Genomic DNA, 288,358 nt, shown 5'->3' with positions numbered 1-288,358 from the left:
CTCTCTCTCTCTCTCTCTCTCTCTCTCTCTCTCTCTCTCTCTCTCTCTGCCAGTGTGTGTGTGAACGTGCATTCGTGCATGTGAGAGAGAGAGTGAGACAGAGAGATGTGTGTCACAAAGGGGGCTCACAGAGGCAGAGTATGCCTGTAAAAACTGGGCCTGCAGAATTTTTATATACTATAAAACTTTACGAGACCAATTTTTTCTCAAATATTCTTGAAATTTCCTCCCACAAATTTGATTGCGCCAAGATTCAAAAACCAGTGTGGCAATGAAAAACACTTTCACCACTTAAAGAATGTTTGTGCTCCCTCATCCACCATCTGGAATAAAAATGGGCCTTGTTAACAACACTAAAGAGAGCCTATCTTGTACTCCTGACTCCTCAAATGGCAGTCTGGTTCATTTATTTAACAAACAAAATCCCAGCCACATTGACACTCCGTCACTCCATCGTCTTTGAAGGACACTAGACTTTGTTTTCTCTGCAGCTCTCTGTCCAAAACCCTTTTTGTGTCTCCTTACAACAACAAAAAGAGGAAGACAACTCCATCAGCAGCAACTGCCAGGTCCCAAGTCCGAGTCTTGTACCAGGAGCTGTACCAGTTTCCAAACGATGTCTTGAAACGGTGTGGTGGCTCGGCACAAAGAGCAGACTAAGAGGGTAGTTAAACGCCCAGTGATTGTCCCCCCGGAACCCCCAAACAGAAGACAAAGGCTGGGGAGAGCTTGGGCTCAGTCAACCGTCCCCTGGTCACTGATGGAGACATTGAGCCTTGCATGAACACGTGAGCTCTAATCAATGATGTTGGTGGAGTAGAGGAGAAGAAGGGGTAAGAGGGAGTAGGGGTTGATTGCTATGGGGAGTGGATCAGGGGATTTCAGTAGGTGTTGGTTGGAACAGATGCTTAGGAGTAGTGGTTCATAAGGAGTATGAGGGATAGGTTATTGATTCCAGTATGAGTAGAATTCAGGGGCAGTCGGTGCCGTTTAAGATGAGGGAGGATGCAAAAAAATGTGATGAGCATGGCCTTATTTATATTACAGTCTATTGGATAACTGTCATTCATATTCATTCATATTCCGTTCATATTCCATTCACCCAGTTCAATGTCATTTTCTTATAACCAGTTCAATGTCATTTTCCTTATACCCATCATGAGCTTGCTACAACCCAGCCTGTGAATGAAAGTTTACAATGTAGGTGCACACAGGTTGAGAGAAAGATTTGAGGTGACATGGACAGTGACCACCCATACGTAGAATGTATGCACACATGACTGTAAGTCGCTTTGGATAAAAGCGTCTGCTAAATGGCATATATTATATTTAATACCGCCTTGCACACTTTTGCCTGCATCTAGCTGATCTAAGGTGTAATCATTAGTTCAACAGCTGCAAACATGGGTTTCTATTGGATAAATACATGTATGTTGATCCCCGAATCATTCCGTTTTCTTCCGTTTAAGAAAGGTTTTCAACAGAATTGGCGGAATGCATACGCCGCTGATCACACACAAACAGTTCACTTTCATAGCCACATACAAATAGCTCATTGTATTCCTTCTCGGATCTATGAGCTCTCCTGCTCTCACCTTTTCCCTTCGTGTGTGGACTTCAATGCACAACATCAGCTGTCTGTGACCAGGTGAAAAAACCTTCATATCATAACCGCTACACACAGCCTACATCATTGTCACCATATTATCTAAAGTAACGTCATAGTCAACATAGCTAATAAAACTAATGATATAATAATAATAGTAAACCCGCTACAATCATGCAGTACAGTGTATAATCAGTAAGCGGTTTAGCAGTTACACCGGCTAGCCAAGGTGGCAATACATATCTAAAACCAAAAGCTTACCTTATATTGAATGAGTTTCAGTGTTGGATAGTCTTAGCCAGCTAGCTAACATAGCATCCCTCAGTTTGAGCCAGGTGTTTGAGTAGGCTAAACTAGTTAGCTGCATTTACTACCTAAGTAAGTGAAAGTGAAATTGAAAAATAAATCCTGAATATAGCAATCTCTTTCTCTCTCTTAATATTAATTTGTTAAAAACTATTCTCTTTCTCTCTCTTTGAGTTAACTACTCACCACATTTTATGCATTGCAGTTCTAGCTAGCTGTATCTTTTGCTTTCAGTACTAAATCCATTCTATAATCTTTTGATTGGGTGGACAACATGTCAGTTCATGCTGCAAGAGCTCTGATAGGTTGGAGTATGTCCTCGGGAAGTTGTCATAATTACTGTGTACGTCTATGGAAGGGGTGAGAACCATGAGTCTCCTAGGTTTTGTATTGAAGTCATTGTATCCAGAGGAAGACGGAAGCTAGCTGTCCTCCAGCTACCCCGAGGTGCTACCCTACAGAGTGGTGCTGAGGCTACTGTTGGCCTTCTTTGCAAAACAGTGTTTTAATCAGTTATTTGGTGATGTGAATATACAATATGTTGTATTGGTTTATCTCAAAAGGATGACTTTTTAAATGTTTCACTATTTTTATTTTTCCCTTCCATTCCCTCCTCTGTGTATCCTCCACTGATATCATTTGATTGATTGATTGATTTATGGGTTATGACTGGAGGATGGGATTAGATCTCAACCACACTGCACACTGCCCAAACCCATCTGGACAAGAGGAATACCTATGTGAGAATGCTTTTCATCGACTACAGCTTGACATTCAACACCATAGTACCCTCCAAGCTCATCATCAAGGTCGAGACCCAGGGTCTCGACCCCGCCCTGTGCTACTGGGTACTGGACTTCCTGACGGGCCGCCCCCAGGTGGTGAGGGTAGGCAACAACATCTCCTCCCCGCTGATCCTCAACACTGGGGCCCCACAAGGGTGCGTTCTGAGCCCTCTCCTGTACTCCCTGTTCACCCACGACTGCGTGGCCACGCACGCCTCCAACTCAATCATCAAGTTTGCGGACGACACAACAGTGGTAGGCTTGATTACCAACAACGACCAGACGGCCTACAGGGAGGAGGTGAGGGCCCTGTCAGGAAAATAACCTCACACTCAACGTCAACAAAACTAAGGAGATGATTGTGGACTTCAGGAAACAGCAGAGGGAACACCCCCCTATCCACATTGATGGAACAGTCGTGGAGAGGGTAGTAAGTTTTAAGTTCCTCGGCGTACACATCACAGACAAACTGAATTGGTCCACCCACACAGACAGCATCGTGAAGAAGGCGCAGCAGCGCCTCTTCAACCTCAGGAGGCTGAAGAAATTTGGCTTGTCACCAAAAGCACTCACAAACTTCTACAGATGCACAATCGAGAGCATCCTGTCGGGCTGTATCACCGCCTGGTACGGCAACTGCTCCGCCCACAACCGTAAGGCTCTCTAGAGGGTAGTGAGGTCTGCACAACGCATCACCGGGGGCAAACTACCTGCCCACCAGGACACCTACCCCACCCGATGTCACAGGAAGGCCATAAAGATCATCAAGGACAACAACCACCCGAGCCACTGCCTGTTCACCCCGCTATCATCCAGAAGGCGAGGTCAGTACAGGTGCATCAAAGCTGGGACCGAGAGACTGAAAAACAGCTTCTATCTCAAGGCCATCAGACTGTTAAACAGCGACCACTAACATTGAGTGGCTGCTGCCAACACACTGACTCAACTCCAGCCACTTTAATAATGGGAATTGATGGGAAATTATGTAAAATATATCACTAGCCACTTTAAACAATGCTACCTAATATAATGTTTACATACCCTACATTATTCATCTCATATGTATATGTATATACTGTACTCTATATCATCTACTGCATCTTTATGTAATACATGTATCACTAGCCACTTTAACTATGCCACTTTGTTTACATACTCATCTCATATGTATATACTGCACTCAATACCATCTACTGTATCTTGCCTATGCCGCTCTGTACCATCACTCACTCATATATCTTTATGTACATATTCTTTATCCCCTTACATTTATGTCTATAAGGTAGTAGTTTTGGAATTGTTAGCTAGATTACTTGTTGGTTATTACTGCATTGTCGGAACTAGAAGCACAAGCATTAACATCTGCTAACCATGTGTATGTGACAAATAAAATTGAATTTGATTTGATTTGAGATAGGCTAGTGTGTATGTGTGCACGTGTTTATAGGAGGTAATAGTGAACCTGTAGGGAGAAAAGGACGGTGTTCCAGTAGATCAGGACAGTCAGTGGGATATAGGGACAGGAAGAGAGAGTCTTCCCACCGGCTGTGGCCAAGGTCAGAGTTTAGGGGTCAGCTCAGCCCTGCTCATCTTAGCCTCATCTCAGGTGTCAATGGGTGTGTGTGTGTGTGTGTGTGTGTGTGTGTGTGTGTGTGTGTGTGTGTGTGTGTGTGTGTGTGTGTGTGTGTGTGCGTGCGTGCGTGCGTGCGTGCGTGCGTGCGTGTGTGTGTGTGTGTGTGTAACCTTAACCCTATACTGACCAGGGACGTGAGCTGTCCACTGTCATTTAACCTTGTCAGTCCACTATTTCTGCTATTTTCTATCTTTTCTCTCTCTGAGATTTATTGACATAAGGCCCTTGCAAAAGCTGTCAGCACAGCATTCCACATTCATTGATCCAATATTGGATACAGTTGTTCTCCTTTCACATTCCTCCTGTTACTCTCTAACTCAGAGGCCCCATGCAAATACATGCTGCCATGTCAATCTCGTACTCTGACTCTTTCCTTCCTGCACTAGCTAACTTCAAAGCTATTCAAAATCTCACGTTTGCATGCATAGGCTGCACTTTACATTAAACAAATACAGATATTTCCATGAAACCAATGCAATACATCCTCTTTCTCTTTGTCTCTCTCTATACACTGAGTGTAGAAAACATTAAGAACACCTGTGCTTTCCATCACATAGACTGACCAAGTGAATCCAGGTAAAAGCTATAATTGCTTATTCATGTCCCTTGTTAAAACCACTTCAATCAGTGTACAAGAAGAGGAGGAGACAGGTTAAAAAATATTTTTAAGCTTAAAGACAATTGAGATATGGATTGTGTATGTGTGCCATTCAGAGGTTTTGTGTCAAGAACTGCAACACTGCTAGGTTTTTCCGACTGATAAAGACAGCTTGTCTGTCGGGAACGTTGGTTATTCAATAATTGCATCTGACCTCCCAGAGTGTGCGGCTCTCCTTTACTTTTTCAAGGGTTTTTCACACTGAACAGTTTCCCGTGTGTATCAAGAATGGTCCACCACCCAAAGAACATCCAGACAACTTGACACAATTGTGGGAAGCATTGGAGTCAACATGGGCCAGTATCCCTGTGAAACTCTTTCTACACTTTGTAGAGTCCAAACCCCGACGAATTGAGCTTGTTCGGACGGGAAAAGGGGAGGGGAGGTGCAACTCAATATTTGGAAGATGTTCTTAATGTTCTGTAAACTCAATGCATATGTCTATCTCTACCTCTGATACTTTCTCTGTCACTAGGATTTTCATCCAATCCTGTGTCCCTGCTTTTCTTTAATTATCTCTCTCTTTCTCTCTTTGTCTGTCTCCATCTCTGTCTCTCTCACATTCGATTTCCAGCCAGCCTTATTGTCCTGATAGATGTGTGATTTTGACATGTATCTTTCTCTCTCATGCCCTCTCTCTTGGTCACACACACACACACACACACACACACACACACACACACACACACACACACACACACACACACACACACACACACACACACACACACACACACACACACACACACACACACACACACACACACACACACACACACACACACACACACACACACACTGCTGCCCTCCCGTCACAGTCCAGCAAGTTCAATTGTCTGGGATCTGACAGACGTTCTTTCAAACGTTACATGTCAATCAGTTTTGACAGCCATGATGAAGATTTAACCCTGCAGCGCCCAACCTGGACTCAGGGTTAGACATAGCATGATGAACGAAAATCCAGGATACTCAAATTAGTATGATATGTTACGTTTGGTATGGTATGTATTAGTTTGTGGATAATCCATCATCCATTTCGAATTATATGTTACGAATTCAAATTTGTATGATATGTTACAAATTGCAATTTCTTGTGGCTAACGTTAGCTAGGTGGCTACTGCTAACATTAGCCTAGTGGCTAATAGTGAGGCTAGGGGTTAGGGTTAAGGGTTCAAGTTAAAGTTAAGGTTAGGGTGAGGAGTTAGGTTAAATAGGGTTAGGGGAAGGGTTAGCTAACATGCTAAGTAGGTGCAAAGTAGTTAAAAAGTTGTAAGTAGTTGCAAAGTAGCTAATTAGCTCAAATGCTAAAGTTGTCCATGACAAGATTTGAACTCGCAACCTTCGGGTTGCTAGACGTCCGCATTATAAGTCCATCCTTTCGTTTTTACCATAAGATCTTCTGTCTTATGTAACCATACCAAATGTAACATGTCATAATACATTTAGTTTCCTGGATGTTGTTTCCTGGATGTTTTGTTTATTATGTTACGTTTAATTTATGAGACCAGGCTGCACAGCCAGACTTTGGTCCTGGATTAACCGTAAACCCTGAATTTTTGCACTCTAATCCATCTTCTGAAACCTTAAATATGGTTTGAATATTTCAGAATTCTCTCAGACCAGTCCTTATTACTCCTGAGCCAAAGAATATACATCCTGATGACTTAACGATACTTTTGTCTTGGCATTTCTGTATGTTCAGGATATAGACTAGACCTCTAAAATAAGAGTATCATTAGATAAGATCTTGCAATATTGTTTTGCTTCTCTCCCAAGTATGTTCCCATGTGCTGAGTCTGTGTACAGTATGTTATTGGAAACACACATGAATAAACAGAAAGGCTCTGTATGGCAGCTAGCCTATAAGATCTGCCTCTTCTTCTCCTCCTCTCCCCACACTTGGACCTGGTGTCTCTGTAACCATGGCACTGCAGGGATCGCATTTAGAGGTGGTGGGAGTGTCAGTCAGGCCTCTTTAGCAGAGCCAGAGGGAAGAATAGAGAGGGGTTTGGTTAGCATTAGGTCATCACCCCCCCCCCTCCCTTATATACCAGCACCCAATCAAGACTGCCTACTATAAGTGCATCTCTGGCTATGACAGAGCTCATCTCAGGGTGCTACGATGCAGAATGACATCTCAATGAAAGGCCAGCGCCAGTCTTTTACTAGGACCTTTTCACGGCTGCAGGCTTTGTCCCCCCGCGCCCCTCTGTGCAGAGACTCTGGTTTTTTGGGGTGGTCAGGGGGTGGGGGATGACCACAACGGGCTGAAGGAGGATGCGGGTGGGGTTGGGGGGGGGGGGACACTGTCATGCCCCAGTGCCCCTCAATCAGAGTCTGAGTCATTGGCCGCAAAATTGGCTCGCTCCATATACCTTCCCTTTGCATATGAATGGGCCGGCCATTGTCCAGGACTAAATGCACATTAAACCTGTCTGGAAACATGCGAAAGGAGGCAAAAAACTTTTTTCTCTCTCCTTAATAAACTAATTAATTGGACTACGTGTTTCTAGAAGAACGACCTCTTAGTGCAAAGCTTTTTATTTGTACCCAATGGTAAAACGTACCCTGTAAAGAAATAGGATGTTTATCGTTTTAACAGAGAGAGAGAGAATAGTGCTCGGTCTGTATCTGTGACTTTGTCTGGCTCCAGTCCAGATTGAAATTTGGTTCTTTTGTTTTGGTGAGAGTGGTAATAGACTCATTGAAGGCTGACACCTTGGTCTCAGAGACACGCTGGTTAAACGGCCCACCATAAGCTTTTCTTCTGGTCACTGTGGAGACAGAAGGGTAAAAGACTGTCTGCTAAAGATGTCCACCTTCACCCATGCCAGACAGACAGTTTACTTCAGAGAGATTACGATGCTTATCAGAGTTGGGGTAAATTCCAATTCAATTCCAGACCATTCAGAAAAATCCCTAAACTGTACATTCCATGGCTAAAGGTTAAAAAAACCGTATATTATTAGTCTTTTTTTTATGTTAAAAATTTATAAAGGATGATATGAATAAAGTATCAGGTGACTGAGTTTTATGTGTGAGGCCATATAAAGGACATTTAGGGGTCACTGTGAGAGAAGATGTGACCTATCTTATTCTAGACTAAGTACAAATGTTAACATACATGTCATTGGGACAACTATATAAGCAGAAAATATTGTATTCTAACATTTTTAACATAGAGGTTTGATTTTCAACATCTTTTTGTGTCTGATCGATGTGAAAACACCCAAAGCTAAACTCTCTACTGTTCATTCAGAGGCATCACTGTCCACAGTGCAGAACTGGAGCGAATGTTTCTGGCGTAGCTCCTCGTCGTGCTTTGTGCTCTGGTTCTGGTTGTTTTGACTGGACTAGCACCATGCGGGCCAGCACCGCCACTCTCTCTGGGATCCTGGGGGAACAACGTCTCCAGATCCAGGCCCGACCATGCAGCCGTCAGCTGCCCAGTGGGGTTTGTTTGTGATGGGTACGAGTCGGCCCACAGCAAAGCTCCGGCACAATGTCCAGCCTGCTGGTTCAGGGGGCCAGCTGTAGGGGCCTCTCAGTTAGGGGCCCCCAGGGCCAGCACTGGGCACTCACCATCACAACGCAGGCAGCTGCAGTATCAAGCACTCTCATCTCAGCCTGCTTATTCTTTTAATTAGACACTCAGAGAATTAGCTCCCCCCCCCCACCAGCCCCCCCATCCCCCCACACCCCTGCCCTATGTAGGCTCCTTCAGCGAGGTGGCAGGCTGTGGCCCTATGAGACACAGCTCATATGCATAATCCAGCAGGACCCCAGCTCTCTGAATGAGCTGTTCAAAAGGAGCCCGCACCTCCCGGTATTGGGGGGCCGTGGGCACAGTGAGAAAATGAAGACCTCTGCTCCCCTCTAAATCCCCAGGAATTTCTCATTAAGCGCAGGTCTCGGGCTCCTGAAGACCCCGGCCCCCCCCTTGAGGAGACTCAACCCGGGCAGAGAGAATGGCTACTCCAGTCCACTTTGTGTTAGCTGCTGTTTCCCAATGCTTGTTATTCACATCTTCCCTTTCTCCCAGCACAAGAGGCTTCTCCCAATCGTGCTTTTCAAAGCCCCTCAAGACTTCCTCTTCTTTTCACTTTATTTTCATGTGTGAGTGTATGTGTATGGGTGTGTGGAAGGGCCCAAGCTTTGGGTTAGAGAGAAAAGACTAATTGAAGTGACATTTTTTAATGGTCTCCTGAGATATTTGGTGTGGAAGCAGCGAGGGCGGATTCATCCGGACACTCACATCAAACAATGTGTTTTTTGGCGCCTTGACTCAAGTTAGCGATAGGCTCAATGCATGTGTATGGAAGAGAGTGAAGAGCTCTGAGAAGGGTAGAGAGGATGGCAGACTTTAAAAACATCTCTGGCTAGTTATTCAGCCATGGGTGTTGTTACTGCTTCTAACTTTTTGCAGATATTTAAACATAAGATGCCAAAATCCCAAAGACGCTGATTCATATATTTTATTTAACGATTCTGAGAAAATAACAATGGAATATCAACACCCTTCTTGTTCTAACGCTTCATTACATAAGTGGGCTGATGTGCCCTGCCCATCCCAGTCTGTTGCCAACGTTTAAAATGCACATACAAAAAAAAACCTATGCTTTATGCCATCTGCATTTTGAATATACAGTACTAATGGAATTTGATGGAGTGCTCAGATTCCCCTCTGTCATCCCCATAAATAGTGCTTGTCATTTTGTAAACACAGCTACTGTATAAGAGATGCCTTTACCTCCCCTTCATTGTGAAATCACGTACCTACAGGAGAAAGCTAAAAGCAATCTTGATCACATGAATTGATTGATCAGCGTAACTCTTGAAGAATTTCAACATGGCCTATCCGCATGTCTATTACAAATACAGACAGAGCTTACCCTAATTGGCTCACAAAGTTGGCCTATTGTAGAGAAGAGATTGGCACAACAAGCTGTAGTTCCACACATTACAGTATATTTATCAGCTGTGCGTGCGTACTACTGTGCCTATTGGGATATGTTGGAATGAATGGAGCGGAGGTTTATTACTTGAGTCCTGTCAACAGATTTGATGGGTGTAACGGGATTCTTCCTGGGAAGGAGAGGCGGACCAGAATGCAATGTGGTTGAAGTTCATGTTTTTTAATAAGAAAACTAAACATGAACATAATACAAAACAATAAACGTGGAAAAAAACGAAACAGCCCTATCTGGTGCAACAAACACAAAGACCGTTTTATACAGAGCCATGAGTACATGGAACTCCCTTCAATCTTACATAGCACAAATCAACACCTCACAGCACAACACCTCTCCCCCATGTGACCTACTTGTTGTGTGTATGTACTGACACGTCTATGTAACTAATAGGTGCACACACACACTACATGTTAATGTTTTTAAATGCATGTAAATTGTAAAGTATTTTGTCTGTAATATATTTTTTGTTGTGTCGAACCCCAGGAAGACTAGCTGTTGCCATTGGCGTCGGATAATGGGGATCCTAATTACAGTTTCTCTCAATTGCTGAAATACTAAAACCCAATGGCTGAACAAAATTCTCAGTTGCCTGGACTCATTTAGCTAATTATGCAGTCTGTTGTCAATACCTTAAACCATTTCACATGGTAAAACACAATTTGCAGATCTCACTTAGACTGTTTAGCAAATCTCTAAACACATTCTCATTCGCAAAACACATTCTGCACTCTAACGCACATGTCATCCATACTGGTAAACACAAGTGGCAACAATCACATACAAATAGAGAACCCATGTCATTGATTGAAGACAACCACTCAAAATTGATTTAACCTGTTTCAAATGATGCGACACAACCAATATAAGCCAGTTCAGAGAGCAAACAGGTTGTTGAAGATGGGAAGGAGAAAGTCTGAGAATGGATAGAAGAAACAATGTGAGAGGACGAGGACGAGTGCATATGCGAGGTGGGCGACGAGAAGGAAGAGGAGGAGGAGGGCAAGAAAGAGGAAGAGGAGGACGAAGAGGAAGAGGAAGACAAAGAGTGGAAATATCTGATGAAATCTGTGCAACAGTTATAGACCATGTTCTTGTCCATGGACTGACAATGAGGGAAGCAGGACTTAGAGTGCAACCCAATTTGAGCCGATTTTCTGTGTCCACCATAGTAAGGACATTCAGAGAAGAGAACAGGTACAGGATACTACTGTATTTTTGTAATTGCAAATTTACTGTACTACACGTTATGCAGCTGTTTCAATAGACATTTGTAAAGTTAATGACTATATGTATTGTACTGCATGAATATGTTTTGTAACTGCACAACTACTTTTTGCAGAATTGCAAGGCTGCCACATGCAGGTGGAAGGACAGCTATATTCACTCGGGAGCAAGAGGCCGTTATAGTTGGCACGGTCCTTCAAGATAATGCAATACGACTCCGAGTGATACAAGACAACACACACTTCCAGGGAATCGACAGTGTGAGCATTTCCACAATTGACCGTGTCCTCCATCGTAACAGGATGCGAATGAAACAAGTATACAGAGTACCTTATGAGAGCAACTCACCAAGGGTGAAAGAACTGAGAGCTCAGTATGTGCAAGTAAGTTTGCATTCAGAAACATTTACTGTATTCCAGATTGTCTACAGTACTAACACATACTATGTGAATGACATTACTCTTCAGTACATACAATGTATGGGAATCAGAAGCCTAATTGTACTCTACAGTATAGCATTGTCTCTGTACGACTTACAAAATCCTACATACAGTATATTGTATTTCTACACAGACAATATTTGACTTGGAATCGTTGGACAGACACCATGAGGTCATCTCTGTCGATGAAGCAGGCTTCAATCTAACAAAGAGGAGAAGGAGAGGCTGAAACATGATTGGACAGCGGGCCATTGTTGAAGTCCCTGGTCAACGAGGTGGCAATGTCACAATCTGTGCTGCTATCAGCAACCATGGTGTTCTACATTACCATGTTACACTTGGGCCATATAACACCCAGCACCTTCTAAGATTTATTGCCAATCTAAGAGATATTTTATTTGAGCAGCAGGTTCAAGAGCAGCAAGGTCAAGAGCTAAATGAGAATCCCATTCCCACCTATGTGATAGTGTGGGACAATGTCAGTTTCCACCGAGCTGCTCAGGTAAGGAATGGTTTAACATCAATGGGCAGTTTATGAACTTGTACCTCCCTCCATACTCGCCTTTCCTGAATCCGATTGAGGAATTCTTCTCCTCTTGGAGATGGAAGGTGTATGATAGACAACCCTACACCAGACAGAGTAAATCTGCTACAAGCCATGGATTTAGCCTGTGGTGATATAGGTGAGGAATCATGTCTGGGCTGGATACGGCACACAAGAGGCTTCTTCCCCCGTTGACTCAGGAGGGACAATATTGCTTGTGATGTCGATGAAGTGCTCTGACCTGACCCAGCCCAAAGACAAGGAGAAGCACATTGAAAACATGTTTACTCCTTTGATTGTTGTCCCTTTTAGTATTGTATACTGTAGTACAGTGCATTGTAGGCTTTATACTGTACAATGGACAAATTGTATGGCCCTGAACATTGTGCTTTCCATTTATTAACAGTACTGACTGCTCAATAGATTTTGACTGGTTGCAGGTTCATATCAACAAAGAACAAGAATTACAGTATCACAGAGACAAAGGACAAGTTTGTGAGATGCAGGGTACAGTACTGTAAACATAGGGGTACAAGGAGGAGGAAGAACAAAAAACAAAATTGCAAAGAGCAAAGAGCAAAGCAGAGTAGTAATTTCTGATCAATTTTGAGCTACTATGAAGAACATGTTTTCGTTCATCAAAAGACAATGACGGAAAAATATGAATATTTTTTTAGATTAAAAATGTACTTCTCCCTGAGAATTGTATGTTTTGAACAATGTGTTTTCTATTTTTCGGTGTATTGTTTACTGACTGCTTGAGAGTGTATATCATTTTGATCACTTGATTTATGATTTGAGAGCAGTGTTTGATTTTGAACACAGGTAAAACTGTTTTGAGGCGAATGTTTCATTTTGCGAGAGGAGTCAGAGGTTATGTAAATAGTGCTTGATGATGAGGTTTTGTGTTTAATGTTTTCAGGAAATGGAGCAAGGTTTCAGAAATTGTGTTTTAGTGATTGAGAAAAACTGTTATCAAATCAAGTCCCAGTTTACATGAAACTACCTTTGTAAATCAAGGTTCTCTATGTGGAGAGATGTGAAGGGTGAGAGAGAGAGAGAGAGAGAGAGAGAGAGAGAGAGAGAGAGAGAGAGAGAGAGAGAGAGAGAGAGAGAGAGAGAGAGAGAGAGAGAGAGAGAGAGAGAGAGAGAGAGAGAGAGAGAGAGAGAGAGAGAGAGAGAGTTGGGTAGAAAGAGGAGAAGAGAGCTGTCAAAAGCACGGACAGCTGACAGCTGGGATTGGGGATGTGAATCATCGGGGTTGGAAGCAGTGGGGGAGTGGAGCGGAATTTAAAACAACAGGAAGAGTCTTCCACACAGTGGGTTCCTGGAGGGAGAGGAGGACAGCGTTGGCCTCCAGAAACTTTCCTTTGTGATATAGTGACAGAGAGACGCCTAAAACTTCATTCACGAGCGACCTCACCCCCCACACACACTCACTCACATGCACACATGCATGGATGCTTGCATACATACACACACATATGCACGCCTACACACCCAATCATCGTCCCATTAGTTATTCAGTGCAAAGCTTAATGCTATAGTTGCTATTCAGTGCTTAATGAAAGTTTAAACTCAGATGTGGTCGTGTTGGAAATAACGTTTCTGTTGTTTGTGAACTGAAGTATTCATTGTGGCCCTATTCAAATCATTCCTGGTGTGAGATCAATAATGTATTTGTCTAATCAATCTACATGGCAAATACACAAGCATTATTATTATTATCCATTTTTGTTACAATGGTATATATTGCATTAGTACACATAATACACAACACAGGTATTACACATATCTGATTTCAATTTGGTGCCTTCAATGAAAGGAATTTAAAATATGTATTTATTTAACCAGGTAAGTCATTGAGAAGACATTCTGTTTTACAATATTGACCTGACATATATTTGTTAAACCAACGTCTGTGTTGTTACATGAGTAAATGTATGTGGATTTATTGTTTTTCAGAATCAGAATCACTTTACTTGCCAAGTACATTTACACATACCTGGAATTTGACTCAGTGAATTGGTGATGCCAGAAATAGCCCATGTACAGACAGAATACAGGCATAAAGTCAACATACAGAATACAATATGAATACAGTAAACATAAAACTCTGGAGTATAATATGATTTACAGTAAGGAATTTACAGAGGGGATATCTAACCTTGCGGGTAGGAGCGTTGGGCCAGTAACTGAAAGGTTTCTGGAGTGAATCCTCGAGCTGACAAGGTAAATATTTGTCATTCTGCTCCTGAGTAAGGCAGTTAATCCACTGTTCCCCGGGCACCGATGACGTGGATGTCGATTAAGGCAGCCCCCCGCACCTCTCTGATTCAGAGGGTTAAGTGTGGAAGACACATTTCAGTTGAACGCTTTCAGTTTTACAACTGACTAGGTATCCCCCTTTCCATTTCCCCATATATGCAGAGGAAGGGAGGCTGCCATGATGGATATATACATGCATATACTGCACGGCAGGGTAGCCTAGTGGTTAGAGTGTTGGACTAGTAACCCGGAAGGTTGCAAGTTCAAAACCCCGAGCTGACAAGGTACAAATCTGTCGTTCTGCCCCTGAACAGTTAACCCACTGTTCCTAGGCCGTCATTGAAAATAAGAATTTGTTCTTTAACTGACTTGCCTTGTTAAATAAAGATACAATTTAAAAATACAGCTTTTTTTATAGCAAAAGGGTCTAAAGGTTCAGTATATATTATGTATATTTGCCAATGAGATCAATTCCAAGTGTAGATAGATGAGGTTTGAAATAATTTGTGTTTATTTCATTCATGTTTCATCATGATGTCTTGTCCTTCATATCACTGGACTGGTATGAGCAACACAGCAGATGGGTCATTGTCCTCCACCTTTACCATGTGTTGTGCTGCCCCTTGGTGGTAGACTTATGCCACTACAGGTTAAATTAAAAGTTGTATCTGTATAGTAGGCGTATGTATTGTATTCCTTTTTTATTAACATTGTTCAGCGAGGACCCAATATCCAAATACTTCTGTTGTAGATCGACGATGTTGGAAATAAAAATGTTAAATGTGGAAACATTTAAAATTACCTCTAATTATCTTCAAATTCCTTATACTTATGTATATTACATTCCTTATACTTAATATCATATTGAATGTTTTTGTTTTTAGAGAACAAAGCCATATCTATTCATCCCTTATAGGGCATAATAGGGCCTACTGAAACAATAACGGTCGCTTTAGAGCTTTGGGTGGCAGAGGTCAAGCTTATATTTGACCACTAGGTGGAGTAAGGAGTGAGTAGTGCAGTGGAGCCTGTTGGCCGCAGACCCAGTAGGCCTCATTAGATCAGATCTGAATGTCTGGGACATTTGGCCTCCAAACTTAAATTAAATATTTTTTTTGTGACCTGATAGGCCATACAGACGCCATACAAGTACAGTATGTCCGCTCTTCTACTTCTTCTACTTCTAGTGTCTACTTCCTTTTTTGAGGAGCATGAGAGAGGTTGTATTTTGTCAATATAGTAGAAATCTCACTATAATAGTGCAAATTGAATAGATATATGTTATACAGAAAAGGTATGGTGCTTTCTATGTAACCAAACAACTTGTGATTAAAGTGCAAAAACTTTTTTCAAGGATCTTATCTCAAATGTATTCTATTGCACTGGATGTTTAAATAATTAAGAGTAGGAGTTGTAAGGTCTTCGTGATTCTAATGTTCATAAGTACAGCTGCATGTCCTCTGAGCCAACGGGCTCATGTCTCATACACAATGCTGCAGGTGGAAGGGGGAAGAAATGGCGCGCGACTAACTAAGCGACGGCCTAGTTCCTGTTCCCAAGGCCGCAGGAAACAACCTCCATATGTCCTCCCTCCTTCCCTTTCTCTCTGGCCTCCACAGGAGCGACAGAGCAAGGCAGGAGCCTGGGAGTAAACCAACCAGGGCTTTAACAAGCTGCTGCATCCACCGCACAAATAGACAACAATAATAACGCACTGGATGCACCGTTTTTTACACACAACATGTTACATATGGTGGTTCTACCCACTTCCTTCCCCACCTGAATAAATGTCTGCTTTAAAGAACACTTTATGGTGTTACGCTCCAATGGCTCAGATGAAGCACTGATTCTTATGGAGGAGAAGGAGAGATTGTCTTGTTCAAGGACACTGGTAGCAACGTGACAGATGACAGAAATAGAAACCGTTACTCCTCTGAGGCATGTCATTTACTTGTAATAACAACCGTTTCTGTTTCTTTGCCAGACGAGTCATGACTCATAAGCAGGTTGGGAAGGTGATGGAGAGCAGGGAGGAGAATGGCATCATCATTAAGGTGACAGCGTCACAGTAGATTTGAAGAGGCGACTGTCACCATCCTCAGAGCACAAAACCTCAATTAAGCAGTAACTGCTGTTAAAAGCTCTAATTTGCAGTTACACAATTACACTCATGCAATCAGGAGGTGGTATTAAGTATAATCAATGCATCATGACTTAGTTGTTTACTTTTCAGGGTTTTGCATTCACCACCACCAATAGCTGTTAGATCTGATTGACCCACTGACCTCGAATTATCAATGGGCCAATTACAGTTTTCAATGCGTTTAGTAGTGTATTGAAAAAAAGAGTTACACTTTATACTACAAATAACACTGTTATAAAAATGACATTACTTATGTCATTAACAGTCATGACTGTTGGTGTGCGCTTGTGACAGCAGACGTTGCACTGTCATCATGACAATGTTAATTCAATCAAATGTATTTATAAAGCCCTTCTTACATCAGCTGATCTCACAAAGTGCTGTACAGAAACACAGCCTAAAACCCCAAACAGAAAGCAATGCAGGTGTAGAAGCACAGTGGCTAGGAAAAACTCCCTAGAAAGGACAGAACCTAGGAAGAAACCTAGAGAGGAACCAGGCTATGAAGGTGGCCAGTCCTCTTCTGGCTGTGTCAGAATTGCCTAAGCCAGTTGGGCTATTTTAAACCTAGCTAATTACTTCATTGTGGCATATATCATCATAAGTCATACAAGCTAAACTAATGTAGTAGGCGTAGAAATATGCCAGATCGGAGTCCCCACTTCCCTTTTTCAGGGGAAACAGCAGTTAGGTTTGAAATACTGTATCCCTGAAAACCGGCAACTTCCGCTTTCTTACAACACTGCGGTGGTTATAAACTGACTTCAAAAGCTTACTGTTAATAACATATGGCAGTGTTAAAAGTGTTATCGGCCTAACAGTGTTATGTAGCCCTTATGACAGAGAGTTTTAGTAAAGGGTTACCAAATAAAGCAGGAGTATGGATACTGACATATGACTGAATTACATCATAGTCGTGTCATGGACTCAGAGGACAGTTCATTAACATAAGTGACTAAATCAAGCTGTCAGTAAGTAGGCTAATAGGCAGTGACAGACTTTAGAATGGGCCTGTCAATCACTCTCCCCACAAAGAGGCACGATGAACTCGTTTACAGATAAGATACTTGTAAGAGTCCACATTGTACAGGTGAAGAGTGAAAACAGCTCGGGTAGAGGTGGAGGAGCACAGATGTATAAATCAGGCATGGCAGCATGTGGTGTAAAATAAGATAAGAATAGTGTGGTCCATAAAAAGGCTTACTTAAACCTGACTAACTTCATCAGAAACTCATGTGCTCCTGTCTCAAACCACCATTGTCTTCTGCTATGACTGACTTTGCCGACATTACGAACTGCACAGACACAGAGACAGCACAGCACAGAGGAACACACGGCTCACAACAAGATGATGATGTAAGAGTTTACTTTAAGTCGATTTCTTGACGGATATGTAAATAGATAGGCTTTACATCGTGTTGTATATATATTTCTCGTTACAGTGCAGTCGAAAAGGAAAGAAAGACGCGTTTAGTAGGGCTTGTAGACGCATGAACGTGTTTGATCTGTCGGGGCGCTATTTTGACTGTGTGTGTGCCCATCGCCGTACACTGCAGGCCCTCTCTCCCACCAGGCTCATGCGAGCGAGGCAGAGCAGGCAGCGCAGCTCTTCCGTGATGCTTCAGATTTCCCCCTCGATCAAAAATATCGCAATTAATTTTATGGAGAGTGTGAAGACATAGCTTTCCTTCTCGAAATATAGAACTGCTATTTGATTAACATCTTTGCATATTTAATGGTTGTGCATGTATCTAGGACGACTCCACTCCACCCCCTATCCACGGTCTCTACCAATATAATTTCCTTTGCAACAATCCACACAAATAAGACAATACGTGATTCAAACTCTCTTTTTACGTTCAGTGCATGATGGAGTCTATGGAAATGCCTGCGAATTATGGAACACTGTCCCCCTACTACACACACCAGTTACATTTCCCCGTCGTGAACCTTTCTTCTGTAACCTGACTTATGATATACACTAAATATTATTGTGGAAAGTGGTTTATTCAATGGTGTTTAATGAATGAATGCAGCTTTGCATTGAGGCTTTGGAATGTTTTGGATGGATTGGAAATGTGTGCGTTGCGGTTCAACCCTTTGCGCTTTGATGTGAACTTCATATCGAGCATATTAACACTTTGTGGCCTGTTTTTTCTGAACCGACTCCATTTTGAAGGACCCGGTGAGCAGAGAACAAGGTTTTGCAACTCGTCTAAAGACAAGGAAGCCATCTGTTTTCTGGGTAGCCTATATTAGAATGCATTTACATGAAAACATTCTAATCCCATCATTTAAAAGTGCATGAGATGTCCATATGGGGTATGATATGATGCCATTGTTGGCACAGATTGAGCAAATGACAGGCATGTCATAGTGATTCATGTGAATGACAGCAATTGAAAATCTATGTGATAATTAAAAACCAGTAGAGCGGAATATGCCCGTAATTTTTCCATCCCAAATATTTTTGGTGGAACTCAAAGCCTCAGCATTACTCCAAGCTGGGGGTTGGGAGGCAGTGCCGATTGGTCCGCTCTCACACAGACACGGGCAGGCAGGGGCTGCAAGGGGCAGGTCGACAGCTAGGAAATAGTCATAATTTAATAATGCATTGAATATGAGGTAACAAGGAATTAGAAACTTATAGCACTGTATGATATGTCGCTGTAAATGGGTGGTTCTCTCAGTAAGTGAAATGCATGCATATATTTATCGTTTGAAGGGGCCGCCGGTGGTGTAAGAGCTATCGCAAGTAGAGTATATGTCCACAGGATCCTGGCCTAGTATTGCTGCTGCTGGGATTCTCCTCATCCGCTTTCACAAAATTCGAAAATAGCATATTTAATGATAGAAATGAAAGGTTTGACAGTTGTTTTTGCGGTGACCGACATTTAAATGGTAAGATTCTTGCGGCATATCATTGTCATACGCGTTTTTATTTGTTTAAACATTCCGTCATTGTGCACAGTATACATCTGTCGGTGGAAGTCTGTACGTATGTGTGGCAGTGTGAACTTGTGTGTCGATACTGTATGTTCGCGTGCCAGCTATGCACTGAACCGATATCTCTGTGGTGCCTCGTGAGCCATGGCACACAGAGTTGATGCACAGGCGCTGTCAGGAGCTGTCCATTTTATTCTTGGTTTCGCGATTTCTTCATCAGTCTTTTGAAATCAACTTAACCCTTCGTTGTTGCTGGGCAGGACAGCGTGTCATTACAGGTACTCTGGTCTAATTTTAACATGACCAGCGGCCTACCAAACGCGCAATAGGTTGCCACAATTCCACGTTCTTGGCGGTGTAGCGAGGAGTGGAATGACACTGTTGCCTAATACTTTATTTTTATTTTTTTTAGGTGGGGAAAGATAACCATATCACACTTTTATATATAACGAAACTCAGTCATTTAAAACTTTCCTAATTTTACAACACTATTGTTTTTTAGAACATTTTTAATAACTTTTCAATAATATACCATTACCATCCCCATTTTTGCCACTTTCTATAATAGCTAACCACGAACAGTAAAACAAATTGTATGTGATCAATAATTGCAAATCCATGCAATTAAAGTTGCTATCACTTATTTTTTTAAATATTGTTTTGGCCTATTTTCTGTTTTTTTTTCTGTTTAGGATGGAGCCTTACCAGGATGAGTCAGCCCTATGAACTGCCCATCACACTGACCCAACAGTGACCTCTGCCCCCAATGACCCCTTCTCTCCCTCCTCAAAGCACAATAACCCCAATTCTAGACTAGACCCTCCACGTGCCATGCAGCTGTCCACCACCCCTGCCCTCAAACCTCCATCCACCTATAGGTTCATGCCCAAGAACCTATCCTCTTCCTACAGTCCTCTGAGAAGGCTACAGCACCTGACCACCATCGTCAGCCACCCGGACCTGATACAGGTTGGAGAGGGGGAGAGGGAGGTCTCGCACACCCGGAATGCTGTTGGGAAAACTGACTTTGGGAATTCCTTGGCCCTCACAGCTCCCCAGCCAGGCAGGAGAGACACAGACACCAGTAAGACTAATCCTAGTGTGGAGAAGAAGAGTGACTGTTGCTTCTCTGACCCACCTAGTCCAGACTTTTCACTGGATAGCAATAGCCCTTTTGCGAATGGCTGCCTGCACTTTGAGTCCACTTTGTTTGATGATGATGATGATGAAGATGATGATGAGGATACAGCTTTACCTCTGACAGACAGACATAGCAAAGTTGGAAAGTCACCTGAACCTCTTCCTGAATTTTTTAACTTGAAGGTAAAGAAATTACTGAATCCAGGGCTATCTGTGGGTAAAGGCTTGCAGTCCCCTAGTGTCCCCCCATTAACAGCACATGAAGGTTCAGACGAGAACTGGGGGAGTAACTGTGAGCCGCTCTCTCTTGGGAATAGCCCCTCTGGGCCTCCAATGGCAAGTCCTACTACTGTTATGAACCTTTTACATAACATGGCTATTGACAGCAACATCATGCAGTACCCAACAGCCCTCAAATTTAATCCTGTAACATGTCACTGTTCTGGCCTGGGTACTTCCTTTTCAGTCCAGATCACCTGTTTTACTGTGCAACATAAATTGTCAAGCTTATTGGTTTTGATTATATGTGAAATGTCAATCAAGATAGTGAGAGGCCTAAATCCTAACTAATTAGCAAGAAAGGTCAAGCGAGGTCACTTCCTCTACAATAGATAAGATCCTCAGAGCTGGAGATGATCCATGTAATTCCAGCATATCATATGGTGAATTACAATCAATAGTTGAAATGATACCTTTTGAAATTAATAAAACACCTGCACAGAGAAAAGTCATTAGTCAGGCCATATCCTGAGCTTTGTTTAGTGGCTGGAATGTTATGCATGATCAGTTGATACAAGTTTAGTAAGGTTGACTGACATCTAGGCTAGAGAGTGTGCACAGAACTGATATATGCATTTTAGTGTTTAAAAGATAGTTGGTAATATAATGTGGATTTGCACATCTTGCATCTGGTGAAAATTAGGATAGAGTTGCAGGGATTTAACTTTGGTCCTGGCAACTCAGCAACCGTATAGTCTTGGAAAATATTGGAATGCTTGCATATGTTCACATTTGCGTATATAAATTGGCATGTCAATTCTGATGTAATACTTTTTTACTTACAGTACCAGTCAAAAGTTTAGACACACCGACTCATTCAAAGGTTTTTCTGTATTTTGTACTATTTTCTACATTGTAGAATAATAGTGAAGACATCAAAAATATGAAATAACACATATGGAATAATGTAGTAACCAAAAAAGTGTTAAACAAATCAAAATATACTTTATATTTTAGATTCCTCAAAGTAGCCACCTTTTGCCTTGATTGCAGCTTTGCATGCTCTTGGCATTTTCTCAACCATCTTCATGAGGTAGTCACCTGGAATGCTTTTCCAACCGTCTTGAAGGAGTTCCCACATATGCTGAGCACTTGTTGGCTGCTTTTCCTTCACTCTGTAGTCCAACTCATCCCAAACCATCTCAATTGGGTTGAAGTCGGGTGATTGTGGAGGCCAGGTCATCTGATGCAGCACTCCATCAATCTCCTTCTTGGTCAAATAGCCCTTACACAGCCTGGAGGTGTGTTGGGTCATTGTCCTGTTGAAAAACAAATGATAGTCCCACTAAGCTCAAACAAGATGGGATGGCGTATCACTGCAGAATGCTGTGGTAGCCATGCTGGTTAAGTGTGCCTTGAATTCGAAATAAATCACTGACAGTGTCACCAGAAATGCACCCCCACACCATGCTTCACGATTGGAACCACACATGCGGAGATCATCCGTTCACCTACTCTGCGTCTCATAATGACAGTGGTTGGAACCACACATGCAGAGATCATCCGTTCACCTACTCTGCGTCTCATAATGACAGTGGTTGGAACCACACATGCAGAGATCATCCGTTCACCTACTCTGCGTCTCATAATGACAGTGGTTGGAACCACACATGCAGAGATCATCCGTTCACCTACTCTGCGTCTCACAAAGACACAGCAGTTGGAAACAAAAATCTGAAATTTAGACTCATCAGACCAAAGGACAGATATCCAACATTCTGATGTCCATTGCTCGTGTTTTTTGGCCCAAGCAAGTCTCTTCTTCTAATTGGTGTCCTTTAATATTGGTTTCTTTGCAGCTATTCAACCACGAAGGCCTGATTCACGTAGTTTCCTCTGAACAGCTGATGTTGAGATGTGTCTGTTACTTGAACTCTGTGAAGCATTTATTTGGGCTGCTATTTCTGAGGCTGGTAACTGTAATTAACTTATCCTCTGTAGCAGATGTAACTCTGGGTCTTCCTTTCCTGTGGCGGTGTTCATGAGAGCCAGTTTCATCATAGCGCTTGATGGTTTTTGCGACTGCACTTGAAGGAACTTTCAAAGTTCTTGAAATGTTCTGTATTGACTGACCTTCGTGTCTTTGCTTATTTGTCTTTGCTTATTTGAGCTGTTCTTGCCATAATATGGACTTGGTCTTTTACCAAATATGGCTATCTTCTGTATACCCCCTACCTTGTCACATCACAACTGATTGGCTCAAAAGCATTAAGATGGAAAGAAATTGCACAAATTAACGTTTAACAAGGCACAACTGTTAATTGAAATGCATTCCAGGTGACTGTCTCATGAAGCTGGTTGAGAGAATGCCAAGAGTGTACAAAGCTGTCATCAAGTCAAAGGGTGGATACTTTGAAGAATCTTAAATCTAAAATACATTTTGATTTGTTTAACACTTTTTTGGTTGCTACACGATTCCATATCTGATATTTCATAGTTTTGATGTCTTCACTATTCTAGAAAATAGTAAAATAAAATAAAAACTTGAATGAGTAGGTATGTCCAAACATTTGACTGGTACTGCATATAACATGAATTTAAACATTTCTTGAAGTAATTGAAATATTGATTATTTGGTGTCTATCAACAGATGGACAGCCCAAAGAAGAAGTCCCTTCCACCTGTAAAGTTTTTAGAGGGTGAAGTTATATGGGCAAAGTTCAACCGAAGACCCTGGTGGCCTTGTGAGATGACAGTTGACCCAGTACAGGGAACCTACCACAAAATGAAAGGTAGGACCTGGTCCTGGGTATTATTTTAACAACTCATAGTTTTTTTAACTGATCTTGTAGAACAGATTTGTACTAGCTTGGAAGTGTTATATTTCACAATCCACTTTACATTGAAATGGACACATCCCTCTTGCAAAATGTATTTTATACCTGTGATAAAGGTTGAATGAATATGAAATCTACCGGATCCTTTGCTCCTGTGTGGTGATGTTTCAGAGCCCAGTGATAGGCCTTGTCGGCAGTACCACATTAGGACCTTTGGAGAGCCGTTGGAACTGGCCTGGGTCGCAGGAAAAGCTACACACACTTTTCATGGAGGCTTTGAGTTTGAACAGCTCCCCTTGATACGCAGGAGAGGAAGGCAAAGAGACAAAGACTACAAATACACTGTAATTACTAATGTGAATCAAACATGTGGCTCAGCTTTTTTGTATGTTGGACAATAACCAATCATGTTTTACCTGAATATATCCAAAATACAAATATTTGTGATTACAAAAACACTTTATTTTCCTCCATAGATACCCAAGCGTTTTAAAGCATCTTGGGGAAAAAGTGTGGCTGAGGCAGAAGCTGTCCTCCCAGAGCGGCCCAAAATGGGGCCCTCTAGACCTGACTCCATAGATACAACCCTCCATGATGGGTCCATATTAGAGAACAAGGACCTTCCAATTCCCCCTTCCTCCATTCCATCTGCCTCTATATCCCCTGCACCAAGTCACATAAGAAACAGAACTGTGTCACCACAAAGTAAATCTTCTCCAAAAGGAAGCATTTTCAAGAAGCCTCAGAGGAAGAAGAATCTAACTAAAGCATCAAAAGCTAAAAATGAGTTCTTCAACACCAAAACATTTGGAAGCACTGACAAGCCAGAGGGGGACATCGAAGAATGTCCGTATTTGGACATTGACTCTATCCCCAATATTTTGTGTCCTAAAGCACTTGAGCGTCAATCCAAGCCCTCTCAGACTCAGCCCTCAGTTCCAGTAGTAGAAAAAGTGAAGAAGCAGCCTGAAGTCCAAACTGGCCTGTGGTTCAGCAAACCAGGAAAAGACAGGCGACTCATCACTACCACCTCCATATCTAAACACAATTCCTTTAGCAAGGGCCCCTGCAAGAAAAATACTCAAACTGCAGCTGCTGTCAACAGACAGACACAAGTGACCAGTGTGGCAAACAAGGAATGCTCTAGTCATCAGTTGAAGACTTCAGTGTCCAGTGTAATAGTCAAAGAACGCCCTGCTGATCAGTCGAAGACTCCAGTGTCCAATGCAACAGTCAAAGAAATGACTGGTAATCAGTTTAAGACTCCAGTCTTAAGTGTGCCCAAGCTCACGGATCAGTCGAAGGACCTAGGCAAGCAGCCTGTGCATCTGCCCGCTAGCAACCGCCTCATGACCAGAGCTCTTAAAGCTATGGAGGAAGCTGAGCGGAAGGTCTCATCTTCCACAAACACGCCCTCTGATAAACCAGAGACCAAAACAAACTGTTATACAGAGGACAAACCTTCAAAGGTTGACAACGATAATCAGATCATGGCTTTTCCAAATGGCTCTTCATCAAAGTTCACCAGGTCGAAAGACTTTGAGGCAGAGGTTAAGACAGAAAATGAGAGCTTCTTTGTATCCCAGATGCCTGCGGATTTCATACCTCTAACTTCTGGGAAGGAAAAGAAAGAGGACCGTGTGTCTCACATCTCCTCCTGTTCCTCTCCCTCGCCATGCTTCTCTCCCATCAATGTCTTCAAAGACATCAAAGAGTTATCCTTCAAGTCCCTGGAATCAAGTGATGGTGATGGAAAACATGTGTCTTTTAAACCAGACACTAACTACAAGTTCAGTACTTTCCTCATGCTGCTGAAGGACGAACACGATACCAGGGAGAAACATGGTACACCCTTGGAGCTGGAAATCGGACCACCAACTGCCCATGTAAAAGACGAGCCTTTAGTAATTCCACCCTTACTAGGAGAGGAGTCACTCAGTCAAGGCCCTAGTCTCAGTAAAAGTCAACAGTGCAAGGGCAAGACAAAGGCCAAACCCAAGCTCAAGTCTTCTCTGAAAGTAGAAATCCCACAACTTGAAGGCAGCATAAACCAGGACTTGAAAAGGTCAGCCAAAAAGAGAGGCTTGTCTGGGACTAAAAATAACCCTAATGGAAAAGAGCCTTGTGGTAAGAGGTCTCCTGGACCTGGCTACCTTGGGATTGAGGCCTCACACCATCTTTCTAGCAATGCCTGTCTGAAGTTTAACCATGATTCAGGGACATTAGGGGGGTTGGGGGAGGGCTGCAGTGGGCTAATGAATGAGAGACTACAGAACATGGTGCCTTTGGAGCAGGGTGGTGCAGACCCATCGGTGTCCTTTCAGACAAAGACAAGGTTGGACAAGCAGATTATCCCTGCCATCAATTCTGCAAACACTACACAAAGTACTGGGGAAGGCCAGGAGGCTCCCACAGGTAAGGAATAGTTTTTTCTTCTTCTTGGTTTGACAGAAGGGTATCCCAAATGAGATTATGACTGATCAATGCATTGACTTTGCTTTGGGAATTATACCATAATGAAAATATCAAAAGCTATAATGTGATAGCGTCCGATTTAGGGCCATGATGCCAAATTCTGTAGATCATGAAATGTCATGGTTTTTACATGTGTGGCATATTCATACTTTTTGCACACTTGTCCTTCATCAGCACATAAACGAATTAGAAAACCAAGCAAAAGACTCATAGAATGGACAGAAGAGTATGATCAGATATTCTCCACAAGGAAGAAACCGAAAAAGGCCCTGCAGTCTTTGGGAAAGGTAGCTCACTCAAACATACAGTATTACATCTCTTGGATTTTCAGGGTTTTGTATCATGATACCAGTTCTATACCCTCTTCATGTTTTTCCAGGTGGCACAGTCCAACAGCAACAAACCAGATCCCCTACCATCAGAGAAACCCATACATGACCATGCCCCTCTGAACCCACTTCCTGAAATACAATCCCTGCCCCCAGAGGAACCATCCAAGACCCCAAATGGACAAGCCCCTCCCCGAATAGAGAACACTCTCCCTCAGGATGCACCTATCCTCTCCATAGATACTCTAACCCTACCTCCTGAAGCAGACCCTTCGCTGTTGTGTGACAGTCTTACAAAGAATGTTGGTGAGAAACCATTTACATATCAAATGTATACTTTGGTTGAATTGCAAAAAATTACAAAATGTTTTTGGAAGCAATGTGCCCTGAAACCAAGGAATTACAGGTTTTATTACATTATTCCTCTGTAGTAGTGGTCTTAGATCCTAAACACCTCATTATCCCAGATGTGTGTAAAGGTCCATAATAACGCTGTCCTGTGGCAGGTGACGTTCCTTACTTGGAAACCATCCGTAAGAGACAGAGAAAACCCACTCTGAAGATTCTGGAATACTCAGAGGCTGCCACAATCCCAAAGAAAAAGGTATGGAGGGGTTAGGGAATGGTTGTGCTTTGTTCATTAACCTTTTTGGTATAGGGGGCAGCATTTTCACTTTTGGATGAATAGCGTGCCCAGAGTGAACCGCCTCCTACTCTGTCCCAGATGCTAATATATCATATTAGTATTAGTATCGGATAGAAAACACTCTGAAGTTTCTAAACAGGTTTGAATGATGTCTGTGAGTATAACAGGGCTCATATGGCAGGCGAAACCCTGAGAAAAATCCAACCAGGAAGTGGAACATCTGAGGTTTGTAGTTTTTTAAAGCTTGGCCTCCGAATATACAGTGGGATATGGATAAAGTTGCACTTCCTACGGCTTCCACTAGATGTTAATCGTCTTTTAGAAACTTGAATGAGGATTCTACTATAAAGGAGGGGCTCATGAGACCTCTTTGAGTCAGTGGTCTGGCAGAGTGCCTTGGTCTCATGGCCTGCGCTCCCGACAGAGTTACCTCTCGTTCCAGTGCTTTCCTGAAGACAAAGGAATTCTCCGGTTGGAACATTATTGATGGTTTATGTTAAAAAAACATCCTAAAGATTGATTCCATACATCGTTTGACATGTTTCTAAAGGATTGTAACGGAACTTTTCGAGTTTTTGTCTGGACGAAGTGTCTGCGCCTCATGAAGATGGATTATTGGGCTGAACACGCTAACAACAAGTGGCTATTTGGACATAAATGATGGATCTTATGGAACTTTATGGAACAAATCAGTCATTTATTGTTGAACTGGGATTCTTGGGAGTGCCGTCTGATGAAGATCATCAAAGGTAAGTGAATATTTATGGTGTTGTTTCTAACTTTGTTCACTCCAAAATGGAGGATATTCCTCTGGTTGTTTTGGGTTCTGAGTGCCTTTCTTAGATTATGCTTTTTTCGTAAAGCTTTTTTGAAATCTGACACAGTGGTTGCATTAAGGAGAAGTCTATCTTTAATTCTGTGAATAACACTTGTATCTTTTATCAATGTTTATTATGAGTATTTCTGCAAAATCACCGGATGATTTGGAATCAAAACATTACTGCAAGTAAGGCGCCAATGTAAACAAAGATTTTGGGTATAAATATGCACATTATGGAACGAAACATACATGTATTGTGTAACATGATGTCCTATGAGTGTCATCTGATGAAGATCATCAAAGTTTAGTGATTCATTTTATCTATATTTCTGCTTTTTGTGACTCCTATCTTTGGCTGGAAAAATGGCTGTGTTTTTTCGACTTAGCTATGACCTAACATAATCATATGTTGTGCTTTCGCTGTAAAGCATTTTTGATATCGGACACAATGGGTAGATTAACAAGATGTTTATCTTTCATTTGCTGTATTGGACTTGTTAATGTTGGAAAGTTACATGTTTCTAAAAAATATTTTTGAATTTCGCGGTTAAAACTTCTTATGGCTTGTGGGCAGTATTTCGACATCTGGATGAGAAGCGTGCCCAAAGTAAACTGCCTGTTACTCAGGCCCAGAAGCTTGGATTTGCATATAATTGGTAGATTTGGATAGAAAACACTCTAAAGTTTCCAATTAAAAACAAAATGTCTATGAGTATAACATAACTGATATGGCAGGCGAAAACCTGAGGAAAATCCATCCGGGTAGTGGGATTTTTTAGATGTGGGTAGTTTTCAATTGAAAAGAGTATAGAGTATCTAATGTGTTAGGACCCAGATTGCCATTCCTATGGCTTCCACTAGATGTCAACAGTCTTTAGACAGTGTCTCAGGCTTGTTTTCTAAAAAATTAAGAAGAATGAGACCTTTCTGTCAGTGGACTGTAGAATCATGCAGTGCTTGTTTGCGCGTGTGACCAAGTGCGCACCCTTTGTTGTTTTTCCTTTCTATAGAATACGCTTTTGTCCGGTTGAAATATTATCGAAATATTATCGATTATTTAGACAATTGACAACATGAGGATGAATTATAAACATTGTTTGACATGTTACGACGAACTTTAACGGTACTATTAGGATGTATTTGTCTGTATTTTTTTGAGCCAGTTGATTACTGAACAAAACGCGCCAACAAAACTGAGTTTTTGGGATATAAAGAGGGACTTTATCGAACAAAACAAACATTTATTGTGTAGCTGGGACTGTTGTGACTGCAACCATATGAAAATCTTCAAAGGTAAGTGATTCATTTTATCGCTATTTCTGACTTTTTTAATTCCTTTACTTGGTTGTAAAATGTTTGTATGCTTTTGTAAGTGGGGCGCTGTCCTCAGATAATCGCATAGTATGCTTTCGCCGTAAAGCCTTTTTGAAATCTGACAAAATGGCTGGCTTAACAAGAAGTTAATCTTCAAGCCGATGTATAACATTTGTATTTTTTATAAATATTTATTATGACTATTTCTGTATTTTGAATTTGGCGCTCTGCAATTTCACCAGATGTTGTCGAGGTGGGTCGGTAGCGGAACGCCTGTGCCAGAAAGGTTAAGGGGACAATGTGCAGTTCAATCAATAACAAAGCGTACACCCCACCACCTTTTGGGGTAAAGAGCTTAGGAATGGAGCTGCAGAAATGTAACCACCAAATTTATAGATGGGTCAATGGATGCAAGGACCGACCATCTATGAGATCAAAATTATAGTTTTAATCTTGTTTTTAAGCTATACAGTGTTTGTTTACAATGACATTGTTTACAAACAGTGGAGGGAAAAAATATATATATTTTGGGTCTGATGGGGTTAGACAGTTGAAATAAGCTCATGAGGCATTTATACGTTACATTCTTCAAGAAACAATTGCTATATATAATTAATTTTAAAGTAAAGAAAAAAATGTACCAATTACAGATTGCCCCTTTAAGGATTTTTGTATCTTATGGGTCCATTGATTTTCACAGTAGTGAAGGCCTTACAGCAGGGGTTGACTGGTTAATTGTGTATTACAGGTCAAGTCCCTGAAGTCCAGCTCATCAAGCCAGGCTGTTCATTCAGGTCAGTCTACACAGGAAGGACCTCCCTCAAACTGTCCGCATTACACAGTTCTTAAGCGTTTTTCCCACTGTTGTGTAGGATGTGTACAGGAAAAGCATTAAGAAATGTAAGGCTATACACTGTTTATCACAATGCTTTGTGATACTGCTTTCATTTACCTCATGATTGTCAATTCAAAGGTTTGATTGGTCTTGGGGTCAAAGTTGACTTGACTGTTTTTTTCCCCAGGCTCTGGACAACACTCCTTTAAATCAAAGATCAAGCAACCAATGACATCCACCACTACATCCTCCACAATGTTGCCCTGCACCCCTGCACCCTACCCCCAGACACAGAGTTGCATGGAGAGGGGGTCAGACATCGACCTCACCACGCCCCCCACTAAGGACACTAATCTCCATGACGATGGGAGGGACACCATAGACCCAGAGGTCAGACAAGAGGTTAAATCTGCAGCTTAATTTGATGGTCCATATGTTTTACCTGATAATAACATAGAACTTACATGGTAAAATTGTAATTACAAAATAACGACCCAAAAAAGAAAACAATAACACTAAAACATGCATCAATATGTACCTGAAAAAAAAACATTCTGCATCGAATAGTGTTACGGCATGATTGCTTGCAATGTGGCTTTCGGTGCTTGAACTGTCCTGCTGATTGTCTTCTTATTTGCACCTCAGGGTTTTGCATCCAGTTTCGATGACAGCTTTTCATCCATGAGGGAGGAGTCTTCACAGTGCGATGACACACTCTTCCCCAATAAGAAGATCATAGTGGACAGAGGGGGCGTGGCCTCATTGAAGGAGAATGTGTGTCAGGTGAGTACGTCTAACATCACCAATATAAGAGTGGTAAGGGGCCTCCAGAGTGGCGCAGTGGTCTAAGGCACTGCATCGCTAGCTGTGCCACTAGAGATCCTGGTTTGAGTCCAAGCTCTGTCCCAGCAGGCCGCGCCCGGGAGACCCATGGGGTGGCGCACAATTGGCCCAGCTTTGTCCGGGTTAGGGGAGGGCTTGGCCGGCAGGGATATTCCTGTCCCATCGTGCACTAGCGACTCCTGTGGCGTGCCGGGCACAATGCACGCTGACACGTTAGTCAGGTGTATAGTGTTCCCTCTGACACATTGGTGCTGCTGGCTTCTGGGTTAAGCGGACGTTGTGTCAAGAAGCAGTGCGGCTTGGCTGGGTTGTGTTTTGGAGGACGTACGGCTCGTGACCTTCGTCTCTCCCGAGTCCGTAGAGGAGATGCAGCGATGGGACAGGACTACGTCTACCAATTGAATTCCACGAAATTGGGGGAAAAAATCTATAAAAAGAGTGGTTACCTTGTGTTTATTTAACCCTTTGACATGTGCCAACAAACGGGTGTGATCATTCTACAGTGGTCCCTGCAGGATATGCTCAAACCGGTGTGATTAGAACTCTTATTTAGAACGTCCAGTTTCGATTGACGCAACATTCTGCGATTGAGCTGGCCACACTGTTTTTTCACAGAAACATTTTGCACAAACACAGTCCTCACAAAGTTATGTCCTGAATGTGAGAAGTTTATTTTTGGATGCAATATTCAGACATTCACAGAAGTAGCAACGTCATAACACAATCATTCAGCCGGAAAATGTAGGCTACATTAGTCCTAGCACTAACTCTCGGCTGACAGAAACCACAATATGAATTATCTAATAGCAATTACTATTTAAAATTCATCACATCATGGGTGAGCTCACCATTGATCGAAATAATTGAGTAAAACACTTTCTAAAAATCTTAAGTAATCCGGCGCTATTTAGTTTGTGCACGCCACCATGTTTGTTTTTTCACTCCAACCAAAGATATGAAGAGGAAGCAAGATGAGTTTGGTCTGTTTGCAGTATGCATGTTGAAGTGGTGTGTCGTCTACGATCAATCACTTCCATTCAATTGCGGAAGTTTACTCGAAAGATAAGTGAACCATTCCTTCATCTCATTATAACATCTTTGGTCTGACAGATGTTTACGTGACACCCAGAATGCATTGTATAATGTCAACAAACATGGTGCCACACATAGCTGGCAAATAGCTTAGCATTAGCTCATCATAATTAGTACAACCTTAAAAGAGTATTTTACACATATCGCAGGTATCTATTACAATCTATGCAATAATAGGAATGCATTATTTGTCACCAGTACATGTCAATGTGAATAAAACTGTAAATACATTATGCACTACATATACTGTACATACAGTACCAGTCAAAAATGTAGACACACCTACTCATTCAAGGGTTTTTCTTTATTTTGTACTATTTTCTACATTGTAGAAACTATGAAATAACACATATGGAATCATGTAGTAACCAACAAAGTGTTAAACAAATCTAAATATATTTTATGTTATAGATTCTTCGACATTGCCACCCTTTGCCTTGATGACAGCTTTGCACACTCTTGGCATTCTCTCAACCAGCTTCATGAGGTAGTCACCTGGAATGCATTTGAATTAACATGTGTGCCTTGTTAAAAGTTAATTTGTGGAATTTATTTCCTTCTTAATGCGTTTGAGCCAATCAGTTGTGTTGTGACAAGGTAGGGTTGGTATACAGAAGATAGCCCTATTTTGTAAAAGACCAAGTCCATATTATGGCAAGAGCATCTTAAATAAGCAAAGAGAAACGCCAATCTATCATTACTTTAAGACATGCAGCTCAGTCAATACAGATAATTTGAAGAACTTTGAAAGTTGCAGTCACAGAAACCATCAAGCACTATGATGAAACTGCCTCTCATGAGGACCACCACAGGAAAGGAAGACCCAGAGTTACGTCTGCTGCAGAGGATAAATTCAGTTACCAACCTTAGAAATTGCAACCCAAATAAATGCTTCACAGACACATCTCAACATCAACTGGTCAGAAAGCACTGTGTGAATCAGGCCTCCCTGGTCGAATTGCTACAAAGAAACCACCACTAATAAGAAGAATAGACTTGCTTGGGCCAAGAAACACAAGCAATGGACATTAGATGGGTGGAAATCTGTCCTTTGGTCTGATGACCTGCATCAGATGACCTGGCCTCCACAATCACCCTATCTTAACCAAACTGAGATGGTTTGGAATGAGTTGGAGCGCAGAGTGAAGGAAAAGCAGCCAACAAGTGTTCAGCATATGTGGGAACTCATTCAAGACTGTTGGAAAAGCATTCCAGGTGAAGCTGGTTCTGAGAATGCCAAGAGTGTGCAAAGTTGTCATCAAGGCAAAGGGTGGCAACTTTGAAAAATCTCAAATATAAAATAGATTTTGATTTGTTTAACACTTATTTGGTAACTACATGATTCCATATGTGCTATTTCATAGTTTTGATGTCTTCACGATTATTCTACAATGTAGAAAATAAAGAAAAAATAAAGAAAAACCCTTGAATGAGTAGGTGTGTCCAAACTCTTGACTGGTACTGTACTGTGAAACGACAACATGCTATACAGAAAATAAGGCACTTACTTTGATAGCAACACACATGTCCAAAGTTATAATTTTTGGGGAAAACAACAATAGTGGCATTGTGAGCGCCAGCCAAAAAATGTGCCAGAGGGAAAATGTTTGTGCAAGACTGGGTAAATGTCTGCATACTTGATCTGCGTAACACTGAGGAAGTGCTTGGGCTCTCCTTGAAGAAATTTGTCCAGCTCAGTAAAGCCTCAAACATAAATTGTCTGCAACAGTGAAATGGGATACTTCTATGTGAATTAATGAGGAATGTGTGAATTAATGAGGAACACACCTCAATTCAAACTGTTGTTAGAGAATAAAACTTGATAGAAAATCATTTGAAATTGACAAGTTGAAACATAACCTACAGATAATTATCAGGCACATGTGATAACTATCACGTTGCGAAACAATCCCATTTTGGAATGTGCATAAAACAACTCACGCTGGGGTGACCGTTAGGGATATTTGGAACTCACATGTGAAAAGGTTAAAGTGCTATAAGTGATTGTGGAGTCTATTTGCTCTTTGCCCATCAGAAAGTTTCAGACAGCTGTGTACATTGTTCTAATGTTGTGTAAACCTTTCTGGACTGTACGGGTAGGTATGTGAGAAGACTGGGGAGCTGCTGCTGTGTGAGGGCCAGTGTTGTGAGGCCTTCCACCTCCAGTGTAGCGGCCTCACAGAGCCTCCTAAAGGGAAGTTCGTCTGCCAGGAGTGCAAGTCTGGTGGGTCAAGCATATATTCTGTAAAAACACAACCACTGAATCCTCATTAACATATTTTTTATGCCTCATTCCTACTTGGACAAAATTGTGGAAAGACTATTATTAGTTGCATCTAGAGTTATCAGTGTGCTATCTGATTGTTTCACACATAATTTTGCTGATTCTCTCCCCTCAGTTACCCTCTCATCCTAACATCCACCATTCTCTCTGGCTTGTAAAAGCAAACCAGTTTATTAAACTTGATGTGTTTGTTGCTAGGTGTCCATACCTGTTTTGTGTGTAAGAAGCCCGGGGAGAACGTGAGGCGCTGTATGATCCCAGTGTGTGGGAAGTTCTACCATGGAGAGTGTATCGCCAAACACGCTCCCGTTGCCCCCCTGCACGGGGGCTTCCGCTGCTCCCTCCACGTCTGTCTGTCCTGCTTCATCACTAACCCTGTCCACCCCTCCGTCCCCAAAGGTGTGTGCTGCTCCGCTCCTCCCAGCACAGTTCAGTTTAATTAGATTTTATGCGAATCTTCTCAATTGCAATCACCTTACCCTGGTAACTCTACAAAAGAATGGGATGAGGTTAGAGTTGGAAAACTGAAAAATGTTTGCAAACATATGTTTTCTCAAATAATTTTCATTTTGCACAAGAAATTCAGCTAGTTCATATCAACACCATGATAGAAAGACCCACTACTTGAAATTAGCTGTGGGAAGTAAATATACAGTACCAGTCAAAAGTTTGGACACAACTACTCATTCATGGGTTTTTATTTATTTTTACAGTTTTCTACATTGTAGAATAAAGTGAAGATATCAAAACTAAGAAATAACACATATGGAGTCATGTAGTAACCAAAAAAGTGTTAAACAAATCCAAATATATTTTATATCTGAGATTCTTCAAAGTAGCTACCCACTGCCTTGATGACAGCTTTGCAGACTCCTGGCATTCTCTCAACCAGCTTCACGAGGAATGCTTTTCCAACAGTTCCCACATGCTTTCCCAACAGTTCCCACATATGCTAAGCACTTGTTTGCTGCTTTTCCTTCACTCTACGGTCCAACTCATCCCAAACCATCTCAATTGATGCATCTGATGCAGTACTCCATCACTCTCTTTGGTCAAGTACAGCCTGGAGCTGTGTTTTGGGTCATTGTACTGTTGAAAAACAAATGATAGTCCCACTAAGAGCAAACCAGATGGGATGGAGTATCACTGCAGAATGCTGTGGTAGCCATGCTGGTTAAGTGTACCTTGAATTCTAAATAAATCACTGACAGTGTCACCAGCAAAGCACCATCACACCTCCTCCGACATGCTACACTGTGGGAACCACACATGCAGACAACATCCGTTCACCTACTCTGTGTCTCACAAAGACACGGCGGATGGAACAGAAATCTCAAATTTGGACACATCAGACCAAAGGACGGATTTCCACCGGTCTAATGTCCATTGCTCGTGTTTCTTGGCCCAAACAAGTCTCTTCTTATTATCGGTGTCCTTTAGTCGTGGTTTCTTTGCAGCAATTTGACCATGAAGGCCTGATTCATGCATTCTCCTCTGAACAGTTGATGTTGAGATGTGTCTGTTAGTTGAACTCTGTGAAGCATTTATTTAGGCTGCAATCTGAGGTGCAGTTAACTAACAATTTATCCTCAGTAGCAGAGGTGACTCTAGGTCTTCCTTTCCTGTGACAGTCCTCATGAGAGCCAGTTTCATCATAGCGCTTGATGGGTTTTGCGACTGCACTTGAAGAAACTTTCAGTTCTTCAAATTTTCCATATTGACTGACCTGCCTGTCTTAACCTCTCTTGGGTAGAGGGCAGTATTGTAAGTGTTACTCCAGGTGGACTCTACTGTTTTGGTGTGCATGAACTGGAGCACGCTTCACATTGTTTTTATCCGGTATTAGAAACAGTTTATTCCGTCTTAAATTGTATTGATTATTTACGTTTTAGGGTACTTGAGGTTGGATTAGGAACGTTGTTTGAAATGTTTAGACCAAGTTTACAGGTAACTTATTAGATACCTTGTAGGCATGTTGGACGAGTTGAAACCAGTGTATTTCTGAATCAAACACGCTAAATAAATTGACCATTTTGAGACATAAAGAAGGACATTATCGAACAAAATGATGTTTTGTGATGTTTCTGGGAAGAATATCTTCAAAGGTAAAACATTAATTATATCGCTATTTCTGACTTTTGTGGCGCACCTTCCTGGTTGAGATATGATGTTCATGTGTGTTTGTATGTGGGGCGCTGTCCTCAGATAATCGCATGGTTTGCTTTCGCCGTAAAGCCTTTTTGAAATCTGACACAGCGGCTGGATTAACAAGAAGTTAAGCTTTATGTTGATGCATAACACATATATTTTCAAGAATGTTAAATATTTGAATTTGGTATTTCTGAATTTCGCGCTCTACAATTTCACCGGATGTTGGCCAGGTGGTACGCTACCGTCCCACCTGCCCATAAGAAGTTAAAGTAATAATGGACTGTCATTTCTGTTTGCTTATTTGAGCTGTTCTTGCCATAATATGGACTTGGTCTTTTACCAAATAGGGCTATCTCCTGTATACCAATCATACCGTGTCCCAACACAACTGATCCGCTCAAATGCATAAAGAAGGAAACAAATTCCACAAATGAACTTTAAACAAGGCACACCTGTTAATTGAAATGCATTCCAGGTAATTACCTCATAAAGCTGGTTCTGAGAATGCCAAGAGTGTGCAAAGCTGTTGGCAAGGCAAAGGGTGGCTACTTTGAAGAATCTGAAATATAAAATCTATTTTAATTTGTTTAACAATTTTTTGGTTACTACATGATTCCATATTTGTTATTTCATAGTTTTGATTTCTTCACTATTATTCTACAATGTAGAAAATACTAACAAATAAATAAAAACTCTTGAATGAGTAGGTGTGTCCAAACTTTCGATGGGTACTGTATGTGTACTAGATATTCTAACTAACAGCTCATTCTGCCTCTGTCTCCCCTGTGTTGTGTGTCCTGTAGGTCGTTTGACACGCTGTGTGCGATGCCCTGTGGCGTACCATGCCAACGATTACTGCATGGCAGCGGGCAGTGTGGTCCTGGCCAACAACAGCTTCCTGTGTCCCAACCACTTCACCCCCCGCAGGGGATTCCGAAACCATGAACACGTCAACGTCAGCTGGTGCTTTGTCTGCTCTGAAGGTATGCCGGCCTCCACATATGTTGGGTTGTTAGAGTCCGATATGCATAGATACACTCAGTAAATACTTACCTACATATGTAATGTGTATTACATGATCAGGGTACAATTTTCGCAGAACACATGATCAGAGTTCATATGTACTACAGCCCAGTTACATCTCTGTTTGCTCATCTGAGTTTTTAATCTCATAGACCAGTCCAGTAGACAAACTGTTATTCCTCTCCCATGCTCCAGGGGGCAGTCTGTTGTGCTGTGAGTCGTGTCCTGCTGCCTTCCACCGGGAGTGTCTGAACATCGACATGCCCGAGGGCAGCTGGTTCTGTAACGACTGCCAGGCCGGGAAGAAGCCCCACTATAAGGACATCCTGTGGGTCAAAGTGGGCCGGTACAGGTCAGTATAGCCGCCTGGGGACCAACCTCACTGGCTAACCATTGGTTTGGCAAAACAACAACAAGTTGCCTAAAGACGAAACAGATGGCATCCAGGATATTAAGTCCTCCCCTGCCTGAACCACATTCCTCATGATAAAGTGTCCTTTAGGTGTTCTGACATTACAAAACCACCAAGATACTGAGAACTGAAATGCACCTGTATTTCTCTTCACAATATGGCAGTGGTTGCAAATGGTAGTGGTTTTTCTGCCATGGCCCATTTCCTTTTCTCGTTCATATCGTCTTTTCCCTTCCTATCTTCTGTCTAGGTGGTGGCCTGCGGAGGTCAACCATCCCAAGAACATTCCGGAGAACATCCTACGTATGAGGCACGACGTAGGCGAGTTCCCTGTGCACTTTTTTGGCTCCAACGACTACCTGTGGACCTACCAAGCCAGAGTCTTCCCCTACATGGACGTAGACACCAACAACAAGGAGAAGATGGGGAAAGGTGTAGACGTCATCTACAAGAAAGGTATTCACACCTATTTTTATTGGCAGTAGAGGAAATTTGAAGGGGAGGCTTGAGCTGTGCAAGTGTGTGTAGCGTGGGTGTGTGCAGAGAGTAAGAGTGTTTTGTCAAAGGGAATTGTGACATGGTTGTCGTTGACTTTATGTTAATCTTTCCCCAGCTTTGGAGGAAGCTGCTCGCAGGTTTCTGAAACTGCAGGCAGAGAAAGAACTGAGACAGCTTCAGGAGGACAGGAGGAATGACAAGAAACCCCCTCCATACAGACACATCAAGGTACCATAACTGCCACATCTCTTGCCGCACAAAATGTATACATTAAAGGCCCATTGAAGCCAAAAACATGACTTTCCTGTGTTTTATATACACGGAGTGTACAAATTATTAGGAACATCTTCCTAATATTGAGTTGTACCCGATTTTTCCCTCAGAACAGCCTCAATTCATTGGGGCATGGACTCTAAAAGGTGTCGAAAGTGTTCCACATGGATGCTCGCCCATATTGACTCCAATGCTTCCCACAGTTGTGTCAAGTTGGCTGGATGTCCTTTGGGTGGTGGACCATTCTTGATGCACACAGGAAACTGTTGAGTGTGAAAAACCCAGCAGTGTTGCAGTTCTTTGCACACCCCATTCAAAGGCACGTCAATATTTTGTCTTGCCCATTCAACCTCTGAATTGCACACATACACAATCCATATCTCAAGACTTAAAATAATTCTTTAACCTGTCTCCTCCCCTTCATCTACACTGATTGAAGTGGATTTAACAGGTGACATCAATAAAGTATCATTGCTTTCAACTAGATTCACTTGGTCTGTCTATGTCATGGAAACAGCAGGTGTTCCTAATGTTTTGTACACTCAGTGTGTATTTCTACTATGAAGTTGCAATAATACTGTAAAATTGTGAAAATTATAATAATGGCCTTTTAGTGCAAGAGCTGTCTGATAAGACTGCCTGAAATTTCAGCCTGTTTTGGAGGGATGAAGTTTTGGCCTGCCTGGTAACGTCACCAGATGGTAAATTGGTTAATAGACCAATAAGAAGGAGAGTTACAAACCTTTCTGCCAATAACAGCTAGTTTTCAGTTTTCCCTTCCCCACTTAGACCACTCCCAGACTCCCAACTAACAGAAGTCGTGCTTGAGAAATTGCTCTTTGCTAACAAGCTATTTTTGTACATTTTTGTACATTTTTATTGAAAACAGTAAGGTACTTAATTGTTACCCAGAAATTATTTGATATTGAGATTTTAAAAAGTCTACGTTGGACCTTTACGTTTTAGTTTTGAGCTGTAGAAGTATTACCACACCCCCTTTGCAACTTCATTCCTCTGAAGTCACTCGCCTAACCCCTCAGGTGAATCGGCCAATCGGGAAGGTGCAGTTCATCACGGCCGACCTATCAGAGATCCCACGCTGTAACTGCAAGGCTTCAGACGAGAACCCGTGTGGCATCGACTCTGAGTGTATTAACCGCATGCTGATGTACGAGTGCCACCCCCAGGTGTGCCCAGCGGGCAATGGCTGCCTGAACCAGGCCTTCACCAAACGCCAGTACAGCCAGGTGGAGATCTTCAGGACTCTGGCACGAGGCTGGGGCCTTCGCTGTGCCCATGACATCAAGAAGGTAATGGTGGAGGTTTTACCATTAATCATGTAAAGTAGAGATCAATGTGCCACCATGAAACTGTATCCCCTGGGGCTTAAACTATATTTTCAAAAGGCTATGGATTTGAAACAGGCTTTGTTTGATTCTTCTTCAATCCAGACAGATTTCAATTCCAGCAGACTTTTTTTCTAGAAAGTGTAATCAATATTTTGGATGTTAAAGGAATCATGAAGTATGACTTTTGAAATGGTATGTTAATCTAATCATCAAACCATAAAGTTGACGAAGCCCTGTCATCAATGGCCATCATGGCTTTGAAACATTGATCTGCACAAGTCTATCTGCTAGGATCTTTACATGTAAATGACCCTTTCAACAGTCAGTTAACCCCAAGGGAGCTCTCAGATGAATCCAAGAGTAATTATTGGAGTAGTAGAATGAGTTTCCCACTGTGTCTCTCATGCTGACGGTCATGGTGGTGTTCTCAGGGGGAGTTTGTGAATGAGTACGTAGGAGAAGTGATCGATGAGGATGAGTGCCGGGTCAGGATCAAACACACCCAGGATAACGACATCTGTAACTTCTACATGCTGACTCTGGACAAGGTACGGCTCGGGAGTCAGGGTTTCAGAGCTCTCGTGAGACTGTCTCTTGGCCTGAAGTTACCTCTGTAATTGTATGACCTTTAACCAGGATTTCTGTAACTAGCTACAGGAAGTTGTCATGGGTTACTAATGCTATTGGCTATGTTATTGGTTATTATCACTACTATTGACAATTGTTCGTTTCTTGCTCTCTTAGATGTTAAGTCCCCGATTCCGAACGATATTTCGGTGAACAAGCCGCTCTGTGAACGGAGTTACATACACTATGAACGCGCTGGTTGTCCTGATTCATATGCGCTATTGCAAGCGCAGCTGTGAGTTTCACGGACACAGGAAATCTGGTATTTGCATAGGGAGCGACGCGTCACATTTTCTTTGCCTGTGAATCTCACAGCACATGTAAAAAATCAAGCGGATGCAACAACAGTGGTTTCAGCTCGCTGTGATGTTCTCAGGCGGATTTATTGCTCTGAAGTTGTAACGAGTCTGCACAAATTTGAATGGTATCTCAACGCCGCTCAGAGGACGTTTGGCAGAAAAGTCTCTGTCGTCAGCCATATGAAACAGTGCCAATATTGTACTGTCACTAAGTATGCTCATATTTATTTTACAGTTATAAGAAAGGTGAAATCTTATAATAAGTCATTTATAATTTGATGTTTTACTGTATTTAGAAAGCATTTCAGTCCTTTCAAGCCCTATTGCCCCATTTATTTGAATAGGGGAACAAATCATAATACACAGCTGCCAACTCTAACGTAGTGGCCGTGAGACACGCATTTGACCCTCTTCTCACAGCACACCTCTTATATTTCACGCATTGAAAAGTACTGCTTTTATCTAGTCCATTGAAAAGTACTGCTTTTATGTAGCCCATTGCATAGTCAGCGCGTTAACCTTTCATCTGTGCTCCGAATCGTTTTGAAATCGGAGCATCTGCACATTCAATTTAACATCATCACGAGCGTAACCTCTTTCATTGTCCTGTCTTGCCACAGCACTGTGAACCGCGGCACATTGAAGCGTATGATTGGCCTAGTTATGTAAGGGATCAGAGGGGTTGGTTGCATGTTTTAAAGATACACCCCTCAAGATTAGAGTAAAAAGAGCTGCGCTGTTTTATGTACAATATTGTCAACTAAATTAGGTGGCTGTTACTCCCGTCCGCATTGCAGAATGCAGCCTTTTGACAGCATGTACTAAAGTCGATTTAATCCACACTTGCATTAGTCCCCTCTTTTAGTGATTGGCATTTAGGATAAAAGCTAATTTATGCTTAATCCAAAATGTGTTCGGAGGCTCCGTATGGATAGTGTGACGCAATCATGGATCCTCCAGAGACATGCAGAGGCCACATTTAGCTCCATACCGCATCGCCGTACAACTCCCAAATTTGGTAATAGTGCGGAGGGTTTCTTATATCGCTGTATAGCTCCGCATTGACATGATTGGTTGACGGTAGGTGGGGGCGGAAGGTCCTGTTGAAACACAAACTAATTTCCTTGACAACTTCCTTCACAACAGCTCTGTGCTGTTTCTTGAAGCGCAATAAGTATGAATGCACTGACTTCTGCAGAGGCCGTATCGCCGTAAATGCTGCACTGCCAATGCAGACGTCAGATGGACAATGCATTGCCTTTTAGGCTTACAACGAATTACAACGAAAAGGCAGCAGACAGACCTACAGTATGTTTTATCAGGGAAGTTTGGTAGGGTGACCTGATTTGTAACTATGATAATAATTTTGTCAAACAGACTGTGAACCGAAAAGTGTACGTTTGATTCTAGACTATACAAATTCTAGACTATAACTATACCAATAATTTGGTTAGTGTGTAGGGGCAGATTTATGTAATCTTGTTTTCGGGAGATTTTATTATCTACAGTATTTACTTGATCTAGTCTGATCAGTGGAACAATTCTCATTCTTAACAGTGGGCTAAAATATAAGGTAATTAGTGTGGCTTGTCAGCAAGAAGACTACTGTTATTCCCCACACATATTTTATTATTACACTTCTTCCCAATTTTGACAGTGTAATCACATATTTGAAATCTGATATGACTACTTGTGTCTTTTGCAAATAAATTGTATGATGCTATGTATTAATGCAGCCATTCATGGACAGTTTTGAATAAGTCATATTATTCCATATTAAATGCTCCAGAAATCAAATGTAATTTATCAGATGAGAACAGGGATCAATCTCTTTTTCCAACCTTGGCCTTGTTTGTAGAATTTTCCGGTCTCCTTATCTCATTTCATTACTGTCTGAATAAAGCCTCAAACAACCTACAAATATGTTAACAAAAAAATGTCAGCATACTTTAAATTTCATCCCACCCCAAAAATAATCATCTCAAAGAAACAAAGTCATCCAATTTTGAGTGTTTATTTAATGTTGAAAGCATCCTGAATATACCTGACCTGTGGTTTTTATTTTAAACTTTTCCACCCTGGTCATAGGCCTAGCTTAAAATGAGGAACATTTTTCTGGGGGAGGACACCCAGTCCTCCATCTAGAGATTGTGCCAGGACTAATGAAATTCACATAGCAAATCTCACTACAAGCTTTCTTCAAAAGTTGGCAATCCTGTCATATTTATATTTTTTTATATTTCATAATATTTGAACTATGTACTTGAGCTTAGGTCCTCAAAAGTGAGTACACCTCAGATATTTATTGTTTAAAAAAGTACGTTAGAGGTGAGTTCTACACCTTTCTAAAATTATGCAGCATTACCATTTATGTTTATGGCCATCTTATGAAAAATTCTTACTTTTGGGTATGTCTATTTAGGCAGAAAGCTGCATTTTGCCCTATCATTCAAGAGAGGGGATTCTTTTGGTTTTCTGTATTTCATCTCAGAAAATTACATCTGCTTTGCATGGTATCATAAAGACACCCAAAAGTAATGATGATTGAACAGTGTTGTCCATGTCGGCGTGTTGATTAGGATCGGATCATTGATGCTGGGCCAAAGGGGAACCAGGCCCGCTTCATGAACCACAGCTGCCGGCCCAACTGTGAGACACAGAAGTGGACGGTGAATGGAGACACGCGTGTGGGACTCTTCACTCTCGTAGATGTCCCTGCAGGTGAGCGGAGCTTTGGCTTAAGGAGTTTGTGTTATATTATAGCTTTGGTTTTTGGCAACACTTTTCATTATGTAGGCATTGGCAGGAGAACTACACTACATGACAAAAGTTATGTAGACACTTGCTTGTCGAATATTTTCGTTACAAATTCACTGGCTTTAATATGGAGTTGGTTCCCCCCTTTGATGCTATAACAGCCTCCACTCTTCTGTGAAGTCTTTCCACAAGATGTTGAAATATTGCTGCAGGGACTTCCTTCCATTCAGCCACAAGAGCATTAGTGAGGGCACTGATGTTGGGTGTTTAGGCCTGGCTTGCAGTCAGCGTTCCAATTCATCCCAAAGGTGTTCGATGGAGTTAAGGTCAGGGCTCTGCGCAGGCCAGTTCTTCCACACCAATCTCTACAAAACATTTCTGTATGGACCTCGCTTTGTGCATGGGGGCATTCAGGACAGGTCCTTCCCCAAACTGTTGCCACCAAGTTGGAACCACAGAATCATCTAGAATGTCATTGTATGCTATAGCATTAAGATTTCCCTTCAAGAGATATAAGGGGCTTAGCCTGAACCATGGAAAAACAGCCCCAGACCTTTATTCTTCCTCCATCAATCTTTACAGTTGGCACTATGCATTCCGGCAGGTAGCGTTCCCCTGGCATCCGCCAAACCCAGATTCACCAGTCGAGCTTTACACCACTTCAGTTGATGCTTGGCAATGCACATGGTGATCTTAGGCTTGTGTGTGGCTGCTCGGTCCTGGAAACCCATTTCATGAAGCTCCTGACGAACAGTTATTTTGCAGATGTCGCTTACAGAGGTAGTTTGAAACACGGTAGTGAGTGTTACAGACGAGTTTTAAGTGCTTCGCGCTTCAGCGCTCGGCAGTCCCGTTCTGTGAGCTTGTGTGGCCTACCACTTCGCGGCTGAGCAGTTGTTGCTCCTAGACATTTCCACTTCACAATAACAGCACTTACAGTTGACAGGGGAAGCTCTAGCAAGTCAGAAATTTGACGAACTGACTTGTTGGAAAGGTGGCATCCTATGACGGTGCCATGTTGAAAGTCACTGGGCTCTTCAGTAAAGCAATTCTACTGCCAATATTTGTCTATGGAGATTGCATGGCGGTGTGCTCAATTTTATACACCTGTCAGCAACGGGTGTGGTTGAAATAGCCGAATTCCCTAATTTGAAGGAGTGTCCACATACTTTTGTATATATAGTGTATAAGGGTAGCATTGTATCAGGTATATAAGAAAAGGAAGTTACATAATATTTACCACTGTGAGGGCAAAGTAGGCCATAATTAGTGCATTTACAAAACAATTTTCTTACACGGTAATTACACAGGTTATTCCATCAGCAGTTCATGTCCATCTCTCCATCACTTGTTGTGGATACTGGTTTACATCTGTCCTCTATGGGTCGTTTTGTCTGTCTCCAGACACAGAGCTGACTTTCAACTACAACTTGGAGTGCCTTGGGAATGGGAAGACTGTGTGTAAATGTGAAGCTCCAAACTGCAGCGGCTTCCTAGGAGTTCGGCCAAAGGTGAGAGGAGACACTGGAACCAGATGTTGTTATTTATGACATTCATCCACAGAATGAATAAGATGCATCAATAGTAGAAACAATCATGATAACGATTTTAAATGATCTTTTCACAAATCCTAGAGCCTTTGATACAGTATTCAAAAGAGTAGTCATGTCAACGGGAATGAGATAATTGAATGAAAGGGCCATCTTCAGTTTGGGTTTCTGTCTCTATCAACATCCTGACACTTCGTCCTTCCCCAGAACAACCCTCCAGCAGATGACAAGGGCCGCAAACTGAAGAAAAAGGTCTTGGCTAAACGGAAGAACAAGATGGAGGTGACCAAGGAGAGGGAGGACGAGTGCTTCAGTTGTGGGGACGGGGGACAGATTGTGTCCTGTAAGAGACCAGGCTGTCCCAAGGTCTACCATGCAGACTGTCTCAACCTCGCCAAGAGGCCTGCAGGTCAGTGGCACAGTTCGATTCCTGTTAGAGGAGATGATATCGTAGTATTATAACTCGTAATGGTTTGTTATATTTCCCCTCTGTTACTGTAGGTTTATGTGATTGAGAATGATATGCATCATTCTCAATCACATAAACCTACAGCGTATTTCATGCATTTTCACTGTTTGAAGTCTGCCAGATCCCTGGTTAGCAGTCTCAGTGAGCTGATTACTTCTCTGTGTTACTGCTGATGTAGTTGTGTCTGACTGCCCTTGTCTGATATACTGTATCTATCTCCCTGCTCTGTGCTGCAGGTCGGTGGGAGTGCCCGTGGCACCAGTGTGACCTGTGTGGTAAGGAGGCAGCCTCCTTTTGTGAGATGTGTCCCAGCTCTTACTGCACACTGCACCGCGACGGCATGCTCTTCATCTCCAAGCTGGACGGACGGCTGTCCTGCAGCGAACACGACCCCTGTGGACCAGACCCCCTGGAGCCAGGGGAGATCAGGGAGCACCTACCCGACATCTGTGCTCTCTCACCGGGCCCGGGGGCTGGCGTAGTAATCCCTGGTGCTGCTGCTACAGTTACTACTACAGGGGACCCCGAGCCTTGCCCTGGTCCTGAGTCTGAGTCTTTCCCCCCTCTCCCCAGCTCTAGCCCCGTCTCTAGCCGCATCTCTGGCCCCATCTCTGGTCACTTTTCTGTCCCAATATCTGGCCCCATCAGCACCCCTCTAGCCAGCTCTGAGGCCCCCGATAGCTCTCACCTTTTCCTTCCCCAGTACTCACCCATCTCTTCCTATGAAGATGAGAAAGAAGAAATTGAGTATCCTTTGGGTGATGAAGAGGGGGATGGAGAGGGGATGGATGGAGAGTTGGAGGATGGTGAGATGGAGGGTCTTGAGTTGAAAGATGAAGTAGAAGAACAAGTGGAGGAAGAGGAAGAAGAGTAAAGACATAATTCTTCAACAACTGCATGGTGGCTTATCATTCCACACAGTTCATACAGGGTGGAGGGGACATGGACACTGATCAGCCAAACCACAGAATAGCCCCGTCAATCACTGCTCTTATTGTCCAGTGAGCATGTGATTGTCCTGAAGGTCTACCATGTGGGGAAAAGGGCTACCTGCTTGTTCTTGAGGGTGGGCCAGAGCTCAGCATCATGTAGATTCACTCATCTTTGTATATAAGGATCTGTTCTTGTCCAGAGGATTTATAGATCTGTGAATTCACACACCACCTTGTTCAGTCAGACCCCCGAGAAATAGCAGGATGTTACAATGGAGTCTGGGGCTGGTGTGTCGAAACGAAGTAGGATGGAGTTGCCGCTGGACACTGATTTGTGGTCACGTCTAGCGTTTTCCCCCTAATAGTCAAGGTTACGGTTTGGGGTGGGTACACTGATCCTGGATCTGTGCTTAAGGGCACAATGGAGTATGATGGGAACTGTATTCATATAGCTAGGCCCATTTGGATCTCTTCACGGTTCGTTGTCAAAGCTGCTGGTTTTTGTTTTAGAACATGTTTACACTTCTGCACCTCCTCTTTGAGGACACAGTAACTAACTTATCTGAAGGGTATTCTTTTTCAAAGGGGAGACTGAAGAGAAGCGGGACAGTGCTGTCAAAGGCACGGATATCCCCTCATGAGCAAGTAGCCTATAGTTGAGTCTGTCAAACTGTTTCTCTCTGAAGCAACACTCCTGCATGGCACAAATGAGTAATGTTGTGAAATGAGTACATCAGCCATGGAAATGATTAGTCACGCTATCAACCAGTCCTTTCATCCTTGTCATTGTTGTGGAGTGCACAGTCTATATCCATATCTGTTTGGTGATCATTCATCTACTGTCTCTGCTGCCCCCTGCCTTACCACACCAAATGATACAGACACCTAGACAATACACATGCAATCAAATGGCTTAGTTTAGTACATGTGGGTAGTACATCAAGGAGATGGCTTGATATTGAACATGCCCACATCCTAATCCATGACAGCACTTTGTGTTCCCCCCTAACCCTGGTATTGCATCACCATTAGCTCTTCTGTACTGATATCTGTTTGAGTGCAGTTGGCTGTACTGTAGGTCTTGGAACACAAGCTTCCTCACATGGTGGAGCTTTGTCTAGAAACTGAACTGAACCTTCAATGTGAAAGTGCCATTGTACTCAGCTGTTGAGTACGCTGCTTGACGTAACCTTACATCTAAGATAGCTAGCTCTTGTGTGTGAATTATACTCTCTATGACATATTTATGTAGACCTTTATAACGCACAAATTAAGACGGGACTGATTTATAGTAGTGGCATTACTGTGTCTCATTCTATCATCCATACTTTCCATTTGAAAGGCTATACTCCTGCCTTTGGTTTAGCACTAAAAATGACAGATCTGTTCTGTTTCCCGGCTAAAAGGCTTTCACTACAGTATGTTTGTCTCTGCTATGTGTTTTGTCCCTCTTGAAGCTTGTCTCTGTCTCGCTGTCTTTGTTGTGTCCGTTTCTCATCTCTACTTATGCCTTTTCAATTGAGTCTATCAGTTTTGGGGTTTCTATGAAAGAAGGGAGGTGAAGTTGGTTCTGGAGGACCATAGAACAGAATGAAGTGGATTTGCCATTTCCCTGTTATGGGGATGTTGTGTTTCCATTTCTGAAGCTTGTATCATGCCTTTACAATAAGCAATATTTGTAGTGATTAATATCGCCCAATCTTGTAACTTTAGTCATGTCGAAGTATCTCTAGCAGCCTTTATGTATTAAAACTTAACTGGCTTAGTTTTAATTCATCATGCAAATATGTGCAATTTCTTGCATTTGAATAGAAATCCAACCAGTTTTTTTTTTTATGATTTGAAAAATGTATGAAACAGTTCAGTCCCTTATCCATATACTGTACTGTGAAGGTCACCATGGTGCCCACTGCTGTTGCTCCAATATACAGGCACCATCGTCATGGCCTGACGTGAACATCTTCACCCAGGAGTTATACAGTAACTCATAATTGTATTTTAATAGCACTAAAACAAATACGAATTTTAACAACGCAGATATAAGATCCTAACTGATTAATCTTCTGTTGGAAGAATATTTGTGCCTGTATATAAAAGCTAAATATGATGAATGAACAAAACATGACCTTCAAATAAGTCTAGAGCCAGAAGATATGCGTTCTCTGGTCTCAGCTCTGTCATCAACCTGTCCAACGAACAAGATCACTTCAACTTTAATACGTATTGGTTGTTGGTTGAGTTGCTGTCAACAGATGTGCTAAGTAACACTTTATATTGCTGTAACAATATCACAGTCATCAAGCAGATAATAGTAGGCTACGATAGCACAGTAAGAGGAGGTCGAGGGTCATTTCTGGTCACAACACATGAGACGAAACTCCCAACTATCACCACAGTACTTTGGAACTTGTGATACGATAATGAGCTGTATATCTTTTTCTACGTGGTCAGTTACCCCTCCGTCCTCTTTGAAGGGTTGTCTGATAATGCACAAAGAGTCGGGAGGCTGTATCACTGTTTATATACATTCATACACATGTAACAAAGATTATTTTTTTGCTGTTATGCTTCTTAGCTTCTGACTTCCTTCCCTCTGCCTTATTCAGACGTGTAATTAATCTGTTCAAAACCGTTGAGAGTTCAATAATATCCTTCTGCCTTGTGAGGAGATTGAAAGGTGTTGTATTTGTTTGTACATAATAAAGAAAAAGCTAAATTGCAATCACATGATCTGAACGTTTTTCTTCAACTGTTTTTGGCATTTTGATTTTGGACCGAGTTTGTATTGTTATTTTTCAGAAGGTACATTTTAAGTTAAAAGCAATCTTACTGTAATAACAATTAACAAATTATTGTATTGGGCTGGGGTAGATAATAATCCACATTAGAGGTGCTTATGTTATAGCAACTGGCTTTCGCAGTTGTTTTTAGTTTTAGCTCAGTGTACTGTTATCCTTGTTAATAAAACTGACCGCTGTGCTCACCCCTGTTTCACCTCACATGTTGCTTGGATGTTTTCACAGACCTTAGCCAAATACATTTAAACTCAGTTTTTCATCATTCCTGACATTCCTGGTAAAAATTCCCTGTTTTAGGTCAGTTAGGATCACAACTTTATTTTAAGATTGTGACATGTCTGAATAATAGTAAAGAATGATTTATTTAATACTTTATTTATTTCATCACATTCCCAGTGGGTCCGAAGTTTACATACACTCAATTAGTATTTGGTAGCAGTGCCTTTAAATTGTTTAACTTGGGTCAAATGTTTTGGGTAGCCTTCCACAAGCTTCCCACAATAAGTTGGGTCAATTTTGGTCCATTCTTCCTGACAGAGCTGGTGTAACTGAGTCAGGTTTGTAGGCCTCCTTGCTCGCACACGCTTTTTCAGTTCTGCCCACAATTTTTCTATAGGATTGAGGTCAGAGCTTTGTAAAAGGCCACTCTAATACCTTGACTTTGTTGTCCTTAAGCCATTTTGCCACAACTTTGGAAGTATGCTTGGGGTCAACGTCCTTTTGGAAGACCCATTTGCGACCAAGCTTTAACTTCCTGACTGATGTCTTGAGATGTTGCTTCAATATATCCACATAATTTTCCTACCTCATGATGCCATCTATTTTGTGAAGTGCACCAGTCCCTCCTGCAGCAAAGCACCCCCGTGCTTCATGGTTGGGATGGTTTTCTTCGGCTTGCAAGCATCGCCCTTTTTTCTCCAAACATAATGATGGTCATTATGGCCAAACAGTTCTATTTTTGTTTCATCAGACCAGAGGACATTTCTCCAAAAAGTACGATCTTTGTCCCCATGTGCAGTTGCAAACCGTAGTCTGGCTTTTTTATGGCGGTTTTGTAGCAGTGGCTTCTTCCTTGCTGAGCGGCCTTTCAGGTTATGTCGATATAAGACTCGTTTTACTGTGGATATAGATACTTTTATACCTGTTTCCTCCAGCATCTTCACAAGGTCATTTGCTGTTGTTCATCTCCTAGGAGACAGAACCCGTCTCCTTCCTGAGTGGTATGATGGCTGCGTGGTCCCATGGTGTTTATACTTGCGTACTATTGTTTGTACAGATGATCGTGGTACCTTCAGGTGTTTGGAAATTGCTCCCAAGGATGGACCAGACTTGCAGAGGTCTACAATTCTTTTTTTGAGATCTTGGCTGATTTCTCTTGATTTTTCCATGATGTCAAACAAAGAGGCACTGAATTTTAAGGTAGGCCTTGAAATACATCCACAGGTACACCTCCAATTGACTCAAATTATGTCAAGTAGCCTATCAGAATCTTATAAAGCCCATAACATAATTTTCTGGAATTCTCCCAACTGTTTAAAGGCACAGTCAACTTAGTGTATGTAAACTTCTGACCCACTGGAATTGTGATACAGTGAATTATAAGTGAAATAATCTGTCTGTAAACAATTATTGGAAAAATTACTTGTCATGCACAAAGTAGATGTCCTAACCAACTTGCCAAAACTATAGTTTGTTAACAATACATTTCTGGAGTGGTTGAAAAATGAGTTTTAATGACTCCAACCTAAGTGTATGTACACTTCCGACTTCAACTGTATATGATATAGTGGAGTTAAACAATATTGCGTGCAGCGGTCAGTCTGGTTGACCAGGCTAATGTACTGTAAGTGTCACACAGACACACTAACAAAGAGACTTGCAGAAATGGAATCTTTATTTTTCCAATTTACAACATGCTAGAAAACACAGTCACTGGAGTCCACACAATGAATGATCATATCAGCAGACTCTGTGGACCTGTAGTGTTGGAAATATATGCATGTTATCTACAAGGCCTCAAACACACGTCGGACTGCAAACAACCTCTGGCTTCATGCTTGTACACATTGCACCTTCTAATAAGAGTCCTGTAAACCATTCGGAAAATGAAATATGTGAACTATCCCTCTTTCTCAGGCACCAGGTCTGCGCCCTTGGGGAGTGACAACATAGAAGATGCTGCGTATGTAAACAATAATGGAGCCTGCTATACACCGCTAATGATGGATATGTGATTCATTACTCAAGGGAAAACCAGCCTGTGGGCCCATTGCTGCTGCTTACTACTAGTCTCCTACATACACAACTTCAGTGGGACTGAGAAAAAACCTCAGTGAGGTTTCAGTATTTCCTCTCATTTATCTTTGCACTCAAATTCAATAGTAGTTCTACCTAAGCTAATTTGAACACACATTGGTAAAATCTAGTAAAAATCAGCCATTAGCTAGACTGTCTCAAAAGGTCAAAGGTGTCTCAAAGTGTAAACATTAACAATACATTCACAGAAAGTTTAAACTTCCCATTGCGTGTGAAGTAACAATGGTCAGCCACGGTTTGATGAGGTGTCTGTAAAACATTAAGTTAGTGACTTGCTGGATATTAAATACATTAGCTACACATAGCTGTCTGTATATAGGGTTTCATTTTGCAATGGCATTATCTAGTACTTTTAGCCATGGCGACGTAACTCTCTTATTACAACATTTACCCATAAACTTTTTCCTGTGTTGGTGCATTCCATATACGTTCAACTGTATGAGAGCTTATGACAACAGAAACATATATGTTACATGACAATAAATGTGCAGGTACATAGTGTGGCAAGTCCATTGCAACCTAGAGTAGACAATGAAAATAGTCTATAGTTTAAAGCCCCAAAACCCACAGAATGGTCATTGAAATCAAGTACTTAAAAAGCACACTCACTCAAGGCATTTGATTATGGGATAAAAGCTATACATGTCATTGGCATAATTCATTATGGAAAGTTTTAGATTTACTGGGGTGGGGTGGTCCAAAATAGGGGTGTCATCTAACATTTTTCTTTCTTTATTTTTGCTTTTGGGAGGGTTGTTTTTATTGGCCACAGGGGAGGGTAGTGTGTTGTTTCCCTGGTTTACATTCGTCCCTTTGCAGGTTTTACTATATAATTTCTTCCATCCTAGACAAATGTCCTCATCCGCTTGCATGCGCCTCCTTTATATCAAGTTGCTTTGGTACTTCTCTTATGCACTATGCTTTTCCGTGAGCTACCTTTTACTATACCACAGGTCAGTATAGTATACCAGTCTATCCTGCCTTCTATCCACCATTCATAGTGACAATAGCGCTAGGTGGATCATTTGTCCAGATCTACAATAGGCTAACTAGCATCATACCACAGATAAAATCATTCAAAGTTGCACCAAAGAGGTGTCATCAGCAAAGAGGCCAGGTGGGTCATTGCGCATGAAAGAACTGTGAAGAAATGAGCCATCAACTCAAAAAGCTCCCCTAGTCATCTGGTTCTGGGACAATTATGTTTCAATTATCCTACATAGACTAGCCTATAACACCACAATGCAATGAGATATTACATTATTGTTTTCAAGTAAAAATTCAACTCTAGGCTATAAACTGCAGTGAAAATGTTATTTAAATAATGGTGCAAAAGCCCTGTGATTTGAATGTTTCATTCCATTTGGATCACTTGTGGGTCTACTCGCCTGTTAATAAGGTATAGAATGGCAGAGTAGCAGGCCAGTTTGGCTGTATTTTATGTTCTGATACTGATATGCATTGTCTGTTGCGGATCATCATTCTCCCAAGTCATTCTATAATAAAAATGTGGCCACATATGCTTCCAGCAGGCCATTATTCAGGAAAGCTTAACGTGTGCTCTGCCTCAAGAGAACCATCCCAGCAGCTATTTCTCACGCACCTAGAACCTAACGATTCAATGTAGCCTAAATATTTGTCATTTAACTTCTTAAAATGTATTGAATTTTATGTGTGGCATAAACACAACCAGTCACAATGTTTTAATCAAAAGTAGGCTACCTGCGCACATTCGTCCTAAATGTAATTCCAGCATCCAAACTGTGCAGCAGCCATTTGATGAATGGATCTAGGCCTATTTTCTGTTTGTCGAGGTTGACAGTATATTTCATTGTAGTGTTGAAAACACAAACCATGAACTTGAAGCGCCTGAAATGGGTATGCTTTGCTTATGGGTTGTGTGGTGCATTGAAATTAGATTTCTAGCTAGCTGAGCATTGTCTGCAGCCGGCTCTGATCGTAGTGCATCGACTGTGCCACAAAACCATGCTGAAGTGGCAAAGTCGATATCCACATTTATAAACACAGTTATTGTTATTTGTGGTCGTACATTTTTTTTCCTAACACATTGGGTTGGACCCCCCCGCCCCAGTAAACTTTGAACTGTCCCTAAATGGCCCTATACACCTCTATCCAACTTCATAAACGCAGCGACAGAGTAGTTGTCACACATAGTTCTACGTATATATTTGTTTGGCAAAAATTTGGGAATGGATCATATGCGATGCTCCGTTGCTCTGTTTGCATGAAGTGTGTAGCGGCATTAAGGTGAGTTGATAGACACTAAGGAAAACAAGGCTTTTTTAAAGTGGGGTTGAAGTGCTATTTCCTTGTCTGCTTCATTCCGATATCCCCCTTGGCAGGTATTTTGTCCTGAGAGAGGGGAAGTCCAATCATTATGAGCACTCCTTTAAATGCAGTGTGCATTTAGCCTTCTATGGCAAAACTGAAAAAAGCAATCAAAAAAACACAGTACTGCTTGGACTCCTCTCTTTCTTTCTCTGATTTTAAATTAACAGGCTCCAGGTGGGATGTCTAGCATCCATCCAACATTTCCAGGTTGGTTTTAGGGCAAGTGACTGCTGTCTACCAGTAAAGGTTTAATTGTGGCAGCAGGAATAGAAATAAGAGTCCTTCTTCTGACCCAAGTCAATACCTGTCTCTTCTGTAAAGAGAGAGCAGAGAAGTATCAACCAGACCTATTCAGGAGAGCAATACTTCACCACAGTAGAGATTGAGAATGATAATTTGTGACAGTAATACTACCATTGCAGACTAAATGTGCACAGACAGCTAAACTATAGAAGCAATATCTAAGTAGAGAGCCAAAGTCTCACCGGTCATGAATTGGAAGGAGATGCTATTAAAGTCCTCTGCAACTTTTTGGAACAGCTCATCTGGAATGTGGTTAAAAGAGAATATGAGTCTACTGCTGCAATTAATATTTTTGGGAAATGTAGTTTTATGAGACTATACACTAAATTTGAAATGAACTGACCATATGAGGTGTCACTTACCCACGTTGTTGCCTGTTTTACTGGATGTTTCAAAATGCTGAGCCCCAATCTCTGTAGATGAGAATGTTGAAGGAATAAACATAAACTACTCTAAAACAGCCAGTCCTTATACTAATCTGCCGGTGTAAAAAGGGCTTTATAAATAGATTTGATTGATTGATGTCTGGTAAGACACTCAGACTCCATGATTAAGTGGGAGTTAGTGATGATGATTATCATAGCAATTTACCATCAGCAAAGTCCTGAACGTCATGGTAGTCTACTTGCCGCAGGCCCCGGTCACTCTCAATCAGGTCAACCTTTGTGCCACACAGGTATATCTTGCAGTGCTTCAATTGAGGTCATAGAGGAAATTTTGAGCAGTTACATAGGATAATTTACAGGGAAATACCCATCATGGAAAGTGAGTTGTGTTTTTATAAAAGGGTCTCTAACCTCTTCACAGTTTTGCACCTCCTTCACCCAGAATTTAGCTCGCTGGAAACTGCTGGTGTCTGTCAAATCTACAAGAGGGAAAGTCACACAAAGAAAGATCAATGAAAACACAAAACTTGACTAAAACATGATATGTTTTCATAGTTATAAAAGTATATTCAACCTAGAATATTCTGTATTACTATTACTAGATAGTACTGTTGCAATGTAAATCAGCCCATAAAAACCACACTAAAAACAGAACCAGCTACAACCAAAAAAGAAACAGAACAAATTGAGTCATCAACTGTGGTAAATGCCTCATCAGATATTTTCCAAACCATGAAAATTCCCCCAATGAGGGTTATATGAGTGCAGGACACGTGAGCACAATTCACAACATGCAGAGACGTTAATTGCTCTCAACAAGAATTTCCTCAATGAAACATTTTGGATATAAGAACTCCATAGTAGCAAAATAAAAATAAAACGTAGACAATGACAAAAAAGTAAACAATAATAAACCTAGACAGAGTGCTACTGACTGTGTCATTCCATGGGGATTAGGATTTACCATAGCAGACAATGGCAGCCCTGGCTCCTCTGTAGTAGATTCTACTCATAGCCTCGTAGCGCTCTGATCCAGCAGTGTCCTGGGTTGCAGAGAAGGAATCACTTATAGTGATCCACACATAGCCAGTAGCTACCCCATATCAAGCTACGATGGATTCATTCATTTATTTTCGAGGGATTATAATTCACCAGACAGTGCCATAAGGCGTATAAACTCATGCAAATGTATATGCCATTATATTTTACGTAGGATGACATCAGTCATTGTCACTCACCCATATTCCCAGGGTAACCACCTTGTCTCCCACCTGGATTGGTTTGGCAACGAATGCAGCCCCAATAGTCTACCGAAGAAAGACAGATTGCAAGAAAAAAAATGTAGCAAGTCAAATATTGAGAAAGAATCTTCACACATAAGCAGAGAGAGCATCCCACACATCCAGTTGGAATCACACACTGTCCTAGGAAATTAACTGATACTCACGTTCTGGTAGGGGCCGACGAGAAAACGATGGTGGACATATCTCTCTACAAGGCTGGTCTTACCTACACTCTCCTTCCCAAGCATAACTACTTTGGCATCCACACGCATTGTCATACTGCACAGGACCAAGATGAGATAGGAGAGGAGGAGCAGGAGCAGGAGCAGGAGAGGGGTAGACCAGGATGCTGAAAAGCTGTGCAACAGAAAGAGAGACAATACAATTCGTATTTTATTCAGCAGCAAGTAGCTACTAAGATTAAGTTGGCCCTGTAAACCCATGCTGCGTGAGGAAACAAAACTACTGTAAAATGTGGTATCAAACTGTCTGTTCAAGCTTGGTCCCTAATGTAATCTCAAATTGAAAATAACTGAATGACGGGTTAATCTGCTAGTCGGAACTAGGAAACTGACATTTCCGATTTACTAACAGGTTGTAGTTATACACGTGCCGCATTGAACCAGTTAGCCTGTCGGACATCTCCGAGTTTCTTAGTTCAGACTAGTATGTGAACGCGCCAACTGTATCATAAATTGCGAAAGCAGAATGTTTCCCAAGAGAGCAGCATACATTTCATGTCATTATATTTGTGGCTCCTGTCAACAATTTCCAAGAAGTTCAAATGGGCATGGGTGTGTAGCTAGATAGTTAAAATATACGTAATGTTACCAATACGATAACGTTAGAGGTCAACAATCAACAAAATGGTACACACAATTAGCAGACCTGAAAGATGACACAAAATGCGAATTAACTGTTCGCTAGCTAGCTTGACAGTTGCAATAGTACTATTAGCTAGCTAGCCAACGTTTGCCATCCAACGTTACATTAGCTAATGATGACTTGCTAGGTAACGTTTTCTAAAACCAAAACACTTACCTGCTTGGCAAACTCAGCTAAATGTGTTCAAATTGAAGAATGAGAACCGAGTCGGATTATACTAAACTAAATGTAATAGCTAGCTCTTATGTGAACATTTCGTTACAGTTAAAGTTAGCTATCTAACTAGCTGGCTAGCCAGTGTTTGAGCCACTCGAGGTTGCTCTTGTTGTTGTCAGCTTACGCAACGTCAATTGTACTACAAACTAAAATTACAAGCAACAGAAAGATCCCTAACACGTACTGTTTATTGTCTATGACATTGCTATGCCGTATGGCAAATCTTACTCGACATGCATTTCTGGCAGGCTCAGCCTCATTCGTTAGCTTGCAAGAGGCTTTGTTATGGGGAACTACTTAGAGGAGAGACATTCTACATAATAAATAAATGTTAAATAAATAAATAAATATGCAGGATGTGATGTCATTAATTACCATTACGATGACGTCGTATTCAAAGTCCCCCTTTTTTAACACAAAATGGTTCAAATCATTTTAATTACAGTTCAATGTTGTTTGATATAAAGAACAAATATTTAAAAACATGCCCAACTCACCAGGCAAGATGATCATTCTTCAATCAATTACGGTCATATGAGTTTCTCACAAAATTCTGATTTGAATGTATTTATGCTTTGAACATTTTATATAAAATAGATGAATATGTGAAATATGCATCAAATTGATGTAGTACATTTCTCAAAACTACAGTTCCAACACAAAGCCCATTGATCATTATTTATTGTAGTTCCTGTCTCTCATCGTCATTGAACCTCTGCTAGCTAGCTACATGTCAATTATTAGTTTAGAATAGCAACATCGATTGAATATAATGATTAGAATTAAGGACTGGCTCAAAACATGAGAAAATAACTAACGACCAGCACTCTTTTAAAATAGTGCAGGCTGAGTTTTCTACCACCCTTACGAAAAAAGACTGCAGTCAGAGAGCAGTATAACTGTAGTACAATGCAGTTAAAGCGCAGTCTAACTGCATTATGTTGTAAATACTGCGTCCAAAATAACAGTTATTTACTACAGTAATTTTTCAGTATAACGGCAGTTACAGTGAAGTATTTTGGACGCAGTAATTGCAGAATAACTAGGACGCAGTAATTGCAGAATAACAACACTGTAGTTATTCTGCAATTACTGCGTCCAAAATATCACAGTCGAAAGCAGATACTGCACTTTTACTGCAGTTTCAAAACGGCAATCTTTTTTTGTAATGGCAAAAAAGGTGTATAAATGCAAGAATGACCTCGAACACAGGTATTATCTATCGTGTGACAACTCCTCCCAAGGGCTGTGTCCTGCCGGGAATCAGAACATCCATTGTCGCGACGTTCGATGTGCAATGAGTTTCTGCTATTTAGTAGGCCTACATAAAAACATTCTGCTTATTTGTCCATATGGTACATAGTTAATGAGAGCATGGTTTGTGTTGGGACTCGTGAGTTGTCACACGATGTTTCCCGGGTTCGCAGGTATTATTTCTTAAGTAATACATTTCTCAAAACTACAGTTCCAACACGAAGCCCATTGGTTAAAACTGCATAACAGTGTATTTTTGGTCTCTGTGATTGGTGCATTGATCCCACCCTCGAAAAGTCTCATGTCCCAGTACACAGTCCCAACCAAGCATAGAGAAACAAACATGGCTGATACAGAGGGAGCCGAGGAAATTTATCCAGGAATTTTGCAAGAAATTTTTACTTCCCCGTTGAATTTGAGTCTGCTTGGCCTCTGTATATTTCTTTTGTACAAAATCTTCCGCGGAGACAAACCTGCAGATATGGGCGAGGTCGAGGAACCTCTGCCTAAACTCAAGAAAAGGGATTTCACGTTAACGGAGCTGCAACCGTACGATGGGCTGCAAAATCCAAGAATTCTCATGGCTGTCAATTTTAAGGTGTTCGATGTAACCAGAGGAAAGAAATTCTACGGGCCAGGTAAAATACGTTTGTTTTCATGTGCTGTCCGTCGAGCAAGGACTTGGCTATTTCCGCCTAGAATAATGGTTGGCGCAACTGTAGCCAAGTGGCTTGCTGGTCTTTCGATTGTATTACTAAATTTGTTAATTATATGTATGTGTGTGTATATTACTAAGTTGTTACATTGTAACTGCGACCATTCTAAAACGCCACTCCCCCTCTCTCTTATTCATGAATCATTTGCCCAGGTTTGAATTTCACAACACGCGAGCTGCTAGTGACGTGGTCAGTCTAGTTGGCATGTAACCTCTCACCGAGTTGATTGATCCTGCACTGTCACGCAACCCCTCCTGAGGAACGCCCTCTCTGAAAATATGTATAAATTGCAGTATTTTCAGTCTATTATAGTCTATGTCCCTTATTGCTGCTCCTCGTTTATGATGTTGTGTTTCAGTTGCCTTCATTCAATTTTAAAATAAATAGTTTAACACAGGTGAATGCCTTCCACAAAGGTTTCAAATGAAATTCAGCCAGACCAGATGGTTGCACAAAGTTAGGCTTGTTGAGGCCTATTAGAGAGCAATGCTAGTTCTCATGTCACAGATTCAGTCCCTTCTGTCAACCTCAACATCTATAAAAAAATGGGTTACTGTTGGGGCTATCTCTGAAGCTGTCATAGAATACAGTCAACTATGTCTGTTGGAGAGCTTGTGGAATTTAATTTACACTATAAAACTGCATACATTCAGAAAATGGTAGTCATCGGCCAATGTATACACACTGATAGTTTATTAGAACCCGTCTATTCGCAATCACATTTTAGTTCATAAAATACTTGGCTGAATTTCAAATCAAACTTTATGTCTGTGTGATGGTTTCCAGAGGGTCCCTATGGAGTTTTTGCTGGTAAAGATGCCTCCAGGGGCCTGGCCACATTTTGTCTGGAGAAGGAGGCCCTGAAAGACACCCACGACGACCTCTCGGACCTCAACGCCATGCAGCAAGAGAGCCTCAACGAATGGGAGACCCAGTTCACTCGTGAGTTTATGCAGGAGTTGATAGAAGTTGCTACAAAACACTGGTTTAAATTCTGATACTGTATTTCCTACTTCTACCTCAAGCGGAATGAACCTCTTGCAGTGAATATCACACACACACCACTCAACAGTCTTTAAAAACAAAATGTTTAGGCAAGTCAGTTAAGAACAAATTCTTATTTACAATGATGGCCCAGTGCAAGTTCTTCATGTCCCCGAACAGTTTTGATGGCTTAGAATGATTGGTGTTTAAAATCCATTTCTGTATTGTGCCTCAGGGCATAGCTAGTGTTTGTGTGATCCAGTCTTTTTGTGCTTTTGTCAACTCCTCTGTGTTCCTCAGTTGAATGGCTTGGCAACGACAGAAGAGTTCGCACAAGCAATAGTATAGTGCCATGCCTGGGCATAATGTAATAGTACTTTGCATCAAAATGAATCTTTTTGATACACTTTCATCTACATACCATTGAGTAGTGCTGTGAATTTAAAACCACACATGGGAGTCTTTCTGGGCCAAGGCTGATCTTCACCCAGTGATTACCATGTCCTTGATAATGGCTCTGATGTTGTGTCTGGCGAAGGTCTCTGAGGGACTCGATGTAATTTTCTTCTTCTTCCTGTCTTTCACAGAAAAGTATGACTACGTCGGCAAACTTCTGAAAGCTGGAGAAGAACCTACCGAGTACACAGATGACGAGGAGGTCAAGGACAAAAAGAAGGACTAGAACTCAAGTACACAAGGGAAATTCAGATGCCTTAATTTTTTCAGGATAATGTGATGGATATTGCCTTGTGTTGCTGCATTTCAACGCAATGCTTTCTCCTGTATGGTTTTTGTATTATCACATTTTCATGGACCATCGCCTCTTATGCTAATTTCAAATGCTACAGACCTTAATTTACCAAAATCTAGTGGATTTTTGGTTAAGGTTTGAATAATTCTTGAATTCTGTGGTGTCTTTGTAAAGTTATATAGGTACTATTAGTACTATTAGTTGTCATGTAGATGCTGATGGAAGATCTATTACTGTAGCTTGAGATGAACGTATTTCATTTTTGTAATCATGAGATGACCACAGATTTTCAACACAAGCAGATAACATTCCATCAGAAATATTTTGTTTGTTTTTTGTCTCTGGTGTTAGAGTATCTATAAAAAAATCTGAGTTATCCATCACTAAGCATAGCTAAATATCACATACTCGGTCTGACTATAATAATATAATATAATAATAATATATAATATAATAATAATATATGCCATTTAGCAGACGCTTTTAAACTTACAGTCATGTGTGCATACATTCTACGTATGGGTGGTCCCGGGGATTGAACCCACTACCCTGGCGTTACAAGCGCCATGCTCTACCAACTGAGCTACAGTTAGTTTCTCATATGTGTTAGAGAAGATCATGCTTGATATACTCACTCTAGCATTCACTTTCAGCATAACTTTGTAATAATAACACAATTGGTCTGATAATTCCACACACTGCTAGTGTAGGGCTTGCACTGGATGAAGTATGTTTTAGGATGTTCATACTGTAGCACAAAATATAAAAAATGTTGAGTGAACTAAGGTGCTTCCTGTACCAATTATGTATGCCATGGCAAATACTCCCTGGAATTGGCCAGAATCTGGACTCAAATACTGGTAAACACAGGAAACACTCTACAAAATGCATTACAAAGGAATGTCCTAGTTTGTGTGATCATGACACTGATATTTTGATATGATAAATAAATCTACCCAAATGTTTAATCAACCTGTGTATGGTGTTTATCAGTGTATTTTGTTGATGTGTGTTTATGAATGTTGGGTCTGAGCATGATATATTCAGGACACACTAGTGACAAAGCTCTGGATTGCTGATGGGCATGATTGTGTGCATGGAGCCCACCTGAAATAATAGGTGTTTTTTTAGTCTATAATTCTGAACAGTATTTACTCAGTGGTGAAGAAAGTAATTTCCAATTGTCATACTTGAGTAAAAGTGAAGATACCTTTCATAGGAAATTACTAAAGTAAAAGTGAATATCATCCAGAAAAATACTTGTAACGGCGTTCGTCTGTTGAAAGAAGAGAGTCGGACCGAAATGCAGCGTGTTGGTTACTCATGACTTTAATGAATGAAAATGCGGTACATGAAATAACTGAAAGACGAAAACAACAAACGGAATGTGAAACTATTACAGCCTATCTGGTGAGCACTACACAGAGACAGGAACAATCACCCACGAAATACAAAGCGAAACTATGGCTCCCTAAATACGGTTCCCAATCAGAGACAACGAGAATCACCTGACTCTGATTGAGAATCGCCTCAGGCAGCCAAGCCTATACAACACCCCTAATCAGCCGCGATCCCAAATAATACAAACCCCAATACGAAAACAACATATAAACCCATGTCACACCCTGGCCTACCCAAACATATAACAAAAACTCAAAATACAATGACCAAGGCGTGACAATACTACTTGAGTAAAAGTCGAAAAGTGTTTGGTTTTAAATATATTTACAGTGCATTCGGAAAGTATTCAGACCCCTTGACTTTTTCCACATTTTGTTACGTTACAACCTTGTTCTGAAATTGATTTTCCCTCTCAATCTGCACACAATATCCCATAATGACAAAGCAAAAACACATTTTGACATTTAAGCATATGTATAAAAAAATATCACATTTACATAAGTATTTAGAATCTTGACTCAGTACTTTGTTGAAGCACCTTTTGCAGCGATTACAGCCTCAAGTCTTCTTGGGTATGACGCTACAAGCTTGGCACACCTGTATTTGGGGAGCTTCTCCCATTATTCTCTGCAAATCCTCTCAAGCTGTGTCAGGTTGGACGGGGAGCGTAGCTGCACAACTATTTTCAGGTCTCTCCAGAGATGTTCGATCATGTTTGATCTCCAGTCTGATGTCCTGAGTGCTCTGGAGCAGGTTTTCATCAAGGATCTCTCTGTACTTTGCTGCACTCATCTTTCCTTCAATCCTAACTAATCTCCCAGTCCCTGCGGCTGAAAAACATCCACACAGCATGATGCTGTCACCACCATGCTTCACCGTAAGGAGTTCCATCTTGGTTTCATCAGACCAGACAATCTTGTTTCTCATGTTCTGACTCCCAAGGGGGCTGTCATGTGCCTTTTAATTAGGAGAGGCTTCCATCTGGCCACTACCATAAAGGCCTGATTGAGATTGATGGAGTTTTGCAGAGATAGTTGTCCTGGAAGTTTATCCCATTTCCACAGAGGAACTCTGGAGCTCTGTCAGAGTGACCATTGGGTTCTTGGTCACCTCCCCGACTAAGGCCCTTCTCCCCCAATTGCTCAGTTTGGCCGAGTGGCCAGCTATAGGACGAGTCTTGGTGGTTCCAAACTTCGTCCATTTAAGAACGATAGAGGCCACTGTGTTCTTGGGGACCTTCAAAGCTGCAGACATTTTTTGGTACCCTTCCCCAGATCTGTGCCTCGACACAATTCCTTCAACCTAATGGCTTGGTTTTTACTCTAACATAAACTTCTTGTGGATTTTATATATTGGTTGGCAACCAACGTTAAGGTGCATTACCGCCACCAACTGGACTGGAGTGTGGACCAGAGACAGTGAAGGTCTCCATAATTAAATACTACATCCCCTGAAGATTTCCCCAGCAGTTCACTTAATCCTGGCTCTTCAACCCCATTACTCCTCAAATCTAATAACAATCGCTCCCTTTCTCTCACATATTTCTGGGACTGAAGTAGAATATTCTAAACTGTCTCCATCTCCTACTGACAATGATCACAGATCACACCTCCCAGTCAGATGTTTCCCCACCACTTTCAATGTAGAATTAAGCTTTGTGTGTCCCAGTCTCAGCCTTGTGAATACCCTTTCCTCCCTTCTCTCTCAGCCTGAGGACCTCCCTGCCCCCACATTTTCCTGGCTCTTATACAGGTATTTCCCTTACTCTCCCTGTTCCACAACTCTTGCCACTTATTTTTAACCACTGTTATTATTAATCCCTTGGCCTCTGCTTTACTGATTGACAATTCCATCTCAACATTAGGATGTTTAATAGCCTGCTTGGCGATCACATCCACCTCCTCATTCCCCTTTACTCTCACATGAGCTGGTACTCAGAGGAACATGACAAAAAACCCTATCTGTTTCACCCTATGAAAGCACTGGAAAACCTCATACAATACATCCTGTCTGCTCTGAGACACATGCATTTAAGCTCATTAGTGCTGCACAGGAGTCAGAACAGATGCTACCATGTCTGGCCTCACCTCTATCACTGGCTGAGGGAGAAACCAAGGTGGAATAGCAGGAAGAACCATAGAGGGACTAAACTCCCTCCCAAACAACCCCATCTCTCTCGCCACACAATTGCCTACTGAAAGCTTGTATTCAGATTTTGTTCATGTTCCCAACACTCTAGGAGTACCTGTTTTGTAGGATGTGTAACCTTATGTCTACCTGCATCACTGCCACCGGGGAGGCCATGAGTGCTCCAAAACATATTCTTAGGGCTTGGACTGGATAACATCAAGCTTTTTCAAAGATGTCTGAGCAGCTGATCCATCTGCTATACTTCCAGAATCCATTGATGACCTTAACAGCGCTAATATATATATATATATATATAATATAATTTTCAATCCCCACTCCATTCTTGACAAGCAACGCATCACATTCAATATTTTATTTCTATTGAGAACTACTCTGTTAATATGCTCCTCCCATGTCATTCGAGTGTCAAACCTGACCCCCAGGAACCTAAACAATCCCACCCTCTCCTGATTCCTTCCATACAACTTCAAGTATATTTCCTCCCCAACCTTCCTTCTAGAAAAAAAACACAATCTGTGTTTTCTCAACTGAAAACATTTAAGCCCCACCTGAGGGACCACTGCTCAACTTCACGAATCACTTCTTGAACTCTTATGGCTGTATGGGTAATATTTCTCCCGCTCTTCCACAGCGCTCCATCATCCACAAACAATGACCTCCCAATATCAGGTCTCACCTGAGAGAATACATTGTCACTCATAATGGAGAACAACAAAGGACTAATGACACCTCCTTCGGGGGTACCATTATATACCTCATAGCCTTCTGACATAGAGCCCCCCCACCCTCTCTTGTATTGATCGACCAAAAAGAAAATCCTTTATCCAGTTAAAACCCTTCCTCCAACCCCCATGTTATCCAGCTTGATAGGGAGGCCTTCCTTCCACATCATATCATAAGCCTTCTCTACATGAAAGAAAACGGCTACCACCACCACCTTATTTGCGTGTGCCTTACGTATGACTGACTCAAGTTACAGTACAGGATCCATCATTCCCCTGCCTTTCCTGAACCCACTTTGATCAGGTGACATTAGTCCTCTCCTCTCCAGAAAGTAAGTCAGCCTTTCCATTATCATCCTTTCCATAAGTTTACATACGTGAGATGTCAACACTATCGGCCTACAGCTTGAAGGAGTATTGGTTTTTTCCCAGGTTTATGTATTGGTACCTCTACCGCCTGCTTCCAACTTCCAGGCAGTTTCCCTTCCTGCCAACCCTTATTGAAAAGGCCCAATACTTTCCCCATTGCAATGTCACTGAGATGAGCCATCATGATGTAACACATCTCATCCTTCCCGAGGAGATGTTACCCCAGCTTTAGCTAATGCTCTCTTCATCTCAGCCAACGTAAAAGGGCCGTTCAATGTATCCCCCACCATCTCTTTCTGATCCACAACCCACGGATGTTCTCCTCTGACCCATCTCTCCCACGTTGCCCCTCTTCTGTCAGATTATTTGAGCTGTGCACCTTCACAAATGCCTGGGCTAACATCGCTGCCTTCTCAGTATCTCTCACTGCAACAATCTTCCAATTTTTCAGCACAGGGAGATCCCAATCTCTTCTGACCCCACACATCCTCTTAATAATCCCCCATACTTCTCCCGCAGGAGTGGTCCTGCCGATGTTTCCACAGAATCGGCGCCCACACTCCCTCTTAGCTGTCCTAATGATCCTCCTTAATACTGCTTGTGCTTGTTTATATTGAATCAGGTGCTGGTAATTATGGGACCTTTTCAACATTCTGAAAGCCCTGTTCCTACACTCTTCACCATGGGACTGCGTTACTCTTTCTCCCCTGTACCCATAGGAATCACCTTATTCCATCATTGACCTGAGACAGCTCCTGTTCACTCAACTCCTGAAACTGACGCCACTCCGCTTTCCCAAAGATCCATCTCCTCAATCCATTTCCTACTGAAACCTCCACCCTCATTCCTACAGTACAAATGATAGGATAGTGATCACTACCCTCTGTAGTTGGGAGGTATTGCAGGAATCTACATCCGCCTGCCATTGAACTTGAGATCAGAGTAAGATCCAGAGCAGATTCATTTCCAGTTATCGGGTCAATCCTGGTTCCCCGGCCGTCATTAAGACTCACAAGCCCTTTCTCATCCAGTAGTTCCTCAAACACTTGTCCATTTACATCAGTCCGTGACCCTGTACTATGAGCATTAAAATCCCCACACTGCATTACCCGTCTCCTATCTTGACCTTCTACATTCCCAAGGTCCAGAAAATCTAGTCTCTTACACAAGTTGTAAAGGTTCACTATTACCATATTCCCCCCTGGCAACCACACCTCTACCACAACATACTCCTGCTCCACACCCTCTCCCACACACCTATATGGGATCTCCCGCTTTATAAAGGTAGCACACCCTCCTCCTCACGTTGCCACCCTATCTCTACGTACTGCAACATAACTTAGTAATACAAAATCTAGAGTAGGTTTTAGCCATGTCTCCTGGAGACACATCACATCAGGTTTGGCTGGTAACTCCTCAAGAAACTGCTTGAACTCTTGCCCATTAGCCATCAAACGTCTGGCATGCCATTAAAGGATTAACACCATAATGCAAATTAATCAATACATGTTTCCTGACTGTGTCATGGTTCCACCTGTCACCAGAGGGTGTCAGAGACCGTCCTAGAGACATTAACGGCACTTAGGTGTGTCCTATATACTCATTATGATTTCCCTGTTAAAAGTGGTGTGTTTTCTGTTGCTCTTTGAAGAAGTTTGAATTATTTACCATGTGCGGTCATTTCCTGAGTATGTTTGTCAATACTTAGTGTTTGTTGTTTTTCAAGTGCACTGTGATCCTGCGGCTACTGTTTCTCAGTAAAGTATTATGTTAATCCTTAACCACTGATTACTCATCTGGTCTCTTCTCTCATCTGGTTTCTTCTCTGCGCCCAACCTCACCACGTCACAGGCTGGACTGATTCTCAATCTTATTGGGGTCATCCTGTACATTTTCCCATGTCAGTCCTGTAATCTCAAGATATCTTTATCTTCTTAGTCCTCGATTGTAATTTCTGTGCAATTGATTGCTGATGTCACAAATGTAACACACTTCCTCATGTCTAGTCTTGTGTTCTCCCCCATTCTGCTCCCTCCATCACACCCAACCTGCATCTCAATCTGCCCTGGAATACCTGCTCTTCTAGGTGCCTCGATTGTTTCTGTGTGAACTACCTTCATTGCTTCTGCATACGAGATGTTACGCTCACTCCTCACCTGCTGCACTTCAATCTGTCTTTTCATCACTGAACAACCCCCATACACTACACTATGGGTGCCACCACAGTTACAGTACTTTAACTGAACCCCATCTCCACATACATGTTCTCCCCCACACTTCGTTCATCTCCTTTTGTCTTTACACACCACATGCCCAAACCTTTGGGCAAACATTTATAGTAATTCAATGGTTTCGGAACATATGCTTGCACAAACTCAGCAAAAAAAGAAACATCCCTTTTCAGGACCCTGTCTTTCAAACATAATTTGTAAAAATCCAAATGACAAGACAGATCTTCATTGTAAAGGGTTTAAACACCATTTCCCATGCTTGTTCAATGACCCATAAGCAATTAATGAACATGAGTCTGTGGACAGTCATTAAGACACTAACAGCTTACAGACAGTAGGCAATTAAGGTCACAGTTATTAAAACTTAGGATACTAAAGAGGCCTTTCTACTGACTCTGAAAACCTCCAAAAGAAAGATGCCCAGGATCGCTGCTCATCTGCGTGAAGGAACGCTCAACGCACCAGGAACGCACAATCCCTCCATCAGTGCTCAGACTGTCCACAATAGGCTGAGAGAGGCTGGGCTGAGTGCTTGTAGGCCTGTTGTAAGGCAGGTCCTCACCAGACGTCACCGGAAACAACGTCGCCTATGGGCACAAAACCCCCGTTGCTGGACCAGACAGGACTGGCAAAAAGTGCTCTTCACTGACGAGTCGCCGTTTTGTCTCACCAGGGGTGATGGTCAGATTCGTGTTTATCGTCGAAGGAATGAGCATTACACTGAGGCCTGTATTCTGGAGATGGATCGATTTGGAGGGTCCGTCATGGTCTGGGGCAGTGTGTCACAGCGTCATCGGACTGAGCTTGTTGTTATTGCAGGATATCTCAACGTTGTGCGTTACAGGGAAGACATCCTCCTCCCTCATGTGGTACCCTTCCTGCAGGCTCATCCTGACAAGACCCTCCAGCATGACAATACCACCAGCCATACTGCTCATTCTGTGTGTGATTTCCTGCAAGACAGGAATGTCAGTGTTCTGCTATGGCCAGCGAAGAGCCCGGGTCTCAATCCCATTGAGCACGTCTGGGAACTGTTGAATCGGAGGGTGAGGGCTAGGGCCATTCCCTCCAGAAATGTCCGGGAACTTCGTGGAAGACTGGGGTAACATCTCACAGCAAGAACGGGCAAATCTGGTGCAGTCCATGATGAAGAGGTGCAGTACTTAATGCAGCTGGTGGCCACACCAGATACGGACTGTTCCTTTGATTTTGACTACCCCTTTGTTCAGGGACACATTATTCCATTTCTGTTAGTCACATGTCTGTGGAACTTGTTCATTTTATGTCTCAATTGTTTAATCTTATGTTCATACAAATATTTACACATGTTAAGTTTGCTGAAAATAAATGCAGTTGACAGTGAGAGGATATTTATTTTTTGCTGAGTTAAGTAACTCATATACCCAATCCTAAATGTTCTTGGCAATAACAGATCCTCAAAGTTTAGTGCTTGAGTTTGAGTGCCTTATACTATTTAGCATTGATACACACCACCACCACCAAACTTCCATCATGCAGAACTTTAGCAGTCAACCTCTCCAACTTTACTCTCCAAATCCCTAGCCAACGTGGTCAGAATCACCGCCGTGACTCCACCATGATTCTTAAATTTCACCAACACCTTGAACTCCACTTCTCTTAGTAAAACACTGCGACCCCACCCTCCCTCATCACTGCTCTCCTCTGACAAGACCTGCAAAGGCTCCTCAGGCTTTCTTTTCTTAACCTTTACACTTACTGTACCTCCACCTTTTTCCACTCCACCACTACATCCCATCCTCCTCAACTCCTAACCTCCCTACCTTTCCTTCCATCTCTGCTCCAGTCACAGCCCAGTGTTGCTCAACCACCTCCACCAGATTTCCTCTCCGTTTCGTTTATCTTTGTTCAAATCTGTTAACTTTGCTATATTGAATAATTGTTGTTTATCTATCCTAATTTACCAAACGTGGACAGCTCAAATCAAGTTGTCATCTCAAGGATGATCAATGGAAACAGGATGCACCTGAGCTCAATTTCAAGTCTCATAGTAAAATGTCTGAATACTTATGTAAATAAGGTATTTCTGCTTTTTATTTTTAATACATTTGCAACAAAAAAAACTGTTTTCACTTTGTCATTATGGGTTATTGTGTGTAGATTGATGATTTTGTATTTATTTAATTCATTATAGAATACGGCTGAAAAGTAACAAAATGTGGGAAAAGTCATGGGATCTGAATACTTTCCGAATGGACTATAAGTATCATTGGGTGTCAAGAAAAATGTTTTGAGTAAAAGGTACATTACATTCTTAAGGAATGTAGTGAAGGTAAAGGTTGTCAAAAATATAGATAGTAAAGTACAGATTCCCCAAAAAGCTGCTTAAGTAGTACTTTAAAGTATTTTACTTAAGTATTTTAAAACACTGTATTTACTCATCACAATGTCCGAGTTCTCTACAGTGTGTAAAACATTTTATCACGTAATTACAGAACAAAACATATGTCAGAAGTGGGATTTGAACCCACGCCTCCATTCGGAGACCAGAATTCCCGTTCATACGGAAGGAGCTGATCCTTGAGTCTGGCGCCTTAGACCACTCGGCCATCCTGACACTGATGTGAAAAATGGGAATATAATGGTATTTAAAAATTAGAGCTTGCAATAATTTCAGGGAATTATTATTTTTTGCATTATTATTATAGATGGTTTAATGTTTATTTACAACATAGTGCATTACGCACCAACAGTAAAACATACAGTAAGACATAAAAAATAAAATAAAAAACGCTCGTGTCAGTTAGCGTTAGTTATGCGCATGAGCGTAGAGTGCTTTTTAAATAGTTTCCGGTATTTGTCGCCAACGTTCTTCCATTTTGTTCTTCAAGGGTATCTACAAACCTCAAGTCGAGCCAACATGTTTCGGTTTGTTAAAGCAGCGCTGAACGTCTCCGGTAAGACATCGTTTAAAGTTATAGAAATCTGATCCCTTCATCTTGTGTTCGTTAGAACATTTCTGTAAACGAGCAATTATTGTGTTACTGTGCTAACAGTAGCTGCCTGAAGCTAGCTCGCTAGCCTACCTAACGTTACCAAGTCTTTAGCGCTTGTAATTTTGACTGCGTGAATGTAGCAGCCAAGCTAGCGCTACTAGTTGGCATGCTGTTTACTTAAATGTTTTTACAAAAACTTTACCTTGATTTGACATGTCTGTTTTTATTCTTTAACTTTGTCATTGTTAGCTTAACTTGCATGCAAGTGAGGGGAACAATCAGACTCATTTCCAATGTCAACTTCCTTCCTAGCTAGTTAGCTAGACTCTCGTTACCTTATCCCCAAAGCCAGGCGTTAGGTTGGGTATTGCACCAGTTTAGTGTACAAATACATACGTGAAAGTCAGATACTACAGATCCAACATGACAATGTGATAGTCAGTGGAAAAGTCACATTGACATTCCATCTCACGCCTCTTTGGATACGATAAGTCCTGTGTGCTAGCACATTTGCGTTCCATGACCCTGTTAATTGTTTTAGGCCTGTGTTAAACAGTATAACCAAGGGCTCATAACCTCCTCAACAATGATAATCACTCACTGTGTGGATGTTTTTCCCTGCGCAAACAATGCAGCTATATTTTGTTTTATATATTCAAAGCAGGACAAGGTGCCCGTCAAGTGAGGCTCAGTTCGACGCACTCCCCCGAATTCCATGCGAAGTATGGCACCGGACTGATGATCGGAGGATTCGCGTTTTGTGTGTCTGTCTGGGGATTTGTACGTTTTAATCTCTTAGTGCACATTTCTTGTAAAACACCCCGTGGTATAGAACAATGTATACATTTGTATAGTCTTGTGTGTATTATTCCTTCCCCAAAAGCTATGCATCAACATCAAATGTATTTATAAAGCCCTTTTTACATCAGCAGTTGTCACAAAGTGCTTATACAGAAATCCTCACTTGAGTATTCATTCACTTGCTATGTACGCACATCAGTTGTGTTTTGTAATTCTCAGTCTCCTCGTTTTCAGGTACTGACACAAACCGGCATCACATGGAATCTGTCTCCAGTTGGCAAGGTCCAACCCAAACCATGGAGGGAGGTAGAAGAATAATGGACTGAGGCTGCTCCCTTTTCCTCTGTGGAGATAGACCACAGTCAACCACACAACCCTTAACCCAGATATCCCTATAAACATTCTGGTTGTACAGATGGATACCCACATTTTCAGCTTGTTACCGCGCTGGCATTACCTATATATACATTAAATTTAAACTAAAAACGTTGACTGATTATTTTACTTAAGCACACTGTGTCCCCTTTCATGTACCTTTTCACATGGAAGGGTCTACACTTGTCAAATGGAATCAGGAAAGTAAGAGTCAAGAACTTTATGGACAATACCTGCGCAATGTTTAGACTTTATCTGAAAATACTTTCACATGTTATTTGTCAATGTTCAGTGTATTTATGGATGTCATTCTACATAATTCTGAGGTTCAGGCTTGGGTGCATGTCCTGTCACTACTGACTTTTTCCCCACCCCCTTTCTCCCCAATTTTGTGGTATCCAATTGGTAGTTAGTCTTGACCTTCGCATCTCCCGAGTCCTTATGGGAGTTGAAGCGATGTGATGAGAGCCCTGCGTCCTCCGAAGCCCAGCCACACTGCTTCTTGACACATCTTAACCCGGAAGCCAGGCGCACCATGTGTCGGAGGAGACATTTCTGACATGCCATAATTGCCTGACCAATATGTAACTGAGGGTGCTGTTGCTCGGTGACTGTTTTCACCCCATGTCTGATACAGATACAGCCATGAGATGTATAGCCAGGCAATCCTCACTCATCAGAATCACCTTTATTCAAAGTACATTTACACACACTCAGAATTATTAGGTAATATGGTGCTGCTAGAGATTAGAGACTATGCAGACTGCATTAACTTAAGTGATAATGCCGAGAAGCCGGTGTTTGGAGGATATTGGCACAAACACCAGTTTTGAGGGCATAATCACTTTTCTACAACGAGTTAGCAACATATTTAAATAATGATTGATATTTTCTTTACTGCTTTGAATTTAATCCTTCCACAAGATTATCCCGAAACAAATCTAGGATTGCTGCCCAATGTGGCTGGTCGCTCATTTTATTGGTTCGGTGGCCAGAGTTGTTCCGTCTTTGTTCTGTATCTATGGATGCGACCCTGTTCGTTTTAAATGTTTGTACAGTTAATTATCGTATAGCAAAACTGGTGAAAATTGTGTGTAGGCATGCATTGGTGGCCAGAGTGCATCGGCTGCCTCCATCGCGGTACTGCACGACTCCAGGACATGGAAGCATGCAGGAAAGATTTTTGCTGAACCTCTGGCAGGCGGTTCAGGTCAGTTATGACCTAAACCTACCACCTGAACAGTCTCCGTGCTGTGGCCCTCAAACAGCAATGTGGCACAGACTATAGGACTATGCATTCTTTTGCAAATCAAGCCATCTCTTAACTGTACACAAAATAACTGCACTTGCACTCTGCTCATCTTTCTGCATTTAGATCTATTTATTCTGATACTGTACATTTCTACATCCACTGTAGGCTATATCAATTGTATAGCCACTGCTCAGTCTAGTATAGCTCTATGCTCACTACATAACTGTATAAAATGTGCAGTATGTGAACTTTGTTTATACAGTGGGTGGGTCTAATCCTTAAAGCTAATTGGTTAAAAAAACGCATTCCAGCCGATGTCTATTCCACAAATTACCACCTGCTAAATCTGACGGTAAAATGCCTATTTACTCTGTTCTATCCGATTGCGCAATCCACTGTCAACCCAGGCAGGGAAGTTATCTTGATCTCCACTAAAAAGCATCTAGACATTCTCACATTTCTTGAAGACTAACATTTAGATTTCAACAGCGTTTTCAACAACTGTCTCTCTGATATCTGCAACATTGTTTAAATATTCAAATTCAATCTCCAACTGTCCCACAGGTCATGTGGTTTGGTAAGAAGAATGCCGCTCTCCCCACAGTTGTGATTACTACCTCTGAAGGTTTAGAGCTTGAGGTAGTCACCTCACACAAGTACTTGGTGGTATGGCTAGACGGTACACACTCATTCTCTCAGCACATATCAAAGCTGCAGGCTAGGGTTAAATCTAGACTTGGTTTCCTTTATCATCACTCTTTTTTTTTCACCCTAGCTGCCAAACTAACCCTGATTCAGATGACCAGCATACCCATGCTAGATTATGACAACGTAATTTATAGGTCGGCAGGTAAGGGTGCTCTCAAGCAGCTTGATGTTCTTTTCCATTCGGCCATCAAATTTGCCACCAATGCTCCTTGAGGAATACCATTGTCAGGCCAACTGCACTCTATACTACTCTGTAGACCTGTCGCAAGACCCACTGCTTGATGCTTATTTATAAAACCCTCTTAGGCCTCACTCCCCCCTGGGATATCTATTGCAGCCCTCATCCTCCACATACAACACCTGTTCTGCCAGTCACATTCTGTTAAATGTGCTGAAAGCACAAAGATCCCTGGGTCGCTCGTCTTTTCAGTTCGCTGCAGCTAGCGACTGGAACGAGCTGCAACAAACACTCAAACTGGACAGTTTTATCTCAATCCCTTCATTCAAAGACTCAATCATGGACAGTTGTGGCTGATTTGTTTGTCTCTACCTTTGTGCTGTTGTCTCCACAGTAATGTTTGTACCGGGTTTTGGGCTGCTACCATGTGCTGTTGCCATGTGTTGCTGCAATGTTGTATTGGTGGGAGATAACTGGGTTTTGGCCTCATTTAAAATGCTCTTCAAGTTAAAGTAGGATTTATTTTATGTGATGCCTATGGAGTTGACAATGGTATTCCCCCAAGGCAGTGCTATTAGTTGTATTTTGGCTATTGGGGCTTCCCTATACAGTGGCTTGCAAAATAATTCACACCCCTTGGCATTCATCCCATCTAGTTGCCTTACAACCAGGAATTAAAATAGATTTTTTTTTGGGGGGGGGGGCTTGTAATCATTTGATTTACACATTATGCCTACTGCTTTGTTGATGAAAAATGTTTTTTATTGTGAAACGAACAAGAAATGAGAACATTAAAAACAGAACTTGGGAGTGCATAAATACTACCCCCCCCACCCCCATACACACACACAATTAGATTCTGGGCTCTGACTAGGCCATTCCAAGACATTTTAATGTTTCCCCTTAATCCACTCGAGTGTTGCTTTAGCAGTATGCTTAGGGAGGTGCTGGAAGGGGAATGTCTGTCCCAGTCTCAAATCTCTGGAAGACTGAAACAGGTTTCCCTCAATAATTTCCCTGTATTTAGCGCCATCCTTAAATTCTGACCAGTTTCCCAGTCCCGGCCGATGGAAAAACATCCCCACAGCATGGTGGTGGTGTTCTCAGGGTGATGAGAGGTGTTGGGTTTATGCCAGACATGGCGTTTTCCTTGATGGCCAAAAAGCTCAATTTTAGTCAGATTTGACCAGAGTACCTTCTTACATATGTTTGGGGAGTCTCCCACATGCCTTTTGGCGAACACCAAATGTTTGCAGATTTTTTTCTTTAAGGATTTTTTTTTTTTTTTTTTAACACTCTTCCGTAAAGCCCAACTCTGTGAAGTGTATAGCTTAAAGTGGTCCTATGGACAGATACTCCAATCTCCACTGTGGAGCTTTGCCTTCTCTGTACCTTCTCTGCTATGCAATCTGGTTTCCAAGCTGGTCATGGGTGCACCTCAGTCATGCTCAAGGTCCTAAACGATATCATATCCGCCATCGATAAAAGACAATACTTTGCAGCCGTATTCATCAACCTGGCCAAGGCTTTCTACTCTTGTCAATCACCACATTCTTATCGGCAGACTCGACAGCCTTGGTTTCTCAGATGACTGCCACGCCTGGTTCACCAACTACTTCTGAGACAGAGTTCAGTGTGTCAAATCGGCGGGCCTGTTGTCTGGACCTCTGGAAGTCTCTATGGGGGTGCCACAGGGTTCAATTCTGTATACATCAATGATGTCGCTCTTGCTGCTGGTGATTCTCTGATCCACATCTACGCAGACAACACCATTCTGTATACTTCTGGCCCTTCTTTGGACACTGTTCACTAACCTCTAGACGAGCTTCAATGCCATACAACTCTCCTTCCGTGGCCAACTGCTCTTAAATGCAAGTAAAACTAAATGCATGCTCTTCAACCGATCGCATCACTACTCTGAACGGTTCTGACTTAGAATATGTGGACAACTACAAATACACAGGTGTCTGGGTTAGACTGTAAACTCTCCTTCCAGACTCACATTATGCATCTCCAATCCAAAATTAAATCTAGAATCGGCTTCCTGTTTCGCAACAAAGCATCAGTCACTCATGCTGCCAAACATACCCTTGTAAAACTGACTATCCTTTACTTGGGCGATGTCATTTACAAAATAGCCTCCAACACTCTACTCAGCAAATTGGATGCAGTCTATCACAGTGCCATTCGTTTTTGTCACCAACGCTCCATATACAACCCACCACTGCGACCTGTACGCTCTCGTTGGCTGGCCCTCGCTTCATATTCATCGCCAAACCCACTGGCTCCAGGTCATCTTTTCGTCTTTGCTAGGTAAAGCCCCGCCCTATCTCACCTCACTGGTCACCATAGCAGCACCCACCCCTATCACAGGCTCCAGCAGGTATATTTCAGGTATATTTCCCTGGGCATTCCAAAGCCAATTCCTCCTTTGGCTGCCACTCCTTCCAGTTCTCTGCTGCCAATGACTGTAGTAAGTACTGCAGTGCATCTCCTCATGGACTGCACCAGATTTGCCAGTTCTTGTTGTGAGATGTTACCCCACTCTTCCACCAAGGCACCTGCGAGTTCCCAGACATTTCTGGGTTGAATGGTCCTAGCCCTCACCCTCCGATTCAACAGGTCCCAGACGTGCTCAATGGGATTGGGATCCGGGCTCTTCGCTGGCCATGGCAGAACACTGACATTCCTGTCTTGCGGGAAATCACGAGCCATATGGCTGGTGGCATTGTCATGCTGGAGGGTCATGTTAGGATGAGCCTGCAGGAAAGGTACCACATGAGGGAGGAGGATGTCTTCCCTGTAACGTGCAGCGTTGAGATTGCCTGTAATGACAACAAGCTCAGTCCGATGATGCTCTGACCCTCCACCTCCAAATCGATCCCGCTCCAGAGTACAGGCCTCGGTGAGACGCTTATTCCTTCGACGATAGAAGCGAATCCGACCCTCACCCCTGGTGAGACAAAACCGCGACTCGTCAGTGAAGAGTATTTTTGCCAGTCCTGTCTTGGTCCAGCGACGGTGGGTTTGTGCCCATAGGTGACGTTGTTGCCGGTGTTGTCTGGTGAGGACCTGCCTTACAATAGGCCTACAAGCCCTCAGTCCAGCCTCTCTCAGCCTATTGCGGACAGTCTGAGCACTGATGGAGGGATTGTGCATTCCTTGTGTAACTCGGGCAGTTGTTGCCATCCTGTACCTGTCCAGCAGGTGTGATGTTCGGATGTTGTACCTGTACTGTGCAGGTGTTGTTACACATGGTCTGCCACTGCGAGGACAATCAGCTATCCGTCCTGTCTCGCTGTAGCGCTACCTTAGGCGTCTCACAGTACAGACATTGCAATTTATTGCCCTGGCTACATCTGCAGTTCTCATGCCTCCTTGCAGTATTCCAAAGGCACGTTCACACAGATGAGCAGGGACCCTGGGCATCTTTCTTTTGGTGTTTTTCAGAGTCAGTAGAAAGGCCTCTTTAGTGTCCTAAGTCTTCATAACTGTGACCTTAATTGCCTACCGTCTGTAAGCTATTGGTGTCTTAACGGCCGTTCCATAGGTGCATGTTCATAAATTGTTTATGGTTCATTGAACAAGCATGGAGAATGGTGTTTAAACCCTGTACAATGAAGATCCATGAAGTTATTTGGATTTTTATGAATTATCTTTGAAAGACGGGGTCCTGAAAAAGGGATGGTTTTTTTTTTGTTGCTGAGTTTATATGCCCTCCAAAGAAAGGTCGGTGGACCAAGATTCAAAGGTCAGATTAGGAAGGAATAGGTGATGTTTGTCCGATTGCGGACATTGAACTCATCATTATATCTGGTTACCAAGCATGTGACTGGTTTGTGTATGGTCGATGAAACGTTGGAGCATGTGCTGTTTTATTTTTGAAGAGAGGGAAAGATTGAAGTGTAGGGTCATTGAGATTGGAGGGAATTTGGGGGACGGTGTATTAGAAGTTAGTAGGGCTGTTTTTTATTTTCTCAGAAGTACTGAGTTAGGTAGGAGGGTTTAGAAATGTTGTAAATAGTGATTGACCACACACTCCTGCACAGTAGGTGGCGGCATGCACCTTTAACGTTGGTTTGCGGACAGCCATTATATCATAAAAGTAGTGTCTGACTTTATTAGCTATTATAAGTCAAAAAGCCATGGGGCTACTTTAAGCTAAGAGTAAGTACTAACAAAGTAACAAGAAGCAGACCCCTTAACAGTAAGATGAAACTAACGTCAGCTTGTGATGACTTGTGACGTAAGTTAGCACTTACCTAGTAGATAGTTTCCTTCAGGGATGTTCCCATGTTCTGTTTGAGATGCATATTTGTTCAAGACGGCTGTCAATCGAAAAACTAGAGCCAAGTCTTTGCAATCGCAAAACATCTTACATCAACCCACTGATGCGCGTGTCCGTATTGGCAGATGTAGCAAATGCACGCGCCCACAGAACTGTTTTTAAGGGTGAGAGAGACATCTGCACGAGCTTAGCCATTGAAGAGACGCGCGTGCAATTATTGAACTGGTAAAATCTTCACGCTGTGAGGAATTTCACAACATGACGTCACAACCAGGACGATTGGGAAAGATTTTACATGACACCCTGTGCTGCGTTAGTACATTTTGGAACGGAACCGGTGCTGTATAGAACGACCAGATAGGGAACGCTGTTAGCATTGGCGCTACCATTTAAACACGTCACTGGTTGCTTCAAACCACACCAACCAAACCGGAGGAAACGTATCTCAAAGTCTGTTCCAGAACCTCAGTTGTCTGGAAAGCGCCACTTCGAGCAGAATGCCTTATTTCAATGGGATGTTGTTTTAAGTCCCATATGTCATATCTTTTTGGAATGGCATTTTAATAAATATGAATTGGAAAAATGTCTGGTCTCTTTCTCAGAAGTTTCTTTGAACTAATACGATTAAATAACTTTCATATACATTAATCCACAAGTGCTAACCCACTAAACATTATCTTAAAACGTTTGAAAAATATATTATTTATTGTATATTCTGTAAAGAACATCCGCAGGCTGTTTTACATTTATTTTGGTATTTCTCGTATAGAAGTAGTGTCTGACTTTATTAGCTATTATACGTTTAAAAAAGTCATAAGCTACTTTGTGCGGCGAGTAAGTACTAACAAAGTAACAAGAAGCTGTGACAAAATATCTGTTGATTATATACATGCTAATTTTGTCCTTCTACTTGAAAATGTGATATTCGGTTTTACAAAATATAGCAAAGACTATGCAAAGCCTTTCTTCTTCTTAAACTTCATTGTTATTTTTGCTAAATTCCATATTCATAAATTACATTTTAGCAATAAACCTCTATTATTTTTGAGAATTAAATTCAGCAATATGTAAACAATTTCTTCTCATAACAAAAAACAACACAAAATGTAAATGTTTGTACTTTTTACAAGGTATTCATATAATGTATTGTTTTATTCCCCTGGCTGTTAGCAATGTTTGCATACTCTTTGTTTTTCTATATTGTATATTTTTTAATTGCATTACAATGATTTGTATTGTATTTTATTTTTAAATAATAAAAATAGTCTTCAAGCAAAACGTTACGTGACTTTCGTCACACGCCGTTTCCCGTTACATTGAGTTTCAAATGGAGGACAGCTCATATGACTGGCACTGGCATAACCCAATGGCAGTACTGATGCAGCAGTTCCGTACTAGCTTTGGACCAATACACCGTGGATGGGCGTGTAGCGTCCCGCCCACCCGAAGTGCTTCCTTGCTGCGCAAATGTGATTTCATTCGGGAACTACCCAACAGCAGAGTGAGGTAAAGGCAGAAAAGCAGGTGCAACTAAAATATCCAAAATGTCGCTGTCAAATAAACTCACCCTGGACAAGGTGGACGTGAAGGGGAAGCGCGTGATCATGAGGTGAGTTCGAATTGAGCCTTCGGAAAGGGGGTTATTGGTGCTTTCACGACAACTGGGTAAACGAGGTCAAATCAGTGATCTTCAGGTCGGAAAGTCGAAGATCAAAAATATGCCCGAGTTTCGACTTGTATTTCTGAGTTGGATGACCGTTAAACGATATCCTTAGTCGAACTCGTTTTTTCCGAGTTCGCAGTTGTCATGAACGCAGCATTAGACATCGCACTGTGAATCGTTACAAGACAGTAACATAGAGACGCTTGATACTTTAGATTGGAAACATTCACGATACGTTGTTATCGAAGAACCACATTAATTGCAGTTAAAATATACATTTGGTTGGCTTTTAAAAATATCCCCTAGTCAGACCTTTTATTAGTGTTTCTTCGTGGTGATAGGGGTCCTCACTATTTACCATAGCCACAAAGTCAGAAATTCCGCTTATTTCAAATCTTATTTCAAACTTAATCTTAACCACACTGCTAACCTTCTGTCCAACCCTAACCTTAAATGAAGAACAAAGGACATTTTTGTTTTAATGAATTTTTATCATATAGCCAATTTTGACCTTGTGGCTGTTGTAACTACTGAACCGGCGATGCATGTGCAGTCAGCATGGAGGCCACAATGTGACAGATCACCTTGTTTGCCACTTTAGCTAGCTATACTGAACAAAACATATAAACTCAACAATTTCAAATATTTTACCGAGTTACCGTTTATATAAGGAAATCAGTCAATTTAAATGCATTCATTAGGCCCTAATATGGATCTCACTTTACTGGGAATACAGATTTGCATCTGTTGGTCAGGGACATGGATCAGAACCAGTTAGTATCTGGTGTGACCACCATTTGCCTCATGCAGTGCGACACCACCTTTTGCATAGAGTTGATCAGGCTGTTGAATATGCCCTGTGGAATGTTGTCCCACTCCTTTTCAATGGCCGTGCAAAGTTGTGGGATATTGGTGGGAACTGGAACACGCTGTCTTACATGTTGTTCCAGAGCATCCTTAACATGCCATGAAAAAAACTGGACATTTTCAGCTTCCAGGAATTGTGTACAGAGCCTTGCAACATGGGACCGTGCATTATCATGCCGAAACATGAGGTGATGGCAGCAGATGAATGGCACGACAATGGACCTCAGGATCTTGTCATGGTACCTCTGAGCATTAAAATTTCCATCAATAAAATCAATTGTGCTTGTTGTCCATAGCTTATGTCTGCCCATACCATAACCATACCGCCACCATTGGGCACTCTGTTCACAGAGTGGGCAAACTGCTTGCCCACATGACTGCTTATGGTAGAGAAATTAGCATTACATTATCTGACAACAGCTCTGGCGGTGTGGACATTCCTGTAGTCAGCGTGCCAATTGCACACATCCTCAACAGGAGACCTCTGTGGCATTGTGTTGTGACAACTGCACATTTTAGTGGCCTTTTATTGTCCCCAGCACAAGATGCACCTGTGTAATGATCATGCTGTTTAATCAGCTTCTTGATATGCCACACCTTTCAGGTGGTTGGATTATCTGGGAAAAGTAGAAATGCTCACTAACAGGGATGTAAACATTTGTGCACAAAATTGGTGTGAAATAAGCTTTTTTTGAGTATGGAACATTTCTGGGATCTTTTATTTTAGCTCATGAAAGATGGGACCAACACTTTCCATGTTGCATTTTATATTTTTGTTCAGTGTAGTTAGCTGTCTAACATTATAGGTTTACAGAGTAACGTCTAACAATACAAATCATTGTTTTCTATTTCCGGTGTAATATTTGTGTAAACTTTTGAATTGTGTTCTGTGGGTGTCACTGAGTAGGCTGTTAGCTTATTTCATGGGGTGCATTGTCCATAGGTTAGGCTGTACAGTGCAATTTGAATATTCAATATGCACAATAGGCTGACTGGAATGTGATTTCACACAGTCAAAGTCCTGCAATAAGAGCTAAGACAATATGTGTGTAATCTCTTGATTTTCCCCCGTGTCACTGAATATGCTGATACCCCATGGGTATCATGGGTGCACAATCCATATAAGGCTATACCGTGCATAGAATTATTCCCCCAATGCAATTATGCAGTCTAATACATCCAGTGGGATTTTGTTTCTTTTGTTTATTATCAAACTATTGTTTCATTTTAAATTATGTAACATTCCAATCAGCGTTATCCAAATATGGCATGATTCCATTATTTGTATCACTTTCAATAAGGTCATTTTTTGAAGGGGAACTGCAAATTCCACTATTGTGGCTAATTTGTTATTATGGCTAGCTTCACATCGGTAGGGACAAAATCAAATCACATTTTATTTGTCATATGCGATGAACACACTATTTTCCCTGAAATGCTTAGTTACGAGCCCTTTCCCAACAATGCAAAGTGAAAATTAGCACAAAAAAGTAAAGGGTAACACAATAAAATAACAATAACAAGGATATATAAAAGGACTACCGGTGCAGGGGGTACGAGGTGATTGAGAACATGTAGTTAGGGGTAAAAGTGACTAGGCAATCAGGAAAGATAATAAACCGTGTGTGTGTGTGTGTGTGTGTGTGTGTGGGGGGGGGTCAATATGTATGTCTTTGGAGTGTCTGTATTGTCTGGAGTATTTGTGGGTTGAGTCCAGTGAGTGTGCAAGAGAGTCAGTACAAAAAGGAGAAGGAAGGGCTACAACGACAAAGATCCAACATTTAGGCAGGCTGCTACTAAACATTTTAATGAAGTTATTTGTAACTATAGGCTACACTGCAGCCTCAGTTAGCCTAGCTAGCTAACCTTAGCTAGTGTAACTTGCTTCTCCTGGTTCATAGCAGTCCAAGACAGGTATTATGCAATGATAAATAATGATAAATAACCTAGCTATGGCAGCTATGACACTAGGCTACCTTAAATAAAGGTAAGAAAATAAAAGTCAACTATAGTGTGAGTCGGCTTGGTTGGTTGCTCTCTCTCTCCCTCCCTCTTCCCTGCTCCCATGTAACCCGCTCACAGTACAGCCCCTTCCCTGCTCCCATGTAACCCGCTCACAGTACAGCCCCTTCCCTGCTCCCATGTAACCCGCTCACAGTACAGCCCCCCCTTCCCTGCTCCCATGTAACCCGCTCACAGTACAGCCCCCCCTTCCCTGCTCCCATGTAACCCGCTCACAGTACAGCCCCTCCCCTGCTCCCATGTAACCCGCTCACAGTACAGCCCCTCCCCTGCTTGCTAGAGCGGCACCCCTCTCCCTCCCTTTTCCCTGCTCCCATGTAACCCGCTCACAGTACAGCCCCCCCCTTCCCTGCTCCCATGTAACCCGCTCACAGTACAGCCCCTCCCCTGCTTGCTAGAGCGGCACCCCTCTCCCTCCCTCTTCCCTGCTCCCATGTAACCCGCTCACAGTACAGCCCCTCCCCTGCTTGCTAGAGCGGCACCCCTCTCCCTCCTCTTGTGCTTTATCAGCTCCAGTTAATAAAGTGACTCGGACTGGTTCTGGATCTGACCAGGTTCATATGGAACTGGTCTAGTTGTCCTCTGGTCTGTTTGGAACATGTCTCAATATTTACATTTTTTTTATGCATGTCCGGGTGGGGAAGCCCCAGGTCCATTTTGGAACGGGTCCAACTTTTTGGATAGGTAAAGACCTATAGTGTGGATCTTACAGGTCTCCAGTGATGTGGACGCTGAGGAACTTGAAGCTCTCTGCCTGGTCCACTACAGCCCTGTCGACGTGAATGGGGGTATGCTCGGACCCCCATTTCCTGTGGTCCACGATCAGCTCCTTCCTCTTGCTGACGTTGAGGGAGAGATTTTTGTACTGGCACCATACTGCTAACTCTCTGACCTCCCCTGTAGTCTCGTCGTTGGTGATCAGGCCTGTCACCATTGTGTCATTGGCAAACTTAATGATTGTGTTGGAGTCGTGCACATCCACCCAATCGTGGGTGAACAGGGAGTACAGGAGGGGACTAAGCATGCGCCCCTGCTTTGAGGGTTAGTGTGGCGGATGTGTCGTTGCCTACCCTCACCACCTGGTGGCGACCCATCAGGAAGTCCAGTTGCAGAGGCAGATGTTTAAATCATGGGCCTTTAGTTTAGTGATGAGCTTGGAGGCCACTATGGTGTTGAATGCTGAGTTGTAGTCAATGAACAGCTTTCTCACAGGTTTTCCTTTTGTCTAGGTGGGAAAGGGAAGTGTGGCGTACAATAGATATTGCGGTATGCGAATTGGAGTGGATCTGGGATGGTGTTGATGTGAGCCATGACCAGCCTTTCAAGCATGTCATGGCTACGGATGTGAGTGCTATGGGGCGATAGTCATTTGGACAGGTTACCTTGGCGTATTTGGGCACGAGTGATGTCAGTTCTATTCATGGCATTTCTATCTGCAACATTCCAAAATGTTTTTGTACTCCGTGTGGCCAAGCAAACACACTGAGTTATGTATGAACTCTGCTCTGCCCATCGCTTGTCTGTCTGGAAAGCCTCCACAAATGAAAACGTGTGATGTGCGCCCCGTTCCGTGTGCCACGTTGACGGACACATGGAACGGGGCGTTCCGTGTCTCCAGCTGGCTGATTGGCGTTATAAGGTAAGTAATGTGAAGCGCAGCACAGAGAATTTTCAACCAACCTTAGCCCTACTTCAGCTTTGGGACAGAACATCTGGAGTCTGTGTATTGGTTGTGTGTTATCAGGGAGTCCAACCAATGCAAACCTCCGATGTGTCCCAAAGCTAAGGGCCCACGACTGAGTTTGGAAAACCCTGCACTATTTGACTGAAGGGGTGCTGTGTTTAAGACACCTCTATCTTGCCCCCAACCCACTGTGGGGAAAAATATTTTGGAAGCTATAGAAATGCATTATGTCTACATAAAATATATATATATATAATAATGTGAACAAAAATACAAATAAAAAAATATAAGTAATTTCTTTTGAGATTACTGTCCGCACAACAACAAAAACACACTTAAAAAAATTGTCTTTATATATTGTTTTTATAATGTTGTCCTTGAAACATTTAATTGAAATACTGTGGAAATTCCATTCATTCCTATGGAGGACTGCTCCTACTGAGGAGTGCAAATATGTCCGACCGTGTCTTCAAAGCCTCTCAATGGCCAATATATAGCATCAGCAATCCAGTGTTTTATATTCATTATTGGTTTCCACCACAAAGTCGAAAGTGCGTACACATCGTTTGATTACTTCTTGGAGCAAATGTATTTAATGTAACAATTCAAACGAACCCCATGCAACTATAGTCGTGGCCAAAAGTTTTGAATGACACAAGTGTTCATTTTCACAAAGTCTGCTGCCTCAGTTTGTATGATGGCAATTTGCATATGCTCCAGAATGTTATGAAGAGTGATCAGATGAATTGCAATTAATTGCAAATTATCTCTTTGTCATACAAATAAACTGAATCCCCCCCAAAAAATTCCACTGCATTTCAGCCCTGCCACAGAAGGACCAGCTGACATCATGTCAGTGAGTCTCTCGTTAACACAGGTGTGAGTGTTGACGAGGACAAGGCTGGAGATCACTATGTCATGCTGAGTTCGAATAACAGACTGGAAGCTTCAAAAGGAGGGTGGTGCTTGGAATCATTGTTCTTCCTCTGTCAACCATGGTTACCTGGAAGGAAACGTGTGCCATCATCATTGCTTTGCACAAAAAGGGCTTCACAGGCAAGGATATTGCTGCCAGTAAGATTGCACCTAATCAACCATTTATCGGATCATCAAGAACTTCAAGGAGAGCGGTTCAATTGTTGTGAAGAAGGCTTCAGGGCGCCCAAGAAAGTCCAGCAAGCGCCAGGACCGTCTCAAGTTGATTCAGCTGCGGGATCGGGGCACCACCGGTAGAGTTTGCTCAGGAATGGCAGCAGGCAGGTGTGAGTCATCTGCACGCACAGTGAGGCAAAGACTTTTGGAGGATGGCCTGGTGTCAAGAAGGGCAGCAAAGAAGCTACTTCTCTCCAGGAAAAACATCAGGGACAGACTGATATTCTGCAAAATGTACAGGGATTGGACTGCTGAGGACTGGGGTCAAGTCATTTTCTCTGATGAATCCCCTTTCCGATTGTTTGGGGCATCCGGAATAAAGCTTGTCTGGAGAAGACAAGGTGAGCGCTACCATCATCCCTGTGTCATGCCAACAGTAAAGCATCCTGAGACCATTCATGTTTGGGGTTGCTTCTCAGCCAAGGGATTGGCTCACTCACAATTTTGCCTAAGAACACAGCCATGAATAAAGAATGGTACCAGCACATCCTCCGAGAGCAACTTCTCCCAACCATCCAGGAACAGTTTGGTGACGAACAATGCCTTTTCCAGCATGATGGAGCACCTTTCCATAATGCAAAAGTGTTAACTAAGTGGCTCGGGGAACAAAACATCGATATTTTGGGTCCATGGCCATGAAACTCCCCCGACCTTAATCCCATTGAGAACTTGTTGTCAATCCTCAAGAGGCGGGTGGACAAACAAAACCCCACCAATTCTGACAGACTCCAAGCATTGATTATGCAAGAATGGGCTGCCATCAGTCAGGATGTGGCCCAGAAGTTAATTGACAGCATGCCAGGGCAGATTGCGGAGGTCTTGAAAAAGTGGTCAACACTGCAAATATTGACTCTTTGCATCAACTAGATGTAACTGTCAATAAAAGCCTTTGACACTAATGGAAAACTTGTAATTATACTTCAGTATTCCATATTAACATCTGACAAAAATATCTAAAGACACTGAAGCAGCAAACTTTGGGAAAATTAATATTTGTGTCGATCTCAAAACTTTTTGCCACGACTGTAATACATGGAAGTTTAGAAGATGTGTTATCTTCCAAGTTGGAAATTGAAGATATATCGCCAAGTAAAGCTTGGACTAACATTTCTGTGTTACACTTACCATTACCTACCTAATAACGCATATCAGCCAGCTGGAACAGTAATAATGGTCTGTCTTGGTGACATTTTTAATAGGTATATTTTGGGTACTTCAGCAGGTGATGCATGCCACCACTCGTGACAGAACACCGGTAGTTGTTGTTGTCTCACGTTTTCCCTATTCAAACCAATTACATGCCATAGGAGTGATGCAGAATGGATGCAAGCATCCCTAAAATGTTAATTGCAACAATTTTAAAGTTATTTTGCATTAAGATGATATCCGAGTTAAAGTACAAAGCTCTAAGCTGCGGATACTCTACTGTATTTATATTCAATTAGCTAGTTAATCTTATAATCTCTATTTTAGCTGATGGCGTTTGCTTAGATATTGTTGTCATGTGTGGCTCCCAGGGGTGCTTCAGTACACTGAAAAACGACACCCACTTTTAAATGTCATGGGGCATCCTGGAGTCCCCAGCTCCATGTACCCATGATGACTGCAGGAGATGCATTAGGCCTTTTCCTTCCTAAAGGTCAAATCCACACTCTTATCAACACAGATGACTTAAAGCGAGTGTTGGACAGAGTTTGGGAAACTCTAAGACCCCCCTTTAGTGCACTACACAGCTGATGCAAATAAGCAACTCCAAATCAAGCTGTGTAGTGCTAGGGTAAAAACCAAAATGTGGACCCAGCAGGGGTCCCAGGACTGAGTTTGGGAAACCCTGGCGTAGACAAATTACTATGACAATATCTCATCAAATTCCATCCTGGGCTTGCCGTAACATGCATATCTGTCTGTACATCCTACTTCTATGAAGTGGCATTTCTTACTTGTGCAGAATAGGACAAACTGTGACTGACTGTCAGGACCTTGGGCTGTTATGGAGACTCTGCTGTGGCAGAGCGAACAGTCTGGCAGGCCTGTGCCAAGCCTGTCAAGCAGCCCATGTGCTGGCCTTATTCTGCGTATATGCATATCCTTGCTCCACCTTCTGTCTTTTATCCCTCGTATAAAACAACTGCCTTTACGGCACTGTAGTGTAAGGTTAAACAAATGGTAGCCTATTACAAGGGCATCACTAGTGCGGCTGTGAATTGTTCCCATTTACCCATTTTGAAGGGGTCATTGCTAACAAAGACATTCCATAGCAGTGTCATTCTTCCCCTATGCTGACCGTAGGGTTCCAGTACAATCGAGTACGGTAGTGGCACACATGGCCTGATCCTGCACTTTACTGCATCAAGTGGGCCGGAGGAGAAACCGAGAGGGGGATGGAGTTAGGTAATGGGCAGGAGAATGAGGGATGCAGCATGTTCTCTTGTCACTGTGTGCGTTATACAGGAAAGTGTTTGGCTGTTGAATAATTTCCATTCAATACTAAGCCCAGTGTCATGGACACATCTTATAAGGGTTGCAAAGCCACTGGTAATTTACCAAAGTTACCAGAATCTTCAGTAATTTTGGTTCTTATGAGAAAATCTATCGTAAGTTTGGTAATTTATAATGGAATAACTTTATTTTTTTTAATAGTATTCTATTATACAGTATATGTCTGTTCATGAGTTTCTAGTAGATAGACAATATGGTTTGAGGGAACATCTAATCAACAATGGAATTATTTTCTATTATCTCTGCAACTGTATAAGTTTGACTTTTTTTGACAACTGCCACCAGTTTGACACAAACATTGACAACAAATACATATTGACACAGTTAAATAAATCTTAGTAAAAATATATAAAGGATATTTCATTCTGAAACCCTCATATTAAACACCCATTGTATTTACTAACCTTATTTATATTTAGGATAATGTTTTACAGTTTTGTCATTCTATTTTTATGTATTCAATTATTTCATATTTGACATGTGATAAGGCCACACAGAGGGCCAGAGCTGATTGGACACCCAAAAGGGCCACTAGATGTCTTGTGATAGGTTACATAAAATCCTTAAAAGATACCAAAATTCTAGTAGTTTACTGGTAAACGTAGTTTCCAGTAAAATACCCTTTATTTTCAACCATACATGTTATAATGCTCTAAACACTTAGTATTACTTTGCCCAAAGCTGAATTTTGTAAATGTCTTTTGCAGGGTTGACTTCAATGTGCCAATGAAGGACCATAACATAACGAACAACCAGAGGTAATAATGAGCTTGTTTTCATTTTATCATCTTCAGTAACTAATACACATGATTAGACCAAGTGCTACTAGTTTATTCTATAGGAGCCCGATTCCAGCCTTTGCTCATACTGTGTGCCTGTGTATTCCAGGATCAAGGCTGCTGTCCCCACCATCAAGCACTGTCTTGACCATGGGGCCAAGGCTGTGGTGCTGATGAGCCACTTGGGTCGTCCTGATGGGAACCCCATGCCTGACAAATTCTCCCTGAAGCCTGTGGCTGCCGAGCTCAAGAGCCTGCTGGGCAAGTGAGTGAGACCTCATGGCATAGCTGGCTATTACCGTGCTGCGAGTGAAATATAACTCTTGTATGTGTGTTACTGTGCCATTGACGGAGTTGTACCAATGAATGAATTGGTATGATCTCTATTGACACACTTTGGTTCTCTAAACTGACAATGTTTCAGTGAGGTGTCTGAATAAAGTACTCAATCGTGCATGTGTTGCACCCATTTTCAGGGACGTGCACTTCCTGAAGGACTGCGTAGGTCCCGACGTAGAGAAGGCCTGTGCTGACCCTGCCGCCGGTTCAGTTATTCTCCTGGAGAACCTGAGGTTCCACGTTGCAGAGGAGGGCAAGGGCAAGGACGCCTCCGGAAACAAGGTTGGTCAACGACTGCAGTAGCCATTCCCAGAGGCCCTTTCTATTTACATAAAATGAGGGCTCCTACCCTGCAGAGGCCCAAGCTGCAACTGTCACTCCTGTGGTGTTGGCGTCAGCAAAGCTGCTAAAGGCATCACAGATGAAAATAGAGCCAAGCTGCAAAATAATGACTCATCAGTCAGCCATCTGACCTGAAAAGCAGGAATTTTGTAATTTGGAGACCAATGTATAGAAAATGGCTTCTCATCTGTTTGAGGAGTACAGCCACAAATTACTGTGTCACTGAGTACATCCATACTAAAACTGTTAGCAGCTCTTAAGAAGGTTGCACCACTGAGAGTATTATGTAAATGCATAGGTTTATAGGATGAGTTTCCTGTAGTATCTGTGCCTGCCTGTATTAATGGCCAGGATTCTACCTCTACTTCTCCATCTCCTCTCATTTACCTGAGATGCAGCCCTGACCTGCTGACATTTGGGTGAAGGGCAGTGGGTTGTCTCGGGTCTAGCGTTTTGCTTTTCTTGTCTTTTGAGCCCTGGCTGATATGCAACCCTTTAAAGAGGGAGGAGATTGGGAAGGGGGTAGCTGTCGACCTTTCACAAAATCCCTCGATGGCTGGGGGGTGGCAGGCGACAGAGTAGGTAAGTCTAGATGTTACCCCTAACTGCTGATTCGGGGTCAGATCTTTTTCATTTATCTAATGCTTGACGATAGGATTGGGGGATAGTGTAATCCGATCCCAGCTCTGTGGTTAAGGGCAAGGTCTATGATGACCTGGACTACTGTACTTGTTCCAACTCCTGGCATTTGGATGGGACACCATAGATCAGCCATGACCTTTCTGTGACCTTTCTGTGAAAGAGTCAAGAACTTTGCTGTTAAAGGTCAGTAGGAACATTATTATAAAGTACTTACAGTACCCTCGTCATGCAGTCCACTCCCCTGGCATCACTGCAGTATATTCACCACGTGCTCCTATAGATACACTCTCTAGAATTGGCTGTTCAAAGAAAAATGAACCGTGGGTTTACAGTCTTCTGGCCCGTAGACTACTTTCAGAGTGAGGGACCCTCTAACATTAATATTAGGTTGTAAAATACAGAACTTCCCCTTTGAGTTTATGTTCAGTAGTGCTGAGCGATTAGAGCTTTTTTTAACGGTTTTCGGTTTCAATTATTATTTTTGACATTAAATGCACTATGTATTATTTGGGCTGAATGCTGTCACACAGAATAAAACAATTAATAGAAGTTTTTAAATTTAAGGAATGGTAATGACATCCCATAACCGCTTACCACTTATTAACCATAATTTACTTTAATAAAATATTTGTTTTATTTTACTTTTATTTCATTCCAAGTCATCTCATATCTATAGAGCTGCTACCTATATATAACAAAATCACCATTTTAGTAGGTATTCCGCAGTACTTTGAATTACAACTATCAATCACTTAAGATATAATATATTTTCAGGTAGAGATACCTCGCGAAGCAACTGCTTTCTATCCCTCTCGATCACCCATTCTCTCTCCTCTCAAACTCTTCCTGCTCCACACCGTTGGTATTATAGCTCAGTGCTCCACACAGACTGGATAAGTAGGCGTGTGTGTAATGGATTATGGTCATTGTAAATAATGACCACTTTTATTTTGCGCTAAACTGTAGAATATTGGCCCGTTGGAAACTACAACCTCCTACTACATGCACAGTTCAGGCTTGATCTGATTTATCTCTACAGAAACTGTGCATTGAGCTCACAGACAAAACAAACTAAATGGAATATAAATAATTGACCCGACGTTGGTCACTTAGTAGTTTAAAAACCGAAAAAGAACACATTCGGTTAATCGCTCAGCGCTAATGTTCACTAATGCTCTAAGTGGAGCCCAGCGTTTGCCCATTTGTGTAAACCACCCTTTATTTGGTACCTTCATTCTGTGGTGTGTGTGAGCCTCTGAATTGTCTTGCATCACTACATTTCTATGTCACACTAGGGTTGCACATTTTGGGGAATATTCAGAGGTGGAAACTTTCCGTGGGAATTAACGGGAATATTGTGGAATTAACGGAAATATATGCAAATTAATATTAATACGATTTAAATGTAGATTTTTTTTTGCATTGGATATGTTTACCATATGGAGGCAAACATAAACCTTATCATAAGTAGACATAATTGCAAATGATTAAATCCTTCCAATAGAAATGAAAACTATTTAGTTACGAATTGAACTTTAATTAAATGAGTTGACTCGTAACATGGCATGATTTCACTGAACAACAAAAGTGAATATTGAATGATCCCTAGTGATCCATCACATCTCCCAAAAATATTTTCAACATAGATCTGTAAATTGAGTCTAGAAACTAAAGCTTTGGTTGTCTTCCTCTCAGGCGTCCATGTCTTTTCCCTGGACCTCCTCAATGTCCACCTCTTGAACATCAGACTGAGGCCTCATCTTCACTGTCACTTTCCAACCTTGTTGAGGATGGCTCGTTGTCAGGCTCAAAAAGCATCAAATTTGCCCGGATGGCCACCAATTTTTTAACCGTTGTATTGGTCAGCCTGTTGCGTGCGTGTTCCTAAACAAGGACCAGTTATGCTCTGAGGTGGCTGATGGTGGGATTTGGAGGATGATGGAGACAACGGGGGAAAAAGCCTCAGATTCACAAAGTCCCTTCCACCAGGTGGCTGATGAGATCTGTTGGCACGACTGCCATATTGCATCTCCATTCCAAAGCCCTTGCTTGGAAGTGTACTTCGCCAGACTGCCAAGAACCTTTCCCTCATCCAAGCCGAGGTGGCGAGACAATGTAGTGATGACACCATACGCCTTGTTGATCTCTGCACCAGACAGGATGCTCTTGCCAGCATACTTGCTGTCCAACATGTACGCTGCAGCGTGTATGGGCTTCAGGCAGAAGTCTTCATACTTTTTGATGAAACTGCAGTTCTGAAATACCTCTGCTTGCAGTAACAGTGAAGTGGGCAGGGCAGTATGGATTTCTTCTCTTACATCTGCAAGCAGACAGGATGGCATTGTCTCCCTCAATCCATGCAATGGCTACTGCTGTAGGTTTCAGGCTGCTTACCACTCTCTCCCAAAAGACATCATCCAGGAGGATCCTCTTGATTGGGCTGGCCATTGTCGGCAGACTGGTATGGCCATTTCTTGGAGAGACTCCTTCCCCCTCCAGGAGACTGTCAAACATGATGACAACACCACCCCAACGGGTGTTGCTGGGCAGATTCAATGTGGTGCTCTTATTCTTCTCACTTTTCTTGGTGAGGTAGATTGCTGCTATATCTTGATGACCCTTCACATACCGAACCATTTCCTTGGCTCTCTTGTAGAGTGTATCCATTGTTTTCAGTGCCCTGAAGTTCTTGAGGCGCAGATTCGATGCATGAGCAGCACAGCCAATGGGTGTGATGTGAGGGTATGACTCCTCCACTTTAGACCAAGCAGCATTCATGTTCGCAGCATTATCTGTCATCAATGCAATACCTTCTGTGGTCCAAGGTCATTGATGACTGCCTTCAGGCCATCTGCAATGTAGAGACCGGTGTGTGTGTCTGTCCCTTGTGTCTGTGCTCTTGTAGTATTCTGGTTGAGGGGTGGAGATGATGTAGTTAATTATTCCTTGCCCATGAACATTTGACCACCCATGAGATGATTGCAATGTACCGTAGTCTGCTTTCTCTATGATTTGCTTGACCTGCACTTGGACTCTGTTGAACTCTGCATCCAGCAAATGAGTAGATAAAGCATGTCTGGTTGGAGGGGTGTCTGCTGGGCAAAGAACATTCAGAAATCTCTTCCAATACACATTGCCCGTGAGCATCAGAGGTGAACTAGTTGAATACACAGCTCGAGCAAGACGTTCATCAGCATTTCTCTGACTACGTTCCTCCATCGGGTCAAAAACTTATTCCAGGAGGACCGTGGGGGTAGTTTAACCGTAGTCTGTTTTCTCTATGATTTGCTTGACCTGCACTTGAAATATGCCACAATACCTAGAATTACCTTATGTGCATCCTACAAAAAAAGGTTCACTGTTTTAAGCTAACTTTTATGATGAATTTAAGCATAACTTCCCATGGAAAATTTTTGGGCATTTTACCGGAAGGTTTCCGACCCTTTGCAACCCTATGTCACACCCAGTGTTCTGCCACACCGGTGGAGGTAATACAGGCACAGCTTTATCTGGTGGCCTAGAGGTGTAGTGCATGAGAGAATTCGGAGCGCTCACACATTTGCACCAAAATAATTGCAGACATTCATGGATGGATGACAGGTCCCCCTCACTGTTCCATGGCTGCAGGGAGAAGGCATAGAAGTACTGCCAGAAGCTCAAAGGGAGCTCCTCCTAAACATCCTGAAGAAACCACCAGGTGTCCAGAGATGTGAAATGGATAAAGGTTCAAAGGAGCTATGGAAAGCTCTAAATAACATGATGGATGTGGCGCTAGATGTGCACCAAAAAGCCTGGCAAGCAGAACCAGATGCTTTGGCCAATAGTGGTACTCTACAGTGTATTGTCAGCATGGAGAATGGACACTTAATCGTCCAGTCCCCCGAGGAAGAAGGGTTTGGGCAAGAAGGCAAAGTTTCTGTCAGCAAGCCAGATAATGGGGGAAATGAGCTAAAGGCTCAGCTAACTGCCGAAGCTGAGAAAAGGAAGAAGGCTGAAGAAAGCCTGCTGAAACAAGGAGTCGTTCTACAGAAAGAGCAACAGCGAGCCGCCAAGCTGGAGAAGTATTGGAGCGAGACTTTGCAGGAGCTGCAATCTTTGAAATGGGTAACTAGAAGAAAATGTGCTCCACATGATGAAGCTGAAGAGTTGAAGAGGAGGCTAAAGATTTTTCAAGATCTCCTCTGCAAAACTGAAGAGGAGAAAAAGTGTCTTCGAGAAGAGATTGAAGACCTCAATGAAGAATGCACAGTCCAGAGAGAGCGCATTGAGAACCTGAAGCGGGAGAAGGGTGAGCTACAAGCCAAAGTGGTAGAACTAGTGCAGGTAACTGAGGGTCAAGATGAACAAACCCAGACTGGGGAGTCTTCAATTGTTTCTCAAGATGTAAGCTGCCAGACCAGCACATTAATAGATGGTCACAGCCAGACGGACACCCAATCACATTTCATCTCTGTGATTAATCAGACGGACTGTCTTGGTAAATCTCACAAGAATGAAGTATGTCAGACCTGTCCATCATATGTTGGTGTTAACCATGATGCCTGTGAGTATGACCCCAGTGCGCTGCAGAAGGCCCAGTGCACTCAAGAAGAAGAGTGGTGGTGGGATTCTGAGCAGGAGATGGATGATGAGTGCTATGCGCTCAACTACCAGGAACCCACAAACTCGGTGAGTGAATCCATTTTCATATGGGGACGATTATGGGAAACATTCAGAACCAGAGAGGAAGAAGGATGTATGACTAACAACCGTGGAAACTAGTCTCGCCTCCCAAAAGGTTGCAGCTGCCAGCACCCAATTCGCCACAACAAAGACCGCTCAAATGATTGGACCACGTTTGGACCATTTCTATAACTCACCTTTTTGATTTAAGAAATACACCAGCTTCTGCCTGGTTTTGAATTGTGCCTTGTGTGTCGAGCCTCTGAATTGTCTCATATCACTACGCTCCTAGGTGCCACACCAAGTGTTCTGACTCGTATTATAAACCCTTAATACAGTTGCGGAACATGGATAGATGATATGGGCTATATTGATGAATGTGGAAAATGGCTTATTTTATATCATCCCATGTAGTATGTATTAATTGATGTCATCAATATGAATAAATTAGGCCTCTGTTTGTTGCACAACAGGCCGTACAGTTCTGTCTGATAGGTGTGTAAACCTCTCCTGCTGGTAGTAACCTGTCTATTCTCTCCTTTATCTTCTAGACCAAAGCCACCCAGGAGCAAATTGATTCCTTCAGAGCCTCTCTGTCCAAACTGGGAGACGTCTACGTCAACGATGCTTTCGGCACAGCACACAGAGCCCACAGGTAGGGGTCACCACACATTCTGTGGATGAGTCAAGCATAAACTCTGATCTTTTGGTATCTGCTGTTTTAATGAAACCTAGAAGCCATCACTTATTGCCAATCCCTTTCTCCTATACTTTCATTTAAAAAATAATTTGTCCCTTCCTGTCATCTCCTAGAAATATATATATATTTTTTAAATTACAAAAATAAGTGATTTCTTTCTCTTCCCCCAGCTCCATGGTTGGAGTGAACCTGTCCCAGAAGGCTGCAGGCTTCCTGATGAAGAAGGAGCTTGACTACTTTGCCATGGCTCTGGAGAAACCAGCCAGGCCTTTCCTGGCCATCCTCGGAGGGTAAGTAACTGGTCAAAGGACCGTTTGATGCTTTAGTTTACCATGTCACTGATTGTCAACGGGGCAGGGATAGCTCTGTGATGAGTTAAGAATAAAGTACCCAGAGACCTGCACCTGCTTCTATGGTATCACTACTGGGGACTGGCTCTTCAACTGGTTGATCCAGCTAAAATAGACTGGTCTGGTCATATTATATGCACAATGAAAGCCATGCAACCTCACTTAAATATTTCTCACTGTTGCTCTCTTTCTATTCTCTCGACCACTCATTCACTCTCTCTCTCTTTCTCTGTTGATACTACAACAGCCCAAGGCTGATGTATCATTCTCAAGTGCAGGATTTTTAAATATATTTTTTTTAATACACAGAAGGCAGTCCAGGAATGAGACCTTAAGCGTGTTGTGTAATACCTCAATCGGTGTGACTGTACTGTCTTTTCCTTCTACTGAGCACAGCGGTGGCTGCTGAGGGGAGAACAGCTCTTAATAATGGCTGGAACGAAGCGAATGGTATCAAACTGTGTTTGATGGACTTGATACTATCCTACTCATTCTGCTCCAGCCATGACCATGAGCCCGTCCTCCCCAATTAAGGTGCCACCAACCTCCTGTGACTGAGCACTTTACAGGCTAGCAAAGTGGGAAAACTAAACACGGCTAACTACCATTGCTCACATGTTGAAATTGGCTCAGTGTTGGAGCCCATTTCAGCTGGGCATTGTGCAACCGCCATGTCCAATCAGTGTCTCTGAGTGCAGCCAATCAGGTTCTTTCACTGCCACAGTTCTGTATTTTCAAAGATTTTTACCCAGTTCAGCTTTGTGGACCTCTGGCCGTGACAAAGGACATTAATATGAATTGGCTAATGATAAGCCCCTCAACAATGGATGACAAATGGTAGGATTTAGCACTAAATTCATGAGACAAAAGAAACAAGTGTCAACTACAACAAACTTTTCTGTCCCAATATGACTATCTTCCTCAACTAGAATGTTTTACCATGTATGCATTATAACTCCTCTTAAGTGTTTTTATAATGGATTCTAGATAAATGGGCTTCATATTATTGGGCTATCAATGTTTTACTATCTTTAACAGTTTTTATAGAGTTTGTCTGTTGTTGTGTGCAGAGCCAAGGTCAAGGACAAGATTCAGCTGATCAACAACATGTTGGACCAGGTCAATGAGATGATCATTGGTGGTGGCATGGCCTTCACCTTCCTCAAGGTCCTGAACAACATGGAGGTGAGAACAGAGAGAGGGAGGAATATGGGGAGAAGGCGGTAGGGAGGGTGGGAGAAATGGAGAGATGTTAGCCCTTTTTTGGAAAAATATATTTAAATCAGGATTTTAACCTCATTTATTTAAATGAATATAGCTCAGAACTCTTGTGCCTCTTCACAATGTAGTTACATTTGTTTAATGTTCGACTATGGTGTATATCACGGTTATAGTTTACATCTTACAATGAGTGATCCTCTCCCCCCCTGCCAGATCGGTGCCTCCCTATACGATGATGAGGGTGCCAAGATTGTCAAGGAGCTGATGGCCAAGGCCGAGAAGAACAAGGTCAAGATCAACCTCCCCGTCGACTTCATCACCGCAGAGAAGTTTGACGAGCATGCCCAGACTGGCACCGCAACCGTGGCTGCTGGCATCCCTGCAGGCTGGATGGTGAGGAGAGCAACCTAGGTCATGTTCATTGGGGAATAGAAAAATAAGTGCTTCCTATTGGAAAAATCCAGTGTAATCCCAACCTGATTTGTTTTTTTCCCCTCCGTTTGATGCCTAATAAACATAACACTGATCGGGTTTTATAGTCTTCTTGAAGGGTTTTTATGGGAATTTTTCGGATAGTTCTTGTGCTAGCTAGAAATTTGATATACTGTATCACTTCGAGAGCCAAATTATAGGATTTTTTTAAAATGTAAATACTGTAGATGAATACCCTCAACAACACACACAACTGTGGTTGAGCTCTGTGTCCCTGTGTCACCCTCTCTTCTCTCCAGGGTCTGGACTGTGGACCAGAGAGCAACAAGCACTTCGCTGAGGCTGTAGGCAGAGCCAAGCAGATCGTGTGGAACGGCCCCGTGGGTGTGTTTGAGTTTGAGAACTTCGCCAAAGGAACCAAGGGCCTGATGGACAAAGTGGTGGAGGTCACCAAGTCAGGCTGCGTCACAATCATCGGTAAGACCCTCGACCATTGTGTTTATATACAATGACCAAAAAACATATTTGTCCCTGCACCTAATCCTAACTTTTGCAAATAAATACACATATGATAGAGATAATTTGTTAAACAAAGCCTGCTCTTGCGCATCATGGTAAAAATAATTTATTCAAGTTTATACTTGCACTGCCATTTTGATTGGAAGCTTTGGTCCATCCACTCTTGATATCATTCTCACCGCCAGATGGTGCCAAGCACCTTTTCTTCCTCACATTTATAGTAGTGAGGGATCACTATGACAATGAAGGATCTCTATGATTTGAATGCTACCTACCTGTTGTCTTGGTGATGCCCAGGTGGAGGCGACACCGCTACATGCTGCGCCAAATGGGGCACAGAGGACAAGGTCAGCCACGTCAGCACAGGAGGCGGAGCCAGCCTGGAGCTTCTGGAGGGTGAGTGATCGCGGTCTAATCCTTACTGGCGTCACGCTGACCTTTGACCTATACCCAGTTCAAAATCAGTGTCTAAGGGGATGCAGGCTAGAAAGAACAAAATTACATTTTGGTACTGTTACCAATAGTTACATCATACATGGATATGATGACTTAAGTAATGCTGAAGAGTTTTTCCAAAGCAGTGTCGTTCCTTTCTGCCCACAGGTAAAGTGTTGCCCGGTGTGAATGCCCTCAGCAGTGCCTAAGCCCCATCACTGAGGAGAGGGGGGAGTGAAGACTAATTCACCCGCCAGAGTTTGGACCCCCAGCTCCCAAGTGAAAAAGCTCTGTCTCCCGCCCTGCATTAGAACCTCTACCACCATCCAGTGACCCAGACGTCAAATAACCTGCTTTCTAGTCTACTACTGTACAGACGGCTGGCACAAATGGGAATGAGCTCTCTCACTTTTGCACCTGCCCCATATCTACATCACTGAGGAAGTGGAGGCGTTTGTAGCTGAAGCCACCCTCACATGCACTTATGTTCCTTCCTGCTGTGTTTCTCTCGGAGACGAGGGCCAGAGACCAGTCGGCTGCAGCTACAGTCGTTTTCACCATACAGGAATTTGGGAATGTGCCATATGTTAAAGAGCGCCTGCGGGTGCATCACTCTTGTTTAGCCAGCCAGCCCTGGGAGTATAAATTGTGTGTTGTAACTCTATCTAGACCTTTTATATTTGTCCTCAGCCTCCACAAAAATGTTGGCTCTCAGTTGCCCCCCTTGTCTCAACCATGTCCTCCCACCTGTTATGTCATCCTTATGACCCTGTGGCTTGTGAAATAGTCGTTCCCCAGTGGGGGTTTCAGAGGGGTCGAGCTACTGTAAGTCATGTGACCTGAGCAGATGCTCACGGAATAAAACACTTGGCGTAAAATATAATATATTTGACTCTATTTATTTGTATGTGTCATTTTCACTGCTAATTATAAGTGTGTATGCTGAACACTGCTACATGTTTATTTTTTAAAACATTTAACCTTTATTTGACTTGCCTAGTTACATAAAGAACATTCTTATTTCTTATGGCCTACCGGGGAACAGTGGGTTAACAGCCTTGTTCAGGGGCAGAACGACAGATTGTTTACCTTGTCAGCCGGTTGATTTGATCCAGCAACCTTTCGGTTACTGGCCCAACGCTCTAACCAATAGGGTACCTCCCGCCCCAAAACATGTACTATACTTATGCTGAATAGTGACTATTATGCTGAATACCATGGCATTACCACACAGGGTTGGGGAGTAAATGATTACATGTTGTCAAATCACATGTTATTTGTCACATACGCTGAATACAAGCCCTTAACCAAAGCTGTTTAGAAGCCTCTTGACCCTAGACCTGGCGCTCCGGGTACCGCTTGCGTTGCGGTAGCAGAGAAAACAGTCTATGACTAGGGTGGCTTAGAGTCTTTGACAATTTTTAGGGCCTTCCTCTGACACCCCCTGGTATAGAGGTCCTGGATGAAAGGAAGCTTGAACCCAGTGATGTACAGGGGCATACGCACTACCCTCTAGTGCCTTGCAGTCAGAGCCCGAGCAGTTGCCATACCAGGCAGTAATCCAACCAGTCAGGATGGTGCAGCTGTAGAACCTTCTGAGGACCCATGCCAAATCTCCTGAAGAGGAATAGGTTTTGTTGTGCCCTCTTCACGACTGTCTTGGTGTGTTTGGACCAGGTAAGTTTGTTGGTGACGTGAACACCAAGGAACATAACTCTCAACCTGCTCCGCTACATCCCCGTCGATGAGAATGGGGGGGGGTGTGCTCAGTCCTCCTTTTCCTGTCCACTATCATCTCCTTAGTCTTGGTCACGTTGAGGGAGAAGTTATTGTCCTGGCATCACACGGCCAGGTCCCTGACCTCCCCTAAATGCTGTCTCGTCATTGTGACCAGACCTACCACTGTTGTGTCATCGGCAAACTTAATGATGACGTTGGAGTCGTGCCTGGCTGTGCAGTCATGAGTGAACAGGGAGTACAGAAGTGGACTGAGCATGCACGCCTGAGGGGGCCCCCGTGTTGAGGATGTGTTGTTACCTACCCTTACCACCTGGGGTGGCCTGTCAGGAAGTCCATGATCCAGTTGCAGAGAAGGTTTAGTCCCAGGGTCCTTAGCTTAGTGTTGAGCTTTGAGGGCACTATGGTGTTGAATGCTGAGCTGTAGTCAATGAACAGCATTCTCACATAGGTGTTATTTTTGTCCATGTGTGAAAGGGAAGTGTGGAGTGCAACAGAGATTGCATTATCTGTAGATCTGTTGGGGTGGTATGGAAATTGGAGTGGGTTTCTGGGATAATGGTGTTGATGTGAGCCAGACTACGGGTGTGTAGTCATTTAGGCAGGTTACCTTAGTGTTCTTGGGCATAGGGACTATGGTGGTCTGCTTGAAACGTGACACTTGCCAGTTGATCAGTGCATGCACGGAGTACACGCCCTGGTAATCCGTCGGGCATTGCAGCCTTGTGAATGATGACCTGTTTAAAGGTCTTACTCACATCGGCTGCGGAGAGTGTGATCACAGTTGTCCGAACTGACCTTGGTTAATTAGTTGTTTAAAAACCAAAAAATAACCAACAATTCCGTTAATCGCTTAGCACTACTGTTTTCTCAATTACATTTGATTCAGCATTGAAAAAAGGTGCAAGTTTAAGTTTGTTCAACATGAGTAAGCCTGACGACCATGATGACACACCAAATGCTTTTGATGGATCTTTTTTTAATGTAATTTAAATCAAATTGAACCTTTATTTAACTAGGCAAGTCAGTTCAGAGCAAATTCTTATTGCCTCTTAAAGGAAAAGTAATCCAAAAGTAACAAGGTTAAGGTACCGATTACAATTTGACAGGTAAATAGTAACTGATTACATTTAGAAAGTAACCTACCTGACCCTTCTACGGCAGCGTAGCCTAGTGGTTAGTGTTGGACTAGTAACTGAAAGGTCGTAAGGTTGAATCCCCGAGCTGACAAGGTTCAAAATCTGTCGTTCTGCCCCTGAACAAGGCAGTTAACCCGTTGTTCCTATGCCGTCATTGAAAATAAGAATTTGTTCTTAATTGATTTGCCTAGTTAAATAAAGGTCAAATAAAATACTACATATACTATATCTACATGTCTTTAAAGTGAGAATGAACAGAAATGAACATGTCATACTCATACAACAGTTTGATTTCCATGATGTTAACATTGAGGACAGGGGCTCTCCAGATGAAGTCAGGAACTTCAAGAAAGGCAACATACTGGTAGCCATTTATTTTTGTATGAATTGTGTATATATGAATGGTTCCATATATCATACATTTCAAGGGACTGAGATGATGCATGGTATGAGTACATGTTCATCATGTCAGGGGCTATGAAGGAGTTGGCAAATACAGTGGGGCTGTAAAACGACACTATCTACAATACACCGAACTGTTAGCGTTCTCTCAGGCTCCAACCCTCTACCTGGCGAGGTGTGCATTTTGCAGCAATCCCAGCTCTTGACAATGCTAGGAAAAATGTGGATTTGTTAGCTTTTACTGTTGAGAAACGATGGTACATTTTACAAAGGTGTGCACGCACTAGGCGTATTTATGTGGTCACGAAATACAATTGTTGCAAATAGTTTTACACCGGGGCGTTCTTTTGGAAGACTAAAAGTAGCATAGGGAGGGCTTCTATTGTTGACTAACATGCCCATTCCCCATTGTAATTTGCGTGACCTTTGAATAATGGGAGTTACACGGTAATTGACGGCACTATTGACAACATGTGACAGTTTACGCCGTTTCAATAGCGATTTAAAACGTTGCATCTGAGCTGGCAACATTTTTGTCAATATTATCTGTAGCCTAGTTTATCGGTATTGCACAACAAGGGAACCGGACGGTGGGCCTAGTAACGTTATGTAACACTTTGTTCCTTTGAAGGGAGGAATGGCGGTGAGATCTGAAGAAAACAATTTACAATGATCTCAGTCGAACACGAGTCCCGAGGAGGTGGCGGAATGGATCCATCTCATCGGGCTTACAGAATGCGCACAGAGCTTTCTCTGTGAGTTCAATAATGCGCAGCTTGCATCCAAATTCATAACCACGATGAATAGATGGTTGAACATGGTAAATCCAGGGTTTACATAGCTCTCCAAACTTTTAAGGAGGGCACAACATTCTTTTCAGGCCCCATTACAGTTCATATTTCCACCACACAGTGGTGCATGTTTTACGCCAAACAGCATCCCAGGACCAGTCCGCGCATTGACGAGGGCGGCATTTTCCAACACCTCCAACCTCACACAATTCTTCCCAAAAACAATGATAATTTCAATCAACCAGTGGCATATAGGCTTTTTTTAGCGCCAATGTCGCCTTGTGATAAGCAGTGCCCACTTTGTCAATGGCAGGGGCGCTTGTCCATTCCCAAACACGACTTTCCTACCAACGTTCCGTCCAAAAAATAATCGAATTAATTATTCACTGTAATCAGGACTAATAAAACCAATGCAACTACCTGTTTTCCAAACGGTAGACCTACCACATGGATGGGCATTCATAAAATGCCATTGTGGCTGATATTGTAGGTTTACGCCCCAGTAAGCACAGACCAATGCAGAAGTATTTTGTTACTACTTGTTGTCTTTTTTTGTGTTTTACCAACTATTGGCGAACCACAGATGGGCATTCAAAAAATAAAATGTCATTCCACACTGTAGGCTACACCTCAGTAAGCACAGACCGACTTATTTCCAGGATGTTGGATTTTGGTCAGGACCAAATCTGAACAAATCAAATTTAGTCCGGTCTGGACCAGTCTTGGCTTGGCCCAAACATAGACGTCTTTTTGGTTCAGATTTGGTGCGGTCCGGACCAAAAACCAACATCTGTGGATGTAGAAATAAGACGTCGCAGTCAGTCTGTGCCAAATACTACTTCTACTATATAGTGCATTCGGAAAGTATTCAGACCCCATTACTTTTTCCACATTTTGTTACATTACAGCCTTATTCTAAAATGGATTAAATAAATAATTTTCCTCGTCAAGCCACACAATAACTCAGACATTTTTGCAAATGTATTAAAAGTTTTTAAAAACATACCTTATTCACAACCTTTTCTATGAGACCTGAAATTGAGCTCAGGTGCATCCTGTTTCCATTGATCATCATTGAGATGTTTGTACAACTTGGAGTCCACCTGTGGTAAATTCAATTGATCGGAAATGATTTGGAAAGGCACACACCTGTCTATATAAGGTCCCGCAGTTGACAGTGCATGTCAGAGCAAAAACCAAGCCATAAGGTCAAAATAATAGATTTTTATTTATTTATTGTAAATACATTTGCAAAAATGTCAAACCTGGTTTTGCTTTGTAATTATGGGGTATTGTGTGTAGATTGCTGAGGGGGGGGGGACTATTTAATACATTTTAGAATAAGGCTGCAATATAACAATCTTGGAAAAGTCAAGTGGTCTGAATACTTTCCGAATTCACTGTGAGCTATATCTGCTCCAGGATTTATGTTGGAATTTTTTACGGAACGTTGGATGAGAGCCACAGCGATGCGCTTCTTCAACAGCACCATGGAGAGGAATGGACACGCAAAATATGTTGCGCCTTTGACGAAGTGGGCGCTGCTCGCCTCCTGAGAGGTGCAGTGGACTAAGGCACTGCATCGCTGTGCCTCTAGAGATTCTGGGTTTGAGTCCAGCCCGGGCCGAGACTGAGACCCATGGGGCGGCGCACAATTGGTCCAGCGTCGACCGGGTTAGGGGAGGGTTTGGCCGGCAGGGATGTCCTTGTCCCATCGCGCACTAGCGACTCCTGTGGTGGGCTGGGGTGCACACTGGCGTGCACACTGACACAGTTGCCAGAGGTGTACTGTGCTTCCTCTGACACATTGGTGCGGCTGGCTTCTGGGTTAAGTGGGCATTGTGTCAAGAGGCATTCCGGCTTGTTTGGGTTGTGTATCGGAGGATGCACGGCTCTCGACCTTCACCACTCCCGAGTCCGTACAGGAGTTGCAGTGATGGGACAAGACTGTAACTACCACTTGGATACCACGAAATTGGGGAGAAAAAGGGGTTAAAAAAACAACAACTGGGCACTGCTTAGCACAGGGCGGCATCAGCGCTAAAAAGCCCAAATGCCACTGGTTTTGCGAAATTGCCATTGTTTTTGGAAATAATTATGTGATTAGCGACATTATCTATGTTTGATCCGGTCTGGACCGGCCTTGATTTAGTCCAAACGGATGTCTATAAATTAGACATTTTCAACTTTCATTCAGAACCGAAAAGGAAACAGATTTCAATGTTCGGAAAATAAACTCAGCAAAAAAAGAAACGTCCTCTCACTATCAACTGCGTGTATTTTCAGCAAACTTAACATGTGTAAATATTTGTATGAACATAAGATTCAACAACTGACCTCCCGGGTAGCGCAGTGGTTAAGGGCGCTGTACTGCACCCAACCCTGGGTTCGCGCCCAGCCTCTGTCGTAATCGGCCACGACCGGTCCGTGGGGTGACGCACAATTGGCCTAGTGTCGTCCGGGTTAGGGAGGGCTTGGCCGGTAGGGATATCCTTGTCTCATCGTGCACCAGCGACTCCTGTGGCAGGCCGGGCGCAGTGCACGCTAACCAAGGTTGCCAGGTGCACGGTGTTTCCTCCGACACATTGGTGCGGCTGGCTTCCGGGTTGGATGCGCGCTGTGTTAAGAAGCAGTGTAGCTTGGTTGGGTTGTGTATCGGAGGACGCATGACTTTCAATCTCTCCCGAGCCCGTATGGGAGTTGTAGCGATGAGACAAGATAGTAGCTACTAAAAACATTTGGATACCACGAATATGGGGTAAAATATAAAAATAAAAAGATTCAACAACTGAGACAATAACTGAACAAGTTCCACAGACACGTGATTAACAGTAATGGAATAATGTGTCCCTGAACAAAGGGGGATCAAAAATAACAGTCAGTATCTGGTGTGGCCACCAGCTGCATTAAGTGCTGCAGTGCATCTCCTCCTCATGGACTGCACCAGATTTGCCCATTCTTGCTGTGAGATGTTACCCCAGTCTTCCACCAAGGCACCTGCAAGTTCCCGGACATTTCTTGGGGGAATGGCCCTAGCCCATGTTCACCATCCGAACCAACAGGTCCCAGACGTGCTCAATGGGATTGAGATCCGGGCTCTTTGGTGGTCATGACAGAACACTGACATTCCTGTCTTGCAGGAAATCATGCACAGAATGAGCAGTATGGCTGGTGGCATTGTCATGCTGGAGGGTCATGTCAGGATGAGCCTGCAGGAAGGGTACCACATGAGGGAGGAGGATGTCTTCCCTGTAACGCAAAGCGTTGAGATTGCCTGCAATGACAACAAGCTCAGTCGATGATCGCCCCCAGAACATGACGGACCCTCCACCTGCAAATCGATCCTGAACTAGACTACAGGCCTCGGTGTAACGCTCATTCCTTCGACGATAAATGCGAATCCGACCATCACCCCTGGCGAGACAAAACCGCGACTCGTTTGGGAAGAGCACTTTTTGCCAGTCCTGTCTGTTCCAGCGACGGTGGGTTTATGCCCATAGGCGACGTTGTTGCCAGTGATGTCTGGTGAGGACCTGCCTTACAACAGGCCTACAAGCCCTCTCAGGCTTTTGTGTACAGTCTGAGCACTGATGGAGGGATTGAGTGTTCCTGGTGTAACTCGGGCAGTTGTTGTTGCCATCCTGTACCTTTCCTGTAGGTGTGATGTTCAGATGTACCGATCCTGTGCAGGTGTTGTTACCTGTGGTCTTCCACTGCGAGGACGATCAGCTGTCCATCCTGTCTCCCTGTAGCACTGTCTTAGGCGTCTCACAGTACGGACATTGCAATTTATTGCCCTGGCCACATCTGCAGTCCTCTTGCCTCCTTGCAGCATGCCTAAGATGCGTTCACGTGGTTGATCAGGGAGTCTGGGCATCTTTCTTTTGGTGTTTTCAGAGTCAGTAGAAAGGCCTCTTTAGTGTCCTAAGTTTTCATAACTGTGACCTTAATTGCATACCAACTGTAAGCTGTTAGTGTCTTAATGACTGTTCCACAGACTCATGTTCATTAATTGTTTATGGTTCATTGAACAAGCATGGGAAACAGTGTTTAAACCCTTTACAATTAAGATCTGTGAAGTTAATTGGATTTTTACGAATTATCTTTGAAAGACAGGGTCCTGAAAAGGGGAAGTTTCTTTTTTTGCTGAGTTTATGTATTTTCAGCTTTCTTTTGAGAACAGAAAATGAACCTGATTTCGATGTCTGTTTAAATCCTTATTTTCAACGTCCGGAAATGCCTATTTTAACCTTCTGGAAAATACAGATTTTCACCTTTCATTAAGAACCTAAATTTAACATGTCTAAAACATTTCAGGCGTTGAAGTTGTCTTTTCAACGTAATTTTGCTTACAGGACAATTCAATTTTTGCAGGGGGCAGCAAATTGTTTTGTTTGACTGAGGGTGGCAGAATGGCCAGGACTGGGCCTATCATCCCTGCTCTCTAGTTTACATTTGGGTAATAATGTAGTCTACAGGAGATCACACAGTGCTGTGTTCAGCATTGTCCTCCAACAATTTGTGACACATTGATACACGTCTTTTTTCTCTCACAGAAAATGCAATAACTGGCGTGGATCTCTTGGAAATCAGCGATTCAGTGTTAGGTGAGTCAAGTTATAGCCTACATTCTATATTTTCAGACATATCACCCCCCCCAAAAAAACACTGAGGTTTTAATTATATATTATTCTTATTGAAAGCACACAAGGAATAGTAAAGGTCTGCCATCCTTTGGTGAGCTTGAAACCCATTTAAATTCAGGGAGTGGGATTTTTGTCAAAACATTCATACAATTGTGGGTAGGAGAATATTGTTAAATGGGGGAAAAACACTACCTTGGCCTACTTATCACATGATGAGTGAGGTGTGTTTTGTCCTTTGTTGAATGATGTAATGAGTCTTGTCAGTGATGTTTTGCAGTTAATTTGTCTGGGATGTGCACATTCCTCCATGTTTCTGTCTAATCATGTGTTCTTCCTCGGTTCACCTGTAGTGTACACAAAGGTGATGATGATAGATGATGATAGACTACTTCCCAGATAATACACACTTGACTGAATATTTTATTAACATTATTAAAACGCTTGAGATTTTAAGTAATTTAGGCTATGCGTATTAATAGCCTAGGCTACAGTTGAGTGTTGGTAACTGCAATTAATTTGGTCTGATGTGACAGCAACATACAGTCAGTCATCAGGGGCAATAATTGAATTGTGACTGAAAAGCTGTATTGCATTTTTCCCCAAAGTGCACTTATCAGGAACCAAGAGTCAACTCTGTATTAAAACAGTTTGAATCAAATTGGGATTCCATGGTACAAATCACTCCTCTCCCAGTAGACTATTTGCATGAACTGTAGCCATACGAATATATAGGCCTACCCGGGAGTTCATAAAAGACCGAGAACAATAATACCAGGACAGGTCTATGTGCGTTTGTAAAGTCGGTAAACTGCTCATATAGCCGAGATACTTTTACAGATACGTCTTTTTCTGTTGTAACCATTTTCATATCGATAAGGTTTAACCAAATTCGGTTGTGTAGGTGCTTTAGACAGGTCCAAGGAATTAATCTCCTAACATACAAAAAGGCTTTTGTATTTTCTTTATTTTTTTCTTGCCTGAGTGACGGTTCCAAAAGCCAACCGAAACGTCAGCAAAATTGGCTTACTTCCGATAGCAGACTAGAGAAGGAGGGCTTTTCTCCATGAAAAGTTTTGACTTCTTTGGTCGGAAGGGGTTGGGGGTTGCGCTTGTCGGCTCTCAGATGCATACACTGCTACTGCGACTTTGCGGTTCGGGGCTGTTCCTTTATGCATTCCCTTCATAGCGCAGTCAAGTGGAAAAAAAGATTCTTAAACTTTTTCATCAGATTAAATATGAAATGGGAACAGAAGCATACGCTTTATTATGTGGAAAAGAGCAAACAGCCTGTTATTCGAAGGAAACTCGTGAAGTAACATGGATTAGTCATATCAGAATTTTTAGAATTGTTTGAGGAATTTTGCACGGTATCCGATCTGTATCAAATCTATGGAAATAGCCGAGCAGGGACGTCGAGAACGGAGCAGCAGTCGTTTCTACGTGAAGTTGAATTGAAAGGTAAACACGACTACATAACGGAATATTGTTTGCCATAACTTGTAAAAGTGTATGATATATGCTATTGGTTGGTTACTCTACCAGAAATAGATTTGTGTAGTTTATGAAATAGAACAAAACAGTAGTCCAATATACGTTTGTAGACACTTCGGTGGCATAACAGTGGTATTACAGTGGAACAGTGTTCAATGATGCTCATGTTTGGACTCACCTATGTACTGGCACTGAAAGGGTTGGCCATGTTTCCTCTTTCTTTCTCTGGCTCCATTACTTGTGTATGAGTGACATTTGTTTTTCTTAATTCTATAACTCAAAAATAAACCATGACCTGTGAATGTATTAAAATATTTCATAAAAACCATAATCCGTAAAAATATTACAGATTAAACCATACATCTATGATCTGTAAATATATTCAACATGTCTAACAGATAAAGCTACAATTTGAACAAATGTAGAACAATTTGTGAGCCAATGTTCAGAAATCCCTAACATTTACAGCTGTGGAATGCTCATTTGCGTATTCAAAAGGTGCTTGTGGATCTGTGTTCTGTTTACATAATTTAGTTTTTTTTCCTGCATGTCTATGTATTACAATCCACATGTTACTTCATATGAGTCGGCTATCTCCAATAATTGGGATAATCTTTGTTACTTGATGCCGGAGTGCCGACAGATCACGTCTGTGTCCTTAGAACGCTTTCTAGCTAGAAGAGAAAATTACTTCATGAAATGTGAGTATAACGTTTATTTACTAAACAAATTATGTTAATGTTTAGAAACTGACTTTCATATGAATGTTAAATTCGACCATTGGGGCATGCAACGCCAAGTGTGTGCTTTGGACACTAACGTTACTGATAGCTAACAGGTAACTCATGAGAAGGGTGCAATTGCGGCCCACAAATCGGGGCATTCCTGCATCTGCAGGAACCCCTCTTTACACTTGGTAAATGTTTTTAGGACAAGCGGGGGTGCTCCAGTACAGTAGGTGGCGGTAATGCAGAATAATGTTGGATGCCAGCCGCCGCTAAACCTCACAGAAGAAGGGGTGGGGGAATAGCTGTACACTGGTAGACCATGTCCTTTTCCCACAGTTCTATTAACGACGGTGAGGGCAGGTGTTCGGCAGGCGGGAGTGAATGACACTGTTCTAGCTTAGCCAGCTAGTCCTAAGGAGGACTCCGCTACACGGGAGGTGGAGGCAGGGATGAACGGTCGACGGTGTCCTTCACCCTAGCAAGCAAGCACATAGTGTCACTAACTCGCAAGCTAGCACCCCAGAAGGCGGTGGCGACTGGTAGACAGTGTCCTTTGCCCGCAGCTTTCGGACACGCCCTGAATTGCGGACTGCAGTTGCACACTTCGATCTTATTAGCTGTTTAGCCGAACAACCAAAGTTAAACTTAGTTGTTAATTCAGGAATGTGTCAATTGTAAAGAACCGCCCAGTTTTGAAATCCTGAATTGGTGATGTTGCAAATGATATTTTTCAAGCCATTTTCTTGTCAGGGACTAAACAGGGCAATTGATGCTTTGGCAGGACTAATCACTCTTTCCCAACTGGTGTGGAGTTAAGAAATTATAACACTCTGATTAAAAACGTTAGAAAATCAGCTAGCTATTTTTTGCTCCATGTAAGCTTGCTTGCTAGCTAGCCAAGTCATTTGTTGTTCATCCTTACCTACTATTTATTAATATGCATTCCGTGTCTGACTACGGTCAGTTCAATCCCTCTCTGTGTTGTGTTGCACCGTTGAGGGGCTGGGCAATGTTACCAGTTGAATAAAAGGCAAAGTTATTATACTCGTACTGTAAAGACTATTATCAGTAAAAATGATTAACCTGACAATAATAACGTGGGGGTTTAATTGTGTAACAACGCACAGGCCATTATGATTCAATGTAATCTGATCATTTTTGTGAACATTTAAATGTAAACCCATTTAAATGTAAACCTATTACAACTTAATCACACTTATGAATATGTAAAACTGCATAATGATGGCACATGGAAGTGCAGAAACAATATATGCACAGATTGACACACCCTGTCATCCATTCAGACACAGGGTAGGAGTTAACAAGTCATCAGGAACAAAAACCGTGTGCTTTTGGCTTGGGTTCCAGCATGTGGTCCTCTTGCCTCCATTCATTGACTCCTGTTTATAAGCTTGACCAAATAGCTTAATAACATGCTATGTCAAATGTTTTGTGTAACAAGTGGTGTGTGCTGCTCAACTCAGTATTGTTATTCATTTTTTACAGAGCTGTCCATTCTGAGTCAACCTAGAACCATGACCCCTCTTTGCCTGTTCTACCACTGACCAGCTGCTTTTGGATTCTACTGCAACTCTCCACTAGTCAAGTTCTCGTTTTTTCCAGGCCCTTTGTGAGTTGTTTGATCTGACTGCTGACTCGTCCAAGGACCTATAGCAGTGTTTCCCAAACTCGGTCCTGGGGACCCCAAGGGGTGGACTTGGGGGGGGCACCACTACACAGCTGATTCAAATTATAAAGCTTGGATTATTTGAATCAGCTGTGTAATGAAGTTTTTTAAAACTATGCACATCCCTTGTGGTCCCCAGATTGAAATGATGACCTAAGGAATGTAGTAAAATGTCATTTTGTTTCAGCATATACTCTACCGTTCAAAAGTTTGGGGTCACTTAGAAATGTCCTTGTTTTTAAAAGAAAAACACTTTTTTTGTCCATTAAAATAACATCAACTTTGATCACAAATAGATTGTAGACATTGTTAATGTTGTAAATGACTATTGTAAATGACTACTACATAGGCGTGCAGAGGCCCATTATCAGCAACCATCACTCCTGTGTTCCAATGGCACTTTATGTTAGCTAATCCAAGTTTAATTGATCATTAGAAAACCCTTTTGCAATTATGTTAGCGCAGCTGAAAAATGTTGTGCTGATTGAAAAAAGCAATAAAACTGTCCTTTAGTCTAGTTGAGTATCTGGAGCATCAGCATTTGTGGGTTCGATTACAGGCTCAAAATGGCCAGAAACAAAGACCTTTCTTCTGAAACTTGTCAAGCTATTTCATGCGAGAAATTGCCCAAAAATGGAAGATCTCGTACAACGCTGTGTACTACTCCCTTCACAGAACAGGGCAAACTGGCTCTAACCAGAATAGAAAGAGTGGAGGCCCCGGTGCACACCTGCACAAGAGGACAAGTACATTAGAGTGTCTAGTTTGAGAAAGATGCCTCGGAAGTCCTCAACTGGCAGCTTCATTAAATAGTACCCACAAAACACCAGTCTCAACGTCAACAGTGAAGAGGCGACTCTGGGATGCTGGCCTTCAAGGTATGAGTTCCTCTATCCAGTGTCTGTTCTTTTGCCTAATCTTTTATTTTTATTGGCCAGTCTGAGATGTTTTTTTCTTTGCAACTCTGCCTAGGAAGCCAGCATCCTGGAGTCGCCACTTCACTGTTTTTATTATTTTTTATTTCACCTTGATTTAACCAGGTAGGCTCGTTGAGAACAAGTTCTCATTCACATCTGCAACCTGGCCAAGATGAAGCAATGCAGTGTGACACAAAAAAACAGAGTTACACATGGAATAAACAAACATACAGTCAATAGAAAAAGTATATATACAAGTGTGTGCAAATGAGGTAGGGTAAGGGCAATAAATAGGCCATAGAGGTGAAATAATTACAAAATAACAATTACAATTACACTCTAACACTGGAGTGATAGATGTGCAGAAGATGAGTGTGCAAGTAGATATACTGGGGTGCAAAGGAGAAAAATAAATAACAGTATGGGGATGAGGTAGTTGGATGACCTATGTACAGGTGCAGTGATCTGTGAGCTGCTCTGACAGCTGGTGCTTAAAGTTAGTGAGGGAGATCTGAGTCTCCAGCTTCAGTGAATTTTGCAGTTCGTTTCAGTCATTGGCAGTGGAGAACTGGAAGGAAAGGCGGCCAAAGAGAAATTGGCTTTGGGGGTGACAAGTGAAATATACCTGCTGGAGGGCATGTTACGGTGTGGATGCTGCTATGGTGACCAGTGAGCTGAGATAAGGCGGGGCTTTACCTAGCAAAGACTTATAGATGACCAGTTGGTTTGGCGACGAATATGAGGCAAGGGCCAGGCAACGACAGCATACAGGTCGCAAGGGTGGGTTGTATATGGGGCTTTTATGACAAAACAGATGGCACTGTAATAGGCTACATCCAGTTTGCTGAGTGTTGGAGGCTATTTTGTAAATGACATCGCCGAAGTCAAGGATTGGTAGGATAGTCAGTTTTATGAGGGTATGTTTGGCAGTACGAGTGAAGGATGCTTTGTTGCGAAATAGGAAGCCGACTCTAGATTTAATTTTGGTTTGGAGATGCCTGTTAGAGACACCCGTTCCCATTTGGGAACGCGCCCCCACCCCCCCAGCTGGAATGTGGCGCAGGGAACGCAAGAAATATTCATAAAAATATTTAACCTCCACACATTAACAAGTAAAATAGCTCAAATGAAAGATAAACAAGTTGTTTATCTAGCCAGCAAGTCAGATTTCTAAAATGTTTTACGGCGAAAACATAGCACATATTTATGTCAAACCACCACCGCAGACATAGCTCATTACCATAGCCAAGTAGGAAAAAATATGCAATCAACAAACGCAGGATTAAAAAAAAAAAATTCCACTAACCTTTTGAAATCTTCATCAGATGACAGTAATATAACATGTTACACAGTACATTCATTTTTTTTTCAATAATATGCTATATATATCCATAAATCTCTGTTTACAATTACGCATCGTTCAAAAAATGCTACTAAAATGTCCTGAGAAATGAAATAGCTCCGGCAGATAACGTCAGCTAACAAGGAATACACATCATAAACTTTGACTAAATATGCATGTTTTACATATGTATAGCAAGATACACTTCTTCTAAATGCAATTGCTGTGTTACATTTAATTTTAACGTTACATTTTGCGTTCACTAGGCTATAATAGGGAGTCAGCGCTCCCACATTAGCATAATGACTCCTCTATCTTGGAGTCGACAGAAACCCAAAATTAATACATAAATATTCCCTTACCTTTGTTGTTCTTCCATCAAACGACCTGGAAGGGATTATACTTACCAAACCAGCATTTAGTTTTCAAGTCTGCGTCTTTCGGTTCTCAAAATACCCACATTTCAGTCTAAATGTATGCAAAATTGAAGTGGGTGCGCACCAAAACGTTGAAATTATATATTATATGTCGAGTTAACTTGTCACACTAACTTCATAATCAAGCTTTAACATGTTATAAAGGTGTACAGCAATTTTGAGAACAAACAGAAACACAGGCACCGTTCAATCGATCTTGGAAAAAAGAGAGGACTTGACCACTGCGCAGAGAAAAGTGACAGGTGTTTTTGAGTGACTGGGAGCTTACCGCGTGCTCAAACTCTCGCGAGCGGGAGCCATTCTCACAATGAGAAGCCCCATTGAAAGCTGAGATCACGCTGAACACGTGGAGACTGTTCTGGGAGCGGTAACTGTTTGTGGAGGGTGTTTGCGATGACTTCAAAGGTGGCCCAACTTTTCAGATGAGAAGAGATAGTTTGGGAGAATGCATATTTTTAGAGTTCTGCTTTACATAGAGACAAAATTTAAACGGTTTTAAAAGCTTTAGAGTGTTTTCTATTCAATAATATTTTTTATTTGCATATATTAGCAACTTTTGACAAAAAATAATTATGTTTACAATGGGCACGCAATTACTCCAGCGGGGGCAGTAGACAGCCCTATCCCTAAAAGGTTTTTAATGTGGGTCTGGAAGGAGAGTTTATAGTCTAACCAGACACCTAGGTATTTGTAGATGTCCACATATTCTAAGTCAGAACCGTCCAGAGTAGTGATGCTGGACAGGCGGGCAGGTGTGGGCAGCGATCGGTTGAAGAGCATGCATTTAGTTTTACTTGCATTTAAGAGAAGTTGGAGGCACGGAAGGAGAGATGTTTTGCATTGAAGCTCATCTGGAGGTTAGTTATCACAGTGTCCAAAGAAGGGCCAGAAGTTTACAGAATGATGTCGTCTGCGTAGAGGTGGATCAGAGAATCAACAGCAGCAAGAGCGACATCATTGATGTATGAAGAGAAACGAGTTGGCCCGAGAATTGAACCCTGTGGCACCCCCATAGAGTCTGCCAGAGGACCAGACAACAGGTCCTCCGATTTGACACACTGAACTCTCTCTGAGAAGTACTTGTTGAACCAGGCGAGGTAGTCATTTGAGAAACCAAGGCTGTCGAGTCTACCGATAAGAATGTGGTGATTGACAGAGTAGAAAGCCTTGGCCAGGTCGATGAATACAGCTGCACAGTATTGTCTCTTATTGATGGCGGTTATGATATCATTTAGGACAATGAGCGTGGCTGAGGTGCACCCATGACCAGCTCGGAAACCAGACTGCATAGCGGAGAAGGTATGGTGGGATTCGAAATGGTCAGTGTTCTCTTTGTTAACTTGGCTTTCGAAGATCTTAGAAAGGCAGGGTAGGATAGATATAGGTCTGTGGCAGTTTGGGTTTAGAGTGAAGAGGGGGATGACCACGGCAGCTTTCCAATCTTTGAGTATCTCAGACGATACGAAAGAGAGGTTGAACAGGCTAGTAATAGGGGTTGCAACAATTTCAGTTTATCATTTTAGAAAGAGCGGGTCCAGATTGTCTAGCCCGGTTGATTTGTAGGGGTCCAGATTTAGCAGCTCTTTCAGAACATCCAGCTATCTGGATTTGGGTGAAGGAGAGATGGGGAGACTTGGGCAAGTTGCTGTGGGGGGGGTGCTGGGCTTGTGACTGGGGTAGCCAGGTGGAAAGCATGGCCAGCCTTAGAAAAATGCTTATTGACATTTTCAATTATCGTGGCTTTATCGGTGGTGATAGTGTTTCCTAGCCTCAGTGCAGTGGGCAGCTAGGAGGAGGTGCTCTTATTCTCCGTGGATTTTAGTGTCCCAGGTATTTTTGGAGTTTGTGCTTCAGGATGCAAATTTCTGTTTGAAAAAGCTAGCCTTTGCTTTTCTAACTGCCTGTGTATATTGGACTAGGAACTGAAAGGTTGCAAGATCAAATCCCTGAGCTGACTAGGTAAAAATCTCTTGCTCTGCTTCTGAACAAGGCAGTTAACCCGCTGTTTCTAGGCCGTCATTGAAAATAACAATTTGTTCTTAACTGACTTGCCTAGTTAAATAAAGGTCCAAATAAATAAAGTAAAATCTTGGTTCCTGACTTCCCTGAAATATTGCATATCTCGGGGGCTATTCGATGCTAATGCAGTACACTAATATATGCCATTTAGCGGACGCTTTTATCCAAAGCGACTTACAGTGATGTGTGCATACATTCTACGTATGGGTGGTCCCGGGAATCGAACCCACTACCCTGGCGTTACACCACATGATGTTTATGTTCTGGTCAAGGGCAGTCAGGTCTGGAGCGAACCAAGGGCTATATCTGTTCCTGGTTTTACATTTTTTTGAATGGAGCATGCTTATTTAAGATGGTGTGGAAAGCACTTTTAAAGAATAACCAGGCATCCTCTACTGATGGAAGGAAGTCAATATCCTTCCAGGATACCCTGGCCAGGTCAATGAGAAAGGCCTGCTCGCTGAAGTACTTTAGGGAGAGTTTGACAGTGATGAGGAGTGGTCGTTTGACTGCAGACCCATTACGGACACAGGCAATGTGGCAGTGCTCGCTGAGATCCTGGTTGAAGAAAGCAGAGGTGTATTTGGAGGGCAGATTGGTTAGGATGATATCTATGAGGGTGCCTGGGTTTACAGATTTGGGTTTGTACCTGGTCATTGATAATGTGTGAGATTGAGGGCATCTAGCTTAGATTGTAGGATGGCCGGATGTTAAGAATGTCCCAGTTTATGTCACCTAACAGCACGAGCTCTGAAGATAGATGGGGGGCAATCAATTCACATATGGTGCCCAGGGCACAGCTGGGGGCAGAAGGTGGTCTATAGCAAGCGGTAACGGTGAGGGACTTGTTTCTGGAAAGGTGGATTTTTAAAAGTAGAAGCTCAAATTGTTTGTGCACAGACCTGGATAGTAAGACAGAACTTTGCAGGCTTTTTCTGCAGTAGACTGCAACTCCGCCTCCTTTGGCAGTTCTATCTTGTCGGAAAATGTTATAGTTGGGGATGGAAATGGAAAAATGGGAGTGGAACTAGGCACTGCAGGGCCTGGATTAACCTCTACATCTCCAGAGGAACAGAGGAGGAGTAGGATAAGGGTGCGCCTAAAGACTATAAGAACTGGTCGTCTAGTACGTTCGGAACTGAGTGTAAAAGGAGCAGGTTTCTGGGCACGGTAGAATAGATTCAAGGCATAATGTACGGACAAAGGTATGGTAGGATGTGAATACAGTGGAGGTTAACTTATGTATTAAGTGACGATGAGTGAGAGAGCTATTGTCTCTAGAAACATAATTTACACCAGGTGAGGTCGCCGCATGTGTGGGAGGTGGAACTAACTAAGGCGTATTGAGCAGGGCAAGAGGCTCTACAGTAAAATAAGGCAATAATCACTTTTGAAAATTTTACCAGGCAAGTCAGTTAAGAACAAATTCTTATTTTCAATGACGGCCTAGGAACAGTGGGTTAACTGCCTGTTCAGGGGCAGAACGACAGATTTGTACCTTGTCAGCTCGGGGATTTGAACTTGCAACCTTTCGGTTACTAGTCCAATGCTCTAACCACTAGGCTACTCTGCTGCCACTAACCAAAACAGCAATGGACAAGGCATATTGACATTAGGGAGAGGCATGCGTAGCCGAGTGATCATAAGGGTCCAGTGAGTAGCTCGGCGGGCTGGAGACGCGACGATTCAGACAGCTAGCGAGCTGAGGCTAGCAAGCTAGCAGAAGGGCCTTAAAGGGACGTCGCGACTGAAGAAGTCAGTTGTAGCCCCCTCGTGCTGTTTCATCAGTAGTCCAGTCGTGATGGATCAGCAGGGCTCCGTGTGGTAAAGGGTCCAGGCCAATTGGCAAAATAGGTATAGTGGCCAAAGAATTTGTCCGATGGGTCTCTTCAGTTAACAGTCCGGTATGCTCTAGACAGCTAGCGGGCTGCGGCTAACAGGTTAGCAGACATTCAGGGGACATCGTGATGGAGGAGCCACTTGGAAAAAAAACCTCGGGAAGATTACGTCGGTAGTCCAGTCGTGATGGATCGGCGGGGGTCTGTGTCGCCAGTAGAAGGGGTCCAGGCCAATTGGCAAAATGGGTACTGTAGCCCAAGGAGTGGCTGACGGACCTCTTTGGCCAGCTGGGAGATGGGCCTAGCAAAGGCTAGCTCCAGGCTAATTGGTTCTTGTTCAGGACAGATACGTTGGCCAGGACTGGCCACTGATAGCAGCTAGCTAGCTGCGATGATCCAGGTGAAATGGTTCAGAGCTTGCGATAGGAATTCGGAGATATGGAGAAAAATAAGTCCAATGTGCTCTGGTTTGAGTCGCGCTGTGCAGCCTGGAAAGAGTTTTCTGGGCTAAAGGTTAGCTGATGACCGCTAGTATTGGCTATTTTATTTTTTATTTTTTTATTTCACCTTTATTTAACCAGGTAGGCTAGTTGAGAACAAGTTCTCATTTGCAACTGCGACCTGGCCAAAATAAAGCATAGCAGTGTGAACAGACAACACAGAGTTACACATGGAGTAAACAATTAACAAGTCAATAACACAGTAGGAAAAAAATGGGCAGTCTATATACAATGTGTGCAAAAGGCATGAGGAGGTAGGCGAATAATACAATTTTGCAGATTAACACTGGAGTGATAAATGATCAGATGGTCATGTACAGGTAGAGATATTGGTGTGCAAAAGAGCAGAAAAGTAAATAAATTAAAAAACAGTATAAAAACAGTATGGGGATGAGGTAGGTGAAAATGGGTGGGCTATTTACCATAGACTATGTACAGCTGCAGCGATCGGTTAGCTGCTCGGATAGCTGATGTTTGAAGTTGGTGAGGGAGATAAAAGTCTCCAACTTCAGCGATTTTTGCAGTTCGTTCCAGTCACAGGCAGCAGAGTACTGGAACGAAAGGCGGCCAAATGAGGTGTTGGCTTTAGGGATGATCAGTGAGATACATCTGCTGGAGCGCGTGCTACAGATGGGTGTTGCCATCGTGACCAATGAGCTGAGATAAGGCGGGGCTTTACCTAGCATGGACTTGTAGATGACCTGGAGCCAGTGGGTCTGGCGACGAATATGTAGTGAGGGCCAGCCGACTAGAGCATACAAGTCGCAGTGGTGGGTGGTATAAGGTGCTTTAGTGACAAAACGGATGGCACTGTGATAGACTGCATCCAGTTTGCTGAGTAGAGTGTTGGAAGCCATTTTGTAGATGACATCGCCGAAGTCGAGGATCGGTAGGATAGTCAGTTTTACTAGGGTAAGCTTTGGCGGCATGAGTGAAGGAGGCTTTGTTGCAGAATAGAAAGCCGACTCTTGATTTGATTTTCGATTGGAGATGTTTGATGTGAGTCTGGAAGGAGAGTTTGCAGTCTAGCCAGACACCTAGGTACTTATGTGTCCACATATTCAAGGTCGGAACCATCCAGGGTGGTGATGCTAGTCGGGCATGCGGGTGCAGGCAGCGATCGGTTGAAAAGCATGCATTTGGTTTTACTCGCGTTTAAGAGCAGTTGGAGGCCACGGAAGGAGTGCTGTATGGCATTGAAGCTCGTTTGGAGGTTAGATAGCACAGTGTCCAATGACGGGCAAAAGTATATAGAATGGTGTCGTCTGCATAGAGGTGGATCAGGGAATCGCCCGCAGTAAGAGCAACATCATTGATATATACAGGGAAAAGAGTCGGCCCGAGAATTGAACCCTGTGGCACCCCCACAGAGACTGCCAGAGGACCGGACAGCATGCCCTCCGATTTGACACACTGAACTCTGTCTGCAAAGTAATTGGTGAACCCGGCAAGGCAGTCATCCGAAAAACCGAGGCTATTGAGTCTGCCGATAAGAATATGGTGATTGACAGAGTCAAAAGCCTTGGCTAGGTCGATGAAGACGGCTGCACAGTACTGTCTTTTATCGATGGCGGTTATGATATCGTTTAGTACCTTGAGTGTAGCTGAGGTGCACCCGTGACCGGCTCAGAAACCAGATTGCACAGCGGAGAAGGTACGGTGGGATTCGAGATGGTCAGTGACCTGTTTGTTGACTTGGCTTTCGAAGACCTTAGATAGACAGGGCAGGATGGATATAGGTCTATAACAGCTAGTAGTAGTCAACAGCTAGTAGTAGTCAATGATAAACTTGGATTAGCTAACACAGCGTGCCATTGGAACACACGAGTAATGGTTGCTGATAATAGGCCTCTGTATGCCTATGTAGATATTCCATATCTGCTGAGGAGAGCTGGCGGATTAGGGTTGGACTGGCAGCTGTTCCTCATGAACCTGGAGAGACTGAGAACAGCATATATCTCAGACTTTTACTGTTGATGTTGAGACTGGTGTTTTGCGGGTACTATTTAATGAAGCTGCCAGTTGAGGACGTGTGAGGCATCTTTCTCAAACTAGACACTAATGTACTTGTCCTCTTGCACAATTGTGGACCGGGGCCTCCCACTCCTCTATCTATTCTGGTTTGCGCTGTTCTGTGAAGGGAGTAGTCCACAGCGTTGTACGAGATCTTCAATTTCTGGCATGGAATAGCCTTCATTTCTCAGTACAAGAATAGACTAACGAGTTTCAGAAGAAAGGTCTTTGTTTCTGGCCATTTTGAGCCTGTAATCGAACCCACAAATGCTGATGCTCCAGATACTCAACTCGACTAAAGAAGGATGGTTTTATTGCTTCTTTCAATTAGCACAACATGTTCAGCTGTGCTAACATAATTGCAAAAGGGTTTTCTAACGATCAATTAGCCTTTTTAAAATTATAAACTTGGATTAGCTAACACAACGTGCCATTGGAACACAGGAGTGATGGTTGCTGTTAATGGGCCTATGTACATATTCCATAAAAAAATCAGTTGTTTCCAGCTACAATAGTATTTACAACATTTAACAATGTCTACACTGTATTTCTGATACATTTTATGTTATTTTAAGGAACAAAAAACGTAGCTTTTCTTTCAAAAACAAGGACATTTGTAAGTGACGTTAAAAAAAATAATGGTAGTGTAAATATTAGAGATGTTTTGCTCATTTTGTAAAGGGTGGGCACAGTCAGACAGGATGGATTCTCGACCGTCAAGAAAAGACCAACCGATACAAACACTTCTTTACCCCTAACGGCCATTGCCATTTGAACACGGGGAATAGGAGAAGGTAAGCTAGTCTGTCTGATGAAGACGTGGGGTTGGGGGAGGCTTGCTTTTTTTGTTATTTTCCTGTTTATACTGAATTTATCACTTAAACTATGCATTTCTTTAGTTTATTTTATTTTGAGTGGCAACCTACAGGTAATTTAAAAAAAAGTATAATTTGAAGTGGATGATGTACCTGTTGCATGCTCCAATAGACAAATTTAACATTCATATGAAAGTAATTTGTTAAATGTTAATATAATTTATTGAATGAATAAATGAATGTTATACTCATATTTCATGAAGTTGTTCTTTCTTCTTCTAGCGAGAAAGCATTCTCCTGAGAAGGACACAGCCGTGACACACGAGATTATCCCAATGATTGTTCTTTCTTCTTCTAGCGAGAAAGCATTCTCCTGAGAAGGACACAGCCGTGACACACGAGATTATCCCAATGATTGTTCTTTCTTCTTCTAGCGAGAAAGCATTCTCCTGAGAAGGACACAGCCGTGACACACGAGATTATCCCAATGATTGTTCTTTCTTCTTCTAGCGAGAAAGCATTCTCCTGAGAAGGACACAGCCGTGACACACGAGATTATCCCAATGATTGTTCTTTCTTCTTCTAGCGAGAAAGCATTCTCCTGAGAAGGACACAGCCGTGACACACGAGATTATCCCAATGATTGTTCTTTCTTCTTCTAGCGAGAAAGCATTCTCCTGAGAAGGACACAGCCGTGACACACGAGATTATCCCAATGATTGTTCTTTCTTCTTCTAGCGAGAAAGCATTCTCCTGAGAAGGACACAGCCGTGACACACGAGATTATCCCAATGATTGTTCTTTCTTCTTCTAGCGAGAAAGCATTCTCCTGAGAAGGACACAGCCGTGACACACGAGATTATCCCAATGATTAGAGATAGTCGACTCATCTGAAGCCACATTTGTGGATTGCAATACATATTCCAAAGAAATAGCACAGAATACAGATCAACAAGCACTTTTTGAATGTGCAAATGCACATTCTACAGATGTATATGTTAGGGAATTCAGAACATTTGCTCACTTTGTAGTTTTATTTGTGAGCTATGATGAATATATTTACAGATCATCCATTTATTTGTGACATGGTGAATGTTTGTGCTATGATGAATATATTTACAGATCATCCATTTATTTGTGACATGGTGAATGTTTGTGCTATGATGAATATATTTACAGATCATCCATTTATTTGTGACATGGTGAATGTTTGTGCTATGATGAATATATTTACAGATCATCCATTTATTTGTGACATGGTGAATGTTTGTGCTATGATGAATATATTTACAGATCATCCATTTATTTGTGACATGGTGAATGTTTGTGCTATGATGAATATATTTACAGATCATCCATTTATTTGTGACATGGTGAATGTTTGTGCTATGATGAATATATTTACAGATCATCCATTTATTTGTGACATGGTGAATGTTTGTGCTATGATGAATATATTTACAGATCATCCAATTATTTGTGACAGTGAATATTTGTGAAATATTTTTCACGGATTGTTGTATTTACTAAATATTTACAGATCTGAATTGTTTGAGTTATGTGGACTATATGCACGGATGGTGGTAGACACATTTACAGAATAAAGAAGCAAATCTCACTCCATAAATGTGATGTAGCGGATTGAGTTTATAATATTATTTTTCATGAAGGACATTGCCACTAAGTTTCAGCATACAATGTTTCACGGTGCCCTATCCCAAGTTTCACAGTTACTGTAGTTACCCAATACGTTACCCCACCCCACCCCCTTTGTCCCTTTTCATATGTGTCATAAATCCTGTAATTGACTAATGCATGTATCATGCATTGTTGTGTCCTGTGCTCAATCTTGAACCTTTTATTCCTTTAATTATGCATTTATTATACAGTAGTTGAGACCTAGACATGGGACCATTTCACTTTGCTTGTGAAGGTCCTCAAAAGGCTTTCCAACTTCATACCAACAGTCAGTCCTTCCATTCATGGCAGATAAATGAGCCTTATCCCAGTCTATTTTCACTCACATTCATCCTCTAGCCTTTGTGTGACAGTACCATTGGCAGCTCTGTGTGCCTGTGAGGAGACTTCTGTTCCATTATTAAACTGAATGCCTCTGTATGTTATCCCCCTGTAGGTTCAATTAGTGTGGACAGATGTCCCCCTGCTCCTCAGGAATGTGGTAGGCTAGTAGTAGTCCTGGGGTTAGCTGGTGTGGCACACATGCTGTCCGACAAGGAACAGGCCTTGTTGGTGTAGTTTGAAAGAAAGGGTATGTAGACTAAACACGTTCAATAACTTGTATCACTATAGACTAAGAATGATTTACATGTAATGATCACGCATTGAAGTGTATATGAGAATGTTATTTCTGTGTAACCACTGATACAAGGTAAATATGAGCTGGAGTTGGTGAGTTTCCCCATTCTCAAGGAGGTGTGGATTGTTCTGTTCAGTCTGCTCTGATTACACACTAGTTAGTCTAACTCTAATTGACCCTTATGTTCTTAATTTACACACTTGACACAGTGATGCCTCATGGAATGATCTTATTCTCATCGGATTTTTGAGGAAGGTGGATTTCATTCATTCATTTTATCTTATCAAATTCTGTGATACTAGGCCTACATCTGCCCAATTCATACCTAATCCATTTAAATATTTGTATATTACATGAAAGTGTTTGTGTGTTAGGATACATTCCAGAGGGAAAGCTAGGGTTATTCTCTTTGACCACAGTGATTTGGTTCCTTCTGTTTGACAGGATTCCAAGAAATGCTCAAATTACAAAGAACAATGACCTTCTCTGGTCTCTGACTGTTTGGATCTGAGCCAGTGTTGATTATCCCTCCCTTGTCCTGTCCCCTTCCTTCCTCTGTATGGTGGCCCTGCCTGGGCCAATGGGGAGCCAAGGAGCCGGAGGCCTTTGAGTCTTAGAGGTGGTGGTGAGTGTCTGCCAGAGCAGTGCCTAGCACCATTGACTCACAGCACTGGAATGTCTCTGACTGTTCCACTCACTCTGCCTCGCTCTCTCTCGTTATCTCTCCTATCTCGTTTTCTCTCGCTCATTTTCTCTGTAGTGCTCTTTCTCTGTATAGTTTGCTCCCTCAGCCTCCCCTTCTATCTCCCTCCTTAGCCGCTTGCTCTCAACCTCAGTACCACATTTTTCTCTCATTCTCTCTCCTGCCTTCCCTCCTTTCCCCTCTTTCTGTAGAGGAGGCCCGAAGTCATGTCTGCTGACTCAGCCTTGGAATAATCCAAATGCCTCTTGATTTCCTCTGCGCTCACGCAACATCCACAATGGGTGTAGATGATCCACAATCTGCTTAATAATAATCGTTTTAGTAATATCAGCACACTCATTAATTAATTAATGAAAAAAGCAACTTCAGTGAATTACTAACAGCCTCCGTGCCACATTGCTCCCCTTCACACACACAACCTGTTAAAATCAACTCAATGGCCCACCAGTCCCCTTTGTCCCAATGGGTAGTGGGAGGCTGAGCAACGCAATGACTGGGACCAGAGGCCACAATGTACCTGCTAACTCCAGGGAGGGAAGAGACATCTAGTACCACTCTGGAATGTGTCAGTGTGGGAGGCGGAGTCCTGGAACTCATGGAAGGTGGTGGTGTGGGGGGGTGCAGAAGGCGTGGCCAGATACTGACTCATTTACAGACACACAACACCCCGGACCCATCATTCACTAGGTGCCCAGGTGGATGTGTTACTCAGTACAGTATCAGTGTTTTGGGCACAACCATTCCAGCACTTCCCAGCTGTGATCCCCTGGTCCGGCTCCACTTACAGATGGAGTTTGTTTTGGACACCGGAGCATTTCTGTCAAGGGCTCACTCACAAATCCCGATGAAGTTCTAATCGGTGGTAGTGTAATTCTACTGGGACAGAGTAGGACGGAAGTCTGAGTCTGCCACTGCTGTCAGTCTCGTGATCGACTGTTGAGTTGTAGACCTGGCATTATAAACCCAGATAGTTGATTTTCTTCACACTGTTGATCCAGAAACATGGAAAGGGTTGAGCTGAAAGGGGAGGGGGTTGAGGGGGAAAGAAAGGTAGAGCCAGGGAGTAGGAGGCGAGGAGAGGGTAAAGAAGATGGGAGAGGGTGATTTTCCTTAACTGTTGAGGAAGACCAAATCATTCCACAGCCAGTGTGACAGAGAGAAAAAGCGATTTCATCTCTGCAGCACATGCTTCCCATCAAGTAAATGTGTGTGTGTGTGTGCGTGTGCGTGTGCGTGTGTGCGTGTGGTAAGAGGTTTAGGGAGTTGTATATGAGCGGTTAGGGGGGGGTTGGTGTCTGAAAGGTTGGCTCTGTATCAGGAACATTTGTATGTGTTGCGGAGAGAATTAAACCACATTACAGAGATTTTGATTGAGTTGGAAAAAGAGAGTGATGGAGAGAATGAAGGAGAGAGGCTCCAGAGAGGAAGCATGTCAGCGTTGTCAAAATGGCTGCTGCTGGGTTTGGTCCGTTTATGATGATTCTCATTTAGGAAGAGGGCCAAAGATCTTCAACTCATCAAATAAAATCACTTTGCCCATGTCAGCACCTCTCCCCAAACCCTTCCCGACCAACCAGAACTAGAGTTTTTATCCATTCAAATGTAGGTTTATTGAATTCCTTCTCCCCAACAAAGGACTTTAAAAAAAACAGTGAACCGAAATTAGCAATTCCACGGTAACAGAATGACGTTGAGACATCCGATTTTCCACTTTAAACCATTTCAAATCAACCTTTGTCACATGCGCCAAATACAAGTGTAGACCTTACTGTGAAATGCTTACTTACAAGCCCTTAACCAACAGTGCAGTTCAAGAAGAGTTAAGAAAATATTTAACAAATAAACTAAAGTAAAAAATAATAAAGTAACACAATAACAACATTAATGAGGCCATATACAGGGGGTACCGAGTCAGTGTGCGGGGGTATAGATTAGTACATGTAGGTAGGGGTGAAGTTACTATGCATAGATAATAAACAGCAAGTAGCAGCAGTGTACAAAACAAATGGGGGGGGGTCAATGTAATAGTCCGGTGGCCATTTGGCTTGGGGGTGGTAGCTGTTAAAGAGCCTTTTGGTCCTAGACATGGAGCTCCGGTACCGCTTGCCGTGTGGTAGCAGAGAACCAGTCTATGATTTGGGTGACTGGAGTCTGACAATTTTATTTCCTCTGACACCACCTATTATATAACGCCTATTATATAGGTCCTGAATTGCAGGGAGTTTGGCCCTAATGATGTACTGGGCTATACAAACTACCCTCTGTAGCGCCTTACGGTCAGATGCCAAGCAGTTTCAATACATGCTCTCGATGGTGCAGCTGTAGATCTTTTTGAGGATCTGGAGACCCATGCCAAATATTTTCAGTCTCCTGAGGGGGAAAAGGTTTTGTCGTGCCCTCTTCATGACTGTCTTGGTGTTTGGACCAGGATAGTTCATTGGTAATGTGGACACCAAGGAACTTGAAACTCTCGACCCGCTCCACTACAGCCCCATATATGTTAATGGGGGCCTGTTCAGCCCGCCTTTTCCTGTAGTCCAAGATCAGCTCCATTGTCTTGCTCACCTTGAGGGAGAGGTTGTTGTCCCCCACACGGCCGTGTCTCTGACCCACACGGCCGTGTCTCATCGTTGTCGGTCATTAGGCCTACCACTGTTGTGTCATCAGCAAACTTAATGATGGTGTTGGAGTCGTGTTTGGCCATGCAGTTATGGATGAACAGGGAGTACAGGAGGGGACTAAGTACACACCCCTGAGGGGCCCCAGTGTTGAGGATCAGCGTGGCAGACGTGTTGTTGCCTACCTTTACCACCTGGGGACGGCTCGTCAGGAAGTCCAGGATCCAGTTGCAGAGGGAGGTGTTTAGTCCCAGGGTCCTTAGCTGTGATGAGCTTCGTGGGAACTATGGTGTTGAACGCTGAGCTGTGGTCAATGAATAGCATTCTCACATAGATGTTATTTTTGTTCAGGTGGGGAACTATACAACTATACTCAGAAGGAATACTTTCAACAATGCCACTGAACATTTTCCAAAAACACATTTACTCAGATATATAATTTGGTAGTAGAATGATGGTAAAAAACATTTTTTATGGCACCACATTTTCCAAAAACTCTTAAATATCTGTCCCAGATTAAGATTCAAAGATGTCTGCAGAAAGAGTGAGGTGACAGCATAATTATGAACGTCATTCTCTTCATGGTTATCTATCCTGAATAGGTACACAAAAGTAGACAAATGTAATCTCGTCTTTTGCATGTTTGGTTATTATTCTACACAGGCTATTATTCTAATGAATAATAAGACCAAACCAAAACTGTAACCATCATAGACATCAAGTTTGGACATTACAGTAGAGTTCAGTATAGTACAACACCGTAAATTATACTTGTGTGCTCTACTGTGTTAAACTCTACTTTTCTTTACTGTACTGTGTCGTCCAAACTTGTGAAAGAGGTTTCCGATTGGTTCAGATTTGGACTTACCAAATTTCAACAACTTTTCAACGTCAATAGACGTTCGGTGTCAGTCGGTGCTCAGTGGGTGAGAGGGCTGGTTACAGTAAATGGAACGAGAGGGGGCCTCATGGGAGGGAGGGATTGTTTTCACACTCTTGCTTTGACCACCACGCGACAGAAAGAACAGTTATGAGCTGAACATAAGTGTGCTAATGGAAGGGAGGACAGTAGCAGGTGATCCAACTGGTTTGTGACTAATATGAATTCTCATTGTAGCCAATTCAGTTGCAGTATTTCTGTAACAGGGTTTTTTGGTATTTATGTTACCGATTTGGTAACAGAATGACAAAGTCCTATGTAATGTGCAAACATTTCTAAAAACCTGTTTTTGCATTGTTATTGTGGGGTATAGTGTGTAGATTGATGGGGGGGGGGATAATTGAATACATTTTAGAATAAGGCTGTAACATAACAAAATGTGGAAAAAGCTAAGGGATCCAGATACTTTCCAAATGCATTGTATATGCTTTCATTTCTCAAATATAGACTTAGCTTTCATTTGACACCACATTTGATGTGTTCCTATGAACTTTACATGCTAGTGCTCATGGAAATTCCCATATGACTCTGATATCTAGGTCAAATTGAATTAGTTGAATACTCTGGTGTGGGGCTGCTGTTTTTGAAAGGCAAAGTGAAGGGGCGTTGATTGACAGATTGCAGTATTGTGACAGAGGTCACAACAATGGCCGCCAGTGTCCTCACTGAAGCTGAAGTAGTATGGGCCCTGTGGAGGATTCTGCTTTCTCTCTGTCCACCCCCTTCCCATGTTTCATGGAACATGATCCAGCTCCTCATAATAAGGCCAGCCTTGGAGCGACTGATGGGGGAGGGAGGTGGAGAGAACGGAGGGGAGAAGGGGTTATGGAAAGAGGTAAAGGGAGAGAGCGAAAGAGAGCGTACAGATATGTCTGTGTGTGTCAGATTTTCTTGGCCTGTTTCTGTCTTCCCCAGTTGTGCTGCGGTGGGAGAATCTCCCAGGCCAGAGCCCAGTGTAAAGGATGCCAAGGGAGAGTAGGCTTCATACTCTACCGCCAGGGGAGGAAGAGGGGTGGCCGTTCCAGATTGGAATGTTGCATTTCCTGCTTGGTTCCTGCCATGTTTCTCAGTTTTCCCTTGTTCCCCCAATATCTCTCTCTTTCTCACTCTCTCTCTCTGTCTGTCTCTCTCTCTCTCTCTGTCTCTCCTCTCTCTCTCTCTCTCTCTCTCTCTCTCTCTCTCTCTCTCTCTCTCTCTCTCTCTCTGTCTCTCTGTCTCGCTCTCTCTCTCTCTCTCTCTCTCTCTCTCGCTCTCTCTCTCTCTCTCTCTCTCTCTCTCTCTCTCTCTCTCTCTCTCTCTCTCTCTCTCCCAAATATCCTCTTTCACTCCCCTCATGCCTTTTCTTGTGACCTTCCCTATATTTCTCTGCTCCAGCCCACTTTTCTCCATCACCCTTTTATCTCCCTCCCTCCCTCCCTCTCCTCTCCTGTCTCTCCCATAACAATATTGTCAGTGTTATCTTGTCCTACATTAAGTTGAGAGAAAAGCTGAATGTGGACGAGCTCTCTGGAGTTCATTAAACCACTGGAAGCCTTCCACTAATGTTCCGCTCTTACATAAACACTGCCGAGAAAGATGACCGTTTGTGTGTGTGTGAGTGAAGGGGGGCAGTATGCTTTAGCTACAGGGTTCTTTGGGGTTAGTTGCCTCTCTCTCTCTCCCCCAGTCCGTTTGTATGTTAGAAGGGGGTTGCCATATTGGGATCAAAAACCCACACATTCCCTGGGGCTAAGTGTGCGACTATACAGTGTTTGTTACTGTGCAGTGGACAGAAGGCAGATGCAGGATAAAGACAGTCATCTCCTTCAGTCCCTTCTCTCTACGTAGGCAGAGCAAATTGTGGATCTGAAGCAGATGGGGACTAGGACACTGTTCTCTGCCCTCTACAGCTGCATGTGTATATGGGCCGTGTGGGAGTACCTTCTGAGAAAACATGACTGGGACTCTTGTGAGACACAGGGAAGTATGGTTGAGTGTTTGCGTAGTATCCTAGTTTCCCAGCTCCTAGCCCTGGGCAGACCAGGGTTCAAATACTATTATAATTATTTGTAAATACTTTGGCTTGTTGATTGCACTTGCCTGTTGCATTGAAACTAATGGAAAAGTCCTAAAGGTGCAAATCCTGCTTGCATGGCAGTCCAGGCAGGCTAACGCAAATGGCAAAAGTTTTTGAAAGATGTCAAGTAGTATTTGAACCCAGGTCTGCCCCTAGCTCTATTCCTGGTCTGAAAAGAGTGTAAATCATCTTCATCTTACCTACTGCTCCTGTTCATGATTCCCCTGGGGAAAGCTAAGTCTGTGTTCATGATTCCCCTGGGGAAAACTAAGTCTGAATTCATGATTCCCCATGGGGAAAACTAAGTGTGTGTGTTTGTACTTAGTGATGGGTGTGTCCTTGGTGGGGGCGTGTGTCCGTGGTGGGGGCCTGTGTCCGTGGTGGGGGCCTGTGTCCGTGGTGGGGGCCTGTGTCCGTGGTGGGGGCGTGTGTCCGTGGTGGGGGCGTGTGTCCGTGGTGGGGCATGTGAGGTGTTCCCAGGACCCCTGTATGTGTAACCTGCACTATCTCTCCTGAGGGAAAAACGACTTGTGTGTACAATGTGTTCTCTGGAGACGGCAGGATACGCACAGTGTGTGCGTGTGGTGCACTTTCAGGACCCAGTGTGTGTATCCTGCAGTATGTCTACTGAGGGGAAACCTGCAGTTCTCACACTGATGAGGTCAAGCATCAACCTTACTGTCAGGGGCCATTTCTCTCTTTGTCTCCCTCCATCTATCCCACTCTAGTTCTCTCTCCTTTTCCTTCCTGTCTTCCTTGTTTCAGGTTTTATTAGTCATATGTACAGGATACACATGGTATACACCGTCCAATGAAATGCTTACTTTCCCGTGGCAACACCCCTCTTTCCTTTTCCATTCTCTCTCCCTTCCCCCTTCTCTCTCCCACTGCTGCTCATCCCGCTCTGCATTCCTGGTGTATTAGCAGAATAAACAGGCTGTGTGTGTGGGGGCGCTGGGAAACTTGCGCATTGAAGGCAAATATTTACATAAGACAGTGCAACCTCAGGCTCCATTTAAAATATGAAAGGGCATTTCATAATAGGCATTACGAGCTACTAGTGTATATCAGTGCATCTCAAAGCTCCCGGTTAATCGCTGGCTGACGCTAGGAGCAGAGGTTGAAACAGTGTCTTCCCTCTACACAGGTCTTGGATCAGGCTAAAGGCTGAATACCTCTCACTCAGATGAGATATGTTTCTGGTTATAAGCCTGTAGGTTTTAGAACGTGGCTGGCTATCAATGACTGATGCCATCTTAATTCAGTGGAGCTCTGAGAGAGGGAAATCTGTTGTACTTCTGTCTCCCTTTAACTCTCTTTCCCACTCATACTCTTTTCTGTGTCTCTCCTCCTCCTCTTCCCTCTCTCCTTCTCTCTCTCTTTTCTCTGCTCTTCTCTCTTCTCCTCCCCCTCTCTTTCTCTCTCTCTTCCTCTCTCTCTCTCTTTCTCTTTCTTTTTCTCTCTCTCTCTCTCTCTCTCTCTCTCTCTCTCTCTCTCTCTCTCTCTCTCTCTCTGTCTCTCTGTCTCTCTCTCTCTCTCTCTCTCTCTCTCTCTCTCTCTCTCTCTCTCTCTCTCTCTCTCTCTCTCTCTCTCTCTCTCTCTCTCTCTCTCTCTCTCTCTCTCTCTCTCTCTCTCTCTCTCTCTCTCTCTCTCTCTCTCTCTCTCTCTCCTCCACTTCCCTCTCTCTCTCTCCCTTTAGGTTTTTTGTAGAGAGACTGACTAACTCTTGCACAGCTTTCCCAGCCATTCTATCTGTGTAGGCCTGTCTGTCCCTGTCTGACTCACTGATCTGGGGCCAGCGGGAGTTTACAACTGTGCCCATCCACTCACACTCCCATCAGTCTCCACCTGATTCCAGACCTGCCTGCCAGGGTTGACTTTGGCTCCCCCAGCCTGGCTACTGATGAAAGACAAGGAGAGAAGTTAACGAGAGTTTAGACAGACACACACCTTACACAGCACACAGGTGGTCAGGACCCTCATCAGGGATCAAAGGACCTGAATCAACTTAATTTGGACAAATCTTCTCCCTTTCTCCTGTGATGTTGAGTTCAATGAGTCCATGTTATTTAGCCGACCTGAGTCACCCTTAGTTTGTTTTGGTCCAAAACCTATTATCATCTGTTAGTGATTGTCCCTCAATGGGTTTCATAATGTTTTGGTGTCACATCTGAATCACCTGCCTATTACTCAACTCTCTTACCTCTCTGGCCTGACTCATTTTTATCTTCCTTAACCCTTATATTGTACCTGTCTGTTAGTCTGCCCCCCCCCATCTCTCTCATATCTCTTATCTCTATCTCTCTCTCCTGACTCGCCTGTTTGTCTGTCCCTCCATTGGTACGACAGGTGAGGGCTGGCCCTCCTAAAGAGGAAGTGTGTGTGTGTGGTGAAGCAGCAGGTGGCTGGCGGGTTAATGGTATAGTGGCAAACGGTGTAAAGGAACGGTTACACCAGAGCGCAGGTATGAGGGTGTGACGAGATCCTGGAGGTCCTCCAGATTCACCTGTCCTCCTAGTCCAAGCCCCACCTGCTGGAAAGTGGGAGGGAGGGAAGAAGAGAGGTGTGCCGTGCCGTGGTAACTCTTTGCAGAACGAAGGTATGAGCTGAGAGCAGTGTGTGATACTGAGTGCGTTAGCTGCTTCGTGGGAAAGATTGACTTGGATTGAATACAGTAGGCTGGATCTCTTGGCGTTATTTTGGTTCTGTGGAATATCTCACACAATTCCATTGTAGCCTACTGCTCCCTTGGTATGTGATCCTTTATAATACTTTGTGTGAATTTGCAGTTAAGATCCATCATGACAGTGGTATTTCAAACAAGGTGGATGGATGTGAGACATGAACTTGAATGTTATTTCTCAAATGGTGACAGTGGAATTTCAAACAGTGTGCGTGTTGAGGTGAATGTCATGCTGTGCTCTGTCTGTGCTGCTGAGACCCAGGCCAGACCCAGGCTAGCTCAGGGATGTGTAAAGGTACGCCAGGCTCCTGACTCTCTGTAGGTGTTGTTTTCAGTCACGACTGACTCACACACCATGGCCAACACTTAAACTGTCAGCAAGGTGTGTGTGTGTGGCTGACATGACACAAAGAGGTCAAAGCCAATGGGAACACTGACAGGGAGACCTATCTGAGGAACGACCGGAATGCCAGATTCCCTGAATCCACTGCGGCCAGCTCTGGCTACGGAATAAACTGTTTATCTGAAACCGTCAAGGAACTTACAGTTTGAGCGCCAGCAAACGATGGGAGAGGGGGTTGAAGGGACCATCTGGAAGTCATTATTCAGAGGGGAGGGTGATTAGTCCCTGTTGTGATACTGATTGTCTTTCTCATCATACTGTCCTATCGTGTGTGTGTGTGTGTGTGTACTCTTACATTTGTTTTTACATGTATGTACGTGTGTCTGCAAGTGGATGTACGTGTCTTGGGTGTGTGTGTTTTGAGAAACCAAATCTGGCTTTATCAGCACTGATTGCTCTCGCTGTGTTAGAGGAAGGGAAGTGCATGTACGTGTGCATGTGTGGGTTATGGCTGCCAGGTCTGTAGGACCCATTTCTGTTGAGAGTTTGACTGTCTCTCCGGGATTTCAACCACTTCCGAACGCCTGTTGACAAAGAGCCTAGGGAAGAACATTTCAGCGGACTTTCTCTTTCAAAATTGTTTTTACGAATACTTGAACTTGTTTTAGCTGTAACTGTCTCTCACAATGTTAGTAACTTCCCCGCAAAAGATTGCGTCCAGAGAATCACCTCTGGTTCACACAGAGATGGGAGTTGTCTTGTTTTGTCAGGAGAAAGCTCAGATCCCCTTTCTCTCTCTATGTTCTGACCGAATCCTGAACATCCTCATATCCTGTGTTTGATTCCAGCCAAAGGCCAACACACACACACACACACACACACACACACACACACACACACACACACACACACACACACACACACACACACACACACACACACACACACACACACACACACACACACACACACACACACACACACACACACACACACACACACACACACACGCACACACGCACAGTTACTTCCCAAACCCCTGCACAGCCAGTCACACAGCTGTAGGGGGCAAGGCTCACTCTGGCTTGCGCTATCTGCTCACGGCCAAACCTGAGAGGGAGGAAACGACTTGACTGAAAGTGCCCCCCCCCCCCCCCCCATTTCACATTCCCAAAACCCTCGCCCCTCCTCCTCCCCTGAGTGGCCCCTGCGGCCATGCGTGTGGGACCCCACCCCCATTATTGAGGCTGGTTGGTTGAGAGTGGCTCTTCCCGTTGCAGAGTGGCTGGGGCTAAGCGACGTGGACCAGCGCCTCTACGTGTTGGAGCGCCTGGAGGAACTGGTGACGCTACAGGGCCAGCAGGAGACCCCCACCGGACCCCCCAGAGACCCCCATCTCGGTACCTGTCCTCCCCAGCATCCGCAGCATCATGAGCAGCAGAGCCCAGTGAGAGCGGTGCCGGAGGAGCCCAGTGAGAGCAGCCACACAGGTAGGTGACCAGAGGGAGCGAGTAGAATAAGTCTAGCGGGGGGTACAGAAGATGGCAGGCGTTACAATATCACAGAGGGGGGGGGGTGTAGAAGAAGAATTAACGAGCAGATTTTAAACGAGCCAGTACAGTAAGACTGAGTTTTGATTTCAAGCAACCCAACACAATTCATCTGGCACAGTAGTAGTTTTACCCTTTTCATGAATTTGATTAAGCAGAAGTAGACGATTCTGAATGCCAATGTTAGTTCATGAATTAGCATCAGTATAGTAGAGACTACTATGTGAAAGTAAAAGGAGTTAAGAAATGCCCCCGTCTGCTCGGTGTCCAGTCTGGTGTGCTGCCTGCCTGCCTGTCAGATTCCCTACATCCTCTGTATACAGGACGCAGGCAGCAGCCTTTTAAATAAATCACTGTGTCTCGCTGTGTCAAAAACCAATGCCTTCTCTCATGCCACTGCATCCTTCATTTCTCTCCCCGTTTATGTTCAGTTGTTTGTGTTTTCTTTCTGTTCCATCCTCCATTTGTCCATTGTCCTGGTTGGTACTAGTTGGTTCTGAAGAGGGCGAGTCAGAAAAAGGAGAAGAGCTGCAGGAAATAGCAGTGGAAGTATGTCGGGGAGAGTATACTACCATTGTGACATTAATTTTTCTCTCTTTTCCTTCTTCGACTTGGAAGAGAGCCCCGCGGGCGGATGGCCCAAAGCTGACTTTCTTATATTTATTTATTTACCACAGATGTTTCGGAAAAAAGCTTCGTCCTCCTTGAGAATGAGAAGAATATCAGAAAGCAATAGATGTAATAATTTCACCTTCATTACTTTGTAGATGGTGCCTCTTTAACCACTAGAACTCTTAAATGGCATTCAAGGTCGTCAGTGGAAACCACTCCATAGAACCCAGTTTGGGAGAAAAAACCCACAAAAAAAACATGAAAGAAGTCTGAGTTTCTAAATAGCTCCTTAATCTAGTGAAGCCCTTAAAGCATAACACTTTGCTTGTGGCTTTTTATTGGATGAAGTTAAAGAGTACATTTTAATTCTCCGGAAATGAGTGTGTTTGATTTAGACCTGCGTGTTAGCTAATTAACAGCTAACATGCCCTGGGTGGTTTCTACTTTATGACTTTTGAATGTTTTTTTACTAAAACATGTTTGCCTTCCCCTACTGTATGATTGTCTAATGTCTACCAATCACAATGCCTAGCTTGGGATCAAAGAGTTTTTCGATTTTCGAATCAACGGTTTTGCCTTTTGCAAATGATCTACTGGGTAATGATAAAATGAGTTGGGAGTAATTAAAATGGGCACGATTCATTTGACGATAGTAGTGCTCACTGCATGTTGACAGTAAAAGTCTGATGTCCTGTCCTACACAAGGGGAGTGGGGTTCAGTATACGCTCCTGGGTGGTCCTTAACGCTCTGACTCTGGGATTTAGGACCATGTAATCGGTTGGCTTGGGTGACCTTCAATTTGGCCTGACTATAAGTCAGTATTTCTGCTGACGATGGTGTTGTGTAGTCATATGTTTAATTTGGCTCTAAATAGCCTTGGAAACCAACATTTGTAAGCACCCGATTTGACCTTTTAAAACCCATAAAATACCTTCCAATGCGACTCATTTGTCAAAGTGAGTTTTGGTTTGATATGCTTTTTTTCTGGTTTGGGCTGAACTACCTCTTGAGTGGTTGTGGGGCGGTTCACATCTTCTCCAGTTTTCTCAGAGGATCGTGGTGGTTCAGTCCATTTGTCGTTGTTTTCATCTCCATTCTGTTTCACCTTAACATCACTTATGTCTGGTGTTCAGTGTGCTCAGCTATGGCCCTCATGAGTGTTGGGGGTGGTTGGTAAATGGCTTGTGTGTTCTCTGACTGCCTCTCCTCCTCTCGCTCACTCTCTCCACCTTTTACCCTTCTCTCCCCCATCTCCTCTCTCCCTGCTGTCACCAACTCCATCTCAACCCCTCTATTCAATCCCTTCTCGACTCATCGCCCTCCTCCCCTTACCCACCCTTCTCCGTCCCAATCTCCCGTCTCTCAGGGAACATCGACCGCGGGCGCAGTTCGTCCTTCCATGAGGTGCGTGGTCTTCGGGAGGCTGAGATGAGGGCGGCGGCCGACGAGACGTCCAGCAGCAGCAGTGGCAGCAGCAACACCGTCCTGCAACGACTCCTCCAGGAGCAGATGCGCTATGACGAGGGACGCAACTACCAGCTGGCCATGCAGGAGCAGCAACGGCAGCGGCAGCAGCAGGAAGGAGGGGTGAGCGGGGGCTACCCGGGCCAGGGAGGCCCCAACGACGACCGGCACGACTCCATGGTGCCCCACATCGCACGGCAGGAGCCCCAGGGACAGGAGCTGCAGGCAGACAGTGGCATGGAGAAACTGGGCTCCCGTGGTGGGGGAAGTAGTGGAGTAGGAGGGATGAGTGGTGCTGGGGGAGGGAGCGGCCAGGGCCCCAACCCAGAGGACTTACCCACCTACGAGGAGGCCAAGGTGCAGTCGCAGTACTTTCGCGGCCACCCGCACCACCAGCTACATCAACAACAACAACAACAACAACAACAGTTGCCTCCGTCGGTGGGCGCAGCATTTTACGTGACGGCTGTAACCAACAATGGCAAGGTGCGTACGGAGGGGCGTCCCACGGTTCAGCGTCTGAGCAGTGGGGGAAAGGTGCACCAGGACGACGGGCTCAAGGACCTGAAGCAGGGCCACGTGCGCTCCCTCTCCGAGCGCCTCATGCAGCTCTCGCTGGCCACCAGCGGGGTCAAGGCCCACGCCCCTGTCACTAGTGCCCCTCTTTCCCCCCAGCTGCCCCCTCCGGGTCCGCCGGGGGACTACTACAAGCCCTCGGGCCAACACCGGGGCCCCCCACCTGACTACCCCTTCAAGAACATGGGCTCCTCTTCCAAACAGCTGCCACAGCATCAGGAACAAGGTGGGCACTATTACCAGGACCATCGGCCAAGGGAGCAGGGCAGGAACGAGGTGCCACACGTCCGCTACCAGCCTCCGCCAGAGTACGGCTCCTTCAGGTGAGTAAGATTAACAGACCTCCCCCCGTTCTGACTCACTGGCTGTCTGACTGTCTGAAGGAACATCCTGCCTGTCTGAGCTATATCACTTTTACGATAGTATCAAGCTTTTAATAGTGCCATGTTGTTGATGTGGCTACCAGTACTTAAGTAACAAAAACTGATAGTCTTGGTTAATTGAATGACACACACCTGGCCCAGCTGAGAAACACACTCCTAACATGACCCTAGAGAGACAGACTGCCCTGTGTCTGCTGGCTATTTACATTTACATTTAAGTAATTTAGCAGACGCTCTTATCCAGAGCGACTTACAAATTGGTGCATTCACCTTATGACATCCAGTGGAACAACCACTTTACAATAGTGCATCTAAATATTTTAAGGGGGGGTGAGAAGGATTACTTTATCCTATCCTAGGTATTCCTTAAAGAGGTGGGGTTTCAGGTGTCTCCGGAAGGTGGTGATTGACTCCGCTGTCCTGGCGTCGTGAGGGAGTTTGTTCCACCATTGGGGAGCCAGAGCATTTATATTTATTTAAAGTCTCTTCTGGGGTGGCATCCAGAACTTCAACAAATGACATACCCACTGTGTCTTGAGATTTTTTGGACAAGGCAACATGATTGAGAGCTTCTCCTCTAACATTCGAAGGGGTGATTTAGGCTTTTAGGGGTGATTGTGACTTAGGGTCATTGCCTACACACACACACTGCTAGAGGGTGACTTACTTGTCCTATCCATATATCATCCTGCCTCCCTGACTACCAGCCTGTCTGGCTGCCTCCCTATTTGTCTGCCTGTCTGCCTCCCTGACTACCTGCCTGTCTGGCTGCCTCCCTATCTGGCTGCCTGTCTGCCTCCCTGACTATCTGCCTCTCTACCTGCCTGCCTGCCTACCTACATCCCTCCCTACCTGCCAGACAGTCTGTTTAGGTGAACAGGTTTCTTGATTAGCTGGAAAGCTGATGAGGAAGGCCTGTTGTTTCTCTCACACACACTGAGCCAGTTGTCGGAATAGAGGGGATAGACACATCCGGTTCTGCCTGTTTTCCCTCCTGCTTGATCATTTGTTTACCTGAAAGTAAATAATTGGCAAACTGCTATGAATACCGCAGCATTTTAATCATCAGCTGAAACCTGTGGCGACACGATCGTTCGCTCTCTGATGACGTCTCATGTAGACAGGAATGTTTGCTTATTTCCAAAGTGGTTCACAATAGTTTTTAGGTCAGTTGATAAAAAACTTGTTGGCTTCTGGCAGGTGAATCACCATAGTTTACATTAAACAGATAGTATCATTGTCTATGTTTTGCCTGGTTATATATTTATATAAACAAGCACTAAGATATAAGTTATGTTAATATCTGTGGACTGTTAGTCAGCTGTGCTTGAGTGACCCAAAGACCTACATACAATCAACAAACGAACATTCCATTAGTGATAACCTCTCTGATTGGCTGTCATGTCCACAGGTCCAATAAGGAGAGCTCCGTCCACTCCCAGAGGTCTGTCCATCACCACAGCCCCACCTCCTCGGTCACCTCAGTGGGCTCTCTGTCCCGAGCCCAGTCCTCCACCCTCGGTAGTCTCCTCAGCGCCTCCCACCCCTCCCACACACACCCCCACCCCCAGGGGGACCCCTACGCCGCCATGGCTCCCCGAAGCCCCCAGGGCCCTGGATCACACCAGGGAGACCCATATTGTCCCGGGCCCATGCACCCTCCAATTCAGAGGGGCCACAGCTTCCCACACGACCCCTACGGCTCCACCTCCAGGATGCACCACCAGCAGCACCACCAGTATCAACAACAGCAGCAACAACAACAACTCCAACACCAGCACCAACAGTACCACTCCCAGTCATCCCAGGGCCACCCTCCCCAGCACTACCCCCACCCCCAGGGGGACCCCTTCGCCATGATGTCCCGCGCCCAGCAGATGGTGGACATGGTGTCAGAGGAGAACCGGCTGCTGAAGCAGGAGATGGAGGTGTGCTGCGAGAAGGTCACCAAGCTGCAGAAGGTAAAAGGGGGACAAATGTAGATCTGACATTTTTGAATGGGTATAAACAGTATGGTTATAGTTCCACCTTCTTCTGCCATATTGTATACACCAATCCTTTTGGATCAACACGTGCCCCCCCCCTTTTCTCCCCGGTCAGTTGGAGACAGAGATCACGCTGGTGTCGGAGGCCTATGAGAACCTGGCCAAGTCATCCACTAAGAGGGAGGCTCTGGAGAAAACCATGAGGAACAAGCTGGAGCTGGAGGTGCGCAGGCTGCACGACTTCAACAGGGACCTCAGAGGTGAGAGGCCATAAACAGCTGGAATATCCAAGGCATGCATAGTTTAATGTTACCTGTCCATGGATTTATGGCAGTAGATTAAACCTATTCCATGCATTACTTTTTTGTGAGCAAAAAGTCTGTGTCCTTTCTGCATTGGATTTAGATGACTTCAGTTTAGCATATTTGTTCAGTAATGTACAGTGCCTTGGGAAGTATTTGGCCCCCTTGAACTTTGCGACCTTTTGCCACATTTCAGGCTTCAAACATAAAGATATAAAACTGTATTTTTTTGTGAAGAATCAACAACAAGTGGGACACAATCATGAAGTGGAACGACATTTATTGGATATTTCAAACTTTTTTAACAAATCAAAAACTGAAAAATTGGGCGTGCAAAATTATTCAGCCCCCTTAAGTTAATACTTTGTAGCGCCACCTTTTGCTGCGATTACAGCTGTAAGTCGCTTGGGGTATGTCTCTATCAGTTTTGCACATCGAGAGACTGCAATTGTTTCCCATTCCTCTTTGCAAAACAGCTCGAGCTCAGTGAGGTTGGATGGAGAGCATTTGTGAACAGCAGTTTTCAGTTCTTTCCACAGATTCTCGATTGGATTCAGGTCTGGACTTTGACTTGGCCATTCTTACACCTGGATGTTTATTTTTGAACCATTCCATTGTAGATTTTGCTTTATGTTTTGGATCATTGTCTTGTTGGAAGACAAATCTCCGTCCCAGTCTCAGGTCTTTTGCAGAATCCATCAAGTTTTCTTCCAGAATTATCCTGTATTTGGCTCCATCCATCTTCCCATCAATTTTAACCAACTTCCCTGTCCCTGCTGAAGAAAAGCAGGCCCAAACCATGATGCTGCCACCATGTTTGACAGTGGTGATGGTGTGTTCAGGGTGATGAGCTGTGTTGCTTTTACGCCAAACATAACGTTTTGCATTGTTGCCAAAAAGTTCCATTTTGGTTTCATCTGACCAGAGCACCTTCTTCCACATGTTTGGTGTGTCTCCCAGGTGGCTTGTGGCAAACTTTAAACGACACTTTTTATGGATATCTTTAAGAAATGGCTTTCTTCTTGCCACTCTTCCATAAAGGCCAGATTTGTGCAATATACAACTGATTGTTGTCCTATGGACAGAGTGTCCCACCTCAGCTGTAGATCTCTGCAGTTCATCCAGAGTGATCATGGGCCTCTTGGCTGCATCTCTGATCAGTCTTCTCCTTGTATGAGCTGAAAGTTTAGAGGGACGGCCAGGTCTTGGTAGATTTGTAGTGGTCTGATACTCCTTCCATTTCAATATTATCGCTTGCACAGTGCTCCTTGGGATGTTTAAAGCTTGGGAAATCTTTTTGTATCCAAATCCGGCTTTAAACTTCTTCACAACAGTATCTCGGACCTGCCTGGTGTGTTCCTTGTTCTTCATGATGTTCTCTGCGCTTTTAACGGACCTCTGAGACTATCACAGTGCAGGTGCATTTATACGGAGACTTGATTACACACAGGTGGATTGTATTTATCATCATTAGTCATTTAGGTCAACATTGGATCATTCAGAGATCCTCACTGAACTTCTGGAGAGAGTTTGCTGCACTGAAAGTAAAGGGGCTGAATAATTTTGCACGCCCAATTTTTCAGTTTTTGATTTGTTAAAAAAGTTTGAAATATCCAATAAATGTCGTTCCACTTCATGATCGCAAAAGTTCAAGGGGGCCGAATACTTTCGCAAGGCACTGTATTTATTCATATTCAGAAGCCAGGCTTGGTTTGCATTGATTCCATTGTTACGTTTGATTTAACTGGATTTTCTGAGGACTTGGAGATATCCAGCTTCCACCAATTCCATCTGGTCCTATTTATAAGCATTTGACTAGAGTGCTGTGATGTTGTTGAAACTGGTGTTGTTCATAATGTCACTATTGTGCATTGACTAGGGTTGTCGCGGTGACCGTATTATCGCCATACCTGGAGTCATAAGTCATGACCACAGTAAAATTCCACATGACTGTTGAGGCACAGGAATCTCATTTTATGCACTCTGGACATGCTTTGGTAGTACCCAACTGTCTAACTACCATAAATGTCCTAATGGCCTGGTACTCAGAGATCTATTGTCCCTCTAACATGAATGCGAATCACAGCAGACACCTATCATCAAAACAGTACATGCTTTTAAAACTCTCCTCACTGTGATTGATCTATTTGAAGAAAGAAGTTCAACAACAGGTTGAAACTGAGTGGAAAACATGGTCGCTGTGGATGTTGTTTCAAAGCTTAACACAAATCAAATGGACAGCACTTTATAAGGTGATGATTCATTCAAAACACCCATACGCATAGGCCTATATATGAGTCCAAGCCTGAAAAAGAGTTAAATTAGACTGTGCCGTTATACAATATATAACCTACCACATTTTACGCACGGCAGAAAATCACAAAAAAAACTGATTTAAGATGTCTTTGGTACATAATTGTTCTAGCCTATACTCAAATTCAACTAATTCTAGTCATGGCCTTCGAGTTTGGTTATTATGCATACTGGGTGGACTGGTTACTTTATGCTACACTCCAACCTTTTTATCCATGAGTCTGGAAGAGAACATATAGATCTAGACGATGCTGTTGGTTCATTGACTATTTTTTAATTGAACCTTTATTTAACTAGGCAAGTCAGTTAAGAACAAATTATTATTTACAATGACGGCCTATGAACAGAGAGTTAACTGCCTTGTTCAGGGGCAGAATGACAGAATTTTACCTTGTCAGCTCGGGGATTCAATCTAGCAACCTTTCAGTAACTGGCCCAACGCTCTAACCACTAGGCTACCTGCCGCCCCTGTACAGGGCGGCTTACAGACTTAGCCTACAATTATAGTGAATTTGTATTTGATTTTGAATAGCCTAGTAGTGGGGCATTTTTTATATGTTTATAATAAATAGGCTGACACATTACCTTTAGCTACAGAATATCTCACCACCATGCATTTCCATCTCCTCCTCTCTCTCCTTCAGTCCTTTCTCCAGCGCGCAGAGAGAGGGGCTGTCAACAGTTTAATGAAATATGTTTTTCCCAAATTAGACAGTGTGTAGTTACAGGCATACTGTTGGAGAGCCAATGGTATACAAATGATCACTTTTACGCTCAACATAGTCACTTCACATGCGCATTCGCTCTGTAATGGGAAAAATATCCTTTCTTTTATATTCTTTTTACTATGAAATCATGTAATATAAAATAATGCCACAGTATTTAGTGTCTTTGGGAGGTATTCAGACCCCTTGACTTTTTCCACATTTTGTTACGTTACAGCCTTAATCTAAAATGTATTAAATCATGTTTCTCATGGTCTGAGAGTCTTAAGGTGCCTTTCGGCAAACTCCAAGCGTGCTGTCATGTGCCTTTTATTGAGGAGTGGCTTCCTTTTGGCCACTACCATAAAGGCCTGATTGGTGGAGTGCTGCAGAGAAGGTTGTCTTTCTGGAAGATTCTCCCATCTCCACAGAGGAACTCTAGAGCTCTGTCAGAGTGACCATCAGGTTTTTGGTCACCTCCCTGACTAAGGCCGTTCTCCCCTGACTGCTCAATTTGGCGGGGCGGCCAGCTTATTAAATGTATTTATTTGACTTTTTTTATGTTCAAAAGGCACATCAGCGGCTTGTATGCGTGGAGGCCTGGAGATGCAAACGTGTTTATCTTCATTAACAGTCCGGCAGACTTTTGCATGACAATAACCGGCTGACACATTCATGACCGGCACAGTCCTAGTATTGACTTTGGCACAGTGGAAAAGTACTGGGCAAACGTAAAAGAGCAATCAATTGGTCGATCTGTCAATGAATCAATATGATCAATAAATTGGATATGTTAGTGTTTACAGGCAGTCCAAAGTCTCAACTTCATATCTTTACTATAAAGCAGACCATAGACCCTTAGCACTCCAATCCTCACACTCTGTTTCTGTAGGAATTTCTGAGCTGAAGCCGAGTGGGTGGGGCAGTTTCATGTCTCTAGTCTCTACTTCACTGGGCTCTTCAGTACTGCAGAGGAAAGAAAAACCTCCATTCATGGCTCCCTGCCCAGACCGGGTCCATGGGGAGATTCCAAGCTTTTACAACAAATCACATATAACTTTTTTTTGGGGGTCTTTCCTTCCTCTATTGTATTGGCAGCCGTACACATGTGAAATGGATCTTGCTCCACGTTTGGGGGTTTAGGCTAAACGTATACCTCAGTCGTTGTTGTGTTTCGAGAAACACGGAATAGAAATGGAACAACTGAATATTTGTTTCTGGAATGTTCTCTGTATGTTTCATGACCCAGCCTAGTTGACTTAACACTCAACAAAATATTATTTTAAAGATGCAAAATGCAGATATCGCTCCGCCATTTCCTGGTTGCTAAAATTCTAATAGTTCGCCTTATTTCAGTTTGTGACAAAACAAGCAATGTATAGTGTAGAGAATCATTGTACCATCTAAACCGCTGTGAAATATCGGTTCAATAATTCAAAATATTGTATTTTCAGCTGTTTGAAGATGGTGTAAACCGAAAGAAAATAAGCAAAACCGAAACTTAACAACAGAAAGCATAGAAATAGCACACATACAACAGATCTTCCGCTTCTTAGATCTGCTTTCAATGAGTATGACAGATCTATAACTCACATTTCTGTGTGCATTTGGTCGTGTCACCCGAAACATTTGGCCCAGAAATAATGGTGTGTTTTGTTTCAGGACAATGTTCTCCTGACTCAATTCTTACCATACTTTTCAGTTCTTTCTTACATTTTGGTTGTAGTTTACCTACAATAAGTAATTGTATTTACATGGGATGGTGGGGTAGGGAGGGTTAGGAGGTTGAAGAGTTGTGGGACCGGAGTGGGTATCAAGAGGACACTAAATAATACTTGGTGCCTGTTGTACTGATTCTGATATATATTTAATATGTGATGAATGTTTTTAAAATACAAATAAATAATCCTCCAAAGAGAATGATGATTTCCACCTCCTCCTCTGTGGAGAAATGTGCGCATATAAAGTGATTTTATTTTTGCTTGCTCCATTTTGCCGAGCAACCGTGTCCCAAGGCGTTTAATGTGAGTGGAACGAAGGCTGGGATCTTAAGAACTTAGAGCCGTTCCACGTTGATTCCGGGCCTATTAAATTCTCTTCAGGGGATTATGAATTCCCTCCACCTCCATATTCCCTTAATTCCATGGGCTGTACGGCTACATTTACACAATCACAGAGCCGTGTGTTGAAAGTCTGTTTGAGCTGTTTAATAGCACTAAAAATCCCCCTACCCACCACGCATATCCTGCATATTAACTAGAGGCTGGTTACATGGAATGTGCAACTCTGCAAAGAGTTTAAGAGTGTTTTCTTTAAAGAGCTTTATTCCCTTTGACCAGGTTGTTGCCATATTATGGTCTAATTCCTGCAAATATTTGATTTACAAAAATGAGAGCATATTTATGTATGCGTGTGCGCACGCACAAGTGTGTGTGTTCACATGTGTCTCTTTGGCCACTAGGCCCTCAGGCTGGCTCGGACCTGACTTTGTTAATGCCATTCTCTGTTGCAGAGCGTATGGATACTGCCAACAAGCAGCTAGCTGCTAAGGAGTGGGAGGGAACGGAAGACAACCGAAAGACCATCTCTCAGCTACTCACCCAGAGTGAGCAAATCACTCACACTATCAGGGAACGCCAGGCTAGACCAAGCCTCTCTGACATTCTACATCCACTCTGAACATACCTCTGTGTGGCCTCATCAGTTAGAAAAAGAACCAGGCAAAGGGTCTGGGGTTCATGTACTGCAAAAACACTACTTATTCACTACAAGTTGCATACTTTTAACAAAATGACACACACACAAAACACTGTTTAAGATGTTTAGTTAATATGGAGAATGCCATTTAAAAAAAAAGTCACCTCATGACAGAACTATTTTTAGTAAATGGAAGGAAAATCAATTTTTTTAAAGGGCTAGACCTCAGTGTGTCGTTTGTCTCCCAGACAAAGAGACGGTGCGTGAGAAGGAGAAGCTGGAGATAGAGCTGAACTCACTGCACTCCTCCACGGACGACCAGAGACGACACATTGAGATCAGGGACCAGGCTCTCAACAACGCCCAGGCCAAAGTAGTCAAACTGGAGGAGGAGGTGAGGATCTGACTGTCATATGCTGTGTTTACACAGGCAATCCAATTCTGATATGTTGCCCAATTATTGTGCAAAAGAGCTGATCTGATTGGTCAAAAGACCAATTACATTTTAAAAAGATCCAAATTAGGCTGCGCAGCCATGATGTTCTGACTGTTGTTTCATGAATAGGTGATATCAGAAATGTCTTGGATACTTGAATACATCCTGGCATTAGTTCAGTTGATTGAAATGAGGGTATATTTTTGCCCCCTGGTGGACAAGGCATGAGTTTCTGTTGAGTGTAAAATAATCAAGCTACAATATGTTCTAGAAGTCGACCGATTATGATTTTTCAATGCCGATACCGATTATTGGACGACCCCAAAAAAGCCGATACCGATTAATCGGACGAATTATATATATTTTTTATATATATAATGACAATTACAACAATACTGGATGAACAACGAACGCTTTTATTTTAACTTAATATAATACAGAAATAAATAATGAAACATATTCAATTTGGTTTAAATAATGCAAAAACACAGTGTTGGAGAAGAAAGTAAAAGTGCAATATGTGCCATGTAAAAAAGCTCAAGTTTAAGTTCTTTACTCAGAACATATGAAAGCTGGTGCTTCAATATTCCCAGTTCTTCAATGTTCCCAGTTAAGAATTTTTAGGTTGTAGTTATTATAGGAATTATGACACGTCGGCTATTTCTCTCCATACCTTTGACTATTGGATGTTCTAATAGGCACTTTAGTACTGCCAGCCTAATCTCAGAAGTTGATAGGCTTGAAGTCATAAATAGCGCTGTGATTCAAGCATTGCTAAGAGCTGTTGGCAAACGTAGGGAAGTTTGAATGAATTCTTATGAGCCTGCTGCTGCCTACCACCGCTCACTGCTCTATCAAATCATTGACTTAATTATAATATAATAAACACAGAAATACAAGCCTTTGGTCATTAATATGGTCATATCCGGAAACTAGAATTTTGTAAACAAAATGTTTATTCTTTAATTAAGGAAAATACAGAACCGTTCCGTATTTTATCGAACAGGTGGCAACCTTAAGTCTAAATATTGCTGTTACATTGCACAATCTTCAATGTTATGTCATAATTATGTAAAATTCTGGCAAATTAGTTCGCAACGAGCCAGGCGGCCCAAACTGTTGCATAGTTAATATTGCCTGCTAACATTAATTTATTTTAACTAAATATGCAGGTTTAAAAATATATACTTCTGTGTATTGGTTTTAAAGTATTGATGTTTATGGTTAGGTACATTCGTGCAATGATTGTGCTTTTTTTCGTGAATGTTATTTTGTTAAATTATCACCCATTTGGCGAAGGAGGCTGTGATTCGATGACAAATTAACAGAAGAAGATTGATTGTTTTTTATAAGATAAGTTTAATGCTAGCTAGCAACTTACCTTGGCTCCTTGCTGCAATCGCGTAACAGGTGGTCAGCCTGCCACGCAGTTACCTTGTGGAATGCAATGTAATCAGCCATAATCGGCATACAAAAATGCAGATTACCGATTGTTATGAAAACTTGAATTTGGTCCTAATTAATCGTCCATGCCGATTAATCGGTCAACCTCTAGTATGTTCCCTGTCGTTGTGTCACCATTAAGTTGGATAGCCTGAGAATATCAGTATTGAACCACAGTGTCATCCATCCTATCACCTGGTATTGATGACGTCATTGGCTAAAGATGGGGTCTGGTATGTGTTGAGTTGTGATTCATGGGGTTGGTTTGGACTGTTTAAAAGATAAGACAAACGACTGCAAAATGGGTTGTTTATATTTACTCAAAACATCATTCATGGCCCAGCCTCCGAGAGGAATGGTCCAAAAGACTGGCCTCTGTGTGGACCTGGACAAAACTCTCATGTGGAGCTGCTCCGAGCTTTGATACCCCTGGCTGGTTGGCTGGTAATATGTCTGAAATAGCCCAGAAGGCTAGTTAGCCAGTTGGGACCGAGCGAAGCAGGAAACAGACCTGGAGTGTCCTAAAAAGCACAGGGTTGATCCACTTCTGCCAGGCACCGCCACAAACTCACGCTTGTTTCCTTGAACAAAGGCTGTTGAGTTGGAGTTTTATATCTGCCATGAAAAAGCTCTGAACAGTGCCAGATTATTGGCCTGCTTTCTCTGTTTCTCTGTCAGTGTGGGAACTCTGTATATGCTCCTCTATTTGTCCCTCTCTTTCTCTCTTTTCCTCTTATTTCTTTAAAAAGAGTGTCCCTGAGCTAAATCATTCCATTGAGTAGAGCCAAATACAGCTCCTGCTGCAGTTCAAAGGGACATTGAAACATGGGTATTGTGGATACTGCATTATCTTGGATTGGGGGGTTGGAGTTGGGGCTCTGTGTGGGGGATGTTTGGAGGAAGGAGGGCATAGGTGAAACAAAGTCTCACCTGTTTCCCTGTTTCCTTCCTAGCCGTTTTTCAACTCCTGTCTTTTCATTCCTTAGACGAGAGCAATTATATTGTGGTGCAAACAAAGGAAACCATTGCTTTCACCAACCCAGTCAGAAGGGGAGTGAACAAGTCGGGTTAAAGGGAGGAGCAGGTTTCTGGAATGGAATGCAACCCCCCCCCCCCCCACTTCCTGTCTATCTCAAATCAAATCAAATTTTATTTGTCACATACACATGGTTAGCAGATGTTAATGCGAGTGTGGCGAAATGCTTGTGCTTCTAGTTCCGACAATGCAGTAATAACCAACAAGTAAACTAACTAACAATTCCAAAACTACTGTCTTATACACACATGTGTAAGGGGATAAAGAATATGTACATAAAGATATATGAATGAGTGATGGTACAGAGCGGCATAGGCAAGATACAGTAGATGGTATCGAGTACAGTATATACATATGAGATGAGTATGTAAACAAAGTGGCATAGTTAAAGTGGCTAGTGATACATGTATTACATAAAGATGCAGTAGATGATATAGAGTACAGTATATACGTATACATATGAGATGAATAATGTAGGGTATGTAAACATTATATTAGGTAGCATTGTTTAAAGTGGCTAGTGATATATTTTACATAATTTCCCATCAATTCCCATTATTAAAGTGGCTGGAGTTGAGTCAGTGTGTTGGCAGCAGCCACTTAATGTTAGTGGTGGCTGTTTAACAGTCTGATGTCCTTGAGATAGAAGCTGTTTTTCAGTCTCTCGGTCCCAGCTTTGATGCACCTGTACTGACCTCGCCTTCTGGATGATAGCGGGGTGAACAGGCAGTGGCGTCGGGTGGTTGTTGTCCTTGATGATCTTTATGGCCTTCCTGTAACATCGGGTGGTGTAGGTGTCCTGGAGGGCAGGTATTGTTCTCAGGCTATCCAGTTAATGGTGACACAACGACAGTTTCAGTGTTCCAAACTTCCGGTCTGTGCCGTGACCACATCCTGTCTGTATGTTTTGTCGCCCTGCCTGCAGCTGAAGAAGAAGCAGGTGTATGTGGAGAAGGTGGAGCGCATGCAGCAGGCCCTGGCCCAGCTCCAGGCTGCCTGTGAGAAGAGAGAGCAGCTGGAGCACCGCTTACGCACGCGGCTGGAGCGGGAGCTGGAGTCACTACGCATGCAGCAGGTGAGAGAAACACACACACTCAGACACACATGGTGTGTTAACCTACTTGACTGAATTCCCGGGGCCCCGTGAAAATCTCATTTGCATTCCAAAAAATCCCCAGCAAAATCCGTGTAAGATAGAAATATATATTTTTTTGCATGGTCTGTGTCTCAATCCACAACATCTCACGAAAACGTCTGTAGCGTCCGAACAGTTTGGGCTACGTACTAATATGACCCCTCTAAGGTGAGCCTCTCACGAACACGTTCATGTCAGTTGTTTTGCTCTAGAACGCCCACAAGCCTCACAACACTCACCTGAAGGCAGCCTGGGACCAGTTTACAAAATGAATGGAAGTACAGTACCAGTGAAATGTTTGGACACAACTACTCATTCAAGGGTTTTTCTTTGTTTTTTAACATTTAATATATTTAAATATAATAAGCTACATTGTAGAATAATAGTGAAGACATCAAATAACACGTGTACCAAATAGAGCTATCTTCCGTATACCATCCATACCTTGTCACAACACAACTGATTGGCTCAAATGCATTAAGAAGGAAAGAAATTCCACAAATGTACTTTTAACAAGGCACACCTGTTAATTGAAATGCCTTCCAGGTGACTGACAAACTCATGGAGCTGGTTGAGAGAATGCCAAGAGTGTGCAAAGCTGTCTTCAAGGCAAAGGGTGGCTGCTTTGAAGAATCTCAAATATAAAATATATTTTGATTTGTTTAACACGTTTTCTTTGGTTACTACGAGATTCCAATATGTGTTATTTCAGTGTTGATTTCTTCACTATTATTATACAGTGTAGAAAATAGTAAAAAATGAAGAGAACCCCTTGAATGAGTAGGGTGTGTCCAAAGTTTAGACTGATATTATATATATGGAAGTAGTTTAGTAGCTTAAAAAAAGGGGTTAAATATGTGTCAAAAAGAAGTTTCCTGATCATTCTCATATCTCTCAGATAGGACACACACTTCAAAACGAACGTCCTTTTGAACCCCTCTAGAGCAGGGTTTCCCAAAGTCGGTCCTGGGAAACCTGGGGCCACGTTTTAGCTTTTTTCCGTAGCACTACACACTGTGCTCTTTTGCACACCAATATCTCTACCTGTACATCTGATCTGACCATCTGATCATTTATCACTCCAGTGTTAATCTGCAAAATTGTAATTATTCGCCTACCTCCTCATGCCTTTTGCACACAATGTATATAGACTCTTTTTGTCCACTACTATGTTATTGACTTGTTAATTGTTTACTCCATGTGTAACTCTGTGTTGTCTGTTCACACTGCTATGCTTTATCTTGGCCAGGTCGCAGTTGCAAATGAGAACTTGTTCTCAACTAGCCTACCTGGTTAAATAAAAAAGGTGTTCTCAACTAGCCTACCTGGTTAAATAAAGGTGTTCTCAACTAGCCTACCTGGTTAAATAAAGATGTTCTCAACTAGCCTACCTGGTTAAATAAAGGTGTTCTCAACTTGCCTACCTGGTTAAATAAAGGTGTTCTCAACTTGCCTACCTGGTTAAATAAAGGTGTTCTCAACTAGCCTACCTGGTTAAATAAAGGTGTTCTCAACTAGCCTACCTGGTTAAATAAAGGTGTTCTCAACTTGCCTACCTGGTTAAATAAAGGTGTTCTCAACTTGCCTACCTGGTTAAATAAAGGTGTTCTCAACTAGCCTACCTGGTTAAATAAAGGTGTTCTCAACTAGGCAACCTGGTTAAATAACGGTGTTCTCAACTAGCCTACCTGGTTAAATAAAGGTGTTCTCAACTAGCCTACCTGGTTAAATAAAGGTGTTCTCAACTAGCCTACCTGGTTCTCTCACGTCACCCCGCTCCTCCGCTCTCTCCACTGGCTTCCAGTTGAAGCTCGCATCCGCTACAAGACCATGGTGCTTGCCTACGGAGCTGTGAGGGGAACGGCACCTCAGTACCTCCAGGCTCTGATCAGGCCCTACACCCAAATAAGGGCACTGCGTTCATCCACCTCTGGCCTGCTCGTCTCCCTACCACTGAGGAAGTACAGTTCCCGCTCAGCCCAGTCAAAACTGTTCGCTGCTCTGGCTCCCCAATGGTGGAACAAACTCCCTCACGACGCCAGGACAGCGGAGTCAATCACCACCTTCCGGAGACACCTGAAACCCCACCTCTTTAAGGAATACTTAGGATAGGATAAAGTAATCCTTCTCACCCCCTCCCCCCTTAAAATATTTAGATGCACTATTGTAAAGTGGCTGTTCCACTGGATGTCATAAGGTGAATGCACCAATTTGTAAGTCGCTCTGGATAAGAGCGTCTGCTAAATGACTTAAATGTAAATGTAAATGTAAATGTTAAATAAAGGTGTTCTCAACTAGCCTACCTGGTTAAATAAAGGTGTTCTCAACTAGCCTACCTGGTTAAATAAAGGTGTTCTCAACTAGCCTACCTGGTTAAATAAAGGTGAAATAAAACATAAATAAAACAATGATCAAAGCTTGATGATGAGTTGGTTATTTGAATCAGCTGTGTAGTGTTAGGTCAAAAAAACTAAACGTACACTCGGGGAGGGGGTGGGGGCATAGAAATGCATTGAATAACAGATTCATACATGGATAAACAGTGTTACAGACACATGCTGATGTTTATTGTCATGAGTCTGATCCTGAAGGTAGAACTGAGCGATTTCCCCTTAAGCCAGCTGCAAAGTCAAAATTGGCTATATTGTAAAGAAAACTTAGCTTTTTGGTCTTGATTTAAGGTTAGTGTTAAGCATTAGGGTTAGCAGTGTGGTTCGAGTTATCTTTAAATCAGATGTTATGACTTTGTGGCTGTGCCAGCTAGTGACCACTCCACAGAACGGCCTCCAGAAATAGATTCATGATGAAAAACACTAACCTGCCTATGAGACGGTGCAGCATCTCAGCTGCATTCAGTGTCAGCAGGGTGACCTGACCCAGAATTCCAGGCTCTCTCTCTCCCAGTCCCAACAAAGATGATCTATTCCTTAAATCCCATTCTCTCTTTCTGTGTGTCCGAGCAGAGCCAAGCAGGGCATCACATAATGTTTTCTCATTAATAGAGCGCAGCCAGGTCCTCAAGGATGCTGAGAATGTGGGGGAAAGGTTGTAGATGACAGAACACTGGAGGGGAAGGGAGAGAAGTAGGAGAGAGGAAGAGAGCGATGTACAGAACCAGTCAAAAACCCTTGAATGACTAGGTGTGCCCAAACTTTTGACTGGTACTGTATATTCCATTAAAGCCTTTGGGAGCAGACAGATTGTCTGGTCCACAGAGACTACAGACATACTTGGAGCCTTGCAGAAATTGTATGTATTGGTAATGTGAATGTGACTTGATTGCTCACTTGGATGGCGGTCGAGCTCTTGGAACAATTATGTTCACTGACGGCCACACCTCCCACCCCCATTGTCTTCCTTCCTCCCCTCCACCCATCCAGAGACAAGGCGGCTCCCAGAGCAGCAGCAGTGGTCAGGAGTACAATGCCACGGCTCTGATGGAGCACCTGAGGGAGAAGGAGGAGAGGATCCTGGCCCTGGAGGCAGACATGACCAAGTGGGAGCAGAAGTACCTGGAGGAGAGCGTCATGAGGCAGTTTGCCTTAGACGCTGCCGCCTCCGTCGCCACCCAGAGGGACACGTCGTCGTCAATGATAAGCCACTCCGCCAGCAGCAGCTATGAGCAGCAGCTGTCAGTGGAGGCTCGTATCCAGAAGGAGGAGGAGGAGATCCTGCTGGCCAACCGCCGCTGTCTTGACATGGAAAGCAGGTAGATAGTTGTGTTTGAGACACATCCACAGGTCTATTCAGATCAACTGATCTTCAAAATGCCTGGAGAGGCATTAAACCTATCCATTTCATATAATAATCATGTTCTTTACAGTGCACTATACAGATACAATCCTTAACAGCTTAACACAACCACTTACCCTAGATCCTAGAACTTCAGTGCAATTGTTCTCACTGATCATACAGAACACAATCACATTCAAATATTAATGCAGTCTGCACTTTGCAGGATGTTGTACTTCCTTTTATTTGAAGAACTATACTCATGTCCCGTCCCATAGGATCAAGAACCTGCACGCCCAGATCATTGAGAAGGATGCCATGATCAAAGTGCTCCACCAGCGTTCCAGGAAGGATCCCAACAAGGACCGGGATGCCGCGGCCACCATGCGACCCTCCAAGTCTCTGATGTCCATCGCCAACACGGGCGGCTCGGGCCTGCTCTCACACAGCTTGGGCCTCAGCAGCTCCCCCATCACAGAAGAGCGCAAGGACAGCAGCTGGAAGGGCAGCCTGGGTAAGAATTCTATTGGTTTTAATGGGGTTTGGTTGTGTTATGTGCCACATGATAAAGGCTATTTGAGTTTCCCCTTGTTATATTTGATGGATTAATTTGAATTGAGTGGGTTAGATACTGGTTCTGCAGACATAGGGAGGGCACTACTTTTGACTAGACTCAACCTCTTGTGAAAAGTAGTGAACTATAAGGGTGTCATTTCAGATGCAGGGTAGAGGCACAAAAGCCGGAAGTCTGGTTAGGAGGAAGAGGGCAGGGAGGGTACAGGAAGTTGATTCCCTGGCCCCTGAGATGTGTGCGTCAGAGCGTGATGACGGAGAGACAAAGGGGTGTGGAGGGTATCATTGACATGAATGGTCTTCAGCTGTGGGTTTTTATGTAACTTAGATTTCAATAGTAACATTGAATGAGTAATAGCCTGCTGGTGATGGAGGAGGGTGGTATAATATTATCAATGGTGCTGTGCTTGCTGGTACAGGCTGATTTGAATCTTGCTTAATTGTTGTGTGAATGCTGAATGTACTGTCTGTTACTATCGACTATTTTATCTTACTTCAACGTACATCAATAAACAAGTTGTCATGGGTAACCCAGCACCACCACATGCCTAACAGGTCTTCTCTGTTCCCTCCCCTCAGGAGTTCTGTTGGGTCCAGAGTACCGTACCGATTCTCTGAGGACAGAGTCCATCTCGTCATCTCCCTCCCCGGTCCTGCCCCTGACAGCAGGCCACTCTAAGACGGGCAGCAGGGACAGCTGCACCCAGACAGACAAGGGCCAGAACCAGGAGGCTAGCAGCAAGCCTAGCACCCCAGCCCTGCAGAGCACGACCCTGCCTAGCCGCCTCTCCAGCCCCAGCCCAGTCTACATACCTGACCGCATCGCAGGTACAGTAGGACAGTGCAATCGACATTAGTGTTGTCCACCGTGGACACAAGGCCAGCAGTTTGTCCTGACCACAGGTCCTAATTATATGCTTTAACTAGGGTCCAAAGGTTTTTCAGACCCAGTTAATATGAAGTATTTTAGTGTTCGCTGCCTGCAATTTGAGAAATAGAAACTTTCAATTCGTCTAGACGTGACCAACGAGGATGCTTCTGCAATGTGCAGTGCCAACATAGCAGAATGGCAAACAACGCTTGTGATTGTCAGTGTAGCCCATCACTTGAACTGAACTGAATCGTTTCTAGGAAAATGATCTAACCAAACGCAAATGGGCTTTTGTTTAAAATCTGTTTTGACATGGTACGAGACTAATTCAAGAAATAATCCAGGAACTAGAGGTCGACCGATTATGATTTTTCAACGCCGATACCGATTATTGGAGGACCAAAAAAGCCTATACCAATTAATCTGTCGATTTGTATTTATTTATTCGTAATAATGACAATTACAACAATACCGAATGAACACTTATTTTAACTTAATATAATACATAAATACAATCAACTTAGCCTCAAGTAAATAATGAAACATGTTCAATTTGGTTTAAATAATGCAAAAACAAAGTGTTGGAGAAGAAAGTAAAAGAGCAATATATGCTATGTAAGAAGCGCGCGTTAACTAGCTAGCCATTTCACTTCGGTTACACCAGCCTCATATCGGGAGTTGATAGGCTTGAAATCATAAACAGCGTAATGCTTGACGCACAACGAAGAGCTGCTGGCAAAACGCACGAAAGTGCTGTTTGAATGGATGTTTACGCGCCTGCTTCTGCCTACCACCGTTCAGTCAGATACTTAGATACTTGTATGCTCAGTCAGATTATATGCAACGAAGGACACGCTAGATAATATCATCAACCATGTGTAGTTAACTAGTGGTTATGATTGATTGTTTTTTATAAGATACGTTTAATGCTAGCAAGCAACTTACTTTGGCGTACTGCATTCGCGTAACAGGTAACTTGTGGAGTGCAATGAGAGAGAGGCAGGTCGTTATTGCGTTGGACAAGTTAACTGTAAGGTTGCAAGATTGGATCCCCCGAGCTGACAAGGTGAAAATCTTCTGCCCCTGAACGAGGCAGTTAACCCACCGTTCAAAGGCCGTCATTGAAAATAAGAATGTGTTCTTAACTGACTTGCCTAGGTAAATAAAGGTATAAAATAATAATCATTAAAGTAAATTTTTCAAAATGGCAAATTGGCACCCCAAAATACCGATTTCCGATTGTTATGAAAACTTGAAATCGATCAACCTCTACCAGAAACCACACATTTGTTTCAACCAAGCAGTAGCTGGGGGGAGAGGTTAAGGGTCAGATGCTCTGGATGGGCAATATGGGGTCAAATCACCTATTCAAATATAGTGTGCAGGATATTGTTTTCTTTAAGGCAAATAGCCTATTCCCTTTATAGTGCACTACTTATGTGGCTCTGGTAAAAAGTTGTGCATTATATGGGGATTGGGGAACAGGCTGAATCTTTGTTTTGGGGGTAGATGTTCCCTTTGATCAGTTGACCAAACTTCTCCCTGTGTTTCTGTAGATGTGCCAGTGTTCCACAGCAGTACCCTGGAGAGGCGTGTCATGGTGCAGTCCCACCCCCAGGCCACATCAGCCCCACAACAGGAGGACAATGACATGGTGGAGATTCTCATCTGAACTGAACCATGTCCTCTATAGGTCACAGGACAGGAGGACAATATGTGTTTGTGCATAATCAATACACACACACAAACATTCACAGACACACTTTCAAAATAGGTGGAGGATTACTTTTGTTGTTTTTTAACTAGTTGTAGAGTGACCGAGGGTGTGTTCAAATGCACAACTTTTTTAGATGTGCTTTAATGAACAATACTTTGTACGGATTGTGATTCGGGAGGTTTTAGTGTCATCAGAGTGATCAGTGTTGCTGGAGGCTATTGGTTAACTAGCCTCCTTGGACCAAATGTATTGGCTACCATACGTTGCATCTATTGCACTACTTACTTTTTCACGTTAAGTCTGACTTAGGTAATCTATTTATGTGTAGTAAACAGTACATTATTCACCAATGTTAGACGTGGCACTTGGGTAATCAGTGATATTGTAAACTACAAAACATTATTTTAACCTGTAGATACTGTATGTATGACATGTGTACCATTTAACCGAACTGAATGGAATAGGTTTTTAGAAGCCATTCGGTTACATGGCACTGCCAGCCAAGGACCACAATGCACTGTTTAAAGTATTGGGGGACCGGCCCCCCATGTCACAGTGGAAAACTTGGGGGAGCGAGACTCACATTTCTACTGTGGTCCAATGTGCTGCCTGTGTGACCCCACTGGATGGGGTCTGTCTCTTTCGAAGTGCAGCAGTAGAAGAGGTTTGGTGTTCACCGATGTGCCTATGCATCAGTTAAGGTTCTCCACTATACCTGTTAAGTGTCCTTCATTCCAGTCATGCTGGGTTTGAAAGGGTCTTTTGCCCAGACTTGCTTCAAATGATATTAGGCCTGAAATAGTCCGTTAGGATTTTAACTACTAGTTTATGCAATGATCAGACAATCTGGTAATCAACTGTCTTTCTACACCGATTGACATTGTATTTATGAAACTATATGGCTCTGTTTACAAAGGAAGCCCAATTCTGGTCTTTTGCCAATAATTGGGCAAAAGATAGGAATTGGGCTGCCTGGTTAAACGCAGCCTATGTGGTGATGTTAGCAGTTGAAATCTAAGCCAGTTTCACAACCGCACATGTCCCTTTCTTTTGACCAAAGGTAACAGAATGAGTTTGTCTGTGGCTTGATGTGATATCTATGATATCACATCAAACTTTCAAACAGTGACTGAAATATCCACCCATATAACAATCTAGGTAGCAGTTGTGAGCATTTTTAATCCAAAGACAAAAATGTGGGACCAAAGAAACACTCCACCAGCCGGACTCCACTATTGTCTTTAATGTCAATAGGTTAAGTGGACATAAAAAAACAAACAACAACACTGAGGCCAATAATATCTGTAAACAAAATTGTACTTCACCTGCTCGAACAAACTGTCTCCTCGTATCTACATTTCTCCAACCTGGCTGATGCAGTTAGGCCAGTGTTTGAAAGAAGTACACTACATCACCAAAAGTATGTGGACACCTGCTTGTTGAACATCTCATTCCAAAATCATGGGCATTAATATGGAGTTGGTCCCTCCTTTGCTGCTATAACAGCCTCCACTCTTCTGGGATGGCTTTCCACTAGATGTTGGAACATTTCTGAGAGGATTTTCTTCCATTCATCCACAAGAGCATTAGTGAGGTCGGACACTGATGTTGGGCGATTAGGTCTGGCTCGCAGTTGGTGTTCCATGGGGTTGAGGTCAGGGCTCTGTGCAGGCCAGTCAAGTTCTTCCACATCAATTTTGACAAAACATTTCTGTATGTACCTCGCTTTGTGCACAGGGGCATTGTCTTGCTGAAACAGGAAAGAGCCTTCCCTAAACTTTTGCCACAAAGTTGGAATCACAGAATCGTATAGAATGTCATTGTATGCTGTAGCGTTAAGATTTCCCCTTCACTGGAACTAAGGGGGCTAGCCCGAACCATGAAAAACAACCCCAGACCATTATTCCTCCTCCAAACTTTACAATTGGCACTATACATTGGTGCAGGTAGCGTTCTCCTGGCATCTGCCAAAACCCAGATTCATCCGTCCGACTGCCAGATGGTGAAGCGTGATTCATCACTTCAGAAAACACGTTTCCATTGCTCCAGAGTCCAATGGCGGCGAGCTATTCACCACTCTAGCCATTGCTTGGCATTGAGCATAGTCATCTTAGGCTTGTGTGCGGCTGCTTGGCCATGAAAACCCATTTCATGAAGCTCCCAATGAACAGTTCTTGTGCTGACATTGCATCCAGAGGCAGTTTGGAACTTGGTAGTAAGTGTTACAACCAAGGACAGACTTTTTACACGCTTCAGCACTTGGCAGTTCTGTGAGCTTGTGTGGCCTACCACTTCGCGGCTGAGCCATTGTTGTTCCTAGACATTTCCACTTCACAATAACAGCACTTACAGTTGACTGGGGCAGAAATTTGACAAACTGACTCGTTGGAAAGGTGGCATCCTATGACGGTGCCATGTTGAAAGTCACTGAGCTCTTCAGTCAGGCAATTCTACTGCCAATGTTTGTCTATGGAGATTGCATGGCTGTGTGCTCAATTTCATACACCTGTCAGCAAACGGTGTGGCTAAAATAGCCGAATCCACTGATTTGAAGGGGTGTCCACATAATTTTGTATATAGTGTACAGTATGTCAGTTTCATAACTGAATAAAAAGCACAAATAGTGTTAAGAAATAAAAAATGTCCAGCACGGGGGGGGGGGCAATTTCTCCCCTTGTAGTGTCAAGTTGTTTGTCCAGGATAGACAATGGACCCTGGGATTGGAGACTGAACCTTGGGTGGGGACTATGGGATTGAACACCTAATATATATATATTTTTTTGGTGTTCATTTTACGCTTCTTGCTAAGGCTCATTTGGATGGCTATCAGTTGCACTTGCTGTTTTACTGTTTGTAAAATTACACTTTTCAATGGTTACATTTTCAAAAGGCCAATGGATTTAATGTTCAATTTATTGGGAGAGCATCAAATGTTTTTTCATGGTGTTACTAACAGTCATGTCAAAGTCCCCGTTATCAAGTACTGTACCAGCCTGCACCGGAAGCTTCAGAAATGTCATTTATACATTAATTCAACTCTTAAAGCAAAGGTGTTCCCCTTAAAATCTGTACTGATAGCAGAAAACACAATATGCAACTCTTTGCGGTCCCACCCAAATGCCAGTCCATGGGTCTTGCTTCAAATTTCATAAGGTGTTCTGTACCCATTACTGTCAAAACAGATGATTAGCATTTACATGTTTAAGTCAATGAGCCTGTAGACCTGCCTTGTCAGTGTGGTGATGGGAATAATTATCGAACTATGTATTAACGTTTTTGGTCAATCAAGAGCAGAGTTGGTGAATTTACCGGAATCTCTGGTAGTGTAATGAATGTTACTTTTTTAAAGATGCAAGATCTTCTAGTATTTGTGCCTTTCAACGTCTGTAAAATAGATGCTGCTTGACAATGTCATTACTGTACAATCGCCATTCATGTTTAATTAAATTGTATTTCTAGTCAACCATCTGGTTTTACAAAAAACAAACATTTCATTGCCTTTTTATTTGTGGTTGAACGTTGAGGTGTAATTTATGTACTCCTGACGACGTTTCAGATAGTGAGTTTACTTGGTTTAGTATTACATTTATTTTGTTAAATAAATATACAATGTGACTTTTCTATGCATTTTCCTCTAATGTACACTACATGTATTTATTTGGTATAGAGTACCACAATAAGAGTTATAAAACCTAGCAGTCAAACGGTTCCATTCATTTTACCCCATAGGGTATTTTAGAAACACTCAAGGGCTGTGTTCCCTGTAGGCTTACCCTGGTGTAATGTTTCGATAACCCTGGAAATCTTTCTAGGACCAGGTGACTTTTCAATGTATTTGCGTACATCACACCCTCCACGAAGAGCCTCCCACCGCCCTGCTAGTTCTGTCCTACCTGATAATTGTACCCACCTGTTGTCCCAGGTCTAAATCAGTCCCTGATTAGAGGGGAACATGCAGTGGAACGAGAATAGATGACTTCTTTGATATCTAAGAATCTAAGGGCTAGATTCAATCGGATTGAAATGCAGCGTCTTGGTGGAACGGCATTTGAGCTGTCAATCCACAAGCAGCTTGTTGCCATTGAATGCAACGAAACCACACCTGACAAATCCCATGCATCAGAATCTGCATAATGAATACCACCCAGATGTTTCAGCCGTGTGAGCAGTTGCTCGTGTGTCAAACCACTCCCTTATTATCCCTACTGTGTTAGAAGTTCAAAACGGCGCAAGAAAGTGTAGGCACTATCGATGTTAGAAATAACGACGCAAATGTCAAACCATTGGAGTAAACATGCGTACCCTAACAGCAAACGGACGTTTTCCGATGGAAAAAAAACACTTCCTTTCCGTTTGCAACAGAATCGACGTAATGAATACGGCCCCAGACGAGGTTCAAGCAGGTGAAAGACCCAACGGACAAAACAAACCTCACTCAACATTATATTTAATTTATTGTAAACCCAGTAAAACTTCAAAAATGGAAAAAGAACAAGAAACCCCATGTAATAAATTAGTGTTCAATTTACATTCATGGTTAATGTCATTTGACTTCTGAGAAACATATCATTTCATATTATAAACTGGTCTGGAAAAGATCAAAGCCACTGAGGCAGTCAACTTCAAAGCACTTCATGTCGCAGGCATTCAAACGCAGACATGTCTCACTTTAGTCTTGATTAAATAGAGGCCTTACAGAAGGACCTTATTACACATGTACTGTCTGAAACGGATTACAATTTAGGCTTCTCTAAGTCTGAAAAGTTCCAAGTAAATCATACCATAATAGTATACTAGATACTTTGGACCAGTTACCAACTGACTCATGGCATTCCACCACCAGTGGTTAACAACTAGATTGAAATGTATAGTTTACACACGCTGTGTTTTGACAGACCTATGACGTAAATCTGATTATCCATCTCAACGACAACAGTATAGAAGCCTCCGCAGTAACACTATCATTTCCTATCACCACCTCCAACCGTGGTAAGCACTAGCTGTTCAAGTCAGAGATGGCCAATCCTTTAGACAAACATGTAATGGATCAATCCCTGATTATGTTGAAATATGCCAGCATCCATCTTGACAATCAACTTAGTCCATATTTGTGGCCCATGCACACCACTAATGCTCAACATCATTTTATCATCATAGTCCTAAGTCCCTACCTTAACAGTTGCTGAAATAGCTTCCTCTCCTGGGGCCCAGATTCACAAAACCTTAACTAGACCTTAACTATAGACTTGAAGAAAGTTGTTATTCCTCAAAAGGTTGTTGGACATTTGTGCCCTTTCTCCTTAAGAAGAAATTTGGTTCTTAATTCCAAGTTAGCTAAACTCTTGGCAGTGCGACGAAAAGCTCATGAAAGCAGTTTAATTCACAAACTTCATCTGAAAGTTTCAGTATTGATAATCTTAAACCCAATAACATGTTTTAGAGCATTAATCATGCTAACATGATTGCCATTGCTAGCTAGATAAGTTGCCAAGAAGTGAAGATTTGTAAGAAGATATTGTTGAGGAATTGCACTTAAACTATCTTATGAACATATTTTTCTTCTTAAGAACCTTAAGTTTTTGCGTAAGAAGTGTTTAGTGAATCTGGGCCCTGGCCTTGAAAGAAAGGAGATGGGCCATTGCGATCTATACATGCTCAACATCTAACACCAACATGTGTGTAAGAATAAGTGCACTGACAAACTACCCAGCTGAATGGATGTGTAATGCAGAGTTGAGCAAAGTAGCGTTGCAGAGCAGATGAGTGGGCTATTTGAGTGACTTGTGTCTGTTATCTGCGTATCCAGAGCCATCCGTTGAGCAGGCAGGCAGAAAGGAGCAGGGAGAAGAGCACCAGCTCAGTCTGTCTGCGTTCAGTGTTCTGCTTCTCCAGACCCGCCAGACGACGACTCATCTTCACCACCTGGACACGAGAAAGGCGCTGATGTGTTATACTGTAAGTGACAGATTTATTTTTTGTTTATACACAACATTTGTCGTAGTGTAAAGATGGCCTCAGTATCTGAGACTCAAGAAAGGACATCTTACAGAAATGCAACATACAAGTTTCCATAATATTTGACTCAATGACCAGAAGAAAATATTGAAGTTATGGCTCCATCTACTGGTTGAACACAGGCTACACTATCATAATGGCATTGATGGAACAAAAGCATAAACATTCTGACCAGACCGGACACGTTGCGTGTGCGAGCGCCGCAAAATACATTTAGAAATCCATGTTATTCAATTATTGCGAGCGACTGCGATGCCAAGGGCTAAAATAGAAGTCCCTATTTCTGACGCAGATCACGCTGAAAGTCCTGCCTCTCCCATTTCCTCATCAGTTTATAGAAGCAGGAATCCACGTGCCATCTCCTCATTGGCTATAACAACGTGGGTGATTGAAAGACAAACTGTCTTGCTGGTAGTCGTGGTAATACTAATAAAGTTTAGATGCCAATCCCCATATAAGTTCAAAGATGAAAAAGCCTGGAAGGAAGAGATGACTAGAAACGATTCGGTTGGCCGTTTTATGCGTGGATTAATTGGCGAAGTAGAGGAGCTTGTGCATTTCAGGTAAAATGACAGCTCAATGTTTATATCCCAGGACAAATTAGCTAACAAGTGCAAGCTAACTAGCGAAATTGCCATACATGTTTAATGCTTTTCGACCTGTCCCCAAATGAATGTCATTGGTTCAGAGTTTGTTTTGATATTTTAACCTGCGTGTCGTGATCACATTTTGTGTAGGGGGACAAAATAAATGTATGCACGATAGCGCATGCGTGCAACCGGTTTGGGTTCGGTGTAAGGCCGCACTAACAGTAAACAGGTTTATCGTGAGAGATTCAGGCCTAAATTAAGCCTAAATATGCTACTGATGTCACTCACCAAGTCCCCTAATGTCTTACCAGACACATAAGATACTATCATTAATTAATATAGGCCTATTTAAACATTATGTAATTTCTAGCCTACTACATTTTATGACTGGATACATTGGCAGAATATTTTTTATACGACAAAATACAGGGTAGCCTGCCACTGACAGGTCTGAGTTTGTTGTGTGAATGAATAAATACATTTCTGCCTGTTTTTATTTTTTACAATACATCAGTGCAGCAATGTACACTGCTCAAAAAAATAAAGGGAACACTTAAACAACACAATGTAACTCCAAATCAATCACACTTCTGTGAAATCAAACTGTCCACTTAGGAAGCAACACTGACAATAAATGTCACATGCTGTTGTGCAAATGGAATAGACAACAGGTGGAAATGATAGGCAAGACACTCCCAATAAAGGAGTGGTTCTGCAGGTGGGGACCACAGACCACTTCTCAGTTCCTATGCTTCCTGGCTGATGTTTTGGTCACTTTTGAATGCTGGCGGTGCTTTCACTCTAGTGGTGGCATGAGACGGAGTCTACAACCCACACAAGTGGCACAGGTAGTGCAGCTCATCCAGGATGGCACATCAATGCGAGCTGTGGCAAGAAGGTTTGCTGTGTGTCAGCGTAGTGTCCAGATCATGGAGGCGCTACCATGAGACAGGCCAGTACATCAGGAGACGTGGAGGAGGCCGTAGGAGGGCAACAACCCAGCAGCAGGACCGCTACCTCCGCCTTTGTGCAAGGAGGAGCAGGAGGAGCACTGCCAGAGCCCTGCAAAATTACCTCCAGCAGGCCACAAATGTGCATGTGTCTGCTCAAACGGTCAGAAACAGACTCCATGAGGGTGGTATGAGGGACCGACGTCCACAGGTGGGGGTTGTGCTTACAGCCCAACACCGTGCAGGAAGTTTTTCATTTGCCAGAGAACACCAAGATTGGCAAATTCGCCACTGGCGCCCTGTGCTCTTCACAGATGAAAGCAGGTTCACACTGAGCACATGTGACAGACATGACAGTCTGGAGACGCCGTGGAGAACGTTCTGCTGCCTGCAACATGCTCCAGCATGACCGGTTTAGCGGTGGGTCAGTCATGGTGTGGGGTGGCATTTCTTTGGGGGGCCGCACAGCCCTCCATGTGCTCGCCAGAGGTAGCCTGACTGCCATTAGGTACCGAGATGAGATCCTCAGACCCCTTGTGAGACCATATGCTGGTGCGGTTGGCCTCCTAATGCAAGACAATGCTAGACCTCATGTGGCTGGAGTGTGTCAACAGTTCCTGCAAGAGGAAGGGATTGATGCTATGGACTGGCCCGCCCGTTCCCCAGACCTGAATCCAATTGAGCACATCTGGGACATCATGTCTCGTTCCATCCACCAACGCCACGTTGCACCACAGACTGTCCAGGAGTTGGCAGATGCTTTAGTCCAGGTCTGGGAGGAGATCCCTCAGGAGACCAGCCACCACCTCATCATGAGCATGCCCAGGCGTTGTAGGGAGAGTCATACAGGCACGTGGAGGCCACACACACTACTGAGCCTCATTTTGACTTGTTTTAAGGACATTACATCAAAGTTGGATCAGCCTCTAGTGTGGTTTTTCCACTTTAATTTTGAGTGCGACTCCAAATCCAGACCTCCATGGGTTGATACATTTGATTTCCATTGATCATTTGTGTGATTTTGTAGTCAGCACATTCAACTATGTAAAGAAAAAAAGTATTTAAAAATAATATTTCATTCATTCAAATCTAGGATGTGTTATTTTAGTGTTCCCTTTATTTTTTTGAGCAGTGTATTAATTTAGCCTTTGTGATTACATTACACCAGAGCTACATGTCACCTTCGCCATTCAAACTTCCCTGCCAGTTCATTGCCAACACTGACCTATTTTATTGCAATTCAGCAAGCAAGAGGATTCATCGATGCTTTTTAAATTACTCAAAAGTTTCTAACTACATGGAACAAAAATGTCAACACAATATGTAAAGTGTTGGTCCTGTTTCATGAGCTGAAAGAGATCCCAGAAATGTTCCATACTCATAAAAAGCTTAATCTCAGATTTTGTTCAAATTTGTGTACATCCCTATTAGTGAGTATTTCTCCTTTGCCAAGATAATCCATCCACCTGACAGGTGTGGCATATCAATAAACTGATTACACAGCATGATCATTACACAGGTGCACCTTGTTCTGGGGACAAAATGCCACAAAAAATTCAGTTTTGTCAAAGAACTCAATGCCACAGATGGCTCAAGTTGAGGGAGGGTGCAATTGGCATGCTGACTGCAGGAATGTCCACCAGAACTTTTGCCAGATAATTAAAATGGCCATTTCTCTACCATGAGCCGCCTCCCGTCATTTTAGAGAATTTGGCAGTACGTCCAACCAGCCTCACAACCGCAGGCCACTTGTATGGCGTCTTGCGGACAAGCGGTTTGCTGACGTCTACATTGTGACCAGATGGACCCATGTTGGCAGTGGGGTTATGGTATGGGCAGACACAAGTTATGGTCAACTTACAATTGCATTTTATTGATGGCACCATTCAGGTGGTGAAGGTAGGCAACAACATCTCCACCCCGCTGATCCTCAACACTGGGGCCCCACAAGGGTGCGTTCTGAGCCCTCTCCTGTACTCCCTGTTCACCCACGACTGCATGGCCACGCACGCCTCCAACTCAATCATCAAGTTTGCAGACGACACAACAGTGGTAGGCTTGATTACCAAAAATGACGAGACTGGCTACAAGGAGGAGGTGAGGACCCTCAGAGTGTGGTGTCAGGAAAATAACCTCACACTCAACGTCAACAAAACTGAGGAGATGATTGTGGACTTCAGGAAACAGCAGAGGGAACACCCCCCTATCCACATCGATGGAACAGTAGTGGAGAGGGTAGTAAGTTAAGTTCCTCAGCGTACACATCACAGACAAACAATTGGTCCACCCACACAGACAGCATCGTGACGAAGGCGCAGCAGCACCTCTTCAACCTCAGGAGGCTGAAGAAATTCGGCTTGTCACCAAAAGCACTCACAAACTTCTACAGATGCACAATCGAGAGCATCCTGTTGGGCTGTATCACCGCTTGGTTCGGCAACTGCTCCGCCCACAACCGTAAGGCTCTGCAGAGGGTAGTGAGGTCTGCACAACACATCACCGGGGGCAAACTACCTGCCCTCCAGGACACCTACACCACCCGATGTCACAGGAAGGCCATAAAGATCATCAAGGACAACAACCACCCGAGCCACTGCCTGTTCACCCCGCTATCATCCAGAAGGCGAGGTCAGTACAGGTGCAAAGCTGGGACGGAGAGACTGAAAAACAGCCACCACTAACATTGAGTGGCTGCTGCCAACACACTGACTCAAATCCAGCCACTTTAATAATGGGAATTGATGGGAAATTATGTAAAATATATCACTAGCCACTTTAAACAATGCTACCTAATATAATGTTTACATACCCTACATTATTCATCTCATATGTATACGTATATACTGTACTCTATATCATCTACTGCATCCTTATGTAATACATGTATCACTAGCCACTAACTATGTTTACATACTCATCTCAGATGTATATACTGCACTCAATACCATCTACTGTATCTTGCCTATGCCGCTCTGTACCATCACTCATTCATATATCTTTATGTACATATTCTTTATCCCCTTACACTTGTGTCTATAAGGTAGTAGTTTTGGAATTGTTCGCTAGATTACTTGTTGGTTATTACTGCATTGTCGGAACTAGAAGCACAAGCATTTCGCTACACTCGCACTAACATCTGCTAACCATGTGTATGTGACAAATAAAATTTGATTTGATTTGATTATTTGCACATAGATACTGTGACGAGATCCTGAGGGCCATTGTGATGCCGTTAAATATCCCGCTATCACCTCATGTTTCAGCATAAAGCATGGCCCCATGTCGCAAGTATCTGCACACACTTCTTGGAAGCTTAAAATGTCCCAATTCTTCCATGGCCTGTATACGCAGGCATGTCACCCATTGAGCAAGTTTGGGATGCTCTGGATCGACGTGTACAACCACATGTTCCAGTTCCTGCTAAAATCCAGCAACTTCACACAGCCATTGAAGAGGACTGGGACAACATTCCACAGGCCACAACCAACAGCATGATCAACTCTATGCAAAGGAGATGTGTCATGCTGCATGAAGCAAATGGTGGTCACACCAGATACAGAGTGATTATCTGATCCAAGCTCCTACTTTTTTTAAAGGCATCATTGACCAACAGATGCAAAACTGTATTCCCAGTCATGTGAAAGCCACAGATCAGGGCCTAATGAATTTATTTCAATTGACTAATTTCCTTATATCCATCACTCTCATTCTTGGTCAAATAGCTGTTGAAAAACAAATGATGGTCCCACTAAGTGCAAACCAGATGGGATGGCGTATCACTGCAGAATACTGCGGTAGCCATGCTGGTTAAGTGTGCCTTGAATTCAAAATAAATCAGTGTCACCAGCAAAGCACCATCACACCACCACCTCCATGCTTCACGGTGGGAACCACACGAGATCATCCATTTACCTACTCTGCATCTCACAAAGACACGGCGGTTAGAACCCAAAATCTCACATTTGGACTCAGACCAAAAGGACAGATTTCCACCGGTCTAACGTGCATTGCTCGTGTTCTTGGCCCAAGCGAGTCCTTTAGTTGTGTTTTCTTTGCAGCAATCTGACCATGAAGGCCTGATTCACGGTGGTTTGAAGAAATCAACTGTGGGAGAAATGATTAGGAAATGGAAGACATACAAGACCACTGATAATCTCCCTCGATCTGGGGCTCCACGCAAGATCTCACCCGTGGGGTCAAAATGATCACAAGAACGGTGAGCAAAAATCCCAGAACCACACGGGGGGACCTAGTGAATGACCTGCAGAGAGCTGGGACCAAAGTAACAAAGCCTACCATCAGTAACACACTACGCCGCCAGGGACTCAAATCCTGCAGTGCCAGACGTGTCCCCCTGCTTAAGCCAGTACATGTCCAGGCCCATCTGAAGTTTACTAGTGAGCATTTGGATAATCCAGAAGAAGATTGGGAGAATGTCATATGGTCAGATGAAACCAAAATATAACTTTTTGGTAAAAACTCAACTCGTCGTGTTTGGAGGACAAAGAATGCTGAGTTGCATCCAAAGAACACCATACCTACTGTGAAGCATGGGGGTGGAAACATCATGCTTTTGGGCTGTTTTTCTGCAAAGGGACCAGGACGACTGATCCGTGTAAAGGAAAGAATGAATGGGGCCATGTATCGTGAGATTTTGAGTGAAAACCTCCTTCCATCAGCAAGGGCATTGAAGATGAAATGTGGCTGGGTCTTTCAGCATGACAATGATCCCAAACACACCGCCCGGGCAACGAAGGAGTGGCTTCGTAAGAAGCATTTCAAGGTCCTGGAGTGGCCTAGCCAGTCTCCAGATCTCAACCCCATAGAAAATCTTTGGAGGGAGTTCAAAGTCCTTGTTGCCCAGCAACAGCCCCAAAACATCACTGCTCTAGAGGAGATCTGAATGGAGGAATGGGCCAAAATACCAGCAACAGTGTGTGAAAACCTTGAAGACTTACAGAAAACATTTGACCTCTGTCATTGCCAACAAAGGGTATATAACAAAGTATTGAGATAAACTTTTGTTATTGACCAAATACTTATTTTCCACCATAATGTGATTTTTTTTTTCTCATTTTGTCTGTCATAGTTGAAGTGTACCTATGATGAAAATTAAGTGGGAGAACTTGCAATTGGTGGCTGACTAAATAATTTTTTGCCCCACTGTATATAAAAAAGGAAAAAAACAAGCCCTCTCACTGTTAACTGCATTTATTTTCAGCAAACATGTGTAAATACTTGCATGAACATAAGATTAAACAGCTGAGACAAACTGAACAAATTCCACAGACTGTGACTAACAGAAATGGAATAATGTGTCCCTGAACAAAGGGGGAGTCAAAATCAAAAGTAACAGTCAGTATGTGGTGTGGCCATCAGCTCCATTGAGTACTGTAGTGGACTGCACCAGATTTGCCAGTTCTTGCTGTAAGATGTTACCCCACTCTTCCACCAAGTTCCCAGACATTTTGGGGGGGGGGGGTGGTCCTAGCCCTCACCCTCCGAGCCAACAGGTCCCAGACGTGTTCAATGGGATTGAGATCCGGGCTCTTCGCTAGCCATGGCAGAACACTGAAATTCCTGTCTTGCAGGAAATCACGCACAGAACGAGCAGTATGGCTGGTGGCATTGTCATGCTGGAAGGTCATGTCAGGATGAGCCTGCAGGAAGTGTAGCTCATGAGGGAGGAGGATGTCTTCCCTGTAACGCACAGCGTTGAGATTGCCTGCAATGACAACAAGCTCAGTCCGATGATGCTGTGACACAAAGCCCCTAGACCATGACGGACCCACCACCTCCAAATCGGTCCTGCTCCAGAGTACAGGTCTCAGTGTAACGCTCATTCCTTCAACAATAAGTATGAATCCGACCATCACCCCCGGTGAGACAAAACTGCGCTAGTCAATGAAGAGCACTTTTTGCCAGTCCTGTCTGGTCCAGCGACGGTGGGTTTATGCCCATAGGCGACGTTGTTGCCGGTGATGTCTGGTGAGGACCTGCCTTACAACAGGCCTCCAACCCTCAGTCCAGCCTCTCTCAGCCTATTGCGTCTCACAGTACGGACGTTGCAGTTTATTGCCCTGGCCACATCTACAGTCCTCATGCAGCATGCCTAAGGCACGTTCACGCAGATGAGCAGGGACCCTGGGCATCTTTCTTTTGGTGTTTTTCAGAGTCTGTAGAAAGGCCTCTGTGTCCTAAGTTTTCATAACTGTGACCTTCATTGCCTACTGTCTGTAAGCTGTTAGTGTCTTAACGACTGTTCCACAGGTGCATGTTCATTAATTGTTTATAGTTCATTATTGAACAAACATGGGAAACGGTGTTTACAATGAAGATCTGAAGTTATTTGGATATTTACTAATTATCTTTTAAAAGACAGGGTCCTGAAAAAGGAACGTTTCTTTTTTTGCTGAGTTTATATGCTACTCGTTTAAGAGAGAGGGGGAAGAGATAGGCAAGTTGTCTGTCGAGATGCGCGAAAGACAAAAAAACAGTGAAATATCCGCCAGAGTATAGCCTACTCTTAGATAAAATAATTAATCAAATAAAAATGAAGGCCCAGTGTCAACATAACCACCGATTGCTTCACTAAAATGTATCAATGGCTGATAGAAGACATGCACTCAATCTGTCCATAGCCTATTTTCAAATGGTTGTCAATTTCATCTTCATATAGCCTAGGCCTATATCACAGCTGTCTCTAAAGCTTCCCCTTAACTTTCCACATCAATTTATATTATATTGATTTTGCATTATCCTATAAAGTAGACTATTTCACATGCAGGTGTCAATCAGACAGTGTCATTCAGGCGTTCAATGGAAGGCAAAAGTAGCTCATTATTGTCTCTTTTCACCCACGAGAGGGGTTATTAGCCTGCTTACCTGTCTCCTAAGTACGATGAATTCCACAGCTGCACATCCCTCATCTGGGCTCATCCAGGAGTCCCGCATAGCACTGCCAACCGCACAAACAGGGATAAAGGTAAATGGTGCATGTGCACACACACCCACACTTCAATGCTTTAGGCTTCAGAAAAGTGTTGTTGGTACCACAAAACAAGCCCAATAATAGGAAATGCCAATGGTTTGCCAGAACTTGTCACCTTTTCCTGTCTGTTTCGACATACACAGGGGGCTCCTCAACCACAGCAGTAGTTGGGTGTTCAGGAGAGCTGAACCTTTAAACCAGGGAGAGAGACCACAGTCTGCAAAGGTGCTTTCAACACAAGGCAGATAGAAGAACAACAGGGAAGGATCCAGCATGAGGAAAAACAACCAGAAGTGGGCAACAAAAGACAGCACAAAGCAGTAGTAAGATGAAGTTGTCCCATGGATGCTGATCTAAGATCAGTTTTCCATTGTTGCCTGTAAAGGCTAAGGTTAGGATTAGGGTACAATGGGCTGATCCAAGATGTGTGCCAACTGGCAACTTCTACCCGAAGCAAGAGCAAAGCAGGGAGAAGCAGCATGCAGAGTTTAGAGTGCAGAGGGACGGGACAGTTCATCACTAAGGACTTAACATGGTCCACACAGACCCGCATATTAATGAAGTGGGCACGACAGCGCCTCTTCCCCCTCAGGTGGCTGAAAAGATTTGGCATGGGCCCTTGGATTCTCATTAAGTGCTACAGCTGGACCCTCAAGAGCACCTTGACTGGCTGCATCACCGCTTGCTATGGCAAATGCACCTCCCTCGACCGCAAAGCGCTACAGAGGGTGGTGCGGACGGCCCTGTACATCACTGGGGCAGAGCTCCCTTGCCTTCCAGGACCTCTAATATCAGGCGGGGTAAGAAGAAGGTCTGAAAAATTTTCAAAGACTCCATCCACCCTAGTCATAGACTGTACTCTTTCCATTACACAGATTGACCAGGTGAAAGGAATTGTTAAGCCTTGAGACGGATTGTGTATGTGTGTCATTCAGAGGGTGAATGGGCAAGACAAAATATTGGCGTGCCTTTGAACGAGGTATGGTAGTAAGAGCCAGGCGCACCGGTTTGTGTCAAGAACTGCAACGCTGCTGGGTTTTTCACAGTCAACAGTTTCCCGTGTGTATCAAGAATGGTCCACCACCCAATGGACATTCAGCCAACTTGACAGCTGTGGGAAGCATTGGAGTCAACATGGGCCAGTATCTCTGTGGAACGCTTGACACCTTGTAGAGTGCATGTCCTGACAAATTGAGGCTGTTCTGAGGGCAAAACTGCGGGGGCAACTTAATATTAGGATGTTCTTAATATTTTGTACATTATATACAGTACCAGTCAAAAGTTGACACCAACTCATTCCAGTTTTTATTTCTACATTGTAGAATAGTGAAGACATCAAAACTATGAAATAGCACATATGGAATGATGTAGTAACCAAATAAGTGTTCAATCAAAAATATATAGTATAGTTTTTGTTACTACATGATTCCATATGTATTATTTCATAGTTTTGATGTCTTCACTATTATTCTACAATGTTGAAAATAAAAAATTAAAGAAAAACCCTTGAATGAGTAGGTGTCAACTTTTGACTGGTACTGTAAATACAGATACCATTTTACTCATTATTATTATTATATACAGTGCCTTGCGAAAGTATTCGGCCCCCTTGAACTTTGCGACCTTTTGCCACATTTCAGGCTTCAAACATAAAGATATAAAACTGTATTTTTTTGTGAAGAATCAACAACAAGTGGGACACAATCATGAAGTGGAACGACATTTATTGGATATTTCAAACTTTTTTAACAAATCAAAAACTGAAAAATAGGGCGTGCAAAATTATTCAGCCCCTTTACTTTCAGTGCAGCAAACTCTCTCCAGAAGTTCAGTGAGGATCTCTGAATGATCCAATGTTGACCTAAATGACTAATGATGATAAATACAATCCACCTGTGTGTAATCAAGTCTCCGTATAAATGCACCTGCACTGTGATAGTCTCAGAGGTCCGTTAAAAGCGCAGAGAGCATCATGAAGAACAAGGAACACACACCTGGTCGTCCCTCTAAACTTTCAGCTCATACATGGAGAAGACTGATCAGAGATGCAGCCAAGAGGCCCATGATCACTCTGGATGAACTGCAGAGATCTACAGCTGAGGTGGGAGACTCTGTCCATAGGACAACAATCAGTTGTATATTGCACAAATCTGGCCATTATGGAAGAGTGGCAAGAAGAAAGCCATTTCTTAAAGATATCCATAAAGAAGTGTTGTTTAAAGTTTGCCACAAGCCACCTGGGAGACACACCAAACATGTGGTAGAAGGTGCTCTGGTCAGATGAAACCAAAATGGAACTTTTTGGCAACAATGCAAAACGTTGTGTTTGGCGTAAAAGCAACACAGCTAATCACCCTGAACACACCATCACCACTGTCAAACATGGTGGTGGCAGAATCATGGTTTGGGCCTGCTTTTCTTCAGTAGGGACAGGGAAGATGGTTAAAATTGATAGGAAGATGGATGGAGCCAAATACTGGACCATTATGGAAGAAAACCTGATGGAGTCTGCAAAAGACCTGAGACTGGGACAGAGATTTGTCTTCCAACAAGACAATGATCCAAAACATAAAGCAAAATCTACAATGGAATGGTTCAAAAATAAACATATCCAGGTGTTAGAATGGCCAAGTCAAAGTCCAGACCTGAATCCATTCGAGAATCTGTGGAAAGAACTGAAAACTGCTGTTCACAAATGCTCTCCATCCAACCTCACTGAGCTCGAGCTGTTTTGCAAGGAGGAATGGGAAAAAATGTCAGTCTCTTGATGTGCAAAACTGATAGACATACCCCAAGCAACTTACAGCTGTAATCGCAGCAAAAGGTGGCGCTACAAAGTATTAACTTAATGGGGCTGAATAATTTTGCACGCCCAATTTTTCAGTTTTTGATTTGTTAAAAAAAGTTTGAAATATCCAATAAATGTCGTTCCACTTCATGATTGTGTCCCACTTGTTGGGGATTCTTTTAAAAAAATACAGTTTTATATCTTTATGTTTGAAGCCTGAAATGTGGCAAAAGGTCGCAAAGTTCAAGGGGGCCGAATACTTTCGCAAGGCACTGTATCATGATTCCTAGTCACTTTACGTCCATATGTACCTCAAATACCTTATCTTCTTGTTTTTTACTCCGCATCGTTGGAAAGGGCTAATAAGCAAGCGTGGTTAGAGCAGTTAACCCACTGTTCCTAGGCCGTCATTGTAAATAATAATTTGTTCTTAACTGACTTGCCTAGTAAAATAAAAGGTCAAATAAAAATAGTATGATTTCAACCTAAGTTGTGAGTAAAGGAAGTGATCCTGTATACAAGAATGAATCCTTTGAGGCAAACGCTTTACCAAGAAAGTTAGAACTAGTAGTGTAAGGACATAAATGCAAGCCCAAGCAAGGAAGAAATGGAAGGAGGTTTGGTGCCATTTGTTAAGATTTCGGTTTGGGTAGGCAGGGGTCACTCAGGTCGGAGAAGGTAGGACCCCTAACCTGTATTTCTGAGTGACAGTCTGCAGAAGGCACTGTGAGGCCTGCTGGCCCAGTTCCTTGGCAGCCTGCAGCATGGTCTGTGGGGACAGGAGGCTGGGTAGGGTGGCAGGGAGCCACAGGGGCATGGGCAGGGTGTCTGCAGCAGCAGTAGAGGAGCGCTGAGGGGGGCATCCTGCACCGCCGCAACTACAACAGGCACAAGTGAGGGGTGGGGGTGGGTTACCAAGACAGACAGAGGGGCACAACACTTACCAAGCATAGTGACAACGCCACAACTTCACGTTGCCTCCAATATAACCTACATGTAAGGAGAGGCTAGAGATCAGAGAAACCAATGTGTCTCCCTCTGCTGGAAACACAGGAAACACAGGTGACGAATAGGAGGACAACGCTGCATGGGGCCTGAGGCAGCGCAAAGTCAATAGAATGTAGTGTCCCAAGCCAACAATGCAACTTCCCCTTTGTGTCTTTCTGAAATGTTCCAGGTGTTGAAAGAATTTTTAAGTAATTTATGCTACTCTGGTTACATATGGCCGAGTTGTCTCGTCCACAAGGTGATGAAAACCAACAAAAATCATGCTTCAAAGTGAAGTGTTCTGAAAACATTCAGCACCATGTGTTTTGGGAGCTTTTTGTAATGTGTTTTTTTAAAGCTTTTTTTCTCCACTTTTGAGGAAGCGTTGTACATGTAACCACCTCACTGGGCAGAGGAGCATGCAGAGAGGCAGGTAGCCTAGCGGCTAAGAGCGTTGGGCCAGTAACCAGAAGACCGCTGGTTTGAATCCCCGAGCCAACGAGGTGAAAAATCTGTCGATGTGCCCTTGAGCAAGGCACTTAACCCTAAATTCTCCTGTAAGTCGCTCTGGATAAGATCTTCTACTAAATGACAAATGTAAATGTAATAAGCCACTCAGTCTGGTTCAAGGAAAGAGATGGATCTCTATGGTGACATTTAAAAGGAGTTAAAGAAGTGTTTAATCCAATGTGCCTTGTACTTACGAGATAGGGGTGTGCGGTGTCTGTTTGCAGGTGGGGGTAGCAGGGTTGCTCCTGCCAAAAGCCTGGTCACTGTAGGACCTACGCAGTGGACTCTGTCACAGAAGAGAGAAAGAGTAACATGAGTTCAATAAGGAAGAGATGGGTAACTGGTGGTCCCCTTTGGTAGGCCTGCGGATCAATTTCCAAATCCAGGGATGCAAACTGGTGAGGGCCCAAAAAGGTGACACTTTTTTTTTGCACTGAAACATGCAAAGTACACCTGGCATACCCCTTTTTATCCACTGTATTGAAAAAGAGGGAGGGTGAATGGTGTTCCTTTCAACTCTATAGTGGCATCCAGCTTAAGCCAGGCCCAGCTACACTTAATCCCTGAATCCACTTGTTTAACAAGCAACGCCTAAGTTTCACCTAATTCTCTCATTCTGGAAATTAACCACATACTGTAGAGGGAATTCGTAGGTGATCGAATAAACCCCCACTTCCTTCCTTCTGCTAGCAAACGTGCAATCTTTGGACAATAAAATAGATGGCCCACATAGAAGATTAAACTACCAACGGGACATTCAAAACTGTAATATCTTATGCTTCATTGACGTGTCTGAACAACGCCACTATCAACATACAGCTGGCTGTAAATAACAGCTGGTGCACGATATCTAAGGAAGTCTCGAGCTATTGCTCGCCTGAGGTAGAGTATCTCATGATAAACTATAGACCACACTACCTGCCTAGAGAATTTATCTGTATTTTCACGTCTGTAGCCATGAAGTGCTTTGAAAGGCTGCTCATGGCTCACATCAACACCATTAACCCTAGACCCACTCCAATTTGCATACCGCCCCAACAGGGCCAAGCTTCCTGCCATCCAGGACCTCTATACCAGGGGGTGTCAGAGGAAGGCCCTAAAATTGTCAAAGCTCCAGCCACCCTAGTCATAGTCGGTTTTCACTGCTACCGCACGGCAAGCGGTACCGGAGCTCCAAGTCTAGGTCCAAGAGGCTTCTAAACAGCTTCTACCCGAAGCCATAAGACTCTTGAACATCTAATCAAATGTCTACCTAGACTATTTGTATTGTAACCCCCACCCCCCTTTTTTGTTTTTACACGGCTGCCACTCTGTTGTTATCCATGCACAGTCACTTTAATAACTCTACCTACATGTACATATTACCTTAACTAACCGGTGCCCCCACACATTGACTCTGTACCGGTACCCCCCGTATATAGTCTCGCTATTGTTATTTTACTGCTGCTCCTTAATTACTTGTTACTTTTATGTCTTATTCTTATCCTTTTTTTAAACTGTTTTGTCAGTTAGGGGCTCGTAAGTAAGCATTTCACTGGTTGCTGTTGTATTCGGCGCATGTGACTAATATAATTTGATTTGAAAACAGTTCGTTAACATTTCACACAGATTGCCAGGGTCCAGTAAGCAACTAACACATTATAACTTGAGGAACGACAAGGAGTTGTATACCAGTTAATACTATAGCGAATGGTTAGGTTACTAACGTTAGCTCATCTGATGTTGTAACGTTAGCTGTCTGACGTTATTAGCCAGCTAATTTTCACTCCATAAACTCAATTATTTGATCAGTTATGTTGGCTAATGTGGCTCAACATATCTCTGGCTAGCTAACGGAGAATTCTATCCAGCTACTGTAGCAAGATGCTTAACAATGCTAAAAATACTTGTTCCGCCACATTTTCTCCCTCACCTCAAACTTTCCAAATTCCAGTTGCACGATTCTACACGAATCACGTAGGTCACCTATTTTCGATTCAAAACGGCGGTATTTCACCAAAAAGGTGACTAGTTTGCATCCCTGCAAATCTCTTTTGGGGGAGGTGGGACTCAGTCAGGTAAAAGAGCAGAATACACAAGTTGCAATTTAGAAATGTGGTTGTGCATCAGAAGTTTCTCTTGTTATGTCAGTCACTCAATTAGCCCATGTCAGCAAACATTTTTAGATTGTAAATTGATCTCGAGGCCAGCTAAACTTGTAGTAATCATGGTTGAAATACCAAACGGGGGCTCCCTTGATTTTGTTAGTCATTCTCAGGCAAACATTTCTCTCCACCCGATGGCAAAATGTGTACAATTGCATGAAATTAACTAAAACTTTTAATTTTGCTTAGGCCCACCAAAAGGCTAGTGCCGGCTGACAATGTTTAGGTATAGATATAGGTATGCAGAACCGAAAGCCACTGCGGCCCCCCGTGTTGAATCCAGATATTTTTGGTGGCCCCCACCCCCATCAAAGTTGGCCATCCCTGAGTTCGATGGTGAGGATAGGTCCAGATGGAAGCTGCTGGGAATGTTTCAATCCAGGTGATACCTGCATATTGAATCTCCTCAAATGCTATCCCCAAGCATGACTCTGAACACTTTAAAGAATGACACAGAGCAATGGCTTGACACTAAATGTATCAGTGACACTACACTTATCCAATTATTGTCAGACAACTCATTCCCAAAGAAAAGGTCCAGTCTCCACTCTCACATACCTGCACTGGTTCCCTCATGTAGGGGTCTCCTTCTCTGTTCCAGGCACTGTGCTGCTGTGCCTCCCATGCAGGCCCCAGAGGGAGGGCTGAGCCTGGCTTGGATGACGTGAACAGTGGATGGGGGCTCATGTCCGGGGCATCTATTAGTAAGTCACAAAGATATAAGAACACTGAAATATGATAGGGACTCGCACACAGATCCCATTATTGCTCTGACTCAAATCCTGAAAGAAAAATATAAAAAAACAGCATTTTAGACCAGCATTGTTAAATGCCTAAAGGAGTTTTTCTTCTGACCCGTCTTCGTTCTATTGCAACTCTACTTCAAGTTCCTTGGTGTGCACATCACCAATAAACTATCACGGTCCAAACACACCAAAACAGTCGTGAAGAGGGCACAACAAATCCTATTCGCCCTCAGGAGACAAAAGATTTGGCATGGGTCCTCAAAGTTATAGAGCTGCACCATGGTTGCATCAATGCCTGGTATGGCAACTGCTCAGCCTCCAACCACATGACAGAGGGTAGTGCGTACAGCCCAGAACATCACTGGGGCCAAGCTTCCTGCCATCCAGGACCTCTATACCAGGCGGTGTCAGAGGAAGACCCTAAAAGTTGTAAAAGACGGTTCTCTCTGCTACCGCACGGCAAGTGGTACCGGAGCTCCATGTCTAGGTCCAAAAGGCTTCTTAACAAGCCATAAAACTCCTGAACAGCTAATCAAATTGCTACCCAAACCATTTGCATTGCCCCCCATGTACATATTACCTGAACTAACCGCACATTGACTCTGTACCGGTACCCCCTGTATATAGCCTCGCTACTGTTATTTTAATGCTGCTCTTTAATTAATTGTTACTTTTATTTTTGTATCTATTTTTTACTTAACACTTATTTTTCTTAAAACTACATTGTTGGTTAAAACCTCTTGGGGCTAGGGGGCAGAATTTTCACTTTTGGATAAAAAGCGTGCCCAATTTCAACTTCCTGCTACTCAGGCCAAGAATATAAGATATACATATTATTTATAGATGTGGATAGAAAACACTCTGAAGTTTCTAAAACTGTTTGAATCATGTCTGAGTATAACAGGCAAAACCCAGAGGACTAACTGTTCAGATTTGTTTTTGTTACCTGTTCCCTGACTTGTTATTGCCAAGGGATATTTCGTAGGAACCTGTTTTCAGTTCCTACCGCTTCCACTGGATGTCACCAGTCTTTGGAATTTGGTTAAGGTTATTCCTTTGTGCAATGATGAAGTAGGACAACTCGGAACTGGGTACACTTTTGTGAGTTGTTTGTTTTCTTTCCTGTATTGAAGATTGCCCTGTCTACAATTTGATTGATTATTAACTTTTAAAAATACCTAAAGTTGTATTACAAAAGTAGTTTGGCAAAGTTTATAGGCAACTTTTGAAATATTTTGTTAGTGGCGTTGCGTTTTTTGTAAGCTGTTTTTTTCTGGATCAAACGCGCTTTATAAATGGACATTTTGGATATATATGGACGGAATTAATCAAACAAAGGGACCAATTGTGATGTTTATGGGACATATTGGAGTGCCAACAAAAGAAGCTCGTCAAAGGTAATGCATGTTTTATATTTTATTTCAGCGTTTTGTGTAGCGCCTGCAGGGTTGAAATATGCTAACTCCTTTGTTTACTGCTGGTGCAGATGGTGCAGGCTATCAGATAATAGCTTCTTATGCTTTCGCCGAAAAGCATTTTTAAAATCTGACATGTTGGCTGGATTCACAGCGAGTGCAGCTTTTATTGAGTATCTTACATGTGTGATTTAATGAATTTTATTTTAATCTGGCGCTCTGCATTTTCCCTGCCAATTGGCCAGTTGAGACATTTGCATCCCACCTATCCCTAATTAAGGGCTTGTAAGTAAGCATTTAACTTTAAGGTTTACACCTGCTGTATTCGACATGTGACAAATACACTTTTATTTTGATTTGAACTTAAGCCATATAAATGCCTCCTGTTTTGTCTTTATCAATAGGCCCATCTCCAGACCAGCCATGTCCCCACCTGTGAGAGACAGCCTGTCTGGGATGTGCATGCTGTAAGAAGCGGGACAGTCAGCACACTCCTGCCTCTCCTCTTCCCATCTCTGTCCCATGCCTGGCCCCACTCTCAGCCGGTCGGGGACACGCATCTTCTGGTTGATGGCCTCAGAGAAGATGGTGTCACGGCCGCTGCGCACCTGGGAAACGTCACCCCGAAACTCCGAAGAGGCCATGGCAGCTGCTGTTTTAAGATCAAAATGTGTTACAACTTCTGAAGTCAGTCACAGTGCATCTTTGACAAGCCTATACTTGGATGTAGTTAGCTGATTAGGCAACAGGATTAGTCAAATGTTAGTAGGTTCATTTTCATGCAGTGTGGATTAGCTGGAACTATCTTGTGTTATTCTTTGGGTGCATAAATCCAGTCTGCCCAACTCCATCGTAAAATCTTTGAGTTTAATTGGCTAGCAGCCTGTCAAATCATTGCAGATGGCAGGCAACTCAATTCAATTAATATGAGAACAGCGTACCTAGGTGGCTAGTTGTCTGATTAATCAGGCTGTAATACACAATGAATTGGTATATACCGCCTTAAAGTAATGCCTGCAAATCATGTACATTTTGCTTACGTCACAGAATGCTTAATAAAATTACATTTAAACTTACTATACCGATTGTCTGTGCAGTTTGTCTTCAACTGCTCTATGGAACCAAGAATGCCATGACAATGAAAATGGTTCTGAATCAGGGTAGAGAACAATCCACACTATTTTGAGAATTGCAGATTTTTGTGTAGATATAAATCAGAATATTTGTTTTTGAAATTCACACACAAAGAAAGGTGTTGATTGTTCTCCAACCTCCCTGGTTGAGATAATAGCCTACCATTTACTTTGTAATTGCACGCTTAGCTGGCTAACGTTATTCATCATCATACTTTGAACATTGCCCTGTCGTCATCACACTTTCTACAGTAAAATAAAATACATGTAAGATATATCTAGCAAGAACGATGACAGACCTGAGGAGTAACTTGCAGGGCAGAGATCTTTGGCCAGCTAAATTAGCGAGTAGCTTTGCTAGCTAGCTTGTCAGTTAGAATGCAAGCGACCTAGTTAGAGGCTAAAGTTAGCTGGAGTAAAGCTGATAAGTTGGTCAACTATCACGAAGTTGTCAGCAGCAATTTGACATTATCTTTAACAACGCGGCTAGACATTTAGATAAACGCGTAGGGAACTAGCAAGCTATGCAGCTAAACTTTATAAAGTTGACATTAGCTAGCTGGTTACCCTACTAACGACCTTCTTCGGTCGTTAGTAGGGTTAGTCTTCGGTCGTTAGTGCATGCCGCCACCTACTGTGCGGGAGTGTGTGGTCCATAACTTTTTACATGTTTTATTTAAAATGTAACCTATATTTAACTAGGCAAGTCAGTTAAGAACAAATTCTTATTTACAATGATGGCTTAGGAACAGTGGGTTAACTGCCTTGTTCAGGGGCAGAACGACAGATTTTTACCTTGTCAGTTCATTGTCAGCTTTACATTACATTTAAGTCATTTAGCAGACGCTCTTATCCAGAGCGACTTACAAATTGGTGCATTCACCTTTACATTTTGTGATACAAAAAAACAAACATATTGCATCACCAACCCAACATATTTGATACAAAAAAAACGAATTGCACCACCAACCAACCCAACACATATATACCACTATTTCATAAAAGAAGAAAACACCACCTCATTTCACTACTTTGGCTATAACTGATCCGAACGTCTGGGAGGACGGGGCTTTATAATTCAACACCTTAACCCAAGTACTTCTCTGCAGTTGCCACCACAACATCTATTCTCTGTGATTTAAGTTCAATTTCTGTGGTACATTTGATAACCATGGCAACGAATGCTAATGTAACAGTTGTTAAAGTACTATGTGAATTTCACCAGGTTCATATATTAATATGTTAATAATATATTAATATATTATTCACCTACCTCCTCATGCCTTTTGCACACATTGTATATAGACTCCCCTTTTTTTCTCTGTGTTATTGACTTGTTAATTGTTTACTCCATGTGTAACTCTGTGTTGTCTGTTCACACTGCTATGCTTTATCTTGGCCAGGTCGCAGTTGCAAATGAGAACCTGTTCTCAACTAGCCTACCTGGTTAAATAAAGGTGAAATAAAAAATAAAAATAAAAATGTTGTGTTGATTTGTTATGCATGCCTGCATCCTGGGAGAAGGGGAGTGTGTACTTACGTTTTGCCCTGCGTGCTCGTGCTCAAATCATTTTGATGCACTGAGAGAGAAAGAGGCGACGATTCTCAGAACATATGTGCTCTACAAATGTTTTATTTCCTTTTGGATGCAGATGCAGGATGCAGAGAGTGAGTTCTGCTTGATTAAAACTACCTGATCTCCAAAATCCACGTTTATAGTCTCAATCAACCACACACAACGCAGAGTTACAGCGGTGCAGTATAGCACCGGCTACACTAAGAAGCCACCCTTACTGAAGCACACATTCGTATAACTCTGTATTAGACTAGGCCTACTACATTTTACATTGACATTTTAGTAATTTAGCAGACGCTCTTATCCAGAACAACTTATAAGAGCAATCAGGGTTGGCTCCCCCTTGGTTTTGTGCCGTGGGAGAGATCTTTGTGGGCTATACTCAGCCTTTTCTCAGGGTAGTAAGTTGGTGGTTTGCGGATATCCCTCTAGTGGTGTGGGGGCTGTGCTTTGGCAAAGTGAGTGGGGTTATATCCCACCTGGTTGGCCCTGTACGGGGGTATCGTCGGACGGGGCCACAGTGTCTCCCGACCCCTTCTGTCTCAGCCTCCAGTATCTATGCTGCAGTATTGTGTCGGGGGGCTAGGGTCAGTCTGTTATATCTGGTGTAATTATCCTGTCTTATCCGGTGTCCTGTGGGAATTTAAGTATGCTCCCTCTAATTCTCTCTCTCTCTCCCTCTTCCTCCCCTCCTGGAGGACCTGAGCCATAGGACCATGCCTCAGGACATCCTGGCCTGATGACTCCTTGCTGTTCCCAGTCCACCTGGTTGTGCTGCTGCTCCAGTTTCAACTGTTCTGCCTGCGGCTATAGAACCCTGATCTGTTCACCAGACGTACTATCTTGTCCCGGACCTGCTGTTTCGACTTTCTCTCTCTACCGCACCTGCTGTCTCGAACTCTGAATGCTTGACTATGAAAAGCCAACTGACATTTACTCCTGAGGTGCTGATCTGTTGCACCCTCTACAACCACTGTGATTATTATTATTTGACCCTGCTGGTCATCTATGAACGTTTTAACATCATGGCCATGTACTGTTATAATCTCCACCCGGCACAGCCAGAAGAGGACTGGCCACCCTTCAGAGACTGGGTCCTCTAGGTTTCTTCCTAGGTCCCAGCCTTTCTAGGGAGTTTTTCCTAGCAATCGTGCTTCTACATCTGCATTGCTTGCTGTTTGGGGTTTTAGGCTGGGTTTCTGTATAGCACTTTGTGACATCAGCTGATGTAAAAAGGGCTTTATAATACATTTGATTTGATTTAGGGTTAAGTGCTTTGCTCAAGGGCACATTGGCAGATTGTTTACCAAGTCGGCTCAGCGATTCGAACCAGCAACATTTTGGTTAATGGCCAAACGCTCTTTAACTGCTAGAAAGCTGGGCTACTACTCACCTTTGACCCATCCTCCTCTACTCTCTTCACTGCCTCAGCATACGACACCTTCTGTTCTACTCTGACCTCAACCTATCTCTCCCGCACCAGGCATATCTGTTCCCCAGCAGCATGGGCACCCCCACAATTGACACCCACAGTTTTTTCCACCAATACTACACATTCCTTTGTCCCATGCCCTCCTGCACACTTTTCACATCTCGGGAATCTCCCTCCTACACACTGCTGCAACATAACCATAAGCTTCGCATCTAAAACACCTTTGTGGGTTTGGCACCAAAGCTCTCACGGGATAACTGACATATCCTAACATAACTTCGCCAGGTAAAGACTCTCTGCTTCAAAACTCCAAAGGACCAAGCTCACCCCCAGGTCTGCATCGCAACAAACAGCAAGCATCACAGACACAGAGAATCTTCCATTTCAGTTGCTCCACTTCAACACGTAATGCCACCAAAGTAATCACTCCTTTCAAAGGCTCAAAGGCGCACTGCTCTGGAGAGCAAAACAAGTCACAGGTCTTGTCCCGAGACATGTGATGTTAAGCACCCGCTCCCTCTGGGCAGAAGAAACACAGAAAATCAAGTCCACTTCGAGCCACCTTCACCGATTTAACAGTGTCCAATTTATTTTCTACCCAGCCCGAGACTACATATTGGTCAGCCAAATGTCACTCTCACTGGGCCAGAATCATCCTTTGCATGACCATCTGGTCGAGGCTCGGTCTTCACCATATCTGCCACCGCAGGTAATTCATCCTCAATCTCATCAGGTTAAATGTCTAAGCCATCAGAGACAGCACAGTGCGGTTTGTAGTACTTGGCCCAAATCTTCCTCATCACACATCTTCCCTCTGCACTTTTCTTTTTTCCTCACTGTCTATTAACCACATCTATCTGTTCATCACGCTCATGCCACACCTTCATCCGCCCTATTGTTAGCAGAACACACACCGATGGCCATTCAACAATACCCAAATTCTGTTCCTTCGCCCAATTTAGTAGTCTGGCTATCTCTTGCCTCTCTATTCTCACAAAACGTGGCAGTCATCAGCCAAGTCTCCTCTTTGTCATCCCCAGAACGCTCACTGGGAGTTGCCACGTTCCCAGCCAAAAATCCCTGACGACGTTTCAAAATGGTCATCACTAGTTACCACATGCAGTTACGTCATATGTGTTTTGCTGGTGGTGGGTCAGGGAAATTGCCATGTCATATCCATTCAACCAGCTCAAACATTATGGATAATATAAGAAACTTTGTCGATATCAAATATACTTTCTGTGAACAGTGAATGGTCTTCATCCAGTGAGATTGTAAACTTGTCCTGCCAGTGCCAACTATTTGAAATGGCAATTTTTTAAATGTCCAGAGAAAAAAATACTTGATGCACAGTTTATGGGACTTGGTCTTCAATAATCAAATTGTGAACTATTTGAAATGTACGTTTTATTCAGCAGCAATCCATCTGGGCAAATAATTATATATTGATTTCATAAAAAGACAAATAAATATCCGTTTCAATGGTAAAGAATGAAAATAATAAAACCAGAAATAACAACAACTGATTAACACATTTTAAACAAATAATAACACCGTTTTTGTTTACCTTTAATATATCGGGAAATATTAACTTATTTTAGAAGTAGTAAAGTGTAGAAAGGTATTTCTTCAAGAAAATGTGTGCGTGCGTGCACTGGCTTCAGCTATAGTATGTAGTTTAGTATGAGGAATAGTACTATCCAGCAGGCACACGAATTATTACCATGTTATTACTTCTTTATTTCCTGCTGTAAGGTCAGGTGCTACCAACCTTTCTTTCCAGGACGTCACAGGCGTTATTAATCTAACTCGAATGCAGCTATGGAACTCCATATTTAGTTCCAAGACTGAAGTTGTAATTCTGTTGGAAACGAGGCACATCATTACATTTTGGAGGCGGTGTCTCTGAGCAGACTCCTCGCAGGGTGGCTCCAGATACAGACGGCGAAATGTAGACATCTCGATATCAAGTTGATGTCTTTCAGGATATTTTGTCAACACGTATGTCAGTCATTTACCGTGGCCAAGTATGAGGACTTGCGTTGTCGTTGTCGGCAAGATGAACATTTTACCTGAGAAAACTTTGAGGACATTCGTGTTGCAACTTTCTTGTGTGCTGCTCACGTTGAAGGCAACCGTTACCGTTGGCTCACCTGTGCTGCTAAATCTCCCGTCAACACCTGAGACTAGTGCTGAGGTAGGTCATGCAAATTACCTGGGAAATCATGAATTATGGCAAGGACGAGCTTTCACTTTTGAGTGTAATAAATGATGCTCAATTGTTTGAAGAAGGCAACGAGTATTATACTGCCATTTACTTTCCTGTCATTACAGTTTCACCCAATACTTTCCCCACTTCTTCCTCATGTCTTACTCTTATTCAAAATTCTATAATTTCTATTACTGAGAGTTGTTTTTATTGGAAGCACATTACTGTATGTGATAACTAGGCTATGTATGAGGTATGTTATCTTAACTCTGGCAGTTACTTTGATTCCCTCACTGCTTGGATAACTCTCAGCAAGGCTTTACCACGTAGCAGAGCTCAGGGTTAGTTGACCCAGTCAGACTATTATGACTTTGCACACAAAACCGAAGTTGTTCCTGACCCCAGCTTGCCTGGCTTCCCTGACCTTAACTCTCGGTAAATCTGCCCTTTGGATTCCTCCCCTGGCCTCCCCTCCAGTCCAACATTGTACCCTGTTGCCCTGCCTCTACACACCCTTAGTCCCAAACACATGACATGGGTAACATGGGATAAGAAAATGGAGGGCCACTAGTATTGGGACCAGGGCTCATTTGGATGACTGTGCAGCCTGCTTAGCACAAACACATGTATATGTTCATTATGTTTCACCACAACATGGGTCTGTCTTTAGATGTGGTGCCGTTTAACATTTATTTATTTATTTTTACCTTTATTTAACTTGGCAAGTCAGTTAAGAACAAATTCTTATTTTCAATGACAGCCTAGGAACAGTGGGTTAACTGCCTTGTTCAGGAGCAGCATGATGTTTACACAACAGGCAACCTACTACTTTATGGGTATAGGGCATATAAATCCTTTGATGATGTTCTGGGAGAGTACCTTCGCCTTAGAGAAATGCTTGTTGTACACCAGCCTGGCCTCCGAGCCATACGAAACATACTTTATGTATTTCTGAGCACCTCAGAAGGATTAGTATGATACCTACTAATGGTCTAGTTACTATAGACAGAAATGAAAGTAGGGAGGTTGGTCGGGGAGGATGGGTAGGCATAATCCGCGACCATCTAGCAATCCAAAGGTTGCATGTTCAAGTCGCATCAGGTCAACTGTAGAATTTTAGCTAACCCTTCCCCTAACCCTTATTCTAAACTTAAGACAATTCACCTAACCACCAACATAAATTCACCTAACCTTTGTCGTTTTAGTTCTCCTAACCACCAACGTAAATTCTCCCCATAAATTCTCCCCTTTGTTGTTATGGCGCAACAAGCAACCTGCTCTCAGAGAAAGACGTAGAATACTATACGTAATACAATACATATGTTAAGTTACATCACCCAATTTGTATGCTATTGTACGACCAGAAGACATATGATACTCTAAGTCTTATAATTCCATTCATTATAATCGTTATTCCATTCATAATGTAACCTAAAGTAATGTAATATCATACTAAATGGAGTGTCACAGATTTAGCTACAGAATAATACAAGTTTCCAAGAGACCATGTTGTATACACAGGAACACTCAAATCAACAAACTGTTGCCAGGCGTAGACTCCTTTAGATGAGGTTTACTTGTGGACTTATTGTCTCCATATATTGACTACAGATATGCTTCTGGAATTGTAGAGTTTTGATTCATTTAGGATTGTTAAATGTGTGATACTGGTCACTTCTCTTGTTCTGTGATACTTCCCACACAATCCAATTGACTTATTCCCCTGTCCCCTCTTTTGTTTTGAGTCTCTATTGTCCATGATTGCACACTTCACTGTCATTGTCATGCACTTCTGTTGAAACAAGTAATTGACAAAGAACTCTGATGTCTGAAACAACATTGAACTATATTTGAGGTTGAAGGGGTCATGAGCTTTCTGTTCCATTTGACCTATGGTTGTTCACCTTCCAGATAGTGAAAGTCAAGTGAAAGGCTCATTGTGTTGGTGTAAACCAGGAGGCAAGTGGCAACAGGAATTGTAGGCCTCTTCTGCTGGTGGAATGTTTTCTTCCACTGAGCATCCTTCCACCGAAGAAGCCTTCATCTTGTTTAAAGCACAAGAAGTGTCTAACTGGAAACAAAGCCTGTGAATTGAGGGTTTGTATTACCAACAAGTAGCTATTGTTCTGCTTCAAAACTTCTAAGGGTCTGTATTTGTGGAAGCTTGGAAAATGTCAACCTTTGGTTCTCTTACTCATAGAGACGACAAGATTGAATGGCTCCGTTTTCATTCTTTACATCTGCATTGCATCGTAGAATGTCGGTCCCAGTTTCATGGTTCTTTACTTCACACAACTGTGATTCCTTTATTGGGAATTGAGCTTTTGAGCAACAAAATAGGCTACATTGTGAGCTCTTTGTGGTTTAGCCTAATTGTATCCTTATTCCTCAATTTTCCCAGTACAGTACAGCCCATTTTCCACTTTTATACTTTGTCACAAAAATGACGAAGAGTATAGTGAACAACAGAGAACTGACTCATTTGCCGGGCTGAATTTTAATTTTAGATCCATGCCCTGGCACTCTGATCTACCAATGGTCCATTGTATTTGTCTGTGGAAACTCTGTATCATCTAGCATGCTTTAGATCAAGCCTCATTCAAAACCCAAGACTACACAGTCAATTCAACCCGTCTGGTTTTCTTTGCAATTAAAATGGTCTGTGGAGTTCCACTCTAATGCAGAGGTGCTCTCCCTAGTCTCTATCCAGCTGTGCTGGCTGGTTTCCATTAGGCATCCATTTAAGGGACCTGGGCCACGGAAGGCCCAGGGGAGAGCCGCGTATCATCACCCAGCTGCAGAAGTGGGCCTGAGTGCCACATCCCACAATGCACTCTGCTCGCTCCCAGCTGCTCATGGGAACAGCACTGGCTGGAGGCCCTCAGGGCCTAATCAATCCAATCATAGAAAAGTATGATGGGTTGTTCCCCCACCACAAACATCTCTGGCAGCGGTGTGAAACTTCTCAATGGCATCTCTGGTGTTGGCATCTGCTATAATGATTGCTATAAGACCACTTAGCCCTAATTTGAGTCCTCCACTGCATTCACTCAGTGCTTGATGATGTTTCAGTTTTTTTTTATACCAGCCCAATGCTTCCCTCTCTCCCCTTTAGGCTGTCTTGACCATGGTATTCTAAATCATTCAAGTGTTGGAGTCTACAAATTACTAAAATACTTTGTAGGGGAGAGTGGGGAAAGTTGAGCTGTTTTTACATTCACCATCATTCCATCTAACATACATATATTTCAGGATGTTGTGTATCCATGGAAATCCTCAAAAATCTACTCATTACAGTTTTGAAAACAAAGCTTGTCCAAAAAAATATATTTCACACATTTCTATACTGAATTAAATATTACCACTACCCTTTTAAAACCATGTCTATCTTTATTTTCCAAACACAATTCAACATAATCATGTTTTAAGCATGTTTTAACAAACACTTTGTACTTTTGTCACACCTTTAACATAGGCCAGGCCCTGTTGTTACCTCATATCATATGATTTCCATTACGACTGGGAAGAAAACACTTACATTTGCTAAACTTCCTATTGGCTTAACTTATCCCATGGCTATTGGCTCAACTTACCCCAAGGCAAACATTTTGACTATATTAGCCCACACAGCTACAAGGATGCACTTTCATGCTGGCTTTAGGACCTCATATAGACCCCAACTAATGTATAGAACAATCTTAAAATGATCTACTTTGGTTAAGATACAAGCATCATGGACCCAACTTCCTTACCACTTTTTCCATATGGCGTCTTCCTTCACAGGCTCCTTGAAATGACAACCTTTTCTTGAATATTTGGTCAAATGATGAATTTTATGTATAGTTTCCTAGAAAAGGGGTGGCTAAACTTAACCCTTTGGCTCAATTTACCCCAATCTCCCCTATTGATTTGTTCCCTTTCCTTGAACATAGTCTATGGTCCAGGAGAGAGTGTGATACACATTCTGAATTTATGTTCTGTTTTCCTGTATAGACTTTTCTGGAGAAGTATGGATATCTTGAGGAGGAGAGTCACCAACACAATGATACTGAGGTCAACACAGCTCTCAGGTACAACAAGGCTGGCATATTTTAACCTACCAGAAAGAGCACTTTACAGTAATAATGGGAAATTAGGGACATTTTTAATCGAGTGTGGTCAATGATTGATTACAATGTATTGGTTGTTACAGAATATGCCATGTACATTTTTCATTGACTTTGTGTACTCACTAATTTCTCAGAATGTCAAATCTGAGAAAAAACTTTTAGTTCTCTGGGAAAATGTCTTTGAGGTTGTGTTGACAGCTTTACCAAAAGTGTGTCCCATTCCCCAGTTGTGCTTGAGTGAAAAAGCAAGCACACGTCTGTTTTCACAGTTGCACTGTGAGTTACAGAATATTTGGAGAAGAAAAGCCTAACTCATTTAAATGATTTATCGAAATGTATTGCATGTTTATTTTCTATCACAAAGCAAAAGCTTGGTTTCCCTAATGGAAGAAAAGTCTGCCACCAGAGCCTGGTATTTATCCAGGTGATATGACAGCGATTATTTATGCTGATAGTTAAACTACACGCATTTGACACTAATGAAGAGCTAGACGATGCCTTACCCCCATGCTCAGCAGGTTTAGAACCTTCAATGGAACAGTGGAATGTTTACATACTGTTTTACCTACTTCATATGTATATGCTGTATTCTAGTCAAGGCCATCGTATTTAACTATTGCTGTACATATACTATTGTACGTATTCCTCATATATACCACACACACATACATACATACACATACATCCGCTACAAGACCATGGTGCTTGCCTACGGAGCTGTGAGGGGAACGGCACCTCAGTACCTCCAGGCTCTGATCAGGCCCTACACCCAAACAAGGGCACTGCGTTCATCCACCTCTGGCCTGCTCGCCTCCCTACCACTGAGGAAGTACAGCTCCCGCTCAGCCCAGTCAAAACTGTTCGCTGCCCTGGCCCCCCCAATGGTGGAACAAACTCCCTCACGACGCCAGGACAGCGGAGTCAATCACCACCTTCCGGAGACACCTGAAACCCCACCTCTTTAAGGAATACCTAGGATAGGTTAAGTAATCCCTCTCACCCCACCCCCCCCCTATGTTTTAGATGCACTATTGTTAAGTGACTGTCCCACTGGATGTCATAAGGTGAATGCACCAATTTGTAAGTCGCTCTGGATAAGAGCGTCTGCTAAATGACTTAAATGTAAATGTAAATGTACATATATACAGTGCCTTGCGAAAGTATTCGGCCCCCTTGAACTTTGCGACCTTTTGCCACATTTCAGGCTTCAAACAAAGATATAAAACTGTATTTTTTTGTGAAGAATCAAAAACAAGTGGGACACAATCATGAAGTGGAACGACATTTATTGGATATTTCAAACTTTAACAAATCATAAACTGAAAAATTGGGCGTGCAAAAAGGCACTGTATATAGTGTGACGGATCAGCAAGACCGAAACACCTTAACACAGGCAGGAGGCAGAAATTGAACAGACCGGAGGCAGTGGTTGTGGTTCCTCTTCTTTTGTATTGTCACTCAACGGGTTCTTTCGCCCGACAAAATAATTCCAGTACAAGGTAGCGTCCAACTCTGAAACAGCGTAAATAATAAACCTAAACTAAGCAGCTGACCAAAAGGCCGTGGCCAAAAAGGGAACACAAAACAACAAACGGCTCCCTTCTCTTTAGACTATTGTCTACACATGCTTCCCTCTATCTATAGCCTGCCTTGTTTAACGTAGAGCCAAGGTGCATCAGATGACGCCCCTTTCTCTGAGGTAGGCAAGTCCGACATCCTCACCAGTCCCCGTGTCTGTGTCTGCTCCTAATTCACCTCGAGCTCATCTCCTGGCACACCTATATAGAGGGAGACACCAAGCTAATCAGTGGGCTCAGGTGTGTACTGTACTAATTGGCTTTACACTGAGTACCTATCCCCTGAAGAGGGTGCTGTCATGTTGTCTTCCTCCGGCTGGTCACTGAAACCTCACAATACATAGTCTATATTTCTTAATTTCCTTATTTTACTTTTTAGATTTGTGTGTATTGTTAGATATTACTGTCCTTTTAGAGCTAGGAACACAACCATTTCCTTTTAGAGCTAGGAACACAACCATTTCCTTTTAGAGCTAGGAACACAACCATTTCGCTACACCCGCAATGCTCAATATGTGTATGTGACTAATAAAATGTGACTTGAAGGTTTGATTTCAGTTGTAAAGAACACACACTACCATCATCACATGTGGATTACTGGTAAAGTGCTGTATTGATTACATAACTTCTTCCGGGTTTGCAACTTTGATTCTACTTGCTCTCTGGATGTGCTCTCTGGATGTGCTCTCTGGATGTGCTCTCTGGATGTGCTCTCTGGATGTGCTCTCTGGATGTGCTCTCTGGATGTGCTCTCTGGATGTGCTCTCCGATCTTTGTTTGCCGTTCACTCTTCTTTTATCATTCATCCATCTCTCCTCTGCCTGCCTCTCAGGGAGTTCCAGTGGCTCACCCACCTGCCAGTCACTGGGCGTCTGGACAGTGACACACGGCACCAGATGGCAGAGCCCAGGTGTGGGGTGAGGGATGACAGGGGCCAGCAGGCCTGGGCACAGAAGGTCAACGGCATCTTCCATGGAGGTCTGACCAAACCTAACAGTGGACAGCGTCTACGCAGGAAGCGCCATAGCCAGCTAGGTTAGTGGCCAATCCATGGACCTCCTTTAGCTGATTTGGGCTCACTTCTGGCCAACTTCAAACCAACCTCCTAGATATTACTCCTTTTTTATTCCTTCCTTGAAGATCAAATGATTGATTGAAATGTAGTTGGCCCATACAGATGGAATTGATTATACAGGTCATATTTCAAGAATAGACTGCTATAGCAATGCCAATGTGACTTTATTGTCTAGAATGGAGAGGTCAAACATGTTGTCAGGCTAACTAATCTCATCAGCTGTACCGTGACTCGATACTGCATCCTTAATTAAATGATCATCTAATCAACTATTACCATTTATTGAGGTCATAACATTGTTGTTTGCTCAATGACTCCCAATGGCAAGCTACCCTGTTGGTTTCCTCAATGACCAAATTCTTTTTTAGGGGGGTTATCAATTGTTAGGCAGGGAGTCTCAAATCCCAGGCTGATTTTCCTTGAATCAGTCCCAAAATGGGCTTTGAGAGCTCTACTGAAGGACTCTGTAGTGGCAGTCAACATCCATGGCCATGTGCTTTCTGTGGTTGATCTCTGTTAGGGAGTTCACTACAAACTGTAAATCAGTGGGGGGGGGGGGGGGGGGGGGGTCATGCCGTTTTTTTTTTCTTCTGAACATGGCCTTATTTCTATTACAGCATATTGGATGACTGTCATTCATATTCCATTCACTCAGCTAAATGTAACATCCATAGGTTTAGGCTACTACATGATGCTACAATTCTCCCTGTACCCATCATGAGGTTGAATGAAAGTTTACAACGTGACAGACAGTGACACATTTAATAAAGCCTTGCACACATCTTGACAGCATCTAGATGATGTAATCATTAGTCCAACAGTTGCAAACAAGAGTTTCTATTGGAAAAATTTACATATGTTTATCCCCATTTCATTCTGTTTTCTTCCGTTTAAGAAATGTTTTTCAATAGAATTGTCACAATGAATACACGCATACAAACACAGTTCACTTTCATACAACGGCTCCTTGTATATATTATTCCTTCTGGTATCTATCTACGCGCTCTCCTCTCTCCTTTTCCCTTGTGGACTTCAGTGCACAACACATCAGCTGTCTGTGAACAGGTTGAAAAAACCTTTACGCAAAACCTTCATATCGCTAACCACACACAGCCTACTGTACATCATTGTCACATCATAGTCAACATAGCTACTAGAACTAATGCATTAGTAAACTCGCTACAATCATGCAGTACAGTGTACAGTCAACAGCAAGCAGTTTAGCAGTTACACCAGCAGGCCCTGGTGGCAATACATTTCTAAAACCTAAAGCTTACCTTGACTTGGAATAGTTCCAGTGTTGGATAGCCATAGCCAGCAAGCTAACATAGCATCTCTCTCTGTTTGAACCAGGTGTTTGAGTAGGGTAAACTAGCTACTGTAGCTGTATTCTATGCTAGCTAAGTAAGTGAAAGTTGAAAAAGTATATACTACAAAATATAGCTAGCTCTCTCTTTCTCTCATTCTCTCTCTCTCTACTTCTCCTTAATTTTGGAAGAAATTAATTTGTTCAAAACTGTTCTAGCTATTGTCTTTCTCTCTCTTTGAGTAAACTACTCACTACATTTTATGCACTGCAGTGCTAGCTAGCTGTAGCTTATGCTTTTAATGTTTTTATTTTTTTTATTTAACAAGGAAAGTCAGTTAAGAACAAATTCTTATTTACAATGACAGCCTACCCTGACCAAACCCTAACCCGGACAGCGTGGGCCAAATGTGCGCCGCCCTATTGGACTCCCAATCATGGCCGGACGTGATACAGTCTGGAATCTAAACAGGGTCTGTAGTGGCGCCTCAAACACTAAGATGCAGAGCCTTAAGACGCTGCGCCACTCGGAAGCTATATTAATTCTCTGATCCTTTGATTGGGTGGACAACATGTCAGTTCATGCTGCAAGAGCTCTGATAGGTTGGAGAACGTCCTCTGAAATTAGGCATAATTTCTGTGTAAATCTATGGAAGGGGGTGAGAACCATGAGCCTCCTGGGTTTTGTATTGAAGTGAATGTACCCAGAGGAGGACAGAAGCTAGCTGTCCTCCAGCCATGCCATGGTGCTACCCTACAGAGTGTTGTTAAGGCTACTGTTGACCTTCATGGCAAAACAGTGTTTTATTCAATTATTTGGTGACCTGAATATATTTAGCATAGTTTTATCTTTTAGTTCACCTTTATTTAACCAGGTAGGCAAGTTGAGAACAAGTTCTCATTTACAATTGCAACCTGGCCAAGATAAAGCAAAGCAGTTCGACACAAAATACAAATATGCAGTCAATAATACAGTAGAAAAATAAGTCTATATACAATGTGAGCAAGTGAGGTGAGATAAGGGAGGTAAAGTAAAAAAAAGGCCATGGTGGCGAAGTAAATACAATATAGCAAGTAAAACACTGGAATGGTTGATTTGCAGTGGAAGAATGTGCAAAGTAGAGATATAAATAATGGGGTGCAAAGGAGCTAAATAAATAAATAAAGTAGGGAAAGTTGTTTGAGCTCAATTTTAGATGGGCTATGTACATGTGCAGTAATCTGTGAGCTGCTCTGACAGCTGGTGCTTAAAGCTAGTGAGGGAGATAAGTGTTTCCAGGTTTAGAGATTTTTGAACTTCGTTCCAGTCATTGGTAGCAGAGAACTGGAAGGAGAGGCGGCCAAAGGAAGAATTGGTTTTGGGGGGTGACCAGAGAGATATACCTGCTGGAGCGCGTGCTACAGGTGGGTGCTGCTATGGTGACCAGCAAGCTGAGATAAGGGGGGACTTTACCTAGCAGGGTCTTGTAGATGACCTGGAGCCAGTGGGTTTGGCGACGAGTATGAAGCGAGGGCCAGCCAACGAGATCATACAGGTCGCAGTGGTGGGTAGTATTGTAACGCTTGTCGTCTGGGGAAGGAGAGGAGGACCAAGGTGCAGCGTGGTATGTGTTCATATTTTAAATATTTTAATGAGCACTGAAAACAAAACAATACACAACCAACGAACAGTCCTGTAAGGTACAACACTATACAGAAAATAACCACCCACAAAACACAATGGAAAATAGGCTAACTAAATATGGTTCTCAATCAGGGACAACGATTGACAGCTGCCTCTGATTGAGAACCATACCAGGCCAAACACAGAAATAGAAAATCATAGACAAACTAAGATAGACAACCCACCCAACTCACGCCCTGACCATACTAAAACAAAAGACAAAACAAAGGAACTAAGGTCAGAACATGACAAGTATATGGGGCTTTGGTGACAAAACTAATGGCACTGTGATAGATGCATCCAATTTATTGAGTAGGGTATTGGAAGCTATTTTGTAAATGACATCGCCGAAGTCGAGGATTGGTAGGATGGTCAGTGTTACAAGGGTATGTTTGGCAGCATGAGTGAAGGATGCTTTGTTGCGAAATAGGAATCCAATTCTAGATTTAACTTTGGATTGGATATGTTTGATGTGAGTCTGGAAGGAGAGTTTACAGTCTAACCAGACACCTAGGTATTTGTAGTTGTCCACATATTCTAAGTCAGAGCCGTCCAGAGTAGTGATGTTGGACAGGCGGGCAGGTGCAGGCAGCGATTGGTTGAAGAGCATGCATTTAGTTTTACTTGTATTTAAGAGCAATTGAAGGCCATGGAAGGAGAGTTGTATGGCATTGAAGCTCACCTGGAGGGTTGTTAACACAGTGTCCAAAGAAGGGCCAGAAGTAAACAGAATGGTGTCGTCTGCGTAGAGGTGGATCAGAGACTCACCAGCAGCAAGAGCGACATCATTGATGTATACAGAGAAGAGAGTCGGTCCAAGAATTGAACCCTGTGGCACCCCCATAGAGACTGCCAGAGGCCCGGACAACAGACCCTTCCGATTTGACACACTGAACTCTAACAGAGAAGTAGTTGGTGAACCAGGCGAGGCAATCATTTGAGAAACCAAGGCTGTCGAGTCTGCCGATGAGGATATGGTGATTGACAGAGTCGAAAGCCTTGGCCAGGTCAATGAATACGGCTGCACAGTATTGTTTCTTATCGATGGCGGTTAAGATATTGTTTAGGACCTTGAGTGTGGCTGAGGTGCACCCATGACCAGCTCTGAAACCAGATTGCATAGCGGAGAAGGTGCGTTGGGATTCAAAATGGTCGGTAATTGACTTGTTGACTTGGCTTTGGGAATCTCAGACGACACGAAAGAGAGTTTGAACAGGCTAGTAATAGGGGTGGCAACAATTTTGGGCAGATCATTTTAGAAAGAAAGGATCCAGATTGTCTAGCCCGGCTGATTTGTAGGGGTCCAGATTTTGCAGCTCTTTCAGAACATCACCTGACTGGATTTGGGAGAAGGAGAAATGGGGAAGGGTTGGGCGAGTTGCTGTGGGGGGTGCAGTGCTGTTGAAGCATGGCCAGCCGTAGAAAAATGCTTATTGAAATTCGCAATTATAGTGGATTTATCGGTGGTGACAGTTCTTCCAATCGTCAGTGCAGTGGGCAGCTGGGAGGAGGTGTTCTTATTCTCCATGGACTTTACAATGTCCCAGAATTTGTTTGAGTTTGTGTTGCAGGAAGCACATTTTATTTTTGTGAAATTCACTGATGAGGATGGTCCTCCCCTTCCTCCTCTGAGGAGGCTCCACTACTGTAAATCAGAGCCAGCATAGTACAGCTGTAGGATCATAATTTGAGACCGTTTGCTACAGCAGGAAAATAATCCAGCAGCGACAGGACATGTGAATTATTATGTGAATATAATTAATGGACATTTTTGTAGGGTTTGATTCATTTACAAGTCTGAAAGTTCAAGTTCAATTTATAAACTTTAGAAGCCTTTTTAAACCTCAAATACACTACATGTTTGAGATTTCCTACATTGCAGGAATGTTCTGCAACAGGGTAAAAAAAAATGTATGGCTATCTACACACACTGCCATTGAAATATCTTCAGGGAATTCTCCAATCTCTACTTGTGTGTGGGAAGCACACACATCCTATTTCATCTTAAAGGAGCTGCCCAGTCCTTTTTAGTATGTGAGAACCACTGCCTAAATTATTAAGGTATACAACAGTCTTTTCAATGTTCCGAGGGCCAAATGGAGACTGCCCAACACATCTCCACTGTGTGATAGATAGGCCTACATACACAGTGGTAAATGGAGCTGTTTTGGGGTATTCGAGTGCTGATGTTTGTGGTCTGGATGGAGAAAAGTATGTAATTCCACACAGCCCCTGAAGTGATTGGATAATACTATAAGAATGCAGACGCAGGCGTCGTACTGCCCAGTTTTCCAGCTGCAACTTTGTACCTGACAGCTGCCACCTGCTCCCTGTGCAAAGACGCTGGGGGAGAGTCCATGGAAGGACGGCTCAGGATCCTCTGGAGCAATCCTATTTCAGAGAAATCCCATCAATATGGGTTACACACACGGACAGGATATTGAAGGACAGTTTCTGCAAAGAGGCAGTTTTAGTCCCAAACTTTACAGAATTTTAAGTGGAAGAACTTGTTGCTGGAACAGTCTTAGCTCATCTAGTCTCACCGATTAGGCATGCTGGAACAGTCTTAGCTCATCTAGTCTCACCAATGAGGCTTGCTGTAACAGTCTTAGCTCATCTAGTCTCACCAATGAGGCTTGCTGGAACAGTCTTAGCTCATCTAGTCTCACTAATGAGGCTTGCTGGAACAGTCTTAGCTCATCTAGTCTTACCAATGAGGCTTGCTGGAACAGTCTTAGCTCATCTAGTCTCACTAATGAGGCATGCTGGAACAGTCTTAGCTCATCTAGTCTCACCAATGAGGCTTGCTGGAACAGTCTTAGCTCATCTAGTCTCACCAATGAGACTTGCTGGAACAGTCTTAGCTCATCTCGTCTTACCAATGAGGCTCGCTAGAACAGTCTTAGCTCATCTCGTCTTACCAACGAGGCATGCTGGAACAGTCTTAGCTCATCTAGTCTCACTAATGAGGCATGGTGGAACAGTCTTAGCTCATCTAGTCTCACCAATGAGGCATGCTGGAACAGTCTTAGCTCATCTAGTCTCACCAATGAGGCATGCTGGAACACACTGTGAACATTGAGATCGGAGAGTTTTTTTTGTGTCCTGTGGAGTTGTTCTCGATACATTTTCTTTCAAGGAGTGCTAAGCAAAAAGGTTCAACCTTGTAGCGTTTTTTTCTCTATGTGATTTCACACATGCTCTTGAAATGTGTTTGTCACACTTTGGCTCTAAGCTCATACAGGTGAAGAAGACCATCTCTTCCCACTGGTCTGTGCCTCTGTTAAATACCAGTGTTTATCCAGACACTTGTGAGGTGGCCTTGCTTAGTGAATGTGTCTTATTGAGGAATAATCTGCTGCAGTCAATTGACAAGGTTATTTTTATTGCAAAGATGCATGGAGTTGTTTTGACACTAAAATAATTGATTTATTGCCTTAGACAAGCACTCCTACCAATCCTACACAGCAAGAGCTCTTCTGAATTAGTTGATAACATTTTTAAAAGTTGTGTCACTGCTGTGACCACAAGTAATGTAATAAACATTACTCTCTCTGCACTTTGCCAAAGGATTCACCCTTTTTGTTCAAAAAGAAACACTCACATCCCCATTACTGTGATTTGCAAACGTCCCTCTCTCTCTTCTCTTTTCCTCTCCCTCTTTCTATCTCTCTCTGTCTCCTTCTCCCTCCCCCTTATACTCCTCTCTCCCAGCTGCATGAATGGCAATCTGAATCTTACCCAGCACAACAGTGCTCCCAAAAGTGGGTGCTAGTGACTCATTTACCATAACTACACCTTTTCAACGTTCATATAATATCTCACTTCTTGGTCATGAGTCCCCCTTGCTCCTCTATATTCATCAGTCCACTATCTCATCTCCCTGCAGGTGAAAGGTGGCACAAGCGTCACCTGACCTACCAGGTGGTGAACTGGCCTGGCCACCTCCCTCGGGGTCAGGTGGCCCTAGCCGTACGCACCGCTTTCCAGCTGTGGAGTAACGTTTCGGCCCTGGCCTTCAGAGAGGTCACCCAGGGGTCAGCTGACATCCGGCTGGCCTTCTACGAGGGGGACCACAACGACGGCATGGGCAACGCCTTTGATGGTCCAGGTGGGGAGCGGAGCAGTATCACCTTTAGTAGTGGTTTGACATTTTGACTGATTCCTGTCAGTTCATAGTTTACCTAAAAGAAGGGAGAATGCATTTCCAAAGATCAATTGGGTTCAGCTGTGAAAGATCTCGCCACAGCTGTCACCATTTTCACATGCTTACAGATCCCTCTTGCCTGGTCTGAGAACAGCCACTAGCATCTACCGCTTTAGTGTTTACACATTTTAACGGACCAGATAATCATAAGAAACATGTTGATGGTTCCACCTAGCCTGAAAATGAGAGTCGAGAAGCTTCTACCATATTTCTTATACCTGCCTGGCTCCTTCAGATTTGCACAGTTTGAAGGGGTATGGCAAGGGGTTGTTTTGGGAAGCTTCTCTTCCACCCCTGAACCCTCTGTATGTTTTTGTTTTTACCCCCAGGAGGCGCCCTAGCACATGCCTTCTTCCCATGCCGAGGGGAGGCCCACTTTGACATGGCAGAGCGCTGGACACTGAACGGCTACAAGGGCCACAACCTGTTCATGGTCATTGCCCACGAGGTGGGCCACACGCTGGGCTTGGAGCACTCTCCTGTGCGCCACGCTCTCATGTCCCCCTACTACAAGAAGCTGGGGAAAGCCACGGTGCTGAGCTGGGATGATATCACTGCTGTACAGCAGCTCTATGGTGTGTAGACCTACTCCACTCTGAGAGAGGAACATTAAAGTTATTTGAAATTCAATTTGAATTTGAACATTATTTTTAACCAGTCACTTTACATGACAACTACTGCTATACAAAGAAAATGTCCCTAGTCCAAAGCAAAGTTACACTGAAGTGGAAGAAGAACTTGAGGAAGAGGAGCGAGAACATATGGAGGTAATAGTCAGTGGTCAGGTAGAGGAGGGAACAAGGTTACACGAGGGTGACGAGATGATGATATAATGTTATTGAGACATCACGCTGAACTTCACAGATCTGACTAGAGATCAGCATCCGTTTCTTTAACCCATCACCATCTGCTGTGCTCTCAGTCACCATGACATCATAGTGTCCGACAGTCCCGACCACCCTGTGATATATGAAGCATCAACTGAGAAAGCTAAAGGAGGGAATCTTTTCATATTAAATGTGTATCTTAAGCTGGTGCATTCATTACAGGGAATCACACACGGTAGCATAGGCTACTGTTTAAATGTACATTTTTCCATCCAACTGCTCTAATGCTGTACCCAGAGGGATGTCCAAAGATCACCATATCCCAGAGCCAGACTTCCGGCAGCTGGAGACAGTGTTGATCAGTGTTTTTTCCCATCCTCTCAAGGTCACACCAAAGTAAACAAGCAACTTCCTCGCACATCACTGTTTCCATTTAGACAGTATAACAGGGAGAAAGAAGCCAGACAAACTATCTCTCCATGTTTTGTCTTGCTCTCCTTAGGGATGCCGATTTTATCAGACCTTTACACAAATGTTTGCTCAACATTTTCCAAACAGAACGGGTGGGCAACATCTGGAGACAAATCAAAGAAGACGTGTCTGCGAGTCAGTGGCATTGTAAAATCATTTGGCTCGCTTTACTTCTTTTGGCATTGGAATACAGTACATTTAAAGGCAGCTCAGCTGTCAGTATCTCAGCACTCATCTGTGATGCATTGGGTTTTCCATTTTGCAATGTTATGGCGTGCCAAATCTGACAATTAGTGTCTTTTGTGTATGTAACCTCTTAAACTTGCTGTGAAACAGGCATATAGGTCTTATCTGCACCCACTAGGCAAAAACCGGTTGAATCAACATTGTTTCTACGTCATTTCAACCCAAAAATGTCATGCGATAACGGTGAATCAACGTGGGGAAATGATTTTATTTGAAAAGAAAGTCATCAACATAAGGGAATTTGGTCATTTTTTTACCCAGCTTTTAACCTAAATCCAATGACATGGTGACATTTTATGTTGATTTCACGTTGAATTCACATTAGTTGACAACACAACCAATGTAAATCATGAACTGACATCTGTGCCCAGTGGATACTTGTCCATAGCAGAAAGCTTTACTGGTACTCCACTTGTAAATGTGCAGTCAGAAATACATCAATACGTCAAGCTTTTTGCTGATGCACCTGGTCTATTGTAGTAACACAGAAGAATATGCATGTACATTACGTATTGTCAGAAAAGCTTGCACATTACTGAAGCTACTGTTCTTTTTGTCATTGAATGTTCTCCATAGGGAAGCCAGAGAGCGGTCAGGTAATCCAGTTGCCTGGTCAGGTGTTCAGCTCTGCTCTACGGGACTGGGAGCTGTCTGAAGGTGGTACTTGGAAGCCTGATTCCACCCCACCTCCATACTGCAGGGGATTTTTTGATGCTCTCACCATGGGTAGGACTTGATTGGTGGTCACTATCTGATTATGCTAGAAAGGCACAAAAAATAGGCCCCATTGAAATGAATGGCTCTTTGTCACCAGACTAGAAGTTGTACTTACCTAGCATATTTGAGGCTAGAAGCAAGTTTTAGATAAGATTTGAGGTTTCGAACAAGACAAATATGACAAGTAAACAGCGCCATCTAGTGGATTTTGGTCTATGATTGTTTTGGGACACAAGGTAATCAATCTCTTTGCAAATTACATGAACAGTAGGTTGAGAATTCTTCATTGACTTCTGAATATGGTGATATACTCTGATTCCTGAAAATAATTCATTTTATATTACCTTGCAGACCGAGATGGTACCAGCCTCGTATTCCGTGGGGGGCTGTTCTGGACTGTGTCTCCTGCAGGCAAGACCAGCTCCCCTCTACCTCTGCAGAACCGCTGGCCAGGACTACCCCTCGCCATTGAGGCAGCTGCTTACTCTCAGATGGACAATAAGTTCTACTTTTTCAAAGGTAGTGTGAAAATGAAGACACGAGTTACCCAGCAATAAACGTACCTGAAATTATTTGTTCTTGTTATAGTAACAACTGTCCTGTATCATAGTCGGGGTTATAGTACAGGTAGATTATCGCAGAAATGTTTCACACAGACTGCTTTTTCAGTTTGTGTCCTCATATATATGTTGCTGCATGGTAATTTCACATCTCACACTACCAGCACCTTCCTCCTTGCGTCTCTTCCCCCAGGTAGGCGAGTGTGGCGTTACTCCAGCAGTGGTGTGGACCCGGGCTTCCCCCTGAGGAGCAGTGAGCTGGGCCTCCCTGGACACCCTGACCAGGCCTTCTACTACCCCCGCCTGGGCCACCTGGTGGTGTTCAAGGGCCAGCTCTACTTTGTGCTCAACCTGGGGACCCTGAGGCCCGAGCCATACTACCCCCGCAGTCTGGACGACTGGAGGGGTGTCCCCCGGGGGACCAACGGAGCCATCAGCCACCCTGATGGACAGGTGTACTTCTTCAAGGAGCGGCACTACTGGAGATTTGATCCAGAGAAAGTGCAGGTGACTGGAGAGGGGATGTGGAACACAGAGCTGGAGTGGGCAGGCTGTTTGGGAACTCACCACAGAGGCAATAATATACTGTGACCACAAGAGGGTGCTAACTAACTGATTAAAGTGGTTGGCGAAGGTAATGTGCAATGGATATACTCAGACTAAGCAATGACAGAGCTCATATTTTTTATGTTCATACATTATTATTAAATAAGTATTCCTAATCCTACTTCATCCAGTGAACCAATGCATAATGTGTTAGTTTTGTTTTAGACAGTATTAAGATAGTCTGTATGGCATAGCCAATCTGTGAGTTATATGTGGCATGTGTCATTGTTGCACAAATAAATTATGTTTGTATGTTTTCTCTCAGACAAGTTGTTGTTGTTGGAGATGAAGTCTCTGGAGTCTTTAGTAGACTATTGCATTCATAAATACCTTTTGTATAATTATTTCATAAAATACCACATATGGCACTGTTTTTACATTTGTGGCAATTCCTTGATGTGCTGATGATGTGACAAAGGGACTGTTACAGGGACCTCCTCTTCATTAAAATAATTCTTAAATTCTGATCATGTGAGATCAAAAGAGAGTTAGTTTAGTTGTAAGTAAGCTGCTCTGTAACAATGTCTAACGCACACTTGCATGTAGGCAACCAGCTCTCCTGGTGACATATCAGAGCCAAAGAGCTATTGATGAATACTAGTTGTTTTCTTCAGATTAATTGCTACTTTTTACACTTTTTGACCAATGAAATCGATATGATTTGCATCACCATTTGATTTGAACCTGTGAATTTATGCACTTCAGTAGCCTATGTTTTAATGTTGGTGCCTCGTAAATGATGTATGGATAACGTTCGATGTCTTCCTATTCCATACATGTAAACCTAATATCTAGCCCACCACCATCTATTCTGTTGATGGTGGTGAACTTTATCCCTTCCACATTACTCAGCGGTAATAATGAACCATGCGCAAAAACGACTGCGTCGAGCTTCCCAAACTACAGTGCGTAACTACAGTGCGTATAGCGCTCAGACGCTGCTGCAGACAGACAATCCCTCCAGACTTGGAAGGCAGAAGCCTAGCAACACGACAAAGGCGGTGACTGGGAGAACAGTAGGTTTCAGAATGTCTCACGACGTTGCAAATGTATATGGTATTCGTTTACTTTAACGATATATTAGGACGATATATTTGTGCGCGGCGGCTTTGACTTCCGAGACGCGCGTCTCCAAACTTTGTCCACTTCAAAATACAGGTAGTGTTCAACCTCTCACTCGAACAGAAACCTAAATTCTCGGACAATGACAGGTTCAATCATTTTTAGCATTCTCTGTATTTGGATGTTTTCACCCAGTCTGTCACGAGGGACCGGGTTTATCTATCAGTTTCCAGGTGTGACATTGCAACGCATCCACACTGAACACACCGCTGGACCCCCTGCAGGCACCAATGCGGCTCGCAGGTAAGTGGACCTCAAGCAAATATGCATCAGAGAAGTGATTATGAGTTCAAGTTGTTGTTCAATGTTAAACAGCTACTGATGTGTAGAAATATACCTTTTTATATAGTTATCAACCAATGTTGAAGTTGTATGCTACAATGCATGAGCTTGTGCGTTGACTTTAAACAAAAGTATAACTGTGGTACAACTATTTTATTGCCCGCTAAGAATAACGAAGTGAAGTACTGGCAATAATGGACGAAAGTATTAAGATGTGGTTCTGGGTTTGGATTGGAATGAATGAATGGAGCAGACGTTCAAGTTGCACGTTGCTGCCAAATTGAATACTCTCTCTCTTAGTATGTGAATTGCCTCTCAGCTCCAGTTTATGACACTATAAACAACTTTATTTCCAATTTCACATCCCCACATCCTTTTATTGTCTAGATTTGGCTTGATACACCAAACTTCTCAATTGACAAAAGCGGACCGCCCAGAGAGTTGTCCTTAATAATGATGAATAGGAAAAAAATGTTTGGTTTATTATTCAAAGTTAAACGGAAAAATGTTTTTGACTGCCTTGTATTTTGATCCCCATCTCCCAAATACCATGCACACACACACACACACACACACACACACACACACACACACACACACACACACACACACACACACACACACACACACACACACACACACACACACACACACACACACACACACACACACACACACACACACACACACACACACACACACACACTAAAACTAAAACACACTCACACGCACACACACACACACACACACACACACACACACACACACACACACACACACACACACACACACACACACACACACACACACACACACACACACACACACACACACACACACACACACACACACACACACTAGAACTAAAACACACTCACACACATACACACGCACTAAACCTTTGCCTCCCTATGGTCTCCTTTGGTAGGAACTGGTGTCAGTACACAGTGTCGAAGACTGTGTCATGCCAGGTGCACAACGGGACAGAGAAGCTGGTACAGCGTATGTTTCAGAGTTGCCGGTGGCCGGGACCCTGTTCTAACCTCATCAGGTATGGTCGGCACAGTTCACTCACTCCAACAGGCCCTTCATGCAGTGGAAAATACAACTTCAGACATGAGAGGTTCTGGTTTCAGAGTGGCACTGCGACCATCTCGTTTTGAGGAATCATTTGCTCAAATCACTGCATGTAATTAAAAAGATAATGCGCAGTAGCCCCACAATGTCAATTTACCGTCAAAGAACTATATAGATATACATCCTAATGGGTTGCAGTAGCTTACAGCCATCTTGCTGAGCCAAACGCTTTGAGGGAATGGCTACCATTTCCAGGTTTCCCTTGGTTCTCTTTAGGACAGCTATGGGTCAAGTGGCATTATACATGTTGGTGGCCTTTGCTGACAGTGTATTCTGAATCATAATTCTACATATCCTGAAGACAAAGCCATCTTGATGGAAAAGAGCAGGTCATTGATTCTAGTTTCAGTTCAGCTGGCCAAGAGTCTGGCCAGACGTTGCACAGGGGTCATGATTATGGTGTTTGTATATTTGTAGCCTAAAGAGTCCTTAATGTCATCCAGCTTTGACTGCAGACAGTCTAATGACTGATTATTAAGCCTCATGGAAATATTATTTGTTTGTTGATTGAAGAAGGCAGATTTACTCCCTCGACCACCACACAGAGCAACAAGTCATCCACCATTAAGGCATATGAATCTAATTTTTCCCATTCCAGTATTCCCAGGTCTGCTATTGCTCCCAGAACAGACACTAATGTAAGACCATAGCCATGTATTATATAGATGTGTGTGATTTGCAACTGTTTGGTTATTTTATGTCTTTGGGATCCATCCAGAAAGACTACTTTAATGGGTTCCCTGTATTTGGTCATCGTGTTAAGCTTGGATCGGCATTGTTATTTTATCCCTATGTTATAGACAGGTTCAACATCTTTTGATTTAGAGTTATTCCCGTGTAAAGAGGTCCATGTATTCTCTCTTTTGTCTGTTGTTAATGTTACTGAAATCATTGTAAAGGCCTCTAATTATATCCGTGAAGTGAACATCTGCCCCAGTTAGTGACTATGCTCTGCTTTCAGTTACAGGACCATTGTCCGGCCCACATACATGCTAACGTATCGCCAGGTGACGGCGTTGGAGTGGAGGTGCTGCCCAGGCTTTATGGGCGACAACTGCAGAGAGGGTGAGTACTGTACCTGTGTTGTCTGTCTGTCTGTCTGTCTGTCTGTCTGTCTGTCTGTCTGTCTGTCTGTCTGTCTGTCTGTCTGTCTGTCTGTCTGTCTGTCTGTCTGTCTGTCTGTCTGTCTGTCTGTCTGTCTGTCTGTCTGTCTGTCTGTCTGTCTGTCTGTCTGTCTGTCTGTCTGTCTGTCTGTCTGTCTGTCTGTCTGTCTGTCTGTCTGTCTGTCTGTCTGTCTGTCTGTCTGTCTGTCTGTCTGTCTGTCTGTCTGTCTGTCTGTCTGTCTGTCTTTCTTTCTTTCTTTCTTTCTTTCTTTCACACTCAGAGAACTGGTGAGCTGGAGGTAGAAATGACACAAGGGCACTGCAGTCAAAACTGTAGTCCCATTGTGTACCCATTCATCCTAAACTCCCTGCTATGAATGACATCAAAATCACAGGCTGAAAAACAATTATTTTACTAGGCAAGCCAGTTAAGAACAAATGTTTGTTTTCAATGACAGCCTAGGAACAGTGGGTTAACTGCCTTGTTCAGGGGCAGAATGACAGATTTTTACCTTGTCAGCTCTGGGATTTGAATTTGCAACCTTTTGGTTACTAGTCCAACACTCTAACCACTAGGCTACCACTAGGCTACCTGCCGCCCCATGCTCTGTATTCTTGGCTTGGCATTTTGTTTTTGTGGTTTATTTTGTTTTGTTTATTGAATCTCCTGACTGTGGTGTATGGAAGACAATAGATAGGGATAGGCACTGAATCAAAAGCTCAACTTGGCTCTAAATGACAGATTATACTTACTGGTCCTCCCTCTTGGTTGGACTCACTGTTCGGCTTCTTCTTGGGAAAAGGTTCCTTATTGTAACTTAATGGACCAAGACATTGTGTTTTCTCTGTTCTCGTGTCACCGATATGAAGGTTCAGATTTATGACTGGTGTCTGATACAGAGAACATGGCTCTGCTCCCCAGTTCAGACTGTAGCTATGTTGAACATAGGATTGATGACCCTCCTCTGTGCTCTGAGGAGTCAACTTACTGAAGGAAAGCATATGTCATGAAGATGTGAAATGATTGTTAATGGCGCTGTATAATTCGTGGGGGACGACATGTTTACTTGTTTCTGTCTGTATGCACTGCTATCTATCTATTATATCTTGATGTTCCAGTGGCTACCTGATGATAATGCTGCACTCTATCCTTCAATTGTACCAAAAACAGTATGTTGTTGTCATATTTGTGAGGCATTGTGCGGTTACCATAGAGAATGATAGAGGACTCTAGGGCCCCAATGCTTCTTTTTAGCATGGGCAGCCCCATTGAGGACATTCACCATTTTGAAGTAGTCAACTGGGTGGGACTTCCTATGGGTTAAGGAAGGAGCACATAATTCCATCCAGGTCATCAAGAGGGATCAACCAATGAATAATACTTGTGGATAAACATTCCATAACAGGTTGCCGTCAATCGCCAACCTTGGCTTTATATGCACCCTTTCAGTTTGTTTACCAACTCATAGAAGGAGTAGAGGAAGAAAATGGACTACTTACTTCAAAATGGAGATGGCCTCAATGGCGTTGCCCGTGCAGTCACAAACGCCATAATGAGACAGATACAATGAAGAGTCCTCTATCAATCTCTATGGCAATGACACACACAAGTACATTCACACATACACACACCCCTCCACATACTGTCTGGAGAGGGGCCTCTCCCTGACTGGAAGTGCTTTCCCTGTGAATGGGTAAACAGAGCCAGACGGTTGTGGAGTGGGGCGACCCTCGGGAAAGTGAACCCCCTGGCCCTACTGGTCTGTTCTACTGAGAGCCTTGTTTTGGTTTCAGGGGAACCAAGGTCATCCGCTCCAGCTGTTGTTAATGCACCAAACCCCCCTACCCAAACTCTCACTCTTTCTACCTCTCCCCTGTTAGAGTGGATGCCTTCACAGGGCAGACTAGGAACCCCAGGGATTGGCTGTTTCAGAGCAGGAAGCTCAGCTCTATCTCACACACACACACACACACACACACACACACACACACACACACACACACACACACACACACACACACACACACACACACACACACACACACACACACACACACACACACACACACACACACACACAAACACACACACACACACACACACACACAAATAGCTTCACTTAACATTCACCTACAGTAAATCATGTAAAACTGTCATTGGGAGATTTGCGTGAATCTCAAGCACCCGTTACAAATTATGATTCAGCCATGATTCTTGAACATCTGCTTCTGGCCCCATCACCAAACATCTCCATCTTTGCAGTTATTCACATGGCTGCGGAATCCACTGCCATGGGAACTCAACCATGGCAATCAGATATCATGTCCTTCATATATGACATGATCCGTTGATTTTGGTGAAGAAAATGAGTGCTGCTAGTCATAAAAAAACATATTTTTCAGTTATAATTGCTTAATCAAAATGTTGAAAGGTATAAAATGTTGGTCTGGAATTCTCCAGTGTAGCCTTGTTGCAGCTTCAGGTGAAGGACCTGGCAGCAAGAGATGGGAGAGTGGTCCTGTCATGCTCAGGATTCCAAAAGGTTTTTTTGGCTGTTCTATAGAAGAACCATTTTTTGTTCCAGGTAGAAATCTTTTGGGTTCCATGTTGAATCCCCTGTGTAAAGAGTTCTACCTGGAACCAAAAATGGTTATTTAAAGGGTTTTCATATGGCGCTTGCATTGCCAGGATCATGGGTTCAATTCCCGCTGTGGCCACCCACATGAAAAAGTATGCAAGCACTACTGTTATTCTCTTTGGAGAAAGGTGTCTGCCAAACAGCATACAGTATATAGGTATAAAGCAATAGAGGAAGAGGGAGATATGGAAATGCAGTGACTAGAGATTTGTAACCTGTTATTTATTCCTGGAACATCAGCAGTTGGAGCCGTGCACATTCACTGTTCACATAAAACCCATTGCAAAACTCCAATGTGCTTTGAATGGCAAAAAAAGTCAAATGAACAAGGTGCTATTCACAGCCTCGTCTCTAGACTGTTGAAGCAAAGCACCCCAGGATCAGTGCTCGGGAGGCAATGTTATCCCTGGATAGGCAAGCCACAGTTGCAGAAGTCAGCCCACTTACTGTTGTGGCAAGAACCACATGCCTTTCCCATCTTTACCCAGAAATCATATGCTTCTGAGGGAAAGAAATTACATCATCTGGGGTTGGGAGGTCTCCCCCCCCCCCACTCTATCGACACAGTTGTTTCAGACAGCGTTCACTCCCAGGGCCGTTGCGTTAATTGAAACCAGCGCGTCGTTGTTGTTTCAGGTTTGCGACTCCTCTAGAGTGAGCTCTTCCAGGTTGTCGTCATGCCGTAATGCGCTGGGCGGCGAGTGTGTCATCTAGCCTTGGTGTGTGTGTGTGTGTGTGTGTGTGTGTGTGTGTGTGTGTGTGTGTGTGTGTGTGTGTGTGTGTGTGTGTGTGTGTGTGTGTGTGTGTGTGTGTGTGTGTGTGTGTGTGTGTGTGTGTGTGTGTGTGTGTGTGTGTGTGTGCAACCTGGTGGATGTGAAAGCTGGGTCTCAGCCAGCTGTCTGTGGTAGTGCATGCACAGCTGCTGTACCCCGGATTTCACTGCTCTATGGAAACAGCCGGTTAAGAGAAGAGTCATCACGACATCCACTCTTTGGAGCCTTTGGACAGGGAGCCTATTATGGGACTTTGTAAGCAAGTGTTCTCATGAACTGCTAGTCCCTGTCAAGATGAGCATGTTGCAGGCACATGGCAAGTGTCCGATTTCATAGGACAAAATGAAAAAATATAGTTACACTGTGCAGCTTTTTAACTGTCTTCGTCAGATATAGAAGCTGTGAAATTGCACCTGTGATATTGGCTGGATGTGCGCGCACTAACTTCGTCAGACTTTAACCAGAAGGATTCAGTCTTTGGTGGTGAAGCAGACAATAGCTGTATTGTCCGTAGCAATGAGAACTGGATGTTTCAAAGGGGACTTAGTTCTGCCCTTTCAAGCATCCAGTGGAACCCAGTCATAAAGGCACAGAGTCTACGAAGGTCCAGAGCCAATGGAACACACATTTTGACTCAAGCTGTCCATAATGTTGAGGGAACAAAACAGATTCTTTTTCAATCAGTTTCACGGAATTGTCTTCATATGCCATGTGCTTCCCATACTCACCCGTGTCCTTTTGAGTTCCCATCCAATCCATTGAAGGCTTCATAGTCTCTGTTAAATGTAATTTTACGTCAAGGGAAAAAAATAGCATTGTGGCTGTAATATTTCACTTGACTCATATTTTTGTTCTGCTTCGATGGCTTTCATGACAGGGCCTTGAGAACGCTGCCTCAATCATTCGCTTTCCTCCACTAAAACCCAGGCTTTGTAGTGAGTTGTTATTTGCTGGATTTGGCATGATTCTTACTTGATTGATACTCCCTGGACTGTATTTTAAGTGACCATAACAAATTACTGTTGAGCAGTATTACTCGACATAAGCATATGCATTTGGTAATGCTATTATTCATGCACAATTTGTCAGAAGTCAAAAGGTTATTATTTATTACCCCGATTACAAAATGTGAGCAGGGAACCGAAGTGACCAATTTACGGTTGCTGCATTGACGTGAATTTACAGTGCCTTCAGAAAGTATTCACACCCCTTGACTTTTTCCGCATTTTGTCATGTTACAGCCTGAATTTAAAATGGATTAAATTTAGATTTTTGTCACTGGCCTACAGACAATACCCCATAATGTCAAAGTGGAATTATGTTTTTTAGATATTTTTACAAAGTAATTAAAAATGAAAAGTTGAAATGTCTTGAGTCAATAAGCATTCAACCCCTTTGTTATGGTAAGCCTGAATAAGTTCAGGAGTAAAATTGTGCTTAACAAGTCACATAATAAGTTGCATAGACTCACTCTGTGTGCACTAATAGTGTTTAACATGATTTTTTAATGACTACCTCATCTCTGTACCCCACACATACAATTATTTGTAAGGATTCTCAGTCGAGTAATGAATTTCAAATACAGATTCAACCAAAAAGACCAGAGTGGTTTCACAATGCCTGGCAAAGGGCACTTATTGGTAGACATTGAGTATCCCTTTGAGCATGGTGAAGTTAGTAATTACACTTTGGATGGAGTATCAATACACTCAGTCACTACAAAGATACAGGCGTCCTTCCAAAATCAAATCAATCAAATCAAATGTTATTTGTCACATACACATGGTTAGCAGATGTTAATGTGTGTAGCGAAATGAGTGTAGCGAAATGCTTGTGCTTCTAGTTCCGACAATGCAGTAATAACCAACAAGTAATCTAACTAACAATTCCAAAACTACAGTCTTATACACACAAGTGTAGGGGGATAAAGAATATGTACATAAAGATATATGAATGAGTGATGGTACAGAGCGGCATAGGCAAGATACAGTAGATGGTATCGAGTACAGTATATACATATGAGATGAGTATGTAAACAAAGTGGCATAGTTAAAGTGGCTAGTGATACATGTATTACATAAAGATGCAGTAGACTAACTCAGTTGCCAGAGAGGAAAGAAACCGCTCAGGGATTTCACCATGAGGCCAATGGTGACTTTAAAATACTTAGAGTTTAATGGATGTGGTAGGAGAAAACTGAGGATGGATCAACAACATTGTAGTTACTCAACAATACTAACCTAATTGACAGAGTGAAAAGAAGGAAACATGTACAGAATAAAAAAATATTTCAAAACATGCATCTTGTTTGCAACAAGGCACTAAAGTAACACTGCAAAAAATGTGGCAAACAATTAACTTTTTGTCCTGAATACAAGTTGTTATGTTTTTCCAATACAACACATTATTGAGTACCACTCCCCATATTTTCAAGAATAGTGGTGGCTGCATCATCTATCATCTAATAGGTATGCTTGTAATCGTTAAGGACTGGGGAGTTTTTCATGATAAAAACTAAACGGAATGGAGCTATGCACAGGCAAAGTCCTAGAGGAAAACCTGGTTCAGTCTGCTTTCCACCAGACAGTGGGAGATGAATTCACCTTTCACCAGGACAATAACCTAAAACACAAGGCCAAATCTACACTAGAATTGCTTACCAAGATGACAGTGAATGTTCCTGAGTTGGTAAGTTACAGTTTTGACTTAAATCTACTTGAAAATCTATGGCGAGACCTGAAAATGTTGTCTAGCAATGATCAGCAACCAATATGGCAGAGCTTGAAGAATATTTTCAATAATAATGTTGCACAATCCAGGTGTGGGAAGCTATAAAAGACTTGCATCTACAAAGTATTGACTTACAGTACCAGTCCAAAGTTTGGACACACCTACTCATTCAAGGGTTTTTCTTTATTTGGATTATTTCAAGGCACACTTAACAAGCATGGCTACCACTATCAGGGATCAAGGTAGACCCAAGTGCAGACTGTGTGTGAAGTAGCAATGTTTATTGTAACAACAGGGGCAGGCAAACGACAGGTCAAGGCAGGCAGGGGTCGATAATCCAGAGTAGGAGCAAAGGTACAGGACGGCAGGCAGGCTCAGAGTCAGGGACAGGCAGAGGGGCAGGCAGGCTCAGGGTCAGGGACAGGCAGAGGGGCAGGCAGGCTCAGAGTCAGGGACAGGCAGAGGGGCAGGCAGGCTCAGAGTCAGGGACAGGCAGAGGGGCAGGCAGGCTCAGAGTCAGGGACAGGCAGAGAGGCAGGCAGGCTCAGAGTCAGGGACACGCAGAGGGGCAGGCAGGCTCAGAGTCAGGGACAGGCAGAGGGGCAGGCAGGCTCAGAGTCAGGGACAGGCAGAGGGGCAGGCAGGCTCAGGGTCAGGGACAGGCAGAGGGGCAGGCAGGCTCAGAGTCAGGGACCGGCAGAGGGGCAGGCAGGCTCAGAGTCAGGGACAGGCAGAGGGGCAGGCAGGCAGGCTCGGAGACAGGACAGGCAAGGGTCAAAACCAGGAGGGCGAGAAAAGAGAAACTGGAAAGAGGAGCAGCTGAGAAACAAAACGTTGGTAGGCTTGAACAAACAAGACGAACTGGCACAGACAGACAGAAAACACAGGTATAAATACCCAGGGGATAAGTGGGGAAGATGGGCGACACATGGACGTGGGTGGAGACAAGCACAAGGGCAGGTGACACAGATCAGGGTGTGACAACCACAGCATTCTGCAGCGACATACCATTCCATCTTGTTGGCGCTTGGTGGGACTATTTGACCAAGAAGGAGATTGATGGAGTGCTGTATCAGATGACCTGGCCTCCACAATCCCCCGACCTCAAACCAATTGAGATGGTTTGGGATGAGTTGGACCGCAGAGTGATGGAAAAGCAGCCAACAAGTGCTCAGCATATGTAGGAACTCCTTCAAGACTGTTGGAAAAGCATGTGCAAAGCATGTGCAAAGAATGTGCAAAGAATGTGCAAAGCTGTCATCAAGACAATGGCTACTTTGAAGAATCTCAAATATGAAATATATTTTCATTTGTTTAACACTTTTTGGGTTACTAAATTATTCCATATGTGTTATTTCATAGTTTTGATGGCTTCACTATTATTCTACAATGTAGGAAATACTCAAAATAAAGAAAAACCCTGGAATGAGTACTGTAGACGTGTCCAAACTTTAGATTGGTACTGTATGTAAATGAGATATTTCTGTAATTCCTTTTAAATAGATTTGCAAACTATTCTAAAAACATGTTTTCACTTTGTCGTTATGGGGTATTGTGTGTAGATGGGTGAGAAAAAAGTTATGCAATCCATTCTGAATTCAGGCTTTAACACAACAAAATGTGGAATAAGTCAAGGGGTATGAATACTTTCTGACGGCACTGTATATAATGTTGCTTAGATCCACAGTTGGGAATGGACTGAGTATTTTCCTCCAGTGCATCATTAGATTATCCAGAACTCCCTACTCACCAACCAAAGGACCCAAATCATCCCCATAGTGCAGAACAACCAAACAAGTGTGCATCTGAGGAGACTAAGAATAGAGACAAATACTAGAATCATTCATCTCCAAGTCCTTATAAACATTTGTATTGTTTTATCTGGAAATCCAGGAGCACAACTATTTCAGGAGAGTCTAAGAACATATTGTGAACTATTCCAGACACCCCAAAACAACCCTCAAAAAGCCACGTACCTCTCGTTTATAAACAAATAACCCACTGGGCACAGATGCCAATTAAACGTATATATGCCACATTGGTTCAATGTAATTTCATTGAAATGATGTGGAAACAACGTTGATTCAACCAGTGTGTGCCCAGTGGGAAGGCACTGACCTGGCTGACCTGAAATGTGTTGCCTACTAAAGGGCAGTAGCCTGCGAGGCGAGGCATTGGCATGGCTCTGAAGTGTGTCTGTCTGTGTTATGCTCTGAGTGGCCGCAGACATGATTTATGGAGGGTCAGCGGGACCAGCTGGAGAGGCCTGGTCGCGTCCCTGACTTCTGTGGGCCAGCCTGGAAGGCATTTGTCCACAGAAGGAATGAGACCCAGGAAAACCCGCCACAGCCTCTGTTGTGACCAACGGAGGGATTTGGATGATAAGTCCTTGAAAGAGAGGTCCACTTGCTTTTCCAGTATTGGCTTGAGAACATCTGGCCACTTTGCTTGGCTTAAGTTCTTCAAGATCTACAGCGGAAACACTTGGTTTAAGGGGTTTTCTACTTACTTTGATGCTATGTCTTCATTCCCACACCATTTGGAGACCAACGATATTGCAGAGGGAGTGCAATACTTTTTCATACTTTGCTATACTAAAACAAACATGAAAATATCCTTCAAGGAACTCCACAGCAACTTTTATTGGAACTTTAAGTCAAACCTATTTTGAGTGAAAAGCAAGCAGAGAGAGCAGTGCTCTGTGATTGTCTGCAGGCTACAGACACTTATCTGCGTGTTTGGTCAAATATTTGGACAGACTGAACCCCTCGGGACACGGGTTGCCTTTCTCAGAGGGAGCCCCTCTCCCAGACTCAACTCGGGTTACAGTGACCAGATTTCAGCCGTGACTGGAGCTGCTCTCACAGGAACATGCCAACTGCTTTTGTTTTGATTCACGTCCTGCTAACTCAACCCTCCTAACCTCCCCCAACCCACCACTCCCATCCACAGACTGTAAGGCATTGAGATATCCCTGGGAAAGCACCCGTAATAGACCTCTCTCAGTGTAGTGTGGGGGTCTAGAGTCTAGACTAATATCTTAAGCTTTGTCTGTACGTGAGAGTCACAAATCATCATCACCACTCAGTGGTATGAGTCAGTGGCTTGAATTCCAGGTGCAACTAAATACCCCTCAGACTGCAAAGTAGTGGCTAATTTAATGACGTACCGTGGCAGACACTTGGCCATGTATGTTACAGAATTATGTTTGTATAGTAGGTTCAATTTAACATCAATCACTGGCTCAGGCAATAGAGTGATAGTCAGATTTAGCCTTCGTTTGTTAGGTCATAATGCAGAATACATTGGCAGCTTTTGAATTGATTCAGTTGCTATTGGCCCCATTTGAGTCGGAATGAATGTCTTTACGAAAGGTGCATTTCAGCCAAAGTCCCATAAGATGATGATCAAAGGTGCGTGTTTTTCGATGTTTGCTTAACCTTTGGAAGTGTGTCTGCTAACATTTTTAGAAGTGGTCGAAATGCCTGGAATAAATGCATCCATATGGAGCCATGCAGGGCCTGCTCTCGTCACGGTGGATGTGGCCCGTCAAAAGGAAGGGTCAGACACGGTCTGGCTAAGAGAGGGAGAGAAATACAGAATAGGGGTGGTGGTGTAATGGAGCAAGGTAAAGAGAGACTTACTATATGGCCCTGGTCCAAATCCGATAGCGTCGGAATACATGATATGCAGGGTCTGAGGGCCCGTGTCGGGGTGGATGGGTGGGAGGCACCTTGACCCTGGAGTTCCTCTCAAGCGAGAGCTGAGTGGGTCACTGTGACTGTGACCTCAGGTTAATCCTCACCAGTTTTTCTCACCAGGGTTGTCACCAGTACCTCTTGGTTGTGAGGCTGAAGCTAATTGTCTTGTCTATTCAACAGGATTTAGTTCGGTCACAATGTCAGAAAGTTAGGAAATCACTGCCTCTAGTCATGGGTATCACCTCCGGTCACACTCCAACTACAATGGACTGGGAAACAATTGCTTACTATCTTTTAAGCACACAAGAAGAGTTGACTGTTCAATGTCAGCTGATTATTTACGAATCAGTGACATCTGCTTGTTTTCTCTTGAAGTTCTGGATTTGAATTAGAGGTCACGCAGACATAAACATTTTAATATTTACTCAGTCTGTGTACAGTAGGTAAGGACTATTGGACAATTGACTCATTCTGATGGTCCTTTCGCTACCTACATAGTACACGGCAGGCAAGCGGTACTAAATGCCTCCAAGTGAATGCACTGCTCAGTGTGAGTGAATGTGTGCAGTATGTGTGCAGTATGTGTGCAGTATGTGTGCACGTTTTTTCAAACTTTGTGTGAGCATGAATTATACTGTGGCCTGTAGTATGTAGCTCCCTCTCTTCTCTTCTTCACTCTCTTTGTTTCTCTCTCTCCCGATCCAATCTTTTCCTCCTGTCTCTGCCTAAGTGGACCAGTAAGAGCTGAAGATGGGAGTCAGTTCAGTAATAACCAGACTGTTAATCTGTCTGTGTGCTGTAGGATTTCCAGACAGCAGTCCATGTAAGCCAGCACACTGTTCTCACTGCTCGTTACGTCCACAGGCACAGACCGTCGGTAACAGCATCCCTACAGCCCCTGCACCCTACCGTACTATCCCAGCCTCAATTTACCGCTATTGTATTGACCGGCTCCATAAATCAAATAGCCGCTAAAATCCCACTGCGTTTGTTTAAATCACCACTTTACTAGGTTTGTGGCACACCTAAATCTCTCATGAGATTGTTTGGACGGCCGGGAAAAAGCCTGCTAACGAAGCTGGAGCCTGAGTCTCTGTCTGTGGTAATGACCACTGAGGAGGATATCCCCATTATAAAGCAATAAATCTGAGGCGGAACTTCGTCGCTGGGTTTTGGAGATTGCCGGTGGCGAGTCTCCAGCGCTGCTAAAGCATACTGTAGCTCATCCTGCCAAAAGCAAGAGGCATCCCTGAGCACTTACAGGACCGTGCAGTCATGGAACCACTGATTTCTCCTCACTTAGCTTTATCGGAAAAGATAGTCTAAGGAAAACCATTGGTGGAACACGAACTGTGACCAGGAATAAATCTGAGGTTTTATTGACAATTCTTGGGCAAGAAAAGTTTGAGCCGCAACATGCAGATGGTATGTACAGTTGAAGTCGGAAGTTTACATACACCTTAGCCAACTATATTTAAACTTAGTTTTTCACAATTCCTGACATTTAATCCTAGCAAAAATTCCCTGTCTTAGGCCAGTTAGGATCACCACTTTTTTAAAGAATGTTAAATGTCAGAATAATAGTAGAGATAATGATTTATTTCAGCTTTTATTTCTTTCATCACATTCCCATTGGGTCAGAAGTTTACATACACTCCATTAGTATTTGGTAGCATTGCCTTTAAATTGTTTAACTTGGTTCAAACTTTTCAGGTAGCCTTCCACAAGCTTCCCACAATAAGTTTGGTGAATTTTGGGCCATTCCTCCTGACAGTGCCGGTGTAACTGAGTCAGGTTTGTAGGCCTCCTTGCTCGCACACGCTTTTTCAGTTCTGCCCACACATTTTCTATAGTATTGAGGTCAGGGCTTTGTGTTGGCCACTCCAATACCTTGACTTTGTTGACCTTAAGCCATTTTGCCACAACTTTGGAAGTATGCTTGTGGTCATTGTCCATTTGGAACACCCATTTGCGACCAAGCTTTAACTTTCTGACTGATGTCTTGAGATGTTGCTTCAATATATCCACATCATTTTTCTTCTTCATGATGCCATTTATTTTGTGAAGTGCAACAGTCCCTCCTGCAGCAAAGCACCCCCACAACATGATGCTGCCACCACCGTGCTTCACGGTTGGGATGGTGTTCTTCAACTTGCAAACCTCCCCCTTTTTCCTCCAAACATAACAATGGTTTTTATGGCCCTTTTTGTTTCATCAGACCAGAGGACATTTCTCCAAAAAGTACGATCTTTGTCCCCATGTGCAGTTGCAAACCATAGTTTGGCTTTTTTATGGCAGTTTTGGAGCTGCGGCTTCTTCCTTGCTGAGCGGCCTTTCAGGTTATGTCGATATAGGACTCCTTTGCTGTTGTCCTGGGATTGATTTGCACTTTTCACACCCAAGTACGTTCATCCCTAGGAGACAGAACCCGTCTCCTTCCTGAGCGGTATGACGGCTGCGTGGTCCCATGGTGTTAATACTTGCATACTATTGTTTGTACAGATGAACGTGGTATCTTCAGGCATTTGAAATTGCTCCCAAGGATGAACCAGACTTGTGGAGGTCGACAATGATTTTTCTGAGGTCTTGGCTGATTTATTTTGATTTTCCCATGATGTCAAGCAATGAGGCACTGAGTTTGAAGGTCGGCCTTGAAATACATCCACAGATACACCTCCAATTGACTCAAATGATGTCAATTATCCTATCAGAAGCTTCTAAAGCCATGACATAATTTTCTGGAATTTTCCAAGCTGTTTAATGGCACAGTCAACTTAGTGTATGTAAACTTCTGACCCACTGGAATTGTGATGCAGTGCATTACAAGTGAAATAACCTGTCTGTAAACAATTGTTGGAAAATGACTTGCGTCATGCACAGAGTAGATGTCCTAATCAACTTGCAAAAACTACAGTTTGTGAACAAGAAATTTGTGGAGTGGTTGAAAAACGAGTTTTAATGACTCCAACCTAAGCGTATGTAAACTTCCGACTTCAACTGTAGGTTCCATTTGATAGTAGAGAAAGAAATTGAGTGCCTGTGATGATTGTTAGTCTTAGACAGTCAAACGGTAGTGACTTAGGTACCTTGAGCTTATGTACAGAAACTCCCTAGAAGTCAGCATTAAAGACAGATAGGCATAGGTCTCCTTCTCCCCCTTCCAGACCAATTTCTACTGGTATGGTCAATCAATCAAGCTTCCACCCTCTCCTTGTCTTTCTCTTCTCCTTTCTCACTCCCTCTCTCCTCTCTACTTTTGTTCTCAAGGCTCAAGGCCTTGGTCAAAGGGCCTCTCAGAACTAGTGACCTTCTGTGTTCGGTTGATCTAAGAAAATATTTTGGTGAGACGCTTGCTTGAAAGGATGATCCATGGAGAGTTGGTCAGCTCCAGCCCCCAAGCAGCCCCCGGCAGGCCACTTCCTCCTCTGCTCCATAGGAGACCAACACGGACATCTGACGGCAGCAGATTCCATCTTTACCAATTAAGGGCAAAATCCTCCTCAAAACATTTCGGTTAGGCCAAATATATCCGCCCCACTGCGTCAAGACGAAGCCTGCGTGTTTCAGTGACATCAAACATGGGATGGAAATGGAGTACCCCGGGCCATGTCTTGACATTCCCCCTCATCGCAAGACATTAGTGATGTGCTCCCCTACTGTGAACACTCTAATGGGAAATGTGGTCAGCCTTCCAAAGAGGGGGATGTGCCTGTCCCTTTAACTCTGTTTAACTCTGATCACAGACAAGCCTATGTGCTGCTGAAATGTAAGAGCATTAAACTAATCTCCAATCAAGAGATTATCACCACTTTAAACCACAATAACTGTAAGCAGTAGTTCTTCTGAGATACACAGATCATCAACTCTTTCTGTTGTTTTAGTTGCCGATGGGGTTTTGATGGAGTTCTCCAGCAGTGATCTTGGGGTGTGTTGTAGAGAGAACCAGGCAATGTTTATGTAAGGTCCAGATGAGCTCTTCCATCCCCTCTGATTGTGAGACTGGAGGGGAATCACAACACTGGGGGACTCTGGAGCCTGGTTCTCATTTCCCCTTCCACCTCGGTCCCTCCTACTTCCCTCGTCCTCCGAAACGGCCTTTCTGATGCCTATCTTTGGCTGAGCAATGTCCGGGGATATTTTGTAGTCCATATCTAAAACAATAATGGGGCAGTAGTTAAAGAGCTCAACTGGGGCTGTGCCAGGACCTCCCCAGTGCTCCTCGGTGACCCCATCTCTACCATCCATCAATCCCTGGTGCTGCGTTGTGAACACTGGCGTTCCAATTTATTTCACCTGTGTTTTATGTTTTTGGGAAAAAGTCGAAATTTGGGAAATGACCTATTGCTATTCTTATGTGGAAGCTCAAGCAGTCAACATGTTTGATTAAATGTCAAGGTGAACAAGGGTTTTTCCCTCATGGTAACTGGAAGTGATAACTCTCTCATGAAACCCAGATCTACATATGTTGAGTCCCCATAGTTTTTTTTTCAGGTCGATGTGTTTAATGGTTTTAGGAAACAGACTTCCCAAGACTGGGTCGTGTTGGGTTGCATTGGGTCACATCGACCCATATATATCTCTGTAGTTCAGCCACATACATTTGAGTGTGTGAGTTACAATGTAGAGACGTGTCTGGTAAGAAGTGGTTTGAGTGGATATGTGTTTGTAGTTCATTAACGCACCCCAGATGTAACAGGGTAACAGATGTAACACAACCTTGCACCTTCGCTTGGAAATCTGCCATGTAAACTGTGTTTCTGTTTGTCCTCAAGTGAACTGATTATAATGCAGATGATTTGTTTTTCCATAACTTGTTTCATATCAGACAGCATGCATGGCTAATTTACCATCTGAGAACATTCTCCACCATTCACATGAATTCCACATATTGCTGTCGCCTTGCAACTTACTGATTGATAAGATTATGGAAAACAGAAACAGATGCTAGGTCTACCTACTGTAAGGAAAAACATACATTAGTTTACTATTATTAACACACTACAGAGATACGGTTCATACGCGCAAACAGTGGTTTGATTGTGAGAACCAAGTTTGTATTTTTCTTGAAGAGGAAGTTCCCAAGCTGGACAGGCCCATATCACTTAGTAGCAAGCAATAACTACAACCTTAGACTGGAAAAGATACATTGTCCGATTAAGCTTCCGTCAGTTGTTCATCCAACTGCCAATAAATATCAGCTTTGGTAAGTGATAATCAACATGGAATGGCATGACACATTGCACCAAGGAACATGAGAACCAGACAGACAGACGGATAGACAGTGGATTGCAGAGCAGGAAATGGTAGAAGACAGCTGAACAGGACAGGTGGACACACTGTGGCCCCACAGGCCGTAAGAGAGGGATCCGGCTCACTTCCCTAGAGGTTAAGGGTTAGGGTTCAGGTTCAGAGTGGGACATAGACTCACACTATTCCAGAACTGAAAAAGTGTGTGCGAGCAAGGAGGCCTACAAACCTGACTCCGTTGCACCAGCTCTGTCACGAAAAATGAGCCAAAATTCACCCAACTTAATGTGGGAAGCTTGTGGAAGGCTACGCAAAACGTTTGACCCAAGTTAAACAATTTAAAGGCAATGCTACCAAATACGAATTGAGTGTATGTAAACTTCTGACTCACGGGGAATGTGATGAAAGTAATAAAACCTCAAATAATCATTTTCTCTACTATTATTCTGACATTTAACATTCTTAAAACAAAGTGGTGATCCTAACTGGCCTAAGACAGGGAATTTTTACTAGGATTAAATGTTATTTGGCTAAGGTGTATGTAAACTTCCGACTTCAACTGTACATGAAGGGGTAAGGTGACTAGCCATCAGGATATATGATAAACAGAGTAGCAGCAGTGAATATGATAATTGTATGTGAGTGGGTGTGTGTGTGTGCGTGTAGAGTCAATATACTGTAAGTGTATGTGCATATTGTGCGTGTGGGTAAATTATGGAGTGTTTGTGTGTGTGTTGGAGTGTCAGTGTGCATGAGTATGTAGGACGCTATGAGTGTGCATAGAGATTTTTATAAAATACAGGAGTCAACTCAGATAGTCTGCATAGCCATTTTGTTAGCTATTTAGTTAACCATTTAGCAGTCTTATAGCTTGGGTATAGAAGCTGTTCAGGAACCTGTTGGTGTCAGACTTGATACACCGGTACTGCTTGCCGTGCGGAAGCCGAGAGAACAGTCTATAGCTTGGTGGCTGGAGTCTTTCACCATGCTCCGGGCCTTCTTTTCACACCGCCTGGATGGCCAGGTCCTGAATGTCAAGGAGCTCAGCCCCAGTGATGTACTGGGCTGTCTATACCACCCTCTGAAGCTCCATTTTCAGTCCCAGGGTCCTAAGCCTGGTGACGAGCTTGGAGGGGACTATGGTGTTGAACGCTGAGCTGTAGTCATTGTAGTCAATGAACAGCATTCTCACATAAGTATTCCTCTTATCTAGGTGGGTGAGGGCAGTGTGGAGTGCAATTGAAATTGCGTCGTCTATGGATCTGTTGGGACAGTATGCAAATTGGAGTTAGTCTGGGATCATGGAGTTGATGTGTTTGGGGGTACGGTTAGTCCCACCTTGAGTTATGAAGAGGATGGTGTTCAATGCAGACAATCTTTGGCCAACCTGTTTTCCCATAAATTCCTGCAGACTCATTGTGATAGCGGCACGATCAAATCCTTTCCCTGGTCTTGTTTGCTTGGGCTTGTAGCAACAGGAGAACACTGAGAATGTTGTTTGCTTGGGCTTGTAGCAACAGGAGAACACTGAGAATGTTGTTTGCTTGGGCTTGTAGCAACAGGAGAACACTGAGAATGTTGTTTGCTTGGGCTTGTAGCAACAGGAGAACACTGAGAATGTTGTTTGCTTGGGCTTGTAGCAACAGGAGAACACTGAGCATGTTGTTTGCTTGGGCTTGTAGCAACAGGAGAACACTGAGAATGTTGTTTGCTTGGGCTTGTAGCAACAGGAGAACACTGAGAATGTTGTTTGCTTGGGCTTGTAGCAACAGGAGAACACTGAGAATGTTGTTTGCTTGGGCTTGTAGCAACAGGAGAACACTGAGAATGTTGTTTGCTTGGGCTTGTAGCAACAGGAGAACACTGAGAATGTTGTTTGCTTGGGCTTGTAGCAACAGGAGAACACTGAGAATGTTGTTTGCTTGGGCTTGTAGCAACAGGAGAACACTGAGAATGTTGTTTGCTTGGGCTTGTAGCAACAGGAGAACACTGAGAATGTTGTTTGCTTGGGCTTGTAGCAACAGGAGAACACTGAGAATGTTGTTTGCTTGGGCTTGTAGCAACAGGAGAACACAAGAATGTTGTTTGCTTGGGCTTGTAGCAACAGGAGAATGTTGTTTGCTTGGGCTTGTAGCAACAGGAGAACACTGAGAATGTTGTTTGCTTGGGCTTGTAGCAACAGGAGAACACTGAGAATGTTGTTTGCTTGGGCTTGTAGCAACAGGAGAACACTGAGAATGTTGTTTGCTTGGGCTTGTAGCAACAGGAGAACACTGAGAATGTTGTTTGTTGTTTGAACACTGAGAATGTTGGCTTGTAGCAACAGGAGCTGAGAATGGGAAACAGGAGAACACTGAGAATGTTGTTTGCTTGGGCTTGTAGCAACAGGAGAACACTGAGAATGTTGTTTGCTTGGGCTTGTAGCATGGGAAACGGGAGAACACTGAGAATGTTGTTTGCTTGGGCTTGTAGCATGGGAAACGGGAGAACACTGAGAATGTTGTTTGCTTGGGCTTGTAGCATGGGAAACGGGAGAACACTGAGAATGTTGTTTGCTTGGGCTTGTAGCATGGGAAACGGGAGAACACTGAGAATGTTGTTTGCTTGGGCTTGTAGCATGGGAAACGGGAGAACACTGAGAATGTTGTTTGCTTGGGCTTGTAGCATGGGAAACGGGAGAACACTGAGAATGTTGTTTGCTTGGGCTTGTAGCATGGGAAACGGGAGAACACTGAGAATGTTATTTGCTTGGGCTTGTAGCCACGGAAACGGGAGAACACTGAGAATGTTGTTTGCTTGGGCTTGTAGCCATGGAAACGGGAGAACACTGAGAATGTTGTTTGCTTGGGCTTGTAGCATGGGAAACGGGAGAACACTGAGAATGTTATTTGCTTGGGCTTGTAGCATGGGAAACGGGAGAACACTGAGAATGTTGTTTGCTTGGGCTTGTAGCCACGGAAACGGGAGAACACTGAGAATGTTGTTTGCTTGGGCTTGTAGCATGGGAAACGGGAGAACACTGAGAATGTTGTTTGCTTGGGCTTGTAGCATGGGAAACGGGAGAACACTGAGAATGTTATTTGCTTGGGCTTGTAGCATGGGAAACGGGAGAACACTGAGAATGTTATTTGCTTGGGCTTGTAGCATGGGAAACGGGAGAACACTGAGAATGTTATTTGCTTGGGCTTGTAGCATGGGAAACGGGAGAACACTGAGAATGTTATTTGCTTGGGCTTGTAGCATGGGAAACGGGAGAACACTGAGAATGTTATTTGCTTGGGCTTGTAGCATGGGAAACGGGAGAACACTGAGAATGTTATTTGCTTGGGCTTGTAGCATGGGAAACGGGAGAACACTGAGAATGTTATTTGCTTGGGCTTGTAGCATGGGAAACGGGAGAACACTGAGAATGTTATTTGGATGATAAAGACATAAGAGGAGCAGCTGCACACAGTAGGAAACTGCTGTATGCTAATGTGAAGAGCTATGAGAAAACAAGGAGGACACAATGACTTATTATGGTTTGACTTCAAGTTCCATCTTCCATCAAAGCATCATGGCTGGGGACAGTGGACGTGGAGTGTAGAATGACTACTAAAAGTATCCCCTGACAAAGTTTTACTTTAACATATGTATCCTCCACTAGTGTTCAGATATCTTTTGTGCAGCGCTTGCCCAAACTGAAAGCACATTTTTCCACAGCTCGTTACTCAAATCACTTTGACTCCTTGAGTTACCTTGAGTTAGTATGTTGGGGAATTGACAGTCCACCAGGAAGTGTGCCTAAACTTGCCACACTGTGACCTCCCGTAAATCTGCCAGAACTAAGGAGACTGAGAGACACAGCCAGGTCCAACTCTGACTGACCACTGAGGGAGGGGTGGGGGCTGGCCACTTCTACTGGGGAGCTCCATTTAGCATTCAGCCACATGCCAGCTGATTGCAGAGCTCTAAGTAAGCCAGCAGTTTAATCAAGCCTCATTCCTCAAACTCAAGTAATACTGTAATTCCAGAATCTGCCATATTTTTGACATGTCCTTTATAAGCAACTGTTTGGAAGGGGATACTTTGCAAAACAGCTGGCGTACCCATCTGTCGAGTAACTAAACACAGTTCATACTTCACACTGACCTTTCTATGTCTATGAGTGAAAAAGATGTGTACCTACACACTGAACAAGGCTGCAAAGCCAAAACGTCTGTGTACGCTGTCCCTGATGCAGTGAAAATAATACAACAATCCAGAAATGTAGTAAGCTTTATGCAACATCTTTTTGAGTCCTGACCCATCACACCATTTTATTTACAGTGGGGCAAAAAAAGTATTTTGTTAGCCACCAATTGTGCAAGTTCTCCCACTTAAAAAGATGAGAGAGGCCTGTAATTTTCATCATAGGTATACTTGAACTATGACAGAGAAAATGAGACAACAAAATCCAGAAAATCACAATGTAGGATTTTTAATAAATTTATTTGCAAATTATGGTGGAAAATAAGTATTTGGTCACCTACAAACAAGCAAGATTTCTGGCTCTCACAGACCTGTTACTTCTTCTTTAAGAGGCTCCTCTGTCCTCCACTATTTACCTGTATTAATGTCACCTGTTTGAACAGTCACACTCCAAACTCCACTATGGCCAAGACCAAAGAGCTGTCAAAGGACACCAGAAACAAAATTGTAGACCTGCACCAGGCTGGGAAGACTGAATCTGCAATAGGTAAGCAGCTTGGTTTGAAGAAATCAACTGCGGGAGCAATTATTAGGAAATGGAAGATATACAAGACCACTGATAATCTCCCTCGATCTGGGGCTCCACGCAAGATCTCACCCTGTGGGGTCAAAATGATCACAAGAACGGTGAGCAGAAATCCCAGAACCACACGGGGGGACCCAGTGAATGACCTGCAGAAAGCTGGGACCAAAGTAACTAAGCCTACCATCAGTAACACACTACGCCGCCAGGGACTCAAATCCTGCAGTGCCAGACGTGTCCCCCTGCTTAAGCCAGTACATATCCAGGCCCGTCTGAAGTTTGATAGAGAGCATTTGGATGATCCAGAAGAAGATTGGGAGAATGTCATATGGTCAGATGAAACCAACATCTAAATTTTTGGTAAAAACTCAACTTGTCGTGTTTGGAGGACAAAGAATGCTGAGTTGCATCCAAAGAACACCATACCTACTGTGAAGCATGGGGGTGGAAACATCATGCTTTGGGGCTGTTTTTCTGCAAAGGGACCAGGACGACTGATCCGTGTAAAGGAAAGAATGAATGGGGCCATGTATCGTGAGATTTTGAGTGAAAACCTCCTTCCATCAGCAAGGACATTGAAGATGAAACATGGCTGGGTCTTTCATAATGACAATGATCCCAAACACACTGCCCGGGTAACGAATGAGTGGCTTCGTAAGAAGCATTTCAAGGTCCTGGAGTGGCCTAGCCAATCTCCAGATCTCAACCCCATAGAAAATCTTTGGAGGGAGTTGAAAGTCCTTGTTGCCCAGCAACAGCCCCAAAACATCACTGCTCTAGAGGAGATCTGAATGGAGGAATGGGTCAAAATACCAGCAACAGTGTGTGAAAACCTTGTGAAGACTTACAGAAAACATTTGACCTCTGTCATTGCCAACAAAGGGTATATAAAAAAGTATTGAGATAAACTTTTGTTATTGACCAAATACTTATTTTCCACCATAATTTGCAAATAAATTCATAAAAAATCCTACAATGTGATTTTCTGGATTTTTTTTCTCATTTTGTCTGTCATAGTTGAAGTGTACCTATGATGAAAATGACAGGCCTCTCTCATCTTTTTAAGTGGGAGAACTTGCACAATTGCTGGCTGACTAAATACTTTTTTGCCCCACTGTATCTGAATTCACAGATTTTATGCACCAACCAAACTTCTGGGAGAGCTCCATGGTCCCCTTTTGATGTCTATAGGCCTACAGAAGAGACTGCTAGTTTCATTTAGGAGCTTTAAATCCTAGATGGCTACATGGCTCCCTTTTTGAATCAGATAGCACAATCAGCCTTGTCAACAGTCCATCCATCTTACTCTTAAACACAAAGCACTCTGAAAGATTTCTGTGAGTACGTACGTACAGTGCCTTGTGAAAGTATTCGGCCCCCTTGAACTTTGCGACCTTTTGCCACATTTCAGGCTTCAAACATAAAGATATAACACTGTATTTTTTTTGTGAAGAATCAACAACAAGTGGGACACAATCATGAAGTGGAACGACATTTATTGGATTTTTCAAACTTTTTTAACAAATCAAAAACTGAAAAATTGGGCGTGCAAAATTATTCAGTCCCTTTACTTTCAGTGCAGCAAACTCACTTCAGAAGTTCAGTGAGGATCTCTGAATGATCCAATGTTGACCTAAATGACTAATGATGATAAATACAATCCACCTGTGTGTAATCAAGTCTCCGTATAAATGCACCTGCACTGTGATAGTCTCAGAGGTCCGTTAAAAGCGCAGAGAGCATGATGAAGAACAAGGAACACACCAGGCAGGTCCGATATACTGTTGTGAAGAAGTTTAAAGCCGGATTTGGATACAAAAAGATTTCCCAAGCTTTAAACATCCCAAGGAGCACTGTGCAAGCGATAATATTGAAATGGAAGGAGTATCAGACCACTGCAAATCTACCAAGACCTGGCCGTCCCTCTAAACTTTCAGCTCATACAAGGAGAAGACTGATCAGAGATGCAGCCAAGAGGCCCATGATCACTCTGTATGAACTGCAGAGATCTACAGCTGAGGTGGGAGACTCTGTCCATAGGACAACAATCAGTTGTATATTGCACAAATCTGGCCTTTATGGAAGAGTGGCAAGAAGAAAGCCATTTCTTAAAGATATCCATAAAAAGTGTTGTTTAAAGTTTGCCACAAGCCACCTGGGAGACACACCAAACATGTGGAAGAATGTGCTCTGGTCAGATGAAACCAAAATGGAACTTTTTGGCAACAATGCAAAACGTTATGTTTGGCGTAAAAGCAACACAGCTAATCACCCTGAACACACCATCCCCACTGTCAAACATGGTGGTGGCAGCATCATGGTTTGGGCCTGCTTTTCTTCAGCAGGGACAGGGAAGATGGTTAAAATTGATGGGAAGATGGATGGAGCCAAATACAGGACCATTCTGGAAAAAAACCTGATGGAGTCTGCAAAAGACCTGAGACTGGGACGGAGATTTGTCTTCCAACAAGACAATGATCCAAAACATAAAGCAAAATCTACAATGGAATGGTTCAAAAATAAACATATCCAGGTGTTAGAATGGCCAAGTCAAAGTCCAGACCTGAATCCAATCGAGAATCTGTGGAAAGAACTGAAAACTGCTGTTCACAAATGCTCTCCATCCAACCTCACTGAGCTCGAGCTGTTTTGCAAGGAGGAATGGGAAAAAATTTCAGTCTCTCGATGTGCAAAACTGATAGAGACATACCCCAAGCGACTTACCGCTGTAATCGCAGCAAAAGGTGGCGCTACAAAGTATTAACTTAAGGGGGCTAAATAATTTTGCATGCCCAATTTTTCAGTTTTTGATTTGTTAAAAACGTTTGAAATATCCAATAAATGTCGTTCCACTTCATGATTGTGTCCCACTTGTTGTTGATTCTTCACAAAAAAAATACAGTTTTATATCTTCATGTTTGAAGCCTGAAATGTGGCAAAAGGTCGCAAAGTTCAAGGGGGCCGAATACTTTCGCAAGGCACTGTATGTACATTATAGTGCGCGAGTTGTAAAGCTTAAAAGGGCCGTTAAGTGAGAGCATATGACCCCTGTTACTGTACAGTACCAGAAGGTCTGAATTACACAAGGCATGGAATCATTCATTCCTTTGAGCATTTAAAATTTCGCATAGTTTTGAGTGTTCGAGCTATGAAATGTGTCAAACGCTCCTCAGCAGGGAGGTCTCCCCCTCACGTTGATAAAGTCTGCCAGATCCACCCAGCTCCATTTACATCTCTGAGTCTGACTCAGTCAGATGATACCACCACTTTATTCTAAATGGTGGCGCATAATGCAGTAATAAAGTAGATGAAGTACAAGGAATGGTATCCGCAAGGTCTCTAAGTGCCTTATATTATATGGCGATAACCCATCTCATCAGGCACAACAGCCATTGAAACAAGAAAACTTTGTTAGAATAGTTCATATCAATGGAATCACTAGCAATGTAGGTTGTGTTAGTTTTAAAACAGACAAAGGATCTGCAAGTTTGTGAGGGATTGTTTAGAATTCGTCTTGTTGTTGTGGCTTGGGTTAGTTGGATTGGGGCTAGACATCGCATAGGGGACGAGAAGAGGGAATGTTCCCCATTTGGTCTTTTATGACAATTTCACCACTAAGTAGTGGCTTGTGCTTTGTTTTGAGCTGTGTTTGTGTGATCAAGTCTATTTTGTTTATGGGTACAGTCAGACAGCTAGAGACCACCTCAGAGAGTGGTCTGTCAAATCTGCCCCAGAGAGACCTAGTCTAACAATCTCATTCTGCAAGGTGGGGTATACAATGGTCTGGATCAGGATTAGCTTGCAGCTGGACTCATGCAGTATAAATATTGTGCTTTACACACTGCACATACTGTAAAATAGGCATAGGAAGAGGTTGTGGACCCATTTGTTTTGTCTGGGAGATGTGCTATTATTAGCCCAGCTCTGTCGCTGAGGGAGACTGGTGTTTTTATGCCCTGAGCTGCAAAGCCACATTTCCAGAAACATCTTCCTCCACAACTATGTGTCGATGGGTGTGTTCCGTGAGTGTGGTGAGATTGTTTATGTGTATCTGTTTTGCGTGCAGTTTATTGCAATGAACTTTTCACCGTGAAGATGCTTCATAACTCATCTGTTCCTCTATTCAAGTCGATGTGTGTGTGTGTGTGTTTGGGCATATGTGCAAAACGTGCATGCGTATGGTGTGTACATTTCAAAACCTCAACTGTCCTTATCATCTGCTTACTGCCTCTCGTGAACCAGTGGAGTAGCTGCCAAAAATGTCCAATGGGTCCTCCACCCCATCTCTCCATCTGGGAAAGTATTCACCTCTCTGGGTCTGCATACTTCATTGTCTTCAGGGGGTGTCTCTCTCTCTCTCTCGCTCTCTTTTACTGCTGACTGAAGAGAACATCTGTATTTTCCACCTCCTCTCCCCTGTCCAGTGGTCTGAAGGTAGACCTTTACCCAGTGGTACACTACACCGCAGGAAAAGCACGCCTGGGTTTAGACCAGACAGCAGTCTGTGCCAGGATGTCGGACTCTGGGCGCACTTCATCCTTTGAAATGTGACCCGTATAGACTTACCTGAGCCTCAGATCCATGGAGCAGAGAAAGCACCGTCAAGGTCAACAGTTCATAAATTCATATCTCTTACTGTGGAAGAGGAAGAAAGGAGGAGACGTTGACCGTACACCGTACAGTATCTGTAACAAAGTAAGACAAAATAAATACAGCAAGAGGTAAATCCTTCACAGAACTATGTATCATAATGGCTTTAAAAGACAAGATGGATCAACCCTAATAGCTACACCGCATGAGATGAAAAATACTAGCAGGTGTGGAAGATAAGTTATCTGTCTACAAGGCTGTTTATGATCGGTATCTTCCTCTTATAGATGTAGGGATAGACATTGTACAGTCACCCCCCTATTGCACACTGGGCCAAATCCTAACTTGAGATGTGCAGGCATCATTTTTGTGTAATCATGCAATGATGGCAATGATAGTCTTGAGCGAACTGACAAAACACTCGCGTTTCGGCTAGATATCTAGGCTCCATCCTGCTGGACATGATCTGTTTAACATGATGCCAAATGAGGCAGCAATTACAGCCTATAACTCTTCAAGTTTGTTCCTGTGTTGAGGAGCCAGTTTCTTCACTTCTGCCCATCCTGCACGTCCACCCTTGACCTCAGTGAGGCAGCAGGAGGAGGCTCTGGGGTTCAGGTCAATATGTGGCTGGGAGTTTCTCCTCAGGGGTAAGTGAAAATAGGTCTTTATGAGGTTAGACAGGCCACACTCTGGCTGTTAGTTTAGCGGCTCATCTATCTTTCACTCTCGTGCCCCAAAATGTCAACTTTCTTTTGTGCTGAAACGGCATCTCCTGTCCTGTCTCCTTTTAAAAAGAACTGTTATTTTTTTAGTGACCAAATCTTTATTCATCTGGTAATTTTCTGGTGTGTTTGTGTTTGTGTGTGTGTGTGGGGGGCACAATCCACAAACTCATATAATTTCATAGTTTGCTAGCAAAAGAAGTCAACAAAAAGAAGTGAGCTTCCACCCCCAACCTCCCATCCCATTCCCCCAACCCCACCCATCCAACATGTCTCCATCCAACCATCTACTCCCCCCCGCCACCCAGAAACCATGTTTTCCACACCTTCACCCACCCACCCCCATCAACTAAGGTTGCTTGTCAATGACCTCTCCCCCCACACCACCACTATATACTGTATATTTTATTTGTATGTTTGGGCTTTATAGATTTTGGGCTTTAGCTGAGATAATTCTTTACAAAGTCAAGTGTATTTGTTCAGAGCTAACATATTATTTGCAACAGTGCAGCCTACCAGCAGCAATGGTCTCTGATTTATTGAGATTCAAGGAGCTATCATCGTTAAGTAACATAGTAGATGCAAAGCATTGAATATTTACATTCATGCATTTCAAAATGAATTTTGTAACTTTGTCCCAGAAGCATTTAACTACAGGTCACTCCCACGTCAGATCAGTTGTTTCGGGAGCCCAGATCATGTATTTATAAATACCCTCATTGGATTGTTCGGTAGTTTGGTTCCCAAGGGACTCCATTGACCAGCATAGTTTACCTAAGTTGTAAATCCCATCAATAGATGGTTCGGTAGTTGTGTTCCCAAGGGACTCCATTGACCAGCATAGTTTACCTAAGTTGTAAATCCCATCAATAGATGGTTCGGTAGTTGTGTTCCCCAAGGGACTCCATTGACCAGCATGCATAGTTTACCTAAGTTGTAAATCCCATCAATAGATGGTTTGGTAGTTGGGTTCCCCAAGGGACTCCATTGACCAGCATAGTTTACCTAAGTTGTAAATCCCATCAATAGATGGTTCGGTAGTTGTGTTCCCCAAGGGACTCCATTGACCAGCAAAGTTTACCTAAGTTGTAAATCCCATCAATAGATGGTTCAGGAGTTGGGTTCCCCAAGGGACTCCATTGACCAGCAAAGTTTACCTAAGTTGTAAATCCCATCAATAGATGGTTCAGGAGTTGGGTTCCCCAAGGGACTCCATTGACCAGCATAGTTTACCTAAGTTGTAAATCCCATCAATAGATGGTTCGGTAGTTGTGTCCCCAAGGGACTCCATTGACCAGCATAGTTTACCTAAGTTGTAAATCCCATCAATAGATGGTTCGGTAGTTGTGTCCCCAAGTGACTCTATTGACCAGCATAGTTTACCTAAGTTGTAAATATAGAAAAAAGTTGTCAAATTTTGGAATGTTCTCAAATGGTCCATGATATCGACAAAGCTACAAATTCCCCATTCGGACCATTGAGGGGATGCAAAAGGCCACCCAACAGATCACAAGGCATTAGTGTGAAATATTGGAATATGGGCATGCCATTTTGATTCCCAGTATCATTATTTTAACAATTTGCACCAAATAGAGATTGTGTGAGCAATAATAGGACCAAAGTGTAGAAGACCACCTCTTCCAGGTCAATAGGAGACAACATATATCTCTCTAAACTCAGCCAGGGTGCGGAAGAATCATGTCTTAACCAATTTAGCATGGGATGAAATGCTAGTGCCTGGAAATACAATTTAAAGTTAGGTACGGATAGTCCTCCTATTTCCTTCTCTCTCTTGTAAATGTGTTCATTTTATGCGGGATCGCTTACCTTTCCATGTACATTTTTAAACCGCACTATGGATTTTATCCCAATAACCAGAAGAGGGAGACAATGGAAGCATTGAACTACTAAAATTCAGCCGTGGCAATATATTCATTTTGACAATTGCTATTCTGCCAGTTAAAGTAACTTATTTCAATTGACTGATTTCCTTATCAAATTAAATCAAATTGTATGAGTCACGTGTGACGAATACAACAGGTGTGGACCTTACAGTGAATTGCTTACTTACGAGCCACTAACCGACATTGCAGTTTCAAAAAATATGGATAAGAATAAGAGATTAAAGTAACAAGTAATTAAAGAGGAGCAGTAAAAAATAACAATATATACAGGGAGGTGCCAGTACAGAGTCAATGTGCGGGTGCACCGGTTAGTTGAGGTAGTATGTACATGTAGGTAGAGTTAATTAAAGTGACTATGCATAGATGACAACAGAGAGTGGCAGTGGTGTGGAGCGGAAAGGAACTGTAACTCAGTCAAATCTTTGAAATTGTTGCAAGTTGTTTATATTTTCTCTCTCTCTCTCTCTCTCTCTCTATATATATATATATATATATATATATATACAGTGACAAGAAAAATATGTGAACCCTTTCTGCATAAATTGGTCATAAAATTAGATCTTATCTTCATCTTGGTCACGACAATAGACAAACATAGTGGGCTTAAACTAACACACAAATTATTGTATTTTTCTTGTCTATATTGAATACATCATTTAAATATTCACAGTGAATGTTGGAAAAAGTATGTGAACCCCTAGGCTAATGACTTCTAAAGCTAATTGGAGTCAGGAATCAGCTAACCTGGAGTACAATCATTGAGACGAGATTGGAGATGTTGGTTAGAGCTGCCCTCCCCTATAAAAAAATACTTACAAAATATTTGCTATTCACAAGAAGCATTACCATGCCTCAAACAATGAGATCTCAGAAGACCCAAGATTAAGAATTGTTGACTTGTATAAAGCTGGAAAGGGTTACAAAAGTATCTATAAAAGCCTTGATGTTCATCAGTCCACGGTAAGACAAACTGTCTATAAATGGAGAAAGTTCAGCGCTATTGCTACTCTCCCTAGGAGTGGCCGTCCGGCAAAGATGACTGCAAGAGCACAGTGCTGAACGCTCAATGAGGTTAAGAAGAATCCTGTCAGCTAAAGACGTACAAAAATCTCTGGAAGTCTATGATACCTAAAACACTAAACAAGAATGGTGTTCATGGGAGGACACCACGGAAGAAGCCACTGCTGTCCAAAAAAACATTGCTGCACGTCTCAAGATCGCAAAAGCGCATCTGGATGTTCCACAGCGCTACTGGCAAAATATTCTGTGGACAAATTAAACTAAAGTTGAGTTGTTTGGAAGGAACACACAACACTATGTGTGGAGAAAAAAAGGCAGAGCACACCAACATTAAAACCTCATCCCAACTGTAAAGTATAGTGGAGGGAGCATCATGGTTTGGGGCTGCTTTGCTGTCTCTGGGCCTGGACAGCTTGCTATCATCGATGTAAAAATGAATTCCCAAGTTTATCAAGACATTTTGCAGGAGAATGTAAGGCTATCTGTCCGCCGATTGAAGTTCAACAGAAGTTGGACAACGACCCAAAACACAGAAGTAAATCAACAACAGTATGGCTTCAACAGAAGAATATACGCCTTCTGGAGTGGCCCAGTCAGAGTCCTGACCTCTATCCGTTTTGAGATGCTGTGGCATGACCTCAAGAAAGCGATTCACACCAGACATCCCAAGAATATTGCTGAACTGAAAAGAGGAATGGTCCAAACATCCTCCTGACTGTTGTGCAGGTCTGATCCGCAACTACAGAAAACATTTGATTGAGTTTATTGCTGCCAAAAGAGGGCCAACCAGTTATGAAATCCAAGGGTTCACATACTTTCCCACCCTGCACTGTGAATGTTTACACGGTGTGTTCAATAAAGACATGAAAACGTAAAATTGTTTGTGTGTTATTGTGTTTGTCTATTGTTGTGACTTAGATGAAGATCAAATTTTATTAACAATTTTTGTAGAAGTCCAGGTAATTCCAAAGGGTTCATATACTTTTTCTTGCCACTGTATATGTGTATATATACAGTGCCTTGCGAAAGTATTCGGCCCCCTTGAACTTTGCGACCTTTTGCCACATTTCAGGCTTCAAACATAAAGATATAAAACTGTATTTTTTGTGAAGAATCAACAACAAGTGGGACACAATCATGAAGTGGAATGGCATTTATTGGATATTTCAAACTTTTTTAACAAATCAAAAACTGAAAAATTGGGCGTGCAAAATTATTCAGCCCCCTTAAGTTAATACTTTGTAGCGCCACCTTTTGCTGCGATTACAGCTGTAAGTCGCTTGGGGTATGTCTCTATCAGTTTTGCACATCGAGAGGCTGACATTTTTTCCCATTCCTCCTTGCAAAACAGCTCGAGCTCAGTGAGGTTGGATGGAGAGCATTTGTGAACAGCAGTTTTCAGTTCTTTCCACAGATTCTCGATTGGATTCAGGTCTGGACTTTGACTTGGCCATTCTAACACCTGGATATGTTTATTTTTGAACCATTCCATTGTAGATTTTGCTTTATGTTTTGGATCATTGTCTTGTTGGAAGACAAATCTCCGTCCCAGTCTCAGGTTTTTTGCAGACTCCATCAGGTTTTCTTCCAGAATGGTCCTGTATTTGGCTCCATCCATCTTCCCATCAATTTTAACCATCTTCCCTGTCCCTGCTGAAGAAAAGCAGGCTCAAACCATGATGCTGCTACCACCATGTTTGACAGTGGGGATGGTGTGTTCAGGGTGATGAGCTGTGTTGCTTTTACGCCAAACATAACGTTTTGCATTGTTGCCAAAAAATTCAATTTTGGTTTCATCTGACCAGAGCACCTTCTTCCACATGTTTGCTGTGTCTCCCAGGTGGCTTGTGGCAAACTTTAAACAACACTTTTTATGGATATCTTTAAGAAATGGCTTTCTTCTTGCCACTCTTCCATAAAGGCCAGATTTGTGCAATATACGACTGATTGTTGACCTATGGACAGAGTCTCCCACCTCAGCTGTAGATCTCTGCAGTTCATCCAGAGTGATCATCGGCCTCTTGGCTGCATCTCTGATCAGTCTTCTCCTTGTATGAGCTGAAAGTTTAGAGGGACGGCCAGGTCTTGGTAGATTTGCAGTGGTCTGATACTCCTTCCATTTCAATATTATCGCTTGCACAGTGCTCCTTGGGATGTTTAAAGCTTGGGAAATATTTTTGTATCCAAATCCGGCTTTAAAGTTCTTCACAACAGTATCTCGGACCTGCCTGGTGTGTTCCTTGTTCTTCATGATGCTCTCTGTGCTTTTAACGGACCTCTGAGACTATCACAGTGCAGGTGCATTGATACGGAGACTTGATTACACACAGGTGGATTGTATTTATCATCATTAGTCATTTAGGTCAACATTGGATCATTCAGAGATCCTCACTGAAATCCTGGAGAGAGTTTGCTGCACTGAAAGTAAAGGGGCTGAATAATTTTGCACGCCCAACTTTTCAGTTTTTGATTTGTTAAAAAAGTTTGAAATATTAATAAATGTCGTTCCACTTCATGATTGTGTCCCACTTGTTGTTGATTCTTCACAAAAAAATACAGTTTTATATCTTTATGTTTGAAGCCAGAAATGTGGCAAAAAGTCGCAAAGTTCAAAGGGGCCGAATACTTTCGCAAGGCACTGTATAAAATCCAGAAACACTCAAATATCTAGCTTTTCTTGTGTGTCTTTATATGTTGATGTGTGGTGCAGAGCTGTCAGTGTGCTCACAACAGAGTTACAGGCTTACAGAGGTGCCTCTCATGCCAAGTTTTAACGGTGGTGTTCGTTAAAATGGCCGACTCTTGTCATCACCTAGTTAAATAAAGTTTCAAATAAAACATTTAAAATAAAAATCACAAGGCGGCAACATCGCGTCCCTGCTATGTGTAGTGTCATTCAGGCCTGTATTTATCATACTACAGGTTTTACACCAGCCTGTAATTCAGCTAGCTGCTGGGGCTACTTGTCCTTCAGTCATCAGGAGAGCCACGCAAATGTAATCTTTTCTCGGCAGCACGTTTCCATTTCACCTTGAGTCAATTATGTTTCATGGGTAAGCCGTTGAAAATGGGTAAGCCGTTGAAAATGAATAAAATAACTTTGGAACAGATTTTGAGCTATATTTGAAGATGACAGTAGACATGCAACAAGAGACTTTCAAGAGACTTTCAAAGTTATGGACTCAACTTTGTCTTATCACTCCTCTTCACTGCATGGATTCCATTCTGTATCCAGCTGCTGCAGACCTTGATGCCCTTCCACAATAATGGGAACCCTAACCCCTAACCCTAACCCTAACCCTAACCCTAACCCTAACCCTAACCCTAACCCTAACCCTAACCCTTACCCTAACCACTAACCACTAACCCTAACCCTAACCTTACCCCTTACCCTTACCCCTAACCCTTCCCTTAACCCTAACCCTAACCCTAACCCTAACCCTAACCCTAACCCTAACCCTAACCCCTAACCCTTACCCTTACCCTAACCCTAACCCTAACCCTAACCCCTAACCCTTACCCTTACCCTTACCCTAACCCTAACCCTTACCCTTACCCTTACCCTTACCCTAACCCTAACCCTAACCCCTAACCCTTACCCTTACCCTAACCCCTAACCCTTCCCCTAACCCTAATCCTAACCACGCCACAAAAACCCACAGCACATTTTTGTGACCATAAAAGGTTGTCTTATGTTATTGCAGTACCTATGCCAGGACAAACATCACCATTCTGTCTGTACTGGCCTCCTGGCAGTCATTATATAGCAATATGAATGTGTGTGGGGGGAAAAGCTGCAAATGTGCTTTCAGTGCCTGATTGTGCATCAACGCAACAGGCAGCTTGAGTGCGTGAATTAGTCATGTTACTGTTCAAGATCACTCAGGCTGATGGGGGAACCTGCCAAGGCCACCACAGAACTCCACCACACACACACACACACACACACACACACACACACACACACACACACACACACACACACACACACACACACACACACACACACACACACACACACACACACACACACACACACACACACACACACACACACACACACACACACATGCTGTGCAGATGGCCTGAATCTCTTGAATCAACCTCTTTATTTTGGTATCTCATCAGACTAAAGACCCCAGTGCAGAGTTTGTCATGATTGACAGTGGAGACAATGGATAATCATCATCACCCTCCTTTCTCTTCTTGTCTTCTTGCCATGCGTATTCTGTGGCCTGGGATTTGTAATGGAATGGAACATAGTACAACCACTCTTAGTTCATCTATTGATACTGTATGATACCTACTGTATATATGTGGGAATTATATGTCTTATGAAATTGAAAACATAGCCAGGGAGAGAGAAGATTCAAAATGGACAATATCCTAGGGGTTGATCAAGGAAAAGCACGTCAGGCCTATGCTTAGAATCACCTTCATGAACTGCAGTGTTTTGTGTACATGGCAGCGACTAACCCTCCTAAAAAAATGAGCTCATCCAATTGGATTTGTGAAACTTACAATTTGATTTGAGTTGAAAAGAACAGTGTAAACACATTTTATAATAGTGTAACAAATGTGTTTTAGGGTCTCTGATCTTTTCATTCCCTTGTCTGTCTCTTGGCATCCCACCTCAGGTCTTGTAATATTCCATGATTCCCACCACACATTCCACGTGTCAACAAACACCTTCACGCTGATGTCACATTCATTACTCAGAAAACTGGAGGAAAAACACGACTTTTAGGCCATAAATGTTAATTCCACTTAATAACCACATGCACATGGCATAATTTCATATAGCATTTTATTTATGCCAAGTCAACAATGCACACTTTGATGTAGTCTGTAGCTGAATGACAGACAATGTTTTCCCAGACAACATAGTGATGTAATTTTCATAGATGGGTCGGGATTCACTGGTGGTTTGCAGCTAATTCTTTTTTGGGTTGTGTCCTAAGACAGTGTGCTGTCTAGAACCATTGGTGTGTCACAAGGGAACTCAAAAAGCTACAATGGTTCTCAACCCCCCCCCAAAAGTTTGGGAACCAGTTCCATAGAGTTACGCCAGACAGACAACATAAAGTGCTTTGAGAATTTGTGTGAAATGCTATGGAAATGCCATGTACACAAAACACTGCAGTTCATGAAGGTGATTCTAAGCATAGGCCTGACATGTGCTTTTCCTTGATCAACCCCTAGGATATCCCTGGCTATGTTTTCAATTTCGTATGAAATATAATTCCCACATATACAGTCGAAGTTGGAAGTTTACATACACACACCATAACCAAATACATTTAAACTCCGTTTTTCACAATTCCTGACATTTAATCCTAGTAAAAAAGTCCACGTCTTAGGTTATTTAGGTCAACACTTTGTTTTAAGAATGTTAAATGTCAGAATAATAGTAGAGAGAATGATTTATTTCAGCTTTTATTTCTTTCATCACATTCCCAGTGGGTCAGAAGTTTACGTACACTCTATTAGTATTTGGTAGCAATGCCTTTAAAGTGTTTAACTTGGGTCAAATGTTTCAAGAAGCCTTACACAAGCTTCCCACAATAAGTTGGGTGAATTTTGGCCCATTCCTCCTGACAGAGCTGGTGTAACTGAGTCAGATTTGTAGGCCTCCTTGCTTGCACACGCTTTTACAGTTACTATAGGTTACTATAGGTTTGAGGTCAGGGCTTTGTGATGGCAACTCCAATACCTTGACTTTGTTGTCCTTAAGTCATTTTGCCACAACTCTGGAAGTATGCTTGGGGTCATTGTCCATTTAGAAGACCCATTTGCGACCAAGCTTTAACTTTCTGACTGATGTCTTGAGATGTTGCTTCAATATATCCACATCATTTTTCTTACCCATGATGCCATCTATTTTGTGAAGTGCACCAGTCCCTCCTGCAGCAAAGCACCCCCACAACATGATTCTGTCACCCCCGTGCTTCACGGTTGGGTTGGTGTTCTTCAGCTTGCAAGCCCCCCCCCCTTTTCCTCCAAAGAGTTCTATTTTTGTTTCATCAGACCAGAGGACATTTCTCCAAAAAGTATGATCTTTGTCCCCATGTGCAGTCGCAAACCGTAGTCTGGCATTTTTATGGCGGTTTTGGAGCTGTGGCTTCTTCCTTGCTGAGCGGCCTTTCGGGTTATGTCCATATAGGACTTGTTTTACTGTGGATAAAGGTCCTTTGCTGTTGTTCTGGGATTTATTTGCACTTTTCGCACCAGAGTACGTTCATCACTAGGAGACAGAACACGTCTCCTTCTTGAGCGGTATGACGGCTGCGTGGTCCCATGGGGTCTATACTTGCGTACTATTGTTTGTATAGATGAACGTGGCACCTTCAGGCGTTTGGAAATTGCTCCCAATGATGAACCATGAATCTGAGGTCTTGGCTGATTTCTTTTGATTTTCCCATGATGTCAAGCAAAGAGGCACTGAGTTTGAAGGTAGGCCTTGAAATACATCCACAGATACACCTCCAATTGACTCAAATTATGTCAATTAGCCTATCAGAAGCTTCTAAAGCCATGACATCATTTTATGGAATTTTCCGAGGCACAGTCAACACAGTCAACTTGGTATATGTAAACATCTGACCCACTGGAATTGTGATACAGTGAATTATGAGTGAAATAATCTGTCTGTAAACAATTGTTGGAAAAATTACTTGTGTCGTGCACAAAGTAGATGTCCTAACCGACTTGCCAAAAACATAGTGGTTGAAAAACTAGTTTTAATGACTCCAACCTAAGTGTATGTAAACTTCCCACTTCAACTGTATACAGTAGGTATCATACAGTATCAGTAGATGAACTAAGAGTGGTTGTACTATGCTCCATTCCATTACAAATCCCAGGGCATTTTAGGACATGACAGCCTGGCCCTGGCCCCTCTCTGCCCTTCATAGCGTGATGTTGCTATGGCATGTTGGCAGAGAGACGGGCACCGGACAGCAGGCAGCGGTAAGGCTGTCCTGTCAGAGGTGGTGGACCGTGGTGGGTGTCTCTGACAAGCACTGGAGCGGGCCAGAGTTGCGGTGTCGTTTGAACACATGGCTAATGCCAAGTCTCAGAGCTGCCTGACAGAGAAGGACACTTTGGCCAGGAGTTGGTAGAATTGGCAAAGGAGGAGGGAAGGTTTTTTTCTCTGGCAAATAGAGAAGCTTGATGGTCAGGGAGGCTGCCAGGGAAGCTTCACATCACTCTCTTTCACTCTTGCTCTATCTATCTCCATTTCTCTCTCTCGTCGTCATTTTCTCCATTTCTCACCTCCCTCTCACTACTTTCTTTCCCTCTCTCCAGCCTGTATGTCATCTAAGCACAGGGCGTTTGCTGTCTCTCCATCCTGTATGTCATCTAAGCACAGGGCGTTTGCTGTCTCTCCATCCTGTATGTCATCTAAGCACAGGGCGTTTGTCATCTAAGCCAGGGCGTTTGCTGTCTCTCCATCCTGTCATCTCCATCCTGTATGTCATCTAAGCACAGGGCGTTTGCTGTCTCTCCATCCTGTATGTCATCTAAGCACAGGGCGTTTGCTGTCTCTCCATCCTGTATGTCATCTAAGCACAGGGCGTTTGCTGTCTCTCCATCCTGTATGTCATCTAAGCACAGGGCGTTTGCTGTCTCTCCATCCTGTATGTCATCTAAGCACAGGGCGTTTGCTGGCGTTTGTCCATGTCATCTAAGCACAGGGCGTTAAGCACAGGGCGTTTGCTGTCTCTCCATCCTGTGCTGTCATCCATCCTGTATGTCATCTAAGCACAGGGCGTTTGCTGTAAGCACAGGGCGTTTGCTCTCCATCCTGTATGTCATCTAAGCACAGGGCGTTTGCTGTCTCTCCATCCTGTATGTCATCTAAGCACATCTGCTGTCTCTCCATCCTGTATGTCATCTAAGCACAGGGCGTTTGCTGTCTCTCCATCCTGAGTTTGCGTTTGCTCCCTCCATCCTGTATGTCATCTAAGCACAGGGCGTTTGCTGTCTCTCCAACCTGTACAGTGGGGCAAAAACGTATTTAGTCAGCCACCAATTGTGCAAGTTCTCCCACTTAAAAAGATGAGAGAGGCATGTAATTTTCATCATAGGTACACTTCAATCAACTATGACAGACAAATGAGGTAAAAAAATTCAGAAAATCACATTGTAGGATTTTTAATTAATTTATTTGCAAATTATGGTGGAAAATAAGTATTTGGTCACCTACAAACAAGCACGATTTCTGGCTCTCACAGACCTTCTTTAAGAGGCTCCTCTGTCCTCCACTCGTTACCTGTATTAATGGCACCTGTTTGAACTTGTTATCAGTATAAAAGACACCTGTTCACAACCTCAAACAGTCACACTCCAAACTCCACTATGGCCAAGACCAAAGAGCTGTCAAAGGACACCAGAAACAAACAGGTGCCATTAATACAGGTAACGAGTAGGGTAGCCTAGTGGTTAGAGCGTTGGACTAGTAACTGAAAGGTTGCAAGTTCAAATCCCTGAGCTGACAAGGTACAAATCTGTCATTCTGCCCCTGAACAGGCAGTTAACCCACTGTTCCTAGGCCGTCATTGAAAATAAGAATTTGTTCTTAACTGACTTGCCTAGTAAAATAAAGGTTAAATAATTTTTTAAATTTTAAATCCTGTATGTCATCTAAGCACAGGGCGTTTGCTGTCTCTCCATCCTGTATGTCATCTAAGCACAAGGCGTTTGCTGTCTCTCCAACCTGTATGTCATCTAAGCAGCGTTTGCTGTCTCTCCATCCTGTATGTCATCTAAGCAGCGTTTGCTGTCTCTCCATCCTGTATGTCATCTAAGCAGCGTTTGCTGTCTCTCCAACCTGTATGTCATCTAAGCAGCGTTTGCTGTCTCTCCATCCTGTGTGACATCTAAGCAGCGTTTGCTGTCTCTCCATCCTGTGTGTCATCTAAGCAGCGTTTGCTGTCTCTCCATCCTGTGTGTCATCTAAGCAGCGTTTGCTGTCTCTCCATCCTGTGTCATCTAAGCAGCGTTTGCTGTCTCTCCATCCTGTGTCACCATGCCGCTGTGCTGCTGCTTTGACTGGCACACGTCATAATGTCCCAGCCACTACATGAAATTTCTCTCTGTCTCTTACAACAGCACTGTCTGACCCAACACACTGTTTGTTTGTTTTTATCTTTTGTGCTATTTTGGCTGGAAAATGTCTATCTTCTTAAGCCAAACCATATGCCAAAACATGTCCTCTACCATTCGAATTGCATTATTGCAAATGCACACCATTGCACTGTGAAATGGTATGGATGTATTGAAAGGACAAAGGTATGAGTCTCATCTGTTTCTGCTAACTTGAGAGATAATATGGTATCTCTCACTTAAAGCAACAAGCTACAATGTATTACTAACTGTTACCCCCTCTCTCTCTCTCTCTCTCTCTCTCTCTCTCTCTCTCTCTCTCTCTTTCTTTTTTCTTTCTTTCTTTCTTTCTTTTTTCTTTCTTTCTTTCTTTCTTTCTTTCTTTCTTTCTTTATTTATTTCGCTCTCTCTTCCTAGAATGTATGAACTGCACTGGCTATACTAATATGAATAACAGGCTGAGTATCCTTGAGTCCAAGGTAAGCTTGCATCAACCAAACATCTTATTGAAACAGTACTGCCTACATGAACATATTAACACGACCTCATATCTCATATCTGAACACACTAATCTTACTTTGTTTTGTGTCAGATTGTGTTACTGGAGGAGGCAGGACCACCACCTCTCCCATTCAGATACTCCCCAGATAGGTCTTCAGATAACGAGGTGGGAGCACCCCAGCCCACCCCCATGCCTCCCCCCACCATTGGCCTACCAGGTGAGGGACTTTACTGCAGGACCTCATTGAACCTCAGATGGTTAACTATTCACATTTCTTCTTCCATAGTTTTACATGGCAGCTATTGGACTCTGTTGTGTTATCAATGTAAAGAAAAGTGCAGCAAGTTTAAAAGGAAAAGTGTCTGAATCAGGTGGGATTCTGACTGAGTTAACTCGTTTTTGTTCAAGGAGCAAGAGGCCCCCCAGGACCAGTTGGACCCCAAGGCGTGGTGGGACCCCCTGGACGCACCGGAGAGACAGGCCTCGAAGGGAAATCTGGACCCATGGGACCCAGAGGTATAAGTCTTACCCCCACATCTGTATCACACCCATACACTACCACTTGAGGTACCAAGCAGATTGGCACTTGGACACATTTGATTAGTATGTTGTGTGTAAAGACAGTGTTGTGTTGAGGCAGGCTGTGCTGTGGTTCCCACAGGGCCCCAGGGCCAGCGAGGAGCCCCAGGGGAGAGAGGTGTACCTGGGCCAGCGGGTTCTCCGGGGCCAGCCTCTCCCTTCTCTCACAGAGGAGATGTGTTTGGTCTGAGGGAGCTGGACCAGTGTGAGTATCCCTGTTACACTAAGAAATTAAATCCAAGAACTACAACATGAAATGAAAGCCATACGCGTACAGGGATACTATTTTTGATTTATATGACTGATGGTTCATTCTGAAAGTGTTTCAGGAGTCTCATGTGATTTTTGACCCCTTTCTTGCCATTGGCAATTTGACAGTTTGGACATTTTGGAATATCCATTATTTCAGGGCTATCTGCCAAACATATATGTGGAGACCTTGTTTCAAAGGTAAGTTACTGATAGCAATCAATTGATAATATTTGGAGACATTACACTCTCACCTATTTCCTCTACCAACTGGGGGACATATTATGGAAGGAATAAAAACATGTCATGACCCCCCTTAAAGCCAATTGACATGCATAGTGCAGTTTCACCTATAGCCCAGAGTTCATGGACCATTTATGAAGTTATAGGGCCTGTGTACAGTATAGTTCAGCATGCCAGGTGTCCCATTGGCCCATATCTGGGAAGTCCATCAGTGGAACAGCCCTCTCTTTGCCTGTTAAAACTCTCTGTTCCTAATCAAAGAACCCTCATTGGACCACAGGCAACAGGTCTGCCAAGAGCTATAATATAGTCACACTCAAAGGAAAAATGAGAGTTTAGTTAAGCACACTGAGCCCTCACAAGGCCCTGGAAAAAGTCCTATACCTGTAGGTTTTATATCTTATCAGTCAAGCAAGAGTCCCCATAAAGCCTGTCAGTTGGCCGCTGTGTGGATGACTAGAAGGTTCCTGTAATCCTGGAGTTCTATTACCTTCTTCCTGTAGTAGTATTAGCTGTGTGGATGACTAGAAAGTTCCTGTAATCCTGGAGTCCTATTACCTTCTTCCTGTAGTAGCATAAGCTGTGTGGATGACTAGAATGTTTCTGTAATCCTGGAGTCCTATTACCTTCTTCCTGTAGTAGTATTAGCTGTGTGGATGACTAGAATGTTCCTGGAGTCCTATTACCTTCTTCCTGTAGTAGTATTAGCTGTGTGGATGACTAGAATGTTCCTGTAATCCTGGAGTCCTATTACCTTCTTCCTGTAGTAGTATTAGCTGTGTGGATGACTAGAATGTTCCTGTAATCCTGGAGTCCTATTACCTTCTTCCTGTAGTAGTATTAGCTGTGTGGATGACTAGCTTGTTCCTGTAATCCTGGAGTCCTATTACCTTCTTCCTGTAGTAGTATTAGCTGTGTGGATGACTAGAATGTTCCTGTAATCCTGGAGTCCTATTACCTTCTTCCTGTAGTAGTATTAGCTGTGTGGATGACTAGAATGTTCCTGTAATCCTGGAGTCCTATTACCTTCTTCCTGTAGTAGTATTAGCTGTGTGGATGACTAGCTTGTTCCTGTAATCCTGGAGTCCTATTACCTTCTTCCTGTAGTAGTATTAGCTGTGTGGATGACTAGCTTGTTCCTGTAATCCTGGAGTCCTATTACCTTCTTCCTGTAGTAGTATTAGCTGTGTGGATGACTAGAATGTTCCTGTAATCCTGGAGTCCTATTACCTTCTTCCTGTAGTAGTATTAGCTGTGTGGATGACTAGCTTGTTCCTGTAATCCTGGAGTCCTATTACCTTCTTCCTGTAGTAGTATTAGCTGTGTGGATGACTAGAATGTTCCTGTAATCCTGGAGTCCTATTACCTTCTTCATGTAGTAGTATTAGCTGTGTGGATGACTAGGTTGTTCCTGTAATCCTGGAGTCCTATTACTATTACCTTCTTCCTGTAGTAGTATAAGCTGTGTGAGACATGTGAAGTCTTACAGTGAATAGTTGTTACAACTAAAAATAAATATGCATGCTAAGGGAGAAGGACAATATAGGACAGGCCGGGCCAATTCCTTCCCATGAAGGGCTACATTAGAATACATTTTGGCCATCGCAGTGAAGTCTCGCATTGCCAGAATCATGTTACAGTGAATTATGACTTTGATCATGTCTCTGATGATGACTGTGAAGTCTGATGAGCATTGACTAGAGCAGTTCTCTGATGAGCATTGACTAAGCAGTGAAGTCTCTGATGAGCAATCAGTGAAGTCTCTGATGAGCATTGAGGCAGTGAAGTCTCTGATGAGCATTGACTAGAGCAGTGAAGTCTCTGATGAGCATTGACTAGAGCAGTGAAGTCTCTGATGAGCATTGACTAGAGCAGTGAAGTCTCTGATGAGCATTGACTAGAGCAGTGAAGTCTCTGATGAGCATTGACTAGAGCAGTGAAGTCTCTGATGAGCATTGACTAGAGCAGTGAAGTCTCTGAAGCATTGACTAGAGCAGTGAAGTCTCTGATGAGCATTGACTAGAGCAGTGAAGTCTCTGATGAGCATTGACTAGAGCAGTGAAGTCTCTGATGAGCATTGACTAGAGCAGTGAAGTCTCTGATGAGCATTGACTAGAGCAGTGAAGTCTCTGATGAGCATTGACTAGAGCAGTGAAGTCTCTGATGAGCATTGACTAGAGCAGTGAAGTCTCTGATGAGCATTGACTAGAGATTGTCTCTGATGAGCATTGACTAGAGCAGTGAAGTCTCTGATGAGCATTGACTAGAGCAGTGAAGTCTCTGATGAGCATTTGAGCAGTAGTCTCTGATGAGCATTGTGAGCAGTGAAGTCTCTGATGAGCTTTGACTAGAGCAGTGAAGTCTCTGATGAGCATTGACTAGAGCAGTGAAGTCTCTGATGAGCATTGATTGAACTATTGAGCAGTGAAGTCTCTGATGAGCATTGACTAGAGCAGTGAAGTCTCTGATGAGCATTGACTAGAGCAGTGAAGTCTCTGATGAGCATTGACTAGAGCAGTGAAGTCTCTGATGAGCATTGACTAGAGCAGTGAAGTCTCTGATGAGCATTGATGAGCATTGAGCATTAGAGCAGTGAAGTCTCTGATGAGCATTGACTAGAGCAGTGAAGTCTCTGATGAGCATTGACTAGAGCAGTGAAGTCTCTGATGAGCATTGACTAGAGCAGTGAAGTCTCTGATGAGCATTGACTAGAGCAGTGATGAAGTCTCTGATGAGCATTGACTAGAGCAGTGAAGTCTCTGATGAGCATTGACTAGAGCAGTGAAGTCTCTGATGAGCATTGACTAGAGCAGTGAAGTCTCTGATGAGCATTGACTAGAGCATGATCTGAGCAGAGCAGTGAAGTCTCTGATGAGCATTGACTAGAGCAGTGAAGTCTCTGATCAGCATTGACTAGAGCAGTGAAGTCTCTGATGAGCATTGACTAGAGCAGTGAAGTCTCTGAGCATTGACTAGAGCAGTGAAGTCTCTGATGAGCATTTAGTTGGACTAGAGCAGTGAAGTCTCTGATGAGCATTGACTAGAGCAGTGAAGTCTCTGATGAGCATTGACTAGAGCAGTGAAGTCTCTGATGAGCATTGACTAGAGCAGTGAAGTCTCTGATGAGCATTGACTAGAGCAGTGAAGTCTCTGATGAGCATTGACTAGAGCAGTGAAGTCTCTGATGAGCATTGACTAGAGCAGTGAAGTCTCTGATGAAGCAGTGAACTAACTAGAGCAGTGAAGTCTCTGATGAGCACTACAGCAGTGAAGTCTCTGATGAGCATTGACTAGAGCAGTGAAGTCTCTGATGAGCATTGACTAGACCAGTGAAGTCTCTGATGAGCATTGACTAGAGCAGTGAAGTCTCTGATGAGAGCAGTGAAGTCTCTGATGAGCATTAACTAGAGCAGTGAAGTCTCTGATGAAGAGCAGTGAAGTCTCTGATGAGCATTGACTAGAGCAGTGAAGTCTCTGATGAGCATTGACTAGAGCAGTGAATCTGATGAGCATTGACTAGAGCAGTGAAGTCTCTGATGAGCATTAACTAGAGCAGTGAAGTCTCTGATGAGCATTGACTAGAGCAGTGAAGTCTCTGATGAGCATTAACTAGAGCAGTGAAGTCTCTGATGAGCATTAACTAGAGCAGTGAAGTCTCTGATGAGCATTGACTAGAGCAGTGAATATGAGCAACTAGAGCAGTGAAGTCTCTGATGAGCATTGACTAGAGCAGTGAAGTCTCTGATGAGCATTGACTAGAGCAGTGAAGTCTCTGATGAGCATTGACTAGAGCAGTGAAGTCTCTGATGAGCATTGACTAGAGCAGTGAAGTCTCTGATGAGCATTGACTAGAGCAGTGAAGTCCTGACTAGAGCAGTCTCTGATGAGCATTAACTAGAGCAGTGAAGTCTCTGATGAGCATTGACTAGAGCAGTGAAGTCTCTGATGAGCATTGACTAGAGCAGTGAAGTCTCTGATGAGCATTAACTAGAGCAGTGAAGTCTCTGATGAGCATTGACTAGAGCAGTGAAGTCTCTGATGAGCATTGACTAGAGTTGAAGTCTCTGATGAGCATTGACTAGAGCAGTGAATTAGAGCAGTGAAGTCTCTGATGAGACAGCATTGACTAGAGCAGTGAAGTCTCTGATGAGCATTGACTAGAGCATTGAACTCTGATGGGCATTGACTAGAGCAGTGAAGTCTCTGATGAGCATTGACTAGAGCAGTGAAGTCTCTGATGAGCATTAACTAGAGCAGTGAAGTCTCTGATGAGCATTGACTAGAGCAGTGAAGTCTCTGATGAGCAAACTAGAGCAGTGAAGTTCTGATGAGCATAAACTAGAGCAGTGAAGTCTCTGATGAGCATTGACTAGAGCAGTGAAGTCTCTGATGAGCATTAACTAGAGCAGTGAAGTCTCTGATGAGCATTGACTAGAGCAGTGAAGTCTCTGATGAGCATTGACTAGAGCAGTGAAGTCTCTGATGAGCATTGACTAGAGCAGTGAAGTCTCTGATGAGCATTGACTAGAGCAGTGAAGTCTCTCCATGAAGCTGACTAGAGCAGTGAAGTCTCTGATGAATTGAACTGATGAGCATTAAAGCAGTGAAGTCTCAATTGACTAGAGCAGTCTCTGATGACATTGACCAGCAGTGAAGTCTCTGATGAGCATTAACTAGAGCAGTGAAGTTCTGATGAGCATTGAAACAAGAGCATGAAGATCTGATGAGCATTAAACTAGAGCAGTGAAGTCTCTGAACTGAGCATTAACTAGAGCAGCAGTGAAGTCTCTGATGAGCATTAACTAGAGCAGTGAAATCTCTGATGAGCATGTGACTAGAGCAGTGAAGTCTCTGATGAGCATTGACTAGAGCAGTGAAGTCTCTGATGAGCATTAACTAGAGCAGTGAAAACTAGAGCAGTGAAGTCTCTGATGAGCATTGACTAGAGCAGTGAAGTCTCTGATAACTAGAGCACTCTTGAGCATTGACTAGAGCAGTGAAGTCTCTGATGAGCAAACTAGAGCAGTGAAGTCTCTGATGAGCATTAACTCAGATGAAGTCTCATGAGCATTGACTAGAGCAGTGAAGTCTCTGATGAGCATTGACTAGAGCAGTGAAGTCTCTGATGAGCATTGGCAAGAGAGCAAACTGAAGTCTCTGATGAGCATTGACTAGAGCAGTGAAGTCTCTGATGGAGCATTGACTAGAGCAGTGAAGTCTCTGATGAGCATTGACTAGAGCAGTGAAGTCTCTGATGAGCATTGACTAGAGCAGTGAAGTCTCTGATGAGCATTGACTAGAGCAGTGAAGTCTCTGATGAGCATTGACTAGAGCAGTGAAGTCTCTGATGAGCATTGACTAGAGCAGTGAAGTCTGATCTGATGAGTCTCTGATGAGCATTGACTAGAGCAGTGAAGTCTCTGATGAGCATTGACTAGAGCAGTGAAGTCTCTGATGAGCATTGATAGAGCAGTGAATGATGAGCATTGACTAGAGCAGTGAAGTCTCTGATGAGCATTGACTAGAGCAGTGAAGTCTCTGATGAGCATTGACTAGAGCAGTGAAGTCTCTGATGAGCATTGACTAGAGCAGTGAAGTCTCTGATGAGCATTGACTAGAGCAGTGAAGTCTCTGATGAGCATTGACTAGAGCAGTGAAGTCTCTGATGAGCATTTACTAGAGCAGTGAAGTCTCTGATGAGCATTGACTAGAGCAGTGAAGTCTCTGATGAGCATTGACTAGAGCAGCATTGACTAGAGCAGTGAAGTCTCTGATGGAGCATTGACTAGAGCAGTGAAGTCTCTGATGAGCATTGACTAGAGCAGTGAAGTCTCTGATGAGCATTGACTAGAGCAGTGAAGTCTCTGATGAGCATTCTAGAGCAGTGAAGTCTCTGAGCATTGACTAGAGCAGTGAAGTCTCTGATGAGCATTGACTGCAGTGAAGTCTCTGATAAGCATTGACTAGAGCAGTGAAGTCTCTGATGAGCATTGACTAGAGCAGTGAAGTCAGTTTTGTAGAGCAGTAGTCTCTTTCTAGAGCAGTGTCTCAGCATTGACTGCAGTGAACAGCATTGACTGAGCAGTGAAGTTCGCTCTGGCACAATTGCTGAGAGGTGAGAGTCAGTAAAAGATGATCTGTGCCTTGACTTGTTATATTTCATCACTGAACATGTCTGTTCACATACATAGGTTGACCCAAACAGGACAAACATCTTCTGAGCAGAACTCCTAACCGTTGGAAAGTTTTGTTCATGGAGAGATGCATAGAACCTTGTCAGTGACATTGTTTTGAATAGTTCTCCAATCACTGCATCAGACTGAAGATCGATAAGCTCAAGTTGCAGGTCAGTGGGAGCGTTGTTCACATTGCAGGTGAAAGGAGAGGAAACCAACACTTTGAAAACTAACAGTTCAAAGCACACAGCAGCAATGTATATTTCTCCCGCTGGTCATCTGATAGGGAACAGACCAGTAGTGTTGGAAGGTGGGAGAGATTGTTGGCTTCTACTTGGCGGGTCAGGAGGAGTAATTTTCCCTTGAAGTCTTTGACAAGGCTGTACATCTGATGTGCAAAAAAAGCCCTTCCCTTGATGTTTGGAATTCAGCTCCTCTGTAATTTCAATGTCTGGGGTTTTGCCTAGTAAGAATATCAACAACTGTGCTGTGTCACGTGCATCACTGCTCTCATCAAGGGCCAAGGAGAAATAGGTGAAATCCTTTACCTTGTCTTTCAACTGTTGTTCCATATTTTCAGTGATGTCCTCAACATGCCGTGTCACTGTTCATCTTGACAGGGAAACATTTTCAAACAGCTCTTTCTTGTCGGGGCAAAGTAGTGCTTCAGAGTCAATTAAATATTCTTTCATGAATTTGCCTTCAGCGAATGGCTTGCTATGTTTAACAATTTTGTGAGACAGTACATAGCTAGCTCTCGCTCTATCTGCATTGAACCTATCTTGCACGGACTCTATGCACACTCACAAGACTATATATATATACACACACTATATACACACTCCCTCACACACTACACTGACACTCTCACATAAAACCCACACACATTCACATAAACTACATATGCACCAGAGTATGTGAGCGGTTGGAAATCCCACTCTGTGTATCTGGCACTCCACATCCTTTCCAACGGCTCTGCTAAAAACCGCTCCATGCTCACAGGAAATAATTCCAAATTCACTCCATTCATTAAAATAACAATTGAACCAACACCAATCTATTTTTGTGACTAACTGGACCTACCATTTGGTTTTGAAGTATTGAAACAAAACCTTTAAGATGTTTTATTTGAATAAACATGAAAAGGTCAAAGTAAGAAGCTCACAATCGGCTGCACAACTGATTGGCAAATTTACCAGAAATTGAGAAATCATGTGACTAAACTGAATAAAAAGAAGAAGAAACTACACTATAAGACAAAGGTAAATGACATAAAGAATGATAGTAAAAGAGCACCTTCAATGAAATGTTGGGAAAAAAGGCAAACTTGGCTCCATTTAATCAGATGGCTCATTCATTACAAAACCGACTGATATTGCCAACTACTTTTTGTCATTGGCAAGATTAGCAAACTTAGGCATGACATGCCAGCAAAAAACCCTGACACTACACATCCAAGTATATTTGACCAAATTATGAAAGACAAGAATTGTCATTTTAAATTCTGTAAAGTGAGTGCGGAAGAGGTGAAAAAAATATTGTTGTCTATCAACAACGACATGCCACCGGGGTCTGACAACTTGGGTGGAAAATTACTGAGGGTAATAGCAGATGATATTGCCACATCTTCAATTTAAGCAGACTATAAAGTGTGTTCCCTCAGGCCTGAAGGGAAGAAAAAGCTCTTCCGCTACCTAAGAATTGTAAAGCCCCCTTTATTGGCTCAAATAGCCGACCAATCAACCTGTTACCAACCCTTAGTAAACTTTTGGAAGAATTGTGTTTGACCAGACACAATGCTATTTTGCAGTAAACAAATTGACAACAGACTTGCAGCTCGTTTATAGGGAAGGACATTCAACAAGCACAGCACTTACACAAATGACTGATGATTGGCTGAGAGAAATGTATGATAAAAATATTGTGGGGGCTGTTTTGTTAGACTTCAGTGCAGCTTTTGACATTATCGATCATAGTTTGCTGCTGGAAAAATGTATGTGTTATGGCTTTACACCCCCTGCTATATTCCGAATAAAGAGTTACCTGTCTAATAGAACACAGAGGGTGTTCCTTGATGGAAAACTCTCCAACATAATCAAGGTGTTATGCAGGTGAATGAGGACCCAAAAGCGACTTGGCGAAAACAGAGTATTTAATCCAGTAAAGTTACTTTACAAACAAAAGGCATAATACTACTCGTAATGACGAGAACAGACAGGAGACTTGATCAAGAACTGCAGGTTGCCTGGGAAGGCAATTGAACGTAGCAGACTCAGACACCTGCTCACCACGCAGCATCTGAGGGAAACACGACACGACAGGGCAATACATAGACACAGCACGGTGAACAATAGATAAGGATCCGACAGGACAGGAACGGAAAACAAGGGAAGAAATAGGGACTCTAATCAGGGGAAAAGATAAGGAACAGGTGTGGGAAGACTAATGATGATTAGTCGGGAATACATAAACAGCTGGGAGCAGGAACGGAACGATTAGAGAGAGGAGAGAGAGGGAGGGGGAGAGAGAGGGATAGAAAAAGGGAACGAACCTAATAAGACCAGCAGGGGGAAACGAACAGAAGGGAAAGCATAATGACAAGACAATCTAAGACAAAACATGACAGTACCCCCCCCCACTCACTGAACATTTAGCACTCGAGGAGGAACTGGCGGCAACGGAGGAAATCATCAATCAGTGAACGGTCCAGCACGTCCCGAGACGGAACCCAACTCTCCTCAGGTTTTAACCCTCCCAATCCACTAAGTATTGGTGACCCCTGTATGGAGAACGCATGTCCATGATCTTACGTGGACCTTGTAAATAGGTGGCTTCGACAGGACGGGAGGGGGAGGGAAGACGAACGGGGGTGCGAAGAAAGGGCTTGACACAGGAGACCCAGGATGGACGCGACGAAGATGTCGCGAGCTAACAGTCAGCACAGCAGACAGGATTGACGACCTGGGAGACACGGTCGGACCAAAACTGTATTGGAGTCAACTTGGTGAGAAGCTGTCGTAAGAGGAAGGTTGCGAGTGGAAAGCCAGTCTCTCTGCTGCAGGGAGTTTGGACTCTTAAGTCCTGCACATTGGCTGATCTCACAGTCTGTGCCCTGTGTGTGCAAAGTGCAGACCTCACCCTCCTCCAGGTGCGGTTTTCACAACGTTGGACAAACGCTGAGCGGAGGGAACGCTGGTGTCGTGCAAGCTGGGATGAGAACAGAGGAGGCTGGTAACCCAGACTACTCTGAAACTTGGAGATAACCCAGTAGCAGACTTCCAGGAATGCTCCAAAGGATATTGACGTATTCTGCCCAGGGAGCTGTTCTGCCCTCTGCAGGGTGAAAGAAATGCTGAACTAGTTAGTACCAGAGTCGTCTGATTCCCCCCTCTCTTGACCATTAGACTGGGGATGAAACCCGGAAGAGAGACTGACAATGTTTGAAAATAATTCACAACCCCAAGAACACCAGAGCTACGACACCAATCAAACGACAGAACTCCCTCCAAAACTGTGACGTGAATTGTAGGGCATCTGTCTGAAACGGCGTACTAACGGGATGGGCCATGAATCTGAACACATTCTCGATGATGACTTTGTCCCTCTCCTTGGGGGAAGGAAGTTTAGCTTTGGGGAATCAACTTACTGTTAGAGTATGACAACCGTAAGAATCACAGTCTTCCCGCAGACAAAGGCAGACCGGCAATGAAGTCTAGGGCGATGTGAGACCATGGTCAAGGAATGGGAGCGGTCAATTAGCCAATGGCAGGAGGAGAGTTACACTTAGTCTGCGCCCAGTCCGAACAAGCAGCCACTAAACGGCGCATGTCACGCTCCTGAGTCGGCCACCAAAAGCGCTGGCGAATAGACGCAAGAGTGCCGCAGAACCCGGGATGACCAGCTAACATTCAGAGTGAGCCCACTGAAGAACAGCCAGAAGTGGAAACAGGAACGAAAAGGAGGTTACTAGGACAGAGGAAGACGCAGTGTGCGTGAGTGCTTTTTAACCTGTTTTTCAATGAATAGACTGTCAACCCGACAACAAACCATAAGGAAGACATCCCCTCGGGATCAGTAGAAAACAGAAGAACTAAACAGACGGGATAAGGATCAGGCTTTGTTTTTGCTACCCGTTGACGGTAAGAAATCACAAACTCAATTTGAGCCAAAAACAACGCCTCAACGAAGCTTGACGGGCATTTTCGTTTGGCAGAACGGATGTAATCAAGGTTCTTATGGTCTGTCCAAACTGACAAAGGAACGGTCGCCCTCCAACCACTGTCGCCATTCTAGGGCCAACACATGGCTAGCAGTTCACGGTTACCTAAACATCATAGTTTCAGAGACAAACATGAGAAAATAAGCGCAAGGATGAATCTTTATGTCAGACTGGAAGCTTGGGATAGAATGGCTCCCACGCCTACCTCTGAAGCGGTCAACCTCGACAATGAATTGTCTAGTGACTCAGAGTAACGAGGATAGGAGGTTCGTAAAACGTTCTTTTAGAAGATCAAAAGCTCCCTCTGGACCACTTAAAACACGTCTTGACAGAAGTAAGAGCTGTGAGAGGGGCAGCAACTGCTCCCAGAAATTACGAATGAAACGCCGATCAGAATTTAGCGAAACCTAAAAGCGCTGCCTCGATCCTTTTCCTGATTAGAACCCTATTTCACTGACAGCTTGACCTTAGCGGAATTTTCTGAATGCCTTCAGCGGAAATAACTTGTCTAGAAAAGTAACGGAGGAGACATGAAAAGAGCACTTCTCAGCCTTTACGTAGAGACAATTCTCTCAAAGGCGCTGTAGAACACGTCTGAACGTCTGAACATGAATCTCGAGTGACGGTGAAAAAATCAGGATATTCAAGATCGAGTCTCCAGTTTGTCCTCAAAGATGTTCAGCATGTCTCTCAGAACATCATTAACTAATGCCTGAAAAACAGCTGGCGCATTGGCGAGACCAAACTGGCAGAACCCGGTACTCAAAATGCCCTAACGGAGTGTTAAACGCTTTTGGGTCCACTCGTCCCCCTCTCTGATGCGCACGAGATGGTAAGCGACAAGGTCCAACTTCAGAGCACCTGGTTACCTGCAGAATCTCAAGGCTGATGACATAAGGGGAAGCGGATAACGATTGTTAACTGTTATGTCATTCAGCCCTCGAGAACCACGCAGGGGCGCAGGTACCGTCCTCTTCTTAACAAAGAACCCCGCCTGCCACCTGAAGGCTTATGGTACCGAGCCTCCAGAGACACAGATAAATAACCTCGAGAGCCTTACGTACTCGGGAGCCGACAGAGAGTATAGTCTTACTCCCGAGGAGCAGTGGTGAGAAGGAGATCTACTACAATCATACGACCGGTGAGGAGGAAGGGAGCTCATTACACTGGCTCAGCAGGGAATGGGACCGACTGAAGACCGTGCGCAGATCATGATATTCCTCCGGCACTCCTGTTCCCCAGGTTCCTCCTGAGAAGTGGGGACAGAAGAAATGGGAGGGATGGCAGACATTAAACACTTCACATGACAAGAAACGTTCCAGGATAGGATAGAATTACTAGACCAATTAATAGAAGGATTATGACATACTAGCCAGGGATGACCCAAAACAACAGGTATAAAAGGTGAACGAAAAATCAAAAAGAATTAGTCTCACTGTGGTTACCAGATACTTCTGAGAGTTAAAGGTAGTGTCTCAAATCTGATACTGGGAAGATGACTACCATCTAAGGCAAACATGGGCGTAGGCTTGTCTAACTGTCTGAAAGGAATGTCATGTTTCCGAGCCCATGCTTCGTCCATGAAACAACCTCAGCCCCAGAGTCAATCAAGGCACTGCATGTAGAAGCACCGGGAACCGGTCCAGCGTAGATGGAGACATAGTAGTACAGGATCTAGATGAAGAGACCTGAGTATAGCGCCACCAGTAGCCTCCGCTTACTGATGAGCTCTGGCCTTTACTGGACATGAATTGACAAAATGTCCATCAAATCCGATAGAGGCACAGGCGGTTGGTGATCCTCCATTCCCTCTCCTTGAGTCGAGATGCGAATACCTCCCAGCTGCATGGGCTCATCTGAGCCAGAGGAGGGAGATGGTTGCGAGCGGAGCAGGGAAAACACTGACGCGAGTCTCTTCCACGATCAAAGATCTACCCTTTGTCGTTCTATGCGGATGGCGAGAGCAACAAAGAGTCCACTTGGAAGGGGGCTCCCGAGGAGAATCTCATCTTTGACCACTGCGTGGAGTCCCTCCAGAAAACGATGAGCAGCGCCCTTTCCAGTCACTAGAGGCAGCAAGAGTGCGCCCATGTAAGCCTTAGATGGATCGATCATCTTGGCATAGGGAAGCCAGGGCCCTAGAAGCCTTTAACCCTACCAAAAACTGAACGGTCAAAACCCGAATCATCTCCTCTTTAAAGTTCTGGTAATTGTTAGAACAATCAGCCCTTGCCTCCCAGATAGCTGTGCCCCACTCTCGAGCCCGGCCAGTAAGGAGTCAAATCCTAAGCAACCCGAGCTAATTGTCTAGTAGTATGTTGGGTCCTGGAGAGAGAACACAATATCACACTTGAGAAAGGAGCGAGACTCCGTGGGCTGCCCAGTAGCAAGGTGGGTTATTAACCCTAGGTTCCGGAGGCTCGGCAGTCCAGGAAGTAACAGGTGGCTGTCGAAGACTCTGAACTGTCCTCAGGAAACCTGGCCATTTGACGGCATGGCCAGAGATTCCTGCTCGTGTTGCCGAGCATGGCTCTGCGACGGCAGTGTTACGGCATCTGTAGTGTGGGTCCATTCCTTGGTCGGATCCCTGTTATGCAGGTGAATGAGGACCCAAAAGGAGAAAACAGAGTATTTAATTCAGTAAAGTTACTTTACCTCACTCGTAATGACGAGATTTGATCAAGAACTGCAGGTTGCCTCGGGAAGGCCTTGAACGTAGCAGACTCAGACACTCACCACGCAGCATCTGAGGGAAACACGACACGACAGGGCAATCATAGACACAGCACGGTGAACAATAGATAAGGATCCGACAGGACAGGAACGGAAAACAAGGGAAGAAATAGGGACTCTAATCAGGGAAAAGATAAGGAACAGGTGTGGGAAGACTAAATGATGATTAGGGGAATAGGAACAGCTGGGAGCAGGAACGGAACGATAGAGAGAGGAGAGAGAGGGAGGGGGAGAGAGGGATAGAAAAAGGGAACGAACAGAAGGGAAAGCATAATGACAAGACAATCTAAGACAAAACATGACACAAGGTAGAATCAGGAATTCCCCAGGGCAGCTGTCTAGATCCCTTACTTTTTTCAACCTTTACTAACAACATGCCACTGGCTTTGAGTAAAGCCATGTACGTGGCTGTACGTGGCTGTCTATGTACGTGGCTGTACGTGGCTGTCTATGTACGTGGCTGTACGTGGCTGTCTATGTACGTGGCTGAAATGACTGGAACACTTAACAAAGAGCTGCAGTTAGTTTCAGAATGCGTGACAAGAAATAAGTTAGTCCTAAATATTTCACAAACTAAAAGCATTGTATTTGGGACAAATCATTCACTAAACCCTAAACCTCAACTAAATCTTGTAATAAATAATGTGGAAATCGAGCAGGTTGAGGTGACTAAACTGCTTGGAGTGACCGTGGCACTATCAACAAGGCAGGTCCTACGGGCTCTAGTTTTGTCGCACCTGGACTACTGTTCAGTCGTGTGGTCAGATGCCACAAAGAGGGACTTAGGAAAATTGCAAATGGCTCAGAACAGGGCAGCACTGCTAGCCCTTAGATGTACACAGAGAGCTAACATTAATACTACGCATGTCAATCTCTGGCTAATCTCTGGAACAGCAGGGACTGTGAAGCAAAACAAACAAAGGCACAGACACATGCATACACACACGCATGATAACATACGCACTACACACACGTACACATGGATTTTGTGTTGTTGATATGTGGTAGTGGAGTATGGGCCTGAGGGCACACATTTAGTGTGTTGTGAGTTCTGTAATGAATGTATTTTAATATTTTAAAAATTGTATTGCCTTCATTGTTCAGGACCCCAGGAAGAGTAGCTGCTGCCTTGGCACCCGCTATTTGGGATCCATAGTAAATGCAAATACAAATTTCAAATAGGCTACATGCATATAAACATTCTAAATAGGCCAAGAGCTATATTATTTATATTATTTCAAGGCTATAGCCTACAAATAAATACATTGTGAAGCATTTGCAGGTGCAACACAATTGACTAGTAGGGACATAAAGCGCTCAACATTTAAACATGTTGTTGTATTAAATCATTATAGTCTATAAATTGGGCATATAGGCTGTGCCTTACTTAGATTTAAATACAAATGAAACGAAACATGACTTATTAGTGCCTTTTGAATTCATTTTCAGAAACTTGAGTTTGGCCAGTCTGTGGCTTCAGGCTCATGCAATGCAGCAGACAATATTGTATATTTTCTATAGATAGGCCTACAGGTTTTTAGGCAAAGTAACCCGATCAAAACGGAAAGCTTCTTGAACGTGGGAATATGCCAGGCCTATTGGGCCAAAATCAATTATGGCCTATTGTATAGATAATAAAACAAAAATGAAATTAAACATTTAAGAGATCTGCTTTTCAGTTTATAAATACTTCACTACAATGAAACTTGGATTCCTACCCACCTCGTTCCTTTCTTTTAGCATGTGCATGTAGTAAGTACACCATCATGATTTCAGGATATGTGTCTTTTCAGATTCCACAATGACTCATTAGTGGACACTACATCACCACACTCTCTCTCTTGCTTTAGGTCCTCATCTTTGTAAGTCACCTTGATTTTGTAACTGTGTGATTGATCCGTTTTCTGAAAATATTTAGCGAACACCATGACAGTAGCTACAGCAAGGGGCTAGAGCAGCACACAAGGAGACTACAAATTCATACTGGGCCGGGCATGCCCTGAGCTCTTGAAGTGAGAAGGCGGACGCTCCAGCCTTCGGGAATCTCGCTCCGCGCTCCAGTCAAATTGGGCACGCTCCGCTACACTCACATACTCTGATACGCACACGCGCTCATAACACACACGCATTCCAACACAACACACACACACATTTTCACACCCATCATATGCTGCTGCTCTGTTTTTTATTCTAATTATTATCTATCCTGATGCCTAGTCACTTTACCCAGCCTTTATGTAAATATCTACCTCAAATACCTCGGTACCCCTGCACATAAATCTGGTTCTGGTACTCCCTGTATATAGCACCATTCTTGTTTATTTTATTCCTCCTGTGTTACTATTTGTGATTATTATTGTTACTGTTAACTCTGAATAGTCGGGAAGAGCTTGTAAGCAAACATTTCACGGCGCATGTGACAAATATAATTTGATTTGAAGGGCAGTCAGCGGTAGTGATGTATGAGTGTTAGAGGGAAAATGACCTAATGTGAAACAAAACACTCAGCATATGTATCCCTACAGTCTAATATTTTAACATGTATAGAGTTAATTCATGCTGTAACATTTAGTAGATGACTGGCTGAACTATATGGATTGTAAAACTGTAAGCTGTAGAAGCATCTTGACCTCCACCTGAGGCACTTCCTAGTTTTGACCAGCAGATGGCAGCATACTCACACTCAAGATGTCTATGGAAAGCTGTATTTGATTACTGTGGTGGACTGGCTTTGTTTAAGCCTGGGCTCTGGCTTCAGTCTGCCTGCTGTAAGTCAGACCCAATTTGTAACCTGTCAGCACAGCAGCCTGATCTGGCAACCCCGGCCGTCTTGGAGCCAGAAACCTGCTCAATAAAACGGCAAGGCAAGGTTTTCAAGTCAATCGTCAATGCTGCAGGGAGTTTGGGGTTAGGAGTAGTGTGTGTGTGTGTGTGTGTGTGTGTGTGTGTGTGTGTGTGTGTGTGTGTGTGTGTGTGTGTGTGTGTGTGTGTGTGTGTGTGTGTGTGTGTGTGTGTGTGTGTGTGTGTGTGTGTGTGTGTGTGTGTGTGTGTGTGTGTGTGTGTGTGTGTGTGTGTTCACTACATGAGGTAGTCTACTTCAGACAACTTGGTGGTACACCAGAAAAATGACTTCCAGTGGGAATGCTCCAAAGGATATTGACGTTTTCCACCTGTTTATCCCTCTCTGTGGTGGGATGCTGAACTAGTTAGTACCAGAGCTACTGCTCCCCACCTCAATCAATGGCCATAAGAAGTGTATCCCTACCACACAGCACACCCACAGTGACAAGCAACCAAGACAGCCAATGTTTCCAATGTTTGAAAATAATTCACAACCCCCAAAGAACACCAGAGCTATGTCAATAATGGAAATAGGCTACTCTTAGCTCTTGTAGTACATACTGTACATACTGTACACACAGTACATTAGGGATGGGCCCTCGGATCAATTTCCCCTTTCCCCAATTTCCCTTTTTTGGGGGGAAGGGGGACTACTTTGGGGTCTCAACTTACTGTTATGAGTTGGAATAGGAAAATACACAAGGTGCAATTTAGAAATGTGGCTGTGCAGCATCAGTTTTCCTCTTGTTATGTCAATGACTGATAGTCAGTCAATTAGCCAATGTCAGGTACATTTTAGCGGCCAGCTTTCTAAACATGTTATCATGGTCAAATTACCGGCCGGGGGTATGGATGTGGGTACGCAGACCCGCGAGCAGGACATTCATGTAGTACGTCATTTAGAGCAGGACTATTCAACCAGGGGTGCAGAGGAACTGCAGGGTGCGCTTAAATATATTTTTAAAATGTTTTTATGAATATCGCTAGCAACAACAGAATAAACACATTTTTAATGACATACCTACAGTAGAAAATAGAAGAATATCTTCTTTCTAAGGATGTCAACTTTATTTCTGAACTCCCAATGTTGAGAAAATTACACTAATTTGAGCCAATTACACTCACTGGAATATCTGACATGAGCTTTGAAAAAGCAGCTACGAATAGGCTGCAGGGCAGGTGCTGCTGACTGCTGGTACGTTTCCTTCATATCAGTTTTGCCAACACATGGCTATTCTTTGTTTAACCTGCTAAACAGATGCTTTTTAGAAAACATGTGTTTGGAGATACCTTTCCAGCTAATAGGCTATGTTAGAGTTTACACTTCCTCTTCAAATTATAATGTAGGTAAGTCAAAATAATGAAAAACAATCGACCAAATCTATTCATTTAAAAAATGTTGATTATTTCTCCTTGCCCTTATCATTCCTCTGATGATAAGACAAGACATGAAAAAACCCCATTTTGTTTAACGTCTGATGGGGATTCCTGGATCGTCGGTTCTTTCCCTGGGAAAGAAAAGGTTGACGAACCCTGCTTTAGAGCACAGTGAGCACCTGTTGTACTTAAACCATGGCATTTTTTGTTTTGGGTACAGATGAAGAGTCTGTGCTCCCTTCACGGAATAACCAGAAAGATGTGACCGGTCCCCCAGGCCCCATCGGACCTCCTGGACCCCCAGGTAAAAAAACACTCATCCCCCCCCGCTGGCATGGCCATGAACCCATAATTATAGTTGTGTAAAAATGTTATTAAGGGGAAATTAGAATACTAATTCGCCATATCAGCTAGCCACCGACTGTGACCTTTAAGTGGATATTGGAAGAATACTTGGAAAACTATTATTTCCATTTTCCAACTCCTCAGGCCGGCCTGGACCCACAGGGCCTGCTGGAAACACAGGTACCCCAGGCAGAAACGTATGTACAGTATAACATTGGACTTTGATTTGCATCCTGATGTACAGCTTGATATATATGCTTGTTACTCTCATAAATCATGCATTGATGTCAACGGGAGATTCATTCAAGAAGTTCTATCTCTGTGTTCCAGGCTGGGTTTGGTCTCTCAGGCAAGCCTGGGGATCGCGGACCTAAAGGAGACACTGGTGAAAGGGTGAGGCTTGGCAGAACTGCCTTTAAAGAGACCCCTTTCAATTCCACTCTGAAATGCTCTATGTACATTCTATACATGACATGAGTCGACATCGTTCATACAGCTTCTCTCTCCTCACAGGGACCCCCAGCACACAGGGGAGAACATGGTCAGCCAGTGAGTTCACAGTGAGAGTACAACATTTCTGCTCTTACACACATATACATTTAGTTACTCTTTGCCAACCACCTATGTTTTTCCCATTTGTGATGCTGTTTTTAGGGTGCACCAGGGCCAAAGGGTGAACCAGGAGATAGCCAGGCTGAGGTGACCCTACACATTCCCTCTATATGATTTAAGAGTCCCCAGAGACACATCTTCCATACCTCACGCTTTTGAAAAAGCCGGCATAGTAGTAAGCCGGCATAGTAGTAGTATGCAGTAGTAGTATGCAGTAGGTATACAGTATATCATAATAGTACTGTGATAAATAAACAGACCTTAACATATAGTTCCCGATGGAAGCTTCATTTGAACTTGGTAGGTAAACTTGAACTTGAAGCTGAAATTGATATAGTGATGTGGTTCCGTCCAGGGGGAGGGGGTGCAGCAGCTGAGAGAGGCTCTGAAGATCCTGGCTGAGAGGGTTCTCATTCTGGAGCACATGATCGGCATTCATGGTAAGAGACACACCCTTACTCAGAGAACAACAGGGTCTCTAGGATTTACAGGGTTGTTAGAGATGTATACTGTGTCCACTTCCAAGCAATCACTGTGTCTGTCAGTGATACGTCGTTTTCTATTGGAGTGTCCTTGTTGTGAGCGTGAGATTAAATTGATCTCCCTCTGTCTCCATCCCCAATCCATTCCTCCCTCTCTTTGGTCATTTCTCAGAGAACCCACTAGAACCCGGTTCTGGCCTGGACATCCTGTCAGACCTGGTGCCCATGTTTAAAAACAAAAGGGCGGGACCCAATACCCTGCTCCACTCTCTCGCCACGGGAGACCGGAAGCTGATTGGAGAGGAAAGAGTGAGGAGGGGGGACAATTAGATGCTCATGCCAATGGGTGTAGAGCATGGTTTGTATATGAACTGTGATTGTTTAAGAGACTGAGATGGACGTACCATGTGTTCTCTGGGCCAGAGTGTATGACCAGTCAATCCTCATGGAAGCACAGAATTCCATCAATCTGGGCTTTGGGCGACCGAGCGTCTGCAAAATGACCCCTTCTCTTACTCAGATTCTTGAATTTGACCTGTTTATAATGTGTGTTTTTTTTTACATTGACTTTTAGTACTGTTGTCATTATCGTAGTCATGTTATTCCAATGTAATGATGTAACTTTGGTGCTGGTACTGGCCTCAACGTGTGCATATTCTTAAAGTCTAGGTAGCAGATAATGGACCCTATCAGATATTTATGTAGTTGGTGCTGTATATGAACTTAAATACATGGGTTCTAACTTGAAACATTATTTGTTAGTTTACAACTGTACAATTTATGCATATAAAATACACAAAGACAGACGGGAAATGTACAGTTGAAGTCGGAGGTTTACATACACTTAGGTTAGAGTCATTGTTCAAACACTCCACAAATGTCTTGTTAACAAACTATAGTTTTGGAAAGTCGGTTAGGACATCTGCTTTGTGCATGACACAAGTCATTTTTCCAACAATGGACAGATTATTTCACTGTATCACAATTCCAGTGGGTCAGAAGTGTACAGAAGTTGATTGTGCCTTTAAACAGCTTTGATAATTCCTGAAAATGTCATGGCTTCAGAAGCTTCTGATAGGCTAATTGACATCATTTGAGTCAATTGGAGGTGTACCTGTGGATGTATTTCAAGGCCTACCTTCAAACTCAGTGCCTCTTTTCTTGACATTATGGTAAAATCAAGAGAAATCAGCCAAGACCTCAGAAAAAAAGTAGACCTCCACAAATCTGGTTCATCCTTGGGAGCAATTTCCAAACACCTGAAGGTACCACGTTCATCACAAACAATAGTACGCAAGTATAAACACCATGGGACCACGCAGCCGTCATACCGCTCATGAAGGAGACGCGTTCTGTCTCCTAGAGATAAACGTACTTTGGTGCGAAAGTGCAAATCAATCTCAGAACAACAGCAAAGGACCATGTGAAGATGCTGGAGGAAACAGGTACAAAAGTATTTATATCCACAGTAAAACAAGTCCTATATCGGCATAACCTGAAAGGCCGCTCAGCAAGGAAGAAGCCACAGCTCCAAAACCGCCATAAAAAACCCAAACTATGGTTTGTAACTGCACATGGTGACAAAGATCGTACGTTTTGGAGAAATGTCCTCTGGTCTGATGTAACAAAAATAGAACTGTTTGGCCATAATGACCATCTTTATGTTAGGAGGAAAAAGGGGGAGGCTTGCAAGCCGAAGAACACCATCCCAACCGTGAAGAACGAGGGTGGCAGCATCATGTTGTGGGGGTGCTTTACTGCAGGAGGGACTGGTGCACTTCACAAAATAGATGGCATCATGAGGACGAAAAATGATGTGGATATATTGAAGCAACATCTCAAGACATCAGTCAGAACGTTAAAGCTTGGTCGCAAATGGGTCTTCCAAATGGACAATGACCCCAAGCATACTACCAAAGTCATGGCAAAATGGCTTAAGGACAACAAAGTCAAAGTATTGGAGTTGCCATCACAAAGCCCTGACCTCAATCCTATTGAAAATGTGTGGGCAGAACTGAAAAAGCATGTGTGAGCAAGGGGGCCTACAAACCTGACTCAGTTACACCAGCTCTGTCAGGAGGAATGGGCCAAAATTCACCCAACTTATTGTGGGAAGCTTGAGGAAGGCTACCTGAAATGTTGGACCCAAGTTAAACAATTTAAAGGCAATGCTACCAAATACTAATTGAGTGTATGTGAACTTCTGACTGACTGGGAATATGAAAGCTGAAATAAATCATTATCTCTACTTATTATTCTGACATTTCACATTCTTAAAATAAAGTGGTGATCCTAACTGACGTAAGACAGGGAATGTTTACTAGGATTAAATGTCAGGAATTGTGAAAAATTGAGTTTAAATGTATTTGGTTAAGGTGTATGTAAACCTCCGACTTCAGGCCTCCCGGGTAGCGCAGTAGTTAAGGGCGCTGTACTGCAGCGCCAGCTGTGCCACCAGAGACTCTGGGTTCACGCCGAGGCTCTGTAGCAACTGGCCGCGACCGGAAGGTCAGTGGGGCGACGCACAATTGGCCCAGCGTCGTCCGGATTAGGGAGGGTTTGGCCGGTAGGTTGGATGCGCTCTGTGTTAAGAAGCAGTGCGGCTTGGTTGGGTTGTGTATCGGAGGACGCATGACTTTCAACCTCCCGAGCCTGTACGGGAGTTGTAGCGATGAGACAAGATAGTAGCTACTAATAAACTTCCGACTTCAACTGTATATGACTCACATGATGGAGGAACATGTTGTCTGTAGTCTACTGTACATGATGGAGGAACATGTTGTCTGTAGTCTACTGTACATGATGGAGGAACATGTTGTCTGTAGTCTACTGTACATGATGGAGGAACATGTTGTCTGTAGTCTACTGTACATGATGGAGGAGCATGTTGTCTGTAGTCTACTGTACATGATGGAGGAACATGTTGTCTGTAGTCTACTGTACATGATGGAGGAACATGTTGTCTGTAGTCTACTGTACATGATGGAGGAGCATGTTTTCTGTAGTCTACTGTACATGATGGAGGAACATGTTGTCTGTAGTCTACTGTACATGATGGAGGAACATGTTGTCTGTAGTCTACTGTACATGATGGAGGAGCATGTTGTCTGTAGTCTACTGTACATGATGGAGGAACATGTTGTCTGTAGTCTACTGTACATGATGGAGGAACATGTTGTTTGTAGTCTACTGTACATGATGGAGGAGCATGTTGTCTGTAGTCTACTGTACATGATGGAGGAACATGTTGTCTGTAGTCTACTGTACATGATGGAGGAACATGTTGTCTGTAGTCTACTGTACATGATGGAGGAGCATGTTGTCTGTAGTCTACTGTACATGGTGGAGGAACATGTTGTCTGTAGTCTACTGTACATGATGGAGGAGCATGGTGTCTGTAGTCTACTGTACATGATGGAGGAACATGTTGTCTGTAGTCTACTGTACATGATGGAGGAACATGTTGTCTGTAGTCTACTGTACATGGTAAGCTTGCACTTCACTTTTTAGTGTGGAAAACGGCTGTGAAGATTTTTCTACAATATTCACAACATAATGACACAATTACAATCTTTATAGAATACAAATCTAATTTCATCAATTACATGTGGAAATACTTATTTGAGGGAATATGCAAGGAGCAGAAAGTGAATTCAGTAACACTTTATTTTAAGGGGTCCTTATTACAATGTTATTACATATGTAATTACACTGTAACAACTATTGAAATGAACTGTAATAATTCATAGTTACACTGTAATAAAAACATGTAACTGGTGGTAATTGCTTAAATAAAGGTTTGTTAACTGACTTGCCAAGTTAAATAAAGGTTGAGAACAAATTGTATTTTATATGACGGCATACCCCGACCAAACCCTCCCCTAACCTGGACGACGTGGGGCCAAACCCTCCCCTAACCTGGACGACGTGGGGCCAAACCCTCCCCTAACCTGGACAACGCTGGGCCAATTGTGCACCGCCCCATGGGACTCCCAATCACAGTCGGTTGTGATACAGCCCAGGATCGAACCAGGGTCCGTAGTGAACCAGGGTCGAACCAGGTGCTACAGCCCCTAGCACTGAGATGCAGTGCCTTAGACCACTGTGCCACTCGGGAGCCTTAAAATCATTTAAAATTGTTAACAATGCATTTGACAATGGGTCAAAAAAACTGATACGTTAATAAAACCTTATGGTTAAAATTGTGATATCATCATTCCTGCTTGTCAAATGTGTATTTATTAGGGATCCCCATTAGCTGTTGGCAGCAGCAACTCATCCTGGGGTCCAAACACATTAAGGCACTTACATTACACACAAAACAAAAGAATAAACAGTACATCATATAACATTATTACACCACTACTTATCTACAATACCAAATGTATAATACCACCATACAACAATATTAGTGTGCTACCTGTGTGTGTGTGTGTGTGTGTGTGTGTGTGTGTGTGTGTGTGTGTGTGTGTGTGTGTGTGTGTGTGTGTGTGTGTGTGTGTGTGTGTGTGTGTGTGTGTGTGTGTGTGTGTGTGTGTGTGTGTGTGTGTGTGTGTGTGTGTGTTTGTCTCTTCACAGTCTCCGCTGTTCCATAAGATGTTTTTTTATCTGTTTTTTAAAATCTGATTCTAGTGCTTACATTAGTTACCTGATGTGGAATAGAGTTCCATGTAGTCATGGCTCTATGTGCGCCTCCCATAGTCTATTCTGGTCTTGTGGGGTGTGCATGGGTGCCCAATCTATGTGCTAGTAGTTTAAACAGGCAGCTCAGTGCATTCAACTTGTTAACAATTCTCACAGAAAAAAAAGTAGTGATGTATTCAATCTCCCCTCCACTTTGTACAGTTTCGTCGCCTCAACTTGCTCAATTTCCACATTATTCATTACAATATTTAGTTGAGGTTTAGGGTTTAGTGAATGATTTGTCCCAAATACAATGCTTTTAGTTTTAGAAATATTTAGGGCTAACTTATTCCTTATCACCCATTCTGAAACTAACTGCAGCTCTTTGTTAAGTGTTGCAGTCATTTCAGTCGCTGTAGTAGCTGACAGGTATAGTGTTGAGTCATCCGCATGCATAGACATGCTGTGCTTGTTGAATGTCCTAAGAGAGCTGAAAGTCTGTTGTCAGTTTGTTTACTGTAAAATAACATTGTATCTGGTCAAACACAATTTTTGTTGTTGTTTTGTTGTTTTGTTTACTTAGGGTTGGTAACAGATTGATTGGTTGGCTATTTGAGCCAATAAACGGGGCTTTACAATTCTTAGGATGCGGAATGACTTTTGCTTCCTGAGGGCACACACTTTCACGTAGGCTTAAATGGAAGATATGGCAAATAGGAGTGGCAGAATCGTTATTATCCCCAGTCATTTTCTATCCCAGCTTGTCATTGTTGATAGACAACCATCTTTTTTTCACCTCTTCCACACTCACTTTACGGGATTCAAAATGACAACTGTTGTCATTCATAATTTGGTCAGATATATTTAGATGTGCAGTGTCGTTTGTTGCATGGTTGAATAATGGTTTATAAATGCTCTTAAAACGGTCATAAGAAAAACTTTTATTCCGTCATATAACCTTGCAAGGGTTTCACCGTTGAGGAACATTCTCACTATTGGATGGGATGCATTGGTGCAATTATTTATTTAAGGCATCATGTCCAGTGGTGCCTATCTGCACAACAGTCTCGAAATAAGGAAAACCATGAATGTAACAGTACGCTATGAACGGAGTCGAGAAGAAGGTTAGTATACAAAATAGTATTATGTGAGACACACCCAGCATGTTCAATTTATCTAGATACTTGTATCAACACACTATGAGTAACGTTAGCTCCTTTCAATGTGGCTAAACACTAGCTAACCTATTTGCACAGATAGAACAATGAGCCAGATGTTTCACTGGATGTATAAATGTGAAGCATCCGGTTCGCGTTTCCACTCACTACCCGATATGGTGATGAGTGGAAGCCCAGTGGCCCGCAGTGGGAGAAGATTGAGCGAAATGGGTTTTGGCCGACATTCTGCTAACTTCTCCTTGTTCAGAGTCTTGTCACACACCACTTTCCTACTCTTGACAACCTTAGTGTTACTGGGCTGGTACTCCAGCGACCAGGTGATGGGTTCCTCACGTACATCCAACAGAGTAGACTGAGGCCTCTTCCTGACTAACTTCTGCAGCTCTCTTTTGAGAGCAGGATCTATGACGCTCTCAATGAACTGGTTTCTGACAGTTTTATCAACTTTATCCTCTGGAATGACGTCTTGTTCTTGTTTCAGTACTGAACTGAGTATCTGTGAGAGTGCATGTGAGTAATCACCAAAGTGCTCTCCCTCTCCGATGGCAGCCATAGAAGGTGTGCAACAGCTGAGATGCACTTTTCTGTATAAGCCCACCTTAGATACGAGAACAGGTCACTGGGCTGCTTTGACTTCGCACCCATGCATAACCACACTTCCTCTAAGGCTGACCCCCTCAACAGAGACAGTATGCAATCTACCTTTTCATCAGTACTCTGATCTTTGGCTCGAATTACACGTTCACCCTCCTCAATGAACTCATTAAGTAACCAACCATCCTGAGAGACATACTGTAGAGTAGAAACAGTCTCTGAAAGATTCTGGATGGATGGAGATGATGGCAGATGGTCCTCTGCGATGGTCAATGACGATCCGTGATAATCTACAATGGTTCGCGGCGTTCTCTGGATCCCGGCAGTCTGGTTACAGACAGCAACTCCAGGCAGGCCTCACTGCCTGTTGTCAGATCCCCTGGTCCCTCGTCAGATTTCTCTGGCCCCGTACCACTCGTCACCACTACCATAATTATACTACCCTAACAAAGCTATCAGAACCCCACTCCTGGTACAGGACACAAACTAATGGTTTATTCTGTCAAAGTTTACATTTAAAAAAGGATCATGTATAAGGGAAATCACCACAAGATTAAGTCACCATAGAGTAAAGTTAGTTACAGTCTGAATCACAATCTAGTGAAATAACTCTGTTAGTAAAGTGCATAAAACAATCTGAGTACGTTAAGTACAAAGTGAAATGCATAAACAGTAGTGGCTCTGCTTTCTATAGAAACACAAGAAAATACAGAGACCACAATGTTCAGTTAGAATGGACTTTAAAACATTTCAAATGTCTGGGTACAATATATCCATACATAAAATGACATTGTGCATGAAAAACAAAAATACATTTTGTCATAAAACAATATGAATACTTACAAACACACTGTCCACATGATACCCTAACCCCACGTGGAGGATCATGTAGATACAACAGTAGATCCTCATCTCACCCATACTGCACTGAGAGAAATGTCATATCAACAGATAAGTTACAATTCAAAAATGAAACAATACAACACCCTGAAGCTTTACACAAAATATAATGTAAATCTGATAATGACTTAATTAATAATACTTAATATAATAATAATAATAATAATAATAATAATATATGCCATTTAGCAGACTTTACACAAAATATAATGATAAATAGACCATTGATAATGACTTAGACCATTAGAATAATACTTAAAAGGTATTATTTACCCAAAGTAACATTGGATCCACATTGGATTTCAATAGCTCTCTAGTGTAATTGCTTGCTCTCACTCTTACACACTGCACGCCCAATCCCATAACTGCTTGCACGCCTTATTTAGGATCTCTTAAATGGACAGTGCCATCTTGTGGATATAAATGAGTACAGCAGTGCAGTTTTACCACCTGGCTACAAATGGACTTAGACCGGTAGAAATCTGTCCTTTGGTCTGAGTTCAAATTTGAGATTTTTGGTTGCAACCGCTGTGTCTTTGTGAGATGAAGAGTAAGTGAATGGATGATCTCCGCATGTGTCGTTCCCACCGTGAAGCATGGAGGAGGAAGGTATGAGAGTGTGGGGGTGCTTTGCTTGTGACACTGTCTGTGATTTATTTAGAATTCAAGGCACACTTAACCAGAATGGCTACCACAGCATTCTGCAGCAATACGCCATCCCATCAGGTTTGCGCTTAGTGGGACTATCATTTGTTTTTCAACACGATAATGACTCAACACACCTCCAGGCTGTGTAAGGGCTATTTGACCAAGAAGGAGAGTGATAGAGTGCTGTATCAGATGACCTGACCTCCACAATCACCCGACTTAAACCCAATTGAGATGGTTTGGGATGAGTTGGACCACAGAGTGAAGGGTAAAGCAGCCAGCAAGTGCTTAGCATATGTAGGAACTCCTTCAAGGCTGTTGGAAAAGTATTCCAGGTAAAGCTGGTTGAGAGAATGCCAAGAGTGTGCAAAGCTGTCTTCAAGGCAAAGGGTGGCTACTTTGATGAATCTGTCTAACACTTTTTTGGTTACTACATGATTCCGTGTGTTATTTCATAATTTTGATGGCTTCCCTATTATTCTACAATGTTGAAAATAGTAAAAATAAAGAAAAACCCTTGAATGAGTAGATATGTCCAAAAAGTTTGACTGGTACTGTATATCTTTTTTTTGCTAAACAGGTGGGGCTGTAACAGCTGCTCCTGTTAAAGGATGGAAACCGAAGAAGTTTCATGGAGATAGTTTAGCCAGTGGGGTTGAATATATAACAGTTGTTTTTGTATTCAGTAAAATATCATGACTGCTTTTGAATAATATATGTACTTAATTTTTTACATGGTTTGTGAAGATTTGATTTTTGTTTTTAATGGTTGCAATTTGATTTGCACACAACAGTGGAAAAAATTGTTTTCTTTAGGTTTTATGTTTATGGTAATTCTTTATCCGAAGCAGTCGGTGATCTTGTATCTCCCACTCTGTTGCATATCCTTGTCGCTATCTAGAACTTAAAATGGTTCTTTGGCTGTCCCCATATTACAACCCTTTGAAGAACCCTTTTGGGTTCCATGAAGAACCCTTTCCACAGAGGGTTCTACCTGAAACAAAACGGGTTCTGTCTGGACCTAAAAAGGCTTTTCCTATGGGGTTCTTCTAAGAGTGCAGTCCTGTGTCAACAAGTAGGCGGATGAAGCAGGTGAAACAGTTGAATAGACAACTGTAAAATTGTCACGCCTTGGTCATTGTAATTTGTGTTTTTCGTTATATATTTTGGTCAGGCCAGGGTGTGACATGGGTTTATGTGTTTGGTTCGTATTGGGTTTTTATTAGCATTGGGATTGTGTATGATTAGGGGTGTGTCTAGTTAGGCTTGGCTGCCTGAGGCGATTCTCAATTAGAGTCAGGTGCTTATCGTTGTCTCTGATTGGGAACCGTATTTAGGTAGCTTGAGTTCGCTTTGTATTTTGTGGGTGTTTGTTCCTGTCTCTGTGTTGTAGTCACCAGATAGGCTGTAATTAGTTTCACGTTCCGTTCTGTTGTTTTTGTATTTAGTATTCAGTTGTTTCATGTACCACTATTTATTTTCATTAAAGTCATGAGTAACCTACACGCTGCATTTCGGTCCGACTTTCTTCATTCAACAGACGAACGCCGTTACAGAAACACCCACCACCTCTCACGGACCGAGCAGCGTGTGAACTGGCAGGAGCTAAAGGAGGACGTTATGGACGGTAGAGGCATGGAGTATACGACGTGGGAAGAAATCGACAGGTGGGCGGCCGACCCAGAGCGAGTGCAGGAGCCCGCCTGGGATTCCCTGCAGCAATGCGAAGAGGGCTATAGACCAATGGAGTCTAAAAGGAAAACACGGCGACGCAGAGCGCAAAACGAAAGTAACCCCCAAATATTTATTGGGGGAAAGCGCAGAGAGAGAGTGGCTGAGTCAGGAGTCAGACCTGAGCCTACTCTCCCTGTTAATTGTGAGGAGCAGCAATATAAGGACTTCTGGTCTTGGGAAATGATATTAGACGGAAAAGGACCCTGGGCGCAGCCAGGAGAATATTGCTGTCCCAAGGAAGAAATAGAAGCAGCTAAAGCGGAGAGGCGCAGGTATGAGGAGGCAGCACGGCGACGCGGTTCGAAGCCGGAAAAGCAACCCCCAAAAATTATTGGGGGGGGGGGGGGGGGCTAGAAGGGAGAATAGTTATGCCAGGTAGGAGACCTGCGCAAACTCCCTGTGCTCACCGTTGGGCTAGAGAGACCGGGCAGGCACCGTGTTATGCTATGGAGCACACAGTGTTTCCAGTGCGGGTGCAGAGCCAGGTGCGGCACATACCAGCCCTTCCTATTGGCCGGGCTAGAGTGGGCATCGAGCCAGGTAAGCTTGGGCAGGCTCGCCTGCACGGTCCTGTCTATCCCGAGCCACCTCCACACACCAGTCCTCCGGTAGCAGCTCCCCGCACCAGGCTTCCTGTGCGTGTCCTCCATCCAGTACCACCAGTTCCAGCACCACGCACCAGGCCTCCAGTGCGCCTCGCCTGTTCAGCGCAGCCAGCGCTTTTCTCCTCTCCTGAGCTGTCGGAGTCTCCTGCCTGTTTAACGCAGCCAGAGCCTTTCTCCTCTCCTGCGCTGCCGGAGTCTCCCGTCTGCCCAGCTCCGCCAGTGCTCCCAGTCTGCCCAGCGCCGCCAGTGCTCCCAGTCTGCCCAGTGCTCCCAGTCTGCCCAGCGCCGCCAGTGCTCCCAGTTTGCCCAGCGCCACCAGTGCTCCCAGTCTGCCCAGCGCCGCCAGTCAGCCCAGCGCTGCCAGACAACCAGTCTCTTCTAGATCTCCCCGACAACCAGTCTCTTCTAGATCTGCCGACAACCAGGATTTACCGGAGCCTACTACCTGCCTGAGCTTCATCTCAGTACTGGGCTTCCTCTCAGTACTGGGCTTCCTCTCAGTACCGGGCTTCCTCTCAGTACCGGGCTTCCTGTCAGTACCGGGCTTCCTCTCAGTACCGGGCTTCCCCTCAGTCCCGGGCTTCCCCTCAGTCCCGGGCTTCCCCTCAGTCCCGAGATGCCCCTCTGTCCTGAGATGCCCCTCTGTCCTGAGATGCCCCTCTGTCCTGAGATGCCCCTCTGTCCCGAGCTGCTCCTCAGTTATGTGGGGATCTGGGTGAGGACTATTAGGCCATGGTCGGCGGCGAGGGTGGATTACCCCAGGACGCAAAGGGGAGGAACTAGGACATTAATGGAGTGGGGTCCACGTCCCGAGCCAGAACCGCCACCATGGACAGACGCCCACCCGGACCCTCCCTATGCTCTTGAGGTGCGTCCGGGAGTCCGCACCTTAGGGGGGGGGGGGGGTTCTGTCACGACTTGGTCATTGTAATTTGTGTTTTTCGTTATATATTTTGGTCAGGCCAGGGTGTGACATGGGTTTATGTGTTGGGTTCGTATTGGGGTTTTATTAGCATTGGGATTGTGTATGATTAGGGGTGTGTCTAGTTAGGCTTGGCTGCCTGAGGCGATTCTCAATTAGAGTCAGGTGCTTATCGTTGTCTCTGATTGGGAACAAATCAAATCAAATCAAATCAAATTTATTTATATAGCCCTTCGTACATCAGCTGATATCTCAAAGTGCTGTACAGAAACCCAGCCTAAAACCCCAAACAGCAAACAATGCAGGTGTAAAAGCACGGTGGCTAGGAAAAACTCCCTAGAAAGGCCAAAACCTAGGAAGAAACCTAGAGAGGAACCGGGCTATGTGGGGTGGCCAGTCCTCTTCTGGCTGTGCCGGGTAGAGATTATAACAGAACATGACCAAGATGTTCAAATGTTCATAAATGACCAGCATGGTCAAATAATAATAAGGCAGAACAGTTGAAACTGGAGCAGCAGCACAGTCAGGTGGACTGGGGACAGCAAGGAGCCATCATGTCAGGTAGTCCTGGGGCACGGTCCTAGGGCTCAGGTCCTCCGAGAGAGAGAAAGAAAGAGAGAATTAGAGAGAGCATATGTGGGGTGGCCAGTCCTCTTCTGGCTGTGCCGTCCTGATTATAACAGAACGTGGCCAAGATGTTCAAATGTTCATAAATGACCAGCATGGTTGAATAATAGTAAGGCAGAACAGTTGAAACTGGAGCAGGAGCATGGCCAGGTGGACTGGGGACAGCAAGGAGTCCTCATGTCAGGTAGTCCTGGGACATGGTCCTAGGGCCCAGGCCAGTTGAAACTGGAGCAGCAGCATGGCCAGGTGGACTGGGGACAGCAAGGAGTCATCATGTCAGGTAGTCCTGGGGCATGGTCCTAGGGCTCAGGTCCTCCGAGAGAGAGAAAGAAAGAGAGAAGGAGAGAATTAGAGAACGCACACTTAGATTCACACAGGACACCTGAATAGGACAGGAGAAGTACTCCAGATAAACAAACTGACCCTAGCCCCCCGACACATAAACTACTGCAGCATAAATGCTGGAGGCTGAGACAGGAGGGGTCAGGAGACACTGTGGCCCCATCCGAGGACACCCCCGGACAGGGCCAAACAGGAAGGATATAACCCCACCCACTTTGCCAAAGCACAGCCCCCACACCACTAGAGGGAAATCTTCAACCACCAACTTACCATCCTGAGACAAGGCCGAGTATAGCCCACAAAGATCTCCGACACGGTACAACCCAAGGGGGGGGGGGGGTTATGCAATGTAGAACAGTGTTTAGGTAGCTTGAGTTCGCTTTGTATTTTGTGGGTGTTTGTTCCTGTCTCTGTGTTGTAGTCACCAGATAGGCTGTAATTAGTTTCACGTTCCGTTCTGTTGTTTTTGTATTTAGTATTCAGTTGTTTCATGTACCGCGATTTATTTTCATTAAAGTCATGAGTAACCTACACGCTGCATTTCGGTCCGACTTTCTTCATTCAACAGACTAACATGTTACAAAAATAAAGTGTGACCTATTGCTCTTACTTTTATCACCATCTTTTCTCTCTTTCTTTCAGTCTGGAGTTATTATAAGCTCACATTTTTACATTACATAATGGTTTTTCTGCACCTGTTGAAAACCTATTAAACCTATTTAACCAAATGTATAAATAGGTTTAATAGAATGAACCCCTGTTAAGACTGTTGGCTGCTCTCATATGGCCATTGCTATATTCAGTGTGGAGTCCTTGCCAACTCCTTTGCAGAGCGTGTACCCAGTTTATTATTGCAGCTCAACTGTTATGTCCTTCCCTCTAGAGCATGTCCCTCTGACCATATCCTGACTCATTACACTCAGTTTTTTTTTCAATCTTTGTGGTGAGGTTCCAAGTGGTAAACGGTTCAGTTTTACAGTATCTTCCCTTTTTTTTAAGTATACCTTTATTTATTTATTTATTTGGGGGGGGGGGGGGGGTATGACAGTATTTTGAAAAGATCACTATAATTTTGACTCATTGGGATTTTTTTGCTGCACCATTGATATGGCTCTACTGCTCAGATTGCAATCAATGTATTGAAAAGTGTAAATATGGAATTCTAAATGTAGCCTATTTTGCACACATTAATGAGCCCTAATTTTTAGTAGATGTGAATGATAAAACATCCTGTTATCAAGGCACAAGGCAAGACCAAAATGCAGACACAGGAGGCAGATGGTTGGAGTCTTACAATGTTTATTAATCCAAAAGGAGTAGGCAAGAGAATGGTTATGGACAGGCAAAACGGTCAAAACCAGATCAGAGTCCAGGAGGTACAGAGTTGTAGACAGGCTCGTGGTCAAGGCAGGCCACGCTGGTCGACTTAGAAACATACAAGACGAACTGGCATTGACAGACAGGAAACACAGAGATAAATACACTGGGGAAAATACCTGGATGGGTTGGTGACAATGACGAGGACAGGTGACACAGATCAGGGTGTGACACCTGTCTTTTGTTGATCTTCGGCAGAACTTGTGATATTTTACATGCACAAAGCAATGTATTCTGGTTCGCTGCTCTTCCTATCTGAGTCTCAAATTCCTAGTAATTTTATGTAAATACTGTGATGTATTGTAACACAATAGACAACTGGGACAGAGAGGCTGAATCTTAATATAGACTTATCAGTCACCAAACTCCTATGTGTATCCCTATTAGCGCTCTTCCTCTTGCACTTAACCTCTGTGAAGCCCAGCGACTTGAGGGTGTCTGAAATATGCGTACGGCTATTCTCATCTCACATACAAGACATTGTTATCCAGTCAACTCTTCACTTTCAACACAGTCATCTTGGAGTTCAAATGACACACTGCTTCGTTCACACACCAAAGTCCTTTTTATTCGTTTTTTATTGTGGGGAAATTGAGATGTGGAAAAGGAAACGGGTCGTGTGTACATGGCGATGATGTGTAGTGGGCGGTCCAAGGTGAGTGGTTGGGTGATTGAGAGCTCGTGATTGGCTCATTTACTCCGCCTCCTTGTCCTCTCCGTGGGTGATAACGTAGCACAGGTTCTTGTAGTCCAGATTCCCGGCGACGTCCAGGGGGAAGTTTGTGAACATGTCTTCAACCTGGAAGGGTGAAGCACACAAAGGTCATGCAATGTCATGGGTTGAAAAAGTGATTGGTAACTGTTTTCACCTTATGCTAATAATACATGAACCTTTTAGCACTCCAAGCTGAACTTGGTGTGTATCGATAGTTGAAATAAAAGTGAACACATACATCTCAAGTCACAATGTGGCCTTCGAAGCCGGGATGAGACCAAAATATCCACTCATGGTTGTGCTTTATGCTATGAAAACGAGCCATCATACACACTCATTCAAAATGAATGCAAGTTATTTCTGTGAGTACATCAATATGCTTTTAAGAAAGAAATGCCATTGTCTTATAGGGTCTCATAATAGTACTGCTCACTGGAAGTAGATAGGCCTCCTGTATATAGTTAGAAGGGGATAGTGCTCTGGATTGGGGCTCTGATCAGATTCACTGTCTTTGTGATGGAATACAGGATCACTTTTGTGAGGACCAGATGGTCTGAAGGAAACGCTTGTTCCATAGCTTTACTGGGCCCTGATGGGGCTCAGGGTCAGCGATAAGTGGGTTAGAGATATAGTCTATGAAATGGACTTGTGTGATGGATGGGTCTCTGACAGGAAACGAGGTATAAGTCAACCAGTGAAAGTTGACTGATTCCAAACACAAATCCCACTGAGCCTCAGAAACTTGGGAGAAGGACATTACCTCAGCTTCGGTGAACTTGTCCGCCTGAGACATGATGTAATATTTGATACTGGAAAGGAAAATTATGACTTGTTAGATACAGTACATCAACTGTGACAGTGAGTTCTTTTCTCAGAGTTGGCTCCAAGAAGTTACACTTTTTTCTTTAATTATTTCCTAAAACACACAAGAAAAGGTCACATTTTTCTACAAGAATCTATAAAACTACTGAAACTATTATTGATGGGTAATTATCAGCAACCATAAAAGAGAGGTTCAATAGATTAGAATTTAGTAATTTTTTAAAAGCAATTCTAATGCGTTATCTATTACTGTAGTAGTTATTGACTTCTTCAATAATTCCTAAAGCGACTAATTAGAGCATTTGAGGAATTTGATCATTACTAACTGTACCGCGTACACATTAGGGGATAGAGCGACAGGTACTGTTGTAACTTTGACAGTATTAGAATGAATAAAGTCCTTACTCCTCTCCCTTGAGGACTCCCTGTCCCTCGGGGTCGAAGATCTTGAAGGCATTAATAATGGTCTCCTCGGGGTCAGTACCTGAGAGAGAACACTTTTTTCAGACATGCAGCTGGTCTGTCTAAACAGTGCACAGTGAAAAAATATCACTGAGGAAAATAGTCATTTGCCTCATGTCGGTCTGAATATGTGATTGTTATAAGCAATAGCTAGTCATAATATTTCAGTTTACATGTGATGAACCATATATGACATGTGCAAGCCTTTGTGGCCATACAGTGGTGTGGCTTGACCTTTCAACTTCTCGCCAAACATGGAGAGGAAGATGGTGAAGTTGATGGGTCCAGGGGCCATCTTTAGCATCTCGTCCAGCTCATCATTACCCACGTTAAGACGGCCTGCAGAGACACACAGGACAGGAAGAGATAGAGGTCAGAGGTCAGTGGGACCACTCACATGACCAGGTGGGAAAGTACAGCAGCACCAGAGCCATGTATTATTTATAAGAGTTGGGTCAACTTTTAGAATGTTGAATATTGTTCTAATTCTGAACATTCAGTTACATAGCATCAGAGTCATATATATAGAGAGTTTGGCCAGGTTTTAGAACGGCTGCCATGTTAACACCTTTATTCTCGAAATGTTGGTGATGTAACAATAGGATAAGAGCTCCTCTGACAATTCCCTATGGAATAATTCCCTATGGAATAATTCCCTATGTAAATCATCTAAACAGAGCAGCGAATTGAACAGACTATTTATTGATTAGCTTTCAGAATCCCGTGTATCCAAGTCTGTACTGTGTTGTGGACTTGTGATGTCAACAAATTGCATATATGGTATCACTGGACATCTTCATAGGCTTTGCAAACTATCAGAAATAAACAGCACATTGCAGAAGTGTCAATTATTACTTAGCAACGGCTATGGAGGAGAAAGTGGCACTCTCTGAACATTTATGTGATGTTAATTAGGTGCTAACATGGCTGCAATATCATTTTAAGTGTCATGTAAATGGTTCATAATGCTCATTATAGACATTATATTCCCCATGTAATGTTAATGAGGCGCTAACATGGCTGCCATAGAATGTTGGGTCATGTACAGTACCAGTCAAAAGTTTGGACACACCTAATCAGGGTTTTTCTTTATTTGGACTATTTTATACATTGTAGAATAATAGTGAAGACATCAAAACTATGAAATAACACATATGGAATCATGTAGTAACCAGAAAAGTGTGAAACAAATCCAAATATAGTTTATAGTTTGAGTTTATAGTTTGAGATTCTTCAAAGTAGCCACCCTTTGCCTTAATGACAGCTTTGAACACTCTTGGCATTCTCTCAACCAGCTTCACCTGGAATGATTTTCCAACAGTCTTGAAGGAGTTCCCACATATGCTGAGCACTTGTTGGCTTGTGTCCAAACATTTGACTGGTACTGGAAGTGCATCATATTGTAGAAACCTTAATGGCCCAACTCTCTAAATACATGACTCTGAGCAGCACAGGCGTTATGGTCAGAGATTGTTGTTTGGATCAGTCATTCTCAATATAAATGTTTGTGTTTTGTGGAAGCAATCATTACAGTCATCGGAGATATCTGGAGGACAGAGAGAGGGTAACTTCTTGTCCAAGGAAGATAACTTCACCACCAATTTTATACTGCAAATGGCCGTTCTCCAGAGGAATAAGCATTAGCCTTAGCTCACCCAGTGCACAGAATGTGTCCCTCAGGTCATTCTTGTCAATGAAACCGTCTCTGTTCTGGTCCATGATGGTGAAAGCCTCCTTAAACTCCTGGATCTGGGCTTGCTCAAACATGGAGAACACATTGGAGCTGGCCTCTGCTGCCTTCTTCTTTGCCTTTTTGGGTGCCTGAGATACACAGGGAAATGGCTATTACTTTGAGGTTATGATGAATAACAACAGCGTACATACATTTCAACAAAGTTTGCATACATTGACTTTGATTTTGAATTATTTGACAGTATCATGATATACAACAGTAATAATATAATGACTGTTATAAACTGGGCAGTTCGAGCCCTGAATGCTGATTGGCTTACAGTCGTGGTATATCAGACCATATAGCACCTGTGTGACAAAACATTGATTTTTTACTAGTCTAATCACATTGGTAACCGGTTTATAATAGCAATAAGGCACCTCGGGGTTTGTGGTATATGGCCAATAAACCACGACTAAAGGTTGTGTCCAGGCACATCGTGCTTAAGAACAGCCCTTAGCTGTGGTATATTGGCCATATACCACACCCCCTTGGGCCTTATTGCTTAATTATATTCCATAAGTTATAATAATTAATGATAAGTAAGACTAATGACATTACATTTACTGCGTTTTGCTCATTTCAAATGCATAACCAAAACTATGAACATCTAACATTGAACTACAGAGCACAGCATGCGGTCACAAAACTACATGGCTATTAATATCTCTAATTAAACGTATAACTTTTAGAGCATGCAAGCTTTCAATATTGAAGAGCCACAGTTCACAAATGTTTACAACACTGTAGTAGAGGTCAAGTGTTGCAATCAACAGAGTCAGGCACCCCCAAAAAATGATTAACTATTTGAATGGCGTTCCTGCTCTTTACATTGATTGGATACACTGTGGAGATGGTTAGGGCATATTATTATTAGGTCTGACTTTTTTAAGATCTAATAATCACAGTTATTACTAACCTTCCAAGATATTCTTTCTTCTTATCATTCAAACATGTTTGGTATGCAATCAAGCTCCCCCATCACTACAGTTTGGGATTTTAATTACGATTGGCAAGAAATTTACTCCGTTAATTTACCAATCCGCACAGCTGTTATCAAATATACAAGTGTTCGAACGATCCTTGATTACCTCACTAAATAGAAATCTTAATAAATGCATTTAAAAACATCAACACCTGTCTGCTTCTGAAGTAAGCTTAGCTTCTCTAAGAACTCTAACCATCCTATACACCATGAAAGTGAGACACTTAGTTAACCCCAAGGTGAAGACGAAGACAAGTAGAGAGCAGAGAGTGAGGGAGGTGTCATTCTTACCATTATGTCAGGAGCTTCTCAGTTGTTCACTTACGCTTGAGAGGACACTAAAAAATGACCCTGGTCACTTATATAGCGACACACTTGGCTCCTCTGCCCACCTGCTCTATGTTTAGACAATGGGGGAACGTCGCCCAAGGCATGCCAGCCATATAGAGGACTAACACCCACCGCCCCCCGGCCCCCCATTATAATTGACCCATGCAGGGGTGCTGTGGCTCTGAACTGTTTATGTGACACCTTATTTTAAGAGCAGGGGCCACGGTCAGACAGTCAAATCCGGCCCCTATCCCCGAGGAGGGGATGGTGTGGGTAGTTGTGAGTATGTGTCAATGCCTCAGACTTCACAGATCCTGTAGTTAGGCCGGGTGCGACACCACGTCACAGCCCGCCAGATTACCACGGTAATGAATTGATACCCTTGTCTAGTTTGCGGTGGAAGGACACGCTTTGAACAGCTCTTGTGTGGCTTTTCATTACTAGGAGTGTTGGACACCAAGGAATGATTAAGTTCACTGAGGTCATCGGGCTTTGTTGATCACTTAACCATTGTATTGTCTCACATTGAAACGTTATAATCAACCCCTAAGATATTTCTTTAGGGAGGTGAACAATTCATTTAGCAAACACTACAGAGATGAATACAGGAAATAACATTGACACATTGATGTCAGCTGCACTCTCAACATAGCTCACTATTTTCAACCAATTCAGTTGTGCTCACTGCTCAACATTTGTATCTGAAACAGTATTTTGGGACCGCAGTATGTCATTATTGTCAGCTTATAGATGTCCAGGTTGTATTAAGCCAAACACCAGATTCTTCATAGAAACATAAGCCCTTCAAATAGAACGGTCAAGCAAGAAAATAGCTCCTATTTACCTCAGTTGTACAGATATGGACCACTGTTGAGCTGGCGGCACTTTATGTTTGTGTGGAAAACAGGTGACCATTGTTCTGTCAGACGGCAGTAACTCATCTCCACAGCTAAGCAACCTTGGAGAGGCCTCTTTTAGCTGAGTGAGAGGGGGGGGGGGGGTGCGTGTACAGTAAAATAAAATGTTCTGGTATAACGGGCCTCAGAGAATGGGCTTGGGGAGACTGTGGAGAATGTCCTATTTGCTGTGGTCCCTGGCACGCCATTGATTGAATCAACAGGGTGAAGATATTTTCACCCAGAGGGCTACTGGGGGGTTGTGTCCATGTTGGGTGCTGCTCCAAGCAGAGGTAGAGGAGAGGAGTCAAGGTCTCCAGGGGCAACAATGCCATGGGCACTGCATTCCTCCAATAACACAGGCGGCTTGGGCTCCTTCCTGGCATGTGACGGACCCATAAAGCTGGCCAGCGCTTTGAATCACTTCATTATTCTTGCACTCTCAAGGCCCTCCCCCATTACCACCCAGCCCTGTCAATCACTGTATTCACATAATCTGTGTGGCCAACTGGACCACACTACCAGGCATGTCAATCACTTCAACAATTCTCCCCTTACTTTTTCAAGCGTCTCTCAAATGAATATTTAGTCTTGTGAGAGTATGCTCACCTTTGTATGCTCACCAGTGTAGGCCCTATTATTAAACCTTTCCCAGTAAATGTTTTGAGTGTGTTGGCTAATCCCCTGACAGGGGTAAAGGTCAAGGATCCATCTGAACCACCTGCAGCTCACTCTGTTGTCAAAGGGCCTTGGCCAGCTGGATTGATTATAGGCTACTCTATCAGTCAGGTTTTTGGCGCCCCCTGGTGATTAAACTGCAGTAGGTAACTATGAAATTGACAACAAGCTCGTACTGTACAGACAGACACCATATACTTAATTGCCCCCTTAACACTTGTGGAGATCTGAGAGGATTTGATAAGAGTAAGCAATATGGCATAACCTCTGCCAAGGAGGGCAAGCGTGAAAAATTACAAAAGGTGAATGAAAAGGAGAACTCCTAGATTCTGCAGAGATAATGCAAGATAAGGCAAAGGTACAGTGCTGTACATTAAGAAAGCTTTTTTGGAGGGTAAAAATATGTTTATGACTTTGTATACTGTAAGTGGTTTAATTATATTTACCTCAGCTAAATTGTATTTTCACATGATTGCCAGTAGATGGCAGCGTATTTCCAGAAAAAGACACTGGTCACGCTTGATACCATCTGAATTTAGAGTGAAACTAGACATAACCAGGTAGAGTGGATGAACCTCCATTTTAGATGTTAATCCATTCACCTTGTTTACATATTTATGCAGTAAGTACCTGATTATCTTGTAAAAAAATTACAGCTATTTACCCTACAGAAATAAATAATAATTTCTGTCTGATTTATTGTAATGAAAAATGATATGACATTAATAAACTATCAATTTATTCCAATGATGAACATGTTCTTGTACCAATAATGGCACTATAATATGATTCAGATTCCATCTACACACAAACACTCCCACAGAGAAGCACACAAACCTCGCTGGGTGGCTTTCCCCTCGCCCTCCCAATTCCATTCATTTCCTATGTCTTCTAAAAGGCTAGCATTTCCTTAATTAAAATTTAATCCAGAATGCCGTCTCCTTAAAACGAGGACTAGCCTCCAGAGGAGTCTTATTTGATTAAAAAAAGACGAGGAGGAGAAGTCCTGGGTAGATCTGCGTGTGGGGGAGACGGCCCTAATTGGGCTCCCAAGGGGGCCCTGCCTGATAGAGGGAGAGAGGGGGAGAGAGGGAGAGAGGGGGGGGGTAGTGGTAGCACCAGGCTCTGGTGGATTAGGAAAACAAATTGCCAGTGGGGAGGAAGGCGCTGGGATGAGCACTCCCTGAGCCCCGCGCTGAGGAGAGGGGAGGAGCATGAAGCCGCAGGAGTCTTCTGGGGCCCTCCTCAACTCCCAATGCCCTCCTCAGCACCGCACTTCACTGCACTGCACGCCTGGACTACTGTCTGCTACAACTCCCTCTGCTGCACTTTCCTCTCTTCCCCTGTATGATTTCTGCTCTCTTCTTTCCCCTTTCTCTCTCTCCTCATGTGTGAGATATACTTCTGCTCCCTCTCTTCCTCTCCTTTCTGAGTTATACTTCCACACGGCATCCCTCTTTCCTCTCACTGTTCCTGGGTTACACTGCTTCCTCTGTTCCCCCTCTTCCCCCTCTGTCTTCCTCCCTTACCCTGCACACTTGTATGAATGTTTGTGTGTGTGTGTGTGTGTGTGTGTGTGTGTGTGTGTGTGTGTGTGTGTGTGTGTGTGTGTGTGTGTGTGTGTGTGTGTGTGTGTGTGTGTGTGTGTGTGTGTGTGTGTGTGTGTGTGTGTGTGTGTGCGTGCGTGCGTGCGTGCGTGTGTGCGTGCGTGTGTGTGTGTGTGTGTGTGTGTGACTGTCTGACAGTCATACGAGGGAGCCCAGCCAGGGGAGATGGGGACAGGAAAACGTCTCCTTCTTAGTTCCCTCATGGCCTGTATTCATTCAGCATGTCACAGCTATTGTTGTGTTCCATTGGCACAGCAATGCTTTGTTTGAATTAGCCCGTGGCACAATTTCTATATTTTTATGTCTACAGTTTCAGTACATAATGTACTGTCATTTTGAATAGGAATTAAATTTGAAGAAATATGATGTGTGCATGCTACTATTAATACCCCTTTTAGTGATATTCACTGCTGTACATCCTCCTCTACATGTTAAGCCAACGTTGATACCATTCTTCACCGCAGCACACTGCATTGGCAGGTTGATTAACAGTAATTTTCCATTTTAATTGGGGAATCCCAAACATAATTAATCATCAGAAAGCCCCCCACCCCCACATCTATCCCCACCTTTCTCCTTCTCTCTCCTCTCTCTCTCGCTCTCTCTCTCTCTCTCTCTCTCTCTCTATTTCTTTGTTTTGTGACAGGAGACGTTGGGGAACGCTCCTCCATCAAGTTTGCCCATCCATGTCTGTTCAGTTCCCATCTTCCCCTGCGCAAACACAATCGTCACACCAATGGTCCTCCTTGTTAAGTCAAAGATAGCTCCTGGAGCTAAAAGAGAGAAAAAGAGGAGCTAGCTGGTCCCTGCGATACTGACGCACTCACACGCATGATTACCTTTAAATGGACTGCCTTGGTGAGGCCAGGACTGATGGCGCTGTGGATCTACCAGACTCACTCAACATTTAGAGAGAGTGAGAGACAGAGGAAATGAGCGAGAAAGAGGGGGAGACAGGAAGGATAGAGAAAGAGATCGAGAGAGGGGGAGGAGGGGATGTAGAGAAAGGGAAATAGAGAAGGACAGAGAGAAGAAGAGATGGAGAAAGAGCGAGAGAGAGAGAGAGAGAGAGAGAGAGAGAGAGAGAGAGAGAGAGAGAGAGAGAGAGAGAGAGAGAGAGAGAGAATAAGGCCAACATAGTACTTTTATTAAAATAAATGTTATATGTGTATGGAGAGAAAAAGTGGTACATGCATTTAAATCTGAACTGCTTTCAGAATGTTTTTTTCCAGGATTGTCTTTTATTACTGTAATTCATCCTCTTTAAAGCCTCCTTCTGGAGATATATTTGAGACAGTATACATTTGTTAAACATTTCTGCACAAGTCTAACTTAATTGAGACTCATTTTTACTCCATTCGGAAATGGATTGAAAAGAGCCATTAGTCTCATTACGAGTTGAGCATTTCTTTGTAATAATTAGTCTAAAAGAGCAATATATATATAGCTATATATCCTCCATGATTATGATTATGTGATTGTGTTTGTGTGTTTGTGTGTGTGTCTCATCTGTCAACCAATCTGTCTGTACTGTACGTATGTATGATTGTTTGTGTGCCTTTGTATGTTCTTCTACTCTACTCAGTTAATTGAGATTGTTCTAGACACTCCTTGGGCCTGGGAGGGTTCTAGTGGGGGAAGGTGCATGACAAAAGACATGGTGAGATAATACTGACAAGGTGTCTCTCTCTTTCTTTCACTAACGATACCCATGAAAGCTGGCCTGTCTTTCAGGTTTGATTTCTAATCACTGTGCACCCCACCCAGCCCAAGCATTAACTGACAGGAAATGTATACGGTTGAAGGGGGAGAAAGTCACTCATAAACAGAAAGTGCAGCCATGAATGAGCTGACAGGAGTTTCATGAGGGATTTTAGGAGGTTTTAACTCACTATGACTAAATTGACTCTATCATATGGTTGGCTTAGGTTGTGATGTATTTGGTAGTCTTCCCGAATGTATGGAATTTGAAATGAAGTAGTCAAAGATAACTTGTTTGAGTACATCAGTTCATCGGCTGCATAGGTTGGCAGGCAATTTTGTAGTTTAATAGAATTCACAGATGTTTCACCCAAAGGCATTCATGTACTCTTCGCTTCTTAGACCGATTCATTAGATAACATAATGTCTGTCTGAGCGAGTG

General features: G+C 43.2%; 10 protein-coding genes and 1 non-coding gene across 23 annotated transcripts; 7 read left to right on the top strand and 4 right to left on the bottom strand.

Moving 5' to 3' along the window:
- The first annotated feature begins 17,890 nt into the window (after positions 1 to 17,890).
- On the top strand, positions 17,891 to 49,423 carry nsd1b (nuclear receptor binding SET domain protein 1b). Of its 2 annotated transcripts, none has more exons than XM_046306723.1 (23): positions 17,891 to 17,937; positions 20,220 to 20,850; positions 23,537 to 23,678; positions 23,895 to 24,067; positions 24,200 to 26,138; positions 26,373 to 26,485; positions 26,578 to 26,833; positions 27,034 to 27,131; positions 30,056 to 30,101; positions 30,330 to 30,532; positions 30,788 to 30,925; positions 34,178 to 34,301; positions 34,560 to 34,760; positions 37,316 to 37,495; positions 37,731 to 37,887; positions 38,198 to 38,403; positions 38,561 to 38,673; positions 39,759 to 40,028; positions 40,499 to 40,615; positions 43,573 to 43,714; positions 45,155 to 45,261; positions 45,508 to 45,709; positions 46,006 to 49,423. In XM_046306723.1, exons 2-23 carry the CDS (start codon positions 20,359 to 20,361, stop codon positions 46,641 to 46,643), a joined length of 6,057 nt encoding a protein of 2,018 aa, XP_046162679.1. In that variant the 5' UTR covers positions 17,891 to 17,937; positions 20,220 to 20,358; the 3' UTR covers positions 46,644 to 49,423. The 2 variants fall into 2 exon arrangements, with proteins under 2 accessions (XP_046162679.1, XP_046162680.1); XM_046306724.1 differs by lacking the exon at positions 17,891 to 17,937 and adding an exon at positions 19,168 to 19,482.
- Positions 49,424 to 51,372: 1,949 nt separating this feature from the next.
- Positions 51,373 to 59,157, bottom strand: LOC123999061 (ras-related protein Rab-24-like). 3 transcript variants are annotated; one of them, XM_046304418.1, is made up of 9 exons: positions 58,442 to 59,157; positions 56,304 to 56,496; positions 56,095 to 56,163; positions 55,821 to 55,899; positions 55,268 to 55,335; positions 55,062 to 55,161; positions 54,833 to 54,883; positions 54,653 to 54,712; positions 51,373 to 54,480 (listed from the first exon to the last, which is right to left on the bottom strand). In XM_046304418.1, exons 2-9 carry the CDS (start codon positions 56,415 to 56,417, stop codon positions 54,416 to 54,418), a joined length of 606 nt encoding a protein of 201 aa, XP_046160374.1. In that variant the 5' UTR covers positions 56,418 to 56,496; positions 58,442 to 59,157; the 3' UTR covers positions 51,373 to 54,415. The 3 variants fall into 3 exon arrangements, with proteins under 3 accessions (XP_046160374.1, XP_046160372.1, XP_046160373.1); XM_046304416.1 differs by lacking the exon at positions 58,442 to 59,157 and adding an exon at positions 57,469 to 58,173; XM_046304417.1 differs by lacking the exon at positions 58,442 to 59,157 and adding an exon at positions 57,181 to 58,169.
- On the top strand, positions 58,801 to 60,888 carry LOC123999062 (membrane-associated progesterone receptor component 1-like). Its single transcript, XM_046304419.1, has 3 exons — positions 58,801 to 59,132; positions 59,997 to 60,152; positions 60,782 to 60,888. The coding sequence occupies exons 1-3, from the start codon at positions 58,838 to 58,840 to the stop codon at positions 60,874 to 60,876; spliced, it is 546 nt and encodes a 181-aa protein (XP_046160375.1). The 5' UTR covers positions 58,801 to 58,837; the 3' UTR covers positions 60,877 to 60,888.
- A 9,416-nt stretch (positions 60,889 to 70,304) lies between these two features.
- trnal-caa lies at positions 70,305 to 70,415 on the bottom strand. The gene is made up of 2 exons: positions 70,378 to 70,415; positions 70,305 to 70,350 (listed from the first exon to the last, which is right to left on the bottom strand). It is a non-coding gene; the product is annotated as a tRNA-Leu (tRNA).
- A 206-nt stretch (positions 70,416 to 70,621) lies between these two features.
- Positions 70,622 to 72,085, top strand: LOC123998740 (cytochrome c oxidase subunit 7B, mitochondrial-like). Of its 2 annotated transcripts, none has more exons than XM_046303852.1 (3): positions 70,622 to 70,755; positions 71,456 to 71,574; positions 71,830 to 72,085. In XM_046303852.1, exons 1-3 carry the CDS (start codon positions 70,719 to 70,721, stop codon positions 71,911 to 71,913), a joined length of 240 nt encoding a protein of 79 aa, XP_046159808.1. In that variant the 5' UTR covers positions 70,622 to 70,718; the 3' UTR covers positions 71,914 to 72,085. The 2 variants fall into 2 exon arrangements, with proteins under 2 accessions (XP_046159808.1, XP_046159809.1); XM_046303853.1 differs by having other exon boundaries at positions 70,630 to 70,755; positions 71,459 to 71,574.
- A 7,763-nt stretch (positions 72,086 to 79,848) lies between these two features.
- LOC123998739 (phosphoglycerate kinase-like) lies at positions 79,849 to 99,587 on the top strand. The gene is made up of 11 exons (XM_046303850.1): positions 79,849 to 80,005; positions 88,991 to 89,041; positions 89,172 to 89,327; positions 89,539 to 89,683; positions 95,599 to 95,702; positions 95,918 to 96,037; positions 97,168 to 97,282; positions 97,532 to 97,711; positions 98,050 to 98,227; positions 98,567 to 98,665; positions 98,873 to 99,587. The coding sequence occupies exons 1-11, from the start codon at positions 79,941 to 79,943 to the stop codon at positions 98,911 to 98,913; spliced, it is 1,254 nt and encodes a 417-aa protein (XP_046159806.1). The 5' UTR covers positions 79,849 to 79,940; the 3' UTR covers positions 98,914 to 99,587.
- An 8,922-nt stretch (positions 99,588 to 108,509) lies between these two features.
- On the top strand, positions 108,510 to 156,417 carry LOC124000849 (angiomotin-like). 4 transcript variants are annotated; one of them, XM_046307515.1, is made up of 14 exons: positions 108,510 to 108,877; positions 134,147 to 134,356; positions 134,907 to 134,965; positions 135,094 to 135,154; positions 136,396 to 137,392; positions 138,864 to 139,413; positions 139,553 to 139,697; positions 145,269 to 145,361; positions 145,702 to 145,847; positions 149,294 to 149,443; positions 152,884 to 153,212; positions 153,514 to 153,749; positions 154,388 to 154,636; positions 156,236 to 156,417. In XM_046307515.1, exons 4-14 carry the CDS (start codon positions 135,094 to 135,096, stop codon positions 156,349 to 156,351), a joined length of 3,072 nt encoding a protein of 1,023 aa, XP_046163471.1. In that variant the 5' UTR covers positions 108,510 to 108,877; positions 134,147 to 134,356; positions 134,907 to 134,965; the 3' UTR covers positions 156,352 to 156,417. The 4 variants fall into 4 exon arrangements, with proteins under 4 accessions (XP_046163471.1, XP_046163473.1, XP_046163474.1 ...); XM_046307516.1 differs by lacking the exon at positions 108,510 to 108,877 and adding an exon at positions 131,548 to 132,591; XM_046307517.1 differs by lacking the exon at positions 134,907 to 134,965.
- A 4,409-nt stretch (positions 156,418 to 160,826) lies between these two features.
- LOC124000847 (mitochondrial fission factor homolog B-like) lies at positions 160,827 to 181,276 on the bottom strand. Of its 5 annotated transcripts, none has more exons than XM_046307510.1 (8): positions 180,965 to 181,276; positions 179,966 to 180,184; positions 177,930 to 178,069; positions 175,422 to 175,513; positions 174,423 to 174,608; positions 171,058 to 171,132; positions 170,837 to 170,909; positions 160,827 to 162,318 (listed from the first exon to the last, which is right to left on the bottom strand). In XM_046307510.1, the coding sequence occupies exons 2-8, from the start codon at positions 180,174 to 180,176 to the stop codon at positions 162,187 to 162,189; spliced, it is 909 nt and encodes a 302-aa protein (XP_046163466.1). In that variant the 5' UTR covers positions 180,177 to 180,184; positions 180,965 to 181,276; the 3' UTR covers positions 160,827 to 162,186. The 5 variants fall into 5 exon arrangements, with proteins under 5 accessions (XP_046163466.1, XP_046163465.1, XP_046163467.1 ...); XM_046307509.1 differs by having other exon boundaries at positions 179,966 to 180,181; XM_046307511.1 differs by lacking the exon at positions 180,965 to 181,276 and adding an exon at positions 180,610 to 180,905.
- Positions 181,277 to 185,416: 4,140 nt separating this feature from the next.
- LOC124000036 (matrix metalloproteinase-28-like) lies at positions 185,417 to 203,510 on the top strand. The gene is made up of 8 exons (XM_046306122.1): positions 185,417 to 185,870; positions 189,876 to 189,952; positions 192,401 to 192,603; positions 199,502 to 199,723; positions 200,149 to 200,394; positions 201,940 to 202,089; positions 202,432 to 202,599; positions 202,834 to 203,510. Exons 1-8 carry the CDS (start codon positions 185,703 to 185,705, stop codon positions 203,229 to 203,231), a joined length of 1,632 nt encoding a protein of 543 aa, XP_046162078.1. The 5' UTR covers positions 185,417 to 185,702; the 3' UTR covers positions 203,232 to 203,510.
- Positions 203,511 to 204,188: 678 nt separating this feature from the next.
- On the top strand, positions 204,189 to 265,349 carry LOC124000384 (collagen alpha-1(XXVI) chain-like). Of its 2 annotated transcripts, XM_046306704.1 has the most exons (15): positions 204,189 to 204,404; positions 204,504 to 204,611; positions 205,579 to 205,701; positions 206,749 to 206,852; positions 244,498 to 244,559; positions 244,673 to 244,799; positions 244,991 to 245,098; positions 245,244 to 245,366; positions 263,220 to 263,303; positions 263,489 to 263,541; positions 263,675 to 263,737; positions 263,858 to 263,893; positions 263,999 to 264,043; positions 264,312 to 264,396; positions 264,611 to 265,349. In XM_046306704.1, the coding sequence occupies exons 3-15, from the start codon at positions 205,655 to 205,657 to the stop codon at positions 264,766 to 264,768; spliced, it is 1,095 nt and encodes a 364-aa protein (XP_046162660.1). In that variant the 5' UTR covers positions 204,189 to 204,404; positions 204,504 to 204,611; positions 205,579 to 205,654; the 3' UTR covers positions 264,769 to 265,349. The 2 variants fall into 2 exon arrangements, with proteins under 2 accessions (XP_046162660.1, XP_046162659.1); XM_046306703.1 differs by having other exon boundaries at positions 204,189 to 204,611.
- A 13,199-nt stretch (positions 265,350 to 278,548) lies between these two features.
- Positions 278,549 to 283,146, bottom strand: LOC124000718 (myosin regulatory light chain 2, ventricular/cardiac muscle isoform-like). Its single transcript, XM_046307292.1, has 6 exons — positions 282,996 to 283,146; positions 281,643 to 281,808; positions 280,222 to 280,326; positions 279,931 to 280,009; positions 279,464 to 279,512; positions 278,549 to 278,787 (listed from the first exon to the last, which is right to left on the bottom strand). Exons 1-6 carry the CDS (start codon positions 282,996 to 282,998, stop codon positions 278,683 to 278,685), a joined length of 507 nt encoding a protein of 168 aa, XP_046163248.1. The 5' UTR covers positions 282,999 to 283,146; the 3' UTR covers positions 278,549 to 278,682.
- Between the last annotated feature and the right edge of the window lie 5,212 nt (positions 283,147 to 288,358).

This window comes from Oncorhynchus gorbuscha, linkage group LG16 (genome assembly GCF_021184085.1).
Source record: "Oncorhynchus gorbuscha isolate QuinsamMale2020 ecotype Even-year linkage group LG16, OgorEven_v1.0, whole genome shotgun sequence".
NCBI lineage: Eukaryota > Metazoa > Chordata > Actinopteri > Salmoniformes > Salmonidae > Oncorhynchus > Oncorhynchus gorbuscha.
Note: the sequence above shows the minus strand (reverse complement) of the source record. Positions and strands in the feature narration are given on the sequence as shown.

Excerpts from the sequence above, each read along its gene's own strand:
- LOC124000384 (XM_046306703.1), top strand. The coding sequence starts at position 204,451 with ATGACAGGTTCAATCATTTTTAGCATTCTCTGTATTTGGATGTTTTCA. Across the intron at positions 205,702-206,748 it reads CCCTGTTCTAACCTCATCAG|TTACAGGACCATTGTCCGGC; the intron begins GTATGGTCGGCA and ends CTCTGCTTTCAG. Across the intron at positions 263,738-263,857 it reads AAGGAGACACTGGTGAAAGG|GGACCCCCAGCACACAGGGG; the intron begins GTGAGGCTTGGC and ends CTCTCCTCACAG.
- LOC123998740 (XM_046303852.1), top strand. The coding sequence starts at position 70,719 with ATGTTTCGGTTTGTTAAAGCAGCGCTGAACGTCTCCG. Across the intron at positions 70,756-71,455 it reads AGCAGCGCTGAACGTCTCCG|CAGGACAAGGTGCCCGTCAA; the intron begins GTAAGACATCGT and ends ATATATTCAAAG. Across the intron at positions 71,575-71,829 it reads GTGTGTCTGTCTGGGGATTT|GTACTGACACAAACCGGCAT; the intron begins GTACGTTTTAAT and ends CCTCGTTTTCAG.
- LOC124000849 (XM_046307517.1), top strand. The coding sequence starts at position 135,094 with ATGTTTCGGAAAAAAGCTTCGTCCTCCTTGAGAATGAGAAGAATATCA. Across the intron at positions 137,393-138,863 it reads CCAGAGTACGGCTCCTTCAG|GTCCAATAAGGAGAGCTCCG; the intron begins GTGAGTAAGATT and ends TCATGTCCACAG. Across the intron at positions 139,698-145,268 it reads CTTCAACAGGGACCTCAGAG|AGCGTATGGATACTGCCAAC; the intron begins GTGAGAGGCCAT and ends TCTCTGTTGCAG.
- LOC123998739 (XM_046303850.1), top strand. The coding sequence starts at position 79,941 with ATGTCGCTGTCAAATAAACTCACCCTGGACAAGGTGGACGTGAAGGGG. Across the intron at positions 80,006-88,990 it reads GGGAAGCGCGTGATCATGAG|GGTTGACTTCAATGTGCCAA; the intron begins GTGAGTTCGAAT and ends TGTCTTTTGCAG. Across the intron at positions 98,666-98,872 it reads CAGCCTGGAGCTTCTGGAGG|GTAAAGTGTTGCCCGGTGTG; the intron begins GTGAGTGATCGC and ends TTCTGCCCACAG.
- LOC124000036 (XM_046306122.1), top strand. The coding sequence starts at position 185,703 with ATGAGGACTTGCGTTGTCGTTGTCGGCAAGATGAACATTTTACCTGAG. Across the intron at positions 189,953-192,400 it reads GAGGTCAACACAGCTCTCAG|GGAGTTCCAGTGGCTCACCC; the intron begins GTACAACAAGGC and ends CCTGCCTCTCAG. Across the intron at positions 192,604-199,501 it reads GAAGCGCCATAGCCAGCTAG|GTGAAAGGTGGCACAAGCGT; the intron begins GTTAGTGGCCAA and ends ATCTCCCTGCAG.
- LOC123999061 (XM_046304416.1), bottom strand. The coding sequence starts at position 57,500 with ATGAGGCTGAGCCTGCCAGAAATGCATGTCGA. Across the intron at positions 55,336-55,820 it reads GGCTGCCATTGTCTGCTATG|ATTTGACAGACACCAGCAGT; the intron begins GTAAATCCTAAT and ends TCCCTCTTGTAG. Across the intron at positions 54,713-54,832 it reads TAAAACAGGCAACAACGTGG|ATGAGCTGTTCCAAAAAGTT; the intron begins GTAAGTGACACC and ends ACCACATTCCAG.
- nsd1b (XM_046306723.1), top strand. The coding sequence starts at position 20,359 with ATGCAGCTGTCCACCACCCCTGCCCTCAAACCTCCATCCACCTATAGG. Across the intron at positions 38,404-38,560 it reads AGACGTCATCTACAAGAAAG|CTTTGGAGGAAGCTGCTCGC; the intron begins GTATTCACACCT and ends ATCTTTCCCCAG. Across the intron at positions 45,262-45,507 it reads TCCTAGGAGTTCGGCCAAAG|AACAACCCTCCAGCAGATGA; the intron begins GTGAGAGGAGAC and ends GTCCTTCCCCAG.
- LOC124000847 (XM_046307510.1), bottom strand. The coding sequence starts at position 180,176 with ATGGCCTCTTCGGAGTTTCGGGGTGACGTTTCCCAGGTGCGCAGCGGC. Across the intron at positions 178,070-179,965 it reads AGACAGGCTGTCTCTCACAG|ATGCCCCGGACATGAGCCCC; the intron begins GTGGGGACATGG and ends ACTTACTAATAG. Across the intron at positions 174,609-175,421 it reads ACACCGCACACCCCTATCTC|TTGCGGCGGTGCAGGATGCC; the intron begins GTAAGTACAAGG and ends TGCCTGTTGTAG.
- LOC124000718 (XM_046307292.1), bottom strand. Across the intron at positions 280,327-281,642 it reads GGACACATTCTGTGCACTGG|GCCGTCTTAACGTGGGTAAT; the intron begins GTGAGCTAAGGC and ends GTGTCTCTGCAG. Across the intron at positions 280,010-280,221 it reads GTTTGGCGAGAAGTTGAAAG|GTACTGACCCCGAGGAGACC; the intron begins GTCAAGCCACAC and ends GTTCTCTCTCAG.
- LOC123999062 (XM_046304419.1), top strand. The coding sequence starts at position 58,838 with ATGGCTGATACAGAGGGAGCCGAGGAAATTTATCCAGGAATTTTGCAA. Across the intron at positions 59,133-59,996 it reads AAAGAAATTCTACGGGCCAG|AGGGTCCCTATGGAGTTTTT; the intron begins GTAAAATACGTT and ends GATGGTTTCCAG. Across the intron at positions 60,153-60,781 it reads ATGGGAGACCCAGTTCACTC|AAAAGTATGACTACGTCGGC; the intron begins GTGAGTTTATGC and ends TGTCTTTCACAG.